Here is a 288,358-nt window from a genome sequence, read left to right as displayed (position 1 = left end):
GGGGAAAGGAGACAAGGGGGGAACTAGAGGCTATATTAAGATAGGGAATTACTCTTAAACAAAATGAACTTTAAGTAACTTTAAATATTTATAGCTTTGTTTGAGGTGGCAAATAATTGGAATCTGAGGGGACATCCATGAATTAGAGAATGGATGAACAAGTTATGGTATCTAAATGTGATTCAATACTATTGTGTGGAACTCTTATTGTTGGAATGACTAACCAGGATTCCAGAGGTCTAATGAAGAAACATGCCACTCATTTTCTGATAGAGAGAAGAAAGACTCAGAATGCAAAATGAGACAAATTTGTTGGGACAAGGCCAATGTGGAAATTTGTTTTGATTGGCTATACATATTTGTAACAGGCTTGGTTCTTCTTGCGTTCTCAATTGAGAGTTGGGTGGGGTAGGAGGGTGAAACATAGCAACATAGGGTACCTTTCTAAATGAATGATTATAAATACCAAGCGAAGCATAAACAGAGAGAGATATGCTTACCAAAGGTATTTACCGATCCAATTCAAAATCCAAACCAAAGAATTTCCTATAGATGGTGAAGTCCTAGAGATGCATATTTGTGGATGACATTGTATGATGTTTATCAAGCTGTGGGAAATTATAAGGCTTTCAAAATAAGAACCATAATCACTCAAAAGAGTCTCACTTTCCTATCCACACAGAAAAATAAATAAATGGACCCATTAATCAGACAAGTATTTATTAAGTGTTTACAATGTACCAATTCTGCTAAGAATTGGGGATTACAAAAAAAAAAAGTAAAATGAATCCCTGACCTCAAAAAGCTTACATTCTAATGTGGAAAATTTGTACATGTGTGTGCCTATACATATATGTATATATCTGTGTGTATGTGTATGTATGTGTGTGTGTGTGTGTGAAGTAGGTACAAGCTACCCTTAGAAAGGAAGGCACTAGCAGCTGGGGGAAGAGGTAAGATAGAGGCAAAAGAAAGGTCTCCTGTAGAAGGTTGCAGTTGAGCTGAGACCTGAGGAAAGCCAGGAATTCTAAGAGGGAAAACATCCAGGCAGGGGGGTCATGCAAAAACATGGAGTCAGAAGATGGAACATCTTGTGCGAGAAATGGCAAGTAGGCCATATACTTGGTTCATAGAGTGTGTGGATGGAGAGTGTTGTGTAAGAACACTGAAAAGACAGGAGATGGCCAAGTCGTGAAGAGATTTAAATACCAAACAGAAAAGCTGACATTTGATCCTAAAAAGAAGTGAGCTATATGTAGACAGGAGAGAGACCTGAGTCAAAGAGACCCATTAGAAGTCTATTACATCCACATGCAGAGAAAGAGCTGATGGAGTCTGAATTGCAGATCAAAGCATACTATTTTCATTTTCTTTATTTTTTCATAGTTTTTTCCTCTTTTACTCTGTTTCTTCTTTTATAACATGACTTACGGAAATAGTCTTACATGATTGCACGTATATAACCTATATCAAATTGCTTTACCATCTTAGGGAGGAGGTGGGGGAAGGAGGGAGGGAAAAAATTTAGAACTTAAAATCTTATAAAAATGAATGTTAAAAATCGTCTTTACATGTAATTGGGAAAAATAAAATACTATTTGTTTTAAAAAAAAAAAAAGAAGACTACTACAATAGTTCAAATGAAAGCTGATGCTGACCTAAATCTCAGTTATAGCTATGAGGGAGGAAAAAAGGGAAAATATCCAAGAGGGGTTTAGATAGAAATGACAAGACTTGTCAATTGATTGGATAAGTGGGGTGAGTGAAAATAAGAAGTAAAAATAAACACTTAAATTGCAAAACTGGGTGATGAGAAAGATGGCGGTATCCTCAAAAATAACAGGAGAGCTTGGAAGAGTGGCAAGCTCTGAGTTTAAGAATGATTATTGTCCAGACTGAAACATGAAGTTGTATCCACAACACATAGAGTTAACTCATTACTATATACATATGTATGTGTCTATACACAAACCTATACACACACATTTCAACAGATGTTGCAGATAGACAGTGAGTTTGGCTCAAAGTTGAGTAGAAGGAGGAGAGTCAGCAGGATTGCCTTTGGGAAATGACCCCAAGTTTCTCCCTAAAACAAATGCCATCTCTATAATATCAATTAAAAGGCAACTATGTAACACAGTGAAGAGGAACCTGGCCCTGGAGTAAGGAAGACCTGAGTTCAGATCCAGCCTCAGACACTTACTAGCTGTGTGACCCTGGACAAGTCACTTAAACTCCATTTTCCTCAGTTTCCTCAATTGTAAAATGATGAAAATAACAGCACCTATCTCCCAAGGTTATTGTGAGTACAAAGTGAAATAATATTTGTAAAGCAAAAAAAAAATAAAAAAAATATTTGTAAAGCACTTTGCAAATCTTAAAGTGCTTGCTGTGTTGCTGCTGCTGCTGCTGCTGCTGAATGTGCCTAAAATCTGCAAAGACAGATAGAATAGCTTAGTCTCTTATTCTTCCAGTCCTAGAGTGCCTGAACACTGCTCTTTGTCCACTAGAAGGCAGCTAAGTGGCACAGTGGATAGAATACTGGACTTGAAGTCAGAATAACCTGAGTTTGAATCTTGCCTCGAACACTAACTAGCTGTGTGACCCTGGGCAAGTCACTTCACCTGATTGCCCGAGTTTCCTCATCCGTAAAATGGGGATAATAACCGCACCCACCTCTGAGGGTTGTTGTGAGGATCAAATAAGAGCATGTAAGGCACTTGGCAAAATGCTACCTATAGTAGCAGGCATAACCGCTCACATTTCTATAGCACTTAAAGGATTACGAAGTGCTTTCCTCCAAACAACCTGACATAAATAGTGCAAATATGTTTGTCATTATTTTAATGATGAGGAAAATGAGACCCAAAGAGCTTAAATGACCTTCCCCAAGAACAGGGATAAAAAGGGATAGAACTCTGCCCATTGTAGAAAATTAGCTTTTTCTTTTTTTTAAATTTTATTTTTAAAGAATAAAACAAGAATTTCTGTAGCATAATATAATAAAAAAAAGATGATTACACATGAAACTGAAAATCTGCTATGTATAACTTGTGATTCCTTTAAATATACAACAAAGTTATCATGTAAATGTCTTTTTTTCTTTTTTTCCCTCCCCTCCTGCCCTAGAGATGGCCACCATTAGGATATATATATATATATATATATATATATATATATATATATATATATATACATACATACATATATATATATATATATATATACATCTCTTTTTCTGGATGCAGATAGCATCTTTCTTCATATGTCCTTTATAGTTAATTTGGGTATTTACAATATTTGTAAATGACTTATTCACTCTAAGTCATTCTTAAAACAATGTTGTTACTGGACACAATGTTCTCTCGGTTCAGCTCTTTTTGCTCTTCATTACTTCATGCAAGTCTTTCCATGTTTTTCTAAGATCACTGAGCTCAAAATTTCTTATAGCATAGTAGTATTCCATCACAGTCATATACCACAACTTGTTCAGCCATTCAGAAAATTAGCTTTTAAGGTAATCTCACTTGATTTAATCATCAGGCAATGAGTCCACTTTCTATCTCTACAACGTCATACACAGATATTTCCCCCCTGTCATACTCTAGGGCTCCTCTTTTTCCTGGCTCTACACTGAATGATATATAGACAAGGGCTAATGAACATAGCAATTTCGTCAATACTCCCACATTCTGATTTCTCCTCTACAAAGGAGTATGATTCTACCATAAGCCTTATCATACAACAGAAAAACTTTACAAAAAACCTCCACCAATAAAGCATTACTATGTCTTCTTTCCCTTTATTTTCTGTTCTTCCCTGCTCTGTTTGGTCATTGGTGGGTCAACTTTTGCTAAAACTTGTAACCAACAGATGTCGTTTTTATGATTCCAGATTTATGCATGAGATCTAGTCACACATTACTATTCTATGTCCAGAGCTTGATGAAAAATCAGAATCACTGTCAGTTCATTTATCACAACATTAAAACTCCGACATAAGAGGACTTTTATATCCCAGATATCTTAATCAAAGAGACAGCATCGATTAGTTCAGACCCCAAATCTTATCTTTCTGCCTGATAATCCAATGGTTCCCGTATCAGTTAATGTAAAAATAACCTTTGGTTAGAAATACTCAGCCACCAACTGCTCTTGCTCTAAGCATCTTAAGCAGTGGGTGGTTTTCTGGGACCTATCAATTGGGATTCAATACTATATACAGAAGAAACAGTCTAGAAAACTGTCTCAGTATGAGTGGCAGGCGACGTAGATTAATTACTCAATAATCAGCCAATAATGAGGGGAGACTATATGTAAAGTCACGGGTCTGATTATTTAACAATCATGTTTCCCATTAGATATCCAAATGAATGTTAGTCCCTCTTAAAATTGTACCTTTAAAAGGCTGTGTATTCACTTCAATGAAGTTGCTATTGCTAAGAATGTGCCTATGATTCCACTTTAGGGAATGGAACAGAGTATGTGTTCTAGGGTGTCCACAATGTAAGCAAATCTTTATCCTCTAAAAGCAAATTCAGTTTCTGGAAATAGTCAAAGTACTTAGATCTGGTGAATAAGGTAAGGAGATCACATCAATCACACTGTTTGGGTCAAAACTGAAATGTGACAATGAAATTATGAGACTGAATTCCTTGGCTAATTCATAACCAAGCTCTGTCAACTGAACATCACCTGAACAGTATGAACTCAGCTGGAATAAACAAGTGGCCTTCCTGAGGTGACTACTTTGAAAAGAGTGTAAGTGTGGTATAATGCGAGAAAAACAACTGGATCTGGAGTTAGGAGACTTGGGTGAAAATCCCAGCTCTTCCATTTAATACTTTGGTTACCTTGGCCAAGTCATATCCTCTCTAGACTTCAGTTTCTTCATCTGTTGAATGAGGGGAATCTTAATGATCTGTAAGGACCTTTCGAACTTACAAATCCTATGAACTGATAAAGACAATACTCATTTGAATAAAAATAGCACACAGCAATTTATAGTAGGGAAAGAGCAATGGACTTAAGAGTTGGAGGATCTGGCTTTGAATCTTGGCTACCTGTGTGATCTTGTGCAAATCTCTTCCCTTCTCTGGGCCTCAGTTTCCCTCATCTGTAAAATGGGGGGATGGTAGACTAGTTAATCTCTAATGTTTCTTCCAGTACTAAATTCTATGATCCTATAAACCTATATATATAATATTCTATTTCATTCTCTCATAGTCACACTTACTATTTATTAAACACATACTCTATGAAAAGTCCTAAGAATTGGAAAATACATAAAAATATAAGATTCAGTCTCAGGCTTGAAGAACATCATACTCTAGCTCGGGAGGTGATAAGTTTACATGGAAAATATAATAATACAATTACTATGTCCTGTCCAGGGCAGCATGGAGAGAGGAGAAATCAGTGTGGTCAGGGATAGTAAGTGAAGTCTTTATGTTTAATGGACAATCCCCCTTGAATGTGAGCTTTGAGAAAGAAAGAGTTAGGAAGCCTTCTTCTGTCCATAGGAGGGAGCTGATTTAACACAGAAAAACTCTTGGGAAAGAGCATCTCCCAGGACCGCATGGCCATTGTTGAGACCTGGATCACAAGCAAGCTTAGGAGACTAGATAAAGGTGAATAGAAGATTAAGAAAAATAGAAGAAGACGAGTTTGCCAAAGTATAGATCCAGCCTTAACAACTGATTAGTGAGTATGTTTCAGGTAAACAGGACCAGACAGAACAATGGGTTGGGTAGAGAACTTCCATAGATTAGAGTCACCAAGGACTAGAGAGGTGCAGGGAGCATCTGAAAGCTCCGTAGTGGAGGCTCTGCAGCCCACCATGTTAGCCCCTGTTTTTCTGTTCCAGTAATGGTCCCAGGTGAGGAAGCTTCCTTTACCTAGTTCGGTTTGACACCTCTACAACATAGAGTCTTAGAGAGTTTCCTAGAACACCAAGAGGGCGAGTGATTGGCTCAGGGCCACAGAGCCAGTAGGTGCTGGAGGTGGGCCTTGAACCCAGGTCTTCCTGGCTCCAAGGGCAGCTATTTCTCCACTGTCACAATGCCTGTCTCACCTCAGTTTGTAAAGGTTTATTAAACAGGTAGTACTGCACTATGCAATCTAAACACAGATCTGATAAGATACTCTGTTTCTCCCCATCCTTAAAACCATGATATAATCTTTCCAAATCCTCTCCTTGCCACCCTTCTACCACTCCCTCATGGCCACCATCCCCTAATTTGCCCTTAATTTTTGTTTTTTGTTCCTTATGCATGGGAAATGTCCTACAATTTTGTCAGGGTCATGCTGCCTGAGAAATAGCTTGACAGAAGTTGTATAGTTTGTTGGCCACTACAAGGAAGTGTTGGACAATTGAAAAAAAAAAGTCTGCCCTAGATTTGGTGCCAAAGATTGTTGTTGTTCAGTGGTGTCTGACTCTTTGTGACCCCATTTGGTGTTTTCCTTGGCAAAGATACTGGAGTGGTTTGTCATTTCCTTCTCCAGCTCATTTTTATAGATGTGGAAACTGAGGCAAACAGGGTTAAGAGACTTGCCCAAGGTCACAAAGTATCTGAGGCTGGATTTGAACTCAGGGCTTTCTTACTCCAGGACCAATGCTCTATCCACTGGGCCACCTATTTGCCCAGTGTGTCAGAGTACTGGGATTCAAATTCAGTTTTTTCTATTTACTATTTGTGTGACTTTGGGCAAGTCACTTAACTCTGGACCTTAATTACCTTATGTATAAAAGAAGGGGGTTGACATTCTGGAGAGCAATTTGGAACTATGCCCAAAAGGCTACAAAACTGTGCATATCCATTGTCCCAGCAATACCACTACTAGGTCTATACCCCAAAGAGATCAAAGAAAAAGGAAAAGTATCCATATGCACCAAAATATTTATAGCAGCTCTTTTTGTAGTGACTAAGGAGATGCCCATCAATTAGGGAATGGCTGAACAAGTTACTGTATATGAACATGGTAGAATCCTTTTGTGCTATAAGAAATGATGAAGGAGATGGTTTCAGAAAAACCTGGGAAGACTTATATGAAATCATGCAAAGTGAAGTGAGCAGAACCAGAAGAAGACTATACACAATAATAGCAGTATTGTAATGAAAATCAACTGTGAAAGACTTAGCAACTCCGATCATACAATTATCCACAACAATTCCAGAGGATTCATGATGAAAAATGCTATCCACCTCCAGAGAGAGAGAGAACTGATGGATTTTCAGTGTTTATTGGAGAATATCTTTTTCTCTTTATTTTTCTTGCTTCCCCCTACCCCCATCCCCCACAACATGACTAATGTGGAAACATGTTTTGCATGACTTAGTGTGTATAATAGGCATTGTATTTCTTGCTTTCTCAGTGAGCAGGGGAGAGCATGGAGGAAGAGAATTTTGAACTCAAAAATAATTTTTAAAAGAGAAATTAAATTGGAATTTTTTTTAAAAAGAAGGGGGTTGAACTAGATGCTCTCTAGGTGCCTTCCGGCTCTAAATCTATTACCTTTGTACAAGAGCCCATGACTTAATTGGTCTAGTTTACTTTTCATTAGTTTTGATTGACACTGGTCCTTCCACAAGAACAGATGTATCCTGTTGACCTAAACATTCCCACAATTTCCTACACTAAACATATGTTGTGTTTAGCACAATACAACATAAACATTAATGAGCCACAATGGAGAGGAAACATTGGCTTGATGTGAAATATAGAGTAAAAGCCTAATGTGCAATAATATCACATGAATGTTAGCTAAAAACACATTCCCTTATAACTATTGGTTTGATGCATAATTGAGTTCCCTTAAGCAAATCCCTCAAGTCTTATATTAATAGTTACACAGAAACTAAGCCTCCTTGTATCCTTTCCCATCAAGCATTACAGCACAAATATTAGCTTAATGCACAACACAACCTTTAAAACAAGTACTATCCTCTCCAAAGGGACTAAATTTTTGCAGTAGCCTTCTGTTTGGTCTCCCTGCCTCAGCTATCAAAGTGATCTACATAAAGCTCAAGTTTGATCATGTCATCCTCATATTTAATAAAAGTAGTAACTCCCTATCACCTTCAGGATCAGATATGAAATCCTCTGTTCAGAGTATAAATCCCTTCTTAACTTGGTTCCTTAACTACCTTTTCAGTCTTCTTCCATCTTACTCCCTCCATTGTCCCCATGTACTCTGTGATTTAGAGACATATTGACTTCCTTGCTGTTCCACACATAGGGCACTCCAACTCCTGAGTCCATGAATTTTCTTTTTTTCACTTTTAGAAAAATAGAAAATTCCAGAAATTTTCACTGACCGTCTCCCATCCCTAGATCTTCTCATCTCCTTCCTCATCTCTACTCCTTGGCTCCCCTGGCTTCCTTCTACTATCAGTTAAACTTCCACCTTCTACTTTCTTTCCCTCCTTAATGCTAGTGCCTTCCCTCTGTTGATTATTTTCAATCTATCCTGTATATATCCTGTTTGTCCATAGCTATTTGCATGTTATCTCTCCTGTTAGACTGGGAGCTCCTTGAGAGCAGGGACTGGTTTTTTTTTTTTGTCTTTGTAACCCCAGTGCTTAGCACAGTGCCTGCCACATACTAGATACTTAATGAATGCTTGTTGGTTTGACTCCAAAGTAGACTCCATTATATTTAACAAAGGGAAGGAATCTTAGGGATGCAGAAAGGAGTAGGCCTTCCTCCTTCAGGGGTCCATGGACAGAGACAGACCTGAGAGGACCAGCACAGAGCCAAGGTGACCACATGACAGCCCTCACCCAAAGACTAGGATGTAAGTTCTGGGAGAGTTTGAGGCTCCCCTTAGACCTAGTAGCCCTGCCAACCTAAACCTACCTCAGACCAGAACACTAAGCATCTCTGTTTAGCCTTGAGACTGACCGCACTTAGTAAAGAACTTCCATTTACTCACAGGTCATTCTTTGCCTGATGTTCCTGGTGCTCTGTCTGCCAGAGATTCTTAGTCAAATTCCCTTCAAATTTTTTGTGGAATTTTCAGGGATTTACTCAGGAAAAAGAGGAAGAACAAGGTACCCCCGGAGTCTGGTGGACCAGACCAGATCCTGGGGCCAAAAATTAGAATAAGGGAATTAAGGAGGGAGATAGTGCCAGCTGTAAACCCTGCTTCCCTCCCTTCTTGGCTTCCTCCCACTCCCCTCCATGAGGCCAAATATACAGCAGCGAAATTCTAGCCTATTCCTCACTCTTCATTTGCCTTTGAAATAGCTTGTTCATCAGGGCACTGTGCCTGACGCATGTTTATTTTGAGACTCCTTTCCCTCCAAAGTCAGTATTTCCTCTTAAAAGTTTAACATATTTTGCAGGAGTTGGTTTTAAACCCGAACCACAATTCGCTGCTCCTTCCACTCAAGGTAATTTACTTCTCTCTAATCAAATTGATTTCCATTCAAATGAATTCTCATGTCCGTCTCCATTCCAGGAATGGTATTTTAAGCATAGGCAGGGCTGGCTACAGATGTATAATCAAACACTGAGATGCACAGGGTATTGTGGGGGCTCTGTGGCCAATCGAATAGAAGTTAAATTACCCAAGCTTTTAGGCCTAATAATTTATGTATTCCCACTTCTATGTGGGTCTCCAGCAAAACTGATCGCATCAGCCCCTGAATTTATCTGTCATCTAAATTTAAGACTCTTCTACTGCTTTGGTATCAGATCAGAGTGATCTAATTTCCTTCACAACCTGCAGTTACTGTGAATCTAGCTTAGGATGGAATGCTGTTGCTGCTGGCCTGGACAAAGAGCAAATTCAGAGTAAATGCCACCACCTTTTTTAGTCTTTCCTTAGTTGACAAAGCTATTAACCAGGTGAGGATAACTTCATTGGATTATTGGATCTGGAACTTGAAGAGACTTTTAGAGATCATTGGATTCACTCCTTCATTTTTACAGATGAGAAAACTGAGGCCCTGAAAGGTTAAATGACTGGACCAAGATCGCACAACTAGCCAATGACAGAATGTGGACTAGAACCCAGATCTTCTCTGTCTCCAGATACAGGGGTCTTTCCATCCTGACTCTCCTTTTCCTAGAGTACTTCACCCAACTTGCATTCCATTTATTTGTGTACCTTTGAGTAGCCCTTTTAGCAAATTGTAAACTCATTGAGGGCAGGGACTACATAATTTTTCATCTTTGTATCCCTGACACTTAACACTTTGCACATATTAGGTACTTAATAAATACTGGTTGAATTAAAGCAAATTGGTGAACTCCTCTCCTGGTCATTTCTACCAATTAGGTGATTGGGTTTGAATCTGGCTTAGATTTCCACCCTCCAGCTCTGCATGTTGTCCCAAGGCAAGACTTCCCTTCAGAGAAGTAACTTACATGCCATTCTTTGTATAGGAAAATACAGTCCAAGGTTCCTGCCTGCAGCTCATGGGATATGATGACTGTGGATTGGCTGAACTGGGTCATCCATACTTCTACTCAGTCCTCCTTGTTACCAACAGCATTTCTAAGGTAATTGTTGAAGGGAATGAATCAAATTATCTATAAAAGCCTCTTCAAGTCTCTCCATCTATGGTCAAGGTTTTCATTCCACCTAGTCAATTCATGGATGTCCAGTCATTTCAGTCATGTCTTAATGACCCCATTTGGGGTTTTCTTGGCTGAGATAATGGAGTGGTTGCCATTTCCTTCTCCAGCTCATTTTACAGATGAGGAAACTGAGGCAAATAGAGTTAAGTGACTTGCCCAGGGTCAAACATCTAGTGAGTATCTGAGGCCCACTTTGAATTCAGGTCTTGTGACTCCAGGCCTGGTACTCTATCCACTGCACCCTCTAGCTGCCCAGTCCATAGGTAGAGAACAGCAAAGTGAAGAAGTGCTAAGCCATAATGGATTCATTATCATTGCAGTCTAATTGCCAAACTAACCAACCAATCAAGATTTCAGAGCTCAGCTAGGGATTCTGTTCTGTCTCAGGAGAAGACCTAAAGAAAAGAGTCTAGCCTACTGGATTCTGACTCTGAGGACCTGGATTCAGATCCCATCTCTGCCACTTACTGTGTTACCTTAGGTAAGTCTCTAGGCCACTGTTTCCTCATATATAAAATTAGAGGGGTGGACTAGATGTCCTTTGTGGTACCTTTTAGCTCTAAAACTATGTTCAATTATCTAGCAAACCAGGAGCTTTAGAAGAGCAGACCTTTTGCATGGCTCCGATCCTAATGAGCTCAGTCAGTGAATTTCGAAGTTCAATGGATGAGAAAAAGCAGACAAAAGATCCTAACCCTAATATTAGAAAGCAGATGAGCTCCATCTTCCATTCACAATATATGGCACGCATGCTAGTCAGGAGCTCAGACTGAACTGGGTATCCCTCCAGCAAAGGAATAGACATGCACTGTGAAACAGAGGAGATCAGACACTTTTCCCATGTGTCCTCATTCACCAGGAGCCTTGAGTACAATACCTGTGAACACTGTCTCTGGAATTTCACAGACACCTGCCATTATGGCAGAGATAGAAAACTGCAGAAACAATAACACCTTTCTTCTAAAGAGCTACCAGTGCTTTGCAGCTAGATCCTTCTCCTGCTTTCTAGCCAGCCAAGGGATATAACTAATGTGCTGGTAAATATTATCAATTGGTTGGGGGAGGGGGGATATGCATGACAAAATTTTCAGTTTAATCTATGTTGTTAACATTTTCTTTATCACTTCCTTAAGTCTAGACCCTAGACTTGTTTCTCTAGACTCTAGATAATCAACAAAATAATAAATCCAGCTTTAATCTGTAGCATTTGCTGGTTCCTGAGGTATAAACACTCACAATGAAAATTGAACAACTGGGGCTTTAGCAAACCCCAAATATAAATAAGAATTATTATCCCAATTTTACAAATGGAGTGGTTGAGTGAATTGCTTACAGAGTCATCTAGTGAGTGGTGGAGCCGGATATTGAGCTCAAGTCCACTGAGGCCTCCATTTCACCTATTGAATCTAACCCCTTCTCTCTTTTCCTTCTGTCACCACCCTACTAAGCCCTCATTACCACCTGCCTGGATTATTTCAGTAGCTTCCTAATGGGTCTTCCTGCATCCTTTGACCCCACTCCTGCTGCATTTTTCCTTGCTGCTGTACTACTTGGTAAACTGCCATTTTCTCACATTGCTCCTGAAATCCCTCCTCTTCTAGAAAGCCTTTTTGGATTGGTTAAAGGAAGGAGGACAGCTCTCCTAGTCACCACCCTGAGCACCCTCAGAACATCCCACCAGCCTCCCTTACAAACTCTGTGCTTGGTATCTCTGACCCAGGTGTGGAGAGATAATTCAGATTCGTTATCTGTTAAACAAGGGCTTGGACCAGATGATTTCTAATGTCCCTTCCAGGTCAAAATTCTATTATCCTAAGCAAAGGTAGGGATAGACATAGGAAAACAAAATAATGATAACACAAATATTACAAGATTAGTATATTAGAGATATGCAAAACAAGGTGCTATATGAGGTCTGAAGAAGTATGTTGCCAAAGGGGGAATCAGGGAAGGCTTCATGAAGGAGGAGACATTTGAATTTGGCTCTAAGTGATAGGTAAGTTTTCATTAGGTAAACAGGGGAGGTCAGTCATTTAAGGCAAAGGAAAGATAATGTACATCTTGTATTGATTAGCAGAAGGAAAACAACTCTCCCTGCAGCCTCAAAATTTCTACAGCCTCTTCTCCCAACATTCCTTGCAAACTATACACTCATTCTCTCTATATATATCTTTCTGTTTCTCTGTCTCTTTCTGTCTCTGACTCTTCTCTTTCTCTCTGTCTCTCTCTGTGTCTTTCTGTCTGTGTGTGTGTTTCTCTCCATCTCTCTTTCTGTCTCTGTCTCTTCTCTATTGCTCTGTCGCTGTGTCTCTATCTCTCTCTGTCTGTCTCTGTCTCCGTCTGTCTCTGTCTCTGTCTGTCTGTCTGTCTGTCTCTCTCTCTCTCACACACACACACACACACACACACACACACACACACACTTCTTGCTTCCACAATTGCCACCCACTGTGCCTCCACTTTACCTGTTGAATCTAACCCTTTCTCTCTTTTCCAACTGTCACCACCCTACTAAGCCCTCATTATCTTACCATCCGCCTGAATTATTTCAGTAGTTTCCTAATGGGTCTTCTGGCATCCTTTGACCCCTACTTCCACTCCATTTTTCATGCTATTGCAAGAATAATCTTTTTTCCATATAGATTGGGTCATGATACTCTTCTATCCATAAATCTTCAGTGGCTTCCTATTACCTACTGAGTAAAGTCCAAACTCCTTTGCCATTTAAGGCCCTCCAGTATCTGATACTACCTTGTTTTCCTGCTATGCTACAGTTAGACTAAACTATTCTCTGCCACTCTCCCTGCCCCCCCACAACATCCTCTGCTTTTTCCTACCCCTGCACCCTTGTACATTATGTTTCCTTTGCCTCGAATCCCCTCTCTACCTTTTGTTTGATAAATCTCACCTGTTACAAGCATACCTCAGAGATACTGTGTTTGGTTCCAGACTACTGCAATAAAAGCGAGTATTGCAATAAAGTAAGTCACAAGAATTTTTTTGTTTCCCAGTGTATATAAAAGTTATGTTTATACTATGCTACAGTCTATTAAGTATGCAATAGTATTATGTCTAAAAAAAAAAACAAACTAGAAGGGGCAGCTAGGTGGCACGGTAGATAGAGCACCAGCCCTGAAGTCTGAAGTCAGGAGGACCTAAGTTCAAATCCAGACACTTGACACTTACTAAGTGTGTGACCCTGGGCAAGTCACTTAACCCTGATTGACTTACAAAAACAACAAAGTACATGCCTTAACAAAAAATTCTTTATTGATAAAAATGCTAACCATCACCCGAGCCTTCAGCGAGTCATAATCTTTTTGCTGGTGGAGGATCTTGCCTTGATGTGATGGCTGCTGAATGATCAGGGTGGTGGCTGTTGAAGGTTGGGGTGGCTGTGGCAATTTCTTAACATAAGATGACAATGAAGTTCGCCACATTGCTTGATTCTTCCTTTTACTTGAACACTTAGAGTCCATCGTAGAGTTATGAATTGATCTAATTTCAGTATTGATGTGTCTCAGAGTATAGGGACACCCAAGGAGAGGAAGAGAGATGGGGGATTGGCCAACTGGTAGAGGAGTCAGAACACACATAACATGTATTGATTAAGTTCACAGTCTTATTGGGGTGTGGTTTGCAGCTCCCCAAAGCAATTACAATAATAACATCAAAGATCACTCTTCACAGATCACCGGAACAGATGTAAAAATAATGAAAAAGTTGGAAGCATTGTGAGAATTACCAAACTGTGACACAGAGACAGGATGTGAGCACATCGTGTTGGAAAAAATGGCACAGACAGACTTGCTCCGCACAGGCTTGCCCCAAACCTTCAATTTGTTTTTTAAAAAAAAGGCAAAATCTTCAAAGGGCAATAAAGTAAGGCACAATAAACTGAGGCATGCCTGTACTTAAAGCCAAATTCAAATGCCTTCTCCTCCATGAAGTCTGCCATGATTCCCCCTTTCAGAAACATCCTTGAGACCTCAAATAGCACTTTGCTTTGCTCATCTCTAATGTACTTATCTTGCAATATTTGTATTATGGTTGTTTTGTTTCTCTAACTCTATCCTTACCTTTGTTTAGGATAATAGATCTGGAAAGGACATTAGAAACCATCTAATCCAACTCACTCATTTTTAAAATGAGTAAATTGAGGCTCAGAGAGGCAGTGACTTTCCCAGGATCGTAAATCAAGTGCTAGAGCCAAGGCTCAAACCCAGGTCTTTTGCCTCTAAATTCAATGCTATTTTCACTAGAGTATATGTCTTATACCCTAGTCTTATACCCTAGTCAGAGATGAAACCAGGGCAGGAAACCTGAGGCTTTATTTAGGGCTCCAATATTTGGAGGATGCAAAATTTTTTAATAATAATTTTTTAAAATTGTACAATTTTTAAAAAAAGTTACACTCATTTTGACAAAGCTTATGCTTCTGTTTGTATATTAATAACTGAATTTAACACATAATTAGCAATAATTCATTAAAGTAGGACGTTTATAGGTGGCTACTTCCTTACTCCTCCTCCCCCTCCTGCCACATACACCCAGGTGGTTTTCTTCCTGGTCCAGTCTGTCTCAACCTTGCTTCACCCCACCCCACCCCCAGCCCAGCTTGACCAGTAGTAGCCTTCATATGTCTTAGGGTCTCTCTCTGTGGGCCTTGTTTTCAGGAGTCTCCCTTCCCATGCATCTGAATTCGTCTCAGTTATTTCTTGTATTATTGTCATATCAAGAATTACAAAGTTGATTTGGAGACTTTTTTTGCCTCCTTGCCCCAGGCACAAAAATCTCTGTGTCTTTGCCACACTCTCCTTCCCTCCCTCCTCCCTCCTTCAAGTAGGGTGTGGTTTCCTAGAAAGAGACAAGGGGTAAGAATTTACTCAGCCCCTTACCAGATTGTAAACTCCATGAGGGCAAAGATTATATCTTAGCTATATGTTGTATCTCCTCCAGGACCTGACATAGCATTTTACACTCTTAAAAAATGACTATTAAATAGTCAGTCAATAAATGTTTGTTGAATGAACAAGATTGTATGGTTTTATGAACCTGCAGTGGCCAAGTATCCTGGAATTTCTGCTCTCTAGCCTGGGCCAGAGCACACACTCAGAGACACTCCAGAGAGCAGATCCGAGGGTCTCATCACACCACTCTCTTCCATTCAGGAGCACACAGGGTTAAGTCATAAAGAATCACCTGTATTCAGCAGTCTTTGTCTTCTTTGAGGGCAGGAATCAGAATGGTGACACAGAGAAGCTGGCGCCTGGGGGGCCGGTGATTTATCCTTAACACCAGCTGGCAACAGTAAGCAGCGGTGTAAAGACTAAGGGACCATGCATTTTCTCTGCAGGGGAGAGACCCAGGAGCAGAGGAATTGTCCCTGAAAGCGCTGGTAGCTGGAAGAGAGTTTGCTCTAAGGCCTCAATCCTCTATGCCAGAGGGAAGCCACTATTTAATTACCTTCGTTCTGACTGCAGACACACTTCATAAATTGGATAATTGTTGCTGGCCCCTACCCGTGCCAACATTCCTGGGCTCTGGTTACGCCTCTGGACCCCACCAGATGGTCACCCCACCCCCTGGCCCCCTACCGAAGAAAGCTTCCTCATCAATGTGTTTATCTTCCAGTAGGGGATCGATCTGTAAGACTGCAGCAACCCCCATGCTGACTTTTGATCGAGATCCCAGAAACTACTTCCCCTCCCAGCGTTGGTTGAAGGCCTCATAATAACCCCAAAGTCCTATTAAGCATCCCATACTGCTTCTCAGGCTACAGGCCTTGCTCTCTGCTCCACTCCTTCCCTCTCCCCTTCCCTCTCTCCCTCCCCTTCAGCGTCTCCTCTTTTGCAGAGAGCATCCTATTAGACCAAAAAAAGTTTCTGAGTATCGGAGTGCTTGCCCTCCAGGCCTGGGATGGTGGCTTCACCCTTCAGGGAGCCAGAGGTCTCAGGGACACTCTAGGCTTTGCTAAGAGCATGAAACCCTGCAAGCCTCCCTCAGAGCTAGAAGGAAACTTAACAACTAGTCCAAACTTCGTTTTACAGATGAGGAACCTGGACCCCAGGCAGGCTCAGCAACTCATCCAAATATGGCTGGTCAGCAACAGAGACCGAGACAGAACTCGGGTCTTCTGACTCCCAGTCCCCGACCTCGGCTGTATTTCAGCCCATGATCTCAGCTTGTTAGCCCATTTCCTATCAAAAAACCATGTTCTTATGAAGAGCACATTTATAGAAGACAGTGGCTGTGAGTTACAGCTGAGCCCCAGCCTGCCGTCCTAGCCATAAATCCTGTTTCCTTCATGCAATCAGAAATCAGGTAAAGAAGAGCTATTCTAAGTCCCGAGACTACGGCCAGCATTTGCCTGCTATCTTCCCTAGGAGACGTTTTGGCCGTTTCTATTTCCCTGAGCCCTTAGGTCACAAGCCAGCCAGTCTTACCTGCAATGAGAAAAGGCAATGTGATTTGAAGAGAAATCAATGAGTCCCTGCCAGCTCCCAAATCACCCCCACCACCCCCAGCCTGCTTCAGTAGCTAAAATTCCACCCTTTTAACTGGTTTCATTAAAGCCCAATAAGAGAGAGGGCTGGGACATAGATTCTTGTCTCCTTTCCAACCTTATCGCCTCTCGCTCCTCTACACATATCCCCTACTCTGGCCAAATTAATGTCCAATCTCTCTCGCACACAGTTTGCCCCTTCTTGCCTCTTTGTCCCCGCCTTGCCTCTTCACTCTCTCATCTCTGATATTTTTTCTGCCTGTCTGATCCCATCCATCCCAGCTGGGGAGACTTCCTGGATTCTGACCTGGCCCAACCTCCAACCCAACAGCACACCCTCAAAACCCTTTGATAATTTTGCAGCTCTGTCATTTCAGTGGTTATTAACTGGCTTCTCTTGTTTTGCTCAGACTGTCAGCCTCCCCCAAAAGGCAGGGACTGTGCCAAATATTTAGCGCTGAAGACAGGGCTTTGTACTCAAAAGCCTTCTGAGAACCCCAACAGGTAAACTGACCGATTTCTTAGCCACTGTTTCTCTTCCCTTCCTGATACATTAAAGCCCCTTTTCACCAGCAAATCCATGAAGTCCCTCAGACAGATGTAGTAGTCATCGAATCATAGATTTAGAACTGGAAGGGGCCTTAAAGCACTGAGTCCAACCCCCTCATTTTATAAATGAAAAAACTGAGACAAGTTAAGTCACTTGCCCAGGGTCACATAATGAGTAACTCTAAATCAGAATTTGAACTCCAGTCTTCCTGATTTTGTGAATTCTATCCACTTATCTACTATACCACCTAATTCAAGGCAGGAAGGTTGAGAAGAACATGGCGGGCTATGTGTGGTGGCACAAACCTTTAATCCTTGCTATAGGGGAGGCTGAAGCTGGCAGATTGCTTGAGTCTGGAGTCCTGAGCTGTGTTAGTATTAGTTGATGGGAGTCCTCTAGCACAAATATGGTGAACTCCCCCCAACATATACACACACACACACACACACACACACACACACACACACACTCCTGGCAGGAATCAGGTTGTCTAAGGAGGACCAAACTGGCCCAGGTTGGAAGTGAGGCAGGTCAAAGGTCTCATTCCAAGTAGCAGTGGTATCTGGTCCATGAGCAGCTATTGTACTTCCAGCCAGAGGAGGGAGAGGAAAGGGAAGGAGAAGAAAGAAGAAGAGGAAGAAAAGAAGTAGGAGAAGGGAGAGAAAAAGGAAGAGGAAGAGAAAGAAGAGGAGGATAAGTAGGAGAAGGAAGAGGAAAATGAAGAAGAGGAGTAGAAGGAAGAGGAAGCAGAGGGGGAGGAGGAGGAGAAGGAGAAAGAGGGGGAGGAGGAGAAGTACTGTATCTTTTTCTCCTAGTTCCTATCTGCCTGATTTTTATTCTCCATGGATGCCCTGACCCTCAGCGGGCTTCCCTGCTCTGTTAATAATCACTCATTATATAGCATTCTAAGGTTTACAAAGGGGCAGCTGGGTGGCACAGTGGATAGAGTACCAGGCCTGGAGTCAGGATGACCTGAGTTCAAATGTGACCTCAGACCACTTAAACCTGTTTGCCTCAGTTTCCTCATCTATAAAATAAGTTGGAGAAGGAAATGCCAGGCCCAGCTTGTTAGAATGTTGGAGCTGAGAAGCATATCCAGGGCTCCTGACATCAAGGCCACTGTGCTCTCCATCGTACCACTCTGCCTCTTTTGGAACATGTTCTTATCCTGTATTGAATACCTACCTGTCTACACCTTCAAGCCAGTCCCATGGGCTTGGCTATTCATCCCAAATCAACAAGTTGATGCCATCCACATCCTGGAGTGACATCCAGATTGTGAGGGGAAGGGAGTCACAAGTGCCAGTTTTGTGGACAGTCTCTCTTAGGCAGAGTGAAGCAGGAGAAGAATATGAGAGCAAGAGAGAAATAGACTCAAATTCAGACAAGAGATTTCAAATTAGTTCTCCAACATGCCATCAGGCAGCCTAGAAAAGACAATGCTGTTCAGCAAGCTTTCAGAAAGTAAAAATTGTTTCTCTTAATTTTTCTCTGCTATTTTTTCAAGCAAGCTATTTCCCATTCCTCACAGGTAACAGCATTTTAAAGTTTCCTCTGCGGTTTTTTTTTATTTTTTGTGGGAGACTGTGTTCTAATTTCTTTTACTCCCTGGGACTAGGCTGGGGAAATAAAAGAGCCATCTTTCTGGGCTCTGAAATGGCATTCAAGGCCAATTTGGGACTGTAAAGTTTTGCCACAGTTTGGACAGATTTTCCCACTTGTAGAAGTTGGATTTTAATCTTTGGTTTTCTCTTTTTATACATCATTACTCTAAAACAGCATTTATTTTTACCCTTCCAATTCTTATCTTTAGATCTATGGGATGAGACTGGGTTGGAATGTATCTATGCTTAACCATTTCTCCACTGATAGGGCCAATTAAGAGTATAGATGGGACTAATGGAAATATCTCTAAAATACTTAGAAGCAAGCTCTTTCTGAAAGCAATTCTGAAGCACTGGTTTGCATCTAAATAAAGGAAATGCCAATTACAGAACATTCTTATTAATTCATTAAAGGTAGGTCTTCTAAGGAATTACATTGAGTAAAATTCTGGGTGATTCTTGCTTGGACTTAAAAGTAACAGCTTTTTTAAAAAAATTCTATTTTAATCTTATGATCCTTTTCCTGAATGAGTCTGAATTAGTGAGGTATGTAACTACATTTTATTTAAACACTATGCTTTCAAAATTCATTCAAAAATGTTTATTCAAAGCTTACTATGTGGAAGACACTCTGTTATGGACTAAGGGGGATCCAAAGATGAATGTGATGGTCAGATAAAGAGAAGACATGTCCACATACAAATATAACACAAATTGGAATGGATTCATACAGAAGGTTGAGAAACAGTAGTGAATAGAGAATTGATTCTAGATTCAGGAAGACCTGGGGTTCAGGTCCTGTCTCTAACACAGACTTGCTGTGCAATCTTGGGCAAACCATTTAACCTATCAGTGCCTGCAAGGTAACTCTCTAAGACTATAAGCTCCAGGTGGATTATGGATCTACATGGAGAGGTGGGGAGCAGAGTAAATTAGTAAGTTAAGCAAGTAAGTTAAGTGACTTGTCCAGAGTCACACAGCCAATGAGTGCCTGAACCTGGATTTGAATGCAGGTCTTCCTGATTTCAGACCCAGTACTTTATGTAATCTGGCTCCCTTGAGGAAGGAGACAGGGAAAGAAGGGGAAAGAATGAGGGAGAGAGGAAGAGAGGAGGAAAGGGGAGGAAAAGAAAAAAGGAAGAGAGAGAAGGGGAGAGGGAGGAGAGAGAGAGAGAAAGAGAGAGAGAGAGAGAGAGAGCACATAAAAATCTAAAGTGCTATGAGATGTATTCAAAATGTAGTCTACCAATTATCACTTGGCACTTCCAAGTGGAGTGGCCTCAATAACATTCTTTTTAAAAGCGTGCTTAGGAATATCTCTCAACCTTTTCCTGGATCTCTTGAGAGCCTAGGGCAGGCCAGCTAACATTCTGTATTCTCTATGTCAGAATTAGGATCACAAAAGAACTTGACAAGCTAGAATGATGGATTTAGTCTAATAAAAAGAACTTTGGTAGGGGTACATGTAAAGTCCAACACTTGGGATTAACTGAACAATGACACAGGTGTAGGATTGGAGAGTAGTGACTAGATGACAGTCCCTGTGGAAAATGTCTAGGGATTTTAGCGGACAGCGAGCTCCATATGAGTCAACAGTTTGACACTGCAGTTAAAAAAATGCTATTTACATCCTGGGCTACATTAGGAAAGGCATAGTGTTCAGAATGAGCATGGAAATGGTTCTGCAGGATTCTGGTCCTGGTCAGACCACATCTGGAGCATTTTATTTAGTTTGGGGCATCTTCCCTTGGCTTTCTGGTCCTTACTATCTGCTGCCTTTGCACCAACATTTCTGCTGCTGAACAAAGGTGGAGAAAAATCACACAACATCTCTGACTTGGGTCTACTACAAATTCATATTACCTAACCTTGACTGGGCAATTGTTGATGCAGGGCAGTCCTTCTACTTCCTCACCAACTCATATCCCACTCTGTAAAATAGCTATTCCAAACCTTTTCATCCTCTTAAAAACTTTCCATGGCTCCCCTTCCCCCCACCCTCTCAAATGAGAACCTTGCCACATATTTTACTGAAAATATTCAGGCCGTTCACTGAGAGCTCCCTCTTTTTCCTCCTCCTCATCTCATTTCATTCAGATCCCTTCTGCCCATCTCTTCCTTTACCCCTGTCTCACATGGAGGAGTGGCCCTACTCCTAGCCAAGAAAAAAACCCCTCTACCTGTACAAGTGGTCCCATTCTATCCCTTCTCCTCCAATGTATTGGACCCTCTGTCATCGCCAATCAATCAACCACCCAACCAATAAATATTATTAAGCATCTACTATGCTTTCATGTATTTTCAATCTTGCCTTCTCTACTGATTCACTTTCTACTCTCCATAAACATGCCCATGTCTCCTCCATTCAGAAAAAAAATCCTCACTTGATCCTTCCATTCCTGCCATTGATTGTCTTCTATCTGTCCTTTGTGTCTAAATTCCTTGAGAAGGCCTTTTACTTCCTCTCCCCTCACTCTCTTAACTTTCTACAATCTGGCTTCCAACCTCTTCGTTCAACCAAAGCTGCTCTTCCCAAAGCTACCAAGAATTAAATTGCCAAATCCAATGGCCTTTTCTCGGTCCTCATCCTTCTTGCCTCTCTGCAGCCTTTGAGATGTTCAGGACACCACTCTCTCCTGGGTCTCTTCCTACCTATCTCACTGCTCCTTATCCACCTCCTTCACTCGATCACAATTCACATCATGCCCATTAACCATGAGTGTCCTATAGAACTCCATACTGAGCCCTCTTCTCTTCTCCCTCTATACTGCTTTACTTGTTGATCTCATCAGCTCCTGTGGATTCAGTTGTCATCTCTATGTTGATGATTCTCAAATATATTTACACAGCCCTAACCTCTCTGCTCACCTCCAGTCTCATATCTCTGACTGTCTTTCAGACACTTAAAACTGAATGGCCACTAGACATTTTAAACTTGATATGTCCAAAATGGAATTCATTATTTTTCCCTCAAAATAAAAGCACATCTCAGATGCCACCTGCTATATGAGACTTGTCTCTCCCTTCCATTACTAGTGTTCTCATACCTATTAAATTATTTTTTAAAATTTGCTCTGTGTATTTTGTGTGTACTTATCTATGTACATGTTATTGTCCCCAACAGAAGTTCATAAACTCCTTGAGGTTAGGACAGAGAATATTTCATTTTTGACTTTGTATCTCCTTTGCCCAGAATGGAGCCTGGAATATAGTAGGTACTCAAATGCTTATGGAATCAATTCAATTCAACCAGCATGATAATGGCTCTGGAGGTTATGCCATATCAGTCAGTCAATCAATAAACACTTATTAAGTACCTACTATGTGCCAGGCACTATGCCAAGTCTTGGGGATACAAAAAGAAGCAAAAGATAGTCCCTGCTCTAGAGGATCTGGCAATCTAACAAGCAAACAAATGTAAACAAACAAGCTTTATACAGGATAAATAGGAAATAATTGAGACAGAGAAGGCACTAGATTAAGAGGGATTGGGAAAGACTTCCTGTAGAAAACGGGATTTTAGCTGAGACATGAAGGAAACCAGCCAAGTCTAGAGAAGGGGACAAAGGAGAACATTTTAGGCATGGGAACAGCCATAGAGCTCCATCTAAGGAATGATGGAGAGAATTTGGGGAAGGGGTTAAACCTGGTAAAGAAAACAGAGGAGGGAAATGATGCTGTCTCCAAGTATTTGAAGAACTATCCTGTGCAAAGGTATCCTTTACCAAAATGCAAAAGTAGCAGCAATGGACAGGGGTTGCAGAGAGACAGAGTTTGCCGTAATGTAAGGAAAAACTTCCTACCAATTAGTGTCCCCAAGTAGAACAGGCTGTCTTGGAAGGTAGTGGGTTCCTCTTCACTGGAAGTCTTTGAATTCCACTTGTTGATGTGGTTAAGAAGCTTTCTATTCAGATATACAATGAATTAGATGGCCCCTGAGGTATCTTCCAACTCTGGGGTTCTATAATCTCCCCTGACTCAGCAAAGAACAGTCTTTGCTTAGAGAGGCAATTGGCCAGCCCAGTGAAGCTGACAGTTAATAATTAGACCCTCGATGCTCAGGGTGTTTGCTATAGAGAGAACACTCCTCTAACCCAGAGAAACAAGAGCTCAGGGAAGACAAGGCAGGTACTTGCTGTCCCTAGACAAGAAGTTCTGTGGAGCCGAGACTTTGGGATAATTGATAGAGGCCTAAATGGGATTATTTTAAACCCAGACTAACTCTCTAGATTTTCCAGGGGGAAAAAAGGTGAGGTCTGCTCTCCGAGTGAAGTCGGTCAGCTTGCTGAGGGTTAATTCCTCAGCAACCTCCGGCCTTCCCACAGAAGCAGCCAAGAGTGTTGGAAAGAAGAGTCGGAGCCAAAGAGAAGGCCCCAGACCAGCTGCCTTATCTGTCTTTCTTTCTCCCTCAGCTAAGTTTACATATCATCCCTGTAATCCCCCTGATGAGGGCAACTTGGAGAGTGGATGATTTTGCCATTAATCAAGGAGGAGGTTGTCATTTGGAGGCCTTTGATGTCTACTTACACACTCCCTCCCTGAATTTCTTTAAAGGAAAATCACTCAGGAGAAAATTTCAGGAAGAAGAATCTTTAGGATGTTTTAAAAAGAAGTCACTTAGATGATGAAGGGGAGGGATGGATATTTACATGATCGAGATCTATTTGCTGAGACATTCACAAGAATAAATGGCATAAAGGTTATCGATGCTTGTGCTTCTGGGCATCAATTGATTGTTATCTAGGGTTGGGAAATATTCCCACCACTACCCTATCATCTTAAACTGTAGGATGAATGATAGGAGGGAGTTTGATGAGGTTGCAGATGTAGCCTCAGCGCTGTGAGTGGCTCATAGTGCTAATATTCTGTGATTCAGACATTCTCCTACTCAGACCTGTAAATGTTCTGCATGGGTAATCTGATCCAGCTCTGGTGTTCTAAACAGGACTGCTGTTCAGTCATTTCAGTCATGTCCAGCTCTTTGTGACCCTGTTTGGGGTTTTCTTGGAAAAGATGCTGGATTTGTTTGCCATTGCCTTCTCCATTTCATTTTATAGATGAGGAAACTGAGGCAAACAAGGTTAAGTGAATTGTCCAGGGTTACACAGCTAGTAAGTATCTGAGGCCATATTTGAACTCAGATCTTCCTGACTCTAGGCCTAGCGCTCTATCCAGTGCACCACCTAGCTGCCCCCCAAAACAAGACTGTACCCAAACCATCAAAGGAAAAGAGCAAGGGCATTTACTCATCTCTTGTCGATGAAAAGATTGTAGGATCTAGGCGAAGATTCTTAACCTCTTTTCTATCAAGGACCCCCTTTGGCAGTCTAATGAAGCCTATGGACTTTAATGGGAAGGAGTTAAATGGGAAGTGAGAGAGGCATAAAAATGAAAGGCCTCAGTAAAATTATTTTAATTGTATGGGACCACAAGGAAGCTAGGTTCGATCCTGGCTCTGATACACATTAGCCATGTGACATTGGCTAAGTCACCTAATTGCTCTACATCTCAGTTTCCTAACCCATAAAATGGGAGTATTTATACTACCTACCTAATAGGGTTCGTTTGAGGAAAGAGCTTTGTAAACATTAAAGCACCCTAGAAATGTGAGTTATCATTATTATTTAAGCCAGAAGCCCATTTTTAATGGAATGGCATTTGGAGACCCCATGACCCCGAATGCCTGTATCCTTGCTCTTTCCTCTGAGCCAAGCTGTGGGCCAGCAGCCAGCACGCCACATGCTTGCCCAGACCATGGAGGGGGCTTCTCCATCCATTAGACAGGCCACAATAACTTGCCCCCAATTCTGCAGAGTAGCTGATGTTTGCCTGAGGCAAAGTCATTATGGGAGATGTGCTGCTTGAAGGAAAAGACAGATTTGAAAACAAGGCATCACCAGCCAGCCAAGAAGCACTGTTTTCTTGCTCCCTAATGGTGCTAACTAAATTATCAGGATTTGCACACGCAGCAATCTGAGCACAAATAGGGTCACAGAATTAAAGTGCACAGTTAACTTCTCTCAGCCTCTAATGTACTTTTTTACACTGAGCTAGAGAACAAGGTCTCTAAAAAAGCATTGATATTTTCAGGGTGGTGAAAATCACACCTTCCAAAATGCTGTCAAACAGTTCAGCTGGGAAGTGAAGAGGGGAAAAAAGAGTTTCTGTTGGTTGAAAACTTTCCTTTCAGACACTTTGGGCTAGAGGTCTCTGACATCATCAGAAAGCAGCTAATGGAGTGGGCATCTTACTTGGTTTTGCTCACTCTTTTTCAGATTAGGACATAAATGCCTCTCAACTCATTGGGACAAATGAGGTTTACGGAAGAGATTCCCCCTTTGCAGCCATCTACCCATTTGGTCATCTTTTGAAGGGTAATATATTTAGCAATAAAAAGGAGCTCAGAGATCATCTTAGAGATGAGGAAACTCAGGCTCAGAAAGGCTGAGATATTTCTAAGGTCACATAGATAATATTCGACAGCATCATGATTTGAATCCAAGTTCTTTTGATTATAGCTATAATGCTATTTCTACTGTTCATCCATACCCCTGTACCATATGGCAAATACACATAGAACCATGTCCTAGTGATCCTATTTCCTCTTTCCAACATTGTCATTGCCACCTGTAACCAAAAGTGGCTGTTGGTGGTGAAGGAGCCCAGGACATTCCAGTGTACATACCAATAACTTTTATAGCAACATGCCAGGAGATGCAGAACAAACTGGGTAGGAAGCACCGGTCTAGTCCATATTGAGGACATTGGTTTAGTGCCTTCTACAAATCTAACCCAGCAAATTTAGACCTTTAATGAATGTTCCCCAAGACCAAAAGAGTCTGTCTGCTCTCACAAAACACCCTCAGTTTTGAAGAGCTGAAAATGAATTTCACACAGAGGGCAATGGAGAGGCACATGGTAGGTGTGAGCAGACTGCAACATACAACAAATGAGGAGCTTCAAAGAATAACAGGAGTAAAATATGTCACCAGGGAAGTATATGATATAAAAAGAAGATGGGCTGGTCTCATGGCAAGGCTGAGAAATGACAAGTAGACACCTAGGTTCTCATTGCATCCTCAGGAGAAAGTGAGGAAGGCCTTCAGCACTTTGAGTACAACCTCCTGTGGCAAACTAACAGAGAGAACTGGACAAGAGTGGCACAGGATGGGCCAAGGTGTATAGAGTGAGAGGGAACATTACTTTGTTGGAGGGAAAATTCAGTTTAATGAGATCCAAGTCCATTTGAGTATTTGGGGGGGTGAACTAATGGGAGGGAGGGGGGAGAGAGAGAGAGAGAGAGAGAGAGAGAGAGAGAGAGAGAGAGAGAGAGAGAGAGAGAAACAGAAACAGTCAGAGATGGAAAAAAATAGAGGAAGAGAGATAGAGATAAAAATAGATATGTATCTACCTATTCTCCCTAGCCCAATGGATTAGTATTAGAGTTCATGTAAGAATAGCTAGCTATAAAAATAGCTAGCATTTATATAGCACCTACTATGTACCAGAAACTGTGCTCAACGCTTTACAAATACTATCTCATTTTACCTTCCCAACAACCCCAAGAGTTAGAAGCTATTAGTAGTAATATGAGTTCGTCATTTCTCACCCTTGCCATGAGACCAGCCCATCTTCTTTTTATATCACATACTTCCCTTGTGACATATTTTACTCCTATTATTCTTTGAAGTTCCTCATTTGTCATATGTTGCAGTCTGCTCACACCTACCATGTGCCCCATTTTACAGATGAGGAAACTGAGGCAAACAGAGGTTAAGTTACTTGCACATAGCTAGTAAGTGTCTGAGGCTAGACTTGAACTCAGGTCTTCCTGATTCCAGGCCTAGGGCTCCACCACTACACTTAGTTTCCTTAACCTTAAAATACATTCCCCTTATGTAACAGTTAAGGAAATGAAAATGCAGAAAGGGGAAATGATTTGATGAAGATTACACAGCTAATCAATGGCAGACCTAGGACTAGATCCCTATACTGGGCTCTGCCCACTACAACCCAGTTTTGGGGAATCATATCACAACCTCATATTTATCAAAGTGTTTTTTTTTATTTTCCAGGCACATCTGCATTTCTCTCTTAGATAAATAACCAATGTTTCCATCCATTAGGCAAGGTTTTGTTAACATTTTTACTTGACTCTCTTCTTGTTCATTCAATTTGATCCAAATTGTTGGTCTGGGATTCTGCTGCCTGAAAATGACAATTTTAAAATTTAAATTATTTTCAACATGCTTCCTATTGTTCAAAGTTCTTTCAGGTGAAGCTATTTTAGCCTTGAAAGAACTCAAGGAAACAAGTGAGGCAAGAACTATGATCCCCATTTTAGAGATGGGGAAATTAAGGAACAGAGAGGTAAAGTGATTTGCCTTATGTCACACAGGTCTCCTGGATTCCAACCCAGGGTTCTTTCCATTCCTAAGGAAGCTATTAGCACCTGAAGATACCTGCTTATGTTTATCAATCCTGCTGGAAACCAAGTAGGAAAAGGAACAAGAGAAGGGAACTGTTTCAACCAGTCACCAATGTTGATGCCTTAGCTCCTATCTGTAGCTTCACTATATCCAGAAATATTAAAAAAAAAAAGACTATTACTGGGGTAAGAAGTTTTAGGAAGTTGGGCTAGCCTCCCCTCTCCTGATCACAGTTGCTACAAACTCAACAAATATTTCATTTCAGCAAACACTTATTAAGCACCTACTGTATGTAAGACTTTGTGTTGTGCTCTGAGGACACATAGATATGACACACTCTATTCTGAAGGAGCATTCAAATAACTATGATATAAGGGAAAGTGAAGTAAATGTAAAAAGAGGTTTCAACAAAGTGGTAGAAAAAATTTGAGAGAAGAGATCACTTTTGCTCAAGTGGGAAGAGGGTCAAGGAGGAGATGACATTTAAATTGGGCTGTGAAGGAAGGAAGGGACTTCAACAAATAGAAATGTCAAAGGAGCCCTGGGGGATAGTGAACACACAGGCATGGAAATGTGTCTCATCATCAAAAATATTGAATGGATCTCCAGTTGATATCCAAAGCATATGAAGAAGTAGTTTTCAGAGGAAGAAATTCAAGCCATCAATAGCCATATGAAAGAAGTTCTGAATTACTAATAATTAGAGAAATCAAAAGTTAAAACAATTCTGAGGTACCACGTCAAGCTTATCACACTGGCAAAGCGGACCAAAAAAAGGGAAAATGACAAATGCTGGAGATATGGGAAAATAGGCACACTGATGCACTGTTAGTAGAGCTGTGAACAAGTCCAACCATTCTGGAAAGCAATTTGGTACTATGCCCAAAAAGCTATTAAACTGTGTGAATACTCTTTGACCCGTTGATGTTGCTTCTAGGTCTATAACCCAAAGAGATCAAAGAAAGAGGAAAAAGATCTACATGTACACTAACATTTATAACAGGTCTTTTTGTGATGGCAAAAATTTGGAAACTGAGGGTATGCTTATCATTTGGGGAATGGACAAATAAGTTATGGTATCTGAATGTGATAGAATACTATTATGTTGTGAGAAATGATAAAAGGAATGATTTCAGAAAAACCTGGGAAAACTCGTATGTACAGATGCAAAATTGAGTGAGCAAAATCAAGAGAAAAATTTATACAATAACAAATTGGGGGTGGGGTTGTTTTTTTTTTTTTCACAAACAACTCTGAAAGACTTAGGAACTCTGATTAACACAATGGTAAACACCATTCCAAAATATTCCTGATGAAATGTCAAAGTGAAAATCAAAGTATGTTTTTCTTCCTTCTTTCCTTCCTTCCTTCCTTCCTTCCTTCCTTCCTTCCTTCCTTCCTTCCTTCCTTCCTTCCTTCCTCTCTTCCTTTCTTCCTTTCTTTCTTTCTTTTTTCCTTCCTTTTTTTTCTTTCTTATTTTTGGACATGGCTAATGGGAGAATTTGTTTTTCATAATTATACATATTTGTAATGGGCTTTGTTTTTTCTTGCCTTCTCAGTGGGTAGGAGAAGGGAAGGGGAAAGGAGGGAATTTGTAACTGAAAATAAAATTGAATTTAAAAAATAAGATAAAATTAATTGAAAAGAAAATAGTGAATGGACAGCTGTCCAGGTTGGCTGAGATGCAGTATATATGAAGTAGAGTAGTGTGAGATAAGCCTGGTAAAGTTGGTTTGCAGCCAGACCCTAGAAAGAGGCAGTTTGGCAAAGAGGAAAGATCCCTAAGAATCTGGATTTGAACCCCAACTCTGTCATTCAGTACCTATATTAACTTGGGAAAGTCACTTAATTCCTCTGACCCTCAGTTTCATCATGTCTAAAACAAGGGAGTTGAGTTAGATAAACTCCTAAAATCCCTTCCAGCTCGAAATCAATGACCCTAAGTTATCGACACCAGGATCAGGAACTTAACCGTTATTCGCTGGGGAACTATTTATGGTTTTTGAGCTGTGGAGATACATGGTTAGGAAGGTACATTAGGAATACGACCCAGGCAATAGTTTTGATGATGGACTAGAGAGAGTCAGACTGGAGGCAGGGGGATCAGATGTGAGGCTACTATAGTAGTCAAGGCAGAAGCTCATGAGAGTCTGAACTGCAGTGGTGACAGTGGGATTGGAATGGTGGGAGAATGGGAAGAATTATTGAGGGGGATTTGATAGGATGGAGCAACTGATTGAACTGGAGAATAAAGGAAAGGGGGGAAAATCAAAGATGATTGACATCACAAAACTGGGCAACTGGGAAGATGGAAGTGCCATTATTATAAATAGGGAAGTTTAGCTGGGAAGGGAATTCTGAGTTCAATTCAAGACATATTGAGTTTTAGGTGTTGGTAGGACATCAAGGTGGAGATATCTAGGAGGCAACAGGTAATGTAGAACTCAGGTTCAGGGAAGAAATGGGGGTTAAAGAAATAGATGTGTGAGTCATCCATACAGAAGGGATCATGAAAGTTATGGGAATAGATGGAATTGTTAAGGAAGAGAGTAGAGGGAGACAGGTTTTCGTGTTTGTCCTTCATTTTCGAAGAAGACCATGGCATCAGGGAAATGATGATGTGACTTGCAGTTGACTTTGATTTGACTGAGGGAGGGCTGTGCAAGGTCACCAACCTCACTTTCTCCTCCAGACCCATCTGGATCCAGTGACCAGATATTCATCAGGATGACTGGAGATGACCCAGGATGCAGTGGGAGACCCTGGCCCTTTTAGGCTAAGGCCTTTTCATGGAACAGTGTATCTCCAGCACCTAGCATAGTACCTGGGATATAAGTAGGCATATAGGCTATATTTGTCGATTGGTTGTTAGAACCCTGGGGGAACAGCTACATTATTTAAGGTTTTGGAGGACAATATGGATCCAGCAAACAAGACAGAATAGTGGTCAGAGAGGTAGGAGAGTGGAGCATATTGTTTCAGACTTAGTTCAATTGCCACAACTTCCCACCTCAGGGTCTTTAACAAGAATTTTCTAAAAGCGGTGAGAATCAATTTAAGTCGATTTAACAAAAATGTATTCAATTTAATTCAACAAACATTCATTACACGCCAAAGTACAAGCCGCTGGACTGGTTGGGGAGGTGGGCCCAGGTGGGTGGGTGGGTGGGTGTCGGGGCGGGGGGCGGGGCGGGGTGGGAGGAAGGCTGGCGACCGGCAGCTAAGCTGAGACTTGAAGATAAAACCAAAATAGTTCACACCCTCAAAAAGCTTACCCAAATCGATGTAATTAACCCTCTAAAAGGTCTCTCCTGGTTTAAACTTTGAGGAATTAACTTTCCTCTGGAAAGAAGTGGATGTTTACACAAAACACTTTTACGACCATCGTCTCATTTGGTCACTCACCATGTGAGGTGTTTAAGGTAGGGATCGCTATCCAGGTTTTACAGATGACGAAATAGAGTTCTCAGAGGGTAGAAGCTACTTCCTGAAGGTCACACGGTGAGTTATTGGGTATCTCCAGCCTGGGACTGGAACCTAAACCCTCCTAATGATTGTTATGGTTTCTCTCCCTTCCACTCCTCTCCCCTCCCCCCAACACACACAGAGCACCAGAGAGCTTCCTCCCACCGCGAGGCTAGAGCAGCTCAGAGCATCACCTAGTCCTGACACGGACTCTGATAAAGGGGGACAACAGGAGCTGGAGTCAGATGCTGGGCCATGGGCTTGAAGGCTCCCTTCTCCTCCCCCAACTGCTGCCAGCTCTTGAGAAATGGGATTCCTTTCCTGGAAATTCAAAAGAATTTTTCTTCCCCTCCCCTCCCCCAAACATCAGTGCAATCCATCTCTGGGTGTCAAGCCTGCATCTTCTCATCTTCTGTCTTAAGTTGTTAGTCAATTACCCTAGTCCCAGGGGAGGCTAGAGTATAATCATGACCTCAGAGGCTCTTCTAGCATCACTTCAAGATTTAATGTCCATAATAGGGGCCATTGACTCATCCTGGGAAGCCGCCTAGGTAGATGAAAATAGCCCTGGACTGAGAGTCAGAAGACCTGGGTTCGGATCTTGCCTGCCACTGTCTATGCGATTTTGGGTAAGTCCGTTCTCTCCTCTGGAACTCAGTTGCCTCATGTGTAAAATGAGGGGAGTGGGCTAGAGCATTTCTGACATCCTCTCCATTTCTAATATTTTATAACTTCGTGTCCTAGAATATCTTTTCAACGTCATCGAACATTTCTGTTCTACCAAACCAGTCTATTCTTGATCTTTTTCTGTCTAGAGGCAGCTAGGTGGCACACTGGATCTGGAGTCAAGAAGGCCTGAGTTCAAATTCGACCTCAGAAACTTAATGGCTGTGTGACCCCGGAGCAAATCGCCTAAACCTCAGCCTCAGTTTCCTCAACTGTAAAATAAAGATACTAATAGTGTACCAAGGCAGCAGCTAGGTGACTCTGTAGTAAGAGCACTAGGTCTGAAGTCAGGAAGACCTGAGTTCAAATCCTGCCTCAGTCACTTACTAGTGGTGTGACCCTTAGCAAGTCACTTAACCTCCGTTTGCCTTAATCCACTGGAGAAGGAAAAGGCAAACCATTACAGTATCTTTGCCAAGAAAACTCCATGGATAGTATTGGTGTGCTGTGGTTCACAGGGTCATGGAAAGTGGAATACGACTAAACACTGCAACAGCAGCAGCAACAGCACCTCCCTCTCAAGGCTGTTAGCACAGTGCCTGGCACATAGCGAGTTCCTAATAAACATGTCCTTCCTTCTTTCCTTCCTTCTTTCTTCCTTCCTTCCTTCCTTCCTCCTTTCCTTCCTTCCTCCCTTCCTTCCTCCCTTCCTTCCTTCCTTCCTCCTTTCCTTCCTTCTCCCTTTCTTTCTTCCTTCCTTTCTTCCTTCCTTCCTTCCTTCCTTCCTTCCTTCCTTCCTTCCTTCCTCCCTTTCTTCCTTCCTTCCTCCTTTCCTTCCTTCTCCCTTTCTTCCTCCCCTCCTTCCTTCCTCCCTTCCTTCCTTCCTTCCTCCTTTCCTTCCTTCTCCCTTTCTTCCTTCCTTCCTTCCTTCCTCCCTTCCTTCCTTCCTCCTTTCCTTCCTTCTCCCTTTCTTTCTTCCTTCCTTCTTTCCTTCCTTCCTTCCTTCCTTCCTTCCTTCCTTCCTTCCTTCCTTCCTTCCTTCCTTCCTTCCTCCCTTCCTTCCTGTCTGCCTTCCTGCCTGCCTACCTTCCCTTCACTTTATGCATTTACATAGGCTGCCCATCCCCCATGTCTGGAAATGCATTCTCTTCTCTCCTCTTTTCTCTTCTCCTCTCCTCCCCTCTCCTCTCCTGTCCTCTGAAATTCATCTCTTCCTTCATGGTATGGCTCAGATGCCACCTTGGAGGTGAAGACTCCTCTGATTCCTGCAGATGAAAGTGGTCTCTTCCTCCTCAAATTTCCCTATCAATTAACAAGCATTTATTAAGCTCCTACTACATGCCAGGAGGGGCAGCTAGGTGGTACAGGGATAGAGTACTGGGCCTGGAATCAGGAAGACCTGAGTTCAAATCCGCCTCAGACACTTACTAGCTGGGTGACCCTGGGCAAGTCACTTAACCCTGTTTGCCTCAGTTTCTTCATCTGTAAAATGAGCTGGAGAAGGAAATGGCAAGTCACTCTCATTTTGCCAAGAAAACCCCAAATGGGTCATGAAGAGTCAGACAAGACTGAAAAGACCGAACAACAGTGCTAGGTGCCAAGTATGCAAATTAAAAAACAAAACAGTCTCTGCTCTCAAGAAGCTGACCTTACATAAAGGAGACAATATTTATGTATAGAAGTATATAGCAAATAAATAGATGCAGAATAATTTTTTTTAAAAAAGGTAGCCTATCTTCTCAGCAATACAATGATCTAAGACAAATCTGAAAGAACTCATGTAGAAAAATGCTATCCACTTCCAGAGAAAAAACTAATGGAGTCTGAGTGCAGATCAAATCCCACTTTTAAAACTTTCATCATTTTTCTTAGTGTTTTTGGAGGTAGGTCTGTGTTTTCTTTTACAACATGATTAATATGGAAATATGTTTTGTATGACCACACGTATAATCTATATCAAATTGCTTGCCTTCTCAATGAGGGGGAGGAGAGGGAGGGTGGGAGAGAATTTGGAATTCAAAAATTTTTTAAAACTGTTAAAAGTTGTTTTAACATGTAATTGGTCGAAAAAAAAGATTGTTTTGAAAAGTAGCTCTTGGGATCACAGATCACAGAATATATTTCCAGGACCTTAAGGAAGGGACCTTAAAGTCCATTAAATCCAACCCTATCATTTTACAGAGGGGGACACTCTGAGGTGTGGAGAAGTTAAGTAACTGTCCAAGGTCACACAGCAGAAAGCATCTGAGATGGTATTTGAAACAGGTCTTCCTAACTCTATGTCCTAATCTCTATCCACCATGCAACACTGCGTAGAATTAAACATGTGGGGTGAAGGAGAGCATTACTAGTTGGGGATTCCTTGGGCATTTTATCCATATCTTTCCTTTTTTCTTATTATAGTCTGCCTTATGTTATATTTATTTTTCATATACATGTCATACAACTACCCTTGCTATCTCCCACCCCCAAGAATGTAAGCTCCTTGAAGGCAGGGAGTATATCATGCTCAACTTTTGTTTGCCCATAGTGGATGCTTAATAAGTATTTATTTAACTGAATTATTGAACTCCCTTATTTCACAGAAGAGGAAACAGGCCCAGAGAACTTAAATGGCTTTCCCAAAGCCACATAACAAGTGACAGAATCAGGACTAGAACCCAAGGCTTCAGATTCTAAGACCAGTTCTCCTTCCAGAATTCTACAAGGATTCAAATCCGAAGCTCCATCCACTTGGGGTTCTCCCAATAATCCTTCAAGCCTACTAAAACAATAAGGAACTGAGGTAATGAATGGTAGAACCGTGCAGGAGAGATTTCTTCCCCTGACTCAAATTTAGTTGTTTTCCTAAATTCAGATCTCTTCCTTCCCTCCCATCCCCACTCCCACCCCACCCCCTCTCCATTAGTCACCAAAATTAATCACAAATAATGTTGCAGCTGAATTTAGCATTGCTGACAGCAAGTGCCTAGACTGGTGTAGAGCATGAGTCACCAGCTCGGGTTGGCCTGTCAGAGATTCTGCCCACCTACAATTTTCTCTTGGGTCTAAAGTAGGCCCACTCACTCTCCTTGTCCTCAACACTATTGACTTCACCTCCATCTAGAGTGTCCGAGGTTGACAGGCCTAAACAAGATTCTTGCTTTTTGAAGGAAAGTTTTCTTTGAGTAGAAAAGCCGACTCAGGATGGACCATCTCCAAAAAAGTATTAAATGAGGTAAAACATTTGCAACAGGGCTAATTCTCAGAAGAGAAGATCAAAAATTGGTAGCATAAAGTAGCATAAAGAATTTTTTGAAGAGCTGAGAAAAGCTATGTATGAAGGAAACCATTCCGAACTTCTTTTTGACATTTCTAGTATAAATAACCATTCACTTAAGGCAATAAGAATACAACCTTACTGGGGGGGGGGGGGGGGTGAGCCAAGATGGCGGCTGGAAAGCAGGGACTTGTGTAAGCTCCCCACCAGATCCCTCCAAAAACCTGTAAAAAATGGCTCTGAACAAATCCTAGAACTACAGGACCCACAAAATAGCAGAGGGAAGAAGGGATCCAGTCCAGGACAGCCTGGATGGTCGCTGGATGAGGTCTATTGGGCATGGCGCTGGGGGCGGAGGAGAGCAGAGCCCAGTGTGGGCAGTGGCAGGACCAACCATACCAGGAGCCAGGCAGAACGGCCCTAGCACCCTGAATCAGCAAGCTGTGCCAGTTACCAGACTTCTCAATCCACAAACACCAAAGACAACAGAGAAGGTTAATGGGAAAAGCTGTGGGGCCACTGTTTGGCCACCACCCCCAGGGCAGCAGAGAAGGTGCAGCTACAGAACTACAGCTGCAGTTGCTTCTGGCCCCAGGCCCACCTGGTGGGAGGAATTAAGTGGTGGATCAGAGCAGGACTGAAGAGCCTGCTGAAGATCCCAGTCAGGTACGGGTTGGTGGTTCTTGGGGAAGGAGGAGTGCTTGTGTGGCAGAGCTGGCTGTATAGAAATAGCTTTGAAAACAGCAGTGCATCCCCTCAAGCTCAGAACAAAGTACTCTTTACTCTACAAGCAGTCATACCCTGACAAAAAACTCAAGGGTCAAGTAAGTTGGCTGGGAACATGGCCAGGCAGCAAAAATGCACCCAGATTCAGTCTCAGACTTTGGAATCTTTCTTTGGTGACAAAGAAGACCAAAATATACAGCCAGAAGAAGTCAACAAAGTCAAAGAGCCTATATCAAAAGCCTCCAAGAAAAACATGAACTGGTCTCAGGCCATGGAAGAGCTCAAAAAGGATTTGGAAAAGCAAGTTAGAGAAGTAGAGGAAAAATTGGGAACAGAAATGAGAAGGATGCAAGAAAACCATGAAAAACAAGTCAATGACTTGCTAAAGGAGACCCAAAAAATGCTGAAAAAAATACTGAAGAAAACAACACCTTAAAAAATAGACTAACTCAAATGGCAAAAGAGCTCCAAAAAGCCAATGAGGAGAAGAATACCTTGAAAGGCAGAATTACCCAAATGGAAAAGGAGGTCCAAAAGACCACTGAAGAAAATACTACCTTAAAAATCAGATTGGAGCACGTGGAAGCTAGTGACTTTATGAGAAATCAAGATATTATAAAACAGAACCAAAGTAATGAAAAAGTGGAAGACAATGTGAAATATCTCATTGGAAAAACCACTGACCTGAAAAATAGATCCAGGAGAGATAATTTAAAAATTATTGGACTACCTGAAAGCCATGATCAAAAAAAGAGCCTAGATATCATCTTTCAAGAAATTATCAAGGAGAACTGCCCTGATATTCTAGAGCCAGAGGGTAAAATAGAAATTGAAAGAATCCACCAATTGCCTCTGGAAAAAGATCCCAAAAAGAAAACTCCTAGGAATATTGTCACCAAATTCCAGAGCTCCCAGGTCAAGGAGAAAATACTGCAAGCAGCCAGAACAAAACAATTTGAGTATTGTGGAAAAACAATCATGATAACACAAGATCTAGCAGCTTCTACATTAAGGGATCAAAGGGCTTGGAATATGATATTGCGGAGGTCAATGGAGCTAGGATTAAAACCAAGAATCACCTACCCAGCAAAACTGAGTATGATGCTCCAAGGCAAAATATGGACTTTCAATAAAATAGAGGACTTTCCAGCTTTCTCAGTGAGAAGACCAGAGCTGAATAGAAAATTTGACTTTCAAACACAAGAATCAAGAGAAGCATGAGAAGGTAAACAATAAAGAGGAATCATAAGGGACTTACTAAAGTTGAACTGTTCTGTTTGCATTCCTACATGGAAAGATGATGTGTATGATTCATGAGACCTCAGTATTAGAGTAGCTGAAAGGAATATGCATATATATGTGTGTATGTATGTGTGTATGTATGTATATATGTAGGTATATATATATATATATATATATATATATATATATATATATATATATAGACAGAGGGCACAGGGTGAGTTGAATATGAAGGGATATCTAAAAAAATCAAATTAAGGGATAAGAGAGGAATATATTGAGAGAGGGAGAAAGGGAGAGATACAATGGGGTATATTATCTTGCATACAAGTGGCAAGAAAAAGCGGTTCTCTAGGAAGGGAAGAGGGGGCAGGTGAGGAGGAATGAGCAAATCTTGCTCTCATTGGGTTTGACCTGAGGAGGGAATACCATACACACTCAATTGGGTATCTTACCCCACAGGAAAGAAGGAGGAAGAAAATAAAAAAAGGGGGACAATAGAAGGGAGGGCAGATAGGGAGAGGAGGTAATCAAAAACAAACACTTTCAAAAAGGGACAGGGTCAAGGGAGAAAATTCGATAAAGGGAGATAGGTTAGGAAGGAGCAAAACATAGTCTTTCACAACACAAGTATTGAGGAAGGGTTTTACATAATGATCCGCATGTGGCCTATGTTGAATTGCTTGCCTTCTTAGGGAGGGTGGGTGGGGAGGGAAGAGGGGAGAGAATTTGGAATTCAAAGTTTTAAAAACAGATGTTCAAAAACAAACCAAAAAAAAAAAGGTTTTTGCATGCAACTAGGAAATAAGATACACAGGCAATGGGGCATAGAAATTTATCTTGCCCTACAAGAGAAGAAGGGAAAGGCGATGGGAGGGGAGTGGGGTGACAGAAGGGAAGGCTGACTGGGGAATAGGGCAACCAGAATATACACCATCTTGGAGTGGGTGAGAGGGTAGAAATGGGGAGAAAATTTGTAATTCAAACTCTTATGAAAATCAATGCTGAAAACTAAATATATTAAATAAATTAAATTAAAAAAAATACAACCTTACTGATCTCAAAAGTGGTACACAGAGATTTGGGTACACAAATGTGTATTCCAACATATCTCTCAGGGTAGGAATCCCTCTGCATCCTCCTTCACAAAGCATCCCATAGCCTCTGCTTGAACACTTACAGTGACATACTCCTCTGAAGCAGCCAATTCCATTGCTGCTTAATTGTTAGGAAGGTCTTCCTTGTATTGATCTCAAATCCTCCCCCCTCTAACTTACACTCCTTGATCTTAGCTCCACCTTTCTGGAGTCACATTTATCTGTTCTTTCTTATGAATGATGATCCTTCAAATATGTGGAGACAGCCATCATGTCCCTCCTGGGCTCTCTTCTCCAGGCTGAACTTTCCCAGGTCCTTCAACAATTGTTATATAGCAAATTTGAGTTCTCACCTACCTCCCAAGGTTGTTGTAAGGATTAAATGAAATAATAATTATAAAGCACAGCACAGTGCCTGGCACATAAGTGCTACATACATGTTAGTTATTATTACTATTATTATGATTTTAGTTGCCTGACACCTTGTTAGTACCCCTTCTAAAATATGACATCTCAAAGTAGTTCAGTTGTCATCTGAGGAGGGCAGGGGGGATACCTTCCCCTATTCTGGATACTACACTAAAATTAATGGAGCTTGAAATTGTACTGCCTTTGGCCTTGGTTGTCACACCTGGCTTATGTTGAATTTGTTGTCAACTAAAGAACCTCTTGCCCCTCCCCTAACTTTTTCATTTGCATCAATCAACAAGGGAAGATATTTGGTGTCAGGGTATTGCTTTCTGAGTCCTTTGCAGAATGCCATATTTATAAAAGAACTCATTATTTCCCACCTCCAACTCATCCTTTCTCTAAACTTCCCCAGCTGTACCCAAGGCAGCCACCCAAATATACAACTTTGGAGTCATTCTTGATTCTTCTCTATCTTGTGCCCCATTCCCCTTTCCCATCTCCAATCAAACACCAAGTCTTAGTGAACCTGCCTCCACAGCATCCCTCCTGTTTTTCCCCATCTCCCCATCTGCACAGATACCACCCTAGTTCAGGCCCTCATCACTTCTCACTGGTACTATTGCAATAGCCTTCAAATTAATCTCTCTCCCCACCAGTTCCTCCTTTTTTTAATTCATCCTTCCTATAGTGGCCAAATTGCTATTCTTAGAATACAGGTCTGACCAAGTCACCCCTTCCTCAGAAATCTTTAATGGCCTCTAAACACCTCTAGGATAGAAACATGAAGTCTTCAGCCTGGCATTTAATTTCCTCCTTCCAGAGTCCAACTTGTCTTTACCTTTCCATTCTTATTTCATTAGAAGTGTCCCTTCTACATCACAGGAGTTAGGGGCATAGTGCCTCTGCAATCTGGAAAATCCACATAAAATTTTTTGGCCCTCCTTTTGTACCAGAGAAGTCTGAATTATTATGGCATTAAAAGGTAAAATATGTTGATATTATATAATACTATACATGTATTCTATGCATTTTTGAGTTTCTAACCTTTTTGTGTCATCTGCTGGCCTTCATGTGTCTTCTGCAGCTTCCACAAAACTCCTCCCAAATTCCCATTTAATTTCTTATGCCAACCCTCCATATATGAAACTGCAATGGAGAAAGTCGTGACGTGGAAGGGATAACTGTACTCCTTCTTCCAGCTGACTGTACTTTTCCTCTACATGGAATTTGCTCTCCTACATCCTTGCCTTTGAATCGGCCATTTCCCGTGTCTGAAAAGCATGCCCTCCTTATGTTCATCTCATAGAATTCCTAACTTCCTCTGAAACACAGCTCAGGTACCACCTCCTATATGGAGCCTCATTTATTTGTGCTTTATCCTTATTGAAATTATTTTGAATTACATTGGCTACACTTGACTTACTTACTTGGTACATATTGTATGTATCCATGTCCCCTTCCTCCAGTATTAACGTAATGCACAGGGACTTTTATTTTTGTCATTGTATCTCCAGTCCTAGCACATTGCCTGTTATAGAGCAGGTGCTTAAATGAATGTGTGTTGAATTGAATTTTTATTGGATAATGTGTGTAAGATTCATTTCTATCCCTTAAAGCTGCATCATCAAAACCCAAGAGACATTATAGATCTTACTCCCTGGCTTGGCTGCCTGGGCGGGGGAAGAGGTGGAGAATGGAACATCTGAGAGCACAGACTTCCCAGAAAGTCATTTCCAGTTAAATATCTTATGTATATACAAACATATTCAAAGAAATTGATTGTATTGTTTTGTTTCTTGTTTTTTAAAAAAAGCTTCCTTGCTCAGGGAAAATAAAGAGGGCAGCATGATATAGTAAAGGATAGAAGACCTGGGTTCAAATATGGCCTCTGATGATTCCTATCTATGTAACCTTGGGCAATAATAGGCACAATAAAAATGGTGATGATATTAATAATAATAGCTTGCATTTATACGGCACTTTAAGGTTTGCAAACTGCTTTATAAATATTATCTCATTTGATCCTCACGACAGCCCTAGGAGGTAGGTGTAATTTTTATCCCCATTTTTTTAGATGATAAAACTGAGGGCGACAGAGTTGATTTGCCTGGAGTCACAAAGCTATTAAGCACTGAAGCTGGAATTGAATTCGTTTTCCTGACTTCAGACCCAGTGATCTCTCTATTGTGTCACCTTGCTGCCTAGGCCAAGTCACTTGACCTCCCTTAGTCTTGGTTTCCTCATCTGTAGAATGAGGGCCTTAGCCTAGACAGTCTCTGAGATCCTTTCCAGCTGTAGGTCTATAATCCTATGAGTGGGGAGCTGCTTACAATAACCAGGGGAATCCTCAAAGCTGGGAGCTGTCCCAGAATCTACTCTCCTTATTTATTTTCCTTCACAGTAGAAGATGTATTAACAAAGATGACCCTGGAAGGGAAGGTGAGCAAGGAGGACCAGGGAGCTGGAGGGAAGGAGAGATGGCCAAGTAAGGGAATGCCAACCAGGGTCACATACAGAAGGGACTTTGTGTTTCCTGAGATCTCCATAGGAGTCGTGAAGGTCTAGTACTGATTGACCTTGACCAGCATGATAAACTGCTCCTATGAGGTTAAGACATAGAAGGGACAGTTGTTATTGTTGTTCAGTCATTTCAGTTGTGTTCAATTCTTTGTGACTCCCATTTGAGGTTTTCTTGGCAAAGATACTAGAGCAGTTTGCCATTTCCTTCTCCAGCTCATTTTACAGATGAGGAAACTGAGGCAAATAGGCTTCAGTAATATGCCCAGGATCACACAGCTAGTAAGTGTCCAAGGCAGGATATGAACTCATTAATATGAGTCTTCCTGACTCCAGGTCCAGCACTCTAACCCCTGTACCACCTAGCTGCCCCACCAGGGACAGTATAGTATTGTACGGTATTATAAACTGACCCTATTTGAAATTGTCATGATGCTTAACTTGACATAGAGGACAGTGACGCTCCTTTATATTCTGGTGCCACAAGAAAACAAGATAAATCAGTATAAATCAGAAATACCAGTATCCCACCTGATGGCAATGCTTCATTACATGTGGTGCTGATCACCACAATTGTTCATTAAATGGACTGAAGAGATGAATGCTTCTATTGTGCACCAGTACTGTATAATGACAAAATTGGAAACAGATCTTACTGCTTACAGGCAAGGGCTTTCGATTGCTTTTTTTCAATACTATCTTCAGCTCCAAATTACACAACAGTGTACTGCAGATCAATCCAGGGCAATTGTAAGAAATGACTTCACTCCTACACCCAGATCTGAGGACAGAAGAGTGCAAATTGAAGAGTTACTTGAGTCTGGAGAGGGAAAAGCTGAAGAATCTGAAGGCACTGGGAATCTGCAGTTAACACAAACTCTAGGAGTGCTAGAGAATGATGAAATGGATGGCAAAAAATAATGTCTTTCTCTTGAATGATTTTTTGAAAAGATAATCATACTTAGAATGGAATTTTGAAAAGTTCTTTTGGGAGTTTGATGGCATGGATTCAACTAATAAACCAACTATACCAAAACAGAATGATTCAGAAAGTTGATATTATGATAACATTATGATAAAAATAATGACAAATAATAACCAGCATTGATATACTACTTTAAGGTTTATAAAGTTCTTTACAAATACTACCTCATTTGATTTCTACAACAACCCTAGGAGGTAGGCTCTATTATTATCTCTATTTTATAGATGAGGAAAGTTAAGTGACTTGCCCAGGGTCATACAGCTAGTAAGTGTCTGAGATAGGATTGGAACTCATTTCTTCCTGACTCTAGGTCCAATGCTATTTGCTGTACCACATAGCTGTTGAATAAACTCCTTCTCTCAAAATGTTGGATAGAAGAGTAAAAAACATTTCAGAATTTGGATACAATAGCACATGATGTAGTTGTTGACATGGTAAGGTCCATAGGAAAAAAGTTGGAGTTAGCTAAGAATGCCACTGAAGATGGGCACCAAATACCACCATGGCAGAAGCATCTGGAGAAAACTGTTGAAGATTTGTGGAAAAACATTAGAAGATTATCTCAATATGTAATTGGTACAGGTGGTACAGTGGATAGAGCACTGGCTTTGGAATCAGGAAGACCCACCTTCATGAGCTCAAATATGGTCTCAGATACTTATTAACTGTGACTTAACCTTCTTTGCCTCCATTCCCCATTTGTAAAATGAGCTGGAGGAGGAAATGGCAAACCCTTCCAGTATCTTTGCCAAGAAAACCCCAAATGGGATAACAAAGAGTTGGACACAACTGAAAAATGACTGACTTAAATTGATACAATAGAAACCTTTAATGCCATAACGCACAGTTAAAGGTAGCAGAAAAGAAACACAAGGAAAAATATTCAGAAAATAAAGGCATATCAGAAGATTTTAATACCCTTAATCAGCAATCAAACATGAAGGCCAAAAGGCTAATGTTTCAATCAGTCAAAGCAGCATAAAGAATAAGATAAACAATTTAATATCAACTCAGAATTCTACTACATAGGCTTAAGGAGCAAAGAAATCAGAGGAGAGAGAAAACTCCTCAAGAAATGGGGTTTGCCCCGATTGCCTCACAAAAATAAGAAAAGAAAAAGAAAGAAAGAAGATGTGGAAAATTTAAAGTCCAACACAATAAAAACACAAGTTGGATCAAACAAAAAAGCAAACATTTGAGCACCATTAATATATCATAGCTCTTGTGTCATTTGTTAAAGGAGACGACAGAAACTTGCTTCTCTAAAAAAAGGGGAAAGCAAATGAGCTGGATCAGGTCCAGAATTGTTGACTCCAAATCTTCACAGTGGTACATGAATTGTTAGCAAAGCATTTCACCATCTTCCTCTCCCATATAAGTCTGATTCGCCTTTGTAAACAGAAAATTAACTATCTACTACCCAAGCTGAGAAAACTGATTGTCCCCTCCAAATATAGGCCCAATTATATGTGTATCTTGTTTCATTAAAACAAATCAAAAACAAATTTTTAAAAAAAAAACCTATAAACACGTATGAGAACGTATTGGCCGAGGAGGTAAAAATATGTGCCAAAAAGTCTCACAGGTATAAAGAGCAACATATAATAATTCCATGATTATTGAAAAAGCCAGCTGAAAGTGATAACATACCTACACTGCCTTTTTCCATGGAGATGGTTTTTACCCAGTATAGTTCTGTTTTAAATACATATTATCTCTTCTAAATCAAAATAAGTATGGCTTCCAAGTTAAATATTGAATGGGACCAAAACATCTTGTTAAGACTTGATGTTACATGTCCATATGGCTCTCGTGAAAAACATATCAAAAAGCTTCTATATCTCATGGAATCTTTCTACAATGAAGCCAACATGTCATTTGGGATGAATAATTGATGAGAATTGATTGAGTATTCTGAGCTTAAATCTGGAGGTCACATTAGATGAATGGAGGAAAGTAATATCTACCAATACCTTGGTCTCTTCCAGCAAAGACACATTGAGCATAAAGATAATAAGAGGAAGCTGTGGCTTAATATGTTAGGGAAAAAATACTTACTAGAATCCTGAAATCAAAGCTAAAAGGGAAGACTTTTAGAGTAGTAAATCCTGGCCCAAAGGTGTCAAACTCCCCTGGGAACCAGATTGAACTGTAATTGGGAAATGTCTGACAAATCAATAAAATGCAACATATATAATGTTACTTTGTGGTTTTCTAAGTCAATGTGCAACTTGAGGGATCCATTTCTATTTGAGTGTGACACCACTGACCCATGCAATACCAGGATTAAAATATACTTTCAGATCTGTAAAATGAATCATAATGGATTTGGGAAGTAACCTACAAAAACATGTGCAATATTAGTGAAATACAAGAACCATCATCTGAAGATAACTATAGAAAGACTAACACTTCCTCATTAAAAGGAAGAAGACATTGTTAGAACACAGAATAACCAGATCTTAAACCTACAGAAATATTCTGGGAAGAAGCAGATATCACTTTACCAGGCAATAGTGTGGACAGGTACACATTACTGAATTTGGCAAATATAAATAAGAGTAATTTTTTTTTTGCTAGATGGAGTTCTGAAACAGCTATGATCAAGAATAAAACAAAAGGGAAGTCCCATGGGTGATGTCTGTCTGAAACTCATCCCTATGCAACAAGTGAGCATTAAACAAATGACTGTCCTGTAGATTTGTGAAAACATGAGGGGTTAATGATGGTGCTCCGGAACCAGATAATTTATCCTTAATCCCACCAAATAGGTATCCTTAAGGAGCCTGGACTAGTGACCCATGTAGATTATGCAAAGAAATTAGATACAAGACAGCACATTACCAGTAAGTTGCAAACATCTAGCATTTACCAAATACACAGCAAGATGTGACCTGGTGGCCAGAATTACATTTCGGAAATTTAATATCTTTCATGAACTTACAGATGACAAATTCCTATAAACAAATACAGTACTCAAAATAACCTGGAGAATTATACAATAAACTGAATAAGATCGTTATCATAGATCAGACTTTTGCCCACAATCCCTCAGATAATACTGATTCAAAAAACTTAGGAACAATCTTTTTAATGGATGGTCAACACAACAACATACATTTCCACACCTACATCAAATGAAAAACTTTTAAAATATAGAGACCTAGCAGAGAAGATCAAATCCATGGATAAGATAAGGTTCATTGTCACCCTATTTGTCCTATCGCTAAGTTCAGTACAACTTCAGAGCTGTCCTGAAGGTAATGTCAGAAACTACAGAAGATGAATTTAATCCTTAATACTTGTATTCAACCACAGAAGTTATTTTATCTACCTGTGCAATAATCCATAGAACATTATAACAGCAGGATAGTGATGTGCGCCAGTACTCTTCCTATCCAAACTCCATCAAAAAAGTCAGTCAACAAGCATTTATTAAGTGGCTACTATGTGTAAGACACTGTGCAAAGTGCTGGGTATACAAAGAAAGGCAAATGTATAAATAAATAATGATAAAATTACACAAATGAAATTTGTAAAAAAACAAAAGCATTAACAAATGCTAACTGACTGAAAAACATAGTGTACCTTCCTGGAACTCACAGCCTATTGAGGAAAACAATATGTAAATAACAGTGTATGTACATACATTCCATCCGTCTGCCTGTCTCTGTCTGTCTATATCTATCTATCTAGTTATTTACTCTCTGTGTATATATACAGTGTAGATGACAGGTAAGCCAGAGGAAAGGCACTATCACTGCGGGACAGAACCGGAAGGTGCAGAAGGTGGGATTTGACCTGAGTCTTGAAGGGAGCCAGGGTATTTAGGAGACAGAAGTGAAGAGGGGGTTATGCCAGGCATGGGGAACAACTATTGCAAAGCCATAAGGACTGGGAGGTGAAGTGTTGTGTTTAAGGAACAGCAAGAAAGGCAGTATACCTGGGTCATAGAATATTTGAAGGGAAGTAGTGTGAGAATTCCAAAAAAATGACATGGAGGAGGAGGAAAGGAAGAAGTAGGAGATGCTGCTGCTGCTGCAGATGACAATGATGAAGATGAAGATGATGGAGATGATGAAGATGATGATGGAGATAATGAAGACAATAACAGTAATAGCACTTCAGTGGATCTACAGTCTTAATGATTTGAGTACCCTCTCTAATGGTACAGGTCACAGCACATCCATACTTTGTCATCCTGTGTCCCTCTTGTTTGTGTCCTCTCATAAATTCTCCATAGAGGGTCTATCCAGCATTCCATATAAGTGTCCTACTATTTCACGGGTACAAACACAGGATGTGTTATCCTTGTGCTTCCTAAACAACTTGCCCAATTCTTTCTGTGATCATACTTTGGTCTGTGTCCTCTTGATCCATTTCTTCCTTGATGGTCTCCTTTACGATGCTTCTAGTGTGCAATTCCTCTTTGGTGACATACTGCAGCTCCATATATGCCCACCATGTATCTCTCTGTTGTCAGTGGTATGACTCAAAAATTCTGAATCTTTATTATGGTGGTTCCATGATTTGTAGCTATATAGCATCACTGGGAGAGTGTGGTGTTAAAATAAGTGGTTTTTTTTACTCTGAATGTAGATTGAAATATACTTTTTTAATCTTTATTTTTCTTATTTTATTTTTGTCTGTTTTCTTTTGCAACATTTTGCATGATGTCACATGTATAATTAATATAAAACTGCTTTCCTTCTCAAGGAGGGGGGAGGGGCAAGAGGAAGGGAGAGAATTTGAAACTCAAAAAATTTTAAATGATTATTAAATTTTTACATACAGTTAGGAAATATTTAATGAAATGAATAAAATCCATATGTTAAAACAATGAAGATCAAGCTTCCCACAAAAAAGTGTTTTCATTTTATCAAGAAGTTTGGGATCATTAAAGGAGCTATGTAGTTTGGAAAATGACCATGATGTACTTTTTGAAGGACTTTCACACCCATTATTTTATTGTCCCCCAAGCCTCACAAGTCGTGCTTTGGAAAGAGCACTGGGCTAGCAGTGAGAAGACAAGGCTTCTGATCTTTATTCTCTTTCTAGTATAACTGCGGACAAGTCAGGCCCCCTCTCTGGGCTTCAGTTTCCTCTTCCGTAAGATGAAGCCATTAGAAAAGATGATCTCAAAGCACCTTCCTTTCTATGACCGTATATGATTCTATCCTCATTTAATAGATTGCAAACAACTTGCCAAGGATACAGAGCTAGTTAGTGTTAAGGCCAAGTCCGTAACATAGGTCTCCCATGTCCTAGTCTGGCTCTCTTTCCAATTGTTTTGTGTAGGGAGAAGGGAATGTGGATGAAAAAGTTTGGAGTGTATACTTCTCTGCTTACCTATCCAACATAAGATAAGCCCTGACTATGAAAATGAAGACATTTTAAGCCCAGTAACATACTGAACACTTTCTTCTTTGTCAAGTTAAACTCTGCCTTTGTCTTCGATCAGACTTTAGGATCCCAGTTCGTTGTGATAGTCAGAACCTCCCAGCCACATTTAACCAATTTTCAAGAGCCCTTTCCCTTTCCTCTCTCCATGTCACCTAGCTCCCTTATTTATATCTGGAATAACTTTCCCATCTTTTTCTCTCCTCAGTAGCTCATAATGCAGCTCTTCTTCCAAAGTTGCACACCATGGCCCTAATTTTAGAAATGATGGTTATAAGTCATTGGTTTGAAATATTGGCACAACCCTCTGATGGTTTTCCTGAAACACTGATGTTTGCAAGAAAGCTACTCACAATGATAGCTCTGATTGAGATGACTCTTTCAGAACTTAACAAGCTAGAATGCTCTCTAACACAATGACCTAGACTTCAAAGAGAGGACAGCTTGAGATATGGTTCTCTTTTGGCAATGAGTCAACCAGACTCTCAATGAGGTTACGGGCTGAGCCTGATTATGGAGATCAAAGGTATAAGTCTTGTACTTCCCAAATGTTCTTCGGGAACATCTTTCTCCCCACCACTCCTTGATCCACCCTGGATCTTCCTTCTCTTGCCCTTCCCTATTCTTGATCACTGCCCTGCTCTCTCTTCCTATCGGTCCTTCCTTTTGTCTTTTTTTTTTTTTTAGTAAGAGTCCCATTTATTCACTAAATCTAGAGCAAATAGATAGTGTATATTCTTCTTTAAAATGCTATGAATGTTTACCTGTCAAATTTATGGAGAATGGAAGAATTTATGACCAAACAAGAGATAGAGAACACTATGAAATGCAAAATGGATAATTTCAATTACATTAAATTGAAAAGTTTTTGTACAAACAAAGCCAATGCAACCAAGATTAGGAGGGAAGCAGAAAACTGAGAAAGAATTTTTACAACCAGTGTCTCTGATAAAGGCCTCATTTCTAAAATATATAGAGAATTGAGTCAAATTTATAAGAATACAAGTCATTCCCCAATTGATAAATGGTCAAAAGATATGAACAGGCAGTTTTCAGAGGAAGAAATTAAAGATAGCTATAGTAATATGAAAAATGCTCTAAATCACTATTGATTAGAGAAATACAAATCAAAACAACTCTTAGGTACCACATCACACCTGTCAGATTGGCTAACATGACAAAACTGGAAAATTATAAATGCTGGAGAAGATGTGGGAAAATTGGAACACCAATGCATTGTTGGTGGAGTTGTGAACTGATCTAACCATTTTGAAGAGCAATTTGGAACTATGCTTAAAGGGCTATAGAAATGTGCATATCCTTTGACCCAGCAATACCACTTCTAGGGTTGTATCCCAAAGAGATCATACAAATGGGAAAAGGACACACATGTACAAAAATATTTATAGCAGCCCTTTTTGTGGTGGCCAAGAATTGGAAATTGAGGGGATGCCCATCAATTGGGGAATGGCTAAACAAGCTGTGGTATATGAATGCAATGGAATACCATTGTGCTACAAGAAATGATGACCAGGCAGACTTCAGAAAAACCTGGAAAGACTTATATGAAATGATGCTGAGTGAGGGGAGCAGAACCAGGAGAACATTGTATATAGTTAGAGCCAAATTGTGTGATGACAATTTTGATAGACTTTGCTCTACTCAGCAATGTAAGGTTCTAAGACAACTCCAAAAGGTTCATGATAGAAAATGCTATCCACATCCAGAGAAAGAATTATGGAGGCAGAATGCAGATCAAAGCACACTATTTGCTCTCTATTTTTGTTTTGTTTTGTTTCTTCTTTCTCATGGTCCATTCCATTGGTTATAATTCTTCTTTACAACATGATTAATGTGAAGATATGTTTAATATGAATGTATATGTAGAGCTTTTGTCAGATTGCATGCTGTCTTGGGGAGGAGGATGGGGAGAAAATTTAACACTCAAAAGCTTGTGGAACTGAATGTTGCAAACTAAAAATAAATAAAATTTTTAAATGCTATGAATGTGATTTATTATTATTATTATTTTCGCTAATTCACTAATTTCATTATTCTGTGGAGGTGACCCTAGGTTCTCTAAGGCTATGCTATCAAAGTATAAGCTCTGGAGAATTGTACCAACCTGAAAAGACTAGATGATGGACTGCACAACTATCACTTGAGGATCAGCCTAGCTAAGAGAGTTTCATTGCTAGGATGCTGCCCACTATTTGACTCATTTTTATGGCCCCCATCATCTCATGAAAGTAATCTACAATAAGGTATAGAGGTGTGTCCACATTCATTGCCAAAAGAATGGCAACAAAATTGAAGATTTTTGGAAGAGCTATTTTTATTACTCTGGGACACTAAAGGTCTGTATTCTTATTTATGCAAAGGGAGAGGTTTAACTTTGGTCTCCATGGAAAAGTTCCCCTACTCCCAACATTCTGTCCCCTGGTTAACTTAGGGAACTGATGCATCATGGACTGATGAAGGGAATGGTCTAGGCAGAGGAAAGATAGATAGAAAAGATAAGAGAGGTGTGGGTAGAGGGGGAAGATGAATTCAAAAGTTCAGGGAGGTGGGGAAGGAAGTTCAGCATGAAGAAGGAAGGTGAATGGAGAGGGAAGATAAGTGTGAAAGAGCAGGAAGCTAAAAAGAGAAGGTGAATAGGGAGGGATAGGAAGTTGAGAAGGAAAGTTGTGTGAAGAGGGACAGAGAGGTGAGAGAGAAGCTGGAGAGAGGTGAGTAGAGAAGAGTAATTAGCTGGAGATGGGAAGATGAGTAAGGAAGGAAAGAAAGTGGAGTGGGTAGGTGAGTAGGGAAATACTAGAAGGGGAGAGAAGGTGAGTGGAGAGAAATAGGGACATGCCGATGGACTGGTCATATTAAAGGATAATAGCATATTGAGGTGTCTATGTAGTACTCAGAATTTGACTAAAGATGACAGGATGTCTCCCTCTACTCTCTCTGTGAAGTCTCTTGAAAACCATCAGAAGAGGAAATTCAATACTCTGATACCCATCTTCTTTGACCACAAAAACCCATGAAAGAAAGAAAAATACAAAATGGCCCTCAATCTTGTATGACCTTTTCTACGCCAGCGATGATGGTAGCAGAGTGGCAGAAAATGGTCAAGGATACTATGAATCACACAATTTTTAGATTGTATGAGCTTTAACTAAAATTTAGTGATCAGTCCTCCAAAATGTGAGATATTTGTCCAATGACCAACAAGTGGCCATGCTACTAGAAGAACTGAATCATGTCAATCTTGATATTTTCACTAAAAAAAAACCTGAAGGAAGAAGGGAGTTGCAACTACATGAAAGGATGGTTCATAGATTCTTCTTGAGGAGTAAATAAAGAATTTATGGAACTGGTTTTTGTCATGCACCTAAAGGCAGTAAGAAACAACATATCTGGGACATGTCATCTTCAACAAGTACTTATTAAGGGTCTGCCAGGTGTCTGGTACTGGGAATACAAAGAAAATTGTGAAACAGGTCCTATCCTCAAAGACCTAATATTAGAAGAAACAACCTGTGTACACATACAAAATATATATAAAGCAAATAAAGATATATTATGATGCTTGTGATAAGTATGTGCAAAAAGTCTACCATGAAAGTAATTACATTTTATGCACCAACATCCAATATGGAGAATGAAAAAAAGAAATTTTGCAAAAAACTCAATGAAATCTTTCAAATTAAATCAATATATTCTTTTGATATTGACTGACTTCAATGGTGAAGAGATGAGGATGGTGAAAAGTATGTTGGAAAATACAGATCAGAAATAAAAGAATAAGACTAAAGAATTATAGATTATACAGAAACATCATGGCCATATATCATGAATTCTTCTGCTGAGAAAAAAAAAGGCAATTACTCTCTAGACATGGAAAGTACCAAATAATGTCACAAAAATGAAAGTGATCTTACTTTAATCAACAAGGAATCACTCCTAATTGATGTGGGAGTCATTCCTAGATCAGATGTCTGTACATAGTATGACCACTAATTTGTTTGAGCAAAGATCAAAATTAATACAAAGGCAGAAGAGAATTAAGATAAGAAAAGACATGGTAAACAACTAAAACACCTTCTGACCTGTTCAAACAAGTTGTTGATGATGAAGAATGTGATATGGATAAAAGAAAGGTCATAGACATTGCCTACAATAATAAAAGACACTGACTAGGCAGCTAAGGTGACTTAGTGGAGAGTACTGGACTTGGAGTCATATTGCATATTCATATGCAATATGACTCCAAGTCCAACACTCTCCACTGGTACCCTTTTGAGTTCAAGATAAAGTGAAGATGACCCTCCTCTCCTCTTGACTCCTCCCTTTCTTCTCTTGCCCAATATAGGGTAGATATCCTGTGGTGAATTTATAGGGGAACATAGAATTATAGGGGAACATAGACAATTGTTGCATAGGAGGGGAAGGTATAGACTGATAATAATAGGCATCACTGGAGGAAACATCTGCACCAATGCAATTGTAGTTCCCTTTGAGTATTATCCTATCGCTTCTTTCTTTGGAATGGGTCCCTAACACTTTCCCAAGGAAATACAGGCATTTCCAACTCCACATTGGCCTATTATGAGCATAGATTCTTTGGGATTTCTACAACTTGATTTCTTAGGGCCACATTTGCTTAATCAAGGCCCTTGTCCCCAAATTGTTAGTGTCTTCCAGACTCTGTCCCTGGCTCTCCTGATTTCTTCTTCTATATTTTCCTTTGAGAATCAGCATTTCATAGAAACCTGAGATGGGGGGTGAGGGGAGAGGGGAGGAACAGCCCATCAACAATCCAGGTCAGGAAGTCTGGGATTTCAAACTGGCTGCTTCCCCTTGAGCTAGGCCATAACTGGAGAAGTTGTAAGCCTAGGAGGATATAAGTTCCTTGAGAGCAGGGACTGTTTCATTTTAGCTTTTTGTCTCACTTGCTCCTGGTAACATGGTATTGTACTCCTCAAACACTTCTTGAACTGAATGTACTCTATCTCAACAGATGCTTTTAGTTCTTTTTTGTGTCCAGGTAGAGAATGAGTCTGAGCTCTCTTTCTTGAGACAATGCCCTGCCACCTCACCCCACGCCCCCTCTTCTCTTCCTAAGCTAAATATCCCCAGTTGCTTCAATTGATATTTTTATGGCATGGTGTCCCCTCACAATCCTGGTTGTCTGGATCACAGTATTATCAATGTCCTCCTAAAATGTGACACCCAGCGCTGGACCAAGTCCAATTTCAACCACTTTTTCTAAGGCTTTAGCTCCAGATGGGAACATAGAATGTGAGTCAGATGAGAAATTAATGACAAATTAGTACAACTCCCTCCTTTTACAGAGGAACAAACAGGTCCAGAGAAGTCAAGTGACTTGGAAAGTCACAAAGATATTTGAAATAGCAGGGCCAGGATTCAAACCCAGGCCTGACCCCAAATCCAATGTTTTCTCTATGATGGCACATTCTGCCATTGACTCCCCTAGTCTACGTCTTCAGCACTACCTTCTTCTCAAAGCTCCAGACCAACGTCTCGGGTTGCCTTCCCCTAGAACCTCAAACTCAATGTACCCCATGCTAAACTGGGATGTCCTCCTCCATAATTCACACCTGCCCTGTATTTCCCGATGATTTTTCTCTGTGATATCACCATTATCTCCATTCTCCAAGCTGTCTTTGACTGCTCTCCCTCTTTCACCTACTACATCATCAGTTACCAAGTCCTGTTGTTTCTTCTTTTGAAATCTTTCTCACTTTCATCACTTTTTCATGCCCTGTAATTCTCACTGCCACCCTCTTGTCCAGGTTCCATCATCTCATTCCCGTACTATTGCTATAGGCCTAACTGACCTTTCTCCACCCAAGTCCATCCGTCACAGGCTGTTGGATCCAGCTCTGCTGCGCTCAACGAAGTGACCTTGGCCAACTAGCTTAACTTCTTAAACTAAAATGTAATATGAGGGAATTGAACCAGATTTCTAAGGACGCTTCTAGTTTTAACTACTAAACAGCGTTTCCACCATGCCATGGTTTTGCTCAAGATCTTTCAATGGCTCGGTGATGCCATCCCAAGTCTCTGCTCTGGTTAAGGCCTTTTAATGTTGTTGTTCATCTTTCATTCTGGAAAAGGACCAATAACATCACAAGGTGATGTCTTAACTTGCCTGTGAATTGGATTTAAGTGAGGCAGAGCTGCTCAGTCATCAGCCTCACTCTCTCCTCCAGAATCATAGGAGTCTAGTGGCAAGACAAAGTCAAGACTAAGCTGATGGCCTCAGGCTTTTTGTATAACAATAGCTCCACCATCCTCATTCTCACCCTTATCAAATTACCTTGAAAGCTTAGGCCAGGGGTGGGAAACCTGCAGCCTCCTGGCCACATGTGGCTCTCTAGATCCTCAAGTGCAGCCCTTTGACTAAATCCAAACTTCACAGAACAAAATCCCCTTAATAAAGGATTTGTTCTGTAAAACTTGGATTTAGTCAAAAGGCTCAACCCAAGGACCTAGAAGGCCACAAGTGGCCTCAAGGCCACAGGTTCTCCACCCCTGACCCAGGCCATTCTCCTCTAAGTCCCTTCTCAGCCCGAACACCATTCCCCCACCATTCTGGTGTAGCAGCTTGTACTTGGGAGATAGAAAGATCTGAGTTTGACTCCTACCTCAAAGTAACTTTGGGCAAGTCACAACTTCTCCCAGCTTCAATTTCTTCATCTGCAAATCAGGATTAATGATAGCATCCTCTTCACAAGATCATTTCAAGGATCCAATAAAATGTGTACGGTGCTTTGTAAATCTTAAAATTCTATATAAATGTTCACTATTATTTTCCCCTAAGAATGTTTTCCATTTTCATATCTTTCAAGATCCTGTCCATGGCCCCCCTCCTCCATGAAGCCCTCCCTAATCCAGTCCACAATGATTTAGCTCAATCTCTTGTGTCATTTGCCTTCCAATTCACAATATATTGTGGCATCGTGGATAGAGAACGTCATTAGATCCAGGAAGACATGTCTGAAGTCTTACTGACCATTTGACTTTGGATAAGTCATATAACCCTTTAATGCTCCAGGTAGAGAAGATGCTGTTCTGCATTGGCAGAGAAAGTTTCCTCATTGGGAGTTGCTTATATTAGAGAAATCAGAGGCCTAGACCCACAACTCCCAAAATGCTACAAATAATTTTTCTGCAATTAATATGTTTCAGTCTTGCTTCTTCCAGCTCCTGTGAATTTTGGGAAGATGAGAATATATTTTTTGCCTTTAAAGAACAATTCCTCATCAGCACAGGGCACGTAATAGCCAAAAATTCATAACGCACCCCCAAGTCCTAAGAGCTTCCACATATAGGGCAGCCAGAAGGACCTTCTGGATTGTCTAGTTTGACTCTTTCATCTTACAGCTGAGGAAATGGAAAGTCATTCTTTCTGTATGACACAGGCAGTAAATGGCAGAGCAGGGGCTTGCTTAAAAAGGAGTCTTTCCCCTCCAAATCCAATGCACTTTCTATGGTACTACTCAAGTCTCTTGGATTATCTCATTGGTGATTATCTGTGCTCTTCTTTCTGCCTTCCATTCTTACAAGTGACTTTTTTTCTTTCACCCCAGGACAGGTGAGTTATTTCCTAGAAAGGTACTTATTTTAAGATTTCATTGTAGCTATGTCTCCATGATGTGTGTACTCCCTCTAGGATTCAGAATCCCAGTCCACTCCTAGGCAAATTTGTGCCCATGTCAAACTCCATGAAGCATCTACACACCACATAACACTTTGTGGGTATGAATGCAGCACCAGGGCTCTTATTCCCTTCATTCTCAACACTTAGGCAAACCCACCACCACCTTTTCTTATCATCCACTTTCTGGGTGTATCACTTCTCAGGAGGAGAATCTTCTTTGGCAACATTGTGTAACCCCTTAAACCTCTAAGTGTAGTAAAGCACCTGACTCAACAAAATCAAAGAAACCCTCCCCGCCACACCTTTCCTAGGGCACCCGTGCTCACTTTTGTATGTACATGTGGGGTGGGGCAGAGTGCAGAGTTTAGCTCTCCCTTCAATCCAAGGGGTTAGAAACTGGATCACTGAGAGGGAGTCACTAAGGACGCCCTAGGCATTTATTCAAGAGGCTCCGAAGGTCCCAACCTTCAGCCCAGGCTAATTTACACAAGGACCTAGAGGAGGTGAGACTGGCGCATTTCTTTTTGTGAATAAACACCAAGTACTCAGGGAAGGTGAGGTTAGAGCTTAGCATCTGCTCTGAACTCTGAGATGAAAGGGACCAGAAGGCTTCTGTGCACTTGATTTCAGTGGTCCTGAAACCTCAAATGTTGACCATCAAAGGTGGTCAACACGTAACAAGAGAAGGCAGAGAGATTATTTATCTTTCAGCAAAAAGGGACAGTGGGAAGTCTGATATTAATCTAATTGGAAATAATTTTTCCCCCTCACTGAACCCTTGGGGAAACAAAAAACAGAAGTGGCCTACCTAGCTTATTCTAAACAACTTCAAACAAGACCCGAATCTTGACAGCACATAGACATGCACAAAAACACCCACAAGCAGACTCTGCCTCCCTTATAGGGGAATGGATTTTTAATACCAGTGCTATTTATTACAAACTCACTTTGTGACTTTGGGGCCTTAAGTCGCTTCATTGTCAATGGGTTAATAGTGCCTATTCCTTAACATAACAGGGCTTAATGTGAAGGTCAAATGAGATATTCATAGCAGTATTGTTTTTTTTAATAAAAAAACAAACTGACAATATCCCATGAGTCTAATATTGAGGAATGGCCTGAACAAATTGATATACGAATATTTTGCATAAATGACACATTATACACAAAAAAGACATACAGAGGTGGGGGGAGGGCCCCTCAGTCAAATGCACAGGGGAAAAAAAGGTTGGGTAGGATATAGAAACAAATAGGACATGAGTTTTACCACTTGCTGATTGTATTCTCATGTTAGTTTTTATGCACATTAAAAACCTAACCATTTCATGAGTATTATTTTCAATTCTTTTTGAATGTGTTCATAGCGGTGACTAATGATAATCATTTAATATCATTTTAGTAACTTCAATAAGGGCCAGAGCCTGAACTAATAATCAACCAGAAGAAGAGCCTGGACCTAAGCCTCTTTGTTCTCTGAGTTCACTTAGAGAATACCTCTTCCTATCTCAACAAGGCCAGATGGGGCTGACTTAAAAGCATTCGTTCCTTTATTTATGGCCATTAAGGATGAGATCCTTAACCTGAGATGCTATCTTGAATAATGTGACTTTTTCTTATCTTAATATTTTATGGACATATACTATGTTGTGACATGTTAATGGTAAATTAAACACAGAGATCCTGGGTTGTAATTTCAATTGACACTTCGTCAACTCTCTTATCTTAGTGTATTTATAACCTATCAATTAAGAAAAGTCCTTTTCTTGTATCATGGTTAAACATACATGGAGATCATAAAATTGAGCAACACAGACATGCTGAGTTGGGACTAAAAACGTATTTAAACCTCACTCCTTTGCTCAGTCAGATTTTATCTGGCTCCATACATGTATGTATGCTGCTAGCTTTAAGGGAATAAACAATATGAATTTAACATATCACCTAGCTAGTTTGCCTCCTTTAACCAAACTTTCAGGTCGACACTAACATGCACAATTAAATGAGTTGAAAAAGTAGAAGCACAGGATATAATGCATGTTTCCAAAGCCCACAGCTACAGAGTAACCAGGAGGGCTGCTCAGTGGCCACTTAGGCTCTTTACATTTGCAGTGATTCTCCAGTGTTGCCAAATGATGGTCATGAAGACTGCCTTGCAGTAACGGGCAGTGACAGTGTTTAAGAACTTGACTATTCTGGGCATCTTTGGTTTTACAAGATCAACACATTCAACAGGCCTTCTCCTGTTCAAGAAAAGGTCTCATTTCTTCTTCTGAACAATCTGGAGAAACAGGTGGAGCAGGATTATTTTCATTAGGAGGGGAGGGCATAAAAAGGCCCAGAGATAAGAAAGACTTCCCCAAGATCACACAGGAAATCACTGATGTCTAGCTAAATATCATTGGTAGGAATGAGAAGCATCTCCTTGGCTTATTAACATGGGTTAGGGGTTTTTCAGCTGGGGTCCACTGACATATTTTAGGCGATCTATAAATTTAGGTTGGAAAAATTCATCTTTGTTTTCACTATCCTTTAAAACTGAAATTTAGTATTTCAATTATGGGAAAAAAAAACCTTATTCTGAAAAGGGGAACAGAGGTATCCTCAGATTGCCAAAGAGGTCTGTGATTAAAAAGAAAGTTAGGAACCCCAGTTGTAGGGTGAATTTCAACTTTTGGGCAAAACTCAATTTTGGGGGCTGAAGATACCAAAGTTATGCTTTTCTTTCCCCAAAATTTTTCAACTTCTCCAAATGGTATATGCTCTGAGGATGATGATAAATGGTTAAAATGGGGAGAACAGAAAGAGGCAGAACTATTGCTGTTACCAAATTTTGAAGTGAAACATCAGTTATAAATGTATGCGTCCTAATTCCTCCAACCCCTACCCCAGAGTTTGCTTAATGAAGCAATGACAGCATCCCACTGGTCCAAAAGTCATTCCTTTTGGGGTCTATGTATTTCTCTGCTGCTGGTAGCATTCTCCTTCTTGTCCTGAACTTGAACTTGCAATAATATTCAAGAAATAGTATTTTCTACTTTGCTTCCTCATCATTACCCACACCCCCATCACCTCCAAAGTCCAATAACAAATTTTGGGGAAGTTCTGGGGATATTCTTCGTGGCCCCTAATTTCTCTCCACCAAGTCCCCAGGAACAAAATAAAACCAACCACAGGGGCCTATAACAGCCCCAGAAGGAAGCTTGAATTGGAATCGACTTTATTATTTTGTAAATGTGAATTTTACAAAGCGTTTTACAATTAATGATCATATCCTCCTTCACGGATTTTGCATCTGATGGAGACAGCTACGAGCACACTTCAAACTCTCGGGGTTTCCTTGGTCGGCTGTTCAATGTTGTTTTAGTTACTGATAATGTGTCAGCCATGGCTAAAAAGTAACACTCAACTATACAGAGTAACAACACATAAATACTGGTGAAGAAACAAAATTTTTTCTCTTCTTAAAAAAAAGAAAAAACCCAAAAAACTAGCATCTTTTGTGGCTGAAATGTAACTCCGTGGCACTGTGAAACTGCCCGTCCAGAGTAGGAACGATTTATTTCACTCAATTGTTTATTTTTTTTTAACAGTCATGAATTACAGTACTACTTTACTACCCTAAACAGACTCCATTTTTTTTTTAAATTTTAAGAACAACCATCTACTTTTGAAAGTCTCTTTTTTCCAAACATTCTGTCCAAAGGATTAATGTTCTATTTGAGTCAAGTGCCATCCAAATCTTCAAGTCAAAAATATTTATACATTTATACTTAAGGTTTCTTATTTTGTCTGCTAAAAATAGTATTGCAAGTTTTGGCCTTTTTTGACATAAAAATCACAATTATGTGCAAAACGCTGACAATGGAAGCGACTGATCAGAACATGAAAAGGTTTTCCAATTTGAGTGCTTTAGATTTCTGCATAATATTTTTTTTCTTTTTTATTAAAAGAAAAAAAAACCCTTTTCAATTTTAGAAACATCTTGTACCCAGCCCTGAATATCTCTGGTATGGTAATACACACATTTGGGGCTTGCTCACTGACATAATGACAAATTTATACAGCAGGGACATTTTGAAACAGTAGTTAAAGCCCAAGACAGCTATGAACTCTCAATTCTGTGTTTACGATTTACTGCCAGTGGAAGCAAACAGAGGTTGTCTCTGCGTTTTCAGTTGGTTAATGGGCCATAGGCCCTTCCCCACTTGCAGCAAGCGATTTCCATAAAAATAATCCATCTGAACAGAACCCGGAACAATAAAATGACTGGGGAGAGGCAGCAGGGCCTCATAGAGTAACCTATCTAGAAGGCTATGGTCCTTTAAACATGGGTTAAATAGGGAAGCAATTCCAAATATGATGGGCTGTCAAAAAGCCTGAGCCCCATCACCGCTCACTTTTAACACTCCCCCGGATGGATTGACAAGCCTAGGACTAAGAGCAATACTTGGTCTCAGTGGGTCAACACCAAGGCTGTGCATATAAGGTTCTCTAAACTCTCAGAGGGACTAGGAGAGGAGGGCTTTGTCACTGTCCTTGTGTTGCTCTCCTTCATCCCCAGCCTCCTTGATCTTAGAATTTTTACCCAGCACCTTCATCACAGCACTAAATATGAATATTGAAGAAAAGAGAATCCAGGAAAGAAAAATAAAATAAACACATTCAATAAGTTATGACCCAAAAGCCAGGTTATTTTTTTTTAATCCCAACCCAGGCCTTTGACGATATAACAGAGAAATCACAAAAGAGAGGATAGGCTGATGGAAAATATTTCCATCAAACACAGTTAAAGAGAACAGATGGGGGGAGGCCCAGAGTACTGTCCTGCCTCTATATCACACACACACACACACACACACACACACACACACACACACACACACACACAAACTTTCTTTCTCTCTCTCTCTCTCTCTCTCTCTCACACACACACACACACACACACACACACACACACACACACACACACACACACGTAGAGCTCCAAAGACTGGCGTTCCCACTTTCATTTGCCCCCTTTTTTCACAGATCCTACACCATAGTTAAGGGGGAAAAAACAACCCAAGAAGAAACACAAACAGACCTCTCAGGCAAGACCAGAGACAGGGCAGAAAACAATACAGAGAATTCAAGTTCTGAGAGGACCTCAACACAAAGCCAGCAGTATCTGCTACATTTAATGGACAATTGTGATTTAGTGTTTGCTCGCCACTGGACCAGTTGTTCCCCCAGTGCTCTTTTACAACCTTGCATTGAACCAAGAATTGTACAGGGGTCTAGCACATGGTGGGCCTAAGTGAGCAATGTCCTGATGCCCTGGTATCAATGCCCTAGTGACTTTGGGACTGACTTTAAGTCCTTGATCACATCTACTAGGACAATAGCAGATGTCTGGCCTATTATGGCAACTGCACGTAATGTTAGCTCAAACTCTGTTCAGTCTTTCTTTTTTTAAAAATTTTACTCCTCAAAAAGGTGCTTGATATAATTTAGATATATAATAGAATATAGAGATATATTATACGCATATTGCTAATAGTCAAACGTAAGAATAAAGGTGCAGACATATCATAAATACTGAGGGTTTTTTTTCCTCTTTTGTTCTAGCAGATCTAGATAAATGCAGTTTCATATTCACATGACAAAGCAGCCCCCGATTCTGGAATTGATAGTGTTGTAAACAAAGGAGAGAGAAACATGGTCTGATTTTGAAAATATGTTTTCCTTGGGAAAAATGATCCAAAAAATTCTAAGGCACTCTGGAAAGCCCCATGAAAGCCAAGGACTGCTTCGGTTTCACTTTACATTCAGTATCTTCAGGGATTGGTTTTCCTCAAAGGATACAATCATCATCCCATATACATTTTCAAACATATCATTCATTAATCCTCTACACACAGGAAACATTAGTGCAAAACACTCACCCTCACCCAGGGAAAAAGGGAGAGCTCAAAACCCATTCACATTTTTAAAGTTTTAACAATTCTGTCTTAACCCAGAACCAAAAAAGAAAAAAAAAACACCAAAAAAAAAAAAAAAGGAAAGAAAAAGAAAAATGGAAAAAGAAAAACTAGGAAGTTGTGCTAGGTATAAAAAAATAGATAAATTTTATCTGTGCAACCTACAATCTTGTCTGATACAACCACTATGTCTTTTACCTATTTTGCTCAAATCAGCCACTATTCATAACTATACAGCTTATCCATCTTTGGGTCTCTTCACCATGACCACCATTTTAGATTTTTCTTGTGACGATTTCTTGATGGATAGAGACTTTTCATTCACCAATGATATCACATCTCTCAGTTCTGAATGTTTCTCAAGCAAAACTCAAATTCAAAGTGCCATTGTGGCAGGGAATGAAGTGGAAAAGCCTTAACTTTCTTAAAAAATGAAAGGAACACTGGGTAGTACACAAGGGACACTGCAGAGTAGAAATGCTCTTTAGACTCCCGCCCTAGAGTAACTCTTTTACTCTGATCTCAAAAGGCATGCCAGCCCAAACCAGAAGGACTGAAACTTTCATTTTACCTTTCATTCTCTAAGCTTAGACATCAATGCAACATTATGCACTTCACATTTCCTAAGACCCTTGACTCTCTCTACCCTCAAGTCTCAGAACCCCTTCAACAACCTCAAAAAATCTGGCCACAATAACATGTATTCCCCACATGTGTACAACACTAGGGATTTTGCCCTCCCAGCCTATTCAAGACTAAATCATTGACAAGCCACGCTTTGCCTGTACCTGGGAGAATCCTCTAGGACTCTTTCCAAAAATTCTTATACTCAAAGGCTGGGGCATGAAAGAATAATAATAGCCTGAGTTCCTAATAGGGCAGGTAGTGCTAATGATGAGGAAGACCATGAGCTGAAGCCTATGATGAGTAAGCAAAGAGCTGAAAAGCTCAAAGCTTCCATGTACACACCACACTGATAGGGACATTGGAACTGAAGGGTCATGTCTTGTCACCCCTTATGTACCTCCATATAACTTCCTATCCCCTAGAGCTCCATTGATGATGGAAGAGAATAAAGATCCAGAACTTCTGGACAGTCAAGGGAAAGACAGGTATAGGAGACTTCAGACAAAGGGCAGGGCAAAACAAAGGATGTCAGCTTTGTTGAGAGTGATTTAATTGGTTTCATGACCTCCGCCATGCAAAGTAGGGAATGGAAATAATGTTCAAGGGCTTCAAAGGAAAATGTGAATCCTGTTTAAATTATCATCACGGCAATGATAGGATAAAATGACTTCTTGAGCTGAAAAGGCCCTCTCTTCTAGGGGTTCTAACCTTGGTTCATTTCTGGAGGGGTGGTAGAATTTGCAAAGGAAACTTTCAGATTCAATGGGAATATCAGAGAAGCTGGCGCCTTGGACCTGGGGGGTGGGGGTGGGGTGGGGATGTGTGTTAAACAAAGGCCCCTGATAGCCAAGGTGTCATTTGTCGAAATTGTCACTTTCCCCACAAGAAGCCTGACAGAATCCACTGCAGAGACACTAGAAATGGAAATGCATAACTGCCCAGGATGGGAGCTGAACTACAAACCCAAGTGTGTGGGTTGTTTTTGTTTAAATACAGAGGGGTATCAAGTAGGGAAGGGAGTTCTGGGGCAGGCAGGAAGGAAGCAAGCAAGCATTTCTATAAAATATACAAACAGTTTCAAGTATCTGGCTAAATAAACAATGACCCAAGATGGGAGAGCTGCCATCTGGAGCCCCTTTTCACTGGGGTGGGAAGGAGTGGAATGCCCCCCCAAAAAAACCTCCAAAGCACTGTGATCCACAAATAAAAAGGAAGAAGTCACTCTGACCAGTGACTATTCTTATGGATTTGTACTGGTCGCTATTTTTTTCCTTTGTTTTAAAAAAATTAAATAGCAAAATGAGTATATTCCAATCTCAGAAAATTTTAAACAAAAACAACCACCTCTTGCATTGCCCTTTCACAACATTCTGCCCATCCCCACCCCCACCTTAAACTCTAAAAGTCTCCCCTCCAATGCTACAGTACTAAGCACCAGTTTCATACCAGTGAAACCGCTTGGTGTTTCTTCTTTACAAACACCATGGACTCCACATTGTCTACAACACAGGTAGCCAGTATGACCATTCACCAATCCGGCTTCTGCTGATGACGCTACACTTTGCCCATTTCTGAATCCCACACAGTTGGACATAAACCTACAGCTAGCCAGCCATGTAGCCCGAAAGCAGAGATTACGATGGAGAGGAAACATTGGCACATGTTAAGCATGGATTCAGTAAAAAACCATGATCTTCTCAGGATCCATTGTCCATGGTGGTGGTGGGAGGGGGTAAGAAAAAAAAGTGGCACTAAGAAGTCATGGGGGTGGGGGGTGGGGACTTTGTTCTCCCTTACCCACCAGGACTCATGGATCTCTCCACTGAGCGCAAGCCCCAATTCACTGTCACTACTTGCACAAGCACCTATACACATTCCAGATCCCCCTTTAACCTAGGGGGTTTACACAGGCAAAGGATCACATTGTTCCCTGGCCAAACATTCCCAGTAGGGGCAAGCCATCTGCCCTCTAGTGGGAATGCCAGCAATGGAAAACCTTCTCCAAATGGAAATGGAGACAAGGATTCATCATTGGATGAGGAAAATGGCAGAGACACATTTTCCCTCACCCTGACCTTGACCCTGACTTTCCCCAACCCTACCCCCTGCCTCCAGATCTGGTTTCTTCCTCCTATAGCAGAGGTCAAGGAAAGCCACGTGGTCTGGCTTTCACCAACAATTGATACTTTGGAAAAAGCTCTCTGTCTGTCAAAGCCAAGTTGCCACTTCTCCTAAAGAAGACAATGGCCATGTTTCACCAAAAAAGAGTGGACAAGTCTGTGCCTCATTCCCAAAAATTTGGTCTATTTGGGGTAGAGGGGAAGGAAGACAAAGAAATTGGGGAATGAAGTTTTCCTTTATATCATAGAACATAAATTAATACAAAATTCAAAAGGTTCCAGGACAGTCACAAAACAATTCCACATAAAAAGGAAAGCCAAGATGGACAATCCCTTTCATCCCTGCTCTTACTTAACAGGAGGGAGAGGGAGGTTCTCTGGAGTCCATCCTCTCACATTAAACTCACTCTTAAAGAGATCATGGGAGCTCAAAGTGGACCCTAAAAGAAGGGCCAAGACTGTAACCATACCTCTACCACCCAGCTAACTCCTACAGACTCATCATGGCTCCCCCCAGCTCCTCTAGGGTGACCACCACCAGGCAAGTGGTCCCTCAGATTCATGAAAATGGGGTTTCACATGAGAGGTGAGGAAGAGATAAAGAATGCAGAGTTTGGGGTGGGGAAAAGGAGTTAAAGCCAACTCAGGGGACTAACTCACTGAGGGCTATATTGAGTGGTACCTCATTCAGTAGGAAGAGAAATAGGGATCTGATGGGAAGGGAAACGAGGGGAGGAGTAAGGACAAGGGGATGTCTCCACATATTCACATACACCAATCAGTGCCAACCAACATGTCCTAACACTCCCATACCAATAATACCCCCCACCTCCCCATATGCCCTGCTGCTGTAACCCCCAAAGCACATGCATGAGAAACACAAATATGAAACCATGGCTAATCCTGACACTGAAGGACAGTCTCGGTTGGAAGGTGGGAATGGTGGGAGGGGGTGGGGGAAGGGAAGGAAGAGCACAAAGAGGAAAGAGTCTGGGGAGGCTTCCTAGGGAAAGCTCTCTGCCTCACAATCAGCCTGCCCACCTGCCAACCTCCATACCCCTCAAAGAACTTAAAGACCCTCAAAGTGAGGACCACTACAAGTCAGGAACGGAGTGTTAAGTGAAGCGCCTCCAGTCAACCACCTGCCAAATCCTGTGGGTTCTTGAACTACCAGAAATTCTCTGACCATCCAAAAACTTTCTCCTCCTGAGCGACGGCACAGCCTTTTATAGAGCAAGGAGGAATTAACAATGGCTTTAGTTCTGCACTGGGAAGAAAGGGGTGGAAAGGACCTGGGTGCAGGAACCGTGGGAGGGGATGCCTCATCCCCTTGTAAGGAAGGGGAGGAAAAAGCTACAAGTTAAGAGTCTAACCTCAGGAGTATAAAAAAAAAATAGAGCCCAGGAACTCTCTTTTAAATAGGCCATCACTGACCTAATCATTTACAGTATAACGAATGCGATTATTTCCTTCATAAATTTTAAATACAAGCAGAATAAAAATCACATTTTTTTCAGGCAACAGTAGCAGTTCAGTAGGTAAGTGGCTGGATCACATTTTTTTGTATTAGTATGCATGCAAGCAGCTTTAGTATTTAGATCCCTTATAAGTCACAATTTTTTTTTTCCTTTTCTTTAGGTATCTTTACAAAGTCCCTCCATAAGTACCATCTTGTCTTCTCACCGGTGTCTCCGGCCTGCTGGTGCTGGCAGGATCTTGTTCGAAGGATTGGGGAGTGCTTTGGCTATCCGAGGGTAGGGGCTCTGGCCCAGCCACCTCCTGAATGACCGAACCGGCCCCATCTGCCTCTTCACTTGGCTCGAACGGCGGGTTGGAAGCACTGCTCAGGTCTACGTTGACCGTGTTAGTTCTCAGAGCCACAATGGTGGCAGCATCATTCCGCCGCTCTGCGTAGATTCTCTGCTCAAATACTTGGGCTGTGGTGGCCTGGAACTCAGACTCCAGGGGGACGCTGGCAGTGGTGGAACCCATGACGGTTCGGTACATCTCCATCCCCTCAGGCAGCATGGACTTAATTTTGGGTAGCCAGCGTTTGCGAACTCGACGAGCATTGGTACACATGTCTGCGGCTATGACATTCATCTCACTCTCCTTAAAGCTTGGGGCAAAATTCTGACAATATACTGCAAAGACAGGGAGAAAGATAGCCAGCAAGGGTCAACAGTTAGGTGGAGACTCAAGAGGAGGAAGCCACATGTACCCAACCCCCTCATATGCTCCTCACAAGGTATATCTGCTTCAGGGCAACAAAAAGTTCCATCATCCCTTCTTAGAAAGCATCAATAGCATGAAATCCATTCTGTTCTTAGTTAAGGATGGGGATATAGAGGATGCTAAGGGAACTACAAACAACGTATCTCCCCGGGAGAGTCAAATCAATCCCTTTCAGGAGAGTACATAGGTGAAAATTTACTTCTCCATTATTAAGGGTTAAAACAACAGTCGGTCAAATAGTTTAGCTGGTAGGTCCCCTCATCACTCTCAGCTCTTAAGGAGGTTGGAAACTCATTGTTCCAAAGAGGCATGATCATCTGCTTTAAGCAGCCTCCATTTCTGACATGGCTGTTCAGTCCTTTCAGTTGTGTCTGACTCTGTATGACCCCATTTGGGGTTTTCTTTGCAAAAATACTGGAATGCCTTACCATTTGCTTCTCCAGCTCATTTTACAAAGAAGGAAACTGAGGCCAAGAGGGTGAAGTGACTTGGCCAGGGTCACTGTCTGAGGCTGGATTTGAACTCATGAAGACAGGTCTTTCCCGAATCCAGGCCGGGCACTCTATCCACTCCACCACCTTGCTGTCCATGTCTGACATAGGGAACTAGATGTGGAGCCAGGAAGTTTAAATCCTCCCTCAGACACTAACTAGCTGTGTGACTGTCCAAGACATGTAATCTTTGTGCCTAATTTTCTTATCTGTCAAATGAGAGGGTTAGACTAAATGGCTTATAAGGTTTCACCAATTCTAAAAAACTCATTAGCCAATGACATCCATTTATCTAATTGATAGTTTTTTTTAATTTTAAAAAAGGGCCTGACTATAATTAATTAGCTCTGTCAATTTCAGTGTAGTAAACACTACTGAAAATTAGCATGTCTCCTTCTCCCCCCACAACAATTCACTCCTGATCCACACTGAATGCCTTTGCAAGTGAAAATTTCACTTTACTGGAAAAATATTAAGACTTACCTTTTGGGGAGAATTTTCTGGCTATAATTAATTGACAAGGGAAGGAGATGGTCAAAACAAGGACAGAGAAAGAAAGAAAAAGAGAAAAATTCTCTGAAATTTTGTTTGGACACCAGCATGTGGTCTCAATGTGAAGAGGCCAATGGAATTCCAATCAAGACACTACATTCCTAGACCTGACCACAGACTTACAGTGCAACCTTGAGTAAAATCCCTACTAATCCCTTGAGGGAAGAGAACAGTATCTTATTTATCTATGTATTTCCCTCAGTGCACAAGCATTAGCTAGAGCTTGGTCTCAGTTTCCTCATCTATCAGAAGGGTTATCTCTCTCATAGCTGTATTATGAGGGCCAAATGAGGTAATGGATATGAAAGTGACTGAAAAATTACAAAATACTAAATACATGAAATACAGTATTGATTAGACTAGAGTAGCAATAAGACCTTCCCCACTCCTAGTACTAAAAGATAAACTACAAGCTACCAAGAGGAAGCATTCTGTCCCCATCCCTAACAAGTTAATTATCTGGTAGTAAGTCACTAATTTTAACTAAAATCATTCTTAGCCATAAATCTCTTTTGTTAAGATCCATACCTCAGTACCCAGTCCCTAAATTATTGCTCCATAATTCTGGAGTGACATGAGTTTTGGCTTAATTACTATCAGGTGCCCATCAAAACAAACAAAAAAAAAAGAATTTAAAATTTAGGGCCATTTTTAAAAATTAAGGAGTGTATATTAGCTGTTCTGAGAATCAGGAATGTAGAATACATGAAACAAAAAAAAGGGGGGGGGGGCAGGATGGAGTTAACTAGCTGATCCACACCCGCTTTCTCATCTTTAAGTAGGCGGGGGAGGAGGGTGGGCAGAGAAGGAGGCAGTCTACCACCCAGCAAGGCCGAGCTCACTGCCTTTAGATTATCCCAGTCCAGGAATGAGAGAGAAGATGGCCAAGCAGATGGCAAGGACTTAAAATAACCACAAAATGTAAATAGGGGGGTTTGTTCAAAAAGGAAATTAAATCTATTTCACATATTAAAATAGTTTTGCAGCTGAAATCATCAAGCTTGGAAACCCACCAAAAAAGTTAACACCTTGAGACCTCATTCTAGAGACTGCTCCTTTATCCTGTTCCACCCACTTGCTGAAAATGAATGCTTCACACATTCCCCGGAAAAGCTTCATTCCAGGGAAGTGGATCAGCAGCTTCAATTATCAGTCACTAGGAGGCCAAGCTGAGGAATGCATACACCACTACTCTGAGCCCAAGAGCCTTCAGGTCACTGTAATTAGCTACCAAAATCTTACACAAGCAAACTCCCCCATCCCATCCCCACACCAGAAAGGAAAACAGATGTTGGAAGAGGGTCCTAAAAGTTGTTTGTTACAGGAGTGTGTTCTAAGTGGGAACTTCTTAAGGAGACTCTGAGGGGAAGGAGTCAGAAAACCCAAGTCTGCAGGAACCCAGATCAAACAGGAGTTATACATTGCTGGCATAGTCCATTACCTGGAGGTATGGAATATGGTTTTGATCTCCCTCCACCCCCACCCAACTTGTCTGGGGACTCTTAACAACCACCCCTGCTCCTTTGAGTCTTAGACCTTACATTTCACGGCATTTAGGACCCTGCTGTCCAAAGGCTTCCGACTGGGATCACTAGTAGAAGAGCGGATTCCAGTCCCACAACTGTTGGCTAGTGTATTCCTGCAGGAGAAAGGAGGAAAAAGAAAAGATGAAGGTAGCAAATACTCTTAAGACTCTGGATAAAAATCCAAGTCAACTAACTGTATTATAATCAACTCATTATTTGTTATCCTCGATAACACAAAGGGGAGTACACAGAAGGGTGGAAAGGATCACTGCCAAAGTCAAGCAAATATTTACTGCTGGAATGCTTCCTATAGGGATTGCTTCTCTGCAGATTTACCTTCCTAATCAGAATCTACTTTGGCTAATATGAAAGTTGGTTGGCAGTTCTCTGAGTTCACCCTGGATAATGCTGGCAAGATGGATACAGCTCACTCACTAACTGATTGAAAAAGTTGGCCTGGGATTAACCTTTGATTGGGTATAATCTTGGTCAGGGAGTCAGCACACCTGGATTCTAGCCCCAGCTTTGTGGGGCTAGATCTGTGTGTTCTAGGGAAGGGGTGTCATCTCAGCCATCCAGAACCAGATTAAATTGCAACTGGAAAATGCTTATCAAAATACATTTTTAAAACATAATGTTAATTTGTGGTTTTTAGATCAATGTCTCTAGCAGGGATTGGATTCTATTTGACTTTGACACTACTGCTATAAGCAAATCATCATTTCTCTGGGGATCTCAATTTCTCCACCTGCAAAATGCCTGTGGTTAACTCCAACATTCTGAAATTATAAACTTTCAGGAAGCAATATTGATATCTTTACAAAGAAGGAAAGAAAGGAAGAAAATGAAAAAAAAAGAAATCTGCACTAAATGAAAATTTGGAAGGAAGGAATTGTTCCAAAACACTGAAAAGTGTTATGGAAAGCAGGTGGAGAAAAAAACCAAAGCTTTAAAAAAGGCCCAACCTGGGCCTTACCCATCTTCTCATACCGATCAAAGAAAGTAGCAAGAAGCCGTCTCAGTAAGACTTTGTGTTTCACACCGGCACAGAGGTGACAGTTCATCAGCTGACCCCGTGTGATGTAGACTCCGGAGCCTGTAGTCAATTAGAACATAAGGTGAAAAACCCTCAGACTTAGCCCTTCAAGGTCAGGACTTACTGATCTCCACTCAATGAAAGACCCACTATGCTCTAGACATAGTCAATTGAAATAAGAATTCTGAAGTGACATTTCAGCAAGGAGATCTTTTTTCCCCATTAAGAGTATTGATTTGTAGTGTTCTTTTTGTGGTGGCAAAGAACTAGGGTTGGAGAGTGACTGGACAAATAGTGGTTTGTGAATGACAAGGAGACAACTGCGCTAAAAAGAGAGACAATTTTTAAAAAGCCAGGGAAGAATTTTCTGAACTGATGTAGAGTATAGTAAGCAATAGCAGAAGAACAAGATGCACAATAATGTAAAGAAAAACATCTTTGAAAGAATTAGGAACTCTGAGCAATGGAATGACTAGTCATAATTCTAAGACTCATAATGAAACACACTACCTACCTACCCACTTCTGGTGGCAGAGCTCATGGGCATTAGGTCAAGATTGGGACACATTTTGGACATAGTCAATGTGGGAATGTTTTGCTTGACAATTCATATTTGTTACAAAGGGAAGGAAGTAGGTAGGAGGGAAAATAAAATAAAGATTTGTTAATTTAAACAGACATTTACATTTTTAAGCAATACCTACATGATGTCCTTTCAGTTCTTAACCTTCCCCATCAAATAATACAAACTTTGGTAGTGATACTAGTAGAGGAGGATTCTCCCTCTTTTGGTCTTATACAAAGATGAGACTATGTCAATTTGAAGCAAGAAAAAGAAAATCTGGAACTCAATGCACGGATCTTCACCATAAGCACTGTGGCTGGACATGGACAGACATCAGAACAACTTGTCAGATATGTCTCTTTTCAGGATGTCTCATGTCCCATGGCTCCTCTGCACCGGATCTGATTCGGATGACACCACTGATCATCCTACATGACACTAACCCAACCCTCTCAGCTTCTCTCAACCCTCCACCACCACGGCCAACCCCCCACCTTCTGTCATTCTGGGATCTATAAAAACCCACCCGGAACCCATTGGTATTTGAGCCTACTATCACCCACAGGGAAAATAAGCTCTACAAATTTCTTCAGGACTCTCCTAGTATGTGACCATGAACAAATCTTCCTTCTTGAAACTCCCATCTGTAATTGTATATTTATTTCATTCTCCTTCTCTGATCACTTCTCCTTTGTTTCTTGGTCTCCTTTGTCAGCTTTTCTTCCTTCTCCCACCTGATCCAGACAGCTGGGTTTGTGCCTCCTTTTTATCATCAACCATTTCCATGTCTGCATCCCTCTCTGCACATGCTCAAACTGACATCTCCAGCCTTGACCTTTCTCTACAATTCTGCCAAATGTTCCATCTTAACATCAATGCAGCAATCTAACCAGGCACTCTTAACTAAGTGGTCACATCAATATAGCACATGCCCAACAAGAAGCTAAATTATACTTGCTTTTACTCCCAGTGGTTGGGAAAGCTAATGGGACCATTGTGATGTTCCTTTCCATATGATCCCTCAAAAGTTACGAGGACAACCATCACTTATAGAGACATGTTATTAGATAAGTTAATTATTAAAGGATACTTCTACTTCAGATGCTAGCTATAACACAATTAAGGGCAGGTTTGTCAGGATGGACATTCCAACTTGCCAACTTTTCAGCAATCCATAATTCCACCACCAAGCTATCCAAGAATCTCCTTCAATCTGTCTTTTAATTTCACTCAAATAATCTGGTCATCTCTGGAATTATAATGAATGAGAGCCTCAAAAATAGGAAAAAAAAACACCCCACAGAACATGAGCACCTAATTTTTTTTTTCTCCTTATGAAAGTAAGCTAGTGGTTGGAGGGGAGATGGGAACCTTCAGGGTAAGATGGAATAAAAATGGTGGACAGCGGAGCTGTTGTAAAGGAGTCCTGTCTTCCCACTCACCAGCCAGGTCATCTCTCTTCTACAGAGTCCCTACTACTCCATACTGGTACCTGGAGAATCCTTCTATTATTTGCTTTAACTGTGGCTAAGTCAAGGGCCCCCTGAAGAAAATAACTAAGTTTTCATAATTGATTATGGTGTGAAAAATCTTAGGTGGTGAGAACATCTCTGGTATAGTGCTACTAAAAAAATAAACTCCATATGTACACTTCACCCTTCCCCCCACCCCAACCAGGCAGACATCCTTGTCACTTTCATTAAATTTGAGAAAGTAATTAGCTTCCTATGGTTTCTTTGGTAACCAAGATCTTCCCAGCTCACACCAGCTGACCCAATCAGGTATAGCAGAGAGTAATTTTTGCTTAAACACATAAATACAATAAATACACATATACTCCAACAAGCCCAAGAAGCTATTAATTGAATAGATATTAATCTCCTCACTACAAGATGAGAAATAAAAAAAAAAATATCAAGACAAAATGCTGCTGACCGATTAAAGGTTCGTGCTGTGAAAAATCACTTATTCCACATTTTCCGTTTACAGGAAAAGAAACTTTACAAATTGTAAACTAGTTCAGTATGAATATTCCAACAGGGAAATCAGTGCCCCTAATCTCTAGGCAACATTTAAGACAGTGGTTGGGCTGAGATATGATGGGAACTGACCCAAAGCAAAAATGGAGAATTTTCTAGAAATGGAAAACCCCTCAGTATCCTGCAGGGCCTGTGTGTCCCTGGGCAAGTCACCTGCTCCAGGCTATTTCTAACACTCTTAAGCTACTATGGAATTGCTACTGTGGATCAGGAGGGTATTTCCAAACCAGATGAAATGACAAACCTTCCTCTACACGTTGGGGATGATGGATTTTTTTGGGGGGGGGGGTGTCAACGTTGGTTGACATATATGACAGAGACAGGGAACAGATCATTTAAAAATGGCTTAACACAGACAAGTTTTCAGACGTGAAAGGGTGAGATGGATGATCTTTCCATTGAAAGAACTTAGAGATACTCCATTCTCATCAGACTTAAAAAAGAGAAAAACAGCCTCAAACACAGAAAACATCATCCCGGGCAACGTGCTAATATACTTTTAGATCGAATTATTGCTAGTTTTCTTAAAAGAAATCAAATTTCTCAATCTGCCTTTGCTATTACAAAACCTAAAACCATTACCCTGAGAATGCAGTAATTTGACACTTAGAAGTTGGGGTGGGGGATAGGGGGGAAAGAATCATAAAAATACACAACATGTTTTTGTCTGCAACCTAAATTAAAATACAATTGTGATGCAGCCCGTACCAATCAGGAAGAATACAAGCCGGGGGAATTCAATTAAAATGCTAAATTAATTCAATTGAATAACTTCTCTTAATGACACATTCTTCTAAAAGGAAATTAAGGGAAATTTAAGATGTTCTATCCTTTCTTTTTTATTTTTTTTTTTGACTGATTGGTGATGAGTACATTGTTCACTGCACTGAAGAGAAAAGAAAATAAAAGAAAGGACATTTGCACGCAATCTCTAAAATTACAGGGAGGATTCAGTTTTCCTCCTCTGCTTAGCATTTTGAGGGTGGGGGGTTTGAATTGGGGGTGCATGCATGAATCCCTAAGAGGAAGAGGTCTATCAGCACCATGGTTGGGGTGGGAGAGACAGAAACCTGCTGTGGTATTACCTGCAACAAGCTCCAGCTTCTCACCAGGGTCACCCTCCGAGTAGAGCTTAGGGTGGCAGCGGTAGCCAATTTGGCTAATGAGGCTTGCAGGAAGGGCTACCAGGTCTCTTCGGATCAGGACACAAGAGCGACTCTCCAGAGGAATCTGCTCTGGTTTCTCTTGCACTATGGATGAAAAGAAATTATACATTTTTTTTAGGTTAGTCTGGTATGCTTTCAGAATCTAATGCATCTCCAAGAAAACCAACCTGGGACTATCTTTCCCATGGTCATTTTTCCAGTTCACAAAGTGCTTTCATTCCAATCTATCCCCTTATGTGGTTTCAACAATAAGGAGGCAAAATGGGGATTATCTCATCCCTTGTCTCTTTTTCTAAAAACTGGGAAAATCTAAAGTACAGAGGCCTCTTGCAGAAGGTGATATTTTGAATTGATGGCAGAGCTAGACCTAGAACCCAGTTGAGAGACCTTGGCATTTCAGGACCACCTTGGTGTCTCAGAAATGCTGGCTGGCCAACAGAAGAGTGATTGTCACAGGAAGAAAATATTACTGAACAAAAAAGGTCCAAGTAGACCTTCAGGGAAGTGGCTTAAATGGGGGCCACTTTGACTCTAGATCCCAAGGGGCTTTTCATTTTTAAACCTCTATTTTGGTCTTCTTTCAACACAAAGGACAACCACCAACATCACACCCCAACCACAGTATTTCTAAGTATGCATCAACTCTCTCCCTTTTCACATAATGTACTGTTTTCTAGTTATTACTTGTGAAAGTCTCACCTTTTCCAACTAGACTTGTTTCTCTTCAAGAGCAGGGTCAGATCTTCTCATAGTTAAGCTAGCATTTATAGAGCATTGTAGATGTTATCTCCTTTTACAAAGTAGGGTGCCATTAGAATCACCCTTTTATAGATGAGCAAACTCATTGAGAGACCTGACCAGGGTCACAACTACTAGGCTTCTGAAACAGGATTTGAACTTAGGTCTTCCTGACTCCAGGTCCAGCACTCCATTCACTATGCAATCTAACTGCCTCATCATCCATACAAAGCTCGATAAAGCCAGCTTTTTGGGTGTTTGTTAAAAGCATGTCTGAAAAATTTATGGTCATTATGGCTGCCATTTTTATTAAAGATTGAATGAATTTAGCTGAAGAAATTGGGTAGTTTTCTAAATCAACCAATGAATGCTCTCCTACCTCAAGGTTACTAATCCCATCAGTTTCTATACCAGACAAACATGCCTACAGCTCCAGTTCTCTCTCCTCACAAGCACATGCCCTCCCTATGCTGCAACCCATATCTACAATGGGTGAGACTGGCTCCAACCCACCTGGCTTGTGAAACAAAGCTGTCATTCCATTCCTTTCCAAAGTACCAGCTCTGATATCGAAGCAAGATGGGTCAGGTAGCTCAAAAGACGGATGCTCCCCTTCTGCCCAGCCCCACCCCCCATATTATTTCACTGTGAACTATCCTTCAACAAATGAGGAAATGGACAGAATTGAAAAGAGACCTTCAAATAAAGCCATAAAATTACTTTTTATACATTATTTGAAAAGGAAAGTTTCACAGAACAGCAGTGATTCCTTTGTCCTCTGTTCCTTGCTGTTATCTTTTCTACGTACTATGTACAGTAAAAGGGAGAGGCACGTTAAGAAATTATAACAAATACTTTTAGTCCCAGAAAATAGACGAAGGAATATTCGTTCCTAGAGGGGTAGCACCATGTAGTGGAGAAAGGCTGTAGGAGTCAGAAAATCCAGGTCCAAACCTCAGTACTGCCACTTTAGAACCTCTGTGACCTTGGGCAAGAAATCTTGGTCTTAGTTTCCTCATCTGTAAAATCAGAAGGCTTGACTAGATGACTTTAAAGTCTCTTCTAGCTTTAGGTCTGTGAAGGCTAGATGGGGTGGGGGGTGAGGGAGCACTTTTACTTTCCAAATTTGCTTGCACTAAACTGGTTTTCTAATCTTTGCTACTATAGAAGGTTCCAGGGGTGGCGGAGTATTGCATCCAAGAATGGTTTCAGTGAAAAGAAGTAAAGAAACAATACATGACACACATATATAAGGCCACTGTCAATGAACCTTTTCTCAATCTGCTCTCTTTACTTTGTATTGTCTTTAACGAGATGACAGGTGAATTTTGAAAAGCAGCATTCAGGAAAAAAAAAATCTGAAGCCAAAGTCCCCTCCAACACCTAAATCTTAAGTCTGGGTCATCAGATTAAAGCACCAAGGAAGTTTTGGATCTCTCTTCTAACCATGATACAGGTTTTTCTCCTGCTTCAACCTACACCACACCCCAGGTTCCCTTTCTTTTCTTAGCTTGCCACATGGCCAGGATCCACATCCTGACTTACTCAGTCCTTCTGCTCCCTCTCTAGCTATGCTTCATTGCCCTGAGCTTCAAGGATCTCCATAGTCCATGGCATCCACCAGTGCTGGGTCTCCTGCTCTGAGGTCTCCGATTCCACTACACTGTCTGACCACTCCTTAACAGTTCATGTCCACTTGAAGTGATTCACGTCACCAGGAATAATCGTCACCTTCCTTTGCACCTGCCTAAGCTCTACTATTATTCAATGAATCTAGCGCTTGACTAGATTTAAGGTCCCAGTTTTATGATTTTATGGATGTTATTGCCTTAATCAAATTAGTGTTTGGGCTCTCAGTTTCCTCATCTGTAAATGGGAAGGAAGGTTGTACTAGACTGAGGGGGGGGTACCTGGAAGCTTCGGCCTCCAGGCTACATGTGGCCCTCTCTTCAAGGTGGCCCTTTGACAGAATCCAAACTTCACAGAAAAACTCCCCTTAATAAAAGGATTTTGTAGCACAGGGGTGCTCAAGATGGTCACTAACATTTCTTGCACCTGCAAATTTATGATCCTATACAAACTAGAGATAAGAACACTTAACACTTACCTTGGAAGGGCTATTGTAAGGAGTATTCTCTAAGTTTCTACAGTACATATTGTATAATGGGTATCATTACCTTTCTCTCAAGGCTTAGCTCAGCTTCTTTACCCTTGGAAAAAACCTTCCCTGGACATCTTCTGGCCCACAGACATCACCCCAATTTCTAGTAGCTGTTGGCATGTGTTGTCTATGTGGTACGGGTTAGAGGTTGTGTGGTATGGTAAATAGAAAGCTGGCCTCAAAAAAAAAAAGAAAGAAAGAAAGAAAAAAAGAAAGAAAGAAAGCTGGCCTCAATGCCAGGAGCAGCCATCCTGATTCTGACACTCTGTGTGACCCTGGGCAAGTCACTTAACCTCTCAGTGCTGGAGGCAGAATAAAGGCTGCCTCGTATTCAGATTAAGTTGCCACATCTGAGATTTTTATACCCAAGAAATCATAAGCCCAGTCCCAATTCCTGTGGGGCACAGGTGAAGAATTAATGGTTTCATACATTAGAATATTTCCCCATCTCCCACCCCAAGTTACAGTTTCTCAACTGAATCCTCTCTCTTGTTCCTGGAATCTCCCAACAATCTCTCTCCTGTTTACTCTTCCTCCTTCTCTCTCTCTCTGACCTCCCCATGTTGTTGTTCAATCTTTTTTTGCAGTTGTGTCTGACTCTTTGTGACCTCATTTGGGCTTTTCTTGGCAAAGACACTGGAGTGGTTTGCCATTTCCTTCTCTAGCTCATTTTACAAATTAAGAAACTGAGGCAAACAGGCTTAAGTGACTTGCTCAGGGTCATACAGTTAATAAGTGTCTGAGTCTGGATTTGAATTCAACAAATAAGTGTTCCTGACACTTGGCCTGGCAACTTAATCCAATTCACCACCTACCTGCCCTTCTCCTCTCCACCGTGCCGTTCCCCCCCCCCCCCAATCAAGTAGAAGGATAGGCACCTAACAACCATATGATGAACTGAATAAGCCTTATAAATTGAACAAACCTAAAGAAAATAAATTGTTTACTTTATTTTTTTTTTTACTATTGTCCTTCAACAGTAGATTTCACTACCTGATGCCTCAATCTCATGGACAAACTGAGCCCTAACCCAGGGAAACTTCTTGGTTAGATCTGCCATTGAGTCATGAAGAGATCGAGGATGAGAATGTGGATGGTTTGGTAGAATTCATCCCCAATTCAAAGTGGTGAATCAAGCTTCAGGAGGATGAGGGATGTTAGTGAAAACTTGCTAATAACAATAAGTCTTCAAGCAAAGACTTAGAGAATTCAGGGGTGGGGAACCTGGGGCCTTGGGGCCACATGTGGCCTTCTAGGTCCTTGGGTGCAGCCTGTTGACTGAGTCCAAGTTTTACAGAATAAATCCTTTTCTTAAGGGGATTTGTTCTGTGAAGTTTGGATTCAATCAAAGGGCCCCACTTGAGAATCTAGAGGGTCACATGTGGTCTCAAGGCCCCAGGTTCCCCACCCCAGGATGGTTACATGTCATATTATAGAAAGAATTTGTATGTAGGTGTAAGTTGGGCTAGAAGACTTTACAATTCAAGGATTCAGTGATTCTACAAGTCAGGAGGAAGTAGTGATAATTAACCTGGCAATCCCCAGCATAAAACAATGAAATCCAATGAGAATTTATTAAGTGCTATTTATTTATGTGTAAGAAGATCTGGGTTCAAATCTCAAGTCTGACAGTTACTATATAATCATACATCTATCACTCAATCTGTTTCCAATACAATCCAATAAACATTTACAAAGTGCCTGTTATAGACAAAGCAACTCTTTTAAAAATACCAGTTACAAAGTAAGGCAAGGCCCAGAACTGATATGGAGGGGCGAGAAAAATACATTGAGAAATGCATGTGACGTAAAAACCAAAAGGAATAACAAGTCATTTAAAAATGAGCATGTATTATTAAGGAACAAACTAAAATTGAAACTGATCTGTATTATTTTGATAAGCAAACTTGGCCTCAAAGAAGCACTAAGAGAAAACATCTCCCTATTCAGAAGCAGAGGATCATGGATATGGAATATTGGGTCTCATGAGAACTGATTAATACATACATGGCCTGCAACACTCAAAGGCATGAACCCGATTAAAATGTAAACTGGCAAATACTTAACAAAATAAAACAGAACACGGATAATGTTAATATGTAGTTTTCTAAGTCAACATGCTATCTGCAGGGATTCTTATGTACATACAATTCCACATCAATGAAATCATAAAGTACAAGACACTGAAGAAGGATGGCACCTAGGTCTAAACCCCCATCTATGTTAAAGGAACTGGGTATGCAAAGACAAAAGGGAAAAGGGATCCTGAATGTTTAACATGGTTGTACATATATAACCTATACCAGATTGCTTGCTGTCTTGGGGAGAAGGGAGGAGAGAGAGAAAAATCTGAAACTCAGAATTTCATAAAAATGAATGTCGAAAACTATCTTTACATGTAATTGGAAAATAAAATAAAATATTATTAAGGAAAAAAAGAGATCCAGCCGTCAAGAAAGTTATATTCTACTGGGTGAGTGAGGAATTGGAATGTATTCATATATCTCAAGAAGGGATGGAAAGAGGACAATAACTATAACAGGGGGGTGGGTGAGGGGGGTGGATTAAGCAGAGATCAAGATGGGCTTCCTACAGAAAAGGGCAAGAGAAGTAGTTAGGTGTCACAGGGGACAGAGTGTTAGGCCTAGAGACAGGAAAATATGGGTTTAAATCTAATCTCAGACATTGTGTGATTGTAGACAAGGCAGTTAACCTTGGTCTGCCTCAGTTTCCATATCTGTAAAATGGGGACAATAACAATGTTGGGCCTGGAGTTAGGAAGACTCATCTTCCTGAATTCAAATCTGGCCTCAAATACTCACTACCTGCTTGGCCCTGGGCAAGACACTTAACCCTGCGTGCCTCAGTTTCCTCATCTGTAAGATGTGGAGAAGGAAATGGCAAACCACTCCAGTATCTCTGCCAAGAAAACCCCAAACGGGGTTATGATGTCATGAAAAGTGGGGCACAACAGAAAGGACTGAAGAACAAAAATAAATTATATTATCATTATTTTCTGTCTTAATGTAGAACCCAAAGGAAAGGGTGAGCTACAAAAGCGGCCATTCCATCTTCCACTGGGTATCTGCAAATCAGGCTCCTGAACAGCAAGCAGGGGAATGACGCTGGCATTCTCTGGCAGGGAAGGGCCCTCCTCACTCCTGGTGTCTCTCTTGTCGCTCACTCAGAACACCTACCTACGTTAGGCACTTTAAGCCTCTCAATATCACTGTTACTGGTAGAATAGCAAGACCCTCCTGTCTCCCTGCCTCTAGTCTCTCTATCTGTCTGGATCATTGCTCACATAGCTACCAAAATCTTCTTAAGAAATAAGTCTGGTCATGCCACCGCCCTAAAACTTTCATTGGCTTCCTTTTGCTTCTAGGAATAAATACAAATTCTTAAGCATGCCATTTAAGGCCCTCCAGTCTGGCTCATCTATTTTTCCTACCTTATTTCACATTTCTCCTTGGCATACATTTTATGTTACAGAAAAACTAGACTATTGGCTATTCCAGACATGCCACCTTGCACTACCTCCCCACAATCATGAAAGTAATCCCCTATGTCCAAAATATACTGCCTTCTCATTCTCCTTTCCTCCCACCCCACTGTTAATCCCTCTCTACTACCGTGCATTGTATTATATACATATATATTTGTGTGTGTGTGTGTGTGTGTGTGTGTGTGTGTGTGTGTGTGTGTGTGTGTATTTATCTGCTCAATGTAAGCATTCCTTGGGAGTGGGGATTATTTTTTTAACTGCCCCACCTAGCACAGTACTTTAATACAAGTGTGTTGAATTAAACTGAAATTCCAGAACATCAATCAGCCTTTGATAGGAACTTCAATTAGAGGCACGCCTTGATGAAGATTAGGGCACAGCAGAATAGATTCCAACTCCTTGATGACAGGAGCTGCTCTTCATTTTGTTTATATTCCTAGTGCCCAGCAAAGCACCTTTCACATAGTAGGAGCTTAATAAGTATCTGTTTAAATTATATGGACCTTAAGGCCTATTCTGGAAGCTCTTTGGGAACTAAATCCGTTTCCTTCTCCTTAATCTCTTTTACATAAACTAGAGTGTAGAACAATAGCTTATCCCTGGACCAGACAGCAGATTTCCTGAATGTCAGACAAATCAGTGTTTCTGGTGAATATCTTTCATGAGGGCATCACTGTATTAATTCTCCCATTTCATAGTCCAGTATGAGATGGGAAGAATAATTTCTCTGTCTTCCATACACAGTTGTTTGTACACTGTCTCCCCCCACCCCATTAGAATGTCCTCTGTGAAGACAAAGGTTGCTTTTGCCCTTCTATGTAGCAAGTGCTTAATAATTGCTTCTTACCTTAGAAGTAACAGGACCTAGACCTTTCTGTTGGATCATTAGCGTACCTCTGTTTTGGATTCTCTTTGCCATTAAAAAAACAATAAATGTTTCTTTGCAAATATCCAAACAAAGCCTTTTATGAAGTGTATTCGTAAATAAAAGACATGACTAGTGATTATTAACATAAGGGAGTGGTGTATGCCATTATTTAATCTATCTACCTATCAAGCTGCCTAGCTAGCTAGGTGTCCATTTTGAGTCTAGGTTTATGGAGTACCTTCAAAAACACACCCCAATTCACAGTTATGTTCTAGGAACAAACCCTTGCTTCTGATCACACCCAGCCAAACCAGGGAAGACCCAACTGAGACATTTGCAGACTTCAGTGGCATTTACCATATTAATTGTGTCTACTCAAGCAAAGGGACAGGGACCAACCAGCAATTGAAAGAGGGGAGAGGGATAGAGGATCTATAAAACCTTAGAGTTACCGGGCCTGCACGAGGAACGAGGAAAGAAAAACAATCAAGATGATATTTTAAAACATAATTACCCCTCCCCCTTTTACTCCCCCAGTACAGCATGACATGATTATATATGCAAACGAGAAGTACTTTGTAATGCTGATACGCAGTGACATTTACATAAAGAATTTTCACCAACAGAAATAATTCCCAATTTACAATGATGTACATTGGGATGATTTTTTAAACAGCAGAAGTTGTTTGCTTCCCACATGCTCTTTTTTTCCTCTTTCCTCCCCCCACCCCAGTACCCTGGTTTTTTTTTTTTCTTTTTTCTTTTTTTCTCTTTTTTAGCAGAACCAGAGACTGTCAGATCCAGAAGAGAAACAACAACAAAAATCTACATTCTATTTCTGCTTTTACCATGTGCTGGATACAGCCAGTGGCTAAAAATACTCTAAAATTGAGTTGTAGCTCATCTGGAAAGGTGTTCCATATTTCTTGCATCCTCCTTCCCCTTCCCCTTTTCCTTCTTCTTCCTATTCCCTCTCTTCCCTGGCTTCTGAAACAAAAATAGATGCCAAAGCACCTACGGTTAATTAAAAAAAAAAAGGCTCTATGCATTCCTAGAACGGCATTGTAGGTGGTCACATCTATGGGAATGAGGTATTCAAGTGATTGATATCGGGGTTGGGGTCAGACTGGAAGGAAGACTCCTCTGCCTCAACAATTATGGATATGAACGAATGTTTCCAGGACCCTTCCCAATTCCACACCATCATCATACTAAGGCATTTCTACTTTTGGAATAAATTCTAAGGATTATATTCTGAGCAAAAGATAGCAAACTTCAAGTCCATCTCATGTGGGAACAGAGGGAATCCTAACCATCACTTCTCTGCTGGAGAGACACACATATACACACACACATACACACACATAGTGTCTGAAGTCACATTTGAACTCAGGCCACCTAGCACCTCTGACCTCCACCTTGGCTTTTTTTATCCGAAATATCAACATTCTGGTTTTTTTTTTTTTTTTGATCTTATTCCCATTCCCTACTCCACTCCACTTCACTCCCTGCTCCCTAGACAAGCCTGGGGAGAGACCCAAACAGCAAAGGAGGAGACTGCCTCAGGCACAATGGTAGTACTTCAGTGAGTCTCATCTTCACTTCTTTCAATCCTGATGCCATCTCCTGGGTACCTTACACTGTTCTAGGTACTATATAGGATGCAATGAGTATGCCCACTGAGCTGATCAAATGTGAACTGCTTCACTCATCTTCCATCTTTTCCCTCCTTCCCCCCTCTTTTCCAAGGTTAATTCTGTATCAATTACACATTACATCCCTCTCCTCCTCTCTCTCTTATACTTTCAAATTTCCCTTCTCCGCTGACTTCTTCTCTTTCAACAAGCATTTATTAAAAATTAACCGGTGCCATGGACTAGAGAGAGAAACACAAAAATGAAACAGTTCATGTCCTCAAGAAGCTTACATTTTATTGATGGAGAAACAAAAGAATGTGCATTGCAAAGTAAATGCAAAGTTGAGGTCCTGAAGGATACCCCCAGTTGACCTCAATACTTAACCACTGTTCCCTTTGCCCTATTCTCATTCTCCTGTACTTACTTGTACTAAGACCACTTCTTCCTTTCTGAAGTTCTAGCTTTCAATTGCTATGACTATGCTTTCTTATCTTGGCTCTCCTCCAACTTCTACAACCATCCCTCTTCCATCTCTTTTATTGGTTCATCTCCTCACCAAATCTAAAAATAGGTGCTCCCCACCTCAAGATTGTTCTAAACCATTTCCCCCCAAAACTACCCTTCAGGGATTTCACTTTTTTCTAATTCCAATTTCTTTTGTAGGCTACAATCCTCCATTTTCAACTACATGTTGAAATTTTCCAGTGGGGTATTCTACCATTCCTCAAACTCATTACATTAAAAGTTATTTGAGGGTGCAGGAGATACAGACAGTCTGAGCAAAGGCACAAAGACAAAAATCCCTCTGATGGGTTAAGGAGATGGTCAGCAGATGTAAAATGAAGTAGAAGTCTCAACACTAACCAGTTTGGCCATCAGGACAATATCAGCTTTTCAGAAAAAGCCAGATCCTTTTAATCCTTTAACATGGCTTAAATAAAAAAAAAGACCAAAAGATTGAACTCACCTACTTTGATCCATGACACTTAGTGAAGATATTCTCTTCTACCAATGAGGATCACAACCGGTCTATAATAAGTAGGCTTCAAAGGATTACTGCAACCAAAAATTCACCACCCCATACACAGCCAACCTGGTAATGGATGTCTCCCAAATAAGTCTGATCCCTGAAAGACCCCCATGCAGTCTATTGCAAGGCTTTTATTTCCAAGTCTTTCCAGTTAGCTAAGACCTGCCACAACTGTTGTTCCACCAGCAGAGACTCCAAGAATCCAAAGTCACCTCTGTGGTATGATAAAATGTTAAGGCTAAGACCACATACACACCAAAATTCTTCTATTCCTTTGCCTAGATGGGAGGAGAGCTGGAAAGCCAAGGGAGGCATCAGGGAGAGGGGAGGAGAGAGGAATGATAGAGAAAGAATTTACTCCTAGTCTCTAGGTCCTGGTGTCTATTCTTTTTTCTTTCTTTCATAGTCAAGTCACCCATTTACAAATCAATTCCACCAAGTGGAAGTTCAAGACATCCCTCAACCATTTGCCAACCATTTGCAAGGAGTGGCTGTACATTCCCAGGTCTCTGTAAATATGCATACACATGTGACATATCAGCCACAAGGAAGTATTTCCTTCAGGAAAAAAAAAAACCACAAACTCTCAAATAAGGGATCCTTCCTTTCCCTTCACTTAATGACTATAATTCAGGGTATCCCAAGAGACAAATAACCTCTCCTCTCTTCTTGGCAGTGGTTTGGTACAGGTTTGAAACCAACATGAATCCACAGAACTCTTGAGGATTAGAATGGGAAGGGAACATAGAGATTACCTAGTCCAGGGGTTCTTAATCTGGGGACTATGTGCTAAAATTTTTTTTATTATGACATTTTAATAATTGGTTTCCTATGTAGTCCTATGCATTTTATTTTTAGTCAATTAAAAATCCTGGAAGGGGATCACAGACTTCACAAGACTGTCCACAAGGGCATAGCAAAAAGGTTAAGAAGCTCTAACCTAGACCAATGAGCTTGTTTTTGGCATTGTACAATTTCAGGCCCAGAGGGCTAACAGTCTCCTACCTTCCAGTCTAGTAACCTTTCCACTCTTCCATGTCATTGCCATTACCACTACGACTGCACATTCTCAACCCTTGTTTTTCTTCCCACTAGAGAATGGCATCACAATATTACAGAGGATGCTTAGGAAAATTTCCAAAATAGGTTTGTTATAACTTAATTCATTTTATATTTTAAAAGTATAAATATTTTCAAACTAAAGCACTACACCACTAAACAAGTAAGTCAAAAGACAGGAACAGATAGTTTTCAAAAAAGAAGAATTACGAATTATAAATGACCACTAGAAACTATGTTGTAACATCAAAAGAGTAACACAAAAGAGTGATTTTATACCATGCGAATGTCCAAAGATGTCCAAGGAAACAGTGCTAGTCAATGTCGGAGGAAAGCTGCTGTGAATGTGTACAACTTTGGTCCAACCAATCTGGATAGCGATTTGGAATTATGCAAGAAATCACTCAATTTTCTATGACCTGTGACCAAGCATCCCACCATGGGATACATAACACAAGGAGCCGAAAGGTAGAAACTGAAGTCTAACACACCAAAAGAGACACTGAAGACTACTTTGTGGTAGAAGAGAACCGGAAACAAAGTGGGCGCGTAGCAATAGAAAAATTACCGGAAAATCTGTAATATTTAGTAAGTACTTAAGATCACTAAAAGAATACCAAACACTGAGTGAAGTGAAAAAACCAAGGATGGTCCCAGGGAAGAAATAATAAAAAACATTCCACTCTCCTCACATCACACTAGAGACAAAGAACAGTGGGCAGATTGTTGCACTACACAGTCAGATGCGGTCACTTTATCGGGGGTTTTGGCTGAGTCTGAATAGGAAAAAAAAATCTAAAAGGCTATAGATGTGTAAGGTATTTTTTTATAGTACCCTTACATAGTACTTTTTAGTGAGAGTAGAAGGAAAGGGTTGATTATGAAACTTAGTAGTGAGGATACCCCAAAACTCAAGAGATACAGGTCACAAATGTGACCAAAGCCCCTTGTTATCATAGCAATTTAATAAAGAGCTTGCAGGCATACAGACTAGGAGGCAGGTGTATTTTGAAGGAAACCTACATGTTAAGCTGTTGCCCCACTGAAGAAGGTGTTCACTGTGACAGAAGGAAAAAAAGGAGCCCTGAGTAATTTGTTTCAAAAAACAGCATGCTAACCTTTTATTTAACAAATCCCTCTGTTTAACTCGGGAGGGGTTCAGGTTCCAGAGCAACCTTTACCCAACATACATCCCAGTGATATGGAATCAACCATGGCATTCACAGATAGCATCTCAATGGTATTTTGAAATTGTGTCACTTTTCAGGTAACCTCCCAAAACACACGTCATGATCTGGATTGATTAGAACTGATAATAGCAAGAGGGAAGGAAGGAACTACCTGGGAATATCTACAGCATCTTCATACTAGTTGGCCTACATTCCCCACCCCCCCCACCCCACCCCCCGGCCTAGAATGTATAGTCTGTTTTAAAAAGGGAGGGAGGTGGAGAGGGGCCAGCAGAGTAGACCACATGTCCTGGGGGTTGCAGAAGCTTGCTGTTTCTGTCGATCTTGTATTTTTCCGATAACCTTGACTCCCCTGTGACCAATTCTCAAACCTCACCTTCTTTCCCAACTAAGGCAAACATTTGGGAATGCTGTTCAGAGGCTCAAGGGTTACGGACAAAGCAACAGTGACAAACAAGATGGGTGACGAGCGAGGGAAGGAATAGACCTATTCTTCTCCATGAAGTGGATGCTAAGCAAGAAATAAAGGAAGAATGAAGATAGGGAAAAAACTAATTTTCTGCATGAATATAGGAAACAAGGGTAGAAACAGGAGAACAAATATGGCTGCAAACGGGACCAAGTATTCCCTCCGACATAAGAAGTCACTGCAGCTACAGCATGAAGCCCAGAAGGTCACTGATTTAGTCCATATGAGCTGCCCACCTATAGAATGTGGGGACATTTGATCAACAAGAGTTGACTGAAATGCTATATGCTCAGCTTCCTAATAACTGAATTCAAACAAACATTTATTAAGTATCTGCTGTGTGCCAGGCCCATGGGTAAAAAGGCTACAAGGTGCAAAACAGATATTAGTTTGCGTTGGATTAAAAGAAATTTAAAAAGGAGTTTCTACACAGGGAGTGTCCTAAATCAATGAGACTACAAGTCCAATTTTTTAAAAAAATATGGAACGCTGCTAGGCATTAAGCAGTACAAAGACACAGGTAAAACAGCCCCATCCTCAGGAACCTTATATGCTGCCGGGATGGGTACAATATTACACAAATATCCCTCCTAGAAAACTGAGCACGAATGAATTGGGGAACAGGAAAAGCTTCACAAAAGGCGCACTTGAGCCAAGTCATATAGACAAAGACACTAATTGCAGAGGTGAGGTGGGGAGACTATTCCAAGTACGCACTTGTTATTTTGTCGTTTTTTCAGTCATGTCCCCCTTTGGGGTTTTCTTGGCAAAAATACTAGAGTGGTCTGCTATTTCTTTCTCCAGCTCATTTCACTGATGAGGAAAGTGAGGCAAATAGAGTTAAGTGACTTGCCCAGGGTCACAGAGCTAGTAAGTGTGTGAGAAGACATTTGAACTCAGGTCTTCCTGACTCCAGGCCCAACATTCTATCTTCTCTGTCTAGCCACCAAGTACATGCACTTTGAGCAAATAAACAGTCAGGAGATATAGTGTCAAGGAAGAATAAGAGAGAGGGAGAGAATATTTACTTCACTAAGTACCTACTATGTGCCAGGTAGTGTGCTAAGTGCTGGGAGGGGTTGGGGGGAGGGAGAGGGGAAGAGGGAGAGAGGGGGAGAGAGAAAGAGAGAGAGAGGGGAGAACTAGCATTTCTATAGTTCTTTTTTAAAAGTTTGTAGAAACACATGCTTTATCAATTATCTAATTTAATCCTCACAACAACCTACTGAGGTTAGGGCTATTACTATCTTAATTTTACAGATGAGGTAGCTGAGGCATACAATGACTTGTTTAAGAATTTCCACATATAGCTAGTGTCTAAGGCAGGACAAGAATGCCCAGCCCAGCATGCTATCCACTGTGCCACCTAGCCACGCAGTTTAGATGAAGTTAATGGTTTTGTTTGGTTGGCAGGTAGCATTCATGACAAAGACTAGTACGAAAGAAAGCTGGAAAGTTCGTAGGGAGCCAGATCATGAAAGGCCTTAAATAACAGGTTAAGGAGTTTCCATTTCATCCTATGGGCACAATGGGTTTCCAGTGAAGGTCAGACCTATGCCTTCAGAAGATTCTTTTGGCAGCTGTGTGACACATAGATTGGAGAAGGCCATTTTTAGTTGGAAAGACAAGACTAAGGCAAACAAAACAAATTTCCCATCCTCAGACCTCATGAAGACCTTTGTGACACTTTTTACACTTGCTGTATTTAGCGTTATATTTATTTCCATAATGTATTTTATCTTCCCTACAAAACTATAAGCTCCATGAGGAGTTATATCTCATTCATCTGTGTATGCAGGGAATGCTCAACAAATGTTTGCTGAACAGAATAGATCTATAGAAAACAGGATCCAAAATATACAATTACACATTAGATTGAACAGGAGTCAAGACCCAAAGTTTGGGGGTAAATCTGGTTAACTTTATGATGGTCAGTAAAGGAAGGCTCACAGTAAAATATCTATGAAAAGGAGTAGAGGAAAAGTCATTTCAGAGCAGGGAAAATGAACCCAATATTGTATTAAAGGGAAAGGAATATTGTTTCTCCTCAAGTATAGGGAAAAAGTGAGTGGCTCAATAATGCTTAATCAGTTAAAAAACATGCCCACGTCAAACATAAAACAAATGCACCAGGAATAAATTTAACGACAAACACGGTAATAAGCACCTAAAGACAAGCAAGGGAAAAAAAGCATGGAATGAAGAGCCACACCCTAAAATCCACATCGATCAAGAGCTTCCAGCATCCCCTGTTAAGTACACGGCCAGAGTTATTAACTCTTCAAGCGTGACATTCAATTGTTTGGTAAAACTGCCCAACCAACGTTGTTTTCCCTGTTTCCCTTCCCACTCCCTCCATCTTGCATTTATACAGTTACAGATTCTCTCTAGCCAGCCTCATTTCCTCCCTACCTTATACACACACCACGTACATCATCACTTCTAAAGCTTTGCTAATACTGTCACCACTAACTAGAAATCTTTCTTTTTGTCCCTACCCAAATTCTACTCAACTGTAAGGACCCAGATCAAGTCCCCCTACCTCCATGAATTCTTCCCATTTTCTGTTCTCCCCCTTCTCTACCATACAGTTTAGATCTTTAAGCCCTCTCTAATGAGGCTGTGAGCCTTATCTCAATTAGACTGTGGGGTCCTGTGAGCGGAGACTATGTCTTCCTTGTTCTGTATTCCCTAGCACAAAGCTGAGAAGGATTTGTAGTAGTGAGACCTGGATGTGGTTCCTGGCTCTGACAGCTCTGAGACCTGGGGACAAATGATTCTTGAACCACAGTCTAAGAGGGCTGTTGAGAAGAAAGACTTTTATAATAACAATGTAAAGACCTACTGACTCACTAATCAAATGGGGCTGGGAATAGGGGAGCTGGAAAAGGGACCCTATAGGCTAACATAATAGCAGAGTCCAGGACTACCACAATCCCAGCTGCACATCAACCTTAACAGTTGGGATGGGATGACAACCACTGCCTCCAACAACTTGGTCAGGAAGATTCAAAGGTAGTCTCCAAAATGTGCACCTGCCACCTGGCCTTTGCTACCTACCATGCTCCGGCTGTCGAGGCTCAGTGAGTATCTGGCTTGGCATTAACCTTTGGGGTTTACCTCCTTTCTTGATCCAATATAACTATCACCCTACTCTCTGTAAGAAAGCCCAGGATGAATTGAATGCCATGAAAATTAACTCTAGCCAAAAAGAGTGAGATTTTAAAGAAATCAATGAGAGCATATAAAAGGTACTGAGTGATTCTGATTCATTGATTCATTCACTCACTGAATATCTTGAGCACCTACTTCCAGTCTTTTGACTAAATCCTATGGCAAAGACCATGGGACCCTCTCTCTAGGATTTCACATTCCTGTTGAGGAGGCAGGAAACATTTACTATAAATATAATTGTAAATATAAATATAATTTAGGGTAGTATTTTTATTGTAACAAAAAATGGATTCTATTGGATAATGAATTATGGCATATGAAAGTGATGGAATATTAATGTACCACAGTAAACAACCAACATGAAGACTCTGAGAAACTTGGGAAGGCCTGAATGGATATAAAATAAGCAGAATTAAGACTGATTTAAGCAATAACCACAATAAAGGGAAAGAACACTGAAAGACAACAGAACTCTAACCAATGCAATGATTATTAAGCTTGACTTGAAAGGACTAATGGTGGAACACATCTCTTTCCCCTCAGTAGAAAGGGAATCAGACTTATTAGATATGAACATTATCTTGGTTTCTTTTTCTTGTCTGTGCACCTCTGTTATGGGTAGGTTCATTTTTTGAACTGAGGGTGAATCATAGGAAAGTAACAATAACGTTCCAAAATTTGTATGAACTAAGGGATGAAACTAGGCAAACCACAGGCACAACTACAACAATATAAAGAGGGGGGAAAACACTACAAGGCAATTGAATTATAATGTAATGACCGGCCAATCCAGAGAAGAAATTATAACAGAATACTTCACTCCTAACGATAGGTAGGGGCCCACCTTGAACAGCTGAGCTCAGATATTTTCCCTTGTAGCAAGAAAGGAGTTTTGGGAGAAAAGAAATAAGGAATTGCCCTGTAAAAAAATGCTAGTAAAATCTAAATAGTGTGATAATGGATCCAAATGTGCAAGGTATGTAAGTTTTGTAAATGTCCAGGGATTATTGTAGGGTGGATCAGGAAGGGTTCAGGGAGGAAGGGAGAGAACATGAGCTATGACTTGAAGGTTGAATAGGATTTGGATAGACTAAAGGGCTATTAGTTTGGACTCTTAAGACAGTTTTCTTGGTGTAACAGTCACACATGAATGTTACTATGCATGTATTCTAATCAACTAACCTACAAGCTTCAACTTCTCTAGAGCAACCCTCTTTCTCCCCTACTCTAGCCTTCCTCCTTCTCTACCCTGTCTGCTCATGGCAGGTGCAGCAGCCGCTGCTTCAATGCAGGAGAAGCAAAACTCCCAGTGATCTCCTCCCTGCCTGCCTGCCTCCTTCCCCCACCCCCTGGCCTGCCACACTGCTTAGCTTGCAAATCTATTGCCATGTCACTGAAAGCACCCAAGATTTGATTTGTGCATTCCATAGAAAGAGTTAATTCCAAGTGAGTTCAGGCGCAGAGCTGCTGGTTTATAAATACCCATATCTTGCCTTTGTTTCGGATCTCAGCAAAGAGCAAAACATCTGCCAGTCTAAAATTAAACATCTGCGCCTTCATGGGGAAGGAAATGGGGGCCTGCAGTTTTATGTGCAAAGAGGTCTAGCCCCAGGGTGAGGGACATGGGCATCTGATGATGGCCTCAGGGTTTACTATGAAGATGAGAAGAGCAATCTTCTCTGTGGACTAACACTTGGCAGGGGACTCTGGTCAGACTGAGGGCATGGGTGGCAGAGACAGCTAGATCAGTAAACCTGGAAGCCATCTGAGAAGCACTCTGGGCTTTGGGAGAACGGACATGGCTATGGTCCCTGTCCAACCCACCTGGAATATACTTAATCTTTTTCTCAACTATCTGCAAAAACCCCATTCCTTCTGAAGTAGGTGATAGCTGCCTGACCAACTTCCTTGTTCCTTATTTGGTGACCAGGGTTAGAGGGTCCACAAGCAGCTAGATTGAAATGAGTACCTGCCATAAGCCTAATCCTGGGGCAGGTTAAGCTACAGGAATACAGGAAAAGACCTAGTCCCCTGCATATGCCCTCATCTCATTGCAGTGGCACCAGGCAGGCTGGCCTCGGGGGAAAAATCTTTTAGGCTGATTTTCACCACAGGTATGATGGATTTAAATGCTTGTGCCTTTTAAATGGGGCACAAGTTAGGAAACACATACAGCTGCACATTCTCCTGGTACAGTGGACAATGGGCTGGAGGCAGGCCTCTCACAACTCCAGTGCTATTTCCTGGCCTCACCCTTGTGCTCGTCTTAAAATTTATTTCACCCACAGGTTCAAAGGGGGAAATGTATTCAGGGACTTTTTACTTCTGAGCCACAACCCCCGCCTCCCACCCCAATCATTTAAAAACCATATTCTTACATTTCTTCTATAATTTCCAAACTTGACATGTTCCTATTCTCCTCAACTCAATGAACCAAAAACAAAACAAAACAAAACAAAACAAAAAAACAACAAAAAAAAACCTTGCCCATTCTCCACTGTAGCATGTAATATTCCTGCCACAAGATTCACAGGATTAGAAGGGAACAAACACTGAAATCATACTGGGGCCACTTACAGAGAGGAGGAATCCAAGGCCCAGAAAGAAGAGTGGACAAGGAAAGAGCATCAGAATCAGAGTCCGGGGGCCTGGGTTCAAACCCCAAAGAGCTTTGCCACTTTCTACCTGTGGTGATCTTGGACCAATTTAAACAGCTTGGTTTCATTTCTTTCTTAGTATCCCACAACTGAACATAATACTTAAGATACTTGTTGAGTTGAAATGTTATTAATCTCAATAGTTGCTCAGTTGTAAAATGAAAGGGCTGGGCTAAATACACAGCTCTATGTGGCTGTGTATTTAAGATCACAGGATTTACAGCAAAGCCAGGGTCCTTAACTCTTTTTTGTGCCCTGGACCCCTTTCCTCATGTAGTGAAGCCTGCAGACTTCTCTGGTTGTTTTTAAATGCATCTTTTATTTATATATATATATATATATATATATATATATATATATATATATATATATATATATATACACACATATGCCGTATTTCTCCAACGTATTTCCCCATGTATAAGATGCACCCTTTCCTGAAAAATTTGGGGTCTAAAAACTGGGTGCATCTTCTACAATGCTTGTGGATTTTTTTACTTGCATTTTCCACTTTTTCATGCTTCTTGTCTTTGTACTCTTTGTTTCACATTTGTTACCAGTATATTAAGTTTTGCCATGTTCTACTCAGAAATGGCTCAGAAAAGATTTTTGTATAGTGCTGAATTCAAGTTAAAAGTGATCCAGTTTGCAAAAGTGAATGGAAATCGTGCTGCTGAACGTAAGTTTGGTCCTCCCCCAACTGAGAAAACAATCTGAGACTGGCTATGGGAAGAAGAAACCGTACTGAAAACGCCACAGCAGAAGAAGGCCATGAGAGGTAAGAGTGAAGAAACCAACTACAGAGTCTGTACCTGGGTGAAAAGATCCTGGGACAATATCAAGACTGGGATCGTTGTCAAGTCATTTAAGAAGTGTGGCATTTCAAATGCCATAGATGGAACTGAGGACAGGGCAATATATGAAGACAATGATTCGTCATCAAACACAGACGAGGACAAGCTGATGGATGAGAGTTTTGACAGTGATGAGTTGTAGTATGAATTTTATGATGAATAAAACTTCAATAACTTTGTGTAATACTTTTTTTTCAAATTTCAGGCCCCAAAATTAAGGTGTGCCTTATATATGGGGCATGCGTGCACGCGCGCGCGCACACACACACACACACGAACTAATTATACTGAAATACAGTTATCAAAATATTTGACTAACTTTAAGACCACCTTAGAATCATCTATCTAGTCCAAATCTGAATTTTATAGTTTAAAAAAAGAGATATCAAGGCCAAGGCCCCACATTAGTACATGGCAGGGCCCACTGTTCTGACTCGAAATCCAGAGTTTTTTCATCAAACATTCACATCAGCGATCTTCCTGCTAGGCCATCCTTGCCTCTAAAAGGGTACCATACATGTGCCCGAGGAAGTGAATTGACAGGAATTTGCCACCCAGGTCTCAGGGAAAAAAAAACAAAAACATTTTAAACAGGAGCTAAGGAGGAGGAGATGAGGAAGGGACCTGAGATAGTTGCGCACATTTTATAGCTGTATTATCACAAAGTGAACTCAAAATTGGCAATTCCAACTAACTGGGCTCACTGAGCAATGTAGTATAGAAGCAAAGAGCCCTTGTATTTCTTTATGGCAGCTCAAAACCAACTATTGTGGACTTCTTAAATACGAAAATGTGTAGAATCATAAACTGATTAAGGCTTTAAAGAGACCCTAAGAACAATCTAATCCAGTCCTTTCATTTTACATATGAGGAAACTGAGGCTCAGAGGGTTAAGTGAATAGCCCAATGACTCACAGGGGTTCTTTTATATGCAAAAGCTGTTTCTGAGAATAAAAGAAGCCTGTGGATTCTACTGGCTCAAAGGAGAGGGAAAACTTGCCTTCCAGAAAATGGCCTCTCCCTACGAGCAACTGCCCATTCCCCGCGCCTGAAAAAAAAAGAAGTTGGGAAAGGCTCAGGTCCACTAGCAGGGTGCTTGCTATTCCTAACTAGTGAGGTGGCAGATAAAAACACAACAAATCCCAAAGGGTCCATTTGAGCCAAAACCCCATCCTAGTGTTCTTAAGGAGGCTTTCGTATCTGATTCCCCACAGCCAGGAGGTCAAGAGAAGGAATTAGGCTGAAAATAGAGACTTCATTTCATGTTAACTCAAGAGAAAAGCCAATGAATGAATACTTCCCCCCAAGAGAAGCAACTATAGTGGGGGCCAGGACAAAATTCCCAACATTCTATCCTAAGGGCGTATTTAAACATGAACCTCAGCTTGTAGTATTGTAAAGCATACTGGGGTTAGAACCAGGAAGGCCAAGTTTGAGTCTCACTTCCAAGGTTTATTAAACTGGGTCATTTCAAACAAGTCACTTAATCTCTGTGTGTCAGGTACCTTGCCTGGGAAGACTGAGTACCTTCTGTTTTACTTACTTTCCTTACAGGATTTTTGTGAGGCTCAAATTAGATCATGTCTGCAAAGTGCAAGCTTGAAAGTACAATATAAATGCCAATTGATTTTATTATTAAGCTGACCGCTCTCTGTGGTAGCCAAAAATTAGAAACTGAGTGTCCTATTGAAGAATGGCTAATATAGGGGAATAATGGAATATTATTTTGCCATGGTGAAATGGACAGTTTCAGACAGAGAAAACGGAGAAGAAACCTATGAACTGATGCAGACCTAGGAAAACAATTTACACGACACTTATTTTAGATTTTAGAACTCCAATTTAGATTTAGACTTTAGAATTTCCATCAATTTAGATTTAGATTTTAGAACTCCAATCAATTCACTGATAAACACCATGAGTCCAAAAGAATAAGGATGAAACATACCACTTACCTCCTGACAGAGAGAGATTATGAACTTAAAATGTAGAAAGAGACATATGGTTTTCAGATATGGCCAAATATGGGAATTTCCTTTGCTTTATATGACTATTATGGACTTTGTTCAATCTGGAGGGTAGTGGAAAGGAAAGTTGAATCATTATTTTTTTGGAGTGTTTATTTGATTGTATTCCTACTATGTTACAAAGTACTGTGCAAACTACTAAACCCTTATTCCATTACCCATCCTCAGAAAACTCTTTCCTGACTTAACATCCTCAGCGGCTTCTAGGGAGGCACTTCTAAGAGGCCAGACTAGTCTTCCCAAAAGAGACAGCAATATCCACAGCACTATTTCAAATAATCTAGATTCTAACCAAGAAAAACATACATACACCACATTTCCTTGACCCAGTTATGGTTGGTGAACCACTTTAAAACAATCACGGCCTTAGAGAAATGGCATCACACTATAGCTAGAAACAATGGTACGAAGGAGGCAATAAAGAGAGGTGCCTCTGCCAAGGTCAGAATTGAAATTGAGGGGATTCAAGTAAGAGTATGAATAATAACTAGTTCAGTGAAACATCCCGATGGACCATAATGATTAATATCTTTATGGCAATTCATACTTTACAGAGCAAATTCACATCTACCTCAATGGATCCTTCTAAAACTTCCCTCAGAGATGGGTCAGAATATTCTCCCCATCTTATAGATTAGGAAACTTGAGGTGCAGAAAGACTAAACAGTATGTACTATGGTGGCAAGATCTGAAATAGGGACTGTGCCTGGACTTCCAGCCTTAGCTCTGGCACTATGAAATACCAACCACTCAAATTTCTTTAACATTTTAAGATTCACCACTGCCCTTTCCTCACATTGACCCTGAGAGACCAGAAGTCCAAGTCTGATTCCCCCCCCTCCTTTGAAAGATAATGAGTTTGATCACAGAGAAACAGCCTTGCTCAGGATCACACACACACACAATACCTATCTACCAAGTTTTTAAGCCACCATTTGAATATAGATCTCCCACCTTCAAGTCCACCCTTCTGCCTCTATGTGACCAGGAATGAGTCACTTCATATATATGGGCCTCAGCTTCCTCATTATCACTACTCATAATGTACAGGGATGAACATCGAATATCACAATGCATACCTAAGAAGATGAAACAAGCTATTGGCTGAGTGGAGGATGAGCAGAGGGCAGAATTCAGTTCTCTTGATTTCTTGTTTGGGTTTGTTTGTTTTTTTTTTTTAATTTAGCAAGTACCTGAATCAGGAGAGTTCGATCTTCATATAAGGAGAACTAGGCATACCAATTTCATTAAAACTAGATGTCTGGGCAGTAAGCCATTTGATTTGGGCCTGCTGCTTAAGAGATTTTGCAGCTTCAGGCTAGTTGGTGCCCCCTCTTCCTGCCCCCCCCCTTCACTTTCAAAGCCCATTGCCAGCTCATGTTAACTGGATGCCAACCCCTGCCTGGCACCACTATACCACCATAGTGGTCTCCCCAGGTGGAACTACCCCTCCTCTGACACTGGCAGAGCCTTCCCCCACTCCAAAGTTGTGTGACATGAGCTTCCTCTGGTAAAATGGTAGGCAGAGAAAACTGCACTGATGGACAGATTTCTCTTCTCCCGCAGGCCAAATCGGCCTTGTTGTCAGAAGGCATTTGCACGCGCAAGCACACATACATAAATGCACACACAGAATTTGTTTTCAGGAGGGGCAGAGTGAGAAATTCTCTGAATTATTGAGGCCAAATTACAAACAATACCGTTTGCTGACCCAAATCCTCAGCTAAATCCAACATGCTGCTCCTATACTCAAGATACAGGGCACCCTCCAAAACAGAATTTGACATCCGTAGAATCAGCTCTCTGTGCACATACCCCTAGGGAGCTGCTGGCTTGCTTGAGGATTTCTTTGCAGCACAAAAAACAAGTGCTAACTAACCCCCTCTTGGTTGTACCCCTAGCCAATGGGCCTTTGAGATATGAACAGCCTTCCCTGAAAGTCTCCTTCTATCAGAACTATATTGTTTCAAGGAAAATATTGGTATTCCAACCCTTATAAATTTCAAGTGAAAACAAAGACCCCTGGGCTTACACCTATGGTGTGCCGAAACCAGACCAATATTGTCCTGGTATGCTGAATATATGCATACACAGTCTTCCCAGCTTACCTGCCTACCATTACTAGACTCAAAACAGGAAAAAGTCTCAACAACTATTCTCTCTGAAAATAATGTAGTACAGCCTTATGTTGAAAGAAAAAAAAAATCAGAAAATAAACTGGAGCAAAAGCAAACTGGTTACTGAAACTTGTTGCTAACTAGATCAGTCATAGGAGCTGGCAAAGAGATTTAAGGAAGAGGGGCAGACCAGGAAGAATGACAAGCATCTTCTCTCAGGATGTTTGCCCTGTTCCCTATCCCTCTCCAACTCTCCCCCTCCCCAAGTCCTCACTATCAGATCAAGGCATACACAGCAAGACTATAGACAGAGAAGCAAGTTCTCCCCCATCCAATCTGATCACTGTGAAAACTCAAGAGAATGCAAACTGCTGAGTATACCATCTCCAGGCCTTGCATACCAATTAGGTACCTCCCAATTCCTTGTTGGGGCTAAATAAGCCTTTCTTCCTCACCAAAAAAAAAAAAAAAAAAAAGCTCCTGCCATCCACCTCTCTCCGTTGAAGGGGACAGATACAGTAAGGCAAACCCATCAAGCGGGGGATATTTTGTGAGCCAATTTCCACACTGGCTTTCCCCCTGGCAGCAAAGGAATATAAATGAGTTACAAGTCTAGGGAACAAGGAAAGGCAGATAGATAGCAGGGAAACCCCTGGCCCTCCAGGATCAGATGCCAAGCAGCATTATGCCATCAAATCTAAACAAGCTTGGTCTCTGTGGCTATGACCCCCCAGCAACTACCTTCTCTAGACTAGTTAACACAATGGATACCTTCAGCCCCCAGCAACCTGCACTTACAAGTCACTTAGGCAAAAGAAGTTTAAGGGAACAGAGACGACAGGAGAAGAGACAGGCCAGTCTCCAAATGGAGCAGCCTTATCCCCATTTGGCCTCTTGAAAATTGCGTGGAAGAGTGATGTGAATGCAGCATGGGGAACATGAAAAAAGGAGATGTGTGATTTCCTGCTAAGTCTTACCTGTCTCCACTAGAAAGGTAGCTACAGAAAGAGAGAGAATCAGGGAAGTTTAAAAAACAACAAGACAAAGCTCTGGGACCTAGGTTCCTACTCAGAGCTTTAAGTCATTCTGTAACGTTTAATGAGCTACAAAATCTTTTGGGGTCTTATCTTCCCCACCTGAAAACAGGAAGCTTAATCCGTGACATAGATTAGTTCATGGTCTATCCCCCGAGGTCTGAGGAGGCTCAAATGTACAAACCCCCATGAACACTTCCAGAAAGCATAATACACCAGGTAAACACAAATGATTGTCATTTTGCTTTATGACATTACCTGAGTAGCTGCCTGTGGACTTGATATACATCTGGCCGTACTGCTCCTCTACCATTGTGTCATAGGCCTCGTCGTCCTCCTCATCCTCTTCATTGTGGTAGGAGGTGGGGCTGTCAGTGGTGGGGAGGCTGCTGGCCCCGGGGCTGGTCCTCTCACCCTGGGAGTACTGTACCTGCTGGATGTTGGGGATGAGAGTGGCCAGGCTGGGCATCCCGTAGTACGAGACTCGGGACAGCTTCAGAGGTGCCGCCCCGCCCACTGCTGCCCCGCCGCCCCCCGATCCATCCCGGGCCCCAGCTTCTAGGGGCCGCTTGGCTGCCAGGCCTGGGCCTGCTGCCGGCTGGAGCTCCAGGTTCTCATGCTTCACACGGGTGAGAAGCGGGATGGGCACAGAGGGGGACATGACATAGGGTGCAGGGCCTGGCTGTAGCTGGTTGCAGGGGCTCTGGGGCTCCGAGCTGGTGTCCTCGATCATGGCGGTCTGTGAGTCACAGTGGGGCGAGCTCACCTTGAACATCAAGTCTGTGCCCCGCTCCACAATGTGCTGGATCTGCAGGAAGCCGGCCGTGTACATCACCACGAGCTGCTCGCTGGCTGCCATCCTGAGCTTCCCCGTGTAGCAGAAGGAGAGGATCTGCTGGAAGCAGGCAGGGGGCACTGTGCCGGGCAGCTCAAAGGCGCTCTTGCTGTTCCCACTGAACAAGTCCCGGAAGTAGAGGCTGCTGGCCGCCAGGACTGCACGGTGAGCCTTGAAGGCTTGCCCCTTGACGACTATGGAGACATCACAGTAGAGCCCCAGCAGACGCTGTTCGTTCAGGCAACCCAGGACAGTGTTCCCAAAATTGGGGATCTCTATGTGCAACATCTGGGACATGACTGGGCAAGGAGCCAGGACACCTTAGACATTCAACACAGCTGGTTCCAAAGAAGGGCACATCTGTAAAGAAGGACAGGGGAGGTTCAGGATGATGGGGGGAGATGGAGAGGAGACAAGTTTGGATCAGTTTCATATCTAGGGAAATGAAAATTTGTGAAAACAGCATGAAAATTCACAGTTCAAGAAACTTCTGAACTGGCGGAGGGAACATCAGTTGCCCAATCATAAAGGTTTAAACGGATGTTCTGCTTTTAAAAGGGCAGAGAAGGGAAAGGCATTTTCTCTAAGCTCACATTTCCCCTATGACCAGCTTCCCTGCTTCCATAGTCTTTTCCTCACTGTGATTCCAAACCATAGAGCTTTCTAGAGGTTCTTAAGCAGAAACTTTGTTTTTTACACTGAAACCCAGCTTTGGAAGCAGGAACAAGAAAACCAAAAGAGTAGGTGGGGGGAAAAAAAACAAAACAAAGACCCAAGGCCCAAATATGTGCTTGGTTCCTGAATTCTTCTTCTTCTAAATCATCTCCAAGCATTCAGTGCTAATATGTTTTTCAAAAGGGAGAGAAACAAAAAAAAAGGATCCCAGCAGCAAAGGAATGAAGCCTTTGAAGGGAGAATTAAACACCTCCTATTGCCACCCTTCCCTCCCCACCTCCCCCACCAGACACCTAAGGCAGACAAGAGACTGCAGATCAGCAATTTGATGTGGCCCAGACAAGAAACCTTTGGTTTCAGAAAGGGCCCAGGGAATGTTGCCAACACTGATGGTATTCTTTTCTTCTCCTGCAACATTTCTGGAAGTTAGCACTCTTCCTGAATAGCAACACAATCCTCACCTACCCATGGGCAGGAGACATGTATGTACCCATCTGAGAGAGGAGAGAGAAGGAAGGAAGGAGAAGGGAAGGAGAGAGAGACAGACAGAGAAATATTCACTAGTGTAGTGCAGTATATCAGGGCAAGGGGTTTTAAGTTTTGATTTGTTTTTCTTTAAAAGCATCTAGGTCCTTTTACTCCAACAGGAAAAGACCTGCTAGTCTATTTTTGCCCCTTGTTCTTTCTTGACTTTCACAGAAAGAGAAAAAGAGAGGAAGAGAAAGAAAAAGAAGAGATGAGAGATGGTTAAGAGACAGCAGGGAGAACTCCATCACTTGGAAGGACTAGTCAACTCCCTGGTGACAACCTCTTCCACCCGTCCCTTGCTCCCTGCCTCCTAACAACACTCCAAGATCTAGTGGCCTTTTGAAGCTTTGGCCTCCAATCAGCTATTTTAAGGGACTGAGAATGAGGAGCACTCTAGTCCGTCTGTCCCCCACCCCCAATCAAACATCCGAACAGTTAAATCTCTAAACCCAAACTGGTTGGTCGCAACTGCACCAGCAAATGAGTTACAAACTAACTAGAGGATACAGAGACACATGCTATCCAGACTTACATATCCCTGCCCCCCGCCCCCCCCCCCCCATATACTAGTCAGCTCATTGCTGCAGGGGAAATCCCAACCTGAGCCTGCCAGGAAGGGAAAGATACTGATGGGGGGGGGGGGGGGGGAGGGTTGGGAGAAGGAGAGAAGCTTTGAGAGCTGGACCAGGACCAGGCAGATCCTGGGTTGGTCATGAAAATCCGGCAGAGGGACTGAAGAGATGTTTACCTGATGATAAATTCTAAAAAAAAGGCAGGGGGGTGGGGGGTGGGGAAGGAGGAGAGAAGAGGGAATTAGAAAAAAAAAATAAACAAAAACAGCCAATTTAGAAAAGGCCAGAAGTCCTGCACAAAGAGCTGCTCTGTTCTGAAAAAAAAAATATAAGTCCAGTTCTATCTGCAGAGCTGAGGAACAGGAAGGAAGGAAAGAAGGAGCAAGGGAGAGAGACGAGCCGCCAGACAGGCAAATCTCACTGTGCTGCTAGGTCCAAGAAAAGGCAAGAACACTCTCTGGAGAAAGAACTTTACTGGCTCCCAGTCTCCTGGCTGGCAAACCTACCTTAGGATACCGCGGGACTGTAGGTTGTCACCGCCAAAGGCTGGCTAAGTGACTTGTGCCTCTACGGGAACTGCAGCAAACGAAGGAGAGCGTGCACTCAGGGCGGAGGGGCAGCAGGGGGAGGGAGGGGGGGAAAAAAGTCTCCAGCCCTCCGTTTGTATCTACTGGAGCTGAGGCTATATTAGCCAGTCCAATCTCCCAGGCAGCGAACGGCATCTAAATGAACAGGCCGGATGCAGATGAACATTCAGGCTGCTCTGGGGAATGAATAGCCGTCTTTGATTAGGGACCCGGAGTAAATGCCAACTTCAAACTGAAGCTTTAAAAACAGCGAAATCTCAGAGCCAGAGGAATGCACGGCTCCGAGTGTTGGTACAAGACAGACTTTTGATGACTCACTGCAATGCAAACAAAGATGGCAGAAATACTGTACTGTACGCTGATGAAATGCTTAGTGGTGCCACGGCAACTGAGACAGGCTTTAAATTTATAGTGCAGTTTTGCATATGAATTACCCAGTAAACTGCCTCCCCTGCCATCTAGTACATCCAGAGTGTCAAAGCATTTAAACTATTCCAAACAGTCTGCAGGGTTGGCATCGCCCCTGCTTAACTCCTCCAGGGAGAGCAGGAAATGAGTCGGAGTAGAGCAAAAAGAGGCAAAGAGGGGCAGGAAGGGACAGAGTGGAAGGGTGGCGGGAGAGAAAGAAAGGGAGCAAGAAATAGAGAGCGAAGGGACAAGGGAGGCCATCAAAGAGATAAGCAGACAGAGAGGGAGAGACAGCATCTGGGACAGACAGAGAGAAAGGAGGAAAAATACAGGAAGATAGATAGTGAGAAAAGAAAGAAAAATAGGAGAGATATCCATATACCACCACCACCACCCCTTCACAAACACCTGGAAAATACAAAAGCAGCAACTGAGTCCCAAGTTTGCCAGTGTCTGGTCAGCTGACCTCTATGCCTCCAGTTCAAGTTCAGCATTTTATTTTGGATCCCCCTTTGAAAAATCTTCCCAACCCCTATCCCTTCGTTCAACAGGCAACTTTCTGAAAGGTGATGGGACAACAGACCTGGGCCAAAATGTTTCCACCTGACAAGAAAAAAAATATTACATGGCTCTCATCTCTTCGCCTCCCAAAGAACCCCTCACCACCTTTTCTTAACACACTGGAAAAACATTCTCAGCTGCAGGAACCACGATGACTGCCCCATGGGAACAGCTCTCAGGCTGCGGCTCCATCTACTAAAAGCAAATCCATTTGCGTAAGTAATGAAATCCTAGTCACATTGTCTCCTCACTTCAGATTCAAAAAGTATTTAACATGTATTGAGCGAGTTTGGGCCCTTTTCTGGGAAAGGGTCTGTCTTGTCCCTTGCTTGTCGGTTCTGCTCCTATGGAGTCCTGATTCTACAGCTCCTCCTAGGGCTACAGATAACATTCTTGACTTTTTTTCCCCCCTTCTCCCCAGTTTCTATTGCCTGAAATGTCTCAAGTCACAATACCTGGATTCCAGAGCTACTCAAAAACCATGCATGCAGATAGATACCCTGGACCCCTGCCCAACCACTTCCTAGTTACGAGAAGCGTACGTGCACTGAGTATTTTCCTGTTCATTGGACCTCCAACACATTAACTTCAGGACTGCAGAGGCAATGGAGGAAAGGGAAGGAACTGCAGGGGTGCCTGTGGGGAAGTCAAGAGCTTTAACTAAAGCTTTTCCTATTCAAGTCTAACATACCAGTATCCCCTTGGCACTGTAACCAATGTTGTCCATAGTGGGTTGAGATATCTCAATGCTCCTCTCTCAGTCCCTCCCCCACTTCCCAACCAGGCAGCACCAACTGCCAATTTCCTGGTCAATTTGCATCCCCCTTTTCTCTCAGTATCCAACAAATGGTTGGGTTTCCTGCGAGTCAGAAGGGTTAGGCTTTAGTGCTGCCTCTCCGAGAGGTGACCTGCTATGTGACCTTGAGAAAGTCCTTCACTGCTTCAGGCATCAGTTTCATCCTCTATCTAGATAAGGGGGGGGGGGGGACGCATCAAATGGGGATAAAATATCATTGATCTTCATTCTCTAATAGGATCATTGTGAAGATAAAGTAAAATTCTTTTTTTTTTAAAGACATGAAATCTCTTTGAAAAGTATAAAGACCTATACAACTAACTGTAAAGGCTTAGTGATTAGGTTACTGCACCATAAAAACCAAACTCCAGAACCCTAACATTGAAAATTCTAGGTTGTCATGGGAGGGAGGAAAGAGAAGGCAAAAAAGGGATGCTTCATTGAGAGAAAGCCCCTGGAAAATACAACATGTGTCTGAGAAACCGATCGTGGGACAGGAACATCCTCATTGCTTTATCTCCTCCTCCTCCCCCATTCTGCCTAAGAACTCCTTTCAGAGGAGTATGGAAGACTAAAGAATGAGCCAGCTGGTGCCTCCCTATTCACTCACAGGCCCTGGCTTCCGAAAACTAGATAAAAACAAGATGAATAGAGAGCTTGAAGAAATCCAGGTGTGTGGAAGGAGCTCTGAGCAGGGAGCTGTCCAAGTTAAGGTACTTGGGAGGCGAGATTATGCGTGGTCTTTCTTCACTACCAATATTAAGCTGATGACAACCATCAGGGGCGAGTATGGAGACAAGTAGTGTGATTGGGGAAATGAAAAAAAATGGCTGAGCTCAGCAGCATCAGAGACTGAATCTCTCCAATGCATGGGAAGCATGGTCTTTCCCAATCCCTCTGTCTGGAACACTGACAAAATTTCTGGGGTATACTGAGTGAGAAGAGGGAATAGCACCCCTCATTGGTTCAGCCAACATATCAGTCCCATACCATGTTAAACTTACCATGCTTACAGGGAAAATGGAATCATTCTTATTTCTCCCTGCCTCTGTGTGGTCTCTGAAAGGAAACTTTTCTTTGCAAGACAGGCTAAAGACCAGGTTGGCATCCAAGGCCCATGCTTACTATTAAGCTCCCAACTTAGCTCTCCACCTTCCAGGTGGGTCTCTTTGTTGTTACTCCTCCTGGATCATAGGTAGCCCTGCTCCCATCTATAGATTTGGTTCATGGTATTCCCCTGTACAGCATGCCTACCCTCCTTTCCCTCTCCACCTAATTAAAATTAGGTCTTTAAAGGCAAAGTTCAAAACCCCAAAAGCCACCACGGAGTCGTTCTTAATCATATTAGCCCACACTATGGAATCTTCCCTTCGCAGACTTTATTATACACTGATCAACTGCACATGAAATCAAATAGCATCAAATGGTAAAGTCTTGCTCTCCCTAACTAGACCATGGGTTCCTTGAGGATAAGGATCAAATCACTTACTTCTACCTGCCTCATAATGCACCTCATCCAAGGCTGGGAACAAACTAAGTGTCGTCGTAGGTTGTTGAGTTGGACAACAGAATCCATAGCTTCCCAGCATTCCTTTCTTTAAGTCAGTTCAGAGAAAATGAGTTTTTCCACAGAAACCCATAGCATTGCTCTCTGCCCAGCAACCAAAGCATTTCATATGAATAATCTTCATTACTTTGAAGTGGTTACAGATCATCACAATGTTTGAGAATGTCCTGCACTAAATAGAAAAGATGAAAAAATACAAGGAGTCAGTGTTGGAGGGATTATGGAAAGATAGGCACACTAATTTATTCCTGGTGGAGCTATGAGTGATCTGACCATTCTAGAAAGCAATTTGGATGTAAAGAAACTGATGTCCATATCCTTTGGTTCAGAGATTCCTCTACCAGTCACATACCTCTAAGGAATTCAAGGATAAAAAGGGTTCCATATATACCAAAATACTTATACCAGCATTTGGAGGGGTGGGGTGGGTGGAACAGCGAAGAACTGGAAGCACAAAGTTGATGACCACTGACTGGAGAAAAGTTAAACAAATTGGAATGCATAAATGTATTGGAATATGATGGTGCTGTAAAAATTAAGAAATATGGCAAATGCCGAAAAGTATGAGAAGACATGAACTGAAGTGAAGTGAGCAGCGTCAGGAATATATATGACTATGACAATGTACATGAAAAGATCAACAAAACAATGGAAACTAAAGTCTTCAAAAGGATAATAACCAAGTTGACCAGAAAGAAGGGATGTGTGACAGAACTTATCTTCTTTCTTTGCAAAAGTAAGTGACTATGGATGTGGAACACTGCATATGTCAATGTTTTTTTGATGTGGTCTATTTTAGCTGAACTAATTTGTTTTCTTTTTTCTTCTTGTTATAAAGGATGGCTCTTCAGGAGAGGGGGGAAGGGAAATGTAGGTGACATAAACAAAAGATGCTATTCTGTTTTTAAAGCAATCAACAACAACAACAAACGACCTGCTATGAAGCAAATTTTGGATCAGAGAGGTCTTCCTGAAGAATTTTGATATGCCACAAAGCACAAATCATGTTCTTCACCAGATCCACAATCTGGTCATCTTCTGGGATGGGACTCCTATCTACCACCTCTAGCAAATACTCCACAGAGAGATGATCCACCAGGCAAGGTTGCTTTCTTCTGGCTCTCCTGATATTTCCTGGATCCTGGATGCAGCACCTGTTGTCCTTCGCTGTCACTATGTGATCTCAGCCTGCCTCCTCTTCTATTCATGCATCTCTCCAAGTCTTTACCCAAAGATAAAATGAGGGTCAGTGTGACAGTAGGCAAAGAGCACTGGCCTTGTAGTTAGGAAGCTCTTAGTTCAAGTTGTACTTTTGACACATCCTAGCTGTGTGACCAAGAGCAAATCATTTAATCTCTCCGTGGTCTGGGAAATTTTTTAAGATCAAATCATAAACATGCATTGGTGGAGGAAGTTTCCACACCAGGGGAGATCCCTACTCTGTAATTTCAATGATAAGTCCAAAGCAAAATATAAGATAAAGCCAATAAAAAACAATAAAATTGACCTTTACAGCAAGTGATGCACTCTATACCAGGTAGTTCTCTTTCTAGCTCTAATCTATTCTACAAGGACATTACATATTCCATAATATCACTTCCAACTCTTAAGCATCTACAATTACCCTTGAAACCAACCTGAGAATACCAGGCAAATTGCAAGGCTATTTTCGAGGTCTTTATTTTAAAACACACAAGCCTAATGTCCATCATCAGTGAGGAAAGCAAGTGGGTATACCAGCTAATAGCATAGGAGCTCCTTCCAAAGAGAAAAACCACAGACCTCATCACCAACTCCGGTAAGCCAGCCAAAATCTTACCATTCCAGGTTTTCCCCCCTCTTTCTCTCCCCCACAGTTTCTGCTTAAATACCCTAGTGTTCTGGCCAGACAAACTTCCCCTGAGAAGTAAAGATTATTCACCTAGAAAACGATGTGACTGTCACATCCCCCAGGGGACCACAAGACAATTAGGCAGTTTTGCTGCCTTGTCCTTAAGCAACCTGTGAAGCATGGAGGCTTAACTACAACCCACCAATGTTCAACAGCGCGTTTATTCACAGAGAAGGAGAGGAAAGAAAGGCGCTGGTTTTAAATTGCATTCTTAGAAGCCTTGGCAGGGGCTGAAACAAAGCTGAACTTTAGAAGAGAGAAAAGGAAAGGTTTTGCTTATCCTTTGAGGGCTGCAAAAAAAAAATCAGGACACAGAACTGACAGCTCTCCTCCACCCAAACATTCAGAAAAAGAGAAAAACTGAAAAAAAGAACTAATGAGAAGGTATCTCCCTCCCCTCTTTGAAGAGGTGGCGTGCTACGGCTGCAGAACATTGCCTACATCAGACTTTGACCAAGTATCGGTTACTACTGCTGAACTGCGCCATTACCCTTTTATTCTTTAGTAAGGGGAATGGTTCTCCAGGAGGCTAAAAAAGCATATTAAGATATCAATACTTTTATAAAAAATAGAAGAGAAGGGGCTGAGGGTAAGAGCTGCTTACTTCATAGACCCAGTTATTAGGGAGGGGTGGAAATGGCCCCAACATCACTGATCCCTTTGGTGCTCATGGAAGGATGGGGAAAATTGATCATTCACACTTGGGAGTCTTGGGATAGTGAGGGGAAGAGGTAAGACATTCCTTATTCAAAGGAAAAGCTGGAAAGGGATTCCTGAACTTGGAAGAGAAGGCTCTGCTAGATATCCCAAAGTCATTTCCAGCTCTGACATGCTAAGTAATGGAGCTGGGTGGGGCAAGGGCCAGAAGGGCTTAGTGGTGAGTAAAGGTAGTCTAAAAGATGTTATGCCCACTTTCTCCAAAGCTCTGAGCCCTCAATTTCACCTCATTTTTAGATTCATTCCCTGAAAAGGCTGAGACTTCATCTCTCTGAACATCAGACTCCTCCTCTGTGAAAGGAGATTAGATCATTCTCCTACCTCCATCAATGGGCTCCTGGGAGAAGAGGCAGGCTGGTATTAGAGAAAGAATGTCTGATGTGGGACTCAGAGAAACTATGTGACCAGACAAGTCACTCTCTCAACTCCAGTTTTCCTATCTGTAAAATGGGAACAAAACCTGTAATACCTATCTCATCGGGTTACTGTGAGAATATATGTAAAGGGCTTTGCAGATTATTAATCACTGTATTGTCATTCTAACCACACTAAATAAAAGCTAACATATATATAGCTCTTACTGTGTGCCAGACACAGCACTTGATAATTATTATCTCATTTGGTTCTCACAACCACCCTGGGAGGCAGGTGCTATTACCTCTATTATATAAATGAAGAAACCGAGGCAAATTGGATTTAAGTGACTTGCCCAGGGTCACGCAATGTCTGAGGATAAATTTGAACTCAGATGTTTCTGTCTCCAAATCTAACTATCTTATCCTGTCAAGCCTATCCTTTCTATCCACTGTATGAGATCCGAGATCTGAGAGCACTTAGAAACTTTCTTACCCCAGCAAGGAAGGGTATAGGGCAGAGTGGACTCTCAGCTATTAGACCTTTGTCCTTTGGCTTAGTAGGCAAAGCACTCATCATCTCCATCAGACTAGGAGTCCACGAAATGAAAGTTTCCACTAGATCAAATAGAGGCCGGTTATGGGGTAAGATCTAAGAAGACAAATGCCAGCCTCCCTAGCTTGTCCTTGACCTTGAAATTCTCTTCGGGTCCTTCCTCTATCATAAAGATTAGGCTCTAGAAAGGCTGGCCCAGAGCACACAAAGGTTTATCTGCAAGAAGAGAGGTTTAATAATCAGTAGCCAGGGCGACCTTAACAGTGACATGGGTCCTTCCCTCCCTAAGGGAACGGAACCCAGCACAAGGAAGTTTTGAGGGAGGAACGGGGGCAGGGCACTGTCACAGAGATGCTTAATGAATGTTTGCTGAAATAGATTTTGACTGCTTCCTAATGCTACCAAAGAGGAACATTCGAGAGGGAAATGAAGTATATCAACACAGGTTCCTATAATGCTCCATTTCTACCATTTATCTGTACCCCTCTCCCCGCAACAAAATATAGCTTCTCCCTTAAATCCTTTAAAGTACAGTTAGTATTTCTGTACAATGGACTTTAAATGAAGTTTGAAGGCAAAGGAGTTAGGATCTGAATGCTGGCTTTGCTATTATTATCTATGTGACCTTGGACAAGTTATTTAATCCTCATGGGCCTCAGTTTCCTCATCTGTAAAATGAGAATATTTGACCTGAGGCTCCTTCTACCTCTAATTCTATGATCCTATTATACTGTCCAGACATCTCTCCTTATGTTCTCACATTGATATTCACCCTCTCCCCTCTCTGTCTCTGTCTGTCTGTGTCTGTGTCTGTCTGTCTGTCTGTCTGTCTCTCTCTCTCTCTCTCTCACAGAGAGGACAGGTGAAAAAGAGTAGATATGTACAGTGACAGCTTCTTCTCTGCGGAACTTGTTCTGGGGAAACCAGAGATCAAATTCTGGACAACACAAAGGTCTATGTGAGCTCTCCTTCCCCTAGGGGAGACTCAGTTAATCTCTAGCCAAAATACCCACCTGCCTAGACTCAGAAAACAAAAACTCTTCTTTTTTGGAGGGAAAGGGAGGTTAGTGGGCAGAATATACAAGCTATAGGTGGGGTGGGCATACAGCAACTCCAAGGAGAGTCAAGTGGGAAAGGCAAGGCTTGGGCTCAGTTCCATCTATGACCATGTGCTACTGCAGTTTAGATTTCTACCTCAATTTATCTCTCTATTTCAGCTGAAAGATTCAGTTTTTAGGACACAAGGCAGTGTGGGATATTGTATACAGGAAACTGGACTTGAAATCAAAAAGGCTTGGATTCAAATCTTGCCTCAGACACTAACTTTGCAACTCTGGGCAAAACACTCAATCTTCTGTGCAACTTGAGTTTTCCTATCTCACAGGATCACTGCTGATGATTCCGGTAAAATTCCTTCTAAACCTTAGAGCGAATATAAATGCACACTAAGATGATGATGATGATGATGAAATAATTTGGGGTTCTCTAATGGACTGGGATGTGGGGAAGCAGAAGTGGGAAGAAATAGAATAACAGAAAATATTTGCTCCTATCCTATATAGCCCAAGCCAAGTCACTACTAGTAAATACAAAGAACCCCAGAGCCAGAACTAAACTATTTGCAAACTTACTCAGGTAAGAGTGGTCCTGGCAAGGTGAGTAGGGTCCTCATACAGCCTTCGTGAAACACTTAAAACACTTGCACTGAGAGGTCATAGACTTAGATAGAGTTCCATCACCAAAAGTGCAGTAATTCAATCAGGGAAGTACACACGAGCCCCATTATTTTTTAATTAAATTCCATCCCCCCCTCCAGCTTTCCCCTCCTTCATCCGACACAGATTCTAAAGAAGCTTGCAGAGCGCACTGGAAGAATGCAACATTTAATCTTTGCAGATTACTACCAGGGAGGGAGCGGGAGGCGAGAGAAATTAAATTATTTTGCAGGATTTAATTTTAAGAATCTAATAAGAGCTTTCTGGACCCAGGCAAACTCACAAGCATTAAAACACACAGGCACCTTCTGGGGTGGCAAGTTAAAGGGGGAAAGGGGAAAGAGGAGAGTCCTGCAAATTAGTCCAGCCTAAAAGAGGGGGTGAAATCCTCTTTTCTTCCATCTACAATTCAGAACCACATGCCCTAACGCACCCCCCCATCACCTCCACCCAACACACAACTGCCAGATAATACATTTTATAACCTTTGTTCCTCCTGTAGCTTTGCATAGACATCTCCCCCCTTCCCGTACCCCACCCCTTCCCCAATTTTGAGGTAGCATGCCCCACCCCAATCCCCCTCTCCTAGCCTCAGCAGTATGACAGGGCCCCAGCCATCCAAAAATAAGGAAGCATCTTAAAAGGTCAATTAGAAGAGCTTACGGAACCTCAGCCTCTGCTCCCTGCTCCGGCTCATTACCTAGTATGGTGGAGATGCCTGGAATTTTTTTTTTCTCCTTGTGCAAGTTAGTCTATGAGTCAGCATTAACACATATGAGAACATCAGGGCATCAGGAATACTGCCTAGTTCTGATGCAATGGAGGTTGTAAAAAAAAAAAAAGTGCATTCAGTTTGGACAGCAGCCTGTAATTCAATTGCCTTCACTTTTCAATTACTGCCTGAGAGGTCTACAGTTACCCAGACTGCATAAAAGAAGGGAACTTTGCTTACATCTCAGGCTCAAATTAATGACTTCTTACTTTTGGCTACTGCCTGTTCCCCCTGTGAAGAGAAAGCCCGGCTGTTGTGCAGTTAACCCTTCAAAGGTGCTTCATTTGTTCTGACCCTTTTTGGACGGGACTCAACTCAGTACCACTTCCTGGGGGAAAGCAGATGCTGCCATGCCAAGTTCTGGCCAGAGGATCCAGCTAAGCATTAAACTATCAAGCTTCTCTAAGGTGAGGCCACAGCTGCAGTGGGGTTTTATTGTTCATGAAAACACTAGCTTCCCTGTAGGGACCCAGGTAAGCAGAAAGCCTTTTGCAGGAGTTCAACTCTGAAGGCTGGTTCTTCCAGGGTCAAGGAAAACAATCATCTCTTATATTTTGAATCTGCTCTATGCTTTTCTTCATTGATTACATATTCATTTTCTTTCATGATGCTGACAATAAGCCTGTGGTGTTGAAAAGACAGGGGTGATCAGCTGTGTTGGAAATTGGGGAAACTGAGGCCTTGAGAGAAGAGAGGACTTGGCTAAGGTCATGCAGCATGTTGTTGATGTTAGAGCTGGGACCCAGGCCCAGGCTTCCTGATCTGGGGCCCAGGGCACACTACCTTGCAGCTACCACCCACCAGATGACAAGTAGTTACTTAGAAAAACCTCTAGCAGCAGTCTGGCATCAGACCATCAGAAACCTGTTCTAAGGGCACCAATTATAACATCATTTTACACATGTCCAAACATTTGCCCTGAAGGATGGTACTTCTTAATGGAAAGGGACAACATGCCAGAACGCTCAAAAGTTCATTCTCCTTCTTCTCCTTTCCCTCATAGCCCCAGAATAAAGAAAAGAGACCCTTTCACCCACAAGCAGTCTACAATGGAAAAATGCTGCAGTAAAGGCTCCCCCCACATCATGGACAAATTTGGGATCCTTGAGGTACTAAGTTATCTAACATGAGTAAGCTGTTACAAGGAAGGGGGTCCAGATGGTGTGATTTGAGGATTACAGGGAGACAGAGAAGTTGGGGTATAAGCAGTATAGGGTGGGAACCCCAGCACACCCTTTCCACAGCATGAACTTTCAATTTCCTGAACAGCTCTACTCTATATTACAGGCCTCTTGTGACCCCAAACATCCAATATTTATGTGCCTAAAATATACGGGATGGCTGGCTCCTCACCTGAATCTAATAAACAAGTCCTCCTTTGTTTTGGAGGGCTGGCTTAACAGACAAACACAGTAATGCTGACATATCCAATGAGAGGGAGATGAAAAAGGGACAGAAGGATGGTAGAGAGAGGGATGTCCTCAGTCCAAGATCTGCCACCAACTTAACTAACTGGCTTAGCTGTTTGAGCTCAGGCAAGCCACTTTCCTCTCTTGAGTTCCAGCTACTTCACATGTAAAATTCCACTTAGGGGCTAGGGTGGGCAGATGCAGGTGAGTCCAGTTCATGGCTAAGGTCCTTTCCAGCTCTGGGATGCTATCGATAGTAAGGAGATATGTTTCTCATCTAAATTCTACCTGTAGGGGTTAGATTCATTAACGAACTTGGGACTTTTGTCCAACTCTGTTCCATTTACAAATGGATCACATGATTAGGGACCTAACGGATCATTGCCAGTCCAAGCATTTAAGCTCCTGGATTTGTTTGGGGGGGAGGGAATGGGGGAAGGGGAGCCACCAAACCTGAATAGGAGGCCCAGGCTCTTGTGAGTGAAAGTTTACCATAAATATGCCCGTACCTGCATATTTTAAATCTCAATATTGTGACTTTCATGTTGGGGGAAGGAAAACAACAAAACAACAAACAAAAAAACACCAGCAGCAATTAAACCAGCAGGCAGAGGAAAAGAATTGGGTGGGTTTCCCAGCCCTTTGATGTTAGAAGCTACCGCGGCCCTCAATTAACAAAGGAAGAGGAAAAGGAGCTGCCCCCCCCCCAATCTTCCTCAGTCCTCCCCACAGTATGCCTTTCCTTCTAAGGAGTGACCTAGTTCCTGCTTGTCCCCACCAAAAGCAAACCCAGCCCCCAATTTGGCTGCCCTTGGAGAGGCTCTGAAAGCTATTTGCACAAACCAAGGGCCAAGTCCTTTGGAGTGTGTGAATCTCTTCACTGCTACAAAATGGTTCTAGAATGTTTCAAAAGAATTTAAACAGTGTTTTGAATAGAGCTGACAATCTCTCTCACCCATATTTGTAATTTAAATAACTTAAGCTTAAAGACTGCCTCCCTTGGGCACGGTTTAATAACTTAAAAACCTTTTCCTTGCACTGTATGAAAACCAGGGTTGTCTCTCCCCTTTCCTCTACCCCCACCCCAGTTCTTGCCAAATCACCCCAGACATTTCCCAGGTCTCCCCAAAGCAGGGGTCCCGTGATGCTCTGAGGGACCTGAAAGCGCTAAGTACAGGGGCATAAAAAATTCAGTGTCTCCATCTGCGTTTTCGTGGTTTGGGTTGGTTTTAGGGTTGGAGTGAGAAGACATACAGTCTCCTCAGTGTTCCCCCACCCTATCACTTAATCACCTTTCCTGTGTCCCTAGCCAGCTTCCTGAAAGGTCACTGAAACTCTCCTTCCTCCATCTTCAACCACTGCTGAAGAAGGAATGGATTAATCTACAGGAAGGCTCCATCATCAGAGATCTCTAACTCCATGGGGGAGGAAGTGCTATGTGTAAGGGATGGGGTCTTAGTCTTTTGAAAACAACCCAGCTTGACTCAGGAGGTTCTAGGTGTGATGGCCCAAATGTTAGAAAGAGAGACAAGATACGGCCTAACCACCTCCCTCTTCCCATCGAACTCACAGTAAAATGCCTACACAGCCCTGAACCTATTACTGAACTCATTAAAGACAGTGATACTTTGTAACATACTCCAATCTTTAATATTCATAGTTCTCCTCATTTGCATTGCCTGCCATAAATAGTTGAAGCAGAGAGGTAAGACACAAAACCTTCCTTGCATTTCTAATTATGCTTAAAAATCAAATGTAAATCACAACACATCCAAGATACAGACAATATTAAAACGACTGCCGGCACAGTGAAAATCGCTTTGTGGGAAAAGAAAGCCAGTTAACAGTAAGAGGAAGAATCAAAGCATGTTCCCCAGAGCCACATGCATGTGGTTTCAGAGAGGTTGTGCAGCAGAGGAGGAGAAAAAGCAGCTTGGGGCCATAGAACCAGACTCCCCGGCACCCGATTGGGTTGGGGCAAAGAAAGTGCTGGCTTCACCAGTGAGTCCTGCTAATATCACTCACTGGCCACTAACCTTTGGCTGCAAGGACCATGACTAGGAGGTGCAAAGAGAGGGGACTGCTGGCCATGCTGAGCTGTCAACAAGCAACCCAGGCCCAAGCCAAGTGTGTGGTCAACAGCCAAGCTGCTGAGGGTGATCCTCCAGAGCTGCAAATCCTGGTCTGCAATGCTGCTGCCACTGAGATGAGACCATCTCCACTGAGAGCAGCCCCCTCCTTTACCCTTTAATCTACCCCAGGGCTCTCAGGCTGCCACTGACACCTGCTGGCCGAGGCAAAAAGTGACCAGCCACAACTGCAGGAGGGGAATAGGAAAGGGTTTCACCAGCTATGCATATTTCTTACAAGGGTTTTTGTTTTTCTTAGGAGTGGGTGGGGAGAGGTGGGAAGCAGAGACAATAAGTGCTAGCTAATTAAGAAAAACTAATTAAAAAATAAAGGATATGGGGTGGAGGTGGGGGGGCGAGAGGTTTAGTCTTCTGCTTTCCTTTACTGAATCCATCCACCTGTACTCCTCCACTCCTGTTCTATGGAAGGGCAGTCCTCTCCAAGCTCTGGGCTGGGAAGACAAGGGGGTCAGGTGTGGGGTTGTCAGGCCTATTTCCTGCAGACTTGCAGGAGCCAAGACATAGGAGAAGAGGTGGGTGAGAAAGCAGTAGAGTTGCTGAAGCTTCAGGTGGCCTCCCCAAAAGGCAACAATATAGGGCAAGCTACTCATAAAGATAAAGTCAATGGAAAATCACTCCTAGCCTCAAACGTTTGGTTCAGGGTAAAGAGCACTGCTTCAGGTGAGTCAAAGGACTTGGGTTCAAATCCTACCTTTGGTACTTAGAACTTGTGTGGGTGACCTTGGGAAAGTCACTTAAACTCTGTAGGCTTCAGACTTTCATCTATAAAATAAGACTAGGTCACCCTTGACTAGATTGACTTCCCAGCTCTAGTCCTATCCCCCTAGCAAACCCAGTATCTCATGACAATACTAGCTTATATCTAATAAGCCCCACTGTGGCCTATGAGAAAGATGCTATATACATTTTCCTTAATTTGATTCTCACAAACAACCTTGTGGGGCAAATATCCCTATTCTATAAATGAGGAGGGACTTGCTTATTGTAACTAGTATCCACTGGACCTGGGGCTTTACTGCTAACCAGTATTTCTGACATTTCAGCAAGGCCAAAGATGTGGAAAATATATAGTATATGGGGGGAGACCTATTGAATTGAAGGGTTGAAGAAGATTACAGGATCCCACTGGGGGTGAAGACAGACCCCACCACCACCCCATGACCTGGGTCAAGGAAACAACTTCTGGGAAGATCAACTACACTAGAGGGTGGGGTGGGGCAGGTCTGGAGAGGAAGCACACCATTTCATAGCTTCCTACTTTGAGCCAAGTTCAGGCAAGGTTTCAACACAGCAGAAGTACAAGTTAAGCTCACTCACTATTTAGGGGCCCTGGGGGTAAAGGCTTCAAGAAGGCTCAATTCAAGAGTCATCCCAGGGAGGAAGACCTTCCAGAGAGTAGTTAGTTATTGCTGCCCCTCCACACCATTCACTTTGCATTGTGTGGTGGCCACTTATCTACATATAGGCTGTTCCCAGAGGTAGAACATAAGCTTCTAGAGGGAAGGGACCAGACTGCTGTGTGTGTTTGTGTGTGTGTGTGTTTTAAATCTTGTCACTTCATCCTTGTTACAGCTCTAACCAGAGCATGAAGGTACAGCAATGGGCTAAGGTCAGTCACAACAGCAATTAATAGTTAGCATTTATGTTTACATACTACTTACTATGTGCCATGCACTATGAGGTAAGTGCTTTACAATTATTTCATTGGATCCACACAATGCTGGAAGGTAGGTGCTATTATAGCCTCGATTTTACGGATGAAGAAACAGGGCCACGTGGCTAAGTAATGTCTGAGCTCATGTTGACCCCAGGCCCAGCATGCTACCCACTGAGCCACCCACCTGCCTGAAGGGCAAACTGAAGAATTTAAGCTAGTCCTATATACTCCTACCAGAAGCCCAAAAGAGCCTCTACTTCCACTCTGATCCCTAAAGGATATTCTCCAGAAACCACACAGCTGATCCACATCCAGACCAGGCAAGGGTCCCCTCAACTCAACCTGTCCTGACCCACACCCTGGTTTGTAGGGTGTATTAGGAAGGCAGAATTTATGATTTCAAAGACAATCATATACATGTCTGAACGGTTCAGAACTGCAGGATATAAGGAATTCCCTAAGTAGAAGGCAGAAGAATCAAAGCATTTATTCAAGCTCCAAAGTAGCAGACCCACAAACCAGCATCCCCATTTTGATATCTTGGTCAAGAGTTTCCAGGCCCAATAAGTCCACCTCACAAGAGTAGCTAGAGACCACAGAAAAACATGATGGCATTAAACCAAATCATATTCATGCTTCCCCTCTCCGGTGAGAAAATTACCCACTGGCCTCAAGTCCTTGCTCAGCACTCCTCGGTCCACACGCAGGTTGGGTCAGCTCTGCTACTGGCAGCTCCTGCTTCAGCTTTATCTTCAGCTTCGGCTATAGCTGTCTCTGGCTCCAACAAAAAAATCAATCTTCAAGATGTCTTCTCTCCTCTTACAGAGTTTTGGACGTCATCAAGCGTTGTCTGCATTAGACTCTGGTGATTGGTTCTTGAGTTGGCCCCTCCCCTTAGGACCCTGGGAGGTTCACATCCACATAGATTAGGTTAACACCTAATAGTAAGGCATGGCTCTGGAGTTAGCACCTCCCTTTAGCCAGCCCCACCTTGGGCCCCACCCCAGTCACCAATCTACACCCTCACAGGTTCCACCTAATGGGGGTTTGGGCCTGGGGCTTAGCACCTAGTAAGGATTACTCAAAGAAAACAAAGGCCATTTTGCTTACCAATACATAGGGATGGTACCAACTCTTCTAAATTCATTAACAACAACAAGAATAGCTTAAAGCACTCAACATTTTATTTTGATTGATCCTCTCCACAACCAGGTGTGAAGCAGGTGATATCTCCATTTCATAAATGAAGAAACTGAGAGATTACAGCAAGTTCCACCTTCTGCAAGAAATCGTTCCCAGTGCCTTCCCTCTGCTGATTATCAACAATCTATCCTGTATATATCTTGTTCATCATACATGGTTGCTTGCAGGCGGTTGCTCCAAGTATCTCTAAAGATCCCTGGGAAAAGAGGTTGTCTTTTGCCTCTTTGTATTCCCATCACTTACTCTCAGTGCTTGGGACATAGACATTAAATGCTAGTGGAGCAATGGGACAGAGGGCCAGCCCTGGAGTTAGAAAGACCCTAGTTCAAATCTGGCCTGGAAGAGGACTTGAGTCCAAATCCAGCCTACTAGCTATGTGACTCTGGACTAGTCACTTAACCCTGTGTACCTGTTTCCTCGTCTGTAAAATGAGCTGGAGAAGGAAATGGCAAATCACTACAATATTTTCACCACAAAACCTATTCTCAGGGAGCAGAGTGCTACAACCTACCTACACACAGAAGAGTAACTTAAAAGTACTTTGTGGCAAGGGATAGCACTAATAACTAGGTAACCATAGGAAAGGCTTCCTTCCCTGTAGCTGGTAGCACCTGAGCTGAGACTTGAAGGAATCCGGAGGTTCTGAGAGAGGTAGAGGTCATGAAGGAAACAATCCTAGGCCCAGGAGACAAACTATATGAAAGCCCAGATATGGGAAGATGGCTGAAACAAGTCATTTTGTTGGAATATAGACTGCCTGAAGATGTGTAGTGTGAAATCAGGCTGGATAAGTAGGCTCAAGGTGTTATAGAAGGCTGAGGAACTTGTGTTTATCCTAGAGAGGATAGGGTCCATCATCCTTGAGAAGTGGATGCCCCCTTCCCCCACCTGAACAATTCCAGCAATAAGAGAATTTGCTATTTTGTGAAAGACCCCCACCCCGCTTCTATTGGTGAGTTCCTACACTTTGTCAGAAAGGCATTATGTTCCCACCCAATGGTCCTAATTTTGTCTTCTCAAACCACACAGAACCACCTGCAGTAAGTAGCATGAGCATTTTTATAACACCATAAGTTTACAAAGCACTTTGTAGATAGTGTCTTATTTCATCTTCAACATCCTAAGAAGTGCTACTATTATCCTCACTCTACAGAGGAGGAAACCGAGGCAAACAAGTTAAGTGACTTGTGACCAGGACCACACAGCTATTAAATATCTGAGACCAGATTTGAACTCAGGTCTTCTGACTCCAAGTCCAGCTCTGCCACTAGTGAAGATGAACTCAGCATTAAAGAGGAACAGTGAAATATCTTGGTGGACTAGGAAGAACACTGGACTGGAAAGAAGACATCTGAGTTCAGATTCAGTACTATCAGTAGTACCATTCATTCTGTCCTCCTGTCTCTACTTCCTCTTGTCCCCATCATTTTTTAAAGTAGCATTTTATTTTTTGCCCAATTGCATATAAAAACAATTTTTAACATTCATTTTTTAAAACTGAGTTTCAAATGCTTTCCCTCCCTCCCCTCCTTCCCCCCGTCCCAGTTGGTAAGCAGTATGACATAGGTTATACATGTGCAATCTTGCATAGCATATTTCCTTATTAGTCATGTTGTGAAAGAAGACACAGACCACCAAAAAAAACCAAAACCCATGAAAAAACAAAGTACAAATAAACACGCTTCAATCTGCATTCAGACTCCATTTTTTTCTGCATGCGGAATCCGGAATCCTTTGGAGTCATCTTGGATCACTGTATTGCTGAGAATAGCCAAGCCATTCACAGTTGATCATTGTACAGTGTTGCTATTACTATGTGCAGTGTTCTTTCTCCTGGTTCTGCTCATCAGTTCATGTAAGTCTTTCCAGGTTTTTCTGAAATCACCCTACTTATCATTTCTTAGAGCACAACAGTATTCCATTACCTTTATACACCACAACTTGTTCAGCCATTCCCCAATGGATGGGCATTCCCTCAGTTTCCAATTTTTTGCCAGTACAAAAAAAGCTGCTATAAATATAAAATATAACATAAAAATTCATGCTCTGGTTAGAGCTATAACAAGGATGAAGTGACAAGATTTAAAATCAGTTGGAATTCCATGGGCATTTGTTTCCTAAGCAGGCACCACACACACACACACACACACACACACAGCCTCAATCATTCATTCTTTCAGCAAACATTGAGTGTTTCCTGTGTGCATTATCTGGCACATAGTAGGCACTTAATAAATGTTTCTTCCTTCCCCCCTCCCCACCCCAGTATACTAGGGGGTAGGGATACAGAGACAAAAATGAAAACAAAATAACACCACAAAAATCCCAAATGGGGTCATGAAGAGTTGGACAAGACTACAGTAACTAAACAACCATGACAAATTGACTTAGCCAGAGTAATACAGCTAGGAAAGTGTTGGAAGCAGGATTTGAACTTGGGGTCCTTCCTGACCCCAAGTCCAACACTCACTCTGTTATGCTATAGGTGTCAACTACATGGCCTTCATGAGGCCCTCGGCATTCTCAGCTACTACTTGAATCAGATTTAAATGCATCTAGAAATATTTAACTAAATGAAATACAATAAAACATGATATTACATTTTAAAACTAAGTGAATATGCAGTCGGCATGAATCCTTGCGTCCAATTTAGTGCCCCCATTTCCATCTGAGTTTGACCCCAGTGTATAGTATACCACACACCTGCCCAGAAGAGAAACTGGATGCACCTGAAGTTATTGCTGCAAATGGCCTGGCCTATTTCTTACCTTGTCATTGTGAAATGAGTGTGCCTGAGATGTTTTTCAAATAGTAATTCCTATGCATTAAATTGAAATAGTTGAAATATTGAAAACAGTTGAAATAATACTGGATAGTGAGTCATGCTATATATCCTGGCTCTGTTATCAATGCTCTGAGTTGGGTAGGTCACTTTCCCATTTAGGCCTCGATTTCCCCAACTGTAAAATGAATGATCTCCAATGAGACTTTCGGCTCAGATATTTTATTCTGTGAAAGGAAACAAAGAAGTGCATGGATTTTAAGACCGTAGAGACCAACTAAGCCAAAGATTCTTAACCCTGGCTTGGTAAACTTAAAAAAATTATTTATAATAGCATTTCAATGAATTTGGATTCTTTTTAATACTGTGTTTCATTTTACACATTTAAAGAGGTACATAGGCCTCATTCACTAGATTGTCAAAGGAGTCCATGACACAAAAGCCCTTGGTCTAATTTAACAAACTTCATTTTACAGAAGAGGAAGCTGATGGCCAGAAAGGGGAGTAAGTTGTTTAAAGTCACATAGCTAAGTAAGCAAAAACCTAAGATTCATATCCAGGTCCTCTGTGCGACACCAAATCCAGTTCTCCTTCCCCTACAGATGCTGCCTTCACATCCCCCCAAAAAATGATTTTAAAAAACAAACACAAAAACAGAGCTTCATGTTTAAGAGGCCCCTAGTATAGAAAGCAAGACTTCAACTTTCATATCGACCATAAAAGGTGGTGGTGGGGATTTTAATAACCACGTTATTTTGTGTGCTACTCAGAGGCACTTAGAGAGTGTTGCTTGTTTGTGTTTTTTTTAAAGTTTCCTAGATTTTAAATAAATAATAAGTCTCTTCTCCAGCACGAAAGTTTCAGGTTGCACACCAGAAAACACCCACAACATCAAACCCAAATTCATTTAACTACTGGGCAATGCCTTTGCTGACCAGCTATTTGGGCTGTTTCAAGCTTTCTGCAGTCCACTTAATGCTTTTATGCAGGTATCTTGAGCAGTCATCCCCTACCACCTCCCCCAAGGCTAGAATAGTGGATAGAACACCAGGCCTGGAGTCAAGAACAGCTGAGTTCAAAACCAACTCAGATATTTATTTAATCGCTGTGTGAGGCAAGTCATTTAACTGTTTGCCTCAGTTTCCTCAACTGCAAAATGGAGATAACAATTCCTACCTCCTTGGATAATTGTGAGGGTTAAATAAAATTTACCAAGGGCTTAGCACAGTGCCTAACACATAGTAGGTGCAAGTTGGCAAGCCTGAAAATCAAGGATGGCTTGAATTTAAATAACATGGCTGTTTACCCCACTGCCAAGAACATTGGCACTAATGAGGAGGAAGTCCTGTGCACATATATGTGTGTGTGCGTGTGTGTGTGTGTGTTTGTGTGTGTGTAAGTAACTGTCAGGGGGTCTAATGATTTGAACCAGGAGACATGGACTTCATTCTCAGCTCTGCTACTAGTGATGATGAACTAAGCGGTAATGAGGAACAAAGAAATATCTTGGTGGACTTGGTGAACACTGGAGCAGTGTCAAGAGATCTGAGTTTAAATTCCACTTCCAAAGCTTAAATCTCTGAGCTTCAGGTTCTTCTATAAAATGAGAATGATAATACAAACAATACAAGCACAGGGGTTACCTCACAGGGTTGTTGGAAGGATCAAATGAGGCAATGTGGGCCCAGTGCCTTGTAAACTTTAAAGTCCTGGGTAAGTGTCTATTATATTAGGAACTCAGGAAACCAAAGACATTTACCTGGAGAACACAAGACATAGGGACAGATGAGCCCTTCCTCCAAAATGAAGACAGGAAAGACCTATTTCTACCAATTACATGGAAAGACAATTTTAGACATTTTTAAAAATTGAGTTCCAAATTTCCTCCTTCCCTTCCTCACCTCCCTGCTCTGTGAGACAGTAAGCAATTTCATGTAGGTTATACATGAAGCACACTATTTTCTTTTTGGAGGGGGAAGCTGAAGGAGACTCCTCCCATGTTACAAGCTGCTACATTAGATCCATTCACCAATGAAACATCCACCATGAACTTTCTGCCCTCATTCCACAGCCCCGATCTGTAGGCTGGTGAGAGGTTGACCTCAACATGAATAACATTTTTCCCTTCTGACACAAAGTTGGCCACTAGCACCCTTTTTTAGAGCATAAGATGAGATGGGGATGGGAGTTTGGTTTGCCAACAATCATGGCTAACATGGCCATCCTGCCAAATGGGGTGAAGAGGAGGCCATTTGGGAAATAAGAGGAGACCAAAATGACCTATGTCAAGCTCAGATTTGCTGAGCTTCTTAGATCTGGGGAAACCTCAAAATGTCAGCAAATTCTTTCTTTCTGATCCAGGAGAAGCAGTATGTCCCCACTGGCCTGGTAGACAAAAATCAGGCTTATTATTAGGATTCGCTTTTGACCATTTTCATCTCCTTTTAATCACTGATTCTCCTATTCAGCCCCCCCCCCATCGCAACCCCCCCCTCCCCCCCACCATGTGTTTACCACATCCTTTTCAGGCCTCAACTTTGTCAGGGTTCCAGAGAATAAAACTAGGCCCAAGTAAAGCTAAGTTATCACTAGAAGGACAGCAGTGGTGATGCCTTCTGGCCAGATCACCAGGGAGAGCTCATGCAGGGGGCTGAGCCAGCCTGCAGCTTGGCCACAGAGACAGAGAAATAATCATCATTTCACTGCAGTCTTCTCCCCAGTCTTCCTTCTGAAGTAGCAATTCCAGACCCCCAGACCTCATCAACTGGGTGGCCACAAGGACTAACTGCACATTGTTCAGCCCACAGCCTCCTCCATTTGCTTTCCTGCTCTCCCCATCACTCTCACCATCCTCCCCCACCCCCTTCTCATTGCAGCAAAGATTCAAAATCGGTTCCGTTTTATCCAGAACAGAAGCAAGTTTGTGGCAGCTGCTCGTCCTCTCTCTAACTTTAGGAGCTGTCAGGAAGAACTGACCTGGAATCACACTTCCCTCTTGGGGACTGTAGAGACAAGGGGGGCTTGCTCCCTGTACCCCAACTCTGGTTAATATAATCTGCATTTAAGGCCAAGTGAAAGCAAACTGCTCCGGGGAAATGCAGGGCTTTTTCTGCTGTCCGTATGTACCCTGGCATCTCGCCCAGACCTATTTTTAAGCCCATTTACTAGAAATCCCACAAATTAAAGGAAATACGGATAATGTAGTAAGAATCCTTTGGGCCAAATAAAAGCTACACATAATTTTCCTTGTGCTTCAGTGTAAGATTCTTAACCACAAAACCCAGATTTCCCCAAAGCTCTTTTGCAACATGGAGAGAATCTTGTTTTGTAAAAGGATTTTTTTTTCTTTTTCTTTTTCTTTCTTTTTTTTTTTCAAAGAAAAAAAGTTGCTTTGATTCACTTCTGGATTAAAAGAACTGACTACATGCAGACAGGCTGGGAATCAAGGCCTGCATTTGAGCCAAAGACCATAAAAGGTAATTACCAATATGAAAAATAAAGACGTAAATGCAAATACAAAAATTTTATGGCTCTTGAATGCATATTATTAATGGCATCAGGAGACGGGTAAAATGTGTTTGTACCAAGTAGGCCTTTAACATGGTTAGGGGAACATCATTCTTCCCCATAGCAGTCAGTGATCTATTCTTATTTCTCTTGCTCTTTGTAAAAGGTGTGATAATTCTGGGCTCTTAAAAGGATGAATGGCACTTTTAGTCTCAAGACAAGGTAAGCTATTCTCTACCTCACCCTCTTTGGGAACGCGGATATATACACATACACACCAAAGAAATCATATACTTTTCCAGTTCTGAGGAGTCATCTAGAGCAACTCATAGGCTGCATCCTAGACCAGTACCAGAAAGATGGGTTAGCATCCTGTAGTAAGCTTTGCAAAGAGGGAAATGAATCAACCAACTAACATCTGCCATGAGGAATGCACTATCGTAGGTACTGCTGGGAGATATTGAGATGAATAAAGTGTGGGTTCTGACCTCAAATAAATCTCAAACTGGACAGCTAGGTATTACACTGGGTAGAGCTGTAGGCCCAGAGTCAGGAAGACATGACTTCAAATCTATCCTCAGACACTTCCTAGCTGTGTGACCCTGAGTTAAGTCACTTAACCCTATTTACCTCAGTTTCCTCACCTGTAAAATGAGGTGGAGGGCTGACTGGCAAACCACTCAGTATCTTTGCCAAGAGAACCCCACATTGGGTCAAGAAAAGTTGGACCCGACTGAACAACAGTAACAAAAGATGAAGAAACATAGGAGAGAAAACCAGGAATACAAGAGCTGGGGATGCTCAATGCCAAAGAAGTGGTAGAGAAGAGTGTTATTATATTTTTCAAAATTTCAGAGTAAGAAGAAGAGCAACTTGGAGGTTAAGTAGCTCAGTTCATTCAAACCAAACAGGAACCTCACCTGAAAAGCAGTCAAGTCTTGGCTGGAAGAGATCAAGCGATTAATGGGGGAGGGGGGGGGGGCAGAAAGAAAAAGGGGGGAGGAGTGAGGGGAATTGAACAGGGAGAGGGGGGAGGAAGAGGGAGTAGGGAATGAGAGAAGCAGAGGGAGAAGGGAGGGAGAAAGAGAGAGAGGGAAAGAAAGGGAGGGAAGAGAGAGGGAGAGAGAGGAGAAACTCACCCCCCCCACCCCACTCCCAAGCATTCCATATCCCACTTTTGGATTGCTCTAATAATCTGGAGATTTTCCTTCTATCAAGCCTGAATCTACCTCTCAAACTTTCACTCAGTGCTACTGATTCTGTCTTCTGAAGCCAAGGTGAATACATCTAATCCCTCCTTCCACATGAAAGCCCTTCAAATACCTGAAGACAGCTATCCTGTACTCCCCCTCAAAAAAATAAAGCTTTTCTCCAAGTTAAACACTCCCATTCCGGTCCAAGTGATCCTCATAAAGCACAGTCTCTGTGATAAAAAGGAAGAATCACTACAAACAGAGGCAGTGAGGGAGGAGATGGGCCCTGAGATTGGAGTGAACAAGGCAGGGGTGACTTCCAAAAGAAGGTAAGGAATAACAGAGGCCTGAGAAGAGGAATGGCTCTGCTCCTGTGGTTTCTAAGGAGCAGGCCAGGGAATCCTGCCCCTGAAGATAAAAGCATCAAAGGTCCTTCTAGGTTGCTCCAAGTTTAAAAAGGCAAGACAAGTCAGGGATGAGAGAAAAAGGAAAGGGGAGAAAAGCACTAAGGGAAAAAAAATTCCCTTCAGCTGGACAATTTTAAAGATTTCTACTCAATAACATCAAAGGATTTCTCAGAGGTCAAACTTTTCTGATGTTTCAGAAGAAAACAAAGGCAGCTTAATTCCTAGATCATCAAAATTACCCAAAATACAAAATGAACTCAAGATCAGTCTACATGGAGGTTGTCACAGCGCTCAATAGTCGTGTATATGGCGCTTATCCAAACCTTTATGAAATCCTAAATGTTTGCTAAAATAAGACCAGATACCCTTAAATGCCACAAACTTTTCAAAAATTTGATTTTAATTAAGGGGAAACCTGTTCGGATTAATAATTTCCTTGACATGCTCTCAGTCATAATAATAGGGAACCTTAACACTTTCTGGATAGAAGGGCCCTCAGAACTTGTCCATTCTAACTCCTTCATATTAAAGAGGCAAAAAATGAGGCTGTCTATAGAGGACAAGTATGGCATTTGAGTAGAGTAAAAAGGACACTGGAGTTGAAATCAGAAGACCTGGATTCAAAAATCTTAATTGATATCTATCACTTACGATCCCCATGCAACCTTGAATAAGGCCTGTCACGGCTTGGTGCCTCTGTGTGTTCATCTGTAAAATGGAGATAATTATTTTATTGCCTATCTCACAGGGCTGTTATACGGAAAATGCCTTGTAAACATTAAAAAGCAAGAGAAATTAGTCATCTTCATTTTTATTATTTTGTCATTTGCCGCACCCCACCCAGGTTACCCAGTGAGTTAGCTATCCAATCCGAACAAAAACCAGAATTTAAAGAATTTCAAGCAATGTTCATTCTATTTATTGAACCACAAAATGTCCAACTCAATTCTACCTGTAACCATGGTGCAGTGGAGAGATCTCAGCCATTTGAAGCCACAAGGTCTGGGTTCAAATTCAAACTCTGCTACTTTAAATTATAATTAGTAACATAAAGGCTTAAATCACAGTTATTCTGGACAAGTCACTTTCTGAGCTTCAGTTTCATCACATATAAAATCAGACTACTGAACACCATGCCTCGTGAGGTCCTTCCCAGTTCTAAATCGGTAACGTTATGAAAAGTTATAGACGTGTAATGGGGATTCAATTTGATGATCCATCAGGTTCCTTTGAGCACTGATACTCCATGCTCAACTTTGTCTTGGCCAAGGTTCCTTTCAACCCTAGGGTTCTATGATTCTGAGGGTTGTCTCTTCTCTAGAAAATCCTATACAGCCTCCCTTGGGGTATAGTTATGAGTATCATATGCTCCTACAAAAAACAGTTCCCTAATCGAAACCCTTTATTTTATAGATGAGGAAATGGAAGCCAGAGTGGTTAGGAACTCATCCAAGATCACGCACATAATAAGGAATAGAAGTGACCCCACTACATGGACTATATGGACTCTGACTAACTCCTGGGCTAGTATTCTTTCCACTGCTCCCCAGAAACAGTGGGAAGGGAGTAGAAGATAAAAGATAGGGGCAATTTTTGCCCAAACTACTAAATTGTTCTTACCCTCTCACACATATGCGTATGTTTCGATTACTATTACAACTGCAACAAAAATTAAGGTGGGGAGTATATCATCTATAATATAGCCCTGCTAGGCTAATCCTGATGTGGTGGGGAGAAGAAGGGGGGAGCATAGTTAGGAAATGGGTATAGCTAAAGCAGAAGATATTAATCAGGAACCCATGGCCTGGGGGAACATAAGATAGCCTAGGACTGGTTCCAGAGTGGTGGGTATGATGTAGAGGTCTTCAAATCTCATTAGCAATTTAAACAACACAGCTCAACCAGACCTCAGCAAGATGAACCAAGGTGCAGGGAGGTTAAGATACCAGCACTGGTTCTAGCAAATAAACCCAGAGCACTTCAGAGTTATACCAGGATGCCAAGGCCCTAAAAGCTTTATAGCCAAATCCTTATGATGCTTCAGTAACTACAGCCTGCTTGAAAGGGGTACAAGGTGGACACACCTTCCATCGAATTCCCCTAGATTAAAAGTAAGGTGTAAAGCAGGGACAGAAATATTAACAAAATGAATACTATTTTCACTCATCTTCCCAACACAACTGTCTTTCTAGACACAGACGCAGACACACACACCTAACTACTTACATGATTTCCCCTCTGGTCTTCAGTTTTCTCATCTCTTTGGGAGGATAATAAAATCTACCCAACTAACAGGATTTTTAGGTACCAAATTAAATCATAGAACATGACAAAGTAGAAAGCAGGGTCATACAAAGAAGGGCATTGACTTACAAAGGTTCCTCTCCCGCCTAAGGAGAGAGGTTTCTTTCTTTTAAGATCTAGACTCCTAGAATGTTAAAAAAGGAAAAACTTTGTCAGCCACCGTACCTCAGTGACAAGAACCAACTTGACTGGGAAAAGCATGGGCTCCTAAGGTGGGAAAGACTTTGAATAAAGGAGGAATCACATTAAGAAGAGAAGGAAACTTAAGAGAGCTGGTCTAACCCCCTCCTTTTATAAAGAAGGAAACTGACATTCAAAAAGGTATACACACACACACACACACACACACACACATACAGAGAGAGAGAGAGAGAGAGAGAGAGACAGAGAGAAAGAGAGAGAGAGAGAGATTGATGTTCAGGGTCTCATATCTAGCAAGTAATGAAACTGGGGCTCAAATGGAGTTCTTCTAACTCCCAGGTCACTTCTCTTTCCACTGGAACATAGCTTATGGTAGGGAATATATTGGGGGGGGGGGGGGGCGGGGAAGGAGGATAGTTAGGAGATGGGCCTAGCTCGATCAAGGGAGATATATTGGGAATGAAGGTGTGTGGGGAAGTAAGATAGGCTGGGTGGTTCCAGAGTATTTACCAAAGTGATATTACAAAAAACCAAACATAACACCAAGACAGTACACCTTCGGGTGGTACATGGGACTCAAGGCCCTTAAAAAGGACAGCTCTTCCCTACATTGTAAGGAAGAATGGAAGAAGAGAAAGAAGGATTTATTAAGTATCTGCCATTTGCCAGGCACCATGCTAGCATAGCTAGCTTTAAGGTTATAATCACACTCAATCCTCACAAAAACCCTATGAGATAGGTATTATTATTATTATTATTCACATTTTATAGTTGAGGAAACTGAGTCACAGGGAGGTTCAATGACTTGCCTAGGGCCACTCAGATAGTTTCTAAGGCTGTCTTTGAATTCAAGGTCTTTCTGACTCTAAAACCAGTAATCACTGGGCAATGGAAGTCTTTTAAATTTCTTTTCTGTTACAATTTAAACCAAGGAATTGAAATCTCTTAGGATTCTCCAGCTGGACAGGATTTTGGTCCCTAGCAGCCCACACCCCCATGCAAATGGATAGCAAAGCTAGTCAGGACAGATCACCAGAACAGAGATGACACACACACCTTTTGCTTGACTAAACTAAACCCTCCCTCCCTCTTTACCATTGAATGGCCTTGTCCAAATAATGACTCCTGTTTTCCTTTGCCAGCTTCTTTTTAAGTCTTTGGTGGGGAGAGAGAGAACTAACCTCTAAATACTCTCTATAAAAGACATCTACTTTCAGACAGAAAACAAGTCAGTAGAGAATTTTTCTCTGCTAAAGGACAATTCAGCAATTCTTTTAGCTCTCCCCCAAGTAGAACGTTCTCTAACCCCTCTGATCACCCTTCTGGGCCACCTCACTTTATGTAACAAAAAATAAATGTTGTTGTAATAACGAGAGAGACCCCGGTTCGATCCTGATTCTGCAACTGACTACCTGTATGATCTGAGGTGGATTATTTAACTTTTCTGGGCCTTGGTTTCTTCACTAAGAAAATGCGGTAGTTGCTCTACACGACCTACAAGGTGCCTAGGGGCAGCTAGGTGGCACAGTGAGTAGAGCACCGGCCCTGGAGTCAGGAGGACCTGAGTTCAAATCTGGCCTCAGACACTTGACACATGTACTAGTTGTGTGACCGTGGGCAAGTCACTTAACCCCAATTGCCCTGCCGAAACCAAAAACAAAACAAAACAAAACAAGGTGCCTTCTAGCTTCCCCTGGAAGAGCATGTATATCCTTTACAGGAAGAACATAGCAACCAGGAAGATGCCTCTGACTTGCTAAGACTGTTCAAAAAGAGACAGGACAGGGGGAGTGCTTCAGTGATGCCTGCCCATTTCTGAGGCCCCACATGAATAAACAGTTGGGGATGCTAACAACTTGGTTCTGGGGAGGTGTAGGAGGTGGGGATTCTAAAATTCGGGACCTTCTAGTTCTTCAAAAACCAGAAGAGCAACTTTTAAAGGTTTTACTGCCCCTCCAATGGCCCTACAAGCACAGACACAGAGAAAGGACGAAGCAATGCATGGTTTTCCTGACCAGTTAGAGCTAAAACCACTGTCATTGTGAAATTCAGGAAATTTTGCATCAACTTAGTAGCCTCTGAAATACTGGTGAGGCATAGTGCCAGCAGCACTCAACTCCTGTGTACCCAAAGTAATCTTTCCCCACTCGTCAACCCACACAGACCCTCCCTCTCTTTAAGGAGCAACAGCTCCTCTTTTTAGAAGGCTTTCAAAGGGTTGCAAATCACCCTGTGATTTAGATAGTATTAAGTAGTATTATGTCCATTTTTGCCAGTGGGGAAGCTGCGGCTCAGAGAAAAGAAATAACTTATTCTATAGGTATAAGATTTAGTGTTGGAGACCTGATTGGAGGCCAGGTCTCCTGTCTCTACCTTTAGAACTCTTTCCACTGAAACATAAAGAAATACTTATTGGAGCCTATTTCTTTTTGGAATAGGAGAAAATGAGCTATCGAGCATTTGGGGGGAAAAGGTGAAGCAGCCCTGAATTGCTCCTTTGGTCCATTCTAGTTTCCATTCAAGGCCTCAACCTCTTGGTGATCTTTTTTGTCCAAATACCTTATTGTTTAACGGAGTAAGAAATGAAACAGTCTTCTCGGTATATTCTTACACTGGTTCAAAGATACTCACAGCTTCATAACCATATAGCAGCTTGGGAGGTATAGCCCATAGAGTGAGTGTGGGAAGACCCAAGATCAAATCCTGCTTCAGACACCAGCTGTGTGGCCCTGGGCAAGTCACTTAACTTCTATATGCCTGTTTCCTCATCTATAAAATGGAAATAATACCATCTGCCTCCCAGTGTCATTGGGAGGATCAAAAGAACTAACATGTTTAAAGTGCTCCGAAAACCTTAAAATTCCATATAAAAAATATTGATAATTATATCAAAAACTGGTGTACACTTTCCAAACTTTCAGAGCTAGAGGTGGTGCAGGACCTCAGCTTTTATAGAGGGTGAGAGAAGAGCCTTATACACTAAGGAAATAGGGGTTCCCTCCTCACTACTGCTGCTGCCCCCACAAATAGAAAGTTACAGGCCAAGACTCAGAATGAGGAGAGGGAAGTTAGACAAATCTTTTGCCAATAAGTCTTCTTGGGTTCAACCATCCCATAAGATCTTAAACACAACTTTTCCTTAAACAAACTTCAATAATTTTATAATGGTTTGTCTTTGTGAGTTCCAGCCTATGCATGCCTGTTGAAAAGCTAAAGCAGCTCTTAGAAGGTGAGATTTTTGGGACAAAATCTTTAAGGTCCAGTGTATTCCACACACCACCACAACCAACAGAATTTGTCTTGGGGTGCTGTCCCTTAATTTGCCTGCCTGTTTCTGTAAATTGGGGATAATAAAACATACCTTCCAAAGTTGCTGGGAAATCAAAATAGACAGTATTTGCAAAATATTTTGTAAATCTTAAAGCACTATATAAATGCTAGCAAATAAATGACAATAATAATTATGATAATAATAATAAAGGTCCTCAGTGCCTCAGAAATGTTAACCTGAACCAGTATAACTTGGGAGTTCTGACCTCCAGGGAACATTTCAAATGCTCTCCTGCCTCATTAACCCCTAATTTTAAAACAGCATCCACTTCTTCTATGTGACTACTGACGATTTAAGAGTGAAGCTATAACCACCATGAGAACAAAAGCTGATACTTGGTTACCCTGTGAGACTTGGTCTTGAGAAGCTATGCTCTTTTAAAGATCATTTCCCCGCATTTGGCTAAAACAGCACTGAGAAATTCCCTAGGAGCTCAGCCCTGCCAGCAGCGATGGGAACCTGGGGACCAAGATAGTACTGCCATCTGTTGAGGAGCATCTAAAGACTTCCCTGGAAAGGAAAATGGATCCTTAAATCAAAAGGGAGTCGAGTGTTTGCTTAGTTACTTATTGAGAAATGAAATCCTGCCTCAGCTCTGGTGAACCTAAGTACCGACTCTGATTCACCTCTTGAATTCCCTAATGCTCCCCAAGGGAGCACTGAAGGTAAATATGTTAATTTGACTTCAATCATGGTTTTTCAAAAAAAAAAAAAAAGAGAAGAGAAAAAAAGGCTTATACTATACTAGTTTTAAGGTACTGAGCATTAAGACTATTCATGCATTTCTGCATATTTTATACTCAGCAAACAAAATTCCAAAGCTCTGTGAGGTAGTGAAGAAATTATTCACAGTAAGCAATAATGAACAATGTGGTATATAGGAGACTGATACTAATGGTAATTTTTCCCTCTTAATTTGGCTTACACCAGCTCTGTCAAATCAATGTAGCAGGTATTTGCCTTGCTGGCAGGCAAAGCTTTAAGTAGACACATAGCTAGCAACTTTTATACCTGGGAGTATCACAAGCAGGGCCTGGGGCAAATGGTAAAAAAATGCTCACCTTCAGCACTACTAACACCTTAAAGATGCTGAGAGTGGAAAGTAGATCAGAGTCTAAGTAGGAAGGAACAGGGGCAAATGGAGAGGGGAAGAGGGAAAAGGGAGGAAATAGGCCATCTGACGGCTTTTTAGCTTCACTAATTCTTCTTGCTAACTAGGTGCTAACACCTACTATGTGTTGTGAGTGCTCTCAGCTCCCTGTAAATTGGATTTCCTGGAAGAAATCTCTTGACTGCCTTGGTTATAGCTCCGACTTTTAAGTCATCATTCCTGCCATCCTTCACATTGCTCCCCAATCCCCTTTCCAAGTCAGTGACAATGTCAGTCTAGAAGCTTTGAGCCACAATACAGCTTTAGGGTAAAAAGAATGAATGGACAACACTGACTCCCACGATCCCTTCTAGGAAAACATTTGCCATGCACAATGAACTTGGGGGTTAAAAAAAAAAACTAGTACTTAAAACAGTAAATTTAAAATCCTTCTTATAAACCTTAGGGAATCATGGTGTGGTTCACCGCCCCCCCCCAAATCATTTCAACTTGCCTTGGTTTGCATTATGATTTTTAATTTTTTCTCTAGCAGCAGCAGCCAATTTACCTTGCTAATTGCGTCTGGCTCAGTCTAATATTAAAATGAGTCTGCATTCCTTGTGCACACACCCACTGAGAGTGGGGGGGAGGGGTCCGGAAGCTGCCTGGTAGAGAGAAGCCAGACCGGACTAGGATATTTCCTAAGGGTGAGTCAGATGTGAATAATCAGTAGCTTTTATTATTAAATGTTGACTGAGGGTTGATGCTCCTTCAGCCTGGCCCCATGGCTCCCACAGCCAAGCTACTTTGTGGGGCAATGTGGTACAGTGAAAAGAACAGAGAACTGGAAGAAAAGACTTGTGCAATATTGCGGCCTGATAAACCAATGCAATACTGAACTGCATTAAAACAGGCATGATCAAGAAGGAAGGAGGTGATGAGCTATTATCTTTAGACCCCTTCTGAATGTCCTTTAGAAAGAACTCTGACAATCTTAAAATGTATCCAGGAGGGGGCAACTACTACAGAGAGAGGGAGACTGAATGGGAACTGGAAACCATGACACATGAGGATTACTTGCGGAAGAAAATGTGGCTTTATTTGACCTGGGGAAGATAATACTTACAGGGAATTAATGAAAACCTTGTTCAAGTATTTTAAAATGCGGTCTTGTCAAGAGCAAGAGGCATTAGTTAAGTACACTTGTTCTATTTGGGGTCCATAGTGCAGAATTAGGAACAATGTTAGGGAATTTTCATGGGAAGTTCCCCCAAAGTAGAAATGTTCACTTCACTGGAGGTTTTTAAACAGAACGGATGACCACTTGTTGGTAGTGCTGCAGGAAATATTCTTGGTCCAGTCCCAGATTTGATTAAATGGTCTCTGAGACCCTGTGTTTTAGACTGGGCTCTGCCCCATACAAGCATATATGAGCTTAGACAAGTCACTCCGTCCCAAATCAGTTTGCTCTGTCAAAACGAGGGACTGTAATAGATGGTTTTGAATGTCTCTTCCTAGTCCTTTCATTCTATAGTCAATGCCCTAATATGCTGGGTTCCATGGAGTCTTCTAGCTCTGACATTGTTATGTTACTCTGCTGTGTCCTCCTTCTTTACCATTAATTGTCCTACAGTCTTTGCATACTTCTCTCCAACTTCAAATTCCTATCTATTCAAATCAGGGACTTTTCTGGGCTTGGCAGGGGCAAGTTTGCACTGGTCCTTAAGGCAGCAAAGGACCTGCTACACCAGAAACCTGGGCATGCTGGTCATCTCAACACTGCCAAAATAACTTTCTATATGTTCAGCATATTCAAAAACTTTGAATGGCATTCTTTTGACTGCTGCATGAGGGTCACACTCCTCAGCCCAACACTCAATAAGCATCATGGCCTGGGCCCTCTCAATTCGCCAATCATTTCTACATGCACCTTCTCATCCTGCCATGCCCATCTCCTCACTGCACCTAGCAAATAACATTGCCAGGACATTTTGGCTCCTGAAGGGTCCTCTCTGTGAAGTTCCCTCTTGGCCCCGATGCTTGGGGTCACAGAATCTTCTGAACCACTGCAATCTTTTACTTAAGTTCTTCTAAAACCCTTCTATCTTCACACATTTTGGCACTTAATGATATTCAATTTAACTTTTTTTTTTATTGTACCTGACCAAGCATTATTCTATAATTTGTCTTTCACATGGATACATCTTGTCATCATCCCCCCACACACACCTGGACTATAAGTTCCTTGAGGGCAGAGATTGTGTTTTGCATTTCAATCTCCTTAATTGTAATAGTGACTAGAATCGTATCAAGTACATACTAGTAATCTGTAAATACTTGCTATACTGAATTAAAGGGTGGTAAATTAAGATGGAAGGAGGTTCATAAGCACTGATTGAGGGTACAAATGAAGGTCTTCTTTGTCCTACCTCTTTGGTCTTTCTAACAATCAAAGTAAGCCAACAGATGTTACTTCCTGACATATACTGGACTTGATGAGGATTAACTTTAAAAAAAAATCAAGTCAAAATGATCAAAGTCATTTAGAACCAACATGGCATGGTTTACATCCCCAGTGTCTCACACAGTCGGTGTTTAATTTGTTTTTTGAATTGACTATTACCTTCATACCCACAGACAAAGATAGAGTTCATACAAAATCTATATTTCTCCTATGAAAGATATTTGGGTCATCTGTGGCTGTGGATTTAACATTTAAGGAGAGAATTCATTAATATAATAAATAGACAGCAATAAAGCTTTTTAATATCTCTTAGTGATACCTTGTGTTTAAGGTTTTTGCATTTGTCTTCCCCAACCACAGACTGAGCAACTAACATCAGTCAAATTGTCCAATTATGTTGTCAGTCTTCGTCTTCCCAAAGTACAGGTCTCAACTGTGTCACTCCTCTCTATTGAGCAAACTCCAGCAACTCCCTACTGCCTCCAGAATCAAATATAAAATCTTGTTTGGCTTTTAAAACCCTTCATTCACCTGGCCCTATACCACCTTTCCAGTATTCTTACATCTTATAGTCCTACCCCCCAAACCTTTCCCATTAATACCAGCCTCCTTGCTGTTCCTTGCACACTCCACACTCTAGGCATTTTCACTGCCAGTCCCCCATGCCCGAACTCTCTCTCTCCTCACCTCTGCTCTTATCTTCGAGTAAAGTCATACTGTCTACAAGAAGACCCTCAGTCCTTCTTAATCTTCCTGCCTTCCCTCCGAGGTTGCCTCCAATTTATTATATATCTTGTTTGTACATAGCTGTTTGTGTGTTGTCTCCCTACGAGCTCCTTATAAGCAAGTTTTTTTTTAACCTTTCTTTGTTTCTCTACTGCTTAACAAAGTGCCTGGTACATAGTAGGTGTTTAAAAAATACTTATTCACTTGTTGACTTGGACACAAGGAGAACCAAGTGAACAGAATGTATAGTTGAATGAAGTCCACCCCCTCTGACGGAGGCAGCTTAGAGCATACATGTGTGTGAAGAATGGTCTATAATGTTTTTTATGTGCATACATCAAATTTATTGTTTTTCTTTAAAGAACATTAGAAGCCTTTATAATATTAAAATTCTTAAAAAATACTATCAGTTTAAGAATTAAAGCAGAAACCAGCATGGCTGGACCTGATAGAGAAATGTGGGCTTCTTCTGCCTGGGTGTAACTCCACTTAGTTTGCTAAGCATTAATTGATGGGGGCTGGAAGATGCTTTTAACATTTAGAGAGCTTCAGAGCCTAGGGTCAAGGATCACAAATAGCTACACCAAGAAAATGTATAACCACACATCATGCAAAGAAACCCAATATGGGGCTCCCAGAGAAAGGAATCCAAGCTCAATACCACAGCAGAAGCTGTATGCCTACAAGTCCCCAACTGCAGATAACCAACACCCAAGATAACGCTGGATCTTGGGCAGACTGACAAAGCAAACACACCCCACAGTCATGTTTATCTTGAGCTCCATTAGTAACATAGAAGAAAAATTTTTTAGAAGTCACTGACTTCTATGGAGATTTCCAATGATCATGGCAGGGAAAGATGTTGGGGACATACAGCAGAGGAAGGACATGTACCAAAATGACAGGGCTGACAGTTTTTATACCACTTTCTTTCTTATAAACAGTTTGGGGCGGGGGGGGGGAATGAGCACTTAAGCAGCTTCAAAAAAAATTATAAAGGGGAAAAAAATCTCACTGCAGTAAATGGGAAATGACATTTTGAAATAAATGGGTTCTTTGGAACAGTTACAGTCAAGCAGAGCTACATATTTAGACATCCTTTAAAATGTCCTGCTAACTTTATGGACCAAAATAGCTTTGAAGGCCATTTGTATTTTGATTCTGCATAGCTCCTGAATGAGGAGCTACATTTACTGGTCCCAGTACCTTTAATAAAGTGTGCAGGAAATGATTAAGAGGACATTGGTACTGCCATCACTGAGATAATTCCCACCCGAAATTTCATAGAAATTAGTAATCAAAGCTGCTAGTGCTCTAAGACGACCACTCTATACAATTCCCCTTTCAGTGACAATTATTTCAAGAGCTCCCTCTAAAATTATTTAGTCAGAAGAAGATACAAGGAGGACCTATCAGGAGCTTCTGAGACCTAGAAAGTGCCTTGTATCAAAGACAGAGGAAGCTTAAAAATACACATATTTAATTACTGTCTCAATGCTGACGATTCTCAGATCTATTGATCTTGCCTCAAACTCTCTGCTGACCTCAGGTCTCAAATCTCCAACTGCCTTTCATATCTTTCAAAAATGACGTTCAGTAAATAGCTTAAATAACGTCCAAAACAGAACTTATTATCCTAAACCCTCCCAAGGCAACACCATCCTCTCAGTCCCCCAGATTCCCAGCCCAGAGTCTTTATTATCTCTCACCTCCATTTTCCAATCTGTTTCCAAGGCCTGTCAATTTCACCTTTACAACATCTATCAGAGACAAGCCCTTCTCTCCTCCAAGACTGCCACCACTCTGCTGCAAGTCCCCACGTCTATTGTTGCAATAGCCTACTGATGGGCCTGCCAGCTCTAACTCTCTCTACACTCCAAACTGTCCTCTGTATTCAGTCACCAAAGTAATTTTCCCAATGCAGGTCTGATCGATCACATGACGCCCCTACTTAAAAAACTCCATTGACTTCCCACTGCCTTCAGGATCAAATACAAAATGTTTTGCTTGGCATTCAAAGTCCTTCATAACCTAGCCCCCTCCTACTTTTCCAATCTTCTTACATCTTATTCCCCTCCATGTATTCAATTCAGTGATGCTTACATCCTGGCTGCTCCAAGAACAAAATATTTCACCTCCTAGCTCTAGGCATTTAATCTGTCAGTTCCCCATGTCTGAATTGCTTTCCCTCCTGGCATCCTTCAAGCACCAAATAAAATCCCATCTTTTACGGGAAGCCTTCCCCAACATCTCTTAATTCTAGTGCCTTCCCTCTGCTAATTGTCTCCTATTTATCCTGTATTTAGCTTGCTCTGTGTGTATACATACACATACAAATATCTGTTTGCATGCTAATCTCCCTCATTAGACTGTAAGCTCTCTGAAGGCAGGAACTATCTTTTCCTTCCTTCAGATACCCAGTGCTTAGCCCAGAGCCTGGCACATAGAAGATGCTGAATAAATGTTTATTGATTGATTGATATATTCATAGGATGAGGCAGGGTTTTATTTGCCAAGGACATAGAAGCAATGAGAGGGAGGATTTGGGAGAGGCCTGGGTCATCCTCCCCGATAACTACACAGGATGAGGCTGTGATAGCCCAAAATGGCTTCCAACAACAAGACGGTATTATAGATCTGTTGTCAGTATGATGTTCAGTCTTTACATGAACTTCCATTATGGGAATGGGTGGGGATGGTTCATTCTGCGCCATCCAAGATGGAAATCCAGGCTCTACTCCTGACTACGTTACTAACTTGCCATGTGACTTTGGGCAAGTCAAATGAGGTAGCAAAGTGCAAAGGATGGGCCTAGATGTCTTCGGGTCATTTCTAGCTATTATGGAATCCTATGTTTACTGAGTCTGTCCTTATAAATTGTTCCCACATACCCCAGGGGGGACCAGCCAAAGCCAATAGTTTGTGGCTATAGAAAAGTTTCTTGAGAAAGAGGGAGGAGGTATTCAGAATCATGAATGTAAACTCCTTAGTATCTATTCTTGAACCACTGAGCTACTGGTTGAAATGAAATCTTCCATTAACAAGACCAGATGGGTAGTAAGGCAATGAAATTTTGCCCAAAGGAAGAGACCAGAGTAGAGGCCTCTTCCCAACTAAATTCATAAAGCTATAGACTCTTAAAGATTTAGAAGAAACCTTAAAGTGACCTAGTCTACTGCTCAGGACCTGTGGGTTACTGATGAAAATGTTATCAACCAGAATGAAGAGACTTCTAAAGAAAACACCTACATGGAAAGGAACACATCTTATTGAGCTTAATTGAGAGTAGTGGGGAAAGAGTGGGCAGAAACAAACAGAACAGAAGCCAGGGTCCATAGAGAATGAAGTGTCCAAAAGCAAAGGAGTCTAATGTAACACTACATTATGATACACACACACACACACACACACACACACACACTCTCTCTCTCTCTCTCTCTCTCTCTCTCTCCCCCAAAGCCACAAGACTCAAGTTTACAAGCTGTGTCCAATGAATTCAAGGGCATCAGGTCAGACATCTCACCTGCCTCACCTCGGTGGTTGTACAAACATGTTCCCAGGACAGGGAATGAGCATCACCACTACCACCTTCAGCTATAACATGATCCAACAAACTTTGAGGGTAAGACTTAGATGTCACACAGCCGCTCGGTAGGGTTGACAACAGGAAAGTGATAAATTTGCAGACAGGCTGAATCATCCCTCCTCCAACTCTAAGACATCATCTGATATCTATGCACCCACCACTGAACAAGCATTTATTAAGTGCCTATGGTATACATGCAGTGCAGCAGAGGGTGAAAAATGAAGTTTAGATGACATGAGTTGTTTAAAAGAAAAATGAGTAAGTATTCAATAGGTCAAGAAGAAGACAGAGGGCATCCTGGGTATAAGGAATAGCATGCGTTAAGGTAGAAGTCCATCCCTGAAGACCGATTTTCACATTGCTTTCATATCCATTATTTTTTTGCTAGTCACTTATTTAAAACAAACAAACAATCTTGGTGACATTATTGGCCTCATCCTGTACATGTGAGTTGAAGAGATTTGGGATCCACTTCAAGTTTCTTCCACCGTTCTACTGTGGGACTACCGGAATGACTTCATCTAGGAAATGACAAGACAGGCATAGACTGAACGGTCTCTAAGATGAATGAACTGAGAGGGCCCAGAGACTGAAACTGACCTGAATTATGGTCATAATCACCATAACTAACATCCCTATGTGCCAAGCACTGTGCTATGTTCTTTACAACTGTGACCTCATTTAATTCTCAAGACAACCCTGAGAGGTAGGTGCTATTATTATCCCCAGTTTACAGATGATTAAACTGAGGTAAAGAGTAAATGACTTGCCCAGGGTCATACAGCTAGTAAGTATCCAAAGCCATCTCTGAGCTCCGGACTTCCTCATTCCAGGTGTAGGGCTCTATCCATCTAGCCACTCAAGATTACAGAGAACCTAAAGCGGATCAGGAACCACAATCTAGGTCTCCTATGCTGGTGTTTCATCCACTGTATGATGCTGCCATATGGACTACAACAAGAAGAGGGAAAGGCTGGCACATTTACAAAAAATTGCTCTGTGGCAATACCATGGGATGAGCTGCGGTTGGAAGACTAGAATCACTAGGAGTGGGGGAGGTGGGAGAAAACTCAGCATGGAAACAAGTTGGAAAAGTGCTGAGCTGAGAAAGAGTTGTCATCTAGCTTCACAACATCAGGCAGAATGACTTAGGAACTCACCACTTAAACTGACTTTTTTTTGTTTCCCTCTCTCCTCTTCTTCCACTGCCCCCAATCCTTTCTATTGAACAAAAAAAAAGAGAGATTAGACGCATGATGCATATCTAAGGAATGAGCTGCTGAGGAAAGTCTCCCTCTACCAACACAGATGGGCACCTTTTCTTCATGTTATAGTCTTACAGAGTCGTCTAGAGCAGAGGTGGTCAAACTAGTGGCCGCAGAAACTCTGCAATGGCTAAACCAGATTAAAATGTAATTGGAAAATATTTAACAAAGTAAATGAAAATCCAACACAGATAATGTTAAGTGGTGGTGTTCAGATCTATTTCTATTTGAGTTTAACTCCTTTGGCCTAGAGCAGGGAAAGGTTAAATGCCTTGCCTACCATTGCATAGCCAGCTTGTGTTAAGACAAAGAACTCAAAAGTGCCTAAAGTTTGTCATTCATGGATGATTCATGGCTGTCCTAACCAAGAATTAGCAAATACTGACCAACTGCCCAGGGGAAATGCAAGATTAGGTTCCAGAGCCTCTGGTCCCAACATTTACTTTAGCACTTTCCTGAGTAGCCTCATTTATGCACATTTCCTCTTCTTTCTTCTGGGTGTATCTGATGTGTTGTTATTTCATTAACATTGAAATCATGGCCAACATTGTAACTCCTGCTTGAGACAAGCTTATCTAATACTTCTATTTTTTCAGTTAAGACCCACGTTCTTCTTGGGCTTAAGAACACCAGACAGCACTCAAGTACTATGCCTGAGGTATATTTTAGTGTAATCACCAAGAAAAAGCACAAAAACCATGAGCACCGGGCAACTCTTACCCATGAACAACCTTAAAGCACAGCAAGTATTGATTCTGGAATTACAAATACATTTTATGGTGAGTAGAAGAATTTAAAAATATAGAATATTCAGCCTATATCAAACTGCTTACCATCTCTGGGAGGGGAAAGAGAGGGAAGAAAATTTGAAATTCAATTTAAAAAAAAAAGAATGTTAATTGTCTTTACATGCAATTGGGAAAACAAATATTAAAAAAAAAATGTAAAAAAACCCCCACAGAATTCTCAAGTAATGAAGACTGTAGCTCTTCCAAGCAACACCAACCACACTGCCTCTCTTCATCTTGAATTACTAGGGTTAAATGAGACACAATACTGACTGGGGTAAATTAATCAGTCAACCAACTCAGGGTTAGAATAAGTGTCTCTGGAATATCCAGGCCCATGCTGTCTACTATGGGGGATTCTCTAAGTCTCTCTCAGGACATACAGTGAAAAGTGGGAAGAAATGACACACAGGAATTATCAGATAACCTGTAACTAAGTGCCAGGTTACCTGATAACAACATAGACCACTTAGTTACAGGTTGTCTGATAATTCCTGTGTATCACTTCTTCCCACTTTTGGCTGAAGTGGCAGCTGGATAATGGACAGATAACATTGCAGCGGGGAAGGCCCAAATATGCAGGGTCTTGGGTATTGGAATAGAAGAGTTTATACTTTAATGTGGAACACAATTAACTGATTGTTCAAAGCTGTTCAAAGTAGTTTATGCATCTTCACTTACCTGATGCTCAATTCTCTCAACTCAACTCCCTACACCTTATGAAAAAGAGGAAATATCAGTTCTGGAACATCTAAAACCACTCTGGGGCTTCAAGTGGAACAATGCTCATTCCCAGAAAGCATCTGCCTGAATAGTAAAGTATTGTCCTCACTTTGAACTCTGAGGTCCTTCCAGATGCATCAGGGGAACATACCCTTCATTCCCAGGTATCTCAGGCAATTAGATGCTGGTGGGGAGAGGAAGAGGGCAAGGGAAGAGGGGAAAGGACAAGAGAGGAATAAAAGCTTTTTAAGCATCACAACTCTGTGCCAGCTGCGCTGAATCTCTTAACTTGAAAAATAAAACATTCAACCAAGGTCCAGATTAGAAATACCATCCTTTGGCTGAAAGTGAATTTAGCCTGAGCTCATATGCTGCTGCCTTGTTCTAAGGATCAATCTACACAGTCCACCCTGCTACAGAAATCCAGTGTCCTCCAGGCTGCTCAATATATCACAGGGTTTTAAAACACCAAATACCTTTCCTCCCCTTCATTTCCCCTTCTCCCCCTCTTTGGGAGTATGCTGAGACAGGCACATTGGAAGGAGGACTTAGCACCATTTCATTGGGCATTTTCAGACTCTCAGCGTGTTTTCTTCCTTCTCCTCAGAAGGAAAAACAGAAGATGTTTTCCATAAGCAGCCGATTTCATTAGCTAATTTTACCATCACTTATGGTCGACTTTATGACTAAGATTTCATGCTGACTATATTAATCCTGTCAAATTTCGGAGAGAGAGGAATGATGCTGTGTGTTTTATAGCTGCAATAACTTCTAGTCCATTAGACATGCATGCTGACATGGAAGTAATCAAATTGATTTTTTTGCCTATTACAATGGAGAACTTTGTATGAGCAAATAGCCCTTCTGGCAATGGTCTGTAAACCTCAAGAACCCTGCACTCCCCTCAGGAAGTGAAGAAATCCACTAAGATCCAGCTAAGAAATCTGGGTGTTCCTGGCCCCCTCCCCCTAGCTTTACATGCTATTTTCCTCTGAGAGAGGGAACACATTAGTCGGCCAGAACAACAACAAAAGACAATGAAAGGAATAATTTGAGGTTTTCAAAGCCACTGTAGACATCACAGAAGATGCAATTAGCTGTTTTCCCAGGATCAAGGGTCCTATTATTTCCTTCCCAAAGATAAGACAGTCCTGTTGTGTAATACTGGGCTCCAGCTCAGTCTCAGATTCTCACACAAATGGATCCCAGGAAATCCTGAAAGGGTTTGGGGGAAGAGGGGAGAAAGGACAGGAGGCAGTTTAATACACTAGACAGATCCTGAACTTGTAGTCAAGAGAGACCTAGGTTTTTGTTCTGGCTGACATTTGTGAGCTGTATGATCCTGGCAAAGTCATTAAACCTCTGGGAAATTCAATTTCCTAATAGGTAACAAGGGAATACTAATCCTCATAGTACCTATTTCACAGGGTTGTTGTGAAGAAAATGTTCTGTAAACCTTCAGACTCTGGAAATGACAGCAACAGTAACAATGACTGACGTTTACTTATAGTCAGTCTTTTAAAGTTTGAAAAAGACTTTATAGGCATTATCTCATCTGTGCCTGGCAACAAGCATGAGGTATATACTACAGTTTGCATTATTCCCATTTTACAGATAGTTTCATCAAAACTCTGATAATTTTAGTGACTTGACCTAAGTTCATAATTTCTCCCTCTGAAACATCTCTCAGCCCTACAAACCTTTTCTAGTGGTGAGTTCCTCCAAAACCACCTTCTTGAAGAAAGGCCACCAGAGAGCCCCAACTGAGCTTCTAAATCTCTGGAAGCTACTGTTCAACACCAACCCCTGCCTAGGTACCTTCATCTTGTACCCTTCAACTTGTATTACTTCCCCATCCCAAAATACAGTTCAGCCAGACTCACATCAGCCAACTTTATTCAACTAGGGAAATAAGATATATCTGTAGCAAATCTTACTTTCATGGTCTTGTTAATATAATTAAACAGGGTGGTTGACAAAATTACTTTCCTGACACAATTTACTATCGTTTGCTTACTTTTATTCCATCCTGCAGCCTACTGCCCAGCAGGAATCCTCTTAAACCAAAACATTTAATTACCTTCTCTAACCCAAGGAAGGTGTGAAAGTGAACAAAGAGAACAGGAGGCTCAGTTTAGGCTGATGCTCTCCATCAGCCTGACTGCTGATGCCTTTCTCTTCAGTAGGAAGCAGAAAGGAGAAAAGAATTGAACAGCAGGGGAGTCAGAATGGAAAAGCTGGACAGTTTTCCCAACTCCCCCAAAGTCTCATCTTCACAGGATAGCTTCACTTCTTGGTTTCCGACATTAGGAGTTTCCAGATTATTAGACACACATGTTCAAAGAGAATGAAAAGGTTTTGTAAAGTCAAACTCAATTGAGTTCTTTATTATTCAAGCATGAGACCATCACCCTCCTCTCAGTGGATAAACTAAAACTTAAATTTTCGCATTTATCGATTCAGTTTCTGAAACCAGGAAGGGCCAATCAACAGGGCTTAGCATCAAGATCACTAGGAAGATCACTAGGACCACCTTTGGCTCTTGAAGGTAACTATCTGGGTCATCACAGACGTGATTCCTCTGAGCCTCAGTTTCCTCATCTGTAAAACAGGGATAATAATACTCAGTACGATAGACTATGCAAGGTTGTGAGGAAAGCACATGTAAATGTGAGCAATTATCATTAACAACTGGATTGGCTACCACACAATTTGTAGAAACTTAAAAGGATATAATAGGTCCTCAGACAAAAAAGAATAGTTTTAATCTGACTGCTCCCCTTTATAGTAAGGGCTGGAGATCTTTGACAATTACAAAATCTGAATAGTAACTCTAATGAGAGCCAGCCTCCCTGATAAACACATTTATACAGTATTTTGTTGGCAAAGCACTGCCTCACAAACGATACATAAGAGGTAAGATTCTACTGCAATTCCCATTCTACAGACGAGAAAACTCAGAGCTCAAGAGACTGATTCATCCATGTGATTTGTTAAATAGGGCTAGAGTGCAGAAATCAAAGCCAGCTCTATTTAGTCATGATCTTTAGTCAGGGTCATTTTTCTTGCAGAATAATCTGTCTGATGAGCTTTGGTTTCTTACCTGGTCACTTATCATGCCCTTTAACTCAAGCCATGAGATCTATTCCCCTAAACCCAATCATTCTTTACACCTTCCACCCCAGAGCATACTCACCCAATCCCAAACTTCAGTCCAACCTCTTAATCCCCAGCTCCAGGCCAAAGCCCCAGTCAAGGTCAGTCACAACACAGAGTGTCAGTAGGCTAAAGCCCTAATTCTGTCCCTGCTACAATACTTTTTGTGTAAACTTGAACCTTTATTTACTCATTCATCAAACAGGAATAATCTCTCCCCTTTATCTCAAAGGCTGATTATGAAAATCAATGAAGTAATGGAGGTGTGTATGTGCATGTATGTGTGTGTGTTTTGAAAAGCAAAGCATATTATTACCTAATACATAAGGCATTAGTATTAGAAATTTTTCCTGGAAGAAAGTGAAGACTCATTAGGCCTTGGGATTACTTCAACTGGAGGTCCCACTGGTCAGTTCCCTCTAAGATTTCACCAGCACACACACACCTGAAAGGGATGAGGAATGGAAATCTCACTAGCACCCCTAACAACTGAATGTGAGTCAAAACAACATAGGCCATCCTTAGGACCCATCAAAAGGCAAGGTTATGCATGCAACTCTTAAAGGAAACCAAATAGAAACCATGGGGGGTGGGGGGGGAAGGAGGGAGTGGGAAGGGTGGTGAAGGAGGGGGGTGGTGGTAGAGAGTGAAGCTGTGCCAGGGCTGTACAAGATACTGTAAGAATATTTTGAATTGTTTTTCTGAAAAGTCAAGGAAGTCTTAAATTTGGAGAGTACATTCATATCCCTCACCTCCCAAACTTTTGAAAGCAAGAAAATATTTCTTGTCACTCAAGAGGGAAATTCAAAAAAGAAGAGGTTCAGAGATGGACAGAAACCCATTTCAGAACATACTCTTCCAAGTGCTTCCAAGCCCAACTGAGGATATGATCATTAAAAGTATCTTTGTTGGGCCAATTAAAGGGTACGGGGTGGTGGTGGTAAAGGGAACTTTCCGTGTTTTTCCTCAGTTATTGGAAATCTGACTGAAAGGGGCAGGATACAACATCAAGGAGGGGCAGGATACAACATCAAGGAGCTTTCTCATGACCTCAAGAGATATTGCCATGACAACTCTGGTTCAATCTTCATTCGCATGGGTGTGAAATAGAATAATTAAAGGAAGTTATTTTCTCAGCTTAGAAGTTAGAGATGAAGAGCAGGGGGAGAAGAGAGAAGGGAAGGTTGGAGTAGAGGAGGGTACATAGCTCACAGAGAAATTGATACAAACAACTTTTACAATGTATAGTATGAAAAAAGAGAACAATTATTAGCTAACTACCTTGAAACACTTGAATAGCCAGATCTGTTCCATAACATCCAAAACAACTTGGCCAATAAAATAAATTCAAAACTACTGCCAGTATAATTTTTCACTTTTAAAAATCCAATCCTTTAATATTCAAATGAATGTTGCTACTCTTTGGATGGTAGCAGATAAAAGTTAGCCTCAGAGCCTGAAAGAGCTGGGTTCAAATCTTCTTAGCTCTGTATTAGGAAGGCAGAATGTATGATTTCAGAGAGAATCATATACACGTCTGAATGGTTCAGAACCGCAGGATATAAGGAATTCCCTAAGTAGAAGGCAGAAGAATCAAAGCATTTATTCAAGCTCCAAAGTAGCAGACCCACAAACCAGCATCCCCATTTTGATATCTTGGTCAAGAGTTTCCAGGCCCAATAAGTCCACCTCACAAGAGTAGCCAGGAGGCCAAGAAAAACATGATGGCATTAAACCAAATCATATTCATGCTTCCCCTCTCCAGAGAGAAGATTACCCACTGGCCTCAGGTCCTTGCTCAGCACTCCTCGGGTCGGGTCAGCTCTGCTACTGGCAGCTCCTGCTTCGGCTTTATCTTCAGCTTCGGCTATAGCTGTCTCTGGCTCCAACAAAAAAATCAATCTTCAAGATGTCTTCTCTCCTCTTACAGAGTTTTGGACGTCATCAAGCGTTGTCTGCATTAGGCTCTGGTGATTGGTTCTTGAGTTGGCCCCTCCCCTTAGGACCCTGGGAGGTTCACATCCACATAGATCAGGTTAACACCTAATAGTAAGGCATGGCTCTGGAGTTAGCACCTCCCTTTAGCCAGCCCCACCTTGGGCCCCACCCCAGTCACCAATCCACACCCACATAGGTTCCACACCTAATGGGGGGTTTGGGCCTGGGGCTTAGCACCTAGTAAGGATTACTCAAAGAAAACAAAGGCCATTTTGCTTACCAATACAAGCTCTAACACATACTGGCTGTGACTCTGACCAAGGCACTCCACATGTCAGTGCCCCAAGCTACCAACACTTTAAGATAGTGGTTCCCAATTGGTTCCTCAACACCTTTTTGACAAAATGTGTTGGGAATCCCCAAGGTAATTTAATATGCTATTCATAATATTCTTTTGGATTGATTCATTAAATGCTTACAACAACTACAATGGCAATTTTGGCCCCAAATGCTTCACATTTAAAACTTACTACATAACTGTAATTATAAAATATAATTTTTTTCCTATAGTCATCAAAAATCTAAATATAAAATTATAGAACTCTAATTATAAATAATTATGAATATTTTATTGGGATAGTCTCTTAAAGTATTAAAGCTCAGCAGGCCCTCATATGCTTACTATTATCTCAAAGACTTAATATTAAATTACTTTCTATATTTTGTTGGATATATATTTTAAATGAAATTACAACTTGGGAAATGTTTAACATAATAATCATATAAACAATTTCTATATTTGACTTTTAAAATTTGAAAAAAGTTTTCAAGATTTGGTTTAAACATGGTCTTAAATCTGGTTCTACATTGAGTTTATTCCTCTATTTTGATTTAAATCAAGAATAAAGTGAAAATGCTTGCTCACACAATGTGCTGGAAAATGGCAGAATTTTACAAGTTCTCTTACTGAGACAGAAGGTTCGTTTAAAAATTTTTAGCCCGGGGCAGCTAGGTGGTGCAGTGAGTAGAGCATTGGCCCTGGAGTCAGGAGGACCTGAGTTCAAATTCAGCCTCAGACATTTGACACACTAGCTGTGTGACCTTAGGCAAGTCAGTTAACCCCAACTGCCCTGCCTTCCCTCCTCAAAAAAAAAATAAGATTAAAAAACAAACAATTTTAAGCCCCCTAACCAATCAAGAGAAAATAGCTGGTTTTATAAAATTGTACTGCTAATGACAAGAGCTCATTAAATGACAAATGTACTTAAAGTACAATTGCATAAATTGCTTTATGTTTACCATTTATATATACCTATTCATCGTAAGGAAAGAATCTCTTTACATGACTTTCTTTTCTACCATTGGCATGCTGACTACACTCTCATGGAAACTGAATGACCAATGTTGCCAACCAGTTCATTTGAAAATCACCAGACAGAATATGAGAATAAATTTAACACTCTCCCCACCCCCCACCCCAAACAGCCTTAACACTGCATGAAGAGGCAATTAAGACTGTTTCTACAGAACATCTGTAATAGTCTGAGATGGTTTCAAAAGGCCTTGTAAACACGCATGCCCAGCAATCAGAGTTTTCAAACAGTCCGACATATGTGTTTATTTGTACTTGAACACTAGTGGCGGTTGGGAAGCAATCTGATGACAGACTAAGAACCTTCAAGAGCACACTGAGCTTAGTCCAAAGACTCAGTTTGATGTGATCACTGCTTGTGATTATGGTGATTTCAAAGTGCTGCAGAAACAAACTCATAATGCTCCAAAGATGTACATGCTTGTTGTCATAGAAGAAGCCTATATCTATAACATTTATTGTGTAAAGGGCCATTAAAGAATTTTTAGCACAAATCCCTTGGCCTATCAAGATCATCCCCCATCCCCCACCCCAGGGGCTCACAAACTAAATGGAAACCGTGGCTCTAAGACTCTTAAGTTGCAGAGAGGAAGGTGATAAAAAAGTTTCCTCACGTCAATGAAATCACCACAAACAGGTCCAAGTTACTTTAAAATTTGCTTCATGTAACAATTATTTCTGCCTCATCTATGCTAGGCATTCTTCAGTGTTCTATCTCATCTACTCTTTGAAGATTTGCTCTACCCCATTCACCACCGTATTAAACGGAGACAGCTGTGGATTTTACCCCACATTGACCCTATCCATCTATTATTCTGTAAAAAGCTATGTAGTTAAGAGAACTGTGTATTTGTTTTGGGGGAAGGGGAGAAAAGAGTGGATGTGTACTGTACACACCCTGACAGTATACTGACACACTGTACACACATCAGTCTAACATAAGGTAAGGAGTGTGACTACAGCCAAAGGACAGCCTCAGACAAAATGTTCTGAGATAGAAGAGGACACTTTTAGGTGGACTGGGGTAAGGAGTAGAAATCGAAGATTTCATGGAATTGGTAAAGCCTGAGCTAAGACTAAGGAAGAGAAAGACTGAGAGGCAGGGACCAGGAGCAAGTGGCTAGCCAGTGTGAATGCAAAGGCAAGAGAGGGCATGTTGACTTTGGATGATAGTAGTCAAATTAAACTAGAACATATAGCATGCAAAGGTGAAATAAGGTAGGAAATGTACATTTAAGACTAATACTGCAGAGGGCATCAAATGCCAGACTAAGGAATTTGAATTTTATCCTAGAGGCAATAAGGAATCACTGAAAAGTTTTGGGGAGTTGGAGTGATGTGCTAAGACAATTTCTGCAGAACTGTCTATTTAAATTGTCATCGCTTATAGCATAAGACATGTAATACATACTTTTCCTGGGTTTGAGGAGGCTGTCCTCTATACAACTTAACCAGTTCAGCCTTGAACAAATTTTAGCTTAAATACCTCCAGTGTCCCATGGAATCCCATCCTCTCTTCTTCAACATCTATCCTCCAACAGTGTCTTATGCCAGCGGGGAGATTAACGAATGTTTGTTGAATTGATATTTTAAAAGATCTTAAGTTCAATCAAAAGTGACATTAGTGACAAATTGACTTTAGTAAAATGTTACACACCCTCAATAAATTAACACAACCACATCCACCAAGAGCATCTGAATTTTTTAAATTAATTAATTTTTATTAGTTTACGACACTCAGTTTCACAAGTTTCTGAGTTCCAAACTTTCTTCCCTCCCTCTCCTTCCCCCCCCCCCCACCGCCATGGCATGTAATCTGATATAGGTTCTACATATACTGTCACATTAAACTTATTTTCCCAATAATAAAGTTGTGAAGAATTATTACCAATGAAATGAACCATGAGAAAGATGAAACAAAACCCCAAATAAAATAACAAAAAGAGAGGGCAAATAATTTGCTTCGATCTGCATTTAGACTCCATAATTCTTTCTCTGGATGCGGATAGCCTTTTTCCATCATGAGTCTTTTGGAGCCGTTTTAGAACCTTGCATTGATGAGAGAAGTCAAGTCTATCAAAGTTAGTCATCACAGAAGCAATGTGTCTGTGGTTGTGTACAATGTTCTCCTGGGCAAAGCATCTAAATTTGTAACAAGAAAACCAAGCCTTAAACTAAAGGCATAAAGTTATGGTCGTATACTTCAGACTGGCTTAGCACGGTAGAGGAACAAGGAAACACTCCAGAAACCAGTCTATTGGCAGTCCCTCCTCCTTAAGGTCAGACAAGCTTTGATTTTGATCAGTAATAGCGCCTTAATATGACCTCATACTGTCCAAGTTTTCAACTGGTATCAAATTGTTTTGACATGGATGTAGAACTTTTGAAATTTCTTTATCTGTAAAATGAAGGGGTTGGATTAGAGGATTTCTGAGGCTTCATCCAACTTTAAAATCCTACGCTCCTGGCCTACTAACACAGTTCAACATGAACAGGTACTTAGGATGGGATTCATAAAGAATGCAAAGTGTTCTTTCTTTGGGCCTAATAGCTCAGGAGTCACCATCAAATGAGGATCTTGGGTTTTAGGAAGAAGGGGGAAGAGGTGATGAGAAAGCCCTCGGCTGCTCAAAGCAAGAACATTCTTCTATAACTTGCTTCTTTCCATTAGAATAACTTGAGCTCCAACCTCATTATCATTCATTTCTAGGATACCTTTTATTACAATGTCTTGCCAAATAAACTGGGCTAGAAGAATAAACAAAAATTATTATCTCCTGTTCCAAAATTGACTTATGCAATTGAGACTCCGAATTGACCAAGTTGAAAAAATTTCTCTAGCTCAGCTTTATCACCTCATATGTCTTTTGATGGGGCCTTCAAGCATGTCTCTACACACTCCCAATTCCATCTGATTACACTGAAAGAGTATAGTGATACCTCTCCTAAGGATTCTCTTGGGAAAGTCTGTTTTCTGAAACCAAAATTTTTGTATAAATCACTTGAAACCAAGTTACCAGAGGGAGTCGTAGGGCAACCGGAGCACGAATGGGGCCTTTGCCCCCTTTTGCCCAAGATTTTCCAGATTATAGTGGGATATACATTTGATGTTATTTAGCATTCAAAAGCCCTTTCATAATCTATTCCCTTACCTCCTTTTACCTGATATCCTAGAAGGCATTTCCCACTTCCTGTATTACTTCTACCTCTAGTAACAAAGTTTCTCATGAGGAAGTGTGTCACTGGAAACCCTCCCCTTCTTTCACAGAGATAGGACCAGAGCTGAGAAACTAATTCTTCAAAGAAGCATGAGGATGGGGTAGCAATATGGTACAGTGAGTGCATGCTAGCTAAGGAGAAAGAAATCTTGAATGGAAAAGAGTTATTTAAAATGAACTATTAAACTTAAAGGCATAGAGAGAACTGGACTACGCACAAGGCAAGTTAGTCACTGTAACCCTCTCTTACAGAGAATGGCCTCACCCACAGAAATAACACCTAATTTGGAGCAGGCACCAGGGAAGACAGAGACAAACTAGCTTATTGATAGAGGTCTTCTTATCTAAAACCCAGGGAAAATTCTGTCCTGCTCTGTCTTAGTCATCTCATTCATACAAAGGAAAGATTACTCAGTAGAGATCAGCATTAATTCATTTTCATGAACATGATAAGGCAACTTCAAGATACTAGGATAAGAAGAGAAGACAGTCACACTTGGGTCATCTCTAACTATCCTTAGGGCTGTCTAAAAGGGCCCGAAGTTCTGGCAATGAGGGAGAGCATTAGGCAATACCAATTAGCTAAGCCACTGTATCTGGGCCCCATGTTTAACCAATAAACATGGAAGATGTGGGCATGCCCAAAACAATTACCTGTTTTTGGTTAATTGGCTGGGGGTTGGGGGTTGGGGGCACAGGGTTAGAAGAGAAATGGCTTTTGAAAAACAAAGAAAATACTAGAAAGCCTGAAACCAAGATACTACTCAACCCAGGATGGCTGAAACTGAATTAGCCAAAAAGCTTCCCCTAAATGGAAAGTTTTCCTGAACTTCATATAGGAACAAGAAAATCTTTTGATATGAAGGATATTATTAACTATTTAATAATTCTGATAAAATGAAAACCTCTTTAAGGGCAGGGGCTGTTTCAGGTTTGTTGTGTAAAGTTGGTGTTTCTAGCAGTGCCTGGCACACAGCATGTGATAAATAAATGCTTACTGATTGACCCACACCCCACCCACCCACCCCCCCAAAAATTGCTTCCAATGTGTGTCCTGAAATCAGTTCCATTTTGGCTCAATCTCTTATACCTCCCCCTCGGCAACACTACCAGGCTTGGAAAATAAAAATGTTGGGCCCCAAAAGACTTTAAAAAAGAAAATTTAGGTGTGATCACTATACTCTGCTTACTAAGGTAGAGAAGAGGCCCTAATCATTTTAGAGTTAGTTTTCAACAAGAATTTTGGATCTAATCTCAGTTATCCAGAAATACAGTTCACCAGAACAGCAAATTTGCCCCTCAAGCACTATTTCCTCTACACACTTTAAATCCAAAGGAGAGTTTTCATACAATTTCTGCCTGGCTTATTAGCTACACACTGGCTACTGAGATATTGAAGGATGGACTAGAGCAGAAGATAATACAGAATCAGACACAAAGGGCAGAAGTGACCTCACTAAACCTAAGGCCAGGGTACAGAGATATTCTTCCCTTGGCCAAAGAGAAAGTAATCAATTTTTAAAAATTTGTTTCCTTGAGGCTCTCAGCCCTGCTTGGGGCCTGGAGCTTCTCAGCAACCCAGCCCAGCCCAGAATGTTCACCAAGATCTCTACATAATCCCATTCCAATTGCCTTTTCTTTTATAAGCCTTTCACACTTTTTTTGGGGGGGGGGGGAGGGGGTTCCATCTCCCTCTGAAAACCCTGTGTAATTCACCAGAGAAACTAGTGGGCTCAGAAAAGAATAAAAAATGATATAAGGGATGGAGAACAGGTTTCACGTAAAAGAGTCAAAGAACTAGGGTCTTCATTTAGCATAGACAAAGCTACGGGTTGACTTGGTTACAGTCTTCAAATACAAGACAGTTTTTTATAGATGAGATACAGAACATTTAGTTCCCTCTGCCCACCAAAAGACTCAAAAAAAGAAGGAACTGACAAAGGAAAGCAAGACTGACTAAATTTGGGCAAGACCAACCATGGGTGAGGAGTGAAGGAGGATAAATTATTGGACTGGGCAACCAAGCAGTAGTGTAGTGCCTCTCTTCCTATAGAGCTATCCTGGGGTAGCCACACTATGCATGGGCAGGAGGAAGGCACTGGCTGGACCAGATGAACAATCAAGGTTCTGATAAGCTCTTGGTCTGGATTTTACCAAAAAAAAAGAAAAAAAAAGCTTTTCATTTTCAAAATTTCCAGGTGGGGGACAGTGTAGGGCTGACAACTCTCAAGTAATTGAGAAACAACTGGAAATGTCCTTCACATGATTTCCTCTATCTATGGCTTCTCTGCCCCTCTCTTGTCCTCTGGGGCAGCATAGATTTATGACATTTTTAATAGGCAGTTAATTTATTTAATATGGAATATTAATAATGAAGTGACGGGGCTGGCAGTTTAACGGTGCTGGAGGTTTTGGGGGTATTTTGGGATACTATTAAATTTTTACAGTTAACAGATGGATACTATTTCTTAGAACATATAAACTGATCCTTCTACCGTATGTGGCCAAGGATATTTATATTCCAAGCTTGCTCAGCTCCCCCCTCTTTGTTAAAAAGACACAAGAGATTCATTCCTGTGTTAAAAGTTATTCCCATGACACAAAGACTGAATCAAAACACCAAAGTTTACCTACTCAAAGTACATCCACCTAACAAAAGTTTCTTTTATTTTCCTCTACTCAAGGAGCTTCCAAATTCTTTTTAAATCTAGATGTATCCTAACACTCCTATAAGGTAGCCAGGTCTTATCCTCATGGTGGTGATCTGGGAAAACAACTCAGGTTTCCTAATTCCCAAGTAAGTAGTTGTTTGTTTTTAATGCTAGTGAAGGCAACAGTCAAACAAAAATACTCAAACAAAAAGAACAGCTTGGGGCTCCAAACCCAGCTGGGGGGTAAAATTGGCCAAAATCAGTCATTCCCCAATTGAAAAATTGTCAAAGCATATGAACAGGCAGTTTCAGATGAAGAAGTCATATGAAAAAAATGCACTGAATCACTAGTAATGAGAGAAATGCAAATTAAAACAACTCTGAGGTACCACATCACACCTTTCAGATTGGCTAACATGACAAAACAAGAAAATGACAAATGTTGGAGAAGATGTAGGAAAATTGAAACACTAATGCATTGTTGGTGGAGTTGTAAACTGATCGAACCATTCTGGAGAACAATTTGGAACTATGCTCAAAGGGCTATAAAATTGTGCATACCCTTTGATCCAGCCATACCACTTCTAGGTTTATATCCCCAAAGAGATCATAAAAGTGGGAAAAGGACATGCATGTACAAAAATATTTATAGCAGCTCTTTTTGTGATGGCCAAGAATTGGAATTTGAGGGGATACCCATCAACTGGGAAATAGCTGAACAAGTTGTGGTATATGAATGTAATGGAATACTATTGTTCCCTACCTGATCAGCAGGTAGATTTCAGAAAAACCTGGAAAGACGAATGAACTGATGCTGAGTGCAGTGAGCAGAACCAAGAGAACACTGTACATAGTAACAGCCACAATATGAGATGACTAACTTTGATAGACTTAGCTCTTCTCAGCAATGCAATGATCTAAGACAATTCCAAAAGACTAAAGATAGAAAATGCTATCCACATCCAGAAAAAGAATTATAGAGTCTGAATACAGATCAAAGCAGACTATTTTCTCTCTTTTTTTTTTCTTTTGTGTGATTTTTCCCTTTGGTTCTGATTCTTCTCAACAACATGACTAATATGGAAATATGTTTAACATGATTGCCCATGTATAGCCTATATCAGATTACAATGCCACCTGGGGCAGGGGGAGGGAGGGAGGGAGGAAATTTTAGAACCCAAAAATCTTATAAACTTAAAAAACAAAGCAAAACCAAAAAATTTGGCCAAATTACATTGACTAGGAATCAGGAGGGACCTTCAAAAGCCACCTAATCCAAGCTTCTGGCCAACACTAGAATCTCCACTATGGTGTCCCTGATAGGTGATCATGTAAACCTCAGTGATAAAAAGGTCAGTACTTGACAAAGAAAACCAATTCTGTTGTGGTACAGCTCTGGTGTCTAGAATTTTCTTCCTTGTGTTAAACTAAAATCTGTCTCCCTGATACTTCTTTATGTCCGTTTGGTCCTAGTCCTGCTCTCTAGAGCTACACAATATGAATTTACTTCTTCCATAAGACAGCTCTTGAAATAGGGAGTCATATCCCTCCGTCCCCTAAGTTGTCTTTTTTCCTCATTAAATATTCCCAGTTCCTTCAACATCAACATTGCATATTCTCCAATTCTTTCACTCTCCGATTATCTTCCAAGGAATTTGCTGCAGTAGTCAATGATTTTCCTAAAATCTGGCATGCTGCATTGTACCCATCATTTCAGATACGATCTGACTTGGGTAGAAATCATCAGGACTGTTACCTCCTTCATTTTGGATGCTATGCCAGTATTAACATGACTTATGGTTGTATTACCTTTTGGTGAAGGGTGCCACACTACCAAACTTGGTGAAAACCCAAACTGAAAAAGCAAAGAAGCAAAGCATCTTAAACCTATTCCAGCTATCACTCCCAGACAAGGAAAAGGATTAATCTTACCCAGGGGGAGAACAAGCCATTATCATCCACATGGTGTGACTACTGGGCTTCCCAACCCTTCCCCACCCTTTGGTAGATGCCTGAAACAACCAGTGCCATACTTTCAGCTTAAGGTTTCCAACTGGGTTAAAATACTGAATCCCCTGGGAAGGAGAGACTCTGAACTATTACCAATACATTATTAAACCACAGTGTGAATGAAGGATCCAAACAGGGTTTAATGAAAAAAGAAAAGAGAGAGGAGAGTAAGAATGCTACCAAGTAGAAAGGCTTGAAGTGGTAGTCAGGTTGAGGGCACGAAGCAGGGATGCTGACAGATCTGATTTGAAGCTGTTACATGCCTAGAAAAAACGATCATCCTTGGTCTCTGCCTTCTACAAAGAGGCCTGATTCAATTAAACAATAAGGGATACAAAGCTGTTCATCACTGGGTTGCTAATCTAGTGATGTAGGACTAGGACTATACCCTAAGGATATTACTGACAAAGAAAAAGAGAAGAGCTATGCCTATAAAGGAATTCCTAGGAGCAATATTTGTAAGGATAAATTATATGTGTGTGTGTGTGTGTGTGTGTGTGTGTGTACATTTTACACACACATAGAGTCACTCACTCACTCCTTTTGGAGGCCTTGATTCATAGAGGGAACCTTATTGATAGGGAGAAAATGTGGAGAAGATCCGTACTCAATTTCTCCCCCTAGCTGATTTCATCCCCCAAAAGGATTTCTGTCCAAGCCCTCTGCACTGTTCTTGGTCACGCTCTGCCTTAGAGGCAAAAAAAAAAAAAAAAAATTCCTTTTGGAGCGAGAAAATGATTTGCATAATATTCTTTGCAAGTTCATATCAGCCTCTGATAATGATCTCAGCATAATGCAGAGACGTTTGAGAAGGCTGTTACAACACTAAGTAATCATATTTTAAATTATGTTTCCCTTTATAGAAAGGTGTTGCAAAAACACACAGACATGAAATCTGTCTGTTGGAGCCCCAGTACGAACCACCTGACCATCTTCCCACTATTCTACTGTTACAGATTGCAACACTGGCTTCCAGATCTTACCAAACAAAAGCAACTAACTGTACCAGACTGCCTTTACAAAATGCCCACCTCCTTCTCTGGGTAGATGCTGGAACCCATATGACTACACGAGAAATACCTGATGACACATATGGGAAGGAGAGAACAGAACAAGCACTTATATAGCACCTACTACGTACCAGGTTCAATGCTTTTACAAATATTATCTCACTTGATCCTCACAACTACCCTTGCACAATTGGTGTTTTGTTGTTCAGTTATGTCCAATTCTTCATGACCCCATTTGTAGTTTTCTTTGCAAAGATACTGGACTGGTTTGCCATTTCCTTCTCCGGCTCATTTTACAGACGAGGAACCTGAAGTAATCAGGGTTAGTCACACAGCTAGTAACTAAGACTAGATTAGAACTCAGTGCTCTAGCCACTGCCTCACACATAAGCCAGAGAATATAACGCCTCTCCCTTCTACATGACATGCTTCAGCAATGCCATGAACTCTGGACCACAGATAGGTGGAAGCTTCTTAGCCAGAAAGATAGATAGTCCCCTTGAGTCATCCCAAAACCATACAGATGGAGCCAACTCTCTTGGGTTCTCCAGTGACCAGGTAACTTTTAAGTAGAAAACCCAACCCTCCTGAATCAACAGGAGTGAAAGTAGGCTGAGTAAATTTACCACAACAAAAAACCTAGCTTGGGGAAAACTATTCACAATTGAAGAAGTTGATGGCCAACCTAGAAGCCAAGTGTATTCGCAGGCATGCTACTGGCTGGTAAGATCACACCACTCTCCCAAATAGTCCCCAGAACCCTGTCAGAGAGGGACCTCTGATATGCTCACATTTCTGTTTTCCCAAACAGAATCCTATGCTCCTTCTTCTCAAAGGGTAAAGGGCATTCTCCTAAACATTTGGGGGTTGAATATCCTGTTTAAAATAGAGAATGGAAAGAAGGGATGCCCAGGATAGAAGCCACAAAGACAAAGGATTTCATGGAGAACTCAGCAACCTGAATACATGCAGTCCTACCATTGGCCACATCTAGGCTTCAGGTTCTGGAGAACAGCAGCGGGAAAAAGCATTTGATTCGAAGTCAGAACACCTTGGGTTGGAACCTTTTTTGCTTTGCTCCTTATTATCCCTGGGGCAGCAGCTAGGTGGTTCAGTGAATATTGTGTTGGCTCTTGAATGAGGACCTAAATTCAAATGCAGCCTCAAGACACTAGCTATGTGACCCATGGCAAGTCTCTTATCCATGTTTGTCTCAGTTTCCTCACTTGAAAAATGAGCTGGAGAAGAAAATGGCAAACCACTCCAGTATTTTTGCCCAGAAAAGCCCAAACTGGATCATAATGAGTCAGACAAGACTGAAATGCCTGAACAATATGTCTAATAGACAAAAAAACCCCAAACTACTTATTGTCTATGGCTTTGAGCTAATCACTAGCCTTCCTGTAGGGTCTCACTTATGAAATACCCACTTAATCACTTATAAAATACAGAGGTTGGACTACATGCTCTCTCTAAAGCCCCTCCTAGCTTAACAGGTTAAAAGTTATTTAAAACTTGGCAAGATAGATCTCAACAACTCCCTCTCCCCACACTGAAAGCAGGAATAGGAAGATTCCAACCAAGTTAAGCAAAGTGGATTAGAGAGAAAAAGACTGTTTAAGGAGGAGAAAGTTGATCCTATACCAGGTCTTCATGGGTAATGGAAAAGAGCATCTCTCCCCCTTTTTGCTTTCCTTTTTCTTCATTTAGGAGACTGACGCATAAAGGAAAAGCAGACCACTCAACCTCTATTTTCCTAAAAGCTTTCCTTCTTTTTTATTTAAAAAAAAAATCCAATTATAGCACCAATCTCTCAGCAGGGGTCAGTGTTCGAATAAAGAACGGGCAAAGTGAGCGGACACAACACCAGCAAGATTAATGCCTAAAGGGTTTCAAAAGTTGTATGATGCAGATTTCATTAACATCTTAATTGTAATGTATCTTTTTAATCTTCTCTCACACTAATGGCTTTATATGCTTCAAAAAAAAAAAAGGAGAAAAAACTGCTGACAACAACAAAAAATATCAATATACAAAATTTAACAAAGGCGCTTAGCAGTACAATGGAAACAAAATTAGATGCAGGAAACTGTGTTAAGTTAACACTGTGATTTTTAACTGCACAACAGTGCCCGAATGAAGCTAATACTGTTATGGCCACTTCTATTCTTTCCTGTGATACAGAGGCTATAAGAGAACTCAGCAAAGCCCTGCGGCAGGCATGTAACCAGAAGAGACATTTCAAATGGTTGGAAGGAGCATCTTCATCATATTAATTAAATAGCTTTCTAGGGCCACTGATTTAAAGAAAGGGTCATAGAAGTCATCTACTTTATAGATGAGGAAACTAAGGCCCAGGTAATAGAAGGCCCACGGTCACACAGGTAGTAACAAAGTCAGGATTCAAACCCAGGTTCTCTGACTTTATATCAGGTATTCTTGCCACTGTGCCTGGCTATTTCTATTTCTCCTGTGTCCTCTGTGGAATTATCCTAAAAGTCCACTCTAGATAAGCATTAAAATTTCTGAGTATGACTTTTACTCCATTTTACTCCTCCCAAATCAGGTATTTGCACTGTTAACAAGTGATGAATATGAAGAATCCAAAAGCATAGGAAACCTATTATATGAACTGAGACAGAGAGTAAAGTAAGCAGAACCAGGAAAACAATATGCAAAATGAAAACAGAAAACAAAAACTGCCCTAAATGCTGCAAGATCCAGACTGGCCTCAGAGAGGGGAAAATGAGCTTTCTTTCTTTGTAGGTATGTGTGCACATGAGGGTGGGAAAGGAGTATGAGCAAAGGAAGGGAATAAGCATTGAATGCCTACTATATACCACTTTATAAAAATTATCTCATTTGATCTTTATCAAAAACCTGGGAGATAGCTGCTATTATTATCCTCATTTTACAACTACGAAGACTGAGGCAGATAAAGGTGAAGTGACTTGCCTAGGATCACATACCTCATATGTGTTGGGAGACTAAATTTGAACTCAGGTCTTCCAGGGCCAGCACTCTTACCCACTGCACTACCAAGCTGCCAGACTTCTTTGACATATTGGTTAGCTTTTCTGTTTTGTTTTTTTTTTACAAGGGACAATGGCTCAAGGGAAGAAGATATATTTAGAAATAAGTATGATATAAATCAAATAAATTTTATTTTTTTAAAAAAGGTTTTCACACCAAATCAGTAGATGATGCACATGATGTGCCAAACTTACATGGATTCTAGATTCCAGAGTGACAACAAACTCAGGTTTATCCAGAAACATCAGGAAATGAGGTTCCCCACTAGACAGGTGATTCAAGTTAACTGAGAGTTGCTTTTAGACACTCTTATTTTTAAAATATTTATTAAATTCTGATGTATACCCAGCCTAAGCATACAGAGCAGGAGGACTTCATTATTCTTTGATGATTCATAAGACCTTTTAGGATTTTTGCAGTGCCCTGGAGTCATTGGGAGGAGATTCATCAGCACTGGATAATAGTGAGAAAAAATTATGGTTTTTTGTACCACTTGGTTGTTTAAATCTGAGGTAGATAGGAGCTTAATTTATACTTTTTAGCTTAAATTCATAATTGACCATTTGGAGTATACTTTTAACAAGCTGCTTTAGATCAAAATATTATAGGGGAAAAACTATACTAAAGCTTCCACCCAAGCCCACCTCAATCTTGAGCTCCTGGAAAATACCTGAAGTTCGGGAAAACCTGGAAAGATGAACTGATGCTGAGTGAAGTGAGCAGAACCAGGAGAACATTGTACACAGTAACAGCCACATTGTGCAAGGACTGATTTTGATAGACTTAGCCCTTTTCAGCAATGCAAGGACCTAAAACTTTTCCAAAGGACTCATGACAGAAAATGCCACCCACATCCAGAGAAAGAACTATGGAGTTGGAATACAGAGCAAATCAGACTCTTCTCTTTTGTTTTCTTTCTCATGGCTTCTCCCATTCTTTATAGTTCTTCTATGTAACATGACTAATGAGAAAATGTGTTTAATAAGAATATATGTGTAGAGCCCATATCAGATTGTATGCCATCCTGAGGAGGGAGGGGGAGAAAATTTAAAAACTTATGGAAGTGAATGTTGAAAACTGAAAATAAAATAAATTTAAGTGCCTGAAGTTATTGGGTACATATTTTTTTTTATTACAGAAGAAGGCAAATGCCTTGAAGTTAGGGTATTTTTCCATTTTGTCTTTGTATCTTTGGAACCTAGCTTGGTTGGTGCTTTGAACATGGCAGGAACTCAATACATGCTTACTTTATTGGTTTGAAGCCAATACACCTATCCAAATTTTACCTGTCCTAGACCAGTCTGAACCCTTTCTCTAGGAAGTCTCTTTCCAAATGGTATAGACCCGCTAAGGGCTTTCCTTTCTTGATGCAGTTTCAGTTAACATCCCTCAGTTAACTTGAATTACCTGAGATTCTGTGCGTTTGGGAAGGGAGAAGAAAGGAAAAGAACAGTTAGGGTAGAGAAAGGAGAAAGTCCTGAAGGCCTAGAATGTGCTCACTCTCTTCCCTCCTAACCCTCAGCCTGCTAGAATTAAGTCACTTACTCTCCTAACCTCAGTCTCCTATTCTGTAAAATGAGAGAGTGGGTTGGACTAGACAGCCTCTAAAGTCCGTGTGAGTTTTAAATCTATTATCCTAAGGTTCCAAGATGGGCAACCTCTGGTAAGTTTTTCAGATCCAAGTTGTTTGTTGGTGCCTACTCCCATATACTGCAGCATACTTTGTTTTTTCACCACCACTCCCAATAGAACGTAAGCTTCGTGAGGACAAGTGCCAATTTTTTTCCAATTCAATAAGCATTCATTAAGCTACTATGTACAAAGCACCAAGCTAAATATTGGTGACCCAAAGGCAAGATGAAGAACAGCCCCAGCCCTCAAGGAGCTTATATTCTACTCGACCTGGTGGGGGGGCACCAGAGACACCACTGGTAAATAGATAAGAATTTACAAAAGAATCTGAGAATAGAAAGGAAGCACTCATAACTAGTAACAATTATGTTGTCAAGTAATTCTCATAGAAAGTGGCATGAGCTCAGTCTTGAATCAAAGTAAGGATTCCAAGAGGAAGAAGGAAGAGATTGAAGGAAGGACTCCTTCGTACATTCTCAGTATTCAGGGCAGCCTGAGGAAAGGTATGGGTACAGAAGATGGAAGGGATGAGTGAGGATGTCATTTTGGCTGTGACAGGGTATGTATGTGAAGGGCAGCCATGTACAGTAACCCTGGAAAGGTAGGCTAGAACCTGACTGGGAAGGGCTTTAAATGCCAAGAGGAGGCAATGGGCCGGTGTGGGGGGCAGAGGGGGGGAGTGGAGCAGAAGTTCTTAAGAGCAGGGTGATACTTTAGGAAGATTAATTTAGGGGCTGTTTAGAAGATGAATAGGCAAGATAAAGAGTCTGAAAGCTGGAATTTCAACTAGGAGGCTGTTAGAATAGTTTAGGCAAGAGAAGAGGGCCTGGATTAGGGCTACGGTCATCTATATGAGAAAAGAGGATGAATGAGGGACTCTTGTTCAGGTATAGATTGGACTTGATGGCCTTTGAAGGCCCTTCCAATGGTGATATAATGAATCTCTAACATGGAATACCTTAAGATGGTGACAAGGAAGATTCTGATGCACTGAAAATGAATTTTTTTGAGAAGACTGAAGCTAGGAATTTCTCCAATCCCAAATGCCTGGAAAAGAACTCTTAGCTCAACACGCTGAAAAGAATACTTGTTAAGGATTCAAGAGCCCTAGGTGTGGACCTTACCTCTACCAGTAGCTAGCCTAGACCTTGGGCAAGTTATTTAAAATTCTTTGGGCTTTAGTTTCCTTCTGTAAAATGAAGGGTTTCATATGACCCTCAGATTTGGAACTAGAAGGAACCTCACAGAGTTAAGTACATGCTTTTAGACTGACTGACCATCTGGTCCAGTCCCCTGAGAAAGCAAATTACTCAAAGTGACAAAGGTGGTAAAAAGCAACTAGTCACTGAGGGCCTGAATACAAGTCTTCTAATTCCAAATTCTCTGCTGGTCCTACTACAAAGCCCATGCTGCCTAGCCTTGACTAAATAATCTCTTTCCAAAGGAAAAAAAAAATCTTTAAATCTACCGGTTTAGCATTTAAATCTGGGAGTGGAGGAAACTCACCAGAATGGGGAATATCACACCAGCCTCTAGCATGGTTTGTGCACATACCTTCCTCCAAGGCCTTAGGATCACAAGAGTTGACAGGATCTAGGAAAACATCTAGTCCACTTCATTCATTTATAGAGGAGGAAACTGAGGCAAAGATAAATTAGACTCTGATTAACTATGAAAGACTTAGCTCTTCTCAGCAATGCAAGGATCCAAGACAATTCCAAAAGACTCGGTGATGGAAAATGCTAACCAAATCCAAAGAACTATGGAGTCTGAATGAAGATTGAAGCAAACTATTTTCACTTGTTTTTTGTTTTTTTCTTTCTCATGGTTTTCCCTTTTTTTCTGATTCTTCTTTCACAACGTGACTAATGTGGAAATATGTTTAACATGATCGTACATGCATAACCTGTATCAGATTGCTTGCTTTCTTGGGGAGGGGGTAAGGGAAGGAGAGAGAAAAAATTTGGAGCTCAAAATTTTACAAAAATGGATGTTAAAACTATACATGTAATTGGAGGAAAATAAAACAATATTAAGGGGGAAAAACTTAAGTGGGAAAAACTGTCGTAGAGAGGTCAAGGGTCTTGGCCAGAGTCATATAGCTAGCAAGTATCTATGATGAGGTGTTGTTACTGATACTGATGGGATATAGACTTTGCGTTATTCTATTCTCTTGCCACTTCTAACTTATTTGTTCACCCTAATGGGACTGAAAGCAGAAGACAGGAATTGTTACTACTGCTTCTTAATAAGACCAGTAGCACAGGACTAGGGACACCACTCATTAGATCCTCACAAAAATCCTATGAGGTTGGTGGGTGATAATCTTATAGAAGAGGAAACAGGCATAAAGAGATTTGATTTGCCCAAGGTCTTAAAGCTAAAAGGTAAAGGTCTGAGTCAGCATTCAAACTCAGGTCTTACTAAAAAGTTCTGCAATCTACCCAATATACCATACAGCCTAGCTCCCCTAAGGCTGTGCTTGGGGAAACACCAGAACACCTCCGGCCTACACATTTAGCCACTAGCTAGGAGAGCACTTAAGTCTTCTCCTTTTATGCAAATATTGCATCCAGCATGTTCCAAAGCAAAGACCACAAAAGTGAGCAGAATACCTTTCAGAGCTTTCCCTAGGAATCTGGACAAACCATCATACCCCTACCTATGTTTAAAAAGCCAAGTTCATGCCTGAAGCCCCAAACAAGTTTCCCACTGTGCTTTCTAACCACTGGAACAAGACTGAAACTATAGACAGTGAAGGAAGATCTTGGGAGAACAAGTCAGTGCTAGTACTCTGGAAGTGTCAGGAAGTCAGCTTGATCTGTTCCCCCTTTCCTCAGCCTCTGACCTTGATCTTGATCCCCAGTCTTTCCCTCCAAAGGCAGTAAGTGCTTCTTGATCTAAACCTTTCCTGTTCTCCCACTAAAACATGCTTCTCCATGCCTAACAAAAATAATCCTTCACATGTGACTTCTGATCTAAGTATACAGCACTTTACAATTTACTAAGCAGCTCCCAAAGGTCAACAGCAGGACAGTTATGTTCATTTTAAAGATGAGGAAACTGAGGTTCCCAGATGAAGTGACTTAGGCTACATACCTTAAACAGCAGAAACCTAACTCTACTATTCCAGCCACCCTGGAAAGGCTTGTTCCATTCACCGTGCTATCTAGACCTCATTATGTCTTGGGTTTCATGCCAAACACCTACTAAGGAACCATTTCAGTCGTCCTAGGGACTATGGTGTTGTGTGAGAGCAATACAAACACTCCTAGAGTGGCTCAGATTTTAAAGACAGGTAATCCTCCTATCCAAAGGTGGCAACCCTTCCCAGACAAAAAAATGTAGCAAAATAGGTTAATGGAGACATTTCACTAGTTTCTCTCTGGTAAACTTTCTCTAATTCTCCTAACTTAGGAAAGGTCGACCAGGCAGCCTTCGATTGCCTCCCACTTGCAATTCTTTGCACATGGACTCTTTTTTTCTCCTCTAGCTTGCTGCTGAAAATTATGCAGGCTCCAGATTTCCAAGGAGGCAAACATCTGGTGCCCCCTTCCTAAATCAATATACTCCTCAAAGAGCTCTGATTAATACAAATTGCTGGCTTCCAAGCAAAGCTAAGATTCCCCCAGCCCTAACCCTCCCCAACTTTGCCAAACAATAAACTTATCTGGACACTGGAGCCCAGATTTCTGGAGAGATGTCACCAGGAGGCAGGCACTCTTTCCTCACCCTAGTGACCATATATAGTCACTTTTATGCAGTTCCTCCGCCTGCCCATCCACCCACTCTCCTTCCCCCCCTGGCATTTGCTTCCCAAGCACACTGGCAGTATTTGGGCAGGTTGCCACTAACCAATAGTAGCACTCTGTCCATTTTAATGCATTCTGCTCCCCTTTTCCAGGGCCTGGCTACAGATTTTAAAGTATTTCCTGGGGGGGGGGGTGTAGAAGAGAGAAAAGAGGGAATGATTCATTTAAAGAGACACAACACAAACCTGGGTTCTTCATCCAGATCCCACCTATTTGAAAATGATGAAGAAATACCAGTCTAGTACTCTCTTGGGACTTTGAAACAAGTTCTTAAAAGAAACATGTGTCCATTCACTGAATCTGAAAACTGGTTCATTATTTTAGGCCATTTGGTGGAATAACAGCGATCTCAGATCCAGAAAACCCCACTTTTTATGGTACTGATGGATGCAATCAGGGAAGAGATAAGGGGAAATTAATGTTGAGGACTGACAGAGAGGAATTACATTGGCTAAGGTTCCCATTTGAGGGTTAACTCAAAGTGAATACATTTATACACACAAGAGATATACAGATTTCACCTATTTGTGAACACATCTTCAGTTTTAAACACTCTTTCAGCTCAGTCTAATTTCCATGATATTGGCTCCACTAATCAACCCAGAATCCATCCCTTTTTCAGAAGCAGTTTCCACAGGCTTGTTTTCATCTATGGAAATCCAGGAGGCCGTCCCCATTTCAGGATTCCTCCAACAAAAGCCAATGCAATTCAAACCACTTGTCGCTGCCCCCCCCTCCTCCCCACAGGGGACCAAATTACTTTTCTCCTAAAGTTCATGTCCCTGAACAACAAGAGTTGTCTACTTTCAAACAGCATCTGTGGAGAAATACAGCCTGGGTAATGACGTCCACATAGTACCTCCACCCTTCACAGGCTTGTTTAAATAACATTTGTTGGGGTTGGTTTTTTTTTTCCTTTCTTTTCTTTTCTTCTTTTTTTTAAACTGAACTTTAAAAAAGGAGAAGGGAAAAAAGGGAACTTGCTAATGAATCTCAGTTCCTAACAAATGAGCAATTGCAGTTGACACGATGAATTATGCCCGAAGCAAGCTGGGAAACATATTTTGCAAATGATCTCATCTAGAGGCAAGCCTGGTACAACACTTGATTTGCTAAAAAAGACACAAAGGTTGTCACAATTCCTGTCACTTTGTGAATAAGGTCAAGTAAAGATGCCTGCAAACCTCACCCTCCAGTGCATGGTTAACCTATATTTTTTCCCCTAGCCATCCTGACAGTCAGATCCCAAGGAGAGTTTTGATCCTTCAGTCAAACCTGGTTAATGGTTCTCTGCTAACCCCAAAAGGAAGGGGGGAACTGAACCTAGCAGCCAAAGGCAGAGAAGGAAGGGCCTTGAATGGATCATTGATGCTCCTTTATATTTATAAAGCACTGGGGGGAAAGGGGGGTGGGGGAGAGGCCTGATTCGTTGGTACAAACCAATCAACCTTGAGGGCAACAGATTGGGAGATAGAAAACTCACCTCAAACCTAAAGGAGGAAATAAGCATTTACACTAAGTGGCACACAGTAGGCAAATTAAGTAGCATGCTGCCTGCCACACAGGAAGCTGTATGTGGCAGACACTGATGCCCAGTGCTTCACAAATATTATCTCCTCTGATCCTCACAAAAATCCTGGGAAGCAGTGCTATTATTATCTCCACTTTACACTTGAGGAAACTGGGGCAGAAAAACATTAAATGATTTACCCAGAGTCATCACAACTACTAAATGGATACAGCAAGATTTGAATTCAGGTCTTCCAGACTCCAGGCCCAGCTGCTGCCTTCAATAATCTATCACAGGTGATGCCATTGCTAAGAAGCTGAGCCTGAATAGGTGAAAGGTAAGAAAATAGTGTTACTAAGACCGAAGTCTTAGATGTGATCTACACATAGACCAATATTGGCTTTAGTTATAGTCTATGTTCTCTGTCCTCATCTTGCAAATATGTGCTGATGGTCACAAGGGAGCCCCATAGAGTTCTGATGGCACTTTGATGGTGTAGCCCTTGCTCCAGGTAGAGCTACAACGCAGGCTATTTCCCCCTCATAGCACACCTCATAGGTATGTCATTTTCCCATATAAGAAGGGCATCACATTGAGCATATGCCATAGCATCAAGGAAGAGCTGAGAAATCACAACTACTACCAAAGTGCCTGATTCAAACATGACTCACAACTGAATGCACCTGTCAGAGAAACCATAGTCCAATAGGTACTACCTCAAGAGTCTCAGTAAACAAGCCCAAGTAGACCACCAGAGCTGAATAACCAGGGAGGGAAGGTATGCCAGGGGTTCTCATTGGCCCAGTTCATGACAATCCATTTGCTTTTTAGTGTTTAACCTGCTTGGAACCTGCAGGTACCAAGAACTTCTATCATGACTCTTCCACCTCACCTTAAACTGGGTAACAATTGGCACTATTCCCATACACAACTGTGGATCATCTATGAATACAGAAGACAAGGAAAATCTTAATCAGAGAAATCTATAGATAAACTGAAAATCCTATCTTCCCCAACTATTTCAGGTGGATGGAGAGACAAAACAATAAATGGGAAAATAATCTTTACTATTATATACAATCAACCTATGTTAGGTACCAGGCACATGCCCCTGGGAAGGTAAAAGGGACTTAAATTTGCAGGAAGATGTAAATGACTAATCATAAAACCTTAGCACTGGTCAGGTAGGAAGAGACAGGACTAGATCCTCAGGTTTCAAGATTCCAAAGTTTAAGGGACTTTGCTGATCTTCTCCTTCATAGAGAGTGGTGAAGAAACAGCAAATTTGGCTTTTGGGTTTATTTTACCCTACTGTTAATCTCCCCCTACCCATTCAACATGTTAGTGAAGAAATAAAATGGTTGAAGGGTGAGGTGGTGGGGAAAAAAATCCACAAATGTATCAAATAAGAACACTCCAGGGTTAAAGATATCTAGCAAAAAGAGCCCAAAACATCATACCAATTCTTCATAATAAAGACTAGCATTTTTATAGAACACAAATGTTATCCCATTTTGTCCTTACAATCCCCTGAGAGGTAGATGCTGTTATCCTCATTTTACAGGTGAGGAAAGTGAGATGGAGGTTAAGTGACTTGCTCAGGGTCACATAGCTATTGAGTGTCTGAAGCTGAATTTGAACTCAGGTCTTTCTGACTACAGATATCTGCCTTTTATTCACTGTACCACCTAGCTGCCAATAGGCGAGGGTATAGTTGATTAACCAACCTAAATAGGTACCTGCCACCCATATCTGGGATATGGGTGATACAACATATAACTGTATAAAATATTAATAGAATGGGGATAGGGATGGGGCAGAGATACATAGCTTCAGGATAGGGATTGGAGGCTGTATGAATTCTTTTTCAGGAATAAGAGTAGTACTCCAGATTGTGCTCTCCAGTCTCAGAAAGTTATTGCATTACTGCAAACATCTTTAGAGATAATGAACTTAGTACTTCACCTTTTATTTTCCTATCTTGATGTATAAGAGGGCATGAGCTGTCATGGCAGATACGCAACACTTTCAACTCCTCACCCTCAGACTTATCATTCACACTCTATTAACATCCTGACTGGGAGGACAAGTTGTCCAAATTCCACTCCAGTTTCTTCTGAGGCCTTGGGAAGCCCTTTGCCCTTCCCTCCAACCTTCTCCCTCCCCCCAGAAAGTATGTGTGTAGTGGGACCACAGGCATCAAATGCAGAGAAAAAAACACAAATTTTTGTAAACTATGGTGGCCTTTCCCAAGTTAATGTTTCCCTTCCTGGAGTGTTGTGGTATCTTGGGTTCTATTTACCAACCCTGGCCAATTTCTAACCAAAACAAGGTGGTGCTGACCGTGGTAGAAAGAAAAGGAATATATTTGAGCACTCATGGAAGTTTAGGTGGATGGAGAGACAAAACAATAAATGGGAAAATGCTCAAAGTATCATGAAGAGTTCCCAGATTCATCATAGACCCTCAAAGTTTGGGAAATACTGCCCTAGACCTCTTAACATTATACGACTGAATAAAGTCTCCAGGACCTTCCCACATCTACTGTTTGGGTGAATGAAAAGGGAGAATGTGACTTGTTTTTTGAGAACATGATATAGTCCAGTAGAAAACCTTAAAGTTCACTTTTTGTAGGCTAGACCATGTTACCCAGAGAAAGTTTTTTTATCCTCCACTTGTTCTAATCCATGTGGGTTGCTCTCCCTTCTCTAAATTACTACAGCACCAAGAGCCTATAAACTATAAGTCCCTTTTAAGATTCTAATATATTCTTTTTCTAATAGTTCTAGGTGCAAATATGGATGTATTCGTGTCCGATCTCCTCAAAGAGTGGTGTGTCTTTCCCTGTTTTCCCAGGAATGTCTATTCCAGGATGGGGCACACATTCAATACTTGACAAATTTAACCTCTCTCAATTTCTTGAAGAATTTAATAAATATTAACTATTTGGAGCTGCTAGAAGAGATAAGTTGACATCCTGAGCTGAGGGCTTCTTCTCAGTCATAAAGCAGGACACTACAAAAATAGAGTTTTCCCAAGCTTGGCCCTCAGAGAAGAGTTGGACAAATGTACCATTCTCCCATAGGCATCAGGAAAGACCAAAAACACTGTAGTTTGCCTGGAGTAGGAAGCCCCTTCTCAGATAATTATTTCCTTCCTGGGGTGGTCATGGAGATGGCCTGTATCTCATACCCATCCATCTTCAATTTCAACCAGGGCAGGAAGCAGGGGGGGAGGGAGGGGATATTATGGGTGTGGAATAACTAGGATAAATATCTGCTATATGATCATGTTTGTTGATTTTGGTGAACTGACAAACTAGTCCCCTGGTCATTTATGTTTCATAATGAAAGCCAAAGAGATTCACAGGTCATTTAAGAGTTAACAAAAAAGAGATTTCCTCAGCCATAGCAGGAGAATAATATTCATCAATGGTAGGCACTGGCAACACCTCTAGTTTATCCAGCTGAGTGAAGCTCCCTTGACGTGGTAATCCATAATGATCTATTTAGCTGAGGGTCACAGGGTCTCTAGATCCTTCTGGTTGCTTGGTACTCAAGCAATGAAGATAGATGTCAAGAGTCTAAGCTTTTATTCCCCTAAACCTACCAAGTCTTGAGGAAGATTTCAATACCTTTTAAGAAAAAAAAAATTACCCTAACTTGCATGGGGGAGGAGGGAAACTAGAGTATTGCTCTCACCCTCCCGCCAAAACTACCACAACTACTTCCCTCTCTTTCTTTATGATCTTTGTTAGAAGAGAACTGGCTGGAGATGTGAAGGATAGATATATTCAGAACTGAAGGTCAATGTGAAAACAAAAGTGGTCAATAAAATCAGGCTTTTAAATACATATTTTTCCAAAGATCTTTAGGGCTTTTATTCATGTAGGGGTAGACGGTGAAAGGAGTTTCAGTTTTGTTTTGGCAGAAGGGCTAATAGTGGGAGACAGCACTGGTTATTTAGGTTCGATGAATCTAATGGCTTCCGATCCACAGTGGAAGAACAAATGGAACGTTTTCCTCAGGTTCCTTCAGCAAGGAAAATCATTTAGACAGATGAACAAAGGGTACTGTGCCCTCTGTATGGTACCTAGTAGCAAGATTCAAGGGAGAGAGGGAGGAAAGGTTAAAAGAGGAGGGGAGAGAAGGAAAGAGGGAGACATACAGAGACATCAACTCAGGGACAGAAATCTAGCCTCAGAGTAACTAACTCTATGCCATCAACTAATTAAGCAGTAATAGAGGAGTCTACAGAGTATTCAAAAGTGTGCAAGTTCTGATCACTATGAGTACCAAAAGGAATAGACTATTGTTCTCAAAAAGCAGACTGACCAGAACATTATCTAGAAAACAAGATATCACATAATTCTATTTAATAAGTATTTACTAAGCCCCTACTATGTGCAAGGCACTACTCTAAGCACTGGGGACACAAACCTAGGTGTCATATAGAGCCTACACCATGGTCTGAACCAATTTACCATTTAAGAGAGGAAGGACAAGGTGAAGGACAATTAACCAAATTAAGATACAAGGAAGCACGAGAGAAGTACATAGTAGTAACACAGGCAAACTGTTGAGTTTGAGCAGGGCCTAGATGATTGTCAGCTGAAGAAAATGGGGCACATCGATTGTAAAAGGATGCCAAACAAGGCTTCAAAGAGGAGGCAGAACCAGAGTTGGACCCTGGAAGAAAGGAGGTGCATCAGCAAAAGATGAGGTCTTCAGGAGAGGAGGTAAGGGGAACAGGGGACAGACAGATCATCATTCCAGGCACAGGAGATAGCTTCAACAAATACAGGGAGACTGAGAAATGTTAAGTAGTTCAGACCAATATAAAGTCAACTCAACAAGTGTTTATTAAATGCTTGCTATGTGCCTTGAAAGCAGGGACTTACATTCTAATAGGGGAGGACAACATATAAAAGAAAGCTGAAAAGCAGAAGTAGGTCAGGGAGGAAGTATCCATGGTAGAGAAAATCTGGAAAGGGATGAAGACATGGCTGCCTTGGCACTTTTCTTAAAAAGGAGGTTCTGGGAGAAACCAATCAGTCAGAAGAAGGGGCCAGAGAAGCAGAATATACTTCCAATGTGGGAAGGCCAAGGGTAGAGTAACTATGAAAGGGAAGAGTATGAGATAAGACTAGTTAAGTTGGAGCCAGATTATAAAGGACCTGCTGAAGTTTTTGATTAAAGTGTAATTATCATAGGGGTACAGTGTTGGGCAGAAACATAAAAGCTACAGGAAGGAGAAAGACCAGTTAGAAAGCTTTTTATAACAGTCTCCAGGGAAAGAGATGATTGTCTGCGCCATGGCAGCCATGGGAGCAGACGGGATGGCTAAGAGAGCTAGGAGAAGTAGAAATAATAGGACTTGTTAACTGATTTAGATGTACGAGGTGAGAAAGAAGGAAAAGAATAGAACACTACAAGACTGGAACCATGGTTATGCCATTAAAAGAAATACCAATGTTAGGAACAGGGGTAAGGGGGCAGAAGAAAAAATCAGTTAATATGAGAGGCTCAAGTGCAATGGGTACATCTGCAGGGATATATTCAGGGATATATAAGAGGACTGGAGCTCTAGGGAGAGGTTGTAGGTATAAAAAGATTTGGGAGTCATCTGCACAAGTGAACAAGTCATAGGAGTAGATAAATGACAAAAAATATGTGAAGAGAATAGAGGACAGAACCTTGAAGAAAATTCATGTTTAAGGGGAAAGAAGATGAGGAGCTGGCAGACTCGAGGAGGAACAAAAAGCTGAGCAGAAAGAAAATCAAAAGACAGTACAAGTAGTACAGCAAGACAGGGGAAGAGAAGATATTAGAAGTGCTCGGTCCACAGTGTCAAACGCCAGAAGGATAAGGAATGAATTAAGACCAAATCGAAAGATTTGGCAAAAGGGTTATCATAGTGATCTGCTCACCTGGCAAAGCACATTCACTGCACATAGAAGTCACTAAGTGTTTCTGAAAACAATCATTGAGGATAAGGTTGGGTGGTAGGTCAGAAAAGGGATAAAAATACTGTGGGCTGAAGGGAAGACATGCAACGGGTCTTGTACCTTTCCCCATCTCTTAAATTTCAATTCATCTATTTTAGGCTCATTATGTGTACTGCACCATTCAAAGTACTGGGTAAAGTACAATGATGAAATGCCAGTTTCTGTCCTCAAGGAACAAGGATAAAACCCATAATATACAAAAAAGTATGTTAGTCTATCAAAAGGGCAAAAGATGTTTAGACACAGTATTTTAACTAGGAATAGATTTTGAGCTGGGAGGAGACCTAAGAGCTATTTTAGTCCAATCTACTCCTTTTACAGAGTGAAGAGGGGAAGTGTCCTGCTCAAGTTTACAAAATTGGTTAGTGACAAAGCCAGGACTAGAAGCCGAGTTGTTTGACTTACATGATTTTTCCCATCAATAAACTGGGACAAAGAAACCTTCCAAACAAGGCAATTTTACATAAACCAGTGGAATACGTTATTTACCAAAGTCATCTGAGACACCCAGTAGAACAGATATTTGAAATCTGGCTTAATGATTTGATGAACACGTGCTTTTTTGTTCTAGTTTCAACTCAGGGTGGGCTCCCAAAAGACTGTGAAGGGAACACACTGCTCATGTATGAATCTAGGATACAGAGCACAAAGATAGGAGTTACCACTTGCAGTGAAGGAATGTATCACAGCATCATCCTATGCTTTAATAAAATATCTTTCAACAGCCCAAAATCTCCTGAGGAGGCAGATTACAGATACTCACTTTAAAAAATAACCTAGAATGTGCAAAGCAATTTGTTATGTTGGGTTTTGGGGGGAGATTGGGGGTGGGGCTTATATTCTATTACCAACCGCTGATGGGCAGGTAAGTCCAAGGGTCCCGTTACTGTTAGTGCATTGCAGACCACAACACTTCTTCATTCCCCCACAGTCCCCAAATCTACCACCCAGGAACAATGCCCTCAATACTGAAAAAAAGTTATCAACATAAGAAATAAATACATTTTTTAATCATTAGACATTATAATAACAACTACCATTTATATAAAGCTTTTACAGTTTGCAAAACAGATACATGTTATCTCCTATGATTATCTGATCCATTAAAGAAGATGCAGTACCATCTGCTCTGCCACTGCACCTTCAGGACGACAAGGCCTTTATCTTATAGTTAAAATCCTACTGTATGCATTATCTCTGCCTATTAGAATGTGAGCCCCTTGACAGCAGGGACAGTCCTGCTTTTCTATTTGTATCCCCAGTGCTTGTAGCACAGTGCTTTGCACACAGTAAGAGATTAATAACTGCATTTAAAATCTATTTATATATTCATTCTAACCACCTCTTAGAACATAAATGACAGTGGGCTTTTTTTAAAAATCATTACAATGAATTTGTCCTCCAAGGACACAATAAACGTTTATTAAACACCAATTGTGCTTTTGCCTACAGGGAGTTTAAGGCATACACACAGATTAATTATAATACAAAATAATGCATCATAAATGCATCACAAAGGCATAAAAAAGTGTTATAAGGTATGAAAAAAGAAAGGCTGTTACCAATGGGAAGTCTTCATGGATGAGGCTTCTCAGACTTTCAAGGATGGGAAAGAAGACAGGGAAAAAGGATATTCAAGGAATGGAAAGGATGATCAAAAGCATGAAAGCAAGAGAATGTGGCATATACAGAGAAGTACAGTCCATTTTGGCTGTAATAGGTTGTATAAAAGTTATGTTGTTCAGTCATTTCAATTGTGTCCAATTCTTAGTGACCCCAGTTAGAGTTTTCTTGGCAAAGATACTGGAGTACTTTGCCATTTCCTTCTCCAGCTCATTTTACAGATGAGGAAACTGAGGCAAACAGGGTTAAGTGAGTTGCTCAGGATCAAACTGCTAGTAAGTGTCTGAGGCCAGATTTGAACTCAGAAGACTCATCTTCCTGATTACAAATCTGTGCCACCTAGCTGCCCATAAAGTATAGGAAACAGTTACAGGATTTAGAAAAGAAGGGACCTTTCTTTGTATGTTCAAAAATATTTATAGCAGCTCTTTTTGTGGTGGCAAAGAATTGGAAATCAAGAAGATGTCCATCAATTGGGGAATGGCTAAACAAGTTGTGATATGTGAATGTAATGGAATACTATTGTGCTATTAAGAAACGAGGAGCAGATGGACTTCATAATAACCTGGAAAGACTTACATGATCTGGTGCTGAATGAGGGGAACAGAACCAGGAGAACACCATACACAATTACAGACACACAGTATCGCTGATGACTAACTTTGATAGACTTGGCTCTTCTCAGTAATGCAAGGTTCAAAGACAACTCCGAAAGTCTCATGATGGAAAAAGCGATTCACATTCACAGAAAGAATTACTCTCAATGCAGACTGAAGCAAACTATTTGCTCTCTTTTTGGTTTGCTTTTGCTTTTGTTTCTGTTTTGTTTCTTCTTTCTCCTGGTTCATTTCATTGGTTGTAGTTCTTCTTTGCAACTTGACCATTGTGGAAATATATTTTGTGTGAAGGTATATGTAGAACCGATATGGGATTGCATGCCATCTTGGGTAGGGAGAGGGAAGGAGGGGAAGGGGAGAAAATTTGAAACTCAAAAACTTGAGGAACTGAATGTTGTAAACTAAAACTAAAAATTAATTAATTTTTTGAAAAGAGGGGACTTTAAGAGATTCTATAGTTGACAATCATTTAATATTAATTTAGTAACTTCAATAAGGGTCAGAGCCTGAACTAATAATCAACTAGAAGAAGAACCTGGACCTAAGCTTGTTTTCTAAGTAAACTCAGAGAATACATCTTTCTACATCGACAAGGCCAGACTGGGCTGACTTAAGGGCATTCTTTCCTCTGTCTATTAGCCATTAAGGATGAGACCCTTAACCCGAGAAACTCTCTTGCTTAATATTTTATGGGCATATACTATGTTGTGGAATGATAATGGTAAATTAAACACAGAAATGTCGGATTGTAGTTTCAATTGACTCTTGTCAACTCTCTTATCTTATTGTATTTACAACCTATTCAATTTAGAAAAGTTCTTTTCTTGTATCATGGTTAAACATACATGGAGATCATAAAATTGAGTAACACAGACATGCTGAGTTGCGACTGTTCTAAAAATGTATTTAAACCTTCTCATTCTTCTGTTCAGGCAGTCAGATTTTGTCTGGCTCCATACATGTATGTATCTGCTAGCTTTAAGGGAATAAACAATATGGATTTACATATCACCTAGCCTGTTTGCTTCCTTTAACCAACTTTCAGGTCGACATAGTCCATAGGTGCAAACTAGTGGCCCACAAAACTGTGTATGGCCTAAGCCAAATTAAAATGTAATTGAGAATTGTTTAACAAAATAAATAAAAATACAAAACATAGATAATATGCATTTCTATTTAAATTTAACAACACTACTCCAGCCCAGAGCTTTCAGCTTTTAATTTTAGAGATTAGGAAATCGAGGGAATAAAGTGGCAGTGGCTTGCCCAAGATCATGCAAGTTATAAACAGCAGGTGAAATCTGAACCAGCCTTCCAAATCCAAATCCATCAAGTACAATCAGTCAACAAACATTTATTAAGCACCTACTGTTCGCCAGGCACTGTGTTAAGTACTGGAGAGATAAAGAAAGGTGGAAAAACTGTCCCGGCTCTCAAGGAGCTCAGTCTAAAAGGGGAAACAACATACCAACAACTATGTACAAATAAGATGCACAGTGTAAACTGAAGAGGGAAGGCACTATAATCATGAGGTGACTGGGAAAAGCTTCTTGTAAAATGTAACACCTAGAGGACTTGGCATCAGATTAGCCATTAGGGTGGGGGGAAGTGAAGAATCCAGAATGACACTTTGATCATATAGCGGGCACACAGCTTATACAGCAAGAATAGCACCAGATTTTTATAATACTTTGAATGGAAATAGAATGTAATACAAAGGAGACCATTAGTCCAGAGGCATCTAGGTAAGCACGAGAGTCAGGAAGACTGGAGTTCAAATCGTACCTGAGATACCTGGGCAAGTCAATTAACCAGTCTGCTTCATTTCCTTATCTGCGATGAGGATAACAGTAGCATCTACCTCCTAAGGTAAGTGGATAAGGCAGGTAAGGATAAAATGAGGTAATAATTGTTAAGCAGTTTGAACTTTATTTATAAGTATGGCACTATATAAAATGCTAGCTATTATTTATCAGTGGTAAATCCAGACCAGGCTTTGAATTTGTTGAGATAATAATTCCCTGTGTGACTCTCAAATGAATTCACTAAATCTCCTGAGTCTCAGTTTCCTCATCTGTAAAAAAGAGATAGTAATACCTATATGCCTCACAGGGTTATGAGAATCAAATGTAAGGCCTGGTATGTAAAACACTTTGTAAGACTTGAGGTGCTATATAAATTTCAGCTATCACTAGAGTGCCAGGGGAAAAAAAATGTGGAGCTTTACAACAGGGAGCCATCAGAAGATACCGGAAATTCATGGCCATTGCACCCCACCCCTGCATTGCCATAGGGGGAAAATAATCTATTGGAATGAAGGAGGTGGGTCTGAAACAGAGACAAAAGACCTAGACTCCCCACAGCCAGATTGGCTTAACTCTCAGTAAAGAAAGGAGGGACATGATTCACCATGACCCTCCTCATTCAGTCACCAGGTTTTTGTATGTTCAATAAAACAAAAGTTTTGTTTAGGTAATTTTGGATGTTTGGGGTGGGTGTGGTTGGTAGAAAGGGAGTTTAGCTGAAGTAACTATCCCTCAGCTGGAGTCAGGAAGACCAGATTTCATATCCAGCCTAAGACACAGCTATTCAGCTGTGTAACCCTGGACAAGTCTCCTTTAACCTCTGCTTTCCTCAGTTTCCTCATCTATAAAATGGAGAGTAAAAGTAGAGATTATTTGTAAAGCACTTTGCAAGCTATTATTATGTAACCTCTCCCTTTTTAAAATTCAGGTTCTTTAGGCATAGAGAATGACAGTTTCCAAGGACCATAGTAAAGCACAGCTGTAGAATTGCCTGTTTTAGAACTAAAAAGGACCTTAGAAATGATCTAATCCAATCCCTTAATTTATAGATGGGGAAAGTGAAGCTTAAAGAAGATAAGGGCCACAGCAAATGGTCAAGTTTGGATTTGAACTCGGGTCTTCTTGATTCCCTAGCCAGGAATCTTACCATTCCCATGGCCTCCCACAATGGGACTAACAGGGAAATAATGAACAATAATGAACAAAAGCAGAGGATTATTCCTTTATTGAATTCTTTATAGTCCTGCAGCTAGGCTTTAAAAAGTTTTATTATACAGAACTCCTCTGGGTCTTAAGGATTTTCAATTCAACCAATTCAAACATTTACTTAGGGGCAGCTAAATATGCAGGCATTATGCTCAGACCTAGGAATTATAAACACACAAAAGAAACAGTCCCTGCCCTCGAGGAGGTTATATTCAACAGGGGAGATTTTTAGCACCAAAAAAATGGGTGTGGGGGAGGAGATCCTGAACAACAAAAGCCTTTTATTAAGTAAGGAGCATGGAATGGAACTACATAATTTAGATAAGAACCACTCCCACCCCACATAGAATTTACAATCTAAATGAGAGATTTCCAGATACCTAAAACACAGTATTGACATGATAAATACATGAGGGGTTACAAAATAAATTGGGAGGTTTGAAAGGGAAGTTCATTTTGATTAGGAAGGCTTTGAGGAAGAGGTGATATTTAGGTGGGGTTTCAAAAAAATGGCGGTGGGGGGGGAGTGTTCCTGACCCTGGGAATAATATAATCAAAGAAACTGAAGAATAAGGGTATACCAGTTTAGGTAGTCAGTAGAGTAGATGAAGTAGTCAAGTAGGAGATAAAAGTTGAAAAGGTAATGCTTCCCACAGGTGATACCCGGAGGGCCTTGAATGCCAGGCAGGAGGTTTGAACTTTACTTGATAGGAAACAGGTACAGAAAATTTTTCAAGAAGAAAAATGGCAAACCAGGTGTAGATGTAAGAGATTACTCTGGCAACATGTGAAAGATCACAGCATCTATCAGAGATTTAGACTTAAAAAGTAGTTGAGTCCAAAGATGGATGAGTGACTTGCCCCAGGGTCACATATCTGGTTATCTGAGGCAAGCTCCCCAGGAGACAGAGAGTGGGAGCAGGAAGACCTGTCTAGTCTGGTAGCTATTTGAACTGGAGGATGCAAAGGATAGCTGTACAGATGGATGGAAGTGAGGGACCATACTGGAATGGTGGTACTGAGAATTGATGCAATCCTCCCTGTAGGAGGATACGGATGCAAAAGAGGCTGCAGATAGGGAATCAAGAGGACCTAGCAACTGAGGGACATGAGAGCTGAGAAAGCAGATAGAGTCACAAATATAAGTGGCCCCAGGGACAAAAATGGTAAAGTGATATAGGCAATAATTAATAACTACCTAAGTTATGAAGATACTGCTGAGGCAATACCTATCATGGGATAAGCTTTCCCCTCCTTTACCAGTTGTGGGGAGGTAATTCATCGTGCCATCTACTCTTTTTGTCCAGTTCCCTTTGTAACCAAAATCTAAGCTAACAGGAGCAAGGTTGTGGTCATCCTGTGACCAGGAAATAAAGCAAAGCTGACTGGTCCAAACCTGTGCCTTTGGCCTCACTGACCACCAAAATCAGTCACCATTAATTCCTATCTTAGAAATGGGGACTGTTTGGGTGGTAGGTATATTGGAAAGCAAGGTTTAGAGATTTGGGGTGGGGGGGCAAATTTGTGGAGTAGAAAGGCTTTTTAAGATATGAGAACCTTGGTAGAGAATAACCTTTAATTATTTCCTACCATTCTCCTTTTTTTGGGGGGGGGCAATATTTTATTGGGACTAAAGAGGTACAATACCTACATGCGGTAACATTTCATGTACCTTAATATATAAAACAATATTACAATGATTTTATATGTAGAACTTAATGGCAAATACCATGCTTTCTCTCCCCACTCAATACCCTAATGCCTGAAATGCCCCCTTAATTCCACCTGAATTCCTAGCCATCCAACTCAAATACCACCTTCTCCAAGGCCTTTCTGGACCCTAGTCCTCAAGTTAGCAATCATGGTCTGCACCCTCTATTGGCCCTTTACTTGCCTCCCATACACTTTCCAGGCATACTTCTGTCAGTCAATAAAATTTATTAAGTACCTACTAAGTGCCAGGTACTATGCTAATTGCTAGAAATACAAATATTGTAAGCAGAAGACAACACACAAAAGGCAAAGGAGGCTGAAGGGAAGGTACCCCACTGGGGGCATAGTAAAATAAAGAGTCAGAGAAGTCCCAAAGTAGAGCAGCCAGGTGAAAAATGAGAGGTTCTGAGCCAAGCTGCTTCTTTAAATGGAGGTTTTAAAGTTCATGGTTCCATTCTCCAGTCAGGCTGATGGGACCTTGCAAGATACTTATTATATACGGGAAGGGGGAGTGTTTTGCCCAGTAGTTATTTATTCCCCCTAAGAGATTCTGACTCATAAGAGCAAGGACCAAATCTTATCTACACTTTCCCAGCACTACCCCCAAAAAGACTACACACAGTAGGCACTTAAAAAGTGCTTATTGAATTTAAATTAGTTTGGGCTAGGAATGGATTAAGGCGAGTCCCACCTAAATCCGATACCAGCTGTATTTTATCTTAATGTAGGCTTGAATATGCCTCCCTTAGCTTCTGCAACTTAAAAACCCCAAGCTATCCAGTGGTATAAGCCAACAGGGTGACTGGATTTGGAATGTGCTTGTAGTGGTAACAGAGGGAAGGAGACAAGGAAACAAGCTGGCCCAGGGAAGGAAACAAGGCACCTGGGTGGGTTCTTTACTCAGCTTCCTCCAAGAAGCCAATGACCTTGAGCCTATCCAGAGGCATGGGTATCACTGGAGTCCTCCAAGCTCCCAAAAGAAATGCCTTTGGTGTTCAGACTTCAGATTAAAACCGTCTCCGAACACACTTTGTTACAAGGGTAACAAAGTTCCATTGTTACTGTGTATTTAAAACCCCCCTGCAACATTGTACAGCATTTAAACATCACAACAAGGCTGCCACTTCCTCTAATGTTTTCTTTCTGGTTGGCTTTAAGCAAATCACACCACAAAAGCCATCCCTTTTTTCCCATTGGGCAATACATAACCCCATTCTCTCTTCTCTTCTCCCTCCTCTCTCTCTCTAACCACCAGTCCCAAAAATCTACTGTCTGAATCAAAAATAACTGTTTACTCCCTTTTTCTGTGAACTTTACATGAGAGCAAAGGACTAGAAAGGAATCATAGGAATATTGAATTTAGAGATTGAATGGACTTTAAAGAAAACAGGATCATAGATTGATTTAGAGACCTTTGAATTCATTAGACCAACTCCCCACATTTTATCTATGAAGAAAACAAGGCTCAGAAGTAAAAATGACTTGTCCAAAGTCACAGAGAGGAAAAAAATAAGAACAAGGATTAGAAGTCAGTTCCTCCAGCTCCATATTCAGTGCTCTCTCCACCTTAACACAGAAATGAACTGGAGATTGAAAGAATGAATAGATAACAAAAAGATTCTACCTAGCATGAAACCTTATAACCCTAACACCACGGCCTTTGGTAGCCTGGGGGCAAATTAATATTCCCGTAGAAAGGTATACCATCCCCACATTTTGTTCTCTAAGACCAGTGGTGTCAGACACAAATAGAAATTGAGAGCCTCTAAATCATACATAAGAATGTCTGTGGGCTGCATATGGACTTGGGTTTTAAAATGTGAAATAATCTATGCTTTATTATATTTTTATTTTATTACACATTACCTAATTACATTTTAATCTGGTTCAGGAAGCACTTGGGAGTGTTTTGGGCTGCATGTTTGACACCTCTATTCTACAGCACAGAATCTCAAGTCACAAGACCAGGGTTTAAATCCTACCAATGGTATATACTAATGAACTTCCTGATTTGTGTGGCCCTGATGTATGTGGCTGGCAGGTCAGTTAACCTCTTCAGACTTGACTTCCCCCACCCCCTCCTTTTAAATCCTTGGATAGATTTGAATATTTTGGTTGAGACTGATTAGATCTCATGCCTTTCTAGTCTATCATTGTGGAATGAACTAGAGAGGTGGATTACTTACTTGAGGAAAAAGCCACTGACCAGTTAATTAATTCTTCCCATGTCCTCCCTCCTTTAGATCTTCCCCATCCCCCCTGTGTTTTCATTTCTGTTGGATTCCTTGACAATTTCCTCATCTATACAAGTGCCTGTAACACTTAAATCAGAATTGTAGTGAGGATCAAATGAAATGATACAAATAATAGGATAGGGACTAGACCTGATTTAATTAGTGCTAGGAGCTTCTGGGGGAAGAACTTGCTCAACCATTGTAGGTTGGCACATTCTCTGTAGCTTAGTCTTAAGAGTTGCCGAAAGCAGTAGTTAAATGACTTGCTCAGGGTCATGCAGCCAGCACTTGCCAAAGGCACTGAACTGGCTCCAAAGTCAGCTCTCTACTCACTATGGAAAAGCTGCTTCTCCTGATAATGATAAAAGCTGACGCTCATATATAGTTTTAAGGTTTGCAGAGCACTCTATATACATCATCTAAAAAACATACTAAGTACTATGTATGTCTCAACTTTATTTTGTTATCATTGGCCATAAGCATGACTTCACTTTAGCCCAGGTCCAGCATCATAGAAGATCCTGTAAAATATTTATGTCAGTTCAGTTTAGCGGATCATCTAAAATAGCAGATAATTAAACGTAATGATTTAGGAATGCATTCAGTTACTACTACCCATCCTCCATTCCCTTGTAACATATCACATTGATCACCTGTTTTATTTAATTTTTAAGTTTTACATTTTTAATACAAACTGGGTACATATTGGTTAGAAGTCGGTAATAGAAAATCCACCACACAGATCAAGAAAAAAGTTGGTTGTGAGCTTTTGCAAAAATTAAAATTTTTCAAAAGGGAGACCTGTGATTTACACAGACTGTTTAAAACTACTGATCTACAATTAAGGAGTATATCCCTAACTTATTCTGTGATCAATGCGAAGAATAAGACTAAAAACCAACCCCCATCCCCCTCACCAAAAAAAAAAAAAATCAAACATGACCTTGGTCTTATTGGCCCATCATCTAAGCTAGCTGCCCACCTAAGCCAATACACAGCAGAGAGCTCAGCTATGAGAATATGCAGTTACTAGCTGGGCTCAGTATGGCTTCCTAAGGCCAAAAAAGAGGTACAGCTCTGGCAAGAGGGAGGCTGCTCTGGACCTTATGTACAGGCCCCAGAATGGAGGTTTCCATTCTATCATCATTTCTGCACATTCCTCAGGGAAAGTGGTCAACACTCAGGGTTACAACTTTTAGGACTCTCCTGGTCTGAAGACAAAGACATTTATGGGTTCACAATGGTCAGTGGAGAAGGGGAGGGATTCTCTCCAATCTCTAGGCTCAGATCACCAATCCCTGCAAGCTCCTTTGGTCCCAATGCCTCCTCTGCTGGAAAACATGCCAGCCGTCCTGGGCCTAGTCAACTTAACATCCCACAAGCATCAGGGCTTCCGAGACAGATTCCAGAGGGTTTATTTGCAGATGCCTGTTCCCCACAGGCCAACTAGTGAAAAAAACCCTAGGGCAGAGAACACAGAATCAATAAAGACAGTCCCAGATCCTGCAGCAGAGAAGGCAATAGCCTGCATCTGACAGGATTTGGTCTTCACTGCTGCCGGAATGCATCTGGCTTAAGTCCGGCCCTCACTGCGGGAATTGATGACTTTTTAAGAAGCACACCCCTAGACCAGTCATACTCTCTCTTCCCCTCCCTCCCTTCCATAAACAAGAGACTGTCGGACTTTAAACAAGTCCAGGAAACATTTAACAAGAAGAGGACACCCTCTTCTCCTTTCCCTTCCACTCTTCTGCCCCATCCCGGAGCAAGATTTTAATGAAAAACAAGCCAACAATTGAGTCTTAGCTAGTCAGACAACATTGTCCTCAAGGGCATTTACTCTTTACATCCTTAGCAAATTCAGAAACTACAGGCATTATTTAAACTTTCTCAAGAAATTCAAAAAGAATCAAAATACATAGAGAATAGGGAAGGTCTAATCTGAAGGTGGTGGTGGTGGTGGGATAACTGGTTAGCAGCAACAGTTTCTCCAACCGATTAAATCACCCCCCTCCCAACCCCGTCCATCTCACAGTGATAAAGGGATTAGAAAAGCTGTGAGATCTAATCAGACTTGACTAGAATATTCAATGTCTCAGTAGTCAGAAAATTTTTTAAAAGGGGGGCGGGGGGGAGGAATGATTCCAAGGAGCCAGAAGCCAACAGCAAACCCAGCAGGCTGTTTAATTCCCTGCAATAGTGCAGAGAGGAGGAACCAAACCTGAATCACTCCCCCCCCCCCTTCCCCTACTCTAGATAAGTTGTGCACAAACAGTGTAGTTTTCCACAATTTGAGAATAAAATTGGGAATAGAGCTAGGTAAGGAGGGGTTTGTGGGGAAGAGTGAGTGGCCAGGGCATACAATCATCCCCTAGACACAGCAGGCTAGAGGCTAAATAGGGGAAAGAAGAAATCCTTAGAGAAAAGGGGGCTAAAAACTAGAAACCCTCCACTTTTCTGAGGGAACAGTTAAAGCGACCACAAGTGGAGTGAGGAATGCGTGAGCTTCTGTGTATGGGGGGGGGGGTGTCATGCACAGCTGGAAGAGAAAAAGAACTCCCTTCCCAGGGCACATCTGGAGGGCATTCAGCCTCCCCCCTCCTCTCTCACACACACCTTTACCACGGCACAGCTGGTGAAGGGGACAGACACCTCCTTCTCCCACTGCGGGAACACAGCTGGAAAGGGCCTGCGGGCGCTCACTCCCCGGGTCCATACCGTGGTACTAGGGGGTCTAAGCCTACGGGAGCGGGGGATGGGGAAGGTGGGACAGCTGAGGTTGGGAAGGAATGTAAAGAAGTGTCGGGACCCAGACTTCTCCACCATCATCGTCCCTTCTCGGGGCACAGCTAGAACAGGAAAGGGGGTGGGGGCACCCTCCAGATGTAAACAAGTTGATCTGTTCCCCCCTCCGCCCTTCCCCCACAGCTGGCCGCACTGACGCGAACGCACAGAAGTTGGTGGCCCCGGGTCTTACCTGCAGGCAGCTTTACGCACCCCGGACGCCAGCTCGGGGACTCCGGGGCCAGGGGCTTCACCGTGGCCTGCAGTGGCAGCCGCGTCCCCCCACCCCTAGCCTGGTCCTTTCCCTCCTCCGTCTCCCCTTCACTCCCCGGCGAGTCGGTCCCGGCCGCTGCGGCGGCGGCGGCGGCGGCGGCAGCAGGAAGTGATTTCCGCTGGCTCCCTCCTCACATGGACTTTCTCCGACCTCGCCCAGCACCGGCGGCTGCACCGCGGCGGGAGGAGGAGAGAAGAGGAGGGAGGTGGCCCGGGAGGAGGGTGATTTAAAGAGACAGTCCCGCGCCCGGCCCGCACCGCACCGCCTCCCAAATACACGCACGCACGCACGCACACTCACACAAACACTCACACGCTACAACTAATATCATATACACACGGGCACCTCATCTTCGGATCTCCCCCTTATCCCCAGGAGAGACAAGAAGAAAGAGGGGTGGAGGGGGGTGGGAAGAGGGAGATAAGGGAGATGAAAGAGAAGAAAGCCTGGGAGAGCAGGAAATATTAAAGGGGAAAAGAAAAGAAAGGGAAAAGGAAGAGGAGAAACGAACAGGTGACACTTGGGAAGGAGGAGAAACCCGAAAAAAAGAAAGAAAAGAGGGAAGGAGAATTCTCCGTCCCTCTGCTGGCCGATCCTAGGCCTTCTGCCCCAAGGGAGTTCTGCAGACCCTTTCTATATTGGCCCTTCTCCTTCAGCCGATGGAAGGGAGCAAGTGTTTAACCACCTCAAAAAGTGGATAATGGGGTTCATAGCTCTGGGATGGTTTGCTCTTCCCCAAAGGCAGCCCACAATGCATTATTAGTTAATGTTTGCAAAGTGCTGCGGAGATGGAAAGAGCTAAGTGTTATTACCAAATGCACCTGTACTGCTCCAAATGTGTATATCCCAAATTAAATGACAACATGGAACGCTTTTGGCTGGGAACAGTCACTACCCATTGACATTTATGGCTGGCCATAAAAAATATCTATGTGGAAATGTACTTTTGCTAATCACAGTGGATCCTCGGGCTGTGTCAGTCTCTTCTTTGAAATAGACATCCAAAGCAACAACACAGAATAAAAGGGCTGGCCTTTTCTTCAGCACATTCCCTTCTGTAGCCCCAAAATATTCCTTAAAGAGTTAAATTGCTCCAAACCCTCATGTTTCCCCTGCTCATCTCACAGGCTGCTTCTAGGATGGTACAGTGTTATAATGCTGCGCTTAAGTGCTGGCTAGGCAAGATGGAAAATATATTATCATATGCATATTTGGCAAGGGCTTATGGAGATAACTAAAGAAATACTCTTTTTTCCAATGTTACAGTTTATTATTTTTCAAGGGAAGGAACTGAGAAAATGAAATCTGTTTGGATGCAGCTCCTTGTCTGCATTCAAATCCTGTGTGAGCAGAATATGCACACGGTGTGACTCACACTGCATTCCACACGCTACTATTTAGTCATATATAGCTAAACAAATCAGCCCATATGGCACCACATTTATCTAAATTCTCATTCATTTGGACTAAGGTCTCATTTTAAATAAGTGGATGTAAATAAAACCCATCAATAAAGTAAATTAACATAGGAGAACATCAGCAATATCCTTTGTCCTTCCAGCCCCTCAGGGGGGCACAGAGGGACAGTGTTGGAAAGACCTAGGGTACCCTCCTGTATGGCAGTGCAAATGCCTCCCCCCCAACCCTTTATGGATTATTACAGCACCAACAGCATTACAGAAAGGAAAACCTCAACTCTGACTGTGACTCTTATATGCTCAGTCTGAAAACTAGATGATCTCTGAGATCTGCACTTAGCAGAGTTCCTTGTACATAATGGGTGCTTAATAAATGTTTGTTGATTGATGAAAATCCTTTCAATTTCAAATGATCTTATGAGCATGTCTAAAATTTACATATTATTCCCATGTCAATTCTCCTCTCTCAAGAGAAGCTTCACAATTATTGGGTGAATGTAAATTGTCAAAACAGATCCAGCCCACCAAATATTTCCTTTCCCCCAAGTTCAAGTTTGGGACCCAGGAGTCAAAGGATCATAGTTCTAAAGCCACAAAAGGACCTCAAATGCCATTTAGTTCAACATCTTCATTTTGCAGATGAGGAAACTCAGACCTAGAGAAAACAAATGTCTTGCCCAAGGTCTCAGAGTAGTGACAGAGGCAAGATTTGAATGCAGGTCCTCTGACAACATAACCCTGTCTCAATGAGGTGAAGGTCATGAGTTTAATCTTCAAGTGGGTCAGATAAATTTGTTCTGTCCTCAACTATTGACTAACTCCTAATCCAACAGATTGAGCCCCAATCTGAACCACAGACTGTACCCCTAACCATGCTTGCCATTTTTCTAATATTTCTCATAGTTTCCTGGCCCCATGATAGATGACCCTATTCCCTCTATGTCCACGTGTTATGATCCAAATCATGTCTAAGTCCCAGATCAAAAGCCACCTTTTCTGCAAAACCTTCCCTACTTTCCTAAGACAAAACTGATCTCTTCTCTCTCTGAAGAATTATACATAGTACATGTTTGTACAACTCTCATGCACTTGCCTTATTCTACTTTGTATTATATTTGTATACATGTCATTTCTATTCTATTAGTTTGTGAATTGCTTCAGGGTAGGGAACCATGTTTTCTTTATCTCTGAATGGTCCTTAGCACTTAACATAATTTCTTTTATAATACCACTTAGATGTGTCTTGTCTTTACTCACACAGCCACCACTGTAATCAAGGCCCTCATCAGGTCTCTTGTAGAGTATTGCAATATTCCCTACCTCGAGTCTTTCCCTGCTCCAACACAGCTTTCATAATGCAGCAAAACTGCTTTTCCCAAAGTGTAGGTCTGACCATATGTAATATCAATTAAATTGGTACTTTTTTATTGTTTTAGAATGATAAATTAATTGTCTTTGATTGAGCCTCACTAGGTGCAAAGCCCCAGGCCCAAACCCCTATCTACTATAGATGCTAAGCCTATGTGGGCATGAAGCCCTCAGGGTCCTAAGGGGAGTTGCTAAGACCAGAGCCAGTAGTAGGAACCTAAGTTCTGGTCACTCAGATGACATTAGATGAAGGCTAAAGAGTGTATAAAAAGAGAGAACAGAGCTATTTGGGAGAGGCTGTCACTCCTGGAAGCAGGGGACTCTGGGCAGCCACTATAAGAGCCTCCCAGCTCAGCCAGATGTTGATGGTTTCTTGGTAACTACGAATTGTATTTGGTCTATTTATAATGTATGTTTGTAATTTATTCGTATTTGCTCTGAAGTTCAGGGTGCTGGCTTTTCCTCCTGAACTAAGTGAATGATATTTGTATGTTGGATTACAGTAAGATTGTTAACCCTCTAATGCTACTTTCCTTAGTAAAGCAGATCAAAGAACCTGTGCTGGCAGCCTCCTTGTTGTTGGGCTTATGTTGGTCTTTCACCCCCACAGCAGCTGCTAGCCGAATTGTTGCAACACCATATCACCTTCTTACTCAATAAACTCCTATGGCTCCCTGTTACCATTGGTATCAAATACAAACACCTCTTTGAGGAATGTAAAGCTCTTCAAAACCTGACTTTTTCCTAATCATTCTAGTCTTTTTATACAGCATGGTCACACAATACAGAGATGTTCTCATCTCTGTGACTTCACAATAGTGGTTCCCATATCTGGAAGATTCCTCCTGCTTACCTCTGCTTTTAACCAGCCCTGGCTTCCTTCAAGAAGGCACAAGTGCTATGTTCTACAGGAGGCCTTTCTGGGTATCCCTTCCCCCTCCTCCCCAGCTTCCCTTCTAAAGTTACCTTCTATCTACTCTGTGCATATCTTATATACACCTACTTATTTGCATGCAAGTTCCTTGAGGACGGGAACTGTATTAGCTATTTCTTCATATCCCTATCCTTTCTAGTGCCTGCATAGAGTAGGTGCTTAAATGCTTGTCGATTGACTGATTCATGGGATAAAAAGATCAATAAATATTTGTTGGCTTGAACTGACCAATTCCCAATTTTACAAAAGTGTGGTCCTTGATCAATGTAGAGACTGGCTCAATTAGCTCATTCCAACTACTATAAAAAATTCAGAGAATACATGTTCTTTAACATGGCATCCTCAGTAGTTGCCCTCAATGAACCTTTTTTTTCTTCAAGATTTTCTCTTGGTTCAAGGGAGGTACATTTTGAAATCTGATTTTGTACAGTGAGATATGACACAAAAAGATGTTTTGCTTCTGGATTTTTTTTAAGATCTAAGAGTTTAAATGACTTGAAACTTAATATGAGACAATAGTGGGGCATGACAGTCAAAAAACCCTAACAAGCCTAACATGCTTTTAGGCTACGTTAAAAGAATAATTGTATGTGGAATGAGAAATAGTCCTGCTGTACTCTGGCCCGGACAGTCTATTTTAGGAAGAACCACTGACAAATTAGAGCAAGTTCAAAGAAAGGGCAACCAGATGGTGAGAGGCCTGGAGACCTTCCATACAATGATTTGTTAAGAGAACGAGAGATATTTAGCATTGAGAAAAAGAGGCTTTAGCAAGGGAGATGTGATTGAAGTCTTCTACTATTTGAAAAGTTCTCACATGGAGGAGAAAGCATGAAATAATAGAAAAAGTACTGGAATTGGAGTAGAGAGAGACATTACTATGGGAGCTTCCTCACTTAGAGTCCTCTATACCAATGACATCATAGGTCCAAGTCAAAAAAAATATATTAAAGAGTCAGGGTAGTATAATGGAAAGAATGATTTGATTTATAATCAGAAGAAACTCAGTTGTATGAGTATGGACAAGTTGAACCAAGAGAGCTAATGGAAGTTCTCTGAGCCTCAGTTTACCTCAGTTTAAAACAATTTACTTTCAAGGTCATAGTCAGGATCAAATGAGATAATGTAGAGTACCTTGCAAAACCTAAACATGCTTTATACATTCCAGTTATTATTACCATTACAATCAGTATTAGTTTGTTCTGTCTGTCCCCAGAAAGTAGAACCTAGAAACAGTTAAAGTTGTGGAAAGGCAGTTATAGGTTTCACATAAGGAAAAATTGCTTAATGATTGAAGCTGTCATAGGATCATAGGCCTACAGCAGGAAGGGACCTCAGAAGCCATCTAGTTCAATCTGCTTATTTTACAGATGAGCAAACTGAGGCCCCCAGGTTATGTGACTCATCCAAGGTCACACCCAGATTAGGACTTGCCGCCTCAGAAGGTAATGTGTTCCTCATCATTGGAGGCCCTCAAGTGGGAAAGGGATGTCAGAGGTGTCATAAAAAGGATTTCTTTCTAGGTACTATTCACGTAGATGGGCTCTTGGATCCATTAATCAGTCACAAGGTTGTATTTGTGCAAGGCCCATCAATGAGCTCTAGGGACACAAAGAAACAAGCATAGTCCGTACACTACAAGAGCTTACATTCCAATGGAGGGGAAAGATTTGTATAAATAGGAACACAAGGTAAGTACAGAGTAGATGGAAGGTAGCCTTAGAGAGGAAGGCACTGGTGACTGGGGAAATCTGGAAAGGACCCTTAGAGAAGGTGGCATTTGAGATGAGTCTGGAAGGAAAACAGGGATGGTAAGAGTCAGAGAGGAACTGGGAGAACATTCCAGTCAGGAGAGACAGCCAATGCAAGAGTTAGGTGGCACAGTGGATAGAGGACCTGGCCTGGAGTCAGGAAGACTCATCTTCCTGAGTTCAAATCTGGCCTTGGACACTGACAAGTTGTGTGGCCCTGGGAAAGTCACTTAACCCTGCTTGCCCTAATTTCCTCATCTGTAAAATGAGCTGGAGAAAGAAATGGCAAAACCACTCTCTGCCAAGAAAACCCCAAACATGGTGACCCAAATGGAATCAAGAAGAGTCAGACATGACCGAAATGACTGGACAATATGAAAAAGCTCAGAGGTGGGAGATGGATGTCATATGTGGGGAACAGTAAATACACATGTGCAAATTAATAGAGACAAATTAACATCTTGAGGATCTTAAGAGACTAATGGAAAGATAGAGGAGGAAGAGAATTCTCAGGGAAGAAGGAGAAGAAAGGAAAGATTAGAGAAAATCATCTACAGTAAACAACTATACAAACAGGAGGAGGTGGTATGAACAGTTGATGTGAACCCCACTCTCATCTGAATTAATCAAAAGAAACAAGAATATACATGCACACAATTAGGTACAGAAATACATTTCACTAAACAGGGAAACAAGAAGGAAAGAGGAAAAGAGGAGAGCGTTAATTAGAGGTAAAATAGATTAAGGGAGAGCAACTAGTACTAGGCCTAGAGTCAGGAAGACCTGAGTTCAAATTTGGCCTCAAACACTTATTAGCTTTGTGACCCTGGGCAAGTCACTTAACCCTATTTGCCTCAGTTTCCTCATCTGTAAAATGAGCTGTAGAAATAATGGCAAAAACCATTCCATTGTCTCTGCCAAGAAAACCCATTAATGGAGTCACAAAGAATTAAACATGATTGAAAAAGGACTGAACATAAGAAAGATTAAGGGAAGGATTAATCTTAAGCAAAAGAAACTCTAAGGATGTACAAAAATATTATAGCTCTTTTTGAGGCAGTAAAGAATGGGAATCTGAGCAGATGCCCATAAATCGGGGAATGATAAACAAGTTGTAATATACAAAATGGGATGAACTGCTATTGTGATAATAGAAATTATGAAGGAGGTTTCAGATTTGCTTGAACTGATACACAGTGAAGTGAACAGAACCATGATAATTTACATGATAACAAAAATAAAGATAAAGATAAACAACTTTGAAGGAACTAGGAACTCTTATAGGCCATGATGACAAATCATGATTCAAAGGTCCACTACAGTAGAGGCTTCAAGGAATTATCCCCTTGGTGATATCTAGGACTTCCTTGGTTCCTAAATAGAGAGCTCCTTCATCTTTATTGTTTGGTAGAATTCTATATGTGTTCATGGTGAAGCTGATATTTGGTGGAAAGTCAAATCTGGGATATATAGCTTGGAACCTACTTTTCCCATTAATAAATAGTGGTAAGGATTTATTTTGAACCTTAAAGTTATTTATCCTAGACTAACAATATTTAAGGGAGTAGATAGATATTCATTCTTGCCTGGTGGTCACCACCCCCCCCCCCCAAGGAGGGCAGAGTGCCACCTCTGGTCCCCAACCTCTGCTCCTGACAGGAATTAAATCTTGCTGAGGAGATGCTAGATATAACTATTCTTGACCATCTTCAAATCACTTTAGACAGCACATTATAAATGTTTTTATATAATGGGCTTTGTGTTTCTTTGTTCTAAATGAGGGGGAGAGGGTTTAGAAGGGTGAGAAGGATAGATTTTGCTGATTGAAATAAAATCTAAATAAAACAAATTAACTGATACAAAGTAAAATAATTAAATTTCTTGGCTTACATAATAAAATCTACAACTTAAAAAAACGTTTAATATATGCAATATGCCTTCATTTGTGCGATCACTTGTTTTACTTGGGTGACAATGAGTTTCACACATTTTCACATGTGTTTTAATTATCAGGAAACCACAGATCATATTGATATTAAGCATTCTTTTATAGACAGACCATTTTCGAAGTCTAACCCTGAATATAATCCATAGATGTGCAATGAGATTTAAATCATATGAGTTCTCAAACCATTGAGGCATGCTTATCTCCCTCTTGTGGATAAATTTCTTAACTTTCCATCACTTATCATTTATGGCATTGTATAAGGTTATACAGCAGTATTCCATCTCCATTTCAGAATTTCTATAATTCCAGTACAACTTTGATCCATCATAAGTTACTATATTTATCAGTGTTCATCACTGCCTCAATGGGGACAACTTTCAGGTGCACTAGAAGTTAAAAAACAAAACAAAACAAAAAACAAACAAAAACCAACTGTCCCCCTCAGTTCTTTTAATGGATGCTACTTAGTCTGATGAAGATGCCTAGATTTCATAGACTCAAATGAACTTCTTAGAACCATGTTTGTGAATTGAGTAAAAAAATAAGTTTCACTATCAAAAATTATTTTTTTCCAATCTTCATTATTCCAATCCTTGGGTTGTCTTGCATATAAGTGGTTTCTTTTCTTCAAAGAATTGGTTAGCAGTATTTTAAAAATTGGTCTTCTCCCTGTTCTTTCAACCTCAAGAATCCTGGACTACAATTGTAGAGAATCAGTAACAATCCCCTTTTCCCCAACTTCTAGGGCCTTCTAAAGGTTCATTTGATTTCTGAGGATTAATTAAGCTCTTTTGTACCAATAATTTGTCAGTTCTTGGCATTTGTCTCTTGTTTTCTTCTTTTCTTTTCCTTTTTTTTTTTTAACATTTGTTGCCATACTTTCCTTTACCTTCAGTATGACTGATCTTATTTTGTTGAGGGTTTGCAAGGATCCTTGAACACTTGACCTTCCTCACACCAACAACCACTATAATATCTCTAATAGTCATTGAAGTGTGCTCTTTAAAAGACACAATTTTACTAATTTCCCTGGAATAAATATATATTTTTAAAACCACACAATTAAAAATACAATAAAGGATAGCAAGAAACATGTCTATGGCAGGAAATCTAACACTTAACTCTCATAGAACTAAACAAAAGGAAACCCGCTTAATTCAGTTTGATCTGGTCCAGATCAGATGATCTGAGTCAGCCTAATGTAAAGATAAGAATGTGTATGTGACCTTCACTGTCTTAAATGAAATTATATCAAAATGATTACCTGTCACAAGTATTCATATACCACTTTTGGTCATTATGATTTGACCATAGAGTACATGGAGTAAGAAGACTGAGAAGATAGGAAGGGGCCAGGTTGTGAAAAGCTTTAAATCCCCAAACAGAGAAGTTTATATTTGATCCTAGGGGTACTATATAGCCACTGAAGTTCACTGAGGGAGGGAAGTGACATGGCAACACTTCACTTTAAGAAAATAACTTTGACAGTTGTGTGGAAGATGGATTGGAGTAGGGAGAGACTTGAAGCAGGGATATAATTTCTATTATATGGTCCGAGTGAAAAATGATAAAGAACAGAGCTAGAGGGTGGCTGTGTGATCAGAAAGAGGAGACATAGCTGATAGGTGTTAGTCAGAAAGAAACAACAATATTTGACAAATGAGTTTGATATGAGAGAAGTAGAGTGAGGAGTAGAGGATAATGCTGTGTTTTCAAAAGATGGTGATATCATCAAGAGTAATAGGGAAGTTTCAAAGAGGGTTCCAACTAATTATTAGATTCTGGGATTCTGAAATTAAAAGCTCTATGCTGTACCAACCAAAAGTGGATGTGGAGGTGGGGAGCAGGAGGGGAAATCATGCTTTCTAGTTCCCAAGTGTTGTTTTAAGACAACAGCAATGGAGAAATTCCCATAGCTGAGAGATAACATGAATTACAGGCACTTGCCTATTCATAGGAAATGCCATGCTACCTTTTAAGAGCATGCTCTCCATCCACTATTATTAGGAACTGCCTTTTGAGATTCGTCTCCATTCGAGGGGATAGATCGCAGTGAGTCATCCACACTCTTTCACCTATTTCTCTTGTCACCAATGATGAAGAATTTTATAACACGGCCAAAGGACCCTGAACCTGTGACTGTGACCACTATGCTCTAACCACTAAGACATTTAGCCCATAGGGCAAGATATAACAATAGTCTGCCTAGCCTTCATGGGAACTAGTCAAAAAGTTGACTTGATGGATAAACTTCCTGCACTTAGTGACAAAGTTGTATTCATTTTATTATTTGGAAAACAAACATAACACTCATTACCTATTTCTTAAATACAGTGAAATTCCTTTTAAGCAATATCTCTTTACATTCACTGTTTCTAAGTTCCCAGCTTATTTCAAGTAACACGGAGAAAAATCAATGAACAAAAAGTCTGATCAGTACCCTGAAGTAGGTGGTAACTAGATCTGATGTCTTACAAAGATAGGTTCTGAGTCCATCTCTGGACATCTGATTATTTATTGGTCTCAGGATTCCCAGGACTCTTAGTAATGCGTCCACCATCTCCCCGATTTTTAGGCAGCTCCAATAAAAGAATCTTCATTGCTGGTACTCCTTTATTTTGCCTTTCTGAGTGCTAAACTAAGATGATAACTACATTGGAAAAAAATCTTAGTCACACCCTGAGATGAATCTAGAACTAAGATTCCATTTACCTATTCTCTGTATATCACAGGCAGGTTTTGGGTGTGGTTAAAAAGAAAGGAGACAGGAATGTATATACTATACATAACTTTGAAACAGGTTAAGGTAGTGACTGAAAGTCAAGCTAAAAGCCATACTCCTACCTTTCAGCAAGACCTAAAAAGAACCTAGGAGCAAACCCATTCAAATCTCAAGCAGAAAGCATGATCCAATGGAAAGATCTCTAAGTTGGAAGTCAAGAGATTTAGATTCTAGTCATGGCTGTTGCAGTAGATTTATATTTAGTCTCCCTACCTCAGGTCTTTCCCTCTCCAATCCATCGCCCACACAGCTGCCAAGTGACTTTCCTAAAGCATAGGAAATCATGTCACTCCTCTATTCAATAAACTTCAATGGCTCCCTATTACCTTTAAGGTCAAGTACAAACTCCTCTGTTTGGCATTTAAAGTCCTTTGTGATGACTTCTTCCTATCTTTCTAGCCTTTTTCTATATTACTCATCCTTACACTCTCTGGCCCAGACCAAATGACTTTCTTACTGTTCCTCAAATATGACCTTCTATCTCTGGTACTGAGGCCTTTGTACTTGCTATGCCCGAATATTCTCCCTCTTCATTTCTTCCTCTTAGAATATCTAGTTTTCTTCAAAGCTCAGTTCAAGCACCACTTGCAAGGTACATAAAGCTGTTTCTCATCTTCCCAGATGCTAGTGTCTTTTCCTCCCAAATTACATTATATTTCATCTCTGGTACATTTTGTATGCATTTATATGTGTACAATCAGGACAGCTAGGTGATGAAGCAGATAGAATGCTGGGCCTGGATTAGGGAAGATCTCAGTTCAAATCCAGCCTCAGACACTTACTAGCTGTGTGACCCTGGGCAAGTCACTTAACCCCTATTTGCCTCAGTTCCTCATCTATAGCATGGGGACACAGTGGAGAAGGAAATGGCAAATCACTCCAATATCTTTCCCCAAAAAACCCCATGGAAAAGTCCATGGGGTCACAAAGAGTCAGACATGACTGAACGACTGAACAACAGCATGTGTACAAGATGTATATTTATATATGTAGAGGCAGCATGGATTAATGGACAGAGGGGCTTGCCTCAGAGTTGAAAAAAAATCTGAGTTCAAATCATGTTTCTGATACCAATTCACTGTATGACCTTGGGCAAATTATTTACTTCTCAGGGCTCTGGGCAATACTCCAGGACTCTCAGTTGAAAACCACTTGCTGACTTTCAATGGCAGAAAGAGTTTCTTCATCCAGGAATTCCTTTTACCGATGGAATCACAAGTCCAGTCACTCTCACTCGCTCACTTACACATGTGCACATGTGCATGTCATTTTCCCTGAGAGAATATAAATTGTCAGTAAGTAGGAATTATCTCAATTTTGTCTTTGCATTCGTAGCACTCAAGACACACAGTAGGTGCTTCCTACATGATTGTTCTTTGATTAGCCCTCTAGTTAAAACTATCACATCAAACACTCTCTGATGACTTGAAGTAAGTCACTTGACCCCTCTGGACATTAATTTCTTGACCTTAAAATAGGGATTATAATCTCTCCTCTTACAGTGCTGTAAGGACCTTGAGATAACTGGGGCCTTTTCCCAGGGTGCTAGCTAACATCTGTTGTGATTCTTTCTCAGCACAGTGCAGAGACTGTCATCTCTATGCCTCCCAGTCCTCTGCAGACCAGCGCTGGGCAACCTGCCCACACACACTGTAACACTGACGTGTCACCTATCTCATGGGACCTTTCTTTCTCCACAACCTCTATGGGGTTCAGGCAGGAATCTCTAGAGGAAAAGCTCCTCCCTATTCCAACAGGTTGCACCTGTGGTCAGACTGCCATTCCCAAGAGCCACCTGTTTTTGCCCCAGATGAAAAAATTCCTAGTTAATAGTCTTCTCCTCTGTCTTCTTTCCAGGTATGTTGTAAGAGTGAGAGAAGAGATATGAAAGTGTTTGGGAAAAGTTTTTTTTTTAATTCATAAAAAAGTTAAATTTAAAAGTTCATTAGAAATTCCCTAGGGCTAATAGGTATCTTGGAGCAGCTAGGTGGCACAGTGGATATAGTGCTGGGTCCGTAGGCAAGAAGACTCCTCTTCCTGTGTTCAAATCTGGCCTCAGACATTTACTAGCTGTGTGACCTTGGGAAAGTCACTTAGCCCAGTTTGCCTCAGTTTCCTCATCTACAAAATAAGCTGGAGAAATAAACAGCAAACCACTTCAGTGTCTTTTCCAAGAAAACCCCAAATGGGGTCCAATGAGTTGGACACAACCAAAATGACTCAACAAAAACAAATGGGTATCATTGATTGCCTTCTCAAGGGGTGGTCTAGGGACTGAAAGGAGGGACAGAATTTGGATAACAATTTTTTTTAAAAGAATGTTTAAAATAATTAATAATTTAAAAATTCCCTAGGTCTGACTGCACAACTTCCCCTAATACATCTTTTTCCAGTACTCTATGATCCAGCCAAATTGGCTTTCTCTCTATTCCTCACACAAGACACTGCAACCCTGGTCTCTGTTGTGTAAAGCCCTCCTTCATTTCTGTTTCATAGAAGCCTCTTTTCCTTCAACTTGCAGCCCAAGCATCACATTCTAGATGAACCCTCTCTTGACGCCCTCAATTACAAATTTAAAAACAAAGTTTACAAAATTAAACTAAAAAAAAAAACCCAAACCATTTATTAAGAACCTACCATGTGCCAGGCATTATGCTAAACAATTTACAAAGTAAAGTACCTTTATTTCTTTTAACTACTTTTAACTACCTTTTAGTAAGTACCTTACTTTTAGCTACTTTATATTTATTTGTATTTATTCTCTTCATATTTATTTTGTATATACTCAAATGTTTATGTTGTCTCCTCCATTAGAATGTAAGGGGACATTGTAAGTAGGAACTGTTTCATTTATTGTATTTTCTATCCACTCATCTGGGACAGGACCTGGCATAAAACAGGCACTTAATAAATGTTTCTCGATAGATTGAGCAAAAACAAGGACTATCTTTGACGATCTGAGTTCAATTCTTCCTTTCCTTTGAATGTTGGGCATTGCTGGATTTTGAGATTTGAACCCCAGTTCTAGCTACCAATGACAGCAAGGTCTGTTGGCCAGGAGTATATTGTCCTTGCAGTGGCAAAAGAGAATATATATCCAGATGGAATAATATCCAGATGTTGTAGTCCACACCTTGGATTTTTCTGGCCTAGTTTTTCTCTGCTCAGCAGGCTGTTTTATTTTTTAACCATGTTCTCTCCTCCTGCCTGGTCCCCTTTATTGCTCCCTTGTCTGGAGCTTGATCTACTTTATCTGGAAGCTTCTAGGCTAAAAATTTCCAACTTCTAGCCCTTTGGTGGTTCTCTCTGCCTTTTGACCTCATAGGTGGGAAATCCATCAGCCATGCAGAATGGGACCCTTTCCCTCTCTTCAAAACTGCTGTTTTTAGAGCTGCCATTGCCCTCTTCCCCCAAGGAAGCAAGCTGCCCTGAAAGCTGCTAAAATTATGAAGCATGGCCCTGGGAATCCCACCAAGAGCTTACTATAATCATATACCACATCTTGGGAGCAGTCTTATGGCCTCTTTCTTCCCTGAATGGTCTGAAGACCATCCTGCCAAATGCTTCCTGGTAACATCCCTGCTTATATCCCTTGTCTGCCTCTTCTCCATCCCATTTGCGAGGGAGAGGAGTATTTGTCTCAGTCCCAGTGTGAAGGGGTTGGTGGGTTGCTCTACATTGGAGATGTCAGTGTGAAAAGGCTCCTTTAGCTGCCCTAGTACCCTTTTCCTGTTGCCCCTGCTTCTTACTCCAGTGGGTTTCACCAGTTAAACTATGTGGACTTCTCTTTTGGGTCACCTCAAGTAAGCAAACCAAACAAAAGGAACAATTGCTTTCAGCATTGACTGGCTTCTTTGATCCTCCTCCGAAACCACTTTAGTCCCAGCAACTGATCCCAACATCAGCTAATCATACAAGTTAATTCTTTTATTGTCCACACCTTTCTAAACATTTCCCCTGCTGAGTCTTTGAGATGTTAGATTTTGTTCGTAAACAGAATACTCCTGCCATTGGCTTGCTTAGAAGGAAATAGCCTTCTCTTTGTTCTCCTAGACCTCATAGAGGCTAATATCAATACCCATGCCAGAGATGTCAAGGATGGGATTCCTGCTTAGGTATGGGTTGGTCTGAATGACCTCTAAGGTCAATTCCATTTCGGTGATTTTATCAGTTTGTAAGAATTCTTCTGAAAGGGGAAAGACATTCTGCTTTATTAGTTAGTTCATGGATAGAGAGCCGTTCTTTTTTAGGGTCTTTATATCTTTTCAACTAAATCTGAGACACTGAATTCCTGGATTCTCATTTTAAAATTTTGTTTAATTTAAATTTTTTATTTTAATTTTTGGGATGATTCTGGGTTCATCCTCCAGGCTTGCCAAGAGCTTAATTGCTTGAACCCCTGAATATATTTCAGGAGAGGCTATACAAATGAAACACTGTCAACCAAGAGGTTTTATGTTCTTTCCTTTGTACTGTGAGTATTCCATCACTATTCAACTCATCCTTCAAGGCCTAGCTCTAGATTCTCCTTCTCCATGAAGCCTTTCTGTACACGCCAGCCTTCTCTAACCTTCTGTAGTACCTCTATTCAGTACTAATCATTTAATTTTTTGGTTGTTTGGATTCCCTTTATTTCCATTAATTCTATAAAAGATTATGTCTTTTGGTTTTGTTTTTTTTATTCCCAAGGTCTAGCATGGGCCAAGGTACAGGTAAGGCACTATAATTACTTAACAATGCTTTGGAAATACAAATATGAAAAGAGCCAAGCACTGGGCCTGAAGTCAGGAACATCTGAGTTCAAATCCAGCCTCAGACAATTACTAGCTGTGTGACCCTAGGCAAATCACTTAACTTCTGTCTGCCTCAGTTTCCTCATCTGTAAAATGTGGACATACTAGAGAAGGAAATGGCAAACCACTCTAATATCTGCAAGAAAGCCCCATGGAGAAGTCCATGTGGTCACCAAGAGTCCAACACAACTGAACAACTGAATAACAACATGCAAAAGTATGTGTAGTTTCCTAGGGATACAAATATAAAAGACATACACCCTGCTCTCAAGAAGCTAACGGACCAATGGCAGAAAGGATGAGTATACAATAATTGCAGTACTGGAGAGAGTGTGAAGGGAAGTTACTTCCAAGAAAGGTACCAAATCTGAAGAGAGAAGAGGCCTCTTCCTCCTTGGGGGCAGGGTGGAGGAATCAGGGAAGGCTTTCATAGATTATCTAGTCTGTGTCTGGAAGGAAGAGAAGAATTTCCATGTATGGAAATGAAAGGTGTGGGAGGGGGCCTGGAGAATCTATTCCAGAGGTGGTGTGGAGGATGTGGGCAAAATTACAGAGATAACAGAGGCAAAGTCAAGAAAAGAAGATTGAAAGTCATATAGTTAAGCCTAAACTTTGTGTGGGCTGGGGAATACTATGAGATAAGGCTACTTGTAGGTTGGAGCTAAAGTGTGAAGAGTGTTGAAAATCAGAGTCCAAATAAGGGCAGTTACAATTATCTGGATAAAAATTGTATGAATACTAGATGTGCTAGTTCTCTGTGTGACCCTGGATTAGTCACTTGACCTCTTGGCACCAGTAAAATCAGGTTGAACTGAATGATTTCTGGGGTCACTTCCAGCTCTAACTCTGTGATTTCTATTTTAGAATTCAATTCAACATATTAAATGCCTACTGTATACAGAGTATTGAATTAGTCACTGACACATTGGTATCCTATTTTAAAGTTTGTGATATATGTTTTTCATAAAAAGCTCCAAGTTAAGTACTATAAGCATTATTATGCCCATTTGACATATGAGGAAACAGAGAAAGTAAGGTAAACTGACGCAGGCAAGGTAGTACAACCAGTAAGTGTCAGAGCTCGGATCTGAACTTTAGTCTCATGAGTGCAACTCTGGCCCTCCTTCCATTACTCCATGCTATCTCAGAACATCATGGTCTTTCATTTCACTTCTTAGCTTTTCTATACCTGAATTTTATTTTATTTTTTTGGAACTGCTTAGGGATGATAATAATACAGCAGATGTGTTCAGTGGTGTGCTTCCCAATAGCTTTAATACATTTTCACATATTATTTCGTTTGTGCTCACAACATCCCTGTGCAGGATAGAGTGGGGCTGAGGGGATGGAACAAATGTTTTTGAAATCTCTATTTAATGTTTCCTAACAGCTCAGGATGAAGGGATTTCATTAATGCTCAACACTCTTCAAATTGAGTACAGGAAGAAAGGTAAACACACTTTTCTCTTCCGTGCCTTTGGCCAAGCAGGTCAAACTTTTAAATGGTCTGGCATGGGGGTAATTCACTTCCCAAATCTTAGGGAGGGAGTCAGGAAGGTAAGAATAGCTTTCCGCCCACAGTTTTTAAAATGCATCCCTTGTCATTTTAAATTGCTTTATGATGGAAGGGAACACTTCTTACTTATCATGTGATATTTTAAAAGTGCTCTGGACCTGAAGAAAACATGTTTATTTACTACTGGACAATGTTAGATGGATGAAAAAAAAAGTGCTTCAGAGACAAGGGAAACCCATAATACCCAAGTTTCCAATAATGTTGATAAACTGTTTGAAGGTCAAAGACAATTTTGTTATTTTTTTCTCTTAAAAAAAAAAATCTATCCTTTTCAATAGAAAAACTACTGGAGGACTGAGAGAAGTACTTGATCAAATACCTAGCATTTACATTCTCTCCAGGGAAGCAAACTTTTATTGTCTGAAAAGTAGTTTACTGAAGCAAAGGAAATAATTCCACAATGTTTTACAGCCCCTTACTAATATTTTTTCGGGTGGGGAATCTTCATTGGAACCTACTTAAAATGGTGCATGGGAGTTGGTCTACTGCCAAAATTAGGGAAATCAATATTCCTTACACAAGTTTTGATGATATTCATTCCCTTCAATGGCAGTCATTGGAAAAGTGATGGATATTGTCTTTTGCTTTCTAGTTTTATGTCCAGTAGAAACATAAAATGGCACTACAGAAAAACTTCTGAATGTGAGGAAGTTTGGGAGAGATGCTCCTGTTTGTAAAATGCAAAAGAGGAGGTAAGTAAGGCAAGGAGCTTGGTTGGACTGCTGTCACTTATCATGGATTGTTGGCTTATGTTACAGGAGGAAGGACTTCTGCTCCTGTTGTTAGACTGGCAAAATGAATGAAATTGAGAGTAAATAATTATTCAGATGATTCAAGGTGCTGACAGCCAAACTAGGCCAATTAGAATCCAAAATAGTTTTTGTTTTTTGTTTAGTGTAGTCCTAAATTACCTGCCTGATCCTTGTGGAGATTTAGCCAACTTCTATCAGACCTGTGTTATGAAGTTCTTGTCCATCACTCAATAGTGAGGATTTTGAAAGCATCATCCATGTCTTGAATCCTGTGTAAGGAATGTGGGGGATTCAAGAGAAACAGGAAGGATGGTCCCAACCCAGGAGGAGCTAGTAGTCTGGCCAGGTAAACAAGATTCATACAAGCAAAATGGAGAACAATATAGGATGGGACAGAATTAAATGCAAAAAGATATGAATATCCACCATGGACCACTCAAATGCCTTGTGTGGTGGTGATCCTGGGTTCTAGAAGGTTATACCAGTTAGAGAATATGCTCCAGTTGGTTGTATCACGCCAGAAAAGGGTTTGAAGATGGTTTTATATAGATGAAGCCTACTTTCTGAAGACTGGACTAGTTAAACCTGGAGAGACTTGTTGCCAGAAGAATGGGGCCTTGATGAGGAATTTTCTGGCTCTGGCAACTCATGAAACAAAGTTATGTAATCAAGTCTAAGTACTGTAAGAATTCGGAAGAGAGGGAAATCAGTGAGGGGTGCAGAAATCTTACTGGGAAAGCTGAATGGAGGGGCAGGACTTGACCTAGGACTTGATTGTTGAATATGTGACAGAAATATATTCCAGTATCACTTGCTTTCTGTGAAATAGGTGGCTATGGACAAATAATCAGGTAAACTTCTGAGAGTGGTAAAGAATAGTAACTGGTATAGATCTAATCGACATGACATAGTAGAAGAAATGAGATACCTCTGATCTGACATCCAAGACCCCAGATTCCACTTCAAGGCTCCAAAAGAACGGGTTTGAGTTGAGTTCATGTTAACCTTCATCTTCCATGCCCTGGAACCTTAACCTCTTTGATTTCTATCAGAATAAAACAATTTAGTTTTTATGAATACTACATTCATTAGATTACAAACACTAGTTAAGGAATTTAGTCAAATTCTGGGCAGCAAGAAGTACTGAATAAGTATTTGTACAATGTAATCAAGTTAGATTGAATACTATTTTGGTAATGTCTTACCTATATGACATATACAGTAGGTCCTTAAAAAATGTTTGTGGACAGAATGAATACAAATCTAGCATTTCTCCAAGTAGCTTCTGTGGAAACCTAGTGTTCCCTGAAGTAGTCCAAGTGATTCTGCCCAGAAAAAAATTATAAGAGCAAAGGAGCATACTCTGCAAACCCATCTGCTTTGTTGCTTGTGTTGATCATGCATAGCATTGTGTGCTTAGCAGATGTGAAGAACCATCAGACATTGGTCAGAACATATCACATCAGTTAAATGTTGGCTGCTTAGAACCAATCATTTATTGTGTACTATATGATGCAAAATCATCAATTGCCAGTTTGGCCTTAGCAGAGTGTGTGTGTGTGTGTGTGTGTGTGTGTGTGTGTGTGTGTGTAAAATAATCATTGTCCATTTATAGTCTTAGTTGTTTTTATTAGACCTCACTTTGTGTCAGTGCCCATTATGACTAGTTGGGGACAATTAGAAACTCTAAATAGCAAAAAAGCAAAAATGTTAATGACTAAGACTAGGATGATAAAATCAATATCCGTGAACCTGGTTCAAGTACTCAAGCCATAGACAAAAGAAACACAACTCTGATTATAGCTGTCTACAATGGGGGTTGCCTCTGATGATACAGACGGACAGTATGTATATTTTAACAATTTTAAAAAATAGCTCTATGTTTCTGCCAAAGACGCAAAGACATTTACAAACCAAATTGGGCGAGTTAAAAGTTTTAGGTTTTAAAAGCAAAAAACATGAACTGAAGCAATCTTCCAAAATAATAGTTCATGTAAGTATGAGAGGAATGTGAAAATTTTGAAGCATTTTACAGGGTGGTGATAATCATTTAAGATCACTTGAGCCCCGATAAGGGCCAAAACCTTAATTAATCAGCCAGAAGAAACCCTCTGGCCTAACAGACATGCTTGGCTTTGCTCTCTGAGTGAACCTAAAATGCCCCTTTAGCAACAAGGCCACATGAAGATGATTAGCAGCATTTTTCTGTTTATGAATGTCCAGGGCAGGATTTCTTGAACCAGACACTATCTTGAATAATGTGACTCTTCCATGTCTTGGTATTTTATGGACACGTTATTCTATGTTATGCTATGTATATAGTCATGTTAATGATAAAAGAAACACAGACATCACAGATTTATAATTTCGATTGACACTTTGACATTTTCTTATCTTATTGTATTTACAATCTATTCAATTAATAAATTCCTTTCTCATATTATGGTTAACACATATGGAGAATATAATTTTGGTTGACACAGATATCCTGAGTTGGGATTGTTCTAAGTATAAAGAGTCCTTCTTCAGATGCTTATCTCTGAGGTCAGAATTAATTTCTGACTCCCATGCATGTATTCCACTAGCTTAAGAGGAATAAACAATAAATACATATCACCTAGTTTATTCTCCTCCTTTAACCAAACTTCCAGATTGACAGTGGCTATCAAATCTCTATTGTTCCCAAATAGAAAATATTTATTGCTACCAAACAAGCATATCTTTGTCACTAAGTTGCTTATAATGCTGTTAAATTTGGAATAAAATTGATCTGAAAATATGATTTATTTTAAATCAGACTTAGGCTGATTTGGTAGGCGGCATAAAATTTTTTTTTAAAGATTTTTTTCTGCTGGGCTCTGCTTAAGTTTTGTTTATAATGAAGAATTCTGCCACTAAGTACAAAATGTTCAAGAACCAACGAATGAACAAATGAATTGATGACAGCTAGGGACTCCTCTCCCTTTTCACTTAGATGTGTCTTTCTAGAAGACATGTGGCCAGGGGTCCCTTCTGAATTAGAATTTCCAGCTCAGCTCTCCCTGGCAAGGACAGAAGATTATCCACTAAGAAAACCTTTATTTTGATGGTACATTTAACTAATGTTGAGTTATAATTAGTATTCTTATGGAACTGGGAAGGACATTTCATCTACATTATTGCCACATAAAATTCATTAGGTTGAGCCTGCCACTGTAGTGAATGGCCAACTACATAATGGAACATTGACTACACATTTCAAAGTATCCTGACTTCTGTGTCTCCCCATCATTTGCCTCTAACCTTCTCCTTCCCCTCCCCCAAACTCCCTAAAACATGCTGCATCAAAGAACATCTCATGGAGACTTGAGGCCTTTAGATCATGTAGTAAAGAGAGCTTTAGATTTGGAGTCAGAAAGACTTGAATTTGAATCTTGCCACAGACATTTAGAAGCTTTGTGACCTTGGGCAGGTCTTAGGTTCTGTTTCTTCATCTAAGAAATCAAATAGCAATAGTGTTTACCCCTTTGGGGTTGTTGTGAGGAACAAGTGTATGGTAAAGTTCTCTGCAAATCTTCACATACCATATTAATGAATTCTTCTTCTTCTTCTTGATTGGGTGATGTCTGCTTCTCAGATTTGAAAAGAACAGGATATCCCCAGAAGAAGTAAGGTGTTTCCTCTGACAAAGACTAGCAATTTTTTTTAAAGGCTTTCATGTAAAAGTTGATATGAGTATCTCAGGGTGACATTGCCTAAAAGTAAGTCCTTAAAGGCTTATTAAAGTGCTCACTATGTGTCCAACACAATGTGATTTCTGCTGTCATGAAGATTACATTCTATTTCGGGAAACAAAACTTACACACAAAAACAATCAGAAAACAAACATTAAACTGTGTGGTGGTAAGAAAGGAGAGAGACTGCAACTGTGATTTAACTAGTATAGGGTAAACTTTGGTGAGGAGATTCCCTCTGCCATTACCAGTTAGTATCTTCATGGCAATTTACAGTTATCCCTTCCACATTGTCGGGGTTAGGGGCAGTGCGTCCTGTGATCTGGAAAATCCCACAAAATTTTTTGGCCCTCCGTTGGTACCAGAGAAGAAGTCTGAATTTGTTCTTTTTCTTTTATGGGGTATTTATAGTACTTTACTCTAAAATTTGCGTTATTATACAATACTACACATATATTTTATGCATTTGAGTTTCTAAACTTTTTCTGTGTTGCCTGCTGGCTTTCCCATGTCATCTGTGCCTTCTACAAAACTACCCCCAAATTCCCATTTAATTTCTTATGCCGACCCGCAATATATCAAAACCACGAAGGGGAAAGTTGAGATATGGAAGGGTATAATAATGCCTCACAACACTAAGGACTGGTCCAGGATCACCCAGCCCAGTAAGTATCAGAAGCAGGACTTGAATCCTGACGGCAAGGCAAGCTCTCTAAGAACTATTTGAGGGTGCTTCAAAGGGCCAAGGGAATTTTTTTTTTTGAGGTGGGAAGGCCGGGATGAGAGGAAAACCTTTTCTCAACCCATTTCCCATAAACAGAGGGAAATGACTAAACCCCTTATTAAAGGAGCAGGAGGTCAGTTGAAATGCACAGGTGATATCTTATGTACTTTTAAAAATGCAGCCTTCTCTGGGAGTTGCTTTTAAAATGCAGATCTGAATTGTGTAGTCATAAAGTAAGGACTTGGGAGGGAAGAAGAAACCAGCCAGGAGTATGCAGGTGATGTCCTGAGGGCAAAATGGTGCATCTCCTATGCAACTTCCAGGTCAAGATGCCTGAAGCAATTGCAGGGGACCAGAAAGGCAGAAGTACTTTAATAGATTAACATAAACCATGTAGATTTAGATGAAGGTGACCAGCATGAAAGAGACAGGGTTTTGTCAGCTTATGGGATGGGTTATTTAACTATATTTTGGGATTCAAATCATTTGTACAGAATTATCTGGAATGAAAAAGGAAAGGAATAGCATATACCTTAGGAGGCCAGGAAAGGACTGGGAACCCTTGTTGAAATTTAAAAATGAAATGATCTGGGCATTTGGTGTATTTTCTGATCAGAACTAAAGTGGGAAGGGAACAGGGGACTGCAGCTGTTCTTGTTAAAACCAAGTCATTTGTTTAATAAAATCCTTTTTTCCTGGAGCCTCCTTGGCTGAGAGGGGCATTTATTTTACTTTCAGATTAAAATCAAAGCCTTTTAATACCTGGAGGTTCTGAGATTTAACCAGGTTGAGTCCTACTTATGGCTATGATTATCAGGGGGGCAAAATTCTAGGAGTCTCCTAAAATTCCTCAATGAAGGGGAATCACTGGAGTAGAAGGCTCTTGTAGGGGAGGAGGAAGACAATAAGGCTTTAGAAAAGCACTTGGAACCAGGTTACTAAGGGCTGAAGAGGCAATAGGGTGTCACTAAGGGTACAGTGGAGTGGTGGACTGAGCAGGATAAAAAAGTAATACTTTTGTGACTAATAATACTAACATTTATATATAGCTCTTGAATGTCTATAACCCACTTTCTTAAAATCACCCAGTCAGGTAGTGTATTATTACCCCATTTTACATGTGAAAAAAATAGGCACAGAAAGGTAAAGAGACTTTTCTCAAGGTTCTTAGGTATATAGATTAAGAGTGGAAGGGACCAGAGAGAGCATCTGGCTCAAAGCATTTCAACTAAAGAAATAGTGAGAAAACTGAAGTGATTTACATGTTGAAGGGTCAGCAGATGGTACAGAACCAAATGTAGGAGATGCTTTTCCAACCCAGGCATGTCAACTCTAAGTCAAATACTCATTCCACTATGCCAGACTGTGTGAGCATAGCCAAAGTAGAGAGCCACTTACCTAGTGTGATTCTATTGAAGGTAGAGAGAGCCAAGGTCCAGGAACCCCAGGACTGGAGTTCCTAGATGGGGTCGTTGAGGGGGAGTGCCCCTCAAAGACCCAAGTATTAGAGAGGGTCAGGGCCATCTGGAATGAATTCACAATCTCAAACATTCTTTAAGTCGAGGTGGCAAAGATTTATTACACTTTATAGCAGGCAAGAGTTCTTAGGGAACCTGCAACCTTACACGGGTGCAGGAAAGTTTTTATAAGAGATTTGGGGGTGTAACATGTCAATTAGGTGTTTTGCATTAGGATTAGGGAGTGGTTAAGGGGTAGTCAATTCTTAAAGGAACATGCACTTTTTGTATCTACTGCACAGGTGTCTTACCCAGAGTTCAGTGGGAAATAGCCCAAGGGGGGCTACCTGGGGTTGTGGTTTTGACCACGAAACATCACTAAGTCAACCAACGGTCAGGGCTGACTGGAAATATCTAGGTGGCTTCCATCAAATGTCTTGTTAGACAAGATGAATGTAAGGGAGTATACATTTGACTATGTCTAGGATATATATCAGTAAGGTCAGTAAGTAGTAAATATTGTTATGTCCCAGTGCACAGCCAATTAGCACATACACAGGGAGCTGGACCAATAAATTCTATATGTGCAGCTGGCCACAGTATCAAGAGGAGAGATAAAGGTTTTGCTAAGGCATGCTACCCTTGAACTGGAGAGAAGCTTCTAGGGCCAATGCGTTGAAGTTAGAGAGAGATGTGATTTTAGAACTGGATGTGATTTTGGAATTGGGGTCCGGGCACAGACACCCAAGCACCCCATCAATTCTAGAAATGTTCTGAAGGCCTATGTCCCCAAGTCCTATGAACCCAAGTCCCTCTCACAAGCTCCTCCCTGTCACCTGGTCTGGAGTCCCCACCAGTAGAAACACTAATGCCTCAGATCCTTAGATGGCAAATATGGGTACTCTGTTTCCAGAAGACTCTTATGAAAACATTATTTGGATGGTTGAAGCTCCAAGCCTACTTGAAGATAAACAGATTGGTTTATTAGATTAGTTACCAAAGACCTTGGGCCCTACCAAGGTGATATACAGTGTCAACCATTTACCAAAGGTTTGGTCCAAGAAACAACAGAGTTAATTTACCCTTTAACTAAAGGTTTGTCCTAAGAACAAACAGAATGGGGATTCCCTCTTAACCAAAGGTTTGTCCAAAAAACAAATAGAATGGGGTTCACCTTACCAAAGGTTTGACCAAATCTAAGATCTCCCTCACTACTTCATAAGTATTCGGCAGGGTGGATTTTCCAGCTGAGATCTAGGTATCTCCAAATAAAGAATTCCCCTATTGCCCTGGCATAATCATCATCCTATGGTTCTAGCTCTGCTCTCACTAGCTGTGTGGCTATGGGAAAGTCATTTCTCTTTCCAGGATCTCAGTTTACTCATCTGTAAAATAAGGGAGATTGGCTAGATGATATCTGAGATGTTTTTCAACTAGGACACCCAATAACCCTAAGAGTTTCTCTTGTGTGAAAGACTTACATTCTAGCCTAGAGAGGTTGTTTTATGTATGTGTGTATATGAGTATCTCCTGCCTACCCAGAGAAGGTGTAAGATTGAGCTGCTGCATGATGACAGCATCGTAAGTCCCCTGAACCAGACAGTGACCTCTGGAGATAACTGCCATTTCAACAGACGATGACACTAATAATTGCCATTGTCAGATGCAATCTGCCATGACAGGACATTAGATGGCATGCTCCTCACTGTACCTTTCCTTTCACAAAGGAAAGACTTGTTCCTTTGGAAAGACTTGGTCAGAGCTATTTAAAATATCACCACATGTTCTGCATGGAAAGGGGCTGTTTTTCTTATTCTCTAACCAGAGAAACTGAGGCAAGAAGGTGAGCAGGAAGTTTGGGTGGCATCTCCATCCTTGTGGGCCATTATATTAAAATGTCATTTTGTATTGCTACATGCCACTTTTATATAATACAGAGGACTTTCACACATATTGCTTCACTCTGCAAATCACAGCGTCTCAGAGTTGAAAGGGAGCTCTGAGGTCACTTCCAGAGGTGTCAAACACATGGGGCATGCCGGGACATGACATGTGGCCTATAACACTCTCAAGTTGGTTGAACCAGATTAAAATGTAATTGGGAAACATTTAATAAAGCAAACAAAAATGCAACAAAATATAAATAATGTTAAATGTGGTTTTCTAAATCAATATGTATGACCAGGAAGGATCCTTGTACGTGGTTTAGTGGCCCAGCATCCATTTGGGTTTGACACTGCTGAGCTAAACCAACCCCTACCTAAACAAGAATGCCTTCTATAATACCTCAGACAAGAAGTTATCCAACATCCACATTCCCTATAGATAGGGAACCTAAGGCACCACATCTCATTGATGGACATCTTTAACTGAGCTGAAATCTGCCTCTATGCCTTCCACCAGTTATTTAGTTCCTCACAAAAGTACTGTGAGGTAGTCAGTCAACAAGCATTTATTAAACATCTACTCTGTGCCAGGCACAGTGCTGGGGATACAAAGAAAGGCAAAAAGCAGTCTCTGCTCTCTGCTCTCATAATCTAATGGGGGAGATCCAAACAATTGTGTACAAACAAGCTACAGATATGATAAATATAAAATAATCAACAAGGGCATTGAGAAATCCTTCTTGTAGAAGGTACTTTTAGCTAGGCAGAAATTAGGAGAGCATTCCAAGCACAGAGGTAAGATTGTGAAAATGCCTAGAGTCTAGAGATGGAGTGTGTGAGGAACAGGAAGGATGTCAGGAAGGATCTTAGAATTCATGGAGGGAAGTAAGGTGCAAGAAGACTGGAAAGTTAGAAAGGGACCAGGTTATGAGGGTCCTGAAAAGCCAAAGAGAGGATTTTATATTTGATCTTGGAGGGAATAAGAAGTCACTGGAGTTCACTGACTGAGGGAGGGGAGGTGATATGGTCAGACTTGAGTTTTAGGAAGATTAACCAGACAGTTGATTAGGCTACAGAGTGGAGTAGGGAGAGACTTGAGACAAAGACACCTAGTAGCAAGCTATTGTAATAGTACAGGCATGAGGTAACCAGAGCCTGCACTAGGGTGGTGGCAGCATCATAGAGGAAAATGGAAGGTGGTGGTGGTGGTGGTTATTGGAGATATTATGAAGGTAGAAAAGACAGAAATAGATGATGATACCCTTGACAGTGTGAGAAACGTGGTTTTGGGGATCACTGGACTTCCCCAAATTGTGAGAAAACAGAGCTTTGGAGATCACTGGACTTCCCCAAATTGTGAGAAAACACAGCTTTGGAGATCACTGGACTTCCTAGGCAGGGCCAAAGTACTGAGGAAGAACCCTGTGATAATCCCTAGGGAAGGCTGTACAGACCACAGGACTCCCAGAGGAAGGCCAAGTGGTAGCCCCCCCTTAACGTGTGGGGATCATAGGGCCTCATAGGGGTCAGACCCCAAAGAGGACCCACGTGATAGCCCCTTAGGACAGCGGTAAGATCACAAGGCTCCTGAGACAGGGCCTAAAGTCCCAAGTGATGTCCCCTTAAGAAGGCTGTGTAGACCACAGGGTTCCCCAAGAGAATCCAGAATGGTAACCCTCTTAACACCACAGTAGGGATCACAGGACACCCCAAAGCAAGATCTAGGAGTAAGCCCAGCAAACTTCTGCTGCATATTGCTTCTCTTCACTTGACCTTAGGAAGATCCATATGACTTGCCCATTCTCATCCAAAGAACTCAAGACCAGAGTAGGCTAAGAAAGGCATTTTGTTACACTCCTGGGAGAGTGGGTATAGGGCTCACAGGAACACTCACGCTAATACAGCTGCAGGAGCAGGGGTAACCATTCCCTCCACTCCTGCTAGAGTTACGGTTAGTTTACAATCTTTATTTTTTACATAGTTTTCCTAGGTTATACAGTTTATACAGGTAGGATAATAAGGATACAGAAGCAAAAGTGAAGTTAATTAGATTTTTCCTTGTCTTAGTTTAGGATTAAACTATATTCTTTTACTTCCCCTACTTTCCCTCTTTAACATATGCAAATTATGCAAATCTGTAGGCCTGGATTCTTGACCAAGACTATACCCTAGATAAGCTTGAACTGGTTCAAGGGGTTTGGCCTCTCTAAATCCCCTGATTGCCTTCTCAAAAAGCATTCACATGCGTACAAGCCTCTGACCTCTCACCTGATCGACCTTCAGGCCTGGTTTCTGCTAAAGCTGGGGTGGAGGAGGGCGGGGAAGCACACCTTTAGTTCTGTGGAAACAAAACTCCTCCTCCCATTTCTTACAACAGTAATAGGGATATTCAGAAGAGGAAAGGGTTTTGAGGAAAAGGTGAGTTCAGGTTTGGACATATTGAATTGGGCTTGTAGGATGGAAGGTTTGTATTACATGGAAAGGGTACTGACTGGGAACAAAGAGACTAGTGGTACAACGAATTCAGTTTATTGACCTTTTAAAATAGATTCTGTCAACCCAAAGAATTGAGAGGTACAACTGGGTAGACAATACATCCTTCTGTTAAGCTAAGTCTGTGTCTAGCTCAGTGTGAAAGTCTGATCCCAAACCCTAGCCACAGATACAGCCCTAACCCTGGTCAAGGACTAAGTCATGAGTTCAAGTGGACAATATGCCTATTTCCAGATGTCTATGGAACATCCACTTTGAGATGTCAAATAGGGAGTTGGAGATGTGAGTCTGGACTTTAGGAAAGAGGTTAAGGCTGAACAAATAGATCTGAGAATCACCTGCATAACGTAACTGAATCCAGGCTAGATAATTCAGCCAGGAGAGAAAAGGACCCAGGATAGAGCCACAGTTGGTAGGTATGACCAGGTAGGTAAAGTAGGTGTTATTATTCTTATATTATAAATAAGAGACAGAGAGGTGAAGGGACTTGCCTGTACACTACAGCAAGGGACCACATAGGTCTCTAGATTCCTTAGACTAGAGCTATTGCTACTAAATCACTCTGCCTTTAGAAAGCAGTTGAAGCTCTATGTCCAGGAAAGGCTAGATGTGGTCATTGTCAGAATTAGCAATTATTGCTTAAGAACTGATTGCTAAAACAGGCACTGAACTCAGGCAGCATCACCAACACACATCCTGGACACAGATAAAGAAAACAGAAGTGGTTCCTGAAGCTTTTCTCTTCCCAGTTATTCATAGAGATAGCTGTGTATTCATCTACTTCTCATTCTGTCCCTTAGGCATCTCTCTTTCCCTCCTTTCTGTACTGCTGCAGTTATACCACTGCCCCCCTTACTTATGCAAGACAAGGGATTTGTAGGATGGAAGGGGTGTGTACATGTGTGTGTGTGTGTGTGTGTGTGTGTGAGAGAGAGAGAGAGAGAGAGAGAGAGAGAGAGAGAGAGAGATAGGGATGTTGGTTAGGAACACAGAGGATAAGTGCTACAATGAATTCAATCTACAGATCTTTTAAAATAGGTTTTGCCAGCCTGAAGAATTGAGAAGTACCACCGGGTGGAAAATCCATCCTTCTGTTAAGTTTGTGTCTAGCTCAGCACCATACTCCAAACCCTAATCCTAGCCACAGATAGTCTTAACCTTAGCCATGGACTAGATCATGAGTTCAGCCACACTGTATGCCTATTCCTAGTTACAGACTGATTCCCTAAGTTCTTCCACAGACTGAGACCTAACCCTGGCCAGATTGAGCCCCAAATCCTACCGATAGTCTCTATATTTCTAACCCCAGTCACAAATTGTACTCCTAATTTCTGCCATAGATCGGGCCCTTACTTTGGCCACAGACTTTATTGCTTAACTTATCAGGTCATCTTATAAATGTGTACCTTACGTTAAGAGAGGAACTAGATAATAAAACTTGACTGGCTCAGTGCAGCCCACCCTACTGTTGGAGACATGGATCAGAGCATATGTATATTCTACAAGTAAGCTTTGGGGCTTCAACATCCTAATCCCTACTCTCACAGACAAACTGGGTTCCTAGAGCTAGGTTTGTAACATCTCCTCAGGGCCTTAGGGTTACCCCTAAGATGTCATGGGTGATTCCCTAATACCACTAACTTAAGCCTCTACCTTCCCTCCCCTCAACACTATTGCTGAGAATCAATTTAGTCAACCAGTTTTAAGTTGCTTTTAGAGAAGGGTATTTACTAAAATGATACTTTAAAGAGAGTTGGTATAAAACATTCCCCCTAAAAGTCTGACAAACTCTCCCTCGTGTACACATAGAATCCAGGGGAAAGTAGGCTCAAACTTAGAAAGTACATGTCCCAAGGGGTAACTCATCTCCTGGATAGGTCAACATTGCTGTGTTTGCAAACAAAGCTGCTCACCTTTGCTCTATTCTCCCATCGGTATGCAAACCTATATATCCTTTTTTGGGAAATAGAAGCTTGTCTGGCATGGGGTCAAGGGACTGGTAGAATGAGAACAAGAGGAAGAGACATCATGATATTTTCTTTTTTCTGTTAATGTCACATGAGTCTCCCGCTAAAACCATCTCTCTAATCCCATCCTCCACAACCTTGCACCCTTTATCAGTTGGGGATAGTGCCATTTAAACCTCAGCTGAAAGAATATAGCATAGGCAGTTAGTTTTAATGCTGTTTATCACATAAACCCGTTCACTTTCAAGAACCCTGGGGAGAGCACGTTCATTTTTATTATGTTAATTCACCTTACAACGACCAGGGCAGAAATTTCCATTTATTTCAATTCCTACTAATCTGCTCCAGCATCGGTCTGTAATTGAGGTCGTAAATTTGCTCCAAAGAGTTGGAGATTTCTAAACTCCGACATGTAAAGTCACTTACTGTTTAATAGGTAAAGCATTCAGCTGTGTATGAGTCTATATCTTCTTACCAGTTTGAAAGCTATTCATCTTTTTTTCTCAGCACTGACTTTGAGGTCAGGATATATTCCATATTTATTCCAGACACAATTTCCCATGTAACACATTGTTTCTGGGTGGGCTTCTAGTAGGGCCTTATCACAAACCATTAAATTCCTACCTCTTAGAAAACCTCCATAAAAGACTCCCTCATAACTAGTCCTAAAAGCCCCAGGAGAGACCAGTTGGTTGATAAACAATGTCCTCTCCAGTTGATGAACAATATTTATATGGTCTGATTTCTCCCCAACACATCCCTTTCCTTCTAAAAACCTTGCTTGGGCTACATAGAAGAGAGGTATAAATAGGAGTGGGAGGAGCTAAGTCAAGTCAACAAGCATTTATTAAATACTTATAACAAGGGTGGGGAACCTGTAGCCTGGAAGGCCACATGTGGCTCTCTAGGTCCTCAAGTATGGCACTTTGACTGAATCCAAACTTCACAGAACAATTCCCCTTAAAGAGGTACCAGTCAATCAGATGTTTAGTCATTTTCAGTCCTAGTGACCCCATCTGGGATTTTCTTGGCAGAGATACTAGAGTAGTTTGCCATTTCCTTCTCCAGTTCATTTTTCAGATGAGGAAACTGAGGCAAACAGGGTTAAGTGACTTGCCTAGGGTAATACAGCTAGGAAGTGTTTAAGGTCAAATTTGAACTCAGGAAGAGGAGTCTTCCTGACTCCAGGCATGGAGCTCCCTCCATTGTGCCACCTAGCTGCCCACAGGATCAGAGGGTACTAGCAATGTGAGAAGTAGTCCAAGAGTGGAGTGAAATTCCAGGGTAAAGAGGTTTCTATGGTGTGGTAGAGAAAATCACATGGAGATTAGCTAGCAGTACCTTCTGAACAGGAATGATTGTTGACTTGGTTTGATTTGACTCTACTGTTTAGCCAATTCTTGCTTAGCTCCCCTGGAACCATCCATTTCCCCATCACCATTCCCTTATTCAAACTTCACAATCCAACACTCTCTGGCCTAGGAGAAATTTATAGTTCTGAATGCTAGCCTTGCATTTTAGGACCATGATCAGACTGCCTCTGTGTTGAAGATCTTTGTCGAAACAAGAGAGACATATTTGTGTTCATGTATGCAAACATAAACAACAAGCGTGTGTTTCAATTAGGTTTCATTGGGATATTAAATCTAGAATCTGAAGAATTACCTATGTGCTTTCCTTCCCAGCAGAATTTTCACATTTTACTTCCCCATGTGGGTCATCTGAACTTTGTAACTTCAGATGCTATTGAAATGGAATTGGACTGGGCGTTGGAGCACTATCAGATTTTTATTCCTCTGTTTGACCTTGGACAAGTCCCTTTCTGTGGCTCTTGCCTTATCTATAACATGAGTGAGTTGGATTCAATAATCTTTAGGGCTTCTTCCAACTCTAAGTTTTGTGATTCTGTAACTTCATAAAGATTAAAACTTGAAGAAAGTCTGAATTTCCTTTCCCCTCATCTTTAATGGGTGGTGGTAAGAAAATGTTTCCATCCAAAACCTCTTTGCATTAGTCTAATGTCATAAATCAGCATCTCTTACTTCAAGTCCAAGATAAGAGCTGAATTCAATAGTTCAATGAAAAGGGCTTGAAAAGGGAAGGAGAGATGGGGTTAGAAAAGATCATTGCTACAGTTAATAAAGCAGTTAAAGGACTAAAAACCCTTATAACTGAGCACAAGGTGAAACCTATCTCATAAATATACTAGTTATGGGGCGGGGTGTAAAGAGTGTAGATGGTTGAGGATTGCCTATACCCACCCACTAAAGGAGATGCGGATGTAAGTACAGGTCCTCCTGACAATGGGGTCTGTGGCATTATCTTCCTATAGGATGGACCATGCCTTTGGCATACTCTGGTGCCAACCCAGGGTGTGGAAGTGATTGTCTTCCCCGAGGCCATGTCAGCAAGACCCTGGCTCCAGCGGGTCTCAGCAAGCTGGAAATGCTCTGACTTCAAACCTGATGATGTTCTTGAGGTCTGCTGTTTGAAGACCAATCCTAGCTGACTGTACTGGGGCTCCTTAAACGCGGACTGGCCAGTAGGAAAGGAAATTTTTGGTTATAGCAATGGTGTGCCAGTGGAAGGAAAGACATATGCTGGTGAAATTGATGCTCTTTCAAAGCATAATAGATAAGAGAAAAATCATAAGAGCAGAGCAGAATTAACTGAGAGCATTGTATATTCTAGGTAATAATTATAGTTCTCATCTACATAATAAAACATTATTATGTATACTATATATACATACATATATGTGTGTATATATATATATATATATCTATATATCTGTGGGGAGAAGATTATTTGTGGAGAGCTGCATGAATATTTTGTGACTTTTGTGGAGCCTCCTATTCAGACCAAGGGTGATTTGTGTTTTTCTCTCACAGAAGGAAACTGGGTGAGTATTTTGGTTTCTCTTTAGCCACTGCAGAACTCGTGGTTCTCTCTGCTAGTAAATTAGGGCAATACCGTTTCAGTTTCTGTATTCCTCCCCTCGGTTTAAATTGGATGCGCTAATCTTCCTTTTTTTGTCCTAAATTTTCCTATAACATTGCTGTGCAGCTGTTTAGCAGCTGCTGCCTCCTGCTCTTGAGAAGGCTCTGTGTGTGTGTGTGTGTGTGTGTGTGTGTGTGTGTGTTGGGGTTATTGAAGTCACTCCACTGGGTTTGGTAAGAGGTTGGAGAGGCAATCTCACTGGAGCTGGGATGTGAAGAAAAAGACTTAGTTTGCAGCAAGAAAAACTAAGAAAAGAGAAAAAGATGGACTTTTAGATGATTGGTTCCTGGATCATGGAAAGTAGAAGGGTGGCCTGCTATGAGATGGCTTTACTACCTGACCCTGGACATAGAAAAACTAGAGGAAGGAGTAGACACTTGCACACATGAGACGCCAAAAGAGATATTTTGTTCTCTTTGCTCCCTTGGAGGCTGAATGCCATGATACATCACAGAGAAATTTTTTTTAAAGAAGACAGATAATGTAATAGGGTCCAGCATCCCACCTCTAATGGGGGTGAGCTAGGGGTGAAGGAGAAGACTGAGAGTCAATTTGTAAGGGACCATAATTAGTTACCCTCTCTGATGCCACTTCATAAAGTTAGGGTCAGCTTCAACTTCGACCACATCTCATTTCCTTTAATGATCTGCTAACTTATCTACACTCATCTAGAAGCGGTTGGTTTCCAGACTGTACCACTTCTTAGAAGAGTGATTTCCATTAATTGTATCATCCACTGTGTGAAGCCCAGCTTCATGAGACTATGAAGAGCCTTGACACAGAGGATAAAAGAAGGAGAGGGTCTGGTCCTAGTCCCATTCTGGCACATCTGCTTCCTCTTTTTTAGGTCAGTCCAGAGACAGAATGACTGAAACAAATGTCACACTGGCCTAGGTGAAGAAGCTACATCAGTCTCTGCTATAATTCTCCTCCCCATTCCAAAGAAGCTGGAGAGAAAACCCAGTTTGAGCCAGTTTGGGGGCGGGGTTTTTATTCTGTACTAGCTAAGGTCCCCTTTTAGGAAAAGCAATCATCCGGGCTCCTGCCACCCACTCCTCATAACTCCCGGTTTAATCCTTTCACTTACCCTATCTTTCCTTTATTTCCTTTCCCTTATCTCACAGGAAGCTTCTCTTGGAGCAACATAAACAACAGTAATGCAACACAATGGAGACATTCAAAGAACAACACATTTCTTTCCGGTTAATCAGCTCAGACAGTGACTATCTGACCCAAATCATCTACAAATGGAAATGGAGCAAAAGCTGTTTTTTTTTCTTTTAAGTAGATTCTGTGTCCTTCCCTCCATGACTCCTAGGGTTTCCTTTTTTTTTTTTTTTGTTAAGAGGAATAAGAAGGGTAATGCTATTGATGATTTGCAATCAACTTTCTTAACCTTAACTACATATGCTGCCTTTTCCTACAGACTCTCTACCCTCCTAGAAGGCAGCTAGACCACAAGCAGTAAGAAAGTAAAGGAGTGACCCTGTAGAATTAGGGGAGTAAGGAAGGTCTCTTGCTCTCAAGCTGGTATCCTCCTAACTTCGCTCTGTTAAGCTGGGCATCTCTGAGTAAACAAAAACCAAAGAAAGAGAAATATGCACACAAACCCATGCCCACCCTAACATGCTGAAGGGAAAGAATCAGTTAAAGAATGAGTTTGAATTGTGAAGTGTGTTTCTATAAAGTATTTGCATAATGACATAGGTAGAAGCTTGCTTTTCAGGGGCTGATTCAGCCCTATGGTTGTAGCATTAGGAAAGATAATAGTATTCATTAAGGAAGCTTTTATGCATTGTGATAGCTGAGGAAACTGACAGGGTTACAGGGTACAATTTGAAAAACATACAAATAATTCATGTTACCATTATGTCACAGTGTTATTATAAATAATGTATTCAAACTTAAAACAGGAATTTAAATAATCTTTGGGGCAGTACACACCCATGGAAGTGAGGCGTTGCAGCCATAAAGGGCTGCTTATATGTCAGAATTTCTGTACAAAATGCTTTTAGAAACAAACACACACACACACACACACTCACACACACACACACACACACACACACACAGAGTGTAGGGCTTGAGTTAGTTCTGAACTAAGTAAGGGATCAGACTGAAACTGAGTGATAACTCTCTAAACTGAATATTTCTCTGGGGTGGGGGGTTGTTTCTTTTGTTATTGAAATATAAATTTGTCAAACAGTCTAGTGTAAGGAGCATTGGGCTAAAAGTCAGGACCAGAATTCTAGTCCCAGCTCTGCTACTGTTGATACTGGTTGTGTGATACCAAGTAAAGTCTCTTCTATGGGAATAAAAACATCTGTGCCCACCACCACCATCCCTACTATCTCACAAGATTGTGAAGCACAAATGGAAGAATGGATAGGAAAGCATTTTACCAGGACAAATGCAATGTAATATAAGGCATCATAATCTAGAACTCTTTTTCTTGTGGAGACAAGGAGTGTGCAGAAAAATGTGCCCTCTGCCAGCAAGAAAAGGGGAAAATTATCTTTTTTTCATTGACAAACTCCTGATGATAATTATTAGGAACATGATGATTATTTGGTCTGGACCTATGATTTCATTAGTATAGTAAATATCAGGTATGGAAATTCCCTCTACTGATACAGATGAGTAATTTCTTGGCAACTTATATTTAAGAGAGAGTTGCCTGAGACTGACAGTTTAATTAAAACCAATTCAATTCTAAGGCAAAGCAAGAACCTACTATGTGCAAGGCACTATGCTAGGCACTTGGTGGGGCAGAGACAAAAAGTAAAAACATTCCTTGTCCTAATGAAGTTACATGCTACTTGGGGATATGATATGTGGACATGTGTAAGGGGTCGGGGAGAAGGTAATCTCCATGTGGAAGAGGCAGGACAGCCTGCTTCTGGAAAGGCATAGCATGTAATGGAAACATTCTGCTTCCTGATTTGGAGCATGTGCAGACATTTTATAATTGGTTCTCGTATTTTAACCTTATGATGAAGAGATCGACCATTGAGTTGATCAGCTGCATAGCCTAATCTGGGGTGCATTCAAAAAGTCAATAATTAGCCAAATCTAGGGAGGTCCTCACTCCTTCCTGGCTGTGTTCAAGTGAGAAGGTATGGGCTGAGCTCTCAGTGGAGAGGCCTCAAGCCTTTATCTCTCCTCCTGGATCTGGTGCTTGCTTCTTCTATTATGTCTATTCTTTCCAGCTTTAGAATGAAGTAGACTGAAGATAGCTATGACCCTGTAAGCTTTGAAAGGTCAGGGGAGAGATCCACTAGAAATCTAAGAACTAGAGTTCATGCTAGATTTGCCAGAAGCCAGAGTTAGGCGCAAAGTCTGAAGCAACCTGCCCACCCCAATCCAGCAGTAGCAGAGAGGCAGACACCTCCCCCCATCAGCCATGTTGCATTTGGAAGTGAACTTGGTGGGGCTAATGCCATGTAGGAACTACATTAAGTATGAGCCCACTCTCTCCAAGGATCTAGAGTTGGGAAAGTAGGCCCTCAGGTGTTGGGGGGAAATGTTTGGACTTCTGTTCTTGCTATATCTTCAGAGTAAATATGCTTTTATAAAAACTAATTGATATTAATAGGTTAAATGGAGCTGAGGCACTATTCACTGGCAGGTAACAGTGGGGAAGGCTCACTGGAATAGGAGTGTAAGGTGATAGCATCAGAGAAAAATCATTCCAACACATTAGGGGTACCCTTAATTCACTGAAGGGGCAGATGTAGCAGACCTCACTCTGGAAGTGAGGTAAGAGTCTTGCTGGATAAGTATAAAGTATGTACAATGTAATACAAAATAACCTCAAGAGTGCTAATAACTATGGAGATCAGGAAAGGACTCTTGCGGGAGGTGGCCCTTGACCTGTGCCTTGGAACTTAGCTAAGCATTCTACAAGGCAGAACTGAAGAGAATGTGCATTCCAGTTGCCAGGAAACACTTGTGTGCACAGACATGGAAGAAGGTGATGGTGGTATGTTGTATGGGAGTGGGGAGTGGGGTTGGTTTGCAGGCCAGTTTGGAATATGAAGTGAGGGAAGAGGACTATTATAAAACTGGAAAGGTAAATAGGAGCCAGACTCTGTAGCACTTTAAATGCTAACCTGAGAAGTTTACATTTTATCCTAGAGGCATCTGGGAACCACTGAAGATTTTTGAGCAGGGAAGTAACACAATCAGATTTTAGGAATATCTATTTGGGCAGCTAATTTGGAGGGGCTGATTGGAAAAGGTAGGACCAATTAGAAGGCTATTGCAACAGTTCAGGTGAGAGGAGATGAGGGCCTAAATTAGGATATTAGCCATGTGAATGAAAAGAAGATAGATTTGAGTAATGTTGTGGAGGGAGAATCAAACAGACTTGGAAATTGATTGAATGTGGATGCTGAGAGAGAGAAAGGATTCAAGAGTGATCAGCATTACAAACCTGATAACTGGAAGGATTGTAGTCCATCGACAGAAATGGGGAACATTGGAGGAGAAATGGGTTTGGTAGAGCCCAGTTTTGGACCTGTCCTGTTTGAGATGCCTGTAAGACATCTGCCGTCCTGCAGGGATTAATACCTGTATTAATTAGACCCGGAATTCAAGAGGGAGATTACTGCTGGATCAGGGTCCATTTGCATACAGAAAATAATTGAACCCATGGAAGCCAATGAGAGGACAGGGTCCAGGGCAATGTGGGGTATGCCCAGTTAGCAGACGGGAAGAAGAAAATGCCCAGCAAAGGAGAGTGAGGAGCGGTCAAATATCTAGGAGAACCAAGAGGATAAAGCCCATGGAAACTAAGGAAGGAAAGAATTTTCTAGGAAAAGGGAGTGGTTGCCACAGAGAGAGGTCAAGAAGAATAATGTCTAAGTTCACTAAATTTACCTGTTAAGAGATCACCAGTAACCTTAGGGCAGTTTCCCTCAACTGGAAGGATAGGAAGCCAGAGGGCAAGGGTCCCAGCAGTAAGCAGAGTCAGGGAAATGGAAGCAATAAGTGAGAATAATTCTTTTTATGAATTTGGCAGTGGAAGGAAGAAAAGACAAAATCTGATGGTTTGGGAGAATAACAAGGTTAAGTTCTTTTTTTTTTTAATAAGGATAGAAAGACTTGGGCATATTTGTAGTTGTCAAGGAAGGAATCGGTAGATAATGGGAGACTGAATAGAAGAGAAAGAGATGATTGAGAGGGTAAGCTCCTAGAAAAGATAGACAGGTCAGGAAAGGGATCAAGAACATAAGTGGGGAAGGTCAGCCTTTCTCATTATGAAATGAATAAAAGATTGCCTTGCAGTAGTAGGAGCCCAGGAAAATTTTGATAATATGAATTTGAAGTGGATAGAGTCAGTACCATTAAGTAATTTGCCCATGGTCACATAACTAAAATATATCAAAGGCAGAACTTAAACCTAAGTTTTCCTGGCTCCAAGGCCAGGTTTTCAGAAGAGCATCATACTGAATATCAAATTCAGCAAAGAATATTTTAGAGTAAAAGGTAGAAAAATGGAGTATTTTTTGGTCTACTTTTTGTTTTTACTTTTTTCCAATTATATATAAAAACAATTGTTTTATATTCATTTTAAAAAATACTGAGTTTCAAATTTCCTCTCTCCCCTCATTGAGAAGACATGTAATTTGATATAGGTTATACATGTGCAGTCATGCAAAACAGACTTCCATATTACTCATGCTGTGAAAGAAAATATAGATTTTGGTATACTATCACAAAACTTATGTTCTTAAGAACATATCCTTAACAGGGCAAACCTCATAATATAAAATTACTCTTTAGCAATATCAGGCCAGGGAAGAAGAAATTGGGATACAGAAAGGTTATGTGATTTGCCTGGTGTTACCCAGCAAAGCAACGTGCTTAGCTGAAATTAGAATTCAGACACATTCATCTCTCTGTCTTGGCCTTAGACCATTGAATTCTGTTGCACGAGACTCCATTATCATAAAATTATGAACAGCTGAGTTCAGTAACAAAATATATCACCTATTCATTATCTGATATTTGAGGTAGCGGGGTTTACCATAAAGAAATATGGACTTAAATATTTTTTGGGGGAAAAATACTGGTTCCCTCTAACTGTTACTGATAATCTTCAGGAGAGTGCTAATTCCCCACTGTATGTTCTGCTGGTATAGTCTGTGGTCTTCAGCTTCACAGCCTCTGAAGGATGCAGAGGGGATGATTTCACATAAATTCCCTGGATAAACTCATTGTAGCCACGTGAATGTTAACACAGGCAGGCTTCATAGCAGTGCATGCTCATAATCAGGGTGGAATGTGCACACAGAAGCTGTAAATAGTTGGGAATTAGAGCAGCGTTCGCTCATGCCCAGAGAAGCACACACAAAACCCCACTGTGATTTACCCACAGTGAGTTCAATAAACATTAGATCTGATGGCATTCATCGTTTTTTCAGTGTTCTCTATTGCTGCTCTAGTTATTGCACAAGTGACATCATCGCAGACACAGGATTTGATTGATTTTTTAATGAATATTCATATGGCATTTCAGCCAGGAGTAGTCATTAATATTCTAAGAAAGAAGAATGAAACACACATCCTAATTTAATGAATGACTGTAAATATGTAACTGACAGAGAATGTGACTGCGGACATTTAAAAAGACATTCATATTAGCTTCTGACTCTTTTATCGGAAACATACACACACAAACACACAAAAGCAGTTGGGGAAAGAATAAGGAGACAGATATATCCCAAATAGGGAAAAGTTGGAACAGATAACTGCAGTGACCTGATAACTTCCTTGTACATGCTCAGATAACCATTTCTGTTCCTGCCTGCAATCCTGATGCTGCTCCCCATTTTTGCTTTATTAAACCCACCAGGAAAGATTAGCTATATAAAAGCCAACTCGAGCTTTCTTTCCCCTTTGTGCTATTTTGAGGCCTGGGGAAAGGTTGATGGATCATCTCAGAGGTAGAAATGTTCTCTATCTATAAAAGGTATTGCATGAGCAGGGCAACAAAGTCCCACCTCCATAACCTCACTCCTCCCACCTTACCCAACAGAGACACATACATACATATATGCTCTTTCTCTGCTGGAGACCCCAACTCAATGCCTGAGAGAAGTAGAGGAAGGTTGGTCTCTTGGATTGGCTATATTTTCTCCCCAGGGACTGGCAGAGGAAAAGAAATGACTCTTCTGTGACCATGAATGCAGATAAAGAGATCAGATTTTGGAAATTTGAAGAATCTATCTCTATTTAACCAATCCATGGTCATCATTTTCCTCTCCTTTTAGTTCAGGATTTAACTATAAGGAATCCTCCCTGACTAAATCTCCCTTCTTTGCTTTGCATTCTTTAGCATTTCTTTATCATTTGCACTGTGTTTGCTGTAACTTGCTTATAGAGTCTCTTTGTTTTGGGTTTGGTGACAGACCTGGATTAAAATTCCAGCTCTAAGAGTTACTAGCTAGCTATGGGACCACAGACAAGTCACTCGTGACCTACTCAACAGGGTAGATATGAAGAAAACACTCACTATACTTTAAAATATAAGTTGGTTTTATATCCTAAAGGGACAACAATAAGTGTTTGTCAAATAAATGAACAGATCATAGGATGCAGAGCTGGGAGAGTATCTAATCTAACACATTCATTTTACCAAGGCCAACAGAGTCTTAAGAGACTTGATCAAGGTCACACAGCCAAAGGTTAAGTTGCAGCCCCAATATTTGAACACTTGGTTCTGTGACATCAAGTTTAACTATCTTTACTGAACTAAGCCTCCAGATCTTAAAATTTAAAACTACTAGAGAGTCCAACCTCTAGTCCAACCTCCTCAGTTTTTATAACTAAAGAAACTGAAGCCAATGGTTACTTGTCCAGGGTCACATAGGTAGTAGATAGCAGAGGTTTGATTTTAAAACCAGATTCCTTTGATACCCCAAATCCCATGGTCTTTCACCAGACTATAGTTACCTAAAGATGACTATAGAATGAATCTAAGAAAATCTTGTGATTTATGTTTTGAGGAGGGTGGGGTTGATGTACCACTCCCAGTTGTTTACCTGTAAGAATGTGGTAACTGGGGGAAGAAAGATGAGTCTTCCTGGACAAACAAAAAAAGACTGCTTGGAGGCAGTTCCACAATGAAAAGCATGCCAGGCAGGGAGAAAAGCCCCTGCTTGCTTAATCTTTGTACTTCTGCTCTAAGGCAGACCACCAGTAGGGGTGAGAGTATAAGCAGTAAGCCTGAGATGGAAAAGGATAGGGAAGAGAATGTTAGGCTAAAGAAAAGGAGAGAGGGAGAGCCAGTGAGGAACAGTGTATGTCAATGGCACATAAAAATAAAGTCTGTCTGGATATAGGATGTCCAGTCACCTTAACAGAGGTGTGTAGGACTTGAGTTCAAATTCTGCCTCAGACGCTCCCCACCTATGTGACCCTGGGTAAAACACTTAATCTCTCAGTGCTATCTGTACAAAGGGGATAATAATAGCACCTACCTCACAAGGTGGTTGTAAGGATCTACTAAGTTAACATAGTTTAAATGCTTTGCAAACCTTAAAGCTGTGATGATTGTTTTTATCTAAACTTAAGGTGGGACTCCCAAGATTAAAGACCCCAGGAATGGGTTCCTTGAGCTAATTCAACTTCTTCTAGTAGGCATGGTCAACAATCTAAAAATACTCTAATCATTTTTCCTTCAAAAGTAGTTAGCTCCAACCAAGAAAGAAGGTCTAAACTAGGTTGGGACTGCAGCCAATCCCCATCCCACTCCTCAGGCTGCAATAATTTGAGCAGCTAGTCTCTGAAAACCTGTTTAAGGAATTGCCAAGTTTCAAAGGTCTCGAAGTTCACAGGATCAGAGATTCTAGTTGGAATGGACCTTAGAGGTTCAACCCCTTCATTTTACAGATAAGGAAACTGAGGCTGAAAGAATGACTCATTCAAAGTCACACCAGTATTACACAGAAGGTCCAAATTTGAAGCCATGTCCTCTGATTCCAAATCCAGCCATCTTTCTCCTAGTACTTTCTGTGCTGCTTCTCTGTAGCTACTGTCTCACTGTCCTGCATAGGATCATCAGTTCAGGCATCTAGTACCAGACTTGGGTAAGAACCTAGAGAATAAGGGCACACTCCTGTCCCTAAACCTATATGAAGCAAATTTAGTGTACATCTTTGACTTGTGGGATTCAAAAGATGAAGTTGCCACTGCACAACAAAACCAACAAAATAGATTCTTAACTGGTCTCTCTGCCTCTAATATCTCCCTACTTTAATCTAAAGTGATTTTCCCAAAGCCTTGAGGATCAAATATACTCATTTCATATTTAAAGCTCTTTACCCCATCCTGCTTTTTCCAGTTTTGCTGAACGTTATTCTCCTATAGGTCTGCTCACCTTTCTCCCCCCAAGACATTCACTGTCCAGTCAGTAGTCTTTGCCCTAGGTTTCAAGCATGTTGTTGATGTTGTGGTTCCTTCCTGTTTGACTCTTCCTGACCCCATTTGGGGTTTTCTTGGCAAAGATGCTAGAGTGGTTTGCATTCCCTTCTCCAGCTCATTTTACAGATGAGGAAACTGAGACAAACAGGGTGAAATCACTTGCCCAGGGTCACACAGCTAGAGTCTGAGGATGGATTTGAACTCAGGTCTTCCTGACTCTATCCAGCACTCTATCCCCTGTGCCACCTAGCTGCCCAGGTATCAAGCGTGCCTGAAAGGTATTCTCTTTCCATTTCCTCCAGGAATCCTGGGCTTCCTCTAAAGATTAAATTGCAAGGCCATCCTTTGTATGAAGTGTTCCTGATTTTTTCCCCTCCTCACCCCACCCAACCCCACCCCTATAACTACTTGTTTCATACATGCCAATAAGTGTACATTTTTGTCCTCTCCCTTCAAATGAAACATAGGCTTCTTGAGAGCCAGGACCGTTCTGTCTCCGTATTTCCAGCTTGTTAAGATAGATACCCATGATGTAGTAAGCACGGAGGGGGAATACAGAAGTAGTGAAGTATGGCTCACATTCTCATCTCAAATTAGCTTTTGGGATAGAAGCATTGGCCTGGGAACCAGTGGTAAATTAGAACCAGTTTATAAGCTGGCCCTCTACTCCAATCTGCTATTCCTAATTAATTCTTCCTTAAACTGCTTATTCTATTAGCCACCCAACTCCACCCAAACCTGCTCTCAGTCACCATAATGGCCCCCTAAACACCAAGACCTGAAGCCTTAATGCCAGATAAATACTACCAATTAACATAGCTGTCTATACTTAACAACCATGACTCTGGGCAAGTCACTTAACCCTGTTTGCTTCAGTTTCCTCGCCTGTAAAATGAGCTGGAGAAGGAAATGGCAAACCACTCCAGTTATCTCTCCCAGGAAAACCCCAAATGGGGTCCCAAATAGTCGGATATGACTGAAAAACGACTTAAGAACAATGACTTTGGAGGTTTGGGAGGATAGGTGAAGAAGGTCTGATCCTCAAAGCAAATTGTATTAATCTTATCCAAAAATGCACTCCCCAGAGAAGAAAATTTAGGTATAATAAGATACATTCTTTCTGAGAACTGAGGAGATATTTGGAGCTTCTGCTGTTTTGCTGGCAAGATACTTTTGTGAAGTTTTAGGAGAATTAGAAGTACTGAAAGACAGCAAAAACAAATTCATAACGTGCTATTTCTGCTTGGGGAAATTCTCTAGTTTGGTGCAGAGAAAGGCCTGGGGCAGAATCAGAGAAGAAAATTTCAAAAAGTAAAAGTGGTATTTGCTATGGAATGAAGAGGAAAGAGTTTCCTGAATGCATTTAAGCAGGCAGAGATTGGATTTGTTCCAAAATACCAAGTCAAAAAAGAAAAAAAAAATCCATGGCATCTCTGCAGATTGAAGCAAGTTTCCTCTCCCCTAGAAAATGCTGAATCAGCACTTAAATGCCTTACCAGCCCAGCTCCCTCCCTCCACCCTCCTTCTCCTCCTCCAATCACATGATAGAAGGGACAGGGAAGCTCTCTCAAGGTCATACAACATCAATGTCAAGGTACTGGGATGCAGAATCCCACATTTGTAATCCTTTCTCTCTCCACTAAGTCAAAACAGAGTGACAAGTCCAAAGTGGGCCTCTGGTTGTTCATTTCATTCCGGAGTTAAGAACTAAGGGATGGGAGGAAGGGGTGCTAGAGATCTCTGGTAGTATCAAGTCTCCTACCAGGATACGACTGCAGGGTTTGATTGCAGACTCTAGTGTTGGCAGCAGAGGCATAGCCAGCAATTCTAATATGCTGTTTGAGTACCACAAAATGTGCTCAGGTGCAAGCAGCCAAGAGTCACCCTTAAAGCAATTTCAAACAAATTCAGTTGGGGTGGCACAAGGCCCTAAGCCGGAAGACTAGAGACACTCTTGAGTTCCTTAGTCCCCTGATGTGTAACACCCAGACCCCCGGGGAATACCCCGAGGCCACTGAGGAGTGGAACAGAGGGAAAAGCCAGAGAGGAACATACGAGGAGAGTTAGGGCAGGGACTAGCTGGGCTTCCGAGGTCCCAGGGCTGCCCCTCTGTACTCAATGTGGTGAATAACATTCCTAGAGCATCCAGCTCTGGTTGCCATAGCATAGTTTATCTAAAGTACCTTTACGAAAACTTTGTCTAGGGAAGCACTTCATTTTCCCTCCAGAGAAGCGTGCCATCTGGTATTTTCCTATTTTAAATAATTATTGTTATTAACTAGGTGCTAAGCTCAGTTGTTTCTACCTGCCCAAATGATGTCAGTACCCTCTAAATTTTGTTGCCATAAGGCCAAGTCTTAGTCACCATGCCCTAGTTTTGGCATTGGCTGGCAGTCATGAATCCTATGCATCCTTTTACGTTCAGTGCAATTATCCTACAACCTTTCCCTGACCATGTAGATGAAAAAAAAAATTGGAAAAACAGGGTGATGCTTAGCCACAGTTACTCCTTTGATGCTTTGGAAAAATCTTTGATTTCATAGATGTGGGTGCTTCTTACCGAATGCAGTCTCTGAATAGAGATTTTCATAAGATTCTCTGGCTGAAAAATTAGTCTCCTGGTGGTGAAACAGCACCTTAAGTGCTAAGCCTCTCTGCCTTTGGCAAGATTAGTCATGTGACAATATTCTAGGGAGTAGGTCCAGACTTGAAATCAGTCAAAGTTCCCGCAGCAGTCTCCCTCCCAACTCCGACCCCCATACAGTGGGACAGTATAAGAGAAGGTATGCCATTATATATGCAGCTAAAAGGTGCATTGGATAGAATGCCAGACCTGGAGTCAGGAAGACTCATCTTCCTGAGTTCAAATCTGATACTTCTTAGCTGTGTGACCCTGGGCAAGTCCCTGTTTGCCTCAGTTTACACATCAGTAAAATGAGCTGGAGAAGGAAATGGTAAACCAGTACAGCATCTTTGCCAAGAAAGTCCCAAATAGGGTCATGAAGAATCAGACATGAGTGAAAAATGACAAAATTCCAATGATTTCAGACCATGATTTTTGTGGACCTATAGACAAGCAGGATATCTAGGATGACTCTTTGCAGAGGAATGCAAAGAGCTAATCTTAAGTGGCGATCTAGCCCATCTCCCTATTTCTAAGCTAGACAGGGCCTAAATTATCACTAACAAATTAAAAATCTATATACTTTTTAAAAAAGCTTCTTAAGAAAACAATTTAAATGATTACATTTATGCTGATGGTCACATATATGACCATGTTTATCTTATATGATTAGTCATGTTTATCATGATAAAAATATAAATCCTTCTCTCTAGTCCTGTATAATTAATCATACTCTAGTACTTGCCCCCTTACTGCCTACTAGACATGTAGGAAATATGGATGTTATGTAAATTCAAAATGTGGCTGGGTTTGGGTGCTCAGTACACATATTCCTACTTAGTAAGGGGGCCCTTTCCTGACCAAGAAGAGACTAAAGAAGACCTCTTAAATGAGAATTAATTACTTCTATGAGAGTTTCCACATGATAGTCTTGAATCGTTGCCTATTTCTCACATATAACTTTGCTGGCCAACTAGTAAGGCCCTGAGGGGCATGGACCATGTTAGGCTTATATCCCTTTCCCTCTAGTCTCATGCCACAAATGTTAGGGCAAAGGATAGGTACAAAGTAGGCACTCAAAGATTTGGATTAATTTATAGAGCTTTACCTTTTACCTGTGAAATTAACAATGTGTTCTTTTAAAAAAGCTATACAAGTAGTCTGTGGATTATCATCGCAGAACTTCCTTGCTAACTATTGATACATTTATTTCCTTGCCTTTCATGTTTTTGTCTTAAAAGCAGTCTCCCCAAAATGTCTGATGCATCATTCAGAGTCTCCAGGCATTGTTTTGAAGCATATTAGTCATTCTCACTGTTTCATGCATGGTATAAGGTCCCTAACAAGCAAATAAATCAGCTTTAAATAGGCCATTTAAAAGGAAAACCTTTTCCCCAAGAAACTGGCCTCTCTTTTGGCATTCTTCAGTTTAAGAGTGTCTCATTCACCTGGGAAGGACATCCCTGGCTTTTTTTACCCTGCTAATTGTTCTGGATTTGATTCTACCCTGCTTCATGGTACAGGGAATAGACAAACAGCCCTTTAAGTGTAGCATCAACTACCTTGCTGAGCCATCAGATGGACCCCAGATCTTCTTATGAACAGTGCCTTAATCAGTCAACAAAGTGTTTCCTCTGAAACATTCTTCTGTTTATTTGTCACAGTGGATGCTCTAGTAAACAGTAAATAGCACATTTGTTGGCAAAGCAGAGCGATCTGTCCAGCTCATTAAAGATACGAGTAGGACAGAGGCAAAAGAAGATGCATAACTCTGCCCTTTTAGCAAACATCCAACCTCTAACTTGTAAAAGCTCAGCATGTCTTCAGAATCCTCAAGAAATGTAAATCTTTGTAAAACTGTGAACCTGTCGAAAGGAGGGAGACCATAAGGTTCGTTTAGCTGGCAGGACAATGTGTCCGGCAGGCAAAATATAACTAAAACGAATACTACCCTGTCAAAATAACATGCTGTATATATGGATGGGGTCTAACTCTAATCCCCTGAAATCATGAAAGGTCTAGGCTGCTCTCATTATCCCAACTTGGCCAGTTAAGCCTTTCCTGGAAGGCCCCAAGCTTTTTTTGTTTATGAACTACCCTGGAAGGCCTCAAGCTTTTTTTTGTTTATGAACTATTCTCAATGCCCTAACTCACTTGCCTTTAGATAATGGACTGGCCTGTTCTCCTGACTACACTCAAATGTCATCCTGCGATAAACAGGAGAGAGGCATTCTGAGGCTCCTCAGATTTTACTGCATAAAGCTGAGTGTATGTATGCTAAACCTTTATTCCATGTCTTCAATTTATGTATCTTTCAAAAAACCTACCTGAAATCCATTACATTAAAAATAAAAGTGAACAAGCATATTGTCATAAGATGGAAGCTCCTACTAGGAATTGTGAGTGCTGCTTTTAAGTGTTTGCATCCTACAGTGAGTATTATCCTGGCTTTCTAAATATTTATAAATAAGAATAACTGATTTTCCATGGAAAGTAGTAAGATTAACTAGGTAAGAAACTTTGCATATTTATAGCAATTTTAATCTAAGGACAGGCAAAGGAAAGCATTACACTAAATAAAGAGGTCTACTGGATTAGAGCAGATTGAAACACCTATCACTAACAGATTTCAAAAGTGGTCATTTTTAAATAATCCAATTTGTTCCCATATAATTAAGTAGACAGCTGACACAGTCACTTGTGACCATGCTACTTAGTTTTAGTAAAACCATTTCAGTACCCTCTTTTAAGCTTGTTACAATACTATTTTGTTTTAAAAGGTAAATTCAACAACAAAAATTCTCAGATATCAAAAGCTGGATACTAAAGTAGCTTACTTTTTCCTGAAGACAAAAGTCCATTCAAGTAATTTAAATGTACTTATTTCTGTAATTTGTTGCACTAAACTTTAAATTTATTACTACTAAACCAAGTTTTCTTTTAAATGACATTTCCAGATATTATGACTGCTTCAAAATAAGAAAAGAACCTATGAGTTGGCAGGTTAAAAAAAATGAGATGCGAGAATTTCTCCTATGTAATAAAGCTGTCCAAAAGCTTAGAAAGATCTTTAACTAACAACCTGACAACTCTTTAAAACAACAAAAACTGCAATTTTGATTGTTAGTTCCCTACAAACAGTATAACTAAAATATATTTGAATATAAGCAATCACTCCATCAACACATTAAAAAAATAAGTTTAATGCAGGTGGTACGTCTCATAAAGAATTTAACAGGCACTCAAGACATTGAGCTGTGTTTGTTTTTTTGTGTGTTCCAAAGTCAATTCAAGGTACAATTCAAACACTTGCATTGCTGTTTATACATTCATTGGCTAAATAGCAAGATTCCTCCTGCTATCAGGACTTTGTTAAAACGCACACACATACTAGAACCCTCAATCAGTGCATCCGGTAGGGAGCTCCACTTCAAAGACATGAATGTTTTAGTGGATTTAGTCTGAATGAATTAAAAAAAAGAAACTTTTTTTTGAAAAAATAATATGCATGACTAGTGCAATAAGATTTTTAGCAGGCAGTAAAAATGAAATCAATGCATTTAAAGCTATCATTTCTGCCCATCACATAATCAATTTCTAAAACTAGCTTTGCTTAACCAGTTTATTTAACCACCTTAAAAACAGATTCTTTTTGCAGAGAAAACCTTAAAAAAAAATTCAAAGAGTAAGTTTTTCTACAGCCATAATTTTCCCTGATTTGAACTTTCTTAAGTTTGTTAAAAGACATGCATTTTTCCTTACAACCTAGCCTCACAACTAGGCTTAGAAAAGGGTTTCTCTGCCCCCTCCAAGTCAATTTTTTTTGCCCTTGTCCTGGAAAAGGTTATATGTGCTGAGGCTTGTGTCAAATGAGAATGCAATTTTTCACTTTATCACACTTACACATAAAATTCAGAGATAATGATTTTAGGTCGACAGGGAATGGGTGACCAACGTTAGCTTACTAATTATCCTCTCAATAACCAATAATTGCTTCCCTCAAGTAGTTATCCTAGCCACAGTATAAAAATACCTATTAGAGTGTGGTGACAGAAAACGCTCAAAAAAGATTCTCTTATATATTTTACTTCCCTTCCTTGTTATTTAAAGGTATTCCAATGAAAATGAGATCTTTGTTCCTTTGTAGTCCATCTGTTCCTGCATCTCTTTATGTACCTGAATTCATCTTATGTCTTAAATGCTTTCATAGCAACCAAAGCAGGAAATACAGAGCAGACAAGCCCTTAATAAACAAAGATTCAATGTTCATTCAAATCCCTTAAAATTTAGAAGAAATGCTTTTTAAAAATAAACCATTTAAAAAACATTTTCCATGATAAATAACTGGCTTTAGCGTTATCTAGCAATTATGGTGTTTCGGAAAGAAGTCAACTTCTAGGAGATTTCTGCAAAAGAGATGACTTCAAATGCCCTCCAAAGCAAGTAAAACATTTTATCAGCTTTCCCAGAAAAGTGAGTTTAGATAGATTAAAAATATTTTATAATGTAATATTGCATTCTCTACAGACCTGGCCACTGATACACAAAGGGCTCTATGTTTGCTTTGCTTCTCAATTTGGCACCACTGAAACTTACAGTGCTCCAGAGAACACAGCTCTCTTATGAGCTATGGCATTAGAACCAGACTCCCTGAATGAAGATCTTGGCACTGTTTGCTTCAGTTTGCTTTCAGACTGGGTCTAGGTCTGTGAAACACCAAATCTGGTTGTAACCAAACAAAATTATTCACTTCCCTCTAGGTTTTGGATTAGCATTCAACCTCATCATTTCATTTCTCAATTGTAGCTCTTTGTTTAATATAAGAAAGATGAACTTGCATTGGACCTGTGCAAACATTCTAGAAATCCAGGGCCATGCAAGTGGTTTAATGGCAGTGCATTGCGTTACTAAAGTGGAGTCCAACTTTTTCCTAAGGCAGGGTAGGGGTTAGGAACACTAAGGAAGAGTGGACATTTGGCCCACAGAGCAGGGAACTGCTTCCAGGCTTGCTCCTTGGCCAGCACACAGAGCAAAACTGTTGAGGCATGTCCCATTCCTTTGGTAGGTAAGAGAAATACCTCTAAATGTGAAACTGGTGAGGAGAAGAGGAAGCTACACCATGGTCCTGAAAGTGCAGACTTGATAAAGAGGACCTACTGCACTACTTATTAAATGTGAACATAAGCTACATTAAGATAGAGGAATGAGGAAGAATACAATGTAGCAGCAGGGGAAGGGGAAGCTAAGAGCCAAAAAGCAAATTGAGGGAGTGAGAGCCTTGATTTCACCTTTACAAATGTCACAGCCCTTTTCTTTCCCAAGCCATTAACGCAATAAGATGGTCAGAGAGCAAATAAAAATATTGCCTCTGATCAGGGCACTACTTCCCTTGTTTGGTATGGTGAAAAACCCGTCTTTGGGATGGGAGACATAAGGAAAAATGACCCAACATTCCCAGTGTCATTTCGTTTCAGAGACAGGTCATTGTCTTTACCAAAGAAAATATCTATATACTGCATATACATATATCAGTCATAAATAAATAAATTAAACCAAAGGAGAAAGTGGATACATCAGATGTAGTCACAGCTGCCCAAGCCTGCATGCACACCTCCTATTTACATGTCCACAAAGACCATGAAACACCAGCCCAGACCTCCCACCAGCAGCATAGTCACATGAATCCCATAAATGAGCAGCTCATTCATCAAGCTGAAATCAACCCGCCTTCGTCCCAGCAGTAGGAGAATGATGGACAGCTTGTACTGGAAACGCAGAAAGATGCGGATGCCAAGGTATTGAAGGCAAAACAGGATGGAGAGCGCCACCCAGAGGATGGAGGTAAACAGGCTGCAGCTGAAGTAGAGCAGGAAGCGGATAAATCCATACATCCATCGGGACTTCAAATAGATGTCGAAGTTGTTGTACTTGGTACGCACTAAATGAGTGGTTCTTACAGGTCCACAGGCGGAATGCAGGCATGTGGTATGGGGGCCGTGGAAAGACCGGACACGCCGGGGTATGGGAATTACAGGCATTGGGTACCCCACGGCTCACTGAGTTCTAGAGGAGGACGGACTGTGTGCATAATAAGCATCATCCATGAGCAAGGAACAGAAGTGAAGACCCTAGGCCTGTGAACTCTCTGCTGAACTTCCAGGGAGGCACACGCCTATAGGAAGAAAAAAAAAAGCAACAAAAAAGAAAAAACTATTCAGCTGTAAGGAACCAAAATAAAATGGGTCTTTGCCCTGAGGAAGTTTACAATCTAATAGAAGAGATAGCAGATAAATCCTAAAGATATTTATACATCCTTATAATGAAACACACAAACAAGTTTATGTGGCAGGAAGAATAGTGGCCTGGGCGTCAAAACACGTGAGTTCTGGACTTTAAAGATCATAAAATTTAAAGCTAGAAGGAATCTTAGAATCATCTGATCTGGTGGCCTTATTATACTTATGAGGAAAATGAGGATTAGAGCTTAGGGGCCCAATGAGTGGGATTTGAATTCAGGTGCCTTAAGTGCTAATTACTCTTTTCTGGATCTATCACTCATTAGGCTGTTTTACCATGGACAAGAAAGTCACTTCATATTTCTGGACTTCAGTTTCCCTACTTGAAAAGTAAAGGGGCTGGATTAGAGTATATCTAAAGGATTTTCTAGTTCAATTGAGATAACATTTATTAGGCATTTGCCATGTACAAGGTATTATCTTAAGCATTAGGAGATACTCAAATAGATATGACTCAGGACTTATTCAGAGTTTAGAATCCAATGGGAATGTGGGGTGAGAGCAGGGGTAGTAATCAGGATCTTACTAAGGTAGACAGGTTTGGATCCCCTCAGAAGCCTAGAGAGTTCGGGGCCATCTCAGAAGTGCTATCCAGAGTAAAGAACTCCTAAGGACTACAGTTGAAGGCTGGGCACTAAATGCTTTATCCCTCCATTGTGAAGTATAAACTAATGGAAAGCAAACTACAGAGAGGCAATCATGGTCTAGCAAATTGAGGGCAGGCCTCAAAGTCAAGATAACCCGAATTTAAACTCTAACACACATGATAGCTGTGTGACCAAGGGCAAACCACTTAGTTTCTCAGTGCCTTAGGTAATTCACTAAGACCGGAAGTTTTAGAATTGTTGATAAACTGTTGATGGAAAATGAAATCACTGGCCTGGACAAAAAAAGGAAGAAGGCAAAACATCAGCACCAACAACAACTAGTATTTATATAGAGCTTTGCAAAGTGCTTTACAAAAATTGCCACATTTTCTCCTCACAACTCTGGAAAGGTATGTCCTATTTTTACTCCCATTTCATAGATGAGAAAACTGAAGGCCAGAGAGGTTAAGTGACATGCCCACATAGCTAAAGTCTGATAGGCACCCATCCACCTAGATGCCTAATCTAAGAGAGCATTAGGCAAAAAATTGTGAGTCACACAGGACTCCAAAATTATCACTGGCCTATTTCCCTCAGTCTCTATACAAAAGAGGGAGTTGGGTGTAGAAGGAAAAAACAAATCTCTCCCAAGTGCCTCAATATATCCCTAGTGTTTATCACAGTGCTAAGCTCTGCATTCAGTGTGAAAGGAGGAAGAACAAAACAGAAACTCTGGTTCTTTTAATTCTTTTCAAGTTTCTCACTCTACATAACAATAATAATCTGCCTCTTAGTCCTGCCTAGCCCATCAGCAATAGTTGCATCTTTCGAAGATCTCAAAGATACTTAGCAAGTACAAGTGATCAGAACTAGAATACAATTAGTGATAGATTATGGATTCACTAAACACTAATCAACAAATTTTATGTTTTGCCAATTAAGATAAGCACAAGGTTTAACCATTTGACCAACTTCACAAAATTAGTCATAGTCTTTTCACTTAAGTTCAAAGGCATTCACTCAGTAGGATCTAATGAGAATACACAATTGCAAGTTCTGAATACTATTTGTTCTTTTCAATAGTGAGGGCAGACATATAAACTGTTCCTCTAATATTGTAGTTTTCTCCTTTTTTAGGGAAAAGCTGAAAGTGAATTTAAAAATCCCAGTAAAAATAAAAGATGAGGTTCTGCTACAAATGAAACTGAAAGCCTACCAAGCAGAAAGAAGATGCAATACTCACTGGTTTAACCTACTGACTTGTATGTCCATAGAATATAACAAGCTCCTAGCTTTCAAGGTGCAGAAGGTGGTGGCTGAAGATTCCTATGCAGTTTCTACCTAAGCACTGTAGGGATTCAGTGTATCATCTGGTCCAGAAGTTGGGAACCTTTGGCCTCAAGGCCACATGTGGCCCTCTAGGTCCTCAAGAGTGGTCCCTTGACTGAATCCAAACTGATTTGTTCTGTAAAACTTGGACTTAGTCAAAAGGCCATGAACCCAAGGCCCTAGAAGGCCACATGGAGCCTTAAGGCCAAAGGTATTATGTGGTCTGTTTGCTCCAAAATATCTTTATTTGCTTCCCCCCTTTCATATCTCCTAGAGAATAAATATCCCTAATGTATTCCCTTTCATGAAGATACTGCAACTTGGTTGACATAGTTAACTAAAGTCTATTAGCTGCTTTTTTTTTTTACCATAAAATCTTACATACCAATTTCCAAGAATTATGAGATGACAATGCCCTCATTTGACAATGTTATTAAACAATTAGTGTCTTCTGTAAGTGCCTGATTTTTCCCATAAACTGGTGTATTACAATATATTTCAGGGTTAATGAAAAGAAAGCCACAAAGTGGACTACTTTTTCCATTGTTAAACTCGGAGATATTATCACTGATTTTGCTTAGAGACAGTTCTATTCTTTTTCCTACCATCAATTTGTGAGGCACCATGAGATACATTGTGATGAATCAACTAAAAGTCAAACTTTGACACCAAAGTCAACTGTTGTTTTTTTAATATAATTATACCATGGGAGCACCTAGGTGGTGCAGTGAGTAGAGCACCGGCCCTGGAGTCAGGAGGACCTGAGTTCAAATTCGAACTCAGATACTTGACACAGTTACTAGCTGTGTGACCTTGGGCAAGTCACTTAACCCCAATTGCCCTATCTTCCTCTCTCAAAAAGTGATTATACCATAAAAATAAAATTATTTCACTAAACTTTTCAGAAAATAGTATGGCTGGCTTTGGTCCATATATCCATATGACATCTGGCCTGTTCTTCATGTGCTAAGTCTAGAAAGTCATTCTCTAAGATTACTCCCTTAGCTATAAAAGGGTTAATTTCCTTGAAGAACAGAGATACAAGAAGACTTGTCAGTATTTTTGAAGCACTTGAGTTTCCTTGATAAACACAATTTAATCTTTTATAGCACTTAGCACAGTGTCAGGCACATAGTAGGTACTTATGAAATGTTTATTTATTGATGATAGGTCTTAAAACTTCTGAATATGAATCATGAGTTTTCATTTATTTTTAACAAAAGTGCTGCTAATCTTTAGCTACGCTATGATGGGAGTTTGTTTTTATTATTTTATACACCTATTCCATAAAAGTGTGGTGCATGTAGGAAGCCCCCATGCAATACAATTTTACACATTATTTACTTTGTAAATATGGTGAACAACACATTCAGTCTGTCTCTTTGCCCCACGAGGGCCTGTGAAGCAGAAATACCCACGTGTAACCTGATACACACAAGGATTCATTCTGCTCTGAAATTTCCTGCTTCCCCATGGCATTACATTTGGGATGTACTGACCTTAAGAGGAAAAATGTTGGACCAGTGAAGTTCCATTATGAGACTGGGATTATAAAGGCGAAACGAGAAAAAGTGCTATGACCAGGTTTTTTATATGGAACAGATTATCCCCACCAGTTTTGGAGCTCCATATCTAAATGAAGAGTAGTAGTGTGCACTTCAATGAATTTTACTTGGTCCCCTCAAACAACCGGGAAGGCAAGGAGAAACACAAATAGAAACTAAAGGTCGGGGTTTAGGCGTATGGTCATACGCCTACTCTTTCAAAAAAAAAAAAAGCCCACCGTGATCTAATTTTTGCATCCCACCCTCTACTCTGAGTTGGTTTCTGTGCCCAAAGGGAAATTGAGAAAGAGAAGAGAAATTGAAAACAAAAAACATTTTTTTCCCAAATGACTTATCCACGTGACCAATACATTACTTCCCCCTCACTTCACTGGGGAGATGAAAAGTGGTTCCCCTTTGGACCTTCCCATACAAAGCAGGCAAGGAAGGAGCAGGGAAAGGGGGGAGCCAAGTTCAAATACTGCGTCCCAGATTAGAGAGGCCTTGACAGCTCCCCCTCCCCCCACCCGGGAGGGAGCACAGGAGACCTCAGTGGAATCAATGGGGGTCCTCCCCTTCCCTCATCGTCATCCGGCAACTATTCCTCCTACCCTTGCGTGTCCTCCCAAATGCCCCCTCCCGGACCATCTTCTGACCCCCGACTCCGGATCCGCCCCTCTTCCCTCTCCTGGAGTTCCCTGGTTAGCTCCCGCCCCCTCCCCCGTCAGGCCCGGGCCGATTTGCTCACCATGCGCGGCCTCCGCGGCGGGGTGGTAGTCCCAGGGCCGGGGGCCGGGGGCCGGCGGGGCGGAGGCCAGGGCCGGGGGCCGACGCTGCTGGGGCCCCTGCTGTCCCTCGAGGCCGGAGCGGCGGAACGAGGGTGGAGGCCGCATGGTGTCGGGCCCTCAGAGAGAGGAAGGTCACCAAGAGGGTCAGGCCCAGGGCCCGGGGAAGGCCGCCGGGGCCCCCCGCCCGTGTATACCCCTCATGGGCCCCAACCAGGTACGGCCCAGCTGGGGAAAGGGAGCCCTAGGCCGTTCGTGGGAAGCGTTTGTCCCAGTGAGGGAACCGTAGCAGTCGTCCCTCCGCGGCCACCGTAGGACATTCCTTCTCGCCCTGTTTCTCTTCTTTTTCCCCCTTCACGTCCCACACTTAAAAAAACAAACTCGCCTCCCCCTCCCTCCCTCGTTCCCAACCTACTCCAAAGGCGAGAACTTAACACTTCTCAGGCGTAAGGATGCGCACCGCAGCCGCACGTCATGCGTCACGCGCCGTCTCCCACTGCACGAGGGCTGGGGAGGCGGGGCGGGGGGGGGGAAGGGCGTGCTTGTCTGCCCAGGCGTGCGCAGAGGCTTGACTTGTTTCTCTTCATCGTCCACCCCCGCCTCCCTTTTGAGGTTTCAGTTGCACCTGCGTGCGTCGGGTCTTCACGAGGCATGCGCGGGATGTAGAGCTTCGCACCTCGGTTGAGGGATTGCCTTGTTCTGGCCAATTTAGCCCCTCCAGGACCGGATAGATCCATTTTCCGCAAGCCAGGACTTTCCACTTTGGAGAACAACGCAGCTGAGGAAAGGCCAGGGCCTTGCAAACCAGGGGTTCTTCAGTAAGAGCCTGTGAACTGTTAAAAAAAAAACGGAACAAAAAAAACCCTTTGATAACTTTCAGTAGAATCGGTTTCCTTTCCAATGCCGTACATTTTATTTTATGCATCTAAAAGCATTACTCCCAGAAGGGGACCATGGGCTCCACCAGATTACTAGAGGGGGTCCATGACGCAGAATAGTCGAGAACTCCTGCAAAGACAGACAAATCCTTGGCCCCAGGTTGTCAGTGGTGCCCAGACCTGTGTCATTCACTGGCTTCTATTTTTCTTCTCTTAGTGGAAGCTTCAAAAATGCGTTTCTGTTTCCCAGACTTCTCATTTTTACTAATCAGGGTGACAAGTAAAGAAGAAAAAAAGTCTGAGGCACTGGGTAACATCATAGCTCCCAAACCGAGGGAGAGCGATTGCATGAGGGAGGAACTATTGTATATCAAGGTTTTCTTCTGCTCCAAATAAAGATCAGAGGATTTAAAACTTCCAGTCCAATTCCCTCATTTTACAGATGGGTAAACTGAGGCCCAAATAGGGGAAGTGACTTGCCTGAGGTCATACAACTAAGGCTAAACAGAACTGGGACTCAAACCCAGATTAACTAACTGGAGAAGTGGTTCTTTTTCACATGTGGAGTAGGTTCTCTCCCAACTTTGAAACTATGAGTAGAAAGAGCACTGTATTTAGAATCAGAATAAAAGTTTTTCGATTCATTCTGTGTGAATGTTGGTAAATCACTTAATCCCTTTGGGTCTTAGATTCTTCATGTGGTGCTTCCTTTTCTTTCTTCTCCCAGTTTTCTCTTGCTTTATCTTTTTCCCCTTCTTACTTTTCTCTATTTATTATCTCTCCCTGCTTTTTCTACTTTTTCTTTCTCCCTAGTATCCCCTTCCTTCTGTCTTAATGTGACATCTTTAAATGAATGTTAAAATTTAATGCATTTATGTTTATACTTCAAATGACCTTTCTGTGAAAATAATTAGCTCATGTATTTTAATCATGGGGCCTTTTATACTTGACATACATAGTTTAGAACTTCACAATATTAGATTCTAGCTAAGCATTGCTGTTCTTTAGTCTTTTTCAGCCATGTCTCACTCTTCTTGACCCCATTTGACTTTTCTTGGCAAAGATACTGAAGTGGTTTGCCATTTCCTTCTCCAGATCATTTTACAGATCAGGAAACTGAGGTAAACAGGATTAAGTGACTTGCCCAGAGTCACACAGCTAATACTTATTAGTCTGAGGCTAGATTTGAATTCAGGAAGATGAGTCTTTCTGATTCCAGGCCTGGCACTCTGTCTACTGCTCCATTTAGCTGTCTCCTAACTAATCATAATACATAATAATTTTTATGAACCAAAAAATAGGAGGAGGAAGGTCTGAAAAACAATTTCTTCCCTGATTTGTAAATTTATTCATGCAACAAGTCTTATGAAAGGGTACTGTAATTTGTCATAGAAATGTTAGACTTTTTGGTTTGTCCCCAGAAGGTAGAACTAAAAGCAATAGTGGAAATTGCAAAGAAGCAAATTTTAGTTACTATTTACAAGTGAAACAGGCTGTTTTGGATGTAATGAGATCTCCCTCACTGGAAGTTTTCAAGCAAAGGCTGGATAACCACTTATCCCACGTGGTGTAGCAGAGATATCTTTTTGAACATAGGTTGGAATAGATTCTGCTGGGGTACCCTTGCAACTCTGAAATTCTGTGGTTCTGCAAAATGAATGGGTTTGACCTAATGATTTGTAAGGCCCTTTTTAATTTTTAAGTCTTATTACTCCCATAACTACATATTCAGTGCTCTTTCTTCTACCTAACAGTGGCCCTTCTGGCCCAGGAAACTAGCAATATACCCTCCTCCTTCTCTGGGCCTTCCAGAGCCTCTGGGAATCCCTGTCATAGGGTAGCTGCTCCATTGTTTGTTGAAATGTAACATTTTGCTTAGTGGATCCGTGGTGTAGTGGAAAGAGTGCTGTAATATTGGTCAAAAGAATTGGTTCCTAGTCCTGTTTTGTTCCCTCAAAAACTTCGTGACCTTGGACAAATTACTTAACCTCTCTGAGTCTCAGGTGCCACGTCTATAAAATGAAGGAATTATATTAAGTTTGTACATTAACAAACATTTGTTAAGCACTTACTATGTGTACAACATTATGGTAGGTTCTGAGTATATACAAAGACAGAAAATGAAAGTTACTGCCCTCAAGGAGCTTACATTTGATTGGAGGGGGTAGAGGCTAAGTGAAATGTATGTATATAGAGTAAGTACAAAGTACATGCAAACTAATTTCCCTGGGGCAAAGCACAAGTCACTAGGGAGATGGGGCACTTGAACTAAGCTTTGAAGGAAACAAGAGCTTACTTAAGGGAGTTCGTTCCAGGCATATGGAACAGACTATGCAAAGTGAAGGTGATGGGAAATGAAATAGCCTGTTTTTTGTTGTGGTTGAGTTGTTTTTCAATCTTGTCACACTCTTCATGACTCCATTTGGAGTTTTCTTGGCAAGGATACTGAAGTGGTTTGCCATTTCCTTTTCCAGGTCATTTTATAGCTGAGGAAACTGAGGCAAACAGGGTTAAGTGACTTGCCCAGGGTCACACAGCTAGGAAGTGCTTGAGGCTGAATTTGAACTCAGGAAAATGACTCTTCCTGACTCCAAGCCCAGCTGAGCACCTAGCTGCCCATATTTTTCTTTTTTTTTTGGAAAGCAGCAAATTGATGATTTTGACTGTTGGAGAGCGTTAGGGGGAAAAGTGACTTACGATAAGGTAGGGTGGAGCTAGGTTGTGAAAAGCCTTTAAAAGTCAAACAGCAAAGTTTGCATTTAATTCTAGAGGCAATAGAAAGCCATTGGAACTTACTAAGCAGAGTAGTAACATAGTCAGAACTTTGCTTTAGGACTATTGATTTATTAGCTGTGTGGAAGATGACTTAGGGAGCTGCAGGGAGACCATTAGGATATTATTTTAATAATTGAGGTGAGATTATAGGAGCCAAACTAGTGTGGTAGCTACGTGAGTGGAAAGAAGGGGATGTGGTAGAATTAACAAAGTTTGGTAACTGATTGGAGATAAGGAGTGAGAGTGATAAGTCAAGGATGATACTGAAGTTATGAACTTGGGCGACTGGAAGGCTTTGTGATAACTTCAACAGAAATAGAGAAGAGATTTTCCACCCAGGAATCTATTTATTAAATAGTTTTCATGATCCATCAGAGAAAAAAAAATCTATTTCTTTTGTTTTACATAGCAGTTATGCAGCAGCAATTTTTTTTGTTGTGTCCTTTACAAGTTAGACCAGTGTTTAGTGCCCCAATATCCATTAACCAATTGATATCTCCTGGATGCCATCAGTAAGCAATTAAGACCAATGAGTTTTTAAGACCAGTGAGGATATTTACTGAGAAGATATAGCACAAACAGAAGTTCAAATAAGTCTCCCCCATAACTCTCTGAACTAGGGGCATACTCCCCTCTACCACCTTAGTCCTTGGGCAGAGTGGGCTCAGATTTAGAGAGGTTGCTACAAACATTCACTCCATCACCCACACATCTGGATGTGGCATAGCCACAGGTGAGGCTCTCCCTTTCTTCCAGGACATGGTGCCTCTGTTGTTGGGTTGATTTATTACTAGATTGGGTCATGCAGGTCCCTCTTCAAGGTCCTTCTAAGGCTCAACTGCTGGACTTCTAGTGGCTCTTTTCACCTTTCAAGGTCTCACCAGGCCCAATATCAAAGGAAAGGAGACACAAACATGCAATGGTCTCATTTCAGGCACATATTTACCTAGGAGGCCATGTGCCGTTCATAGCTGGTCAGATATATGTATACATATATATATATGTATATATATATATATATATATATATATGGAGGACCCCATCTGGCACTTCAGAGTTAGCAGGAAGGAAAGAACTGGATTTGGTCAGTTAATCCTTTTTTTGTATGCCTACTCAGTTCCTGTTCAACAGCCAAATGAAAGGCTTATTTTTCAGCAAGTGAACAGCAAACAGTCACTGACTATCTGCAAGTGCCCTGAGCTGGGGAGCAGGACTGTTCTTGCACTTCTAAAAGCAGGCTTCCCAAAGCATCCATGTGGGTTGGTACCAGGCAGAGCAGACTATGTGTGCTCAAAGGACTGGGGCATCGTTGGATAGTTCCTATTATATATGAAGCAGAGAGAGGAGAGATGCAGAGTCAAGCGCTGCTCAGCCATGCTGGGGAAAGCTGATAGCCATAGCATTGACACTTTACTTTCTTCATGGCTATCATGGTAGCCCTTGTAAGTGCTTCTGTCTGCTGTAACCAAGACAAGGCAGAGTTGAGAACAGATCCAGGAATGAAATACATGCTACCTGTCAGGAATATGGGACTAAGTGCTTTTGGGACAGTAGATCTAGAGGAGAAAATTGATTTCAGAGTGCTTAGACAAGTAGCTTTGTTTTCCCCTAATTCTTTTTTCTTATTTAGTATTTTATTTTTCCCAGTTTATATGTAAAAACAATTTTTAACATTTGTTTTTAAAACTGAGTTCCAAATTCTCTTCCTTCCTCCCTCCCCACTTCCCTTCATTGAGAAGGCAAACAATTCGGTGTAAGTTATGCATGTGTAGTGATGCAAGACATATCCATAATTGGACTAGCAGCTTTTTAAAGCTGTCTCTTGGTGAGAGATAAAGGGAAAACAAATTCATCTTGCCCAATGTTTCCTTGCTTGAGTTGATTGGAGCCCCTGACCTTTGAAAAGAGGCCCCAGAAGGTTCTCACACTGTATACTAAAATAAATTCCAGTTTGGTACATGATTTAGACATAAAAGGTTACATCATAAGCAAAATGGCAGGGGGTGGGGTGTAGAAGAAATTACCAGTCAAACTTATGGATAGCGGAAGAGTTCATGACCAAATGATAGAGAAGTTCATAGGATGTTAAGTGGACAATTTTGATTGCATAAAATTAAAAAGGTTTAGCACAAACAAAACCAATGCATCTAAAATTAGAAGAGAAGCAGGAAATTGGTGGTAAAAAAATCTTTGCAGTAAGTTTTTCTTTTAAGTTTCATTTCTAAGATATATAGGGAAGTGAATCTAATTTATAATAATAAGAGCCATTATCCAACTTATCAAAGGATGGACAGTTTTCAGAGGTAGAAATCCGAGCTATCTATAGCCAAACAAAAACATGCTCTGAATTACCCTAATAATTAGAGAAATGCAAATTAAAATAACTCTGAGGAGCTACCTTATACCCACCAGATTGCCAAAGTAGCAAAAGAAAAAAAAAAGGGAAATGGCAAATGCTGGAGAGGCTGTGGGAAAACAGGTACTTTATTGGTGATAGAGCTGTGAATTGATCCAGTAATTTGGAAAGCAGTTTGCAATTATCCCCCCAAAACTATTAAACTAATACTCTTTGATCCAGTGATATTGCTATGAGGTCTATATCCCAAAGAGATCAAAAAGAAAGTAGAAAAAGCCCCATATGTATAAGCATATTTATAACAACTCTTTTTTTTCTTGAAATGCAAATTTATTGCTGTATATTTCTTTTTTTACATTTTTAAAAAAATTTATTTATTTAACATATTTAGTTTTCAGCATTGGTTTTCACAAGAGTTTGAATTACAAATTTTCTCCCCATTTCTACCCTCCCCCCCACTCGAAGATGGCGTATCTTCTGGTAGCCCTGTTCCCCAGTCAGCCCTCCCTTCTGTCACCCCATTCCCCTCCCCTTTTCCCTTCCTTTCTTATAGGGCAAGATAAATTTCTACGCCCCATTGCCTGTGTATCTTATTTTCTGGTTGCATGCAAAAACTTTTTTTTGTTTGTTTGTTTTTGAACATCTGTTTTTAAAACTTTGAGACCCAAATTCTCCCCCCTCCTCCCTTCCTACCCACTCTTCCTAAGAAGTCAAGCAATTCAACACAGGCCACATGTGTATCATTGAGTATAACCCTTCCACAATACTCATGTTGTGAAAGACTCACTGTATTTTGCTCCTTCCCAACCCATCCCCCTTTATTGAATTTTCTCCCTTGACCCTGTCCCCTTTCAAAAGTGTTTGTTTTTGATTATTTCCACCCCCATCAGCCCTGCCCTCCATCATCCCCCCCTTTTTTATCTTCTTCCCTCTTCTTTCCTGTGGGGTAAGATACCCCATTGAGTATGTATGGTATTCCCTCCTCAGGCCAAATCTGATGAGAGCAAGATTCACTCATTCCCCCCTCACCTGCCCTCTCCCCTCCTCCGACAGAACTGCTTCCTCTTGCCACCTTTATGCGAGATAATCCACCCCATTCTATCTTTCCCTATCTCCCTCTCTCAATATATTCCTCTTAATTTGATTTTATTTCTTTTAGGTATCTTCCCTTCATCTTCAACTCACCCTGTGTCCTCTCTCTCTCTCTCTCTCTCTCTCTCTGTATATATATATATATGTATATATATATATATATATATATATATGTATATATATGTATATATACCTATACATATATACATACATATACTTTCACTTTATATATATACACATAAACACACACACACACACATATATATATGTATATATATATATATACATATATATATATATATATGTGTGTGTATATTCCCTTCAGCTACCCTAATACTGAGGTCTCATGAATCATACACGTCATCTTTCCATGTAGGAATATAAACAAAACAGTTCAACTTTAGTAAGTCCCTTGCAATTTCTTTTTCTTGTTCTTTTTCTTGATTACCTTTTCATGCTTCTCTTGATTCTTGTGTTTGAAAGTGAAATTTTCTATTCAGCTCTGGTCTTTTCACTGAGAAAGCTTGAAAGTCCTCTATTTTATTGAAAATCCATATTTTGCCTTGGAGCATGATACTCAGTTTTGCTGGGTAGGTGATTCTAGGTTTTAATCCCAGCTCTACTGACCTCTGGAATATCGTATTCCAAGCCCTTCGATCTCTTACTGTAGAAGCTGCCAGATCTGGGATTATTCTGATTCTGTTTCCACAATACTCAAATTGTTTCTTTGTGGCTGCTTGCAGCATTTTCTCCTTGATCTGGGAGCTCTGGAATTTGGTGACAATATTCCTAGGAGATTTCTTTTTGGGATCTATTTGAGGTGATCGGTGGATTCTTTCTATTTCTATTTTGCCCTGTGGCTCTAGAATATCCAGGCAGTTCTCCTTGATAATTTCTTGAAAAATGATATCTAGGCTCTTTTTTTGATCATGGCTTTCAGGTAGTCCAATAATTTTTAAATTCTCTCTCCTGGATCTATTTTTCAGGTCAGTGGTTTTTCCAATGAGATATTTCACATTGTCTTCCATTTTTTCATTCCTTTGGTTCTGTTTTATAATATCTTGATTTCTCATAAAGTCACTAGCTTCCACTTGCTCCAATCTAATTTTTAAGGTAGTATTTTCTTCAGTAGTCTGTTGGACCTCCTTTTCTATTTGGTTAATTCTGCCTTTCAGGGCATTCTTCTCCTCATTGGCTTTTTGGAGCTCTTTTGCCATTTGAGTTAGTCTATTTTTTAAGGTGTTGTTTTCTTCGGTGTATTTTTCAGTATTTTTTGGGGTCTCCTTTAGCAAGTCATTGACTTGTTTTTCATAGTTTTCTTGCATCCTTCTCATTTCTCTTCCCAATTTTTCCTCTACTTCTCTAACTTGCTTTTCTAAATCATTTTTGAGCTCTTCCATGGCCTGGGACCAGTTCATGTTTTTCTTGGAGGCTTTGGTTGTAGGCTCTTTGACTTTGTTAACTTCTTCTGTCTGTATGTTTTGGTCTTCTTTGTCACCAAAGAAAGAATCTAAAGTCTGAGACTGAATCTGGGTGCGTTTTCGCTGCCTGGCCATATTCCCAACCAACTAACTTGACCCTTGAGTTTTTCAGAGGGGTATGACTGCTTGGAGACTAGAGAGTTCTATGTTTCACGTTTGGGGGGGATGTGCCAGCTCTGCCATACCAGCACTACTCCTTCCCCAAGAACCCCCTACCTGGACTGGGCTTAGATCTTCAGCAGGCTCTGCACTCCTGCGCTGATCCACCACTTAATTCCTCCCACCAGGTGGGCCTGGGGCCAGAAGCAACTGCAGCTGTAGCTGCCCCACCTCCGCTGCCCCCAGGGCTGGTAGCCGAACCTCGAACTCCTTCCACTCCCACAGCTTTTCCCGCTAACCTTCTCCGCTGTCTTTTGTGTTTGTGGGTTGAGAGGTCTGGTAACTGCCGCAGCTCACTGATTCACGGCGCTAGAGCCCGCTCCGCCCAGCTCCTGGTCTGGTTGGTCCCCCTGCTCATGCTGGGCTCTGCTCTGCTCGGATCCCAGCTCCCAGCTCCCAGCTCCGTGTGGGATAGACCTCACCCAGAGACCATCCAGGCTGTCCTGGGCTGGAGCCCTGCTTCCCTCTGCTGTTTTTGTGGGTTCTGCAGTTCTAGAATTGGTTCAGAGCCATTTTTTATGGGTTTTTGGAGGGACTCGGCTGGGAGTTCACGCTAGTCTCTGGTTTCCTGCCACCATCTTCTATAACAACTCTTTTTGTTGTGGCAAAGAATTGGAAACTGAGGGAGTACTAATAAATTGTGAACTTACTGTACAAGTAATGGTATATGAAGGTGATGGAATACTATTTTGCTGTAAAAAATGAAGGGGATACCAGTTGATAAATGGTCAAAGGATATGAACAGGCAGTTTTCAGAGGAAGAAATTAAAACTATCTATAGTCATATGAAAAAATGTTCTAAATCACTGTTGATTAGAGAAACGCAAATCAAAGCAGCTCTTAGGTACCACATCTCTCCTGTCAGATTGGCTAATATGTTACAAGAGGAAAATGATAAATGCTGGAGAAGATGTGGGAAAATTGGAACACTATGGCATCGTTGGTGGAGTTGCAAACTGATCCAACCATTCTGGAGAGCAATTTGGAACTATGCCCAAAGGGCTATAAAAATGTGCATACCCTTTGACTCAGCAATACCACTTCTAGCGCTGTATCCCAAAGAGATCATACAAGGGGGAAAGGGAACCATATGTACGAAAATATTTATAGCAGTCCTTTTTGTCGTGGCAAAGAATTGGAAATCAAAGAGATGCCCATTGATTGGGGAGTGGCTAAACAAATTGTGGTATATGAATGTAATGGAACACTATTGTGCTGTAAGAAATGAGGAGCAGATGGACTTCATAAGAACCTGCAGAGTCTTACATGATCTCTTGATGAGTGAAGGGAGCAGAACCAGAAGAACATTGTACACAATCACAGACACATTGCTTCTGTGATGACTAACTTTGAGAGACGGCTCTTCTCAACAATGCAAGGTTCTAAGACGGCTCCAAAAGATCATGGTGGAAAAGGCTATCCACATCCAGAGAAAGAATTACAGAGTCTGAATGCAGACTGAAGCAAACTATTTGCTCTCTTTTTTTAAAACTTTATTTTATTTTTGGTTTTGTTACATCCTTCTCATGATTCACTTCAATGGTTGTAATTCTTCTTTACAATTTGATTATTAGAAAAGAAGTTTAACCTGAAGGTATATGTAGCACCTACATCAGATTACATGCTGTCTTGGGGAGGAAGGGGGAGGAGAGGGAAGGAGAGGGAAGGAGAGGGAAGGAGAGAAAATTTGGAACTCAAAAACTTGTGGAACTGAGTGTTGTAAACTAAAAAAATAAATTAGTTAATTAAAAAAAGGAAATAATTAAAAAAAGAGAAATGAAGGAGATAGTTTCAGAAAAGCCTGGGAAGGCTCATCAACTGATCCAAATTGAAATGAGCGGAACCAGGAGAACAGTGTATACAATAATTTTTTTTGGAGGGGGGGAAGGCAGGGCAATTGGGGTTAAGTGACTTGCCCAAGGTCACACAGCTAGTAAATGTATCATGTGTCTGAGGCCGAATTTGAACTCAGGTCCTCCTGACTCCAGGGCTGGTGTTCTACTCACTGTGCCACCTAGCTGCCCCTATACGATAATATTTTAAAGGTAAATAACTGAAAGACTTAGGAATTCTGATCATGATAACCAACCACAAATCCAAAAAGGACTCATGATGAAGCATTCTGTTCACTTCCAGATAGAGAGCTGATAGACTCAGAGTACAGATTGAAGAATCTTTTCTTTTCTTTTCCTTTCTTTCCTTTTTCCACTCTTTCTCTCTCTCTCTATCTTTCTCTTCTTTTCTTTCTTTCTCTCTCTCTCTTTCTTTCATCTTCTTTTCTTTCTCTCTCTCTCTCTCTTTCTTTCTTCCTTTTGTTCTGATATGGCTAATGCAGGAATCTGTTTTGCTTGACTATACCTATTTGTATTGGTTTTTTTTCTTGCTTTCTCTGTGTAGGGGAATGGGAGGTAAGAGAGAGAAAATTTGAAATGGAAAATAAAATAAAATTGAATTTAAAAAATTGAAATTATTATCCTTTCCTTCCTCTCCCCCCACCCCACCCCAGCCCCAGACATATACTTTCTGTCCGTAATCTTTAGTCACCTGGGAAAAAATGGGAGGAGGATTTCCATTTGGGGAAATGCTTTGAGTGGATTGGAAGGACAGATATTCAGCTAAAGCTATTTCTTTACAGTTTTACTATATATCAATTCCATTGAGTTATTTATTGTATTTTAATTAATTATGTAGCCACTAACAGTCTTATGAATGAGGTTGGTCGATAAGAACAGCAGACTTCGTAGGTATAAGATGGGGGTGGTGCAGTACAGATAAGAGATTTCCTATTTTGTTAATTTTGAAGTGCATTCTAGATCACATTTCTGTATTGATTCCTAGGCCAGCACTGCTGTCTCAGGATCCCTAGAGAGATCAGCATATTGGGAGAAGGAGAATAATCTAAGTGGGTAGGCTGAACTTTGGGGATATTGCAACATTTGGGAATGACAGTACACATGTAATTAATACCCTGTGAAGTAGCCACTGAGCTGGTAACCTAATGATAACTACACCTGGTGACAATATTTATAGTATATTTCCTAGCTGGTTAATAAATTAACTATCAGCAGGCTTTTCTCTAGGTTGCTGAAAGCAGTAGAATGAGCCAAATATGTTATAGCTCTTGTAGCACCGTCTATCCATAACACCTGTCACAGAAGTATTAATAATAGAAATGAACAGACACTATTTAAAAAAAAATCTGGCCATTTTTCTAGTGCTCAGAATGAAGGAGTTACTCCTTCTGTTCATGATCCATATGCTGGTGAAAGATCTCACTCTTTTCCCTGAAAGCAGTCAGGCCTGCCAGAGTCTCTTAAAAAAAAAAACCCCAAACAAACTGAGGTTTGAAGCATCTTAAATTATTAGGGATTAGCCTCCCACAGAGGCCTTCTTTATAGTCTAATTTAAGTACAGGTGCTCAGGTTTTCAGTCTTTAGGAAGATTTATAAGTTTAAAATATTGAAATAATAGAAAAAAAGTCTTTTAAGGCAACATGATGATTGCAACATTTTTTACAGGCTATTAAAAGAAATAAAACGGCTGTTAAATAGTCAACAAAGTGGTAAACCTGGTTCTGTTTTCTTTATAGGCAACATCTGTGTAGCACTGTGCTGTCAACACTCATGGAAGTTTCTAGTCTAGAGTGGAAGAAGAGGCTTGTTCACCAGATTACTACAGGTCACTCAAATGAAGCCAGCAACATTTCCCTATTCTCTTTTGGAAAATAAAAGCCATTGAAAGTTTAAATGAGGCATCACTTCCTATGCAAAACAGATGTTCTCACTAAGTAGAGAATTTCTATAGACAGTCCCCATCTTTTATTACCTCACATTTTAGGTTCAGTTTGTTCTATGCTTGCTATTAAAGACCTACATATCTCTCATTTCCCCCCTTTTTTCTTTCAAAAAGTATGTCTCTCCCATTATCCCTTCTCTTCCCCCAATAACCAAAAATTTTAAGAAGTACCCTCAATAAATCACACAGATTGGCAAAAGAATTTCCCACATCAGATGCGTCAGAGAGTATGTATCTCTCTTGAGTTCATCGCCTCCCTTTCAGAAGTTGAGTGACATATCAAATCTTCATCCCTTTGGACTCCTCATTTGTGAGTATTTCAATGCATTGTTTATCGTAGTCGAAAATCTTTCAAAATTGTTTTTCTCTACAGTGTTATTATTATGGCATAAATTGTTTTCCTAGCTCTACTCACTTTGCTCTGCATAGTCAGTTCAAACAGAAGACCTATACTTTTCGCTGTTGTAGATTCTGCTAGCACCCAAGGAGGGCAATATGTCCAATGGCTACTGATTCTTTTCTTTTCTTTTCTTTTTTTTTTAATTTTTTTTTTGGAGGGTGGAAGGCAGAGCCATTGGGGTTAAGTGACTTGCCCAAGGTCACACAGCTAGTAAGTATGTCAAGTGTCTGAGGCCGGATTTGAACTCAAGTCCTCCTGACTCCAGGGCCAGTGCTCTACTCACTGTGTCACCTAGCTGCCCCTCTTTTTTTTTTTTAATAATGTGTTCATGAAGAACTATGGAGTCTGAATGCAGATCGAAGCATGATATTTGCTCTCTCTCTCTCTTTCTTTGTTTCTTCTTTCTTGTGGTTTCTCCTACTGGTTCTAATCCTTCTTTACAATATGACTAATGTGAAAATATGTTTAATATTAATGTATATGTAGAGTCTATGTCAGATTGCTTGCAATCTTGGAGAGGGGAAAAAATTTAGTACTCAAAATCTTATGGAAGTGAATGTTGAAAACTAAAAATAAATTAATTAATTAAAAAAAGAAAGTGCTTTTGATATAAAGGTGCATGGCTTCTGTATAATCTACAAGTCTTTGTCCTTTTTTATTTCTTTTTCCTTCTTTAACCATACTTACATGTATATTTCTACTTATTTTTATCTTTCCTCACTTTTCATCAAGGTCACCAGTTACCTGAATTGTGTTGATTTGATTTGGAGGCTCTTGTTATTCATAGAATTTCTCTATCACTTCTTCATCAGCAACTGATGTTGATGTGTAAGTTTTTCAAAGTTTTGTTTTATAGTGTTGTTGTTCTTGTATAAATTGTTTTCCTGGTTCTATTAACTTTTCTCTATATCAGTTTTTAATTTTTAATGTAGCTTTTATTTTATTTTCCTTTACTATTAATTAACAGGAATTGGTTTTCTTTTCATTCTAACTCCACTCCTCTGTTGGGAAAAAAATACAAAAGCAAAAGTCTTGTAGCACATATGTATAGTCAAGCAAAACAAATTCTTATGTTGGCATTTCAAAAAAAATATATGACTCATTGAGCACCCTGACTCCATCACCTTTCTGTTAGGAGGAGGATATTATGCTTCATCGTTATACACTTAAAGTCATGGTTGATCATTGGATCAGATCAGAGGATCTGAAGAATAATATATTTTACTCTAGTCCCTTATTTTAACTCTATGCAAATCTTTATGTTTCAACTGTGTTTCTTGTAAACAACATATTGTTGGATTTTGTTTTCTAATCCGTTCTGCTATCTTGTTTATGAGTGCATTCATCCTATTCATGCTTGCTGTTGTGACTGTTACTTGTGTATTTGCCTTTATTTGTTCTTATGCTTTTCCATCTTATTATTTCCTTTCACTACAACCTTTCAGTGCTCCCAAGCTAACCTGATCTTTGCCTTCCTGGTTAGAGCTCTGGAAATTCCTGCCGTTGGTTTGGGTCTGAGCAACATCTATGGGCTTGTTCCCAGTTCGAGTTCCCAGTAGACTGTTGCTGGACTTGGTCCCTATTAGCCAGCTGGAAACCTCTGCTGGTTCAGAGTGATAGAATTACATGCTCTCCTTGGTCTGAGATTCCTGCTCTGGTTATTCTTCTGCAGGCTTAAGACTGGAGTGGAAGCTGGAAAAAAAAAAAAAAAACTATTCCTTTTTGCCTTCAAGATCAGAACCAAACAACTAGTGCTTACTTCTGAACTTGCTCCCTAGTCAGTATACAGACTGGGGTCTGCATGCTACTCTGGATATGTGACCCAGAATTGAGTACTCAGTGGCAGAGCTGTCAGTTGGTACCCATTCCTACATCCTGCGGAAGATCGGGCCAGGCTTTGTGGATCTGGACCTTTTCTTGCCTTGGAGCACAGCCTTAGCCCTCATTTAGTCTTTGTGTAGCAAGGCTCTGTCTGACCATTCCTGATTAGACCCTGTCCTCTGTGTCTACAAACCTCTTTATCTGTCTCCTCATGCCAGGTTGGGCTGGAAAAAGGACTCATTGTGACTTTTGAAAAAATATTTTCCAATTAAGACTGGGTTTGATGTGTATTTTAGATTTTTGTAAAGGAGATGTGGGGGAGATCTCAGCTGTACTTCTTCCTGTTAGTCTGCCATCTTGGCTCCTCCCAAAGTAGTATTTCTTTAAGTTTTAGATATAAAATATATGACTTGTTTTCAAATCATCAAGAAGCTTTAATAAGTGCTTGCTATGTATTCAACACTGCTAAATGTTTGTTGACTTATTTCCCATGAGAGTACCATGAGCCGTTGTTCTACCTGGCTATAACTCCTTTCTTCTGGTTTTGTTTATAATAAGAATTGGAGGATTAACATGCATTTAGCTCCTCCAGAAAAATGTCTATTCATTAATTATTGGATAAGGCTATCACATTTAGAGTACCAACAGTTGAGTTAAAACTTGTTGACGGTCTAAAAATTGTGCGATTCTTATCACCTCCTGTCTCCTTTCTTGCTACTTTGCTGTTATCACTGCAGAAGTGAAAGGGAACTATGCCTGTTTGATGGCTTGCCATGGCCAAAAAAGTTTCACCAACATATAGCCAACTTACCGGTTATGAGTCTTTCCGTGATTAGCTAGGCTAACCTTTGAAAAATAGACTAGGTTTGTTCCTGCTGCCACACTCAAAGCTTATTCAATGTTGTGGAACCTGTCAGAGTTTATGTTCCACTGGCATAGACTTGAAGAACTCAGGGTCACTTTCATAGTCATGATGAGGCATTAGAGTAAGATTTCCATGTTTATCTCTAATAAGATTAAACTCAACAACAATAAGCATAAAGTGCTACATTTGGGTTAAAAAATTAAGTATATTAGCACAGGACAGACAGATGTGGCTAGAAAGTTATTCATATGAAAAAAACCCACAAACTTAGGTTGCAATAGTGGACAGTGTTAACCAACTGTGATATGGCAGCCAAAAAGTTTACTTTTAGGTTGCACTATCAGAAGTATAAATATCTAGAACGAAGGAGGTGGCAGTACCATTGCAGTTTTGATTCATTCTTTAAACCAACATTTATTAAGCACCTGCTACATGCCTAGTATACTAAGAAAAAAAATAAAATGTTGCTTGCCTTCAAGGAATGACCAAGCCTGGGGACAATCTGTGTAAAGGCATTGAGATGGAAGATGGAGATGTGCAACTGGATCTTGGTGGTGTTGAACCATACTTCAGGGGAAAGGTAGGAAGGAGAAAGACTGGGGCTAGATATATAGATTTGTGAATCTTCTACAGAGACATGATAGTTGGACCCACAGGAGCTGAAAAGACCACTGAGAAAAGAGGGTCTTGACACAGCTTGAGGGATACAGCCATGCATAGAAGGTAGGAATACTATTACTACTAATAATAAAAATAAATTTATATTTCCAGATTTGCAAAGCACTTTTTATATATTCTCAGTTGATCCTCACAATAACCCTAGGAGGTCGGTGCTATTTTACTAATGAAACTGAGGTAGATAGAAGTCATTTGCCCAGAGTTATGCAGCTAGTAAATTTCTATGGCTGGATTTGACCTTAGGTCTTCCTGACTCCAGAGGTAGTGCTCTATCCAACATTCCAGCAAAAGAGACTGAGAAGGAGGGGCCACACAGGTAGGAGAAGAGTCTGGAGAGAAGAGTCTCATGAAAAACCAAGGAAGAGAGCATCAAGGAGAAAGGGGTAGTCAACATTGTCGAAGGTTAAGAAAAATGAGGTCTGAGAGAAAGCCATTGGTTATGGCTACCAAGAGATTTCTGTTAACCTTGAAGAGACTCTGAAGAATTAACAAATAATAAGCCCTGGGGGCAGCTGAATTGGGCAGTAGCCTCATAAATAGTGTGGGGGTCAGATAGCTGAGCAAGGGAAGATTAAAGGGCAGTCCACTGTCGCTGGACACCAGGCCCAGATGTGCTGACCAGACACCATCCCAGGCTGTAGTTTTGGGAGAGGAAGAGTGAGCTCCTACCTGGTGAGTAGCAGAGGGTTGGGGATCTTGCTGGCTGTGGGCACTTACAAGAGAACAGAGTTGCTTGTTTCAGTTCCAGGGCAGAGGAGTGTTCTGAAGTTTGTAGCTGTGAGAGGAACTGCAGGGAGCAAGAGTGTCTGAGGAGATAGCATGGCTAGGGGCCATACCCATGGCTTAGGGTAGAGAGCAGTGCCCAACATGGCCCCCAGAGAGAGCTCAGAAAAGAACACTAAGAAAAACCTGAAGCCAGAGACATCATCCCTCACACCATGGAACTAGAACCTGACTATAATTATATGCCACTTAAAAAAATGAGCATACTGTTTAGAGCTCAAAATCTTATAAAAGTTAATGTTGAAAATGAAAAATAAATAAGTAATTTTTTTAAACGAATAAGCAAAGGAGAAAGAACCTGACCTACCATAAATAGGTGCTATGGCAATAAAGAAGATCTGGGTTCATACTCAGAAGAATATAATGAAGTTTCAAAAGTCACTCCTACTTCAGAGAAAAATGTCAAATAGTCTCAAGCCCAAAAGGAGTTCTTAGAAGAGCTTAAAAAGAACTTTAAAAATTAAATGAGAGGTTGAGAAAAAATTAGGGGAAAAAATAAGAGCAATCCAAGAAAATCAAGAAAATTATGAAAAGAAAATCAATCAGTTGGAAAAAGAGATCCAAAAACTTAAAGAAGAAAATAGCTCCTTAAAAACTAGAATTGGGCAAGGGGAAGCTAATGACATTATAAGACACCAAGAAATAATAAAACAAAATCAAATGAATGAAAAAAGAGAAGAGAATGTGAAATATTTCATTTGAAAAACAACTGATTTGGAGAACAGATTGAGGAGAGACGATATAAGAATTGTTGGACTACCTGAAAGTTATGATAAAAAAAGATTCTAGACACAATATTACCAGAAATTATTAAAAAAAATTACCCACAAGTTCTAGAATGACTGGGTAAAATAGAAATAGAAAAAATCCACCAATCACCACTGAAAAAGATCCTCGGATGAAAACTTATAGGGATTTTATAGCCAAGTTTCAAAGTTCCCAGATCAAGGAGAAAATACTATAAGCAAAAAGAAAAAAAAAGACAATTTAGATATTGGGGAGCTACAGTCAGAATAACACAAGATTTAGCAGGTTCTATGTTAAAAGACCAAAGGGCTTGGAACATTATATTTTGAAGAGCAAAGGAGCTGAGGCTGCAACCAAGAATAACTTACCCAGCAAAGTTGAGTATAATTCTGAATGGAAAAAAAGGATATTTAATGAATTGAAAGACTTCAAGGCATTTGTGACCAAGAAAAACAGAACTCAGTGAAAAATTTGACATATAAAATCCAGGAGAAACAACATGTAAATAGTAAAGACCAATTATAAGGGACTCAATAAAGTCAAACTATTTACTTATATGGGAAAATACCATCTGTACTGTTTAAAAATTTTAAAAAAATTTATGGAATAAAGCAAGCATTTCCATAACATAGTATAATAAAAATTATGCACGAGACTGCAAATCTACTATGTACAATTTGCTATTCCCTTTCAAGATATAATGAAGTTATCATGTAATTTTTTTCTTTTTTCCCTCCTTCCCCCATGAGATGGCTACCATTAGAAACAAATATGTGTGTGTGTGTATATGTATATATGTGTATATATATGTATATGTATATATACACACGCATATTTATCAGTTCTTTCTCTGGATGCAGATAGCATCTTCCTTCATATGTTCGTTGTGGTTAATTTAGACACTTATAATAGTCAAAATGATTTATTTGCTCAAAGTTGGTCTTAAAACAATATTTCTGTTACTATATACAACATTCTCTTGTCTCTGCTCATTTAGCTCTTCCTTGTTTCATGCAAATCTGTCCGTGTTTTTTATAAAATCATTGGGCTTATCACTTCATGATAGTATGTTTGCCTGGGTTCTGGATAATGGATGATGCTCTTATGCTTTCCCAGTCACCAATGGAGTGAAACAGGGCCGTATGCTTGCTCCCATGCTTTTTAGCATGAAGTTGTCAGCCATGTTGTCAAATGCCTTTGATGAGAATGAACACAGCATCAAAGTCATCTACTGCATTGATGGTAAATTCTGAAAAGGCTACAAGCCAAGACCAAAGTGGAAGGAGTATTGGTGTATGATTTTTTGTTTGCAGATGATTGTGCATTCAATGCAGCCTCTGAAGCTGAGATGCAACAAAGTATGAATTGATTCTCTGCTGCTTGGAGTAATTTTGGCCTACCAGTTAACATCAAGTAAACACATGTTCTTCATCAGCCAGCACTACGGCATCTATACGTGGAAACATCAGTTACAGCAAATGGAGAAGTTTTGAATGCTGTGGATAAGTTCACTTACCTCAGTACTATTTTACTTTCTAGAGAGATGTACACATTGATAGTGAGGTTGACACACACACATCACCAAACCTTAGGGTTTGGGAGGCTCCAAAGGAAAGTGTGGGAAAGAAGAGGTATTAGACTGACTACCAAACTGAAGGTCTGCGGAGCTGTTATGCTGACTTCATTGTATGCTTGTGAAACCTGGACAGTATGCCAGTGCCATGCTAGGAAACTGAATCACTTCCATTTGAATTATCTTAGGAAGATTCTGAAGATCACCTGGTAGGATAAGATATCAGACATTGAGGTCCTTTCTTGAACTAAACTGCAAAACATTCAAACTCTACTGCAGAGAGCTCAACTCCAGTGGGCTGGCCACCTTGTTCAAATGCCAAATGTACATTTGCCTAAAGACTATTTTATGCAGAACTCACATTCATAGAAAAGTCAGAAGACATGATACAAGGACATTTTTAAGGTCTCTCTGAAGAATTTTGGAATCAATTGAGTGGCATGGGAGACGCTGGCACAAGACTGCTCAGCATGGTATGCCCTCATCAGAGAATGTACTATAAGTAAAGAAGAATTGAAGAAGCTCAAAAGAAACTTGAGATGAACAAATTTAGAGAATCCACCCCAAATGTTCATATGGACTTTTTGTGCCCAACCTGTGGTAAAGCATTCCAAACTCCTATTGGTCTGATCAGCCATAATCAAACACACTGTGGCTTGACTCTAACATAGTGATGGCATTTTGGTGGTCTTCCAGAATGAAGGACAACAACGAACCTACCACTGCTACTAGGTCTCTATTCCAAAAGAGATAAAAAACAAAAAAAGAAAAAAGTATGTACAGAAATACTTATAGCAGCTCTTTTCTAGTGGCAAAGAATCGGAAATTGAGGAGATGCCCATCAGTTAGGGAATGTTTGAACAAGTTATGGTATATAATTGTAATGGAATGCTATTGTGATGTAAGAAATGATGAACCAGATGGTCTCAGAAAAACCTGGAGAGACTTACATAAACTGATGCACAGTCCAATGAGTAGAACCAGGAGAAAATTGTACACAGTAACAGCACTATTGTAAGATGATCAACTGTGAATGACAACATTACAATGACTCAAGACAATTCCAAGGGATTTATGATGAAAAATGCTATCCATACCCAGAAAAAGAAGTGATAGAGTCTGAATACAGATTGAACAATTCTTTTTTTAAATTTTTCTTTATTTTTCTTCTTTTTAAAAATTTGTTCTATATTTTCTTTTACAACATGACTGATATGGAAATATGTTTTGTATGACTATACATCTATAACCTATATCAAATTGCTTGCCTTCTCAATGAGGGGGGGTGGGGAAGGAAGGAGAGAATTTGGAACTCAATTTAAAAAATGAATGTTGACATTTCTTTTTATATGTAATTGGGGAAAAATAAATACAAAGAAATTGCTGGAAAAAAATTAAACAAAAAAAAGCATGATTCTAAGAAAAAAAAATTGAGCTCCACATTCTCTCTTCTGCCCACTCTGCATTAAGAAAGCAAACAATTTGATATAGGTTATACATGTTCAGTTACACAAAACATATTTCCATATTAGTCATGTTGTAGAAGAATACACAGACCAAGCAACAAGAAAAATGAAAGTTTTTTTTAAAGTGTACTTCAGTCTGCATTCATACTTCATCAGTTCCTTCTTTGGAGATGGACAGCATTTTTCATTGTAACTCCCTTGGAATTGTGTTAGGTCAGTGTATTGTTCAGAATAGCTAAGTCATTCACAGTTGATCATCACATAATATTACTGTATACAATGTTCTTTTTGTTCTGCTGACTTTACTGCATCAGTTCATGCAAGTCTTTCTAGGTTTTTCTGATAGTATCCTGCTTATCATTTCTTATGGCACAGTAGTATTCCATTAACTCACACCACAACTTTTTCAATCATTCCCTATTTGATGGACATCTCTTCAATTTCCAATTCTTTTTTTGAAGCATCAATTCACATGATTTATTTTTTACATTTTAAAATTTATGTTTTATTTTTCCCCCAATTACATGTAAAAACTATTTTAACATTTGTTTTTAAAAATTTTTGAGTTCCAAATTCTCTCCTTCCCTCCCGTTCTCCCCCCACTTTGAGAAAGGAAGCAATCTGATACAGGTTATACACGCACAGTCATGCAAAACGTATTTCTATTTTAGTCATGTTGTGAAAGAAAACATAAACAAAAAACCCCAAGAAAAATAAAGAAAAAGTATACTTCAATTTGCATTCAGACTCCATCAGTTCTTTCTCTCAAGATAGGTAACAGAATTGTCTGTAACGTCTGTAATGCTGAAAGTAGCAAAATCATTCACAGTTGATGATTATACAGTATTACTGTTACTGTATATACTGTTCTCCTGGTTCTGCTCATTTGACTTTGTATCAGTTCATGTAAGTCTTTCCAGGTTTTTCTGAGAGACCCTGCTTGTCATTTCTTATGGCACAGTAGTATTCCATCACACTCATATGCCACAACCTGTTCAGTCATTCCCCAATTGATAGGCATCTCTTCAATTTCCATTTCGTATAGCTGCTAATTAGATATTTCTAAAACATGGACCTGATTATGTTATTACCCATCGTCCTCACCCTCTCCTACCCTCTCCCTCCAAAAATTTTTATTAACTTCTTATTGGTTCTAGATGAAATATAAAACCCTCAGCCTCGTGCTTAAAGCTCTTCAAAATCTAGTTTTTACCCGTTTCCATTCTTGTTTCTTGTTATTTGCTTTCACATACTGTTTTCTAGTTAAGCTGGCTGCTACTATGGTTGTTCTCTGTATATAACATTCTATCTGCTGGCTCTCTACCTTTGTAGAAATGGTCCCTCATATCTGGAATGCACTCCTTCCTCATTCCTGCCTCATAGAATGCCTAGATTCCTTCAAAGTATAGCTCAGGTACAACCTTCCACATTTCCTTATTCTCCAAGTTCTTAGTATTCTTTTCTTCTTATAAATTATTTTGTATTGCTTTGTATTAACTTAGTATTTTACTTACCTGTATACTTGTTGTATTCTCCCTCCCTCCTCTAGAATGTAAAGCTTCTTAAGGACAGAAAATATTCCATTTTTCTTTTTGTACCTCCAACATTATCACAGTATTTTTTGCTTGCGCATACACAAACACCCACCCCACACACAATGTAAGTATCTGTATATCTATATCTCCCCAGTCCCAAACCCCATTCATATGGGACTTTTTCTTTATTGGTGGAGATGAGTGTCCTGCTTCTGTGTGAAGCTGGGTGGAGTTGGAGAGAGAGAGAGAGAGAGAGAGAGAGAGAGAGAGAGAGAGAGAGAGAGAGAGGGACAGAGAGAAGAGAAAAGCAGAGAAGAACAGGGAAGAGGAAGAGAGGTTATTTAGTTCTCTTCAAGCTTTTAATCTGTTCAGGTTTTTTCGGACTTCAGTCACTTCTGGCTTCTAGCTTTGAGAGACACGAACAAGGCCAATCCCACTTCAGATTGCTGAAGGATGGGAAGACATGAGAGGAGGTGGCAGTCTCCTTCATGTCCCTAAATCCAGTTTGCTACATCAGAGCCTTTGAGAAACTTATTGTGTGAGATCTAGGACACTTTCTTTCTATTGGTTGAGCTGAGTTACTTCAATCCCAATGGGAGAGGACTTTCACTCTATATTGCCTGGTATATATTTTCCTACAAATACTTTCTCTGATGTCTGTTTTGCTAACATTTAGATAAATAGGTTTCTTTTTATTTGCTATGAGTGTTCAATGTAAAACTGGCATTTGGAAGGAAAAGGGTCATGCCTTGGATATAGAGATTGGGGTCCTCTTCACCCCAATACTGAAACAGCAACCAGAAGTTAGCTTTAATCTGACATTCACATCTCCTAGAAGGATAATGTTTAAGGGATAAGTACATATAAATCTAGCCTGGTATTTCTCTCTCTGAAGAAAGCCCATTCTAGCAAAGTTCTGAGAAACAGACCACTGGGTAAGGCAAAAAAGCTAGGTATTTTTTTTCTCCTTTTTAAAAGAGCTGTATAGCAGGGAAAAGTCTCAAGACTTTAAACAAAAAAAAACCTTGGCAGAACCACTGTTCCAATGAGGAAGATATCATCCTCAGCTAAAGCTACAAGCAGAGAAAAACTCTACAATTACGTGTTGAATGGAGCTATGCCTAACAGTGACCACAGAACTTGTGGAGGAAAAGCACTGAACATTAGCTAGACATGACCAGTAGGAAGCAATGCCTAACAGAGATGGCAGGCCACGTAGGATACACAGGGAATTTCTGTGAGGAGCATCTTGACATTATTAGAAGACACTGGCGATTCTGTGTCACTGTATTTTCCATACAAGTGTTTCCTAGGTGTATTCTCTGGCTGGAATGTGTTCTGTGTCTACCTTTCTATGCCTCTTGTATTCTTCGTATAGATGGTATGAATATTTGTTGGGGAGTGTGTTCCATCTTTATGGAGATTTAATTGTGCCTCTGGTTGGCCTGTAAACATATTGATGAGGTTTTGTGGGCTATAGTTTTGAGTGGATTCAGACCCACACGCTCCTTTGAATCTGAGATTCCTTATCTGAAGGAAGACTTCATTAAGGTGGCTTTTGAGCTGAACTTTTGAGAACTACAAAACACACAGATTCTTAGATTGTAAATAACTTAGAATTTGTGGTTTTATATAAATCATATTTGTTTACTTGAATGATTCCGTTGATGATGATCAAGTTTAGAATTCCAGAAGACACTATACGTACAGTTTTGAGCCTTCCTCTTGACTATCCCAATTGACAAGTCAAAGTCCAATATCTCAGTAGGTAACCACAATGAGGAGATCGCAACAGTCCGGTCCAAGGAAACAATTAATTGCTCAAATAATTTCATTACATTCATTATTTTTCAGGCTGTACTCCAGACTTTCTCCAGCAGATCTCCCCCCTTCTCTTCTTCCTCTTATGGGTTGTCTTCCCCCATTAGAATAAAAACCCCTTGCACTCAGGGACTGTCTTTCTGTTTGTTTTTGTCTTCCAGGTGCCTGGCACATAAGCTCTTAATAAATGCTAGTTGTCTACTTGTTGATTGATTATATCACTCTCTAAAATACTAGTGAGAGTGAGTCAGGCAGACATGGAGTTAGCCTAAAACACTGTTCAAGTGTGAGTTGCTATCATTATTCCTTTGCTGCTTTTCTACGCACATCAAAGGAAAGATCTTGGAACAAGATAGAATTATAGAGTGGCAAAATATCTTAAAGATCATGGAGTTTAACTCCCAAAGTATTCAGTCATGTCAGAGGAAGCTTGGAGTGGTTAAATGATTTTTTTAGAGTTACACAGCTAATGAGGAAGCGTTATAATATATTGAGTTTTGTACATATATATGTGTGTGTATACGTACATATACATACATACATATACATGCACACGCACACACACACAAATAACATATTGGGCTACACAGGTTCAAGTCCTCATTCTGTCATTTAGCAGGGATGTGATTTTGGGCAAGTCACCCTCCCTGAGTCTTAATTTCTTTGTCTGTTCAGAAGAGAGAAGTTGAACTAAAGGACTTCCATAGTCCCCTCCAGTGAAAAGGCTGGGGTTTTAAGTGGTTGAAATGGAACTTTAGACTCCAAACCCAGTGTTCTTTCAACTATCCTGTGTTACCTACTAGTGGACACATGTGTATAGAAATGAAGAAGGAAACCAAAGGCCTATATTCCTTGCGGAAACAAAGGAAAGCATCTGATGTCCCTTAATTAAGTGATGTCACTTAATTCAATAAATACTTAATAAGCTCCTACTATATATAAAATCCACTGGGGATGCAAAGATTTAAAACGACATCGTTCCTCCTCCACCCCCAAAAACTTACATTATATTATAATAGATTTGGATCTGTACATAGGTAAATATAGGGGTAAAAGAGAGATCCTGACAAAGTGCTGTAGAAAAGTTTGAGGGAGGAAAAAATCCCACTTTTTGATGAGGAGTGGATCCATTAAGAAGGTAGAATCTAAACTAAGATTTCAGGGAAGAGGGATTCTGAGGCAGGGAACAAGAGAGGGTACATTCTGAGCCCAGGGATAACCTGTATGTACAAGCATAGAACGAGATGGTATATCAAGTTTTGGGAAATTGTTAGTGGTCCCCTTTGCTGGGAACATGGGGTATGTGAAAGTAGAGAGTAAAGTAAAATTTGATTTGAAAAGTAGACTGAAGCCAAATTGGGGATGGTTTTAAATGCCGGGCCAAGGAAGTTGTGTTTTATCCTAGCATTAAAAGCAAAGCCAGTGAAGGTTTGTGAGTGTAAGAATATCATGGTCAGGCCTGTGTCTTAGAAAAAAAAATATTTTAACAACTTTATAAGGATATATTGAAGAGGGAAGAGGTAGGGGGACCAGTTAGGAGGCTGTTACAATGTAGTCCAGGTGAAAAGTGGATGAAGGCCTTGAACTAGTAGGGTAAATAGAGAGAAGATAGTGTATGTAAGAGATGGTGTGGAGTTGGAATTGGCAGGACCAGGCAACTGATTAGATGTGGGGGATAAAATAGAAGGAAGAATCTCAGATACGATGAAATTTTTGAGTCTAGGTGACTAGGAGGTTGGTGGTCCCATCAACAAGAGAGAGAAAAGTTAGAGGGAAAGTTTGGCTTGGGGGAATGGAGGAATTATCAGTGAATTCTTTTTTAATTGTTTGGGTTACAATTATTAGCAGTTTGTCTACCCAACAGACAATGACTCTTTTTCCCCCCTCTGGTGGAAAAGAGGATGTCAACCTCTCATCCCCAGTACAGCCAAAGGAAGCTGATGGGCACCACCTGCTGGGACACTTCTTAAAGTGCATTATAGTAGAGTATTAGTCCTAAGGTTTTCATTATGTTGTATAGATTCATGCACTAGAAACATCTTGGAACATAGAAAGTTTAAATTGGAAGGGACTTAAAAATCTAGAACACAGAAAGTCAGAGATAGAAGGGACCCTGAGGGAACATCTTGTCCAATCCCTTGACTTTACTTAGGAGAAAACCAAGGTGTGGAGTGGCAAGTGACTTCCCCCAGTAGTACAGCAAATATGTGTCAAAGCCAGTGTTCTGTCTCCACATTCCATATATGCGCTGCCCTACAATGAGAACTTAAGAGTTACAATATTTAAAAAATATTTTTGTGGGTTCATTTTACAAGATGTAATTTTATACTGTCGTCCACAATTTGCTTTAGGCCCACACTGAGATTTTGTCAATGTAGAGGAGCTCCCTCTACTATTGCGGATTAATTTGTCACTTACAGTGTTGGAAAGTTGTCTGGAAGCCTGAAAGAAAATGATTTGTCTTTGGTCACAGAGTTTGCTGTTTCAAAGGCAGAATCTGAACTCAGGTCTCCTGACCCTTTAGCTACTGTGTTATCCTGCCTTTCATAATACATTGATATTAGAAAATAATGTAGATGGTCTTGTCCTGTTATAAATGGGCATTAAGTAGTTTATTAAGAAAATCATAAAAAAAAAGAAAATCATAATATCATCATGTGATACTACCTGAATGTGGAAGTTCTTGAATTCTGGCCAAAGAAATTTGTAATTTACTTCTGTAGGAAGCCACTAAAATTTTTCAAGGAGTGATTTAAAAAAGCCCCCACACTTATCTAATATTATCTTATGGGGTCATCTAGGTGGTACAGTGGATAGAGCACTGGGTCAGTGGGGATGAATCTGGCCTCAGATACTTCCTGGCTCTGTGACCCTGGGCAAGCCCCTTAACCCTGTCTGTAAAATGAGCTGGAGAGGGAAATGGCAAACCAGTATCTCTGCCAAGAAAACCCCAAATGGGGTCACGAAGAGTCGAGGCAACTGAAATGACTGTACAACAAAATGTATTATCTTTACTCTGTGCTCTAGACAAATTGGATTATCTTCTGGCCCTCCCCCCGCTGCCGCGCTATTGCTTGTGCTGTTTGTTATACCTAAAACACTCCCCTTTTTGCCCACCTGTTGAATTGCTACCTATGCTACCTTTAAAGTCTCTCAAAATGCTACTTCTTCCATGAAAGCTTTTCTGATCTTCCCCTCCCAGTTGCAACCTAGATCTGTCAGTGCATGGAACTCACTCAAGGCTAACCATCAATTCATCTCCTACGAGCTCTCAGGTTCACAAAGAACCAAGCATAGAATCTGTCTTATTTACACAGAACAGGACTCAGAAAGTAGCCATATGCTTGGCTAGAGTTAAGTACCCTTGCCTTTTCTGTGGGTCTTTGCTTCCCCCTAGGGACCTCTACAGTCCTCTTGACTCACAATACTTCTGTGCATGGCATGCTGGAAAAAGCAATAGATAGGACTCTGTATTCCTAAGAGTTCCTAAAGGTCCCTCCACTTCACAGATACATTCTGGAAGTTACTTCTTTTTTCCAGAAGGTGGTGTCAAACTTTTGAGCTATTGGACTATTAGGGGTCAAAAGGAAAAGCAGACAGGATTGCAGCTCTTTCACGCCTACTGCAGAATGCCTCCAGACTATTTAATACTTTCTCTTCTTTTCCTGGTTCCCATATTCCTGTGGTTTTTCTCTTCCCTGGCATCTGTGAGTACTATTTCTATTCACCGTGCTCAAAGTCTTTGTTTCTCATAAGGTCATTAAGTTGAATCAGCAGCACCCTTTAGTTCCCTAGACCCCCAGCGCCCAGGTGTGCTTCTCACTTGGTCACCACCTCCCATTGACTCATTTTGGTGCTAGAGAGATCCCTTTATTTTTACCTTTCCATTTTCATCATTTTCCTGGGCAGCTGGGCTAGGTCATGCAAATTAGCCTAGGCAGTTTCTGGGAAGCTTCTACAAAGAGTTCTCAAAGAGGGAAGTGTCAAAGATTCATGGACCCGCTGCACTCATAACAGTCTGGCAAAGGAGATAATAATGCATTACAAGCTGGGCCCAGAGAAATGCTCTTTCCTTTAGACTACTCGGCCTTTAGTAAATAAATGCCTATTGATTGATTGACTGTAGAGGAAACACTTTGACCTGGGCACAAAGTAATGACGTATACCAACAAACAGAGCATTATTTATGAAATTTTCATCAAGAGAGCTTATAAACAGTGACCTTAATTGGATTTCAAACTTTGGTTCCTAGAAGAGGCCCAAACTAGAACAGCAACATGTCTATTTTCATTTGTGTGGTGATTTTAACTTGTCCAAAAACACTTCAGTATATCAAATGTCTGTTGTTTGATAGAATAACACTGAAGGGAAGGGGAGACTTAATTTTGACAGATGAAGAAACTGAGGCATGTAGTAGCTAAACAGCATTATCAAAGATCATAAATGTGTGTTGGCTTAAGCTGAGATACAAAGTTGACTAATAGAAGAGTTGGGTTTAGAAATTGAAGTCATGACTCTTGGGCCAGTGGTCATTCCACTAAATCAGGAATAACCTTCTACTGTCTCTAAAGACAGTACAAGATTATCGTTTTGTTTGATTCCAGATTTAGGTGGAGGAATAGGACCACTACAAAGCAATGCTCATTCTTTCTTCGTCCATTGTCTCTGTGGCTTATATTTCATTTTCAACTGTACATCGGACCAGCTTAGCTGATACCAGTGACTACCAGTGATCAAACTATTAGACTACCTTGAATATTAATAATGATTTCAGTTGAATACTGACTGTTTTTGGGTATGGAAATTGTAAGAAATGGGAGAAGGAGTTTTGTTTCCACAGAACTAAAGGTGTGCTTCCCTGCCCTCCCCCACCCCAGCTTTAGCAGAGACCAGGCCTCAAGGTCGATCAGGTGAGAGGTCAGAGGCTTGTACGCATGCGAATGCTTTTTGAGAAGGCAGTCTGGGGAATTAGAGAGGCCAAACCCACTTGAACCAGTTCAAGCTTATCTAGGGTATGGTCTTGGTCAAGAATCCAGGCCTACTGATTTGCATAATTTGCATATGTTAAAGAGGGAAAGTAGGAGAAGTAAAAGAATATAGTTTAATCCTAAACTAAGAGAAGGAAAATCTAATTAACTTCACTTTTGCTTCTGTATCCTTATTATCCTATTTATATAAACTGTATAACCTAGGAAAACTATGTAAAAAAACAAAGATTGTAAACTAACCATAACTCTAGCAGGAGTGGAGGGAATAGTTACCCCTGCTCCTGCAGCTATATCAGTGTGAGTGTTCCTGTGAACACTACACTTGCTCTCTCGAGGAGCATTATAAAATGCCTTCCTTTTTCCACTCTGGTCTTGAGTTCTTTGGGTGAAATTGGGCAAATCACATGGGTTTTCTTAAGGTCAAGTGAAGGGAAGCAACAGGCAGTGGAAGCTTGCCTTGGGGTGTCCTGTGATCCCCACTGTGGTGTTAAGAGGGTTACCACTCTGGATTCCCTTGGGGAACCCTGTGGTCTGCATGGCCTTCTTAAGGGGACATCACTTGGGACTAACGGCCCTGTTGGAGCCTTGTGATCTTAGCGCCATCTTAAGGGGCCACCACTTGGGTCTTCCTTAGGGTCTGACCCCTAGGAGGCCCTGTGATCCCCACAGATTAAGGGGTGGCTACCACTTGGTCTTCCTCTGGGAGTCCTGTGGTCTGTACAGCCTTCCCTAGAGATTATCACAGGGTTCTTCCTCAGGACTTTGGCCCTGCCTAGGAAGTCCAATGATCCCTAAAGCCACGTGTTCTCACAATTTGGGGAAGTCCAGTGATCCCCAAAACCACGTTTCTCACAGAAATCTACTTTAACCTAATCATGGTATTGCTGTACTAACCATAGTATACTGACTTTCAGATATATAGAGAGCAAAAATTTAAAAGCCCAGAAAATATGATGCAAAACATTCACCTAAATCTCTATCTTCAATTTATCCCTTCCTGAACTCCAGACCTGTTTTTCCATTAGCTTGCTATCCATCTAGACCTGGATATTCTTCCAGTACCTTAAACTCAATTTGTTGCAAACCGAATTGTTATTTGAGTCAGAGGAGCTATGTTCAGTTCCTTCCTCTGCCATTTGCTACAGGATTACCTTGGGCAAGTCACTTAATCTCTTCTGGATCTCATTTTTCTCAACTATAAAACAAGGGGATTAAAGTAGGCAACCTTTAAGGTTCCCTCTGGCTCTATATCTATGATCCTGTGATCATGTGAATTCATTGTCTTTATCTGAAACTCCCTCTTCCTCTTGACTTCCCTACTTCTATTTTAAAATGTTTTTATTGAAGTCTTTTGTTTTTTAACATCATCATAGTTTTCCCTGGTGTCCCTTTTCTTCTTCCAAAGAGCCATACCAGGTAAAAAATAGGTTTTTTTTACACATAGAAAAGAAGAAGAAGAAAGAAGGAAGAGGGGAAAATCAGCACAACTGCTCAATACATTGAAAAAGTCTGAAAAACATGTGAAATGTAAAACCTATGGACTTCCCACCTCCAGGAAGAGGTGAATTTGGAAGTGTCCTCTCTGAACATCCTCTCACCACTTTCCTGCATCTATAATAGCACTGTTATTCTCCTGGCTGTTGAGGCACCAAGCCTTAGAATTCATTTGTTCAACAAATATTTATTAATGTTTAAAACACTGATATATGCAAGGTGTCAGTTGCAAGATCAAGCCCCAAAACCTGAAATAGTTTTAGAAAGGAGTGTATTTGGTCATTTGGCAGAGGAGAGAGCAGGAAGAAGGTGTGACTCCCTCCCAAGTCTTCAGGCTTTATGTTATACAGGATTCAGAGAAGAGGAACAGGAACCTGCCTGTAACAGCTAAGCACTTATGTAGAGAGGGTAGTCCCAGGCAAGGTCCATTGAAATGTATATCAGTAAGCATAAACATTCAAATTTGGAGAACCCAAAACACAAGCATGGCACAAGCGTGGACCCAAAGTAAGACCAGGGTGGGATCTTAAGCATTTCCTGCAGTCCAGCTTTCCCCCACTTCCTAGGTCTCTGAGGTCAGCTTGCCCTCCACAGTAAGCTTTGGAATTAGACAATTTCTAGTCACAGGAAGCTAGGTTCAAACAATATAATAAAGTAGTTTTTTTCCAAACAGCATAATAAAATATTTCCCCATAAAGGTCAGCACTAACATCATTCTCCAATGCTTCACTGAAGCTCTGGCAGGTCCTTTCAAGTAAGCATATGTGTAGAGGCCTGACCATAGATCACATGTCTGCTGTCCACAGACCAGCTTACCTAAATTCACAGGAAGGTTGGACACCAAGTGATGAATTTTTTTCAGCTGCAGCCACTCATGAAATTGTAATCAATGTCCAATGGGAGTATGCCCACTGAGGAAATCAACTTTTGAAATATATACGAGGCACTATTGGAAGATGGGGTTTCAAAGGTGAAGTAAGAAAAGATCACTGCTTTTAAAGAATTTGTAATCTGATGAAGGAGAGTAGATATCATTTTTGACTCCTATTTCCCTCATAATGAGTTGCTGAGTGTTGATCTCCCTGCCTCGAGTCTCTCCCAATTCAAATGCATCCTGCACTAAGCTGCTAAAGCAATTTTCCTGAAGTGTAGTTTTGTCCAGGTCACCCACTCACTGATCAACAAACTTTAGTGGCTCTCTTGTTACCATCAGGATCAAATATAGTCCTCTTTTTTGCATTTTAAAAATTCTACAATCTCCTTTCTACTCTTCTTACACTTTTCTCCTCTCCATGTATGCAGTAACCCAGCTACATTGGCTTACTTGCTATTCCATCTCTCATCTCCCATGTTTTTGTACTTGCTGTCCCCCATGCCTGAAATGCTCTCCCTCCTCAATTCAGCTTCTTAGTTTTCCTGGCTTCCTTTAAATCTCATCTTAAACCCCAAATGTTAGAGGGGCTGTGGGAAAATTTCACTGTTGGTGGAGTTGTGAACTGATCCAACTATTCTGGAGGGCAATTTGAAACTGTGCCCAAGGGTTTATAAAACTGTGTGTACCCTTTTACCCAGCAAGACTGCTACTAGGTCAGTATCCCAAAGAGATTAAAAAAAAAAAGGAAAAGGACCAATTTGTACAAGGGTATAGCAGCTCTTTTGTGGTGGCAAAGAATTGGAAATTGAGGTAATGCCCATCAATTGGGGAAGAACTGGACAGGTTGTGGTATATGATTGTGATGGAATACTATTGTACTATAAGAAATGATAAGCCAGATACTCTCAGAAAAAAATCTGGAAAGACTTACTTGAACTGGTGCAAAGTGAAGTGAGCAGAACCAGGAAAACAGTGTATAGAGTAACAGCATTGTTGTATGTCAGATGTGAATGACTTAGCTATTCTCAGCAATACAATGATCTAAGACAGTTCTGAAGGACTTATGATGAAAAATGCTATCCATCCCTGGAGAAAGAACTGATGGAGTCTGAATGTAGATTGAAGCATACTTTTTTTTTACTTTATTTTTCTTGGGTTTTTTTTTTGGTCTGTGTTTTCTTTTACAGCATGACTAATGTGGAAATGCACATGTATAACCTATATCAGATTGCTTGCTTTCTCAATGAGAAGGGGGGAGAGGGAGGAAGGGAGAGAGTTTGGAATTCAAAATTTAAAAAAATGAATGTTAAAAATTGTTTTTACATGTAATTGGGAAAAAACCCAACATATATATACATATATATTCATATATACACATATATACATATATACACACATATACATATACATATATATTATATATATGTGTGTACATATATATATGTATATATATATGTATGTTTTTAAAAAGGACTCACCTTAAATCTGCTTCTGGAAGAGGTTGATCTTTGACCTTCCTTCTGAGATTACTTTCCATGTACTCTGTATTTATCATGTAAGTATTTGGTTATTTCTATGTTGTTTCCCCCATTAGAATGTGAGCTCCTTGAGGGCATGGGAGGTTTTTTAATATTTCTTTGTAGTCTCAGTGTTTCACACAGGCCCTAGGACATAGTCAGCACTTAATAAGTGCTTGTTGACTGACTAAAATTATTGTCACTGGTATCAGTCCTCTTCTTTCTAGACTCGTACAATAAACCTTGTCTAGGTCCTCTTTACCTCTAAGCTGGAACATGGATCATTGTAATAGCTTACATGGTAAGACTGCTTCGATTCCACCCCCCCTCCCCATTTTATCCTGAATATACTGTCATATTATTTTCCTAATGAACGAATCTGGCCATATCACTTCACTGCTCAAAAACCTTTAATGGCTAGGTAGTAGTGGATAGAGAACTGGGTCTGGATTCAGGAAGACCTGAGCTCCAATTTGGCCCCAGACATTTACTAGCTGTCTGACTCTGGGCAAGTTATTTAACCTCTGTCTCCATTAGTTTCTTCAACTGTTAAATGGGGGTACTAATAGCACCTACCTTACTGGGTTGTCATGAGGATCAAATGAGATAATATTTGTTGTGCACTTAGCATAGTGCCTGGCACATAGTAAGTGCTATATAAAGGCTCATTCCTTTTTCTCCTTCTTGTCTACTAAAAAAAGTCCAAATTCCTTTTATTTAGCACTTAAGGCATTTTATAATTTGATTACAACCTACTCTTCCAGTATTTTCTCCTATTACCCTCGGTGTGTTCTGTACGCAGAATCTCAGAATCTCAGTGTTGAAAGAGCCTTCAGAAGTCATCTAGTCTAATCTAAGATAGGAATTCCTTCTTTAATATGACTGGGAAGTAGCTATCCAGTCTCTACTGGAAAACCTCCAGTGTGAAACTTTTACCACTATTGTTGGGTCATTTTCAATTGTGTCCAACTCTTCTTGACCCCATTTGGGGTTTTCTTAGCAAAGATACTGGACTGGTTTGCCATTCCCTTCTCCAGCTCATTTTACAGATGAGGAAACTGAGGCAAACAGGGTTAAGTGATTTGCTAGTCACCTAGCTAGTAATTGTCTGCGGCCAGATTGAGTTCAGGAAGATGAGTCTTCCTGGCTCCAAGCCCAGCCCTCTATGTTGTATACCTCTTAGTTGCCCGTTGAGGTTGTAGTCACCTAAAATCCTAACTCTTTTTCAAGTAGACTGTTGTGTAGCCATGCCTCCAACGTCCTGTGTTTGTGTAGTTTTTTAAAACTCAAGTATAGGGCTTTGCATTAGGCTGCTACTAAATTTCATCTCACGACCTTTGTCCCGTAATTCTAGCTATCCTAGCTGTCATTTATCCAATGCATTCATTCATTTATTCAATAAGGATTTATTAAGTACCACTATTTATCAGACACTGTTAGATCCTGATGGTAGAAAGACAAAATCAAAACAATTTCTGTCCAAGGAGTTTATATCCTACTGGGGAGAAATAATAGGAGCACAGACAAGTAAATACAAAATAAATACAAAGAACTGTTTTAGGAGTGGAGAGAGGGCACCAGCAAAGAAGGCAGGTGTTCCTAATCTTCCTTGGTCCCTTTGTCCTTAGCTTTCAGTATATCCTCCAATGCTCCCTATTCAAGATAAAGGAAATACAAAATAAAGTTTACTATAAATCTGCACCTAAGAAAATAAAGAGATGACTTTTTCATAAAATTTCATTTGGTATATAACAGTTTTAGTATTATAAAATTATCTCTAATCCACAATTTTTTTCACTAACACTACTGCTTTTGTAATAGTCCAGTAGGATAATATGGCTATTTACCAAGTATTCTCCGTATCTCCTTGACAATCTTCTTGTACCCCCCCTCCCCGGGGTGTGTGCCCCAGGTTAGGAACTGCTGAAGTAGCAGGACCATGATAGTTCTCATTCTTTGCACTTGAGTAATCTTTGAAGGAAGTCAAAGGTTATAAGAGTCAGAGGTTAGATGGGGACACATCCCAGGCATGGGAGATGGCCTGCGCCAAGGGATGGAGATGCGAAATGGGAGATGGGAGATGGGAGATGAAATGTTATTTAGGGGGAATAGCAGGTAAGCTAATTTGGCTCAAAGGTAGCTTGCTTGAAGGAGAGTAATGTGCATTAAACTTAGAAAGCTGAGCTTGATCTAGATTATGAAGGGCTTTAAATCCAAAGCAAAGGGGCAAGGTAATTGGGAGCCACTGAAGCTTCTTAAGCAGAGGAGTGGCATGGTTAGACCTGTGCTTTAGAAATACCAATTGCTATCCCTTTCAACCCTATGTTATCTAAACGGGGCCATCTCCAGTCGTCCTGATGTATATCTGGCCACTGGACCCAGATGGCTCTGGAGGAGAAAGTGAGGCTGATGACTTTGCACAGCCCTCCCTCACTTAAATCCAATTCACTAGCAAGTCATGGCATCACCTTCCTGATATCATGGTCCTCTTCTAGAAAGACAAACAATAACATTATCTGAAAATTTGATAAGCATGTCATCAATGCTTTCCTCCAAGTCATTAATAAAAATATTGAACGAACTAGGCTAAAACAGGTCCTTGAGGTACTTTATCTAAACTGGAAAGCTCTTTCTCCATTCTTTGAATACTTCCACATTTTCCATGTCAGTATTTTGTACCTGAATGATACCTTCCACCCCCCAACTCTGCCTTTACCTTTTAAAAATCTACTGCTCATCTTTTAAGGCCCAGATCAATGTTTTAAAAATTTTTTCCAGGAAGTCTTACCCAGTCAGAAGTGCCTTCCCTTTTTCTAAACTTTGTATTTCTCTTAGGCACTTATCACAAGATGTTAAATTATAAATTCCTAGAAAGCAGGCTTTGTGTCATGTCTGTCTTGCTATCACCAGTACCTTACAGACTGCCTTGCATATAATCACTGTGTCACCCCAATTCCAAAAGACTCATGATGGAAAATGCTATCTACATACAGAGAAAGAACTGATAGAGTCTGAATGCAGAACGAAGCATGCTATTTTCACTTTATTTTTTCTTCATGGCTTTTTCCTCTTGTAAATTGTAATTGTTTTGCACACTGTTTCTTCTTTCACAACATGACTAATATGGAAATAGGTTTTACATGATTGCACTTATATAGCCTATATCAAATTGTTTACCATCTTAGGGAAAGGGGGAGGTGAGGATAGGAGGGAGAAAATTTGGAACTCAAAATTTTATAAAAACTGTTGTTTAAAATTATCTTTACAGGTAACTAGAAAAAAGAAAACACTATTAAAAATAGTTATGTCACCCAGTTCTTGGGGATGAGGTGGTCTCTGCTCTGGACTCCAGCCTGAATTGATTCTGGGGGTTTCCTGCCTGAAAAGAAAGGAGTAAGTTTTTTTCTCACACTCTCAGGGTCATTATGCTCCCAACTCAGAGTAGGATTGGGGGGGGGGGCGGGGCGCGGAGGAGATGGATGTCTCTAAAACAAAGTTTATGTATAGTTCATGTCTAGGCTCTCCCCAAAAGGGATTATTAACAGATTCTTTATGGAGAAGGTACTCAATGTACAAAATAAATATCAAGCATAGTTATTTATGTACTCTTCCTCAAAAGAAAGGCTTAAAACACAAAAGACTCATTAACAAATACTTAAACACATTAACAAATTACTTAAACATTAACAAATACTTAAACCACAAAATGACCCATCACCCCTATTATGCTCGCTCTGGAGATAAAGATTGTGAGGCTGCTGAGTTGATATTCCACCTTCACTTCAGAACTACACGATTGGAGCAAATCACAAGGCTCAGATCCTCCATTTAGTCAAGCAAGGTTCTTTTGTTCTTTCAGATTTAGCACAATCTCGTCCTTGGTCTTCTTCTCCAAGAAGTGAGGTAACAGCAGGAAACGTATACCTTCTGATAAGCAGCTAGCACTGACTCAAAAACTTTGAACCTCTCCAAAATGTGATGTTACCACTAGGAGTGGAAATGGTCGTTTTTCAGGATTCACAGTTCAGTGACTCAGGCTCAGGAAAAGAAACACAACAGAAGAAACAGCCAGGGCCTTGAGGTCTGGCCTAGGCTTCCCTTGGCACGCATGCATTCTGGCTGGCATGTGCTTGAATTGTAACTACCTTTGCTTTTGTAGGTTGGAGAGGAGGAAAATCATTTAATTCCATTCTCAGAAGTCTAAGAGAGGAAGGACTAGCTGGATCAGGCTGAAGATAAGGCTTGGAAGAATGGGAGAAGTGGAGCCCCAGTGATCTTCGACAGCTTTAGTGAGACAGGAGATTCCACCTAATTCCATTGGTGGGGGAGGGGCGGGGGGCATCATGTGGACATGTGGGGACCAACCAGGAGTTGCTGCTTCATCTGGGCAAAGTAAAACATTTGTTCCTCAACAAGAGGCCAATGTGAGTGTTCATTCCTATGGAATCAGAGCACGTGCTCCAAAGGAATAGGGGTAGTTAGGTGGTGTTGTTGAAATTAGCTGAAGCCTTTCTAGAGATGATGAGATTAATACTTACCCTCTGCCTTGGGTAAATGGGCTGGACAATGAAAATCAAAACTCTGAGCTACAGCCCCTTGCCTACATATCCCTGATTACTTCATCTCCTTCTACAAGAATCCCTAGTTTCTCCTGGCTAGTGGCTATCTCCCTTAAGTCCCATCTCCCTTAAGGCGTTGCCTCCCTTAAGGGGTGCCTGTCTCCCTCAAGGAGAGAGAGCCCATTGAGTGTGTGAACGCCAAATATTATACCTTTACTTGACTTGGAGACAGCCTGAGTGAATTCTTTTGAGATACATGCCCTTTTACCTCAACAGCATGGATAGAGCACTGGACTTGGAATTATAGGATCATAGATCCAAAGCTGGAAGGGACTGAAGAGAACATCTAGTCCAACTCCTTCATGGTATAGATAAAGAAACTGAGGCCCACATTAGTGAAGTGCCCAAGGTCACACAGATAGTAAATAGGATGAGAGGTGGGAGTTGAACCCAAGTCCTCTGATTCCGCATCCAATGTTCTTTTTTACTCAGGAAGAGCTGAGTTTGAATCCTACCTCAGGCTCTTATCTAACCTTGGGCAAGCCACCTGACCTTTAGTTTCATCTACAAAAATGGGACAATGATAGCACCTGCCTCACAGAGTGGGTAAATGACAGCTCAGGTTACGCAGTGAAGAGTGCTGGTCATAGAGTCAGGAAGAGTTCAGTCTTTTTTAGATTGAATTCATTCAAATCCAGCTTGTGACTGGGCAAGTCACTTAACCTCTGCCTCAGTTTCCTCAACTATAAAATGGGAATAAATAATAGCACCTACCGCACAGGGTTGTGGTGAGAATCAAATGAGATAATATTTATAAAGTGCTTAGCACAGAGCCTGGCACATAGTAGGTGCTTAATAAAATGCTTGTTCCCCCTCTGTAATAAGAATTAAATGAGATAATGTATATACAGTCTTTTGCAAACCTGAAAACAACACATAAATGTTAGCTATTGCTATTCTTATTCTTAATAAATGTTTGTTGAATTAAATTGAAACCTGCTTTATGCTACAGTGATTTGTATATCTGTCATTTTTATTTCTAGATGGAAGATGCTTTGTGGACAGGGACCAGCTCTTACTGATATTTGGTCTAGCATAGGGCTCTGTTCATATCAAACATTTAATAAATTCAACAAACAAAACAGCAAACATATATTAAACACCAACCATACAGGAGAAAATTGCATATATTCCAAGGCAGACCTAAGACCCATTGAGTCTGTGCTTTCTGGAGGAAGGAGTAGGAAGAAAAGGAAGGAAAAACAATAGGAGGATCAAAGTCCAAGATAAAATTGGAAAACTCCTTAGTGGAGATTAGGAAAGGGAGAGGCCTATTTTATCTCCTTTGAATGTAGAAACAGCTTATTCTGGGAAAGATGAGAAATAAAATTTTACTAGTCAATAACGAGAGAGAGAGAGAGAGAGAGAGAGAGAGAGAGAGAGAGAGAGAGATTGAGAAACAGAGAGACAGAGAGAGAGATAGAGAGAGAGAGGAAGGGAGACAGAAAACCAGGAACTTTTGTTTAATCAACACTCCCTTTAGCAGAATGTGACCATCCTTGGGTTCCCTGCATTCTGCTTTGTGATTCTGGTGGCACATCTCTTTTGAACTTTACAATAACCTCATGAGGGAATACTCCCAAGGATTATCTCCACATAGCTCTTTGTTTTGTTTTGAATTTATTTTTTACTTTTAGTTTACAACACTCAGTTCCACAAGTTTTTGAGTTCCAAATTTTCTCTCCCTTTCTCTCCATCCTGCCCCGCCCCCAACCCCGACCCAAGATGGCATGTAATCCAATATAGGTTCTACATATACCTTCACATTAAGCTTATTTTCACAATAGTCAAGTTGTAAAGAAGAATTATAACCAATGAAATGAACCATGAGAAAGAAGAAACAAAACCAAAAAAGAGAGCAAATAGTTTGGCTCAATCTGCATTTAGACTCCATAATTCTTTCTCTGGGGAGTAATAGGTTTACAGACTGGACTGTGATTTCATTAGTATAGGGAACTCCCAGGCAAAGAAATTTCCTACCTATCAATGTAGCTTGCCACCTTCTTTCCAATATTTAGTCTTAGAGCATAGAGCACAGGTACAAGGTCACATAGGCAATTTGTGTGTCACTTGAACCTAGCAGATCTGCCTGGCTTCAAGGACATCTATCTCTGTATCCATTTACATCAAGAAAAGAACAAAAAGCAAATCACAGAACTAATTAGTAGGACTGATAAACAACTACGTTACGAATAGTGGGAAAATATGACCCATATTTCTTAAAATTCTTATCCCCTTTGAGAAGAAGCACAAACAACAAGCAGACTAGGAAGCCCTTGCCTTCTCTCAAAGCAGCTAGTTCCTAGGCTCTTTAATGAATGTGTCCTCGTAAAACAAATGTCTTTGAGGCCAAGTGGGAATTGCAGCTTTGACATTCAGAGATAAGAGATCAGATCCCTAGCAAACATCATAAGTTCAGGCTTTACAGGACCCGCCCACGCATCCCTGGGTAAGGAAAATAGGTTGTATTTCTTTCCTGTGCTAATTTCACAAAAGACACAACTCATATTCCTGTTGATTGAACAGTTTTGTGTTGACAGGAGTGAAGATTTGTGATGAAACTTATCATTGCACCAGAGAGTGGGCTATTTGTATTAGTCAAAGCAGCCAGGAATTGCAGATATATTTTATGGCAAGCAGGGAAGACAAACATACGCATTTATATGTCACTTGTTGCAATATAAATGCGAACTTGTACTTCTTTCAAAACTTTTAATGAATTGTATACATTCCTGAAGATTTATAGCAAGAACCCAATGGCTCAAAATGTTACTTTAAACATATTTGTCACTTTGGCAAAGGCACCCAAAAATAAAATAAAACAAAATCTGGAAGACATTGCATTTAGAAATAAATCATAAATATATGCATCTTAAAAGAGTTTATTTTGGTCGTTAATGGTTGATGGGCCCCCCAGTGCAGGATTTAAAGTTAAATTATGCAAAATCAAAAACAAACCTTATAATACTTAATCAAACATGCATAAAACTGTCAGGCCCAAATAAATTCTCTCAATTAACTCACTTCAGATTGTGATTGCATTTACTAATTTAATCAACACTAGAATAATTTGGAGGCTGGGTAATGATGAATTACTATGGAGCTGCACATTAAGGGATGTTAAGGTAGTATACTGAGACGGGAATGCAAGAAATACTTTCCAGGTTGAGGGAATAAAAAAAAAAGTACACACAATCAGAAAAGATGCCGTGAACTTTTTTTTTTTAAAATTCATGTGGGAATATATTTCTTCCCATTTTTCCCCCATGAGTCTAGTGACTCCATTGGAGAAGGGAGATTGTCAAAGAGGCCCACTATTTACATTTAGATGAGCATGTTGCCTGACAGAGTATGTGGCAGGCTTTATTTATGTCATTTGAATTAGCCAGACATGAAAATCCCTATAATGGGACCAAGTCTATTTTTTGCTTGGCCATAATGATTTCATAGGCATGCTATTCTTTTTTTCTGTATGTTTTTCAGGAACAGTGAAAAAGAAGCTAAAATGTTGATGGAAATAGTTCAGTTTCCAAGGACTGACTCACTTAGAGCTTGCTTCTCTGTTTGCCTAGTTCATCAACAAATGGCAAGTTTTCCTTCAACAGTACTTTTTCCTCCTGGCAATTGCATTTCATGAGCTGGCTTTGAAAGGAACCCAATGGTTACACCAGGGAATAAATTATGGTAAATAATGTCACTATTATATATTTGCGTTAATAAATGATCAGAGTTTGGAAGGCTGGTCAAAACATTGACTAGTCTCAGGATTTCACATTTCCCTCTAAGGGGAGATGTAGTTTATTAACTTTTACTTTGAGACTTCTAAAATCTGTGATTTCTGCTATGGTGGACCATAACTCTTCTATTTTTTGGTAAAAGGTCTTTAATAATTGCTCGGGTTGAAAAATGTATCACATTCAAGCAAACCTGGTGAAGATGCCTTTTTCTGAATATAAGTAGAGTGGTCTTTGGGAGACAGACAGGCCATCCATAACAGGGCCTTTAGATGACACCTTTCCAGCTAGGTAGGACATGATGGAGCTTGAATTCTGATGCCAGAGTCTTTGAGAATCCAGGGCATCTGGCTTTAGTTGAGGAGTCTAGTGGAGGGCAGTGAAGTTGAGGAAGGACCTTGAGGTCATGTCATTTGAGGATCTATTGAATAAACTGGGGATGTTCAGTTTGGAGAAGGGAACTTTAGTGGAACATGAAAGCCGTCTCAAGCATTTGAAATACTGTCTTGTGGATAATTAATTAGACTTTTTCTACTTGGCTCTTGAGGAGAGCAATTAAATAGGAACTTTGACATGTGGGAGCATGTTTCAACAATCCAGCTGGCAGCTGCTGTGGGGGGTGTAAAATCAACAACAATCAGCTCACAGAACACTGCAAGCTCAGGTTATTTTGATCTGCTTTACTAAGGAAAGCAATGTTAAGGGGTTAACAAGCTTACTTTAATTCAGCACACAAATACCATTCACTTAGTTCCAGGGAAAAAGCCAGCACCCTGAACTTCAGAGCCAATACAAACAAATTATAAACATTGACAGACAGGCCAAATATAATTCATAGTTAACAACATCTAAGTTCAGCCCAGAAGCTCATAACAAGCGCTGGCCCAGAGTCACTCGTGCCACCACTGCTGTAGGTCAGAGCTCCAAAAGAAAGAAAGCCAACCCCTGGTTTTACATCTTTTTCAGGGTCAAGAGTGAGTCACACATGCAGCTCACCCACGTGACCTAAAATCGTCACAAAGAGGCAATTTAAACCCACGTGGTCTAAAAGCCTGCGATGTCACAAACATATCACTCAAACCCATGTAAACTAGGCTTTCCCTTGAGACAAGAAGGTCACCAAGGGCTCCTAATTTGATCAAGGAAATAAAGACCAGACTCTTCAAGGGCACTTGGTTGAACTAAGTGCTAAGAGCCCATTTGGATTGCCAACACAGAGCAGTTCAGTGGAGGCACAGCAGGCCTAGGGAGAGAGGAGACAAAGTTTCTGCAAGCAAAAATTCTAAGGTTCTAAGACTACTTGTTAGGGATGTAGAAGGATCTTTTAGTCAGGTGGGTTCGGTGGCTTCTGGGGGACCATCCTAACTTATACTTTATGTGATTTTGATTCTGAGTTTATTAACATCCATTAGGAACACAAGAGACTTTCATCTGAGCATCTTTAAGGGTTTAATGTTCACTAACATATTTGCCAGACTGCAAATGGTGTCATTACATCTTGAGAACTGCACCACTGTTCTATTGATTATAGTTTAACCAGGGACTTGAAATAAGCCAAGTTGTGAATGAACACTTGGTCAAAGTATACTACTCACTGATTCCCAACCCAATTCAGATATTCATTTGTTATTGAAGCAAATTAAAAAAAATACATCTATAATCAATTTTAACAGGAACCAAGATAGTTTATTCACGGATTCTATTGAACTGGAACAAAATCTGATAAAAAAGCCCAACTTGCTGATTTCATGCATCCATGTAGTAGGAATTTGCTAGATGTCTGTTGAATAAATGAACTGAATGAATGAAAATATTCTTCAAATTATAGCTGAATAATTGGGGCAGGGAATGTGTTTTGTTCATTAGGGTGTCCCCTACAAGATCTTGCATTTAGTAGGTGTTTAGTACCTGTTTTTTTCAATGAATAAATGAATCAATATTCCATTTGGTCTAAATTTAACCAGAATATCATTCCAGAGTGACATTTTTTTCCCAGTTAATTGAGTGCTTAAACCTTTGGATTCAGTTAAAGGGCCATACATGAGGGCCAAGTTCACACAGGTTGTAAGCACTAAAGCCAGGATTCAAAACCAGATCTTTTGACACTAAATTCAGTGCTACTTACTCTACTACCTACAGCAGAGAGTGGCTAAGGAGTAGTAGATCCATCTGTCTTCTACTAATATTCATCCCAGGTCTAGCCTCTGGGAATCCTGATTGCCCTCCCTACCACATTTTCTTTTGGCCTTGGCAGATATCCTGCTTTTCCTCCTTTGTTTGCTCACAGTGGCCTCCAGAGGTTTTCAGAATTAATGATCTATTTTTTTGTGTATGTGTTTTTTTCTTTTATCGCCATCACTTAGCACAGTGCCTAAGTCAGAGTATGTGTCTAAATATACTTGTGGACTTCTTGGTTGCTCAAAATCACCCCAGAGAGCAGGCAGAGGCAGGCCTTGAACTCAAATCTTCTGAGGCCAGTGATGATTCTATATTCATTTCCCAAATAAACATGTATTAACAAACACTTACACCTGCTTACTATGCTGCACACTGGGAAAGAGACAAAATTTAGATAAAACATGTTCCCTACCTTCGTTGAACTCACAGAAGACTGGGGTGGCGGGTTAAGACAGACACTGTATAATTAGAACACACAATAATACATAGTAAGTGTGAGGATGGAGAAGATCATTACCAGTGGAAAGGAGAGGGGAGGAGACGAGAAAAGACTTCACAGAGAAGATGATATTTGTTTTGGGTTTTAAGGGAGGGATAACCATTCAACAGGTAAAGAAGGGGAGGAAAGATATCCCAGACACAGGGACCAGTGTGATCTACAGCACAAAGCTAAGAGGGCACGTGGCATATCACAAAGACAGAGTAGATTAGTAACCCAGGTCCTAGGAAGAAATGGAGAAAGGACTATGAATCATCTTATTATATCAGTTTTATATAATGCTGTCATATGGTGATGCCATTATTTTAGCGTCGGGCTGAAAAATGATAGGATCAGAGATTTAGAGCTGAGTTGGGGCTTGTTTGCTACTGCAATTGGGTTATTTGCTCCTACACTAAAAGGCCCTAGATGATTATGACCGCGCGTGTGTGTGTGTGTGTGTGTGTGTGTGTGTGTCTGTGTCTGTGTCTGTGTCTGTGTCTGTGTCTGTGTGTTTTACATGGAGAGGATGTAGGTCTGGGCAGTCCTTGATCAAATTGGGGAGTTTTCCTAAACACACAGGAACAAAGTATCAAGGAGTTAACTAAACAACCTGATACCAGAATAAAAAAGTGTTTCCTAAATAACTTGATTAAATAGAGTTGGCCATTGGATAAAGGCATCTGATGGGACAGAAGGAATATCTGGTGATTGGCTAGCTGAGGATCAGCCTTCCCCTTAGTGGCCTTTAAAAAGTAAGGCAGCTCTACTTTCTACAGTATAGACAGTCAGCTCCTAGGAGTCATCTGAAGGAAAGACAGAGCTCGTGAGTAAATTCTGAGCTCCTCTTAGAGAGAATAACAAAGGAGAAGATTTCTCTTCCTTTTGGGAGTCATAATTTTATGATATCAGTCCAATGCAGTACCTTGAACCAAGACCTATCCTAAAGTACAAGTAGGGAGAGTGCTAGCCACTAGGATTCTACATGTAATTTTTCTGTTTTCTCTTTGTTCAGTACTGGTGCTACAACTGTGCTTGCCTCACACCAATTTTAATCTGCTACTTCTAATCTGCTATAGGATTGAAAGCAGATAACCAATCCTAGGTATGCTGTCTCAGAGACTTTCTCAACTCTTCTTGCATTTAAAGCCCTTAAATTTTCGATTCCAGCTCATCTTTCCAAACATTTTCAATTATTCCTTCTCATATACTCTACATTCAATCCAAACTGGTTTTCTTGATGTCCCCCATACACAACAATTTATCTCCTGTTTCCATGCTTCTGCACAGACAATCTCCCTTCTCTGGAAGACTGGTTCTCCCTCTCACCTCCACTTATTACAATCCTTAGCTCCATTTCAAGTGGCATCTTCTATATGAAGTCTTTATTGATCCCTCAACAATAGTTAGACCTTCTGTCTTCCAAATCACTTTTTATCTATTTTATATATACATATGTGTGTGTGTGTGTGTGTGTGTGTGTGTGTGTATACACACACACACACACATATATATATATATATATATATATATATATATATATATATGTATCTCGACCTCTCTGGGCTACTATCTCCCACTTGTACTTGCATGGGCATATTGAGTCCTTGGAGGGACAACTTTTATCTTGGACCCTAGGAGTAACCATGTGGATGATTTCCTAACAATATAGCCTAAGAACTCCCACCATTGTGCTTCCAAATAACAATCAACCACTTGACTCAAATTAGCTCTTAGAAAAGACATTTACTTAAGTGGCTTAGATAGAACAGTAGTTAGAAAAGGTTTCTTCCAAAACCCTGGGGTGCACTATTCCACAAATACACACATAGTTTATGGTGGGAGGGGGTGGGTTTGAGAGTGGACAGTACAGTATAGGGACGATAGTATAGGGAACACATGTGGGCAATGCAACTCATAACTCTGGAATTGCAGAGCATTGATAGCCTTTCTCTCTTCAGAAAGCCCTAATGAGATTCACTGCAAGGCTTGGCAACAGTGACAGACAATTTGCTCCACTGCTAGGTGGGGCTGGATCCTCATAGGGCATGGCATCTCTGTAGGATGGTTGGCCCACCTGAGTTTGCTTCCTGTAAGTAATAGTATCTTTATTGGAGGAGTCAGTACACTGCTGGGTTGGGTCAGGAAGGTCTCTCTCTGCACAAGGTATTCAGTCTCTTCTGGGTGGGGTTGATCTGCTAAAATCCTTGGCCTTGCTCTTTAATGGGCTACCGTGCTCTCTACCACCTCCAGCTCTAGGCTCAGCTGGAGGTCTCTTTCTTCTGGAGTCCTACCTTGTTCTTTCAGCTGGGGTATGCTGTACTCTTTCAGAAAGGATATAGACTCTTAGCTTAGACTGTCAGAAGCTTCTCCAGTTCTTCTCACTACAGGCCTCAGTTCTGAAGTTTATTACTTCCAAGGCAGAATGTGGGAGAGGTATAGTCTCTCCTTTTTGATAACTTTTCCTGAACTTCTCAGTGTACATGATATTTCTCCCAAGTAGAATGTAAGCTCCTTGAGACAAGGGCTGCTTTCATGTTTGCTTTGACATCTCCAATAATTAAAACTGAGTGCTTAGCACATAGTCAATACTTGTTGATTTGAACTGAAAACAAGAATAAGCTTTTAAGTTTTAAGTGAAGACTTCAAGGATACTCCTTTGAATTAAGTCCATAAGCTTTAGTACGTTGATTTTTTTGAAATCTGTTTTGGTCATTCATAAAAATGTTTTGCTAACTTGCTGGTTCTTGTTTGTGCTCTAAAGAAGTGAAGTTGTTGAACAGCTGAATTCTAGAATATTAAGGTTATTACTGTATCGACTATTTAAAAAAATACATAATTTTCAAAACCATGTCTTGTTTGAAACTAAGTATGTTCCTGGGTACATTTACCCATGCAGTGCAAAAGTGAGCATTACTTTATATTTGCTTAATGGGCAACCCTCTGGAGATTAGCTTCTGGTGGTTAGACTGGTGTTCAGATGGCAGGCACAAAGCCATCAGTGGGACCATATTGAAAGAGACATTCCTGCCCAGTAGGATCTGTCAAAGTTTGGACACCATTAGCAAAGCCTTTAAGAATGTACTTCAAGCCCATGCTGAGACATTGGAGGATGCCTTTAATGCAAGATGTCCCCTAATATTGCTTTGATTTTATGGCATTACAGGTGGATAGGGATTAAATTGGATATGTTTTCATGGGCAAAAGGAACTCCCCCTATCAATGCAGGTCAGCACCTTTTTTGCAACTTATAGTCTTAGAGTTGCCTAGAGCACTGAGAGATTAGTTGACTTGTCCAGGTTCATGTAGTCAGTTTATTGTAGAGGCAGCACTTGAACCCAGACTAACTCTCTATCCACTATACCACTGTGCTTCCCATTATAATTAGAATTCAACTCTTATTCAACTATTTATTTATTTTTAGTTTTCAACTTTCACTTTTATAAGATTTTAAGTTCCAAATTTTTTTCTCCCTCTGTCCCCTCCCCCCTCCCCAAGATGGAATGCAATCTGATATAGGCTATACATGTACAATCATATTAAACATATTTCCACATTGGTCATGTTATGAAAGAAGAATCAGAACAATAGGGAAAAACCAAGAGAAAGATAAAACCAAAAAAGAGAAAATAGTGTGCTTCGATCTGCATTCAGACTTTATAGTTCTTTCTCTGGATGTGGGATAGCATGTTCCATCATGAGTCTTTTGGAATTGTCTTAGATCATTGTACTGCTGAGAATTGCTAAGTCTATCAAAGTTAGTCATCATAGAATGTTGCTGTTACTGTGTACAATGTCCTCCTGGTTCTGCTTGCTTCACTCAGAATCAGTTCATGTAAGTCTTTCCAGGTTTTTCTGAAGTCCACCTGCTCATCATTTCTTACAGAACAACAGCATTCCATTGCATTCGTATACCATAACTTGTTCAACCATTCCCCAGTTGATGGGCATCCCCTCAATTTCTAATTCTTTGCCACCACAAAAAGAGATGCTGTAAATATTTTTGTACATGTGGGTCCTTCCTCCTTTTTTATGATCTCTTTGGGATACAGATCTAGTAGTGCTATCGCTGGATCAAAGGGTGTGCACAGTTTTGTAGCCCTTAGGGCATATCAACTTAGCTTCTTTAGATGCTATAACACCATTCACACTTATAATCATCCTATATTCACAATGTGCTAAACTATAGACACCTTGAGGGTAGGGAACATCTCCTATTCATCTTTGTGTTCATTGTAGGAGATACAAAGTAGCTCTGGGTCATACCTAGAACTG

The 288,358-nt window shown here is 40.8% G+C and overlaps 2 protein-coding genes across 4 annotated transcripts; both read right to left on the bottom strand.

The window, feature by feature from the left end:
• Positions 1-61,211: 61,211 nt before the first annotated feature.
• Positions 61,212-185,011, bottom strand: NACC2 (NACC family member 2). 3 transcript variants are annotated; one of them, XM_036751390.1, is made up of 7 exons: positions 184,741-184,817; positions 98,724-99,152; positions 98,216-98,390; positions 73,357-73,521; positions 69,622-69,727; positions 68,647-68,744; positions 61,212-65,971 (listed from the first exon to the last, which is right to left on the bottom strand). In XM_036751390.1, exons 2-7 carry the CDS (start codon positions 99,087-99,089, stop codon positions 65,472-65,474), a joined length of 1,410 nt encoding a protein of 469 aa, XP_036607285.1. In that variant the 5' UTR covers positions 99,090-99,152; positions 184,741-184,817; the 3' UTR covers positions 61,212-65,471. The 3 variants fall into 3 exon arrangements, with proteins under 3 accessions (XP_036607285.1, XP_036607286.1, XP_036607284.1); XM_036751391.1 differs by having other exon boundaries at positions 98,216-98,387; XM_036751389.1 differs by having other exon boundaries at positions 98,216-99,152; positions 184,741-185,011.
• Positions 185,012-232,614: 47,603 nt separating this feature from the next.
• TMEM250 (transmembrane protein 250) lies at positions 232,615-240,384 on the bottom strand. Its single transcript, XM_036752017.1, has 2 exons — positions 239,940-240,384; positions 232,615-235,607 (listed from the first exon to the last, which is right to left on the bottom strand). The coding sequence occupies exon 2, from the start codon at positions 235,471-235,473 to the stop codon at positions 235,054-235,056; it is 420 nt and encodes a 139-aa protein (XP_036607912.1). The 5' UTR covers positions 235,474-235,607; positions 239,940-240,384; the 3' UTR covers positions 232,615-235,053.
• Between the last annotated feature and the right edge of the window lie 47,974 nt (positions 240,385-288,358).

The sequence above is a fragment of the Trichosurus vulpecula genome, chromosome 3, assembly GCF_011100635.1.
Source record: "Trichosurus vulpecula isolate mTriVul1 chromosome 3, mTriVul1.pri, whole genome shotgun sequence".
Classification (NCBI taxonomy): Eukaryota; Metazoa; Chordata; class Mammalia; order Diprotodontia; family Phalangeridae; genus Trichosurus; species Trichosurus vulpecula.
This window is presented reverse-complemented; position numbering and strand designations above follow the sequence as displayed.

Excerpts from the sequence above, each read along its gene's own strand:
- NACC2 (XM_036751389.1), bottom strand. The coding sequence starts at position 99,089 with ATGTCCCAGATGTTGCACATAGAGATCCCCAATTTTGGGAACACTGTC. Across the intron at positions 68,745-69,621 it reads CTTGCTACTTTCTTTGATCG|GAATACACTAGCCAACAGTT; the intron begins GTATGAGAAGAT and ends TTTCTCCTGCAG. Across the intron at positions 65,972-68,646 it reads GGTCCTAAATGCCGTGAAAT|TATATTGTCAGAATTTTGCC; the intron begins GTAAGGTCTAAG and ends CTGTCTTTGCAG.
- TMEM250 (XM_036752017.1), bottom strand. The coding sequence starts at position 235,473 with ATGCCTGTAATTCCCATACCCCGGCGTGTCCGGTCTTTCCACGGCCCC.